This window comes from Mesoplodon bidens, assembly GCF_964165515.1.
Source record: "Mesoplodon bidens genome assembly, chromosome: 2".
Classification (NCBI taxonomy): domain Eukaryota; kingdom Metazoa; phylum Chordata; class Mammalia; order Artiodactyla; family Ziphiidae; genus Mesoplodon; species Mesoplodon bidens.
Window position 1 is genome coordinate 105,675,484 of NC_138177.1, and position 288,358 is coordinate 105,963,841.

A 288,358-nucleotide genomic window follows, 5' to 3' on the forward strand; every position below is an offset into this window, starting at 1 on the left:
CTGGAGAATGTTCCGTGCGCACTTGAGAAGAAAGTGTAATCTGCTGTTTTTGGATGGAATGTCCTATAAATATCAATTAACTCTCTCTGGTCTATTGTGTCATTTAAAGCTTGTGTTTCCTTATTAATTTGCTGTCTGGATGATCTGTCCATTGGTGTTAGTGAGGTTTAAAGTCCCCCACTATTATGGTGTTACTGTCGATTTCCTCTTTTAGAGCTCTTAGCAGTTGCCTTATGTATTGAGGTGCTCCTATGCTGGGTGCATATATATTTAGAATTGTTATATCTTCTTCTTGGATTCATCCCCTGATCATTATGTAGTGTCCTTCCTTGTCTCTTGTAACATTCATTATTTTAAAGTCTATTTTGTCTGATACGAGAATTGCTACTCCAGCTTTCTTTTGATTTCCATTTGCATGGAATACCTTTTTCCATCCCCTCACTTTCAGTCTGTATGTGTCCCTAGGTCTGAAGTGGGTCTCTTGTAGACAGCATATATATGGGTCTTGTTTTTGTATTCATTCAGCGAGCCTGTGTCTTTTGGTTAGAGCATTTAATCCATTCACGTTTAAGGTAATTATAGATATGTATGTTCCTACAGCCATTTTCTGAATTGTTTTGGGTTTCTTTTTGTAGGTCCTTTTCTTCTCTTGTGTTTCCCACATAGAGAAATTCCTTTAGCTTTTGTTGTAGAACTGGTTTGGTGGTGCTGAATTCTCTTAGCTTTTTCTTGTCTGTAAAGCTTTTGCTTTCTCCATCGAATCTGAATGAGATCCTTGCTGGGTAGAGTAATCTTGGTTGTAGATTCTTCCTTTTCATCACTTTAAGTATATCATGCCACTCCCTTCTGGCTTATAGAGTTTCTGCTGAGAAATCAGCTGTTAACCTTATGGGGGTTCCCTTGTATGTTATTTGTCATTTTTCCCTTGCTGCTTTCAAAAATTTTTCTTTGTCTTTAATTTTTGCCAATTTGATTACTATGTGTCTCAGTGTGTTTCTCCTTGGGTTTATTCTGTATGGGACTCTCTGCACTTCCTGGACTTGGGTGGTTATTTCCTTTCCCATGTTAGGGAAGTTGTCGACTGTAATCTCTTCAAATATTTTCTCAGGTCCTTTCTCTCTCTCTTCTCCTTCTGAGACCCCTATAATGTGAATGTTGTTGCATTTAATGTTGTCCCAGAGACCTCTTAGGCTGTCTTCATTTCTTTTCATTCTTTTTTCTTTATTCTGTTCCGCAGCAGTGAATTCCACCATTCTGTCTTCCGGGTCACTTATCTGTTCTTCTGCCTCAGTTATTCTGCTATTGATTCCTTCTAGTGTATTTTTCATTTCAGTTATTGTATCGTTCATCTCTGTTTGTTTGTTCTTTAATTCTTCTAGGTCTTTGTTTTACATTTCTTGCATCTTCTCGATCTTTGCTTCCATTCTTTTTCTGAGGTCCTGGATCATCTTCACTCTCATTATTTTTAATTCTTTTTCTGGAAGATTGCCTATCTCCATTTCATTTAGTTGTTTTTCTGGGGTTTTATCTTGTTCCTTCATCTGGTACATAGCCTTCTGCCTTTTCATTTTGTGTATCTTTATATGAATGTGGTTTTTGTTCCACAGGCTGCAGGATTGTAGTTCTTCTTGCTTCTGCTGTCTGCCCTCTGGTGGATGAGGCTATCTAAGAGGCTTGTGGAAGTTTCCTCACGGGAGGGACTTGTGGTGGGTAGAGCTGGGTTAAATTGTTTATTTGAGATGTTTCTTGTTTCTTGAGGTAGGAATGTATTGCTATAAACTTCCCTCTTAGAACTGCTTTTGCTGCAGCTCATAGGTTTTGGGTCATCGTGTTTTCATTGTCATCTGTTTCTAGGTTTTTTTGATTTCCTCTTTGATTTCTTCAGTGATCTCTTGGTTATTTAGTAGTGTATTTTTTAGCCTTCATGTGTTTGTATTTTTACAGATTTTTTTCCTGTAATTGATATCTAGTCTCATAGCGTTGTGGTCGGAAAAGATACTTGATATGATTTCAATTCTTTTAACTTTACCGAGGCTTGATTTGTGACCCAAGATGTGGTCTATCCTAGAGAATGTTCCGTGAGCACTTGAGAAGAAAGTGTATTCTGTTGTTTTTGGATGGAATGTCCTATAAACATCAATTAAGCCCATCCTTTTTAATGTATAATTTAAAGCTTTTGTTTCCTAATTTATTTTCATTTTGGATGATCTGTCCATTGGTGGAAGTGGGTTGTTAAAGTCCCCTACTATGATTGTGTTACTGTTGATTTCCCCTCTTATGGCTGTTAGCATTTGCCTTATGTATTGAGGTGCTCCTGTGTTGGGTGCATAAATATTTACAATTGTTACATCTTCTTCTCAGATTGATCCCTTGATCATTATGTAGTGTCCTTCTTTGTCTCTTGTAAGAGTCTTTATTTTAATGTCTATTTTGTCTGGTATGAGAATTGCTACTCCAGCTTTCTTTCGATTTCCATTTGCATGGAATACCTTTTTCCATCCCCTCACTTTCAGTCTGTATGTGTCCCTAAGTCTGAAGTGGGTCTCCTGTAGACAGCATATATATGGTCTTGTTTTTGTATCTGTTCAGCCAGTCTATGTCTTTTGGTTGGAGCATTTAATCCATTTACATTTAAGGTAGTTATCGATATGCATGTTCCTATTACCATTTTCTTAATTGTTTTGGGTTTGTTATTGTAGTTCTTTTCCTTCTCTTGTGTTTCCTGTCTAGAGAAGTTCCTTTAGCATTTGTTGTAAAGCTGGTTTGGTGGTGATGAATTCTCTTAACTTTTGCTTGTCTGTAAAGGTTTTGATTTCTCCGTCGAATCTGAATGAGATCCTTGTTGGGTGGAGTAATCTTCGTTGTAGGTTTTTCCCTTTCATCACTTTAAATATGTCCTGCCACTCCCTTCTGGCTTGCAGAGTTTCTGCTGAAAGACCAGCTGTTAACCTTTTGTGGATTCCCCTGTATATTATTTGCTGTTTCTCCCTTGCTGCTTTTAATATTTTTTCTTTGTATTTATTTTTTGATAGTTTGATTAATATGTGTCTTGGCGTATTTCTCCTTGGATTTTTCCTGTATGGGACTCTCTGTACTTCCTGGACTTGATTGACTATTTCCTTTCCCATATTAGGGAAGTTTTCAACCATAATCTCTTCAAATATTTTCTCAGTCCCTTTCTTTTTCTCTTCTTTTTCTGGGACCACTATAATTCGAATGTTGCTATGTTTAATGTTGTCCCAGATGTCTCTTAGACTGTCCTCAATTCTTTTCATTCTTTTTTCTTTATTCTGCTCTGCAGTAGTTATTTCCACTATTTTATCTTCCAGGTCACTTATCTGGTCTTCTGCCTCAGTTATTCTGCTGTTGATTCTTCTAGAGAATTTTAAATTTCATTTATTGTGTTTGTTTGCTCTTTAGTTCTTCTAGGTCCTTGTTAAATGTTTCTTGTATTACTCTCAATTCTTTTTCATGTAGACTGCCTATTTCCTCTTCAGTTGTTTGGTCTGGTGGGTTTTTACCCTGCTCCTTCATCTGCTGTGTGTTTCTCTGTCTTCTTATTTTGCTTTACTTACTGTGTTTGTGGTCTCCTTTTTGCAGGCTGCAGGTTCGTAGTTCCCGTTGTTTTGGGTGTCTGCCCCTAGTGGCTAAGGTTGTTTCAGTTGGTTGTGTAAGCTTCCTGGTGGAGGGAATGGTGCCTGTGTTCTGGTGAATGAGGCTGGATCTTGTTTTTAGGCTAATTTTGAAGGCAAATATGAACTATGCGACTAGAACAAACTACTTATTTATTTATTTTTTCTTTCATTCATTCATTCCCAGCTTTGTTTAGGTCTAATTGACATATAATCTTGTGTAATGTGGTCTCCATTGACAATGTGAGTGGTACATAGTCTCACTATTGTTGGGTGGTGGTGGGGAGGAGGAATCCTGGGAACGCTGGAAATGTTCTGTATTTTTTATTAAGATTGTGATTTCACAGATGTATATAACTGTCATAACTCATTCAATGGTATGTTTTAAATGGATGCAGTTTTGTACATAAATTATTTCTCAATATATTTGATAAGAAAAAATGAGAAGTCCTTTTTAATATCATTCTTCATAGCTGAAATCTATTTCACAGTCAGTAATAACCCTAAACCAATTCTGTGGTTCTGGTTCTGCCCTCTGAAACCATGCCTATCAAGACATGAACAAATTCTTTATTCCACTGCAAGAATCTCTCAAATATTTGAAAAGAGCCAGCTTTTCTTCTCCATACTAGGTAGTACCTTTCCCCAATTCCCCACCCCGACTCTCTTTAAAATATATTCTTTAAATCCTAAGCTATTTAACCTTCCTGTTTTGCCACCTTGAAATATAATTTGTTTTGTCAACATTACTTATAAAAAGAATCATCCAAAACTGAATGCAATTGTCTTATACATTATCTATTAAGTCTTGTTCAAGGGAGAAAGAATAATTGTAGAAAGAGCAGAGGACCAGGTATAGGCAAATTTGAGTTCACTGGCTCTGCCAGTGAGTGATTAGCTTGATCTTAAGCCAATCAATCCCTCAGTATAATGAGGGAGCTGGAATTATTTATTTGACCTAAGATTTGATTCAGGTCAAATCTTTAGCATCCAAAAATGAAAGCACAGGTAAGAAATCTCTGAGAAACTTTCTGAATTAGGAAATATAATTCAACTGAGACATTCTGCTTATAAGTGATAGAAGCTAAAAAAACCCCAACATTTTGTGACTTGAAAATAATTTTTAAATTTTGTATCAGATATGTGTTTGGAGGGATGTTCATTTTTCCATTTGCATGTAAATCAATGACCCCTAACTTCTGATATTAAGAGATTTTCCAGTCATGTGGTTTGTGACTTGCTATGCAATCTCTGTGGATTGGAAAAATTCAAAACATATGGCAGCTCAGATGTTAGGCTGGAAGAAATAAAAAATTTAAAAATTCCAGAGCCGTTTAGAAGATGCTTTGCTATATATATATATATATATATATATATATATATATATATATATATTTTTTTTTTATGTTATTGGTATATATGAATATGTTGGGGAAATACCACTTGGGAATGAAGTCTAAGGAAAGATATATCTTCTTTATACTTTAAATCCACTCTAGGTAACAGAATATGTTGCAAATAAAATAAGATTTGTTCAAAGCCAGAGATTTTAAAAATAAACTTTTTCTAATTGAACATTTAAATAACAACAACAGCAACCAAATCAGTGACAACCATTGTTCAAAGGAAATAGTATGGTATGTAGAAGGAGCCAGGGGCCAGGTATAGAGAAATTCAGACAAAATTACTATATTAAAAAATCAAGTACTAATTTCTAGAATATTTCTTGATTTGGAGAAATTTTCAGATAATTTGTGTGAATGGTACTTTTTTTAATCCAGGAAAAAAATTCTAATTCTCCAATATTATAGATCATAGCCTACCAAATAATTTATTTAGTTAAATTTCCCCAAATGACTTGTGATACAAAGCATCCTGCTGGAAAAAGAAGTTTCCTACTGGTTGGTTACTTGCCCATTTCTACAAGTGTGGGTGGAATATAAAGTGTGAACACAGGCTGCAGGGTTTGGGAGGACTTCTTTTTTGGAGTTAATGCTGTAATTGTTTCCCTAGGATAGCATGGTTTAAGTGTTCTGTTAATTAAGGGACACATAAAATAGGCGAATATAGTTTCTAATGATCAATGACACCTGAAAATTTGACAGCTCTTTTACTCCACGGTTATCTGAAAAAATTCTGATCGTACACATTAACTTGCTTTGCTTTTATATTAATCACTCTCTTATCTTACTTGTCGTTTCCTAGGCTTGTAGCATTTTTATTTCCCTCCCAATCTCCATGTATTTTCTTTATATATATATATATAAATTTATTTATTTTATTTATTTATTTTTGGCTGTGTTGGGTCTTTGTTGCTGCATGCAGGCTTTCTCTAGTTGCGGTGAGCGGGGGCTACTCTTCATTGAGGTGTGCGGGCTTGTCATTGTGGTGTCTTCTCTTGTTGCAGAGCATGGGCTCTAAGCACACGGGCTTCAGTAGCTGTGGCACGTGGGCTCAGTAGTTGTGGCTCACGGGCTTTGTTGCTCCACGGCATATGGGATCTTCCCAGACCAGGGCTCAAACCTCTGTCCCCTCCATTGGCAGGTGGATTCTTAACCACTGCACCACCGGGGAAGCCCTCCATGTATTTTCTTAAGTCCACAGTCTTCACCTTTTGGAATATGTTCTTGGCCAGAATGGTTTCACCTGGACTTGCTTTAACCCACACCACACTAAGCGGAAGGACAATGTTCCTTCTGCTTAAATATGTAATTTTTTCTCCATCGACTCTGGGCCCACTCGATTCTCTTGCTCTCCCCATAATACACACAGACAATGCATCTACTCTCTCACACCCTCACTCAGACATGCACACACACTATTTGTGTGAGTTCTTAGACATTCTGACCATACATCAAATGAACAAATGTTTGTAAACTGTAGAGCAGGGGTCCCAAACCCCTGGGCCGTGGACTGGTACGTGGGCCATGGCCTGCTAGAAACCGGGTCACATAACAGGAGGTGAGTGACAGGCAAGCGAGTGAATCTTCATCTGTATTTACAGCCACTCCCCATCACTCACGTTACCGCCTGAGCTCCGCCTCCTGTCAGATCAGCGGTGGCATTAGATTCTCATAGGGGCGCGAACCCTCCTGTGAACTGTGCATGCAAGGGATCTATGTTGCACGCTCCTTATGAGAATCTAATGCCTGATGATCTGAGGTGGAGCCAAGGCGGTGATGCTAGTGCTGGGGAGTGGCTGCAATTACAGATTATCACTTGCAGAAAGGTCTGACTGCACAGAGACCATAATAAATCAATTGCTTGCAGACTCATATCAAAGCCTTATCAGTGAGAATCAAGTGAAAACAAGCTCAGGGCTCCCACTGATTCTGCATTTTGGTAAGTTGTATAATTATTTCATTATATATTACAATGTAATGATAATAGAAATAAAGTGCACAATAAATGTAATGCACTTGAATCATTCCGAAACCACCCCCCACCCTGGTCCGTGGAAAAACTGTCTTCCGTGAGACCGGTTCCTGGTGCTAAAAATGTTGGGGACTGCTGCTGTAGAGTGCTATATACATTTTGTCGTGACACTGGTGTTTCATAGGCCACTAAGCTGAGTTAGTTAAAGCAACGTAATAATGCAGGTGACTTTTTCCCCACCAAAGACAACAAAGCAAGTTATTACTTTGAAACCATACCTCCTAATTGTTGGAATCCCAGCTCCTCTAACACTCCCTACCCAACTGTTTCCCAGCTGACAACTCGAAGAAGGGGCTTCATAAACTCTCCTGGCTTTAGCAATCAGTCCTATTAACTATCATAGGCACAATTTCCTTGCTGATTTCGCAGCTCCTACTTAGGCTGCCACTGCAGCCATGGTGACAGTTCTGTTGCTCATATCCCTGCCTATGTTTGGGCAGTGTGCTGTTCCGAGGCCAGCAGGAACCTACCAAGGAGGGACCTTCCATTCTGGAAGGTTTAGCGGCACCAGGCCCTGGGAACGGTCTGTGAGCATTGCTTAGCTGCCTCTCCTCCACAGCCTGGTCCCCACAGCTTCTCTTGCTGCTTCGTTCTGAGTCTGCTGCTCCCCGGATGTGAATGAGTCTTTCTCCTGTGCCTAGTACTGGGGGTGAGGGGGGTCTTAACCTTAGCAGTAAGCTACTTTTATTCTTTGTGCACTTCAACATGCCCACCCTTCCTCCAGAAAGTTATCTCATGTTCTCAGGCCTGGAAGCAGACAAGAACAGCCAGAATTGCCAAAGAACATCTTCAGATTTAGCCCTTTCCCTTCTCTGGTGATTAGTAATGGTGGCAGTTGTTGTGAGAAAACTGATGTGTCTATTTCTCTTTGTGGTGGCTTCAGACTCTGGGCAGACGTGGATGCAGCACTCCCAGCTTTGTTCCAGGGATCACCAAAAATGTTAAAATATACGCTATTACATGCCCTGTGCTTTCTCAATGCTTTGACATATTTAAACATGAGATAACCCATGCTTAAATGCATTCTAACTCAATATATATCACAAATGAGTAATTACCTGCCAGTTGTAATAACATCTCTCACCACTCTCTCCCCCTTCCTGGGAAGGATTCTAGGCAGATGCATTATTATTGTTTCTTCACGGTGTTTCTTATTTCTGTTATTCTGTCCGTATCCCAACCTGTCTAGTATCTTAACTGGTTACTTGTAACACTGAAAATCTCTTTATTTGCAATTATGATACAATGGTGATACAAAATTATATCACCTCTAGAAATGATTTTATTTCTAAGTAATATGTAAACAACTTAATCTTTGATCATATTACTGTGAGATCTTGCCAATTACTCTTTTGTCTTTGATAAAAAAATGCCTATTCTTAAATCTGTTTTATACTCTGATCCCTGATATTTAGATATCTTTTAAAATGTCTGTCAGTGGCTTTTAAAAGTTCCCTCAAAGAATCTTTTTGTAGATGTAATATATCCCATGTTTCATTAAGATGGTCTTACATAAGATGCTGGATGCCAGAATCGTGATTGTAACAGTCAGGTGAAGCCTACCTCCTTCAGATACTAACCATCTGAAGGAATGTGTTAATTCCTATTTATGCTGGGACTTTATAATAATGGTAGAAGAATTTGTTCAATTTGTTACACAAATCTAAGTACAACTACCCATAGAGAATGCGCACTGGTTATCCCTCTCCCATTTACTCATTCTGAAGAAACTGGTTTTAATTTTTAATTAGGAAATAATTCTATTCCAGTGTGGAATACTGCTATTTGTCCCAAAGCCGCTGTTCTGGGATGTTTGCTTCTTACTGCAGGGTTTGTGTTACCACATTTTAGACTCTACTTACATAATTACACAAAAAACAGCCATTGAATATTGAGTCTTTCTTGACTAATTTCTATGGAAGGCTTATATTCTTTGTAATAATACACTCGGGCTAGCTGTGGCTGGGGTCTGGGTCTAACTGGAGCACCCTATCTGGCAGTCTCATTAAAATCAACATTCTTGGCTTTGGAGAACAGAAGATACTTTAAATTCATTTTGGCTGAAGAAGTCAACTTCTGCCTAAAAACAAGCAAATGGATCTCCCAAAATATGGGTACTAGTCTCTTCTGTGTCATCATTAAACATACTCCTTAGAAGCTGGAATTCAAGGAATTACTTTCTAATTAACATTTGTCTTTTATTTTCTTGGTTACATAGAGACTTACTAAATCCTTCCCCAAAGAACAATTAACCTTTGATTTTCATTCATTCATCCTTTTTCTATTTAAGCATCTACTAAATGTATAGATAGCACTGGACTCTTCCACACACAATTGTGCATAACCCTCTAAATTTTTCTTTCCGCCCAAGAATCCCATCATACCAGACTTGATTTCTTTTCTTTCTTTTTATTTTCTCAGATATTAACTGTACAATTTTCAGAGTCTCCCAAATGGGCTTACTTTTTCTTTTCCAAGTCTGACAACAACACAGCTGTCATCCAGAGAAAAACAGTCCTGAAACTACATCATGTCTTGGTTCCTGCTTCTCTAAAGCCATCAGCACCAATATTTCAATATCAGTTCCTCCTGATCAGAGTTTAAAAAGAGTGGAGGTTACAAAGTAGAGAAAAGTTTTGATTATGCTGAATTTATGAGACAGAACCTATGGCATCAGTTGTATCAGCAGAAAACTATCTTCCTCCTGTGTCATGAATACCTATTATTTGTCTTTCAAGCTCTTCCAGTCTTTCAAGAAACTATATTTTGACAACACCCCCCACCTTTATTTGAAATAAATACACCTTGTTAGTCCATGGCATGCCCAAAATGGATCAAAGATGTAAACTTAAGAGCCAAAACTGTAAATCTCTTAGAGGAAAACATTGGAGTAAATCTTCATGATATTGGAATTTGGCAGTGACTTCATGGATATGATATGAAAAGTACAGGTGACAAAAGTAAAAAGATAAATTGGACTTCACCAAAATTAAAAACTTTTGTGCATCAAATGATACTGTCAAGAGAGCAAAAAGAAAAACTACTAAATGGGAGAAAATATCTGTAAATCATATATCTGATAAAGATTAATATCCAGAATATTTTTTAAAATATATAATAAAAAGATAATAATCAATAAAAAAATAATAAATAACACAAAAAATTGGCAGAGGACTTGAATAGATATTTCCCTCAAAAGATATTAAAATAACCATTAAGCACATGAAAAGATGCTCAACATCATTAGTCCTTAGGGAAATGCAAATCAAAACCATAATAAATAAGATACCACTTCACATCTGCTAGGATGACTAAAATTTGTAAAAGATAGAAAATAACAAGTGTTGACAAGGAAGTGGAGAAATTGGAATGCTTCTGCATTATTAGTGTGACTGTAAAGTGGTATACTAACTGTGGAAGACAGTTTGGTTGTTTTTAAAAAATTAGAGTTATCATATGACCCAGCAATTCCACTCCTAGGTATTTATCTAAATAATTGAACGCAGGGACTGAGAACAGATTTTTTTTTTCTGCTTCAGATGTTTTTAATTTATTTTTTAAAACCTTTTTATTTTGGGTGCTTCCTTGGTGGCGCAGTGGTTGAGAGTCCGCCTGCCGAGGCAGGGGACACGGGTTCGTGCCCCGGTCCGGGAAGATCCCACATGCCGTGGAGTGGCTAGGCCCGTGAGCCATGGCCGCTGAGCTTGCGCGTCCGGAGCCTGTGCTCCGCAACGGAAGAGGCCACAACAGTGAGAGGCCCGCGTACCGCAAAAAAAAAAAAAAAAAATATTTTGTATCGGAGTATAGTTGATTAACAATGTTGTGTTAATTTCAGGTGTACAGCAAAGTGATTCAGTTATACATATACGTGCATCTATTCTTTTTCAAATTTTTTTCCCATTTAGGTTGTTACATAATATTGAGCAGAGCTCCCTGTGCTATACAGTAGGTCCTTGTTGGTTATCCATTTAAAATACAGCAGTATGTACATATCAATCCCAAACTCCGTAACTATTCCTTCCCTCCACCCTTCCCCCCTGGTAACCATAAGTTCCAGAACAGATTTTTACAATTTTTATAGCTGCATTTATTCACAATAGCTAAAAGGTTGGAAACAACACAAATGTTCATCCGTGGCTGAAGGGATAAACAAAATGTGGTATACACATACAAATGGAATACGCAGCCTTAAAAAGGAATGAAATTCTGATACTTGCGACAACATGGATGAACTTTGCAAACATTATGCTAAATGACATAAACCAGACACAGGACAATACTGTAAGTTCACTTATATGAGGTACGTAGGATAAGCAAATTCTTCAGGAGGGAAAGTAGAGTTACCAAGAGCTGGGGGAAGGATTAAGATTTCTATTCAATAAGAATAAGCCACAGTACCCTGAGAGCCATATATTAAAAAGGAATTACAAACTTCTGGAGAAAAGGAGAGGAGGGAAGGTTGGGGGCCCTGGCGATCCATTGCTTGGAGCTCGGCTTAGCCAGGCTGGGGGTCCTCCGGAGACCGGTGAATAGGTGCTCGGCTCTGAGGGCCGGCGGGAAGGGGAGAGCGGGCAGCTGGGACGGCAGCTGGGGAAGGTGGGGACTGGGGCCTGTTGCGTCTCACAGGGAGGAAGGGACGGGAGAACGGGGACCCCGCGGGGAGAGGGGTCAGGGTGGCCGTGGGGAAGTGGTTGAGCTTCCCAGCAGAGTGTCGGGCGACAGCCGACGGGCGCGGCGAGGTGTAGGACCGCCGGCGCGACCCCGACAGCGACCCCAGCCCGCGCGGCTCCTTAGCCGCCTTCGCGTCAGAAGGGGCGGGCGAGGCCTGAGGCGGCTCCGCCTCTTGAGGGGCCGGCTGGCGCACTCTTTTGCTTTGATGGCTCCTGGAGCCCCCCCATGTTTACTTCCAAGTGTGTTTCCCTCCCGGGGCGGGAGCTGGTGGCCAGCGCGCGTGTATCCGCGTGTCCACAGCGACGCGACCTGCAGCCCCGCGGGCCCGGTGCCGGCGCCCGCGCTCGGGTCTCGGCCACTCACCCGGCCGGAAGTCTTCCACCCTGCGCCCGCGAGTCTGGGGTGGGCGTTCTCGGATTTAGGGAACATCACGGGGGTATTTTTTTCTTCAGACCCAGATTCGGTTCCTGCTGGAACTTCCCGGCCCCGTGGGTCCCCCGGGGACGTGGTGGAGATCAGGCGCTCCAACTGTAAGGACCTCTCGGCCGAGACTCGGGGTATTAATTTGTTCCCACGTTCATTCTCTTACTTTGTCAAATTCCCTGCAGTCATTTGTGATGGTTGGTTTTTCCAGTGAATGTTGGTCTGAGTCTTCACTGATTACCGGTTTCTGGCAAATCAATATTTCGTATCTGGGTTTCTGCACTTTAGAAATAAGTATATTTCTGAGAGTAAAAATTGTAAGAGATAACTAATAGATCTGAACATCTTATACAATAAGGATTATAGAAGGTAAGAAGATGCTAAATTGTCACTAAAATAATTAGGTAAGGTGCAGGTCATTTCAACAATCAACAAATTATGTAGTTACAGAAACAGTTTAAATATTTTAAGAGTTATTAGTTAGAGCAGAAGCAAGCACTTAAAAAAAGAAAACATAATTTTATACCACATGCTGAAACTAGAACTTTGTAAAGAGTAATCTAATGTGGAAACTTAGAAAATCTGACTCTAAACCTAAAACTTAAAATTAATTAATCCAAAATCTATCATCTCCTACAATAACAAACTCATATTGAAATATGGTAACGTCCCTTGTAGGACCTATGTTTAGAAAAATATATTTATTTACATAATTCAAGTGCTGAATCCCACGGTCTTTTAGAACCTTCATGATTTGATTACGTGAATCCTGAATTAGAAAAACAAATCTCATTTTTAAACTGAATATTAAAGATTGGAGGGTAAAATTTTAAGCCTCAGAATTGACGGAAAATTATTTTTATTAAAAATTATTTTTATAAACTGAACATTGCTAATGTATTTATTCCACAGTGAATTGTTATGGACCATCTGCTATGTATCAGGCACTGTTCTGGGTTATAGGAATACATTAATGAGTAAAAAGTCCCTGCTTCCTCTACAGGGAGAAAGATAAACAACTGAACAGTTATAAATTAGTGCTGTGAAGAAAAATAATGCAAAGTATGGGGATGGAGTATTTTAGATAAAGGAGGTTTTCTTTCGCAGGACTGCATCAGAACTAAAATATATACATAATGTTTTTATTCTGGACCCAAACAAGTTATATCCTCTTTTATACCAGAACTAGGAGTCAAATCAAAAGTTCTCTTGAAAATATTTGCTGTTTATATAGGAGGTTTTTAGATTAATTTATGAAATAATTTTTTTCGGAAAGAAATATTTTTAATTTGCAGTTTTATTGTTTTGTTTGCAGCTTCTTTTAGAATACAGAGTTCAAACATGTGCGTGTCAGCCTTAAGAGTTTCTACTTAAATTCTGAGGTACCATATAAAAGTGGTCTGGAGTGTTTTAATTTGGAAAACTCTTTTTGTTGTTTAAAATTATATAATTTTCCTAAGACTAGAAAGGGAATATTTTATTTGTTACTTTTTGGATAATATAGAAACATGATTGGCATTTTTATTTATACTTTATCGGGTAATTGTTTTCAGCTTCTGAAATTCTTTACTTAAATAAGTTGTTAAAGACTCCAGTTAGCAATTTCTGAGTGACTCCCTTCTGCCTCCCACCCTGTTATCCTAGGCTTCTATTGTCCACATAATTAAGTTGTTTTAGACATTTATAGAACCAGGCTAATTTGTTTCAACTTTACTGTTTCTTTTTGTTGGTGACTAAGCGATTAATAAATTGAGAAGAATGAAGAGGACGACTAAGCTAAACAGGTGGAAAGGGGAAAAGCCCAATAACTAAACCAATGAAAAACCCCACAGTATTCTGATAAAGTAAGAACAGTCCTAATGTAATCAAATTTAGCCCTCTTGTTAGTAGCATTTTGTCAAGGGGTGCATGTGGAAGCGTTCCTCTTTCCCCCACATACTTCCACGTGTGTTTCACTATCACATCAGGGAGGACTCAAAATTGAAGGGACTGGACTTCCCTGGTGCAGCAATCAATCAATCGATCAATAAATAGGTACATACCTACATACAAACATACATACACACACACTGCTCTGAGTTGGTAATATGGATTTCTCCACGAGATGGCGCTCATATAGTGTCTGATTTTAGTTTCCATCCTAAGGAAAGCTTTGCAATGTATTAACTATCACAGAATAAATAGAAATGTGATTTTATATTTTATGGTATGTGCGTCTGATTTCATGTTTTGTCATATAGAATCTTATATCATGTTTCAGAAATTAGAAAAAAGTTGAGATGTAGTGTTGATGTGCAGGGGGAAGAATTACAATGTATGTATCTGTAGAAATAGTTCTACTGTCTCCTGTTAAATTTGAGGCTTTGTTCAGCCCTAGATTTTTGCTATATTCCGAGGTAGCCAGTGCTGAGTGTTTTTATCCTTTACATTTAGATAACATCTTTGGATGTAAAAATTATCTTTTTAAAAAGGAATGTAAACATTTATATATATGTTATGTAATATAATGTAAACATACATATATATGTTAAACTAGTAAATTTGTTTATTTTGATGAATTCAAACATATATAAAAATAAACATTGAGGAACTCCACGTACCTATTATGTAGCTTTAGCAATTATCAACTCATTGCCAATCTTGTTTCATCAATAACCCTCAACATTTCTCTCTTTATTTTGAAGCAAATCTACTCTATCCCTTGATTTTGAAGGAAATCCCTGCATATGTACACAGCATATTGTTAGAAACACACACATTCACAATAAAATACACTATCATAACTCAAAAATAATGGTATGAACAAAGTATTTTAGGAGCCCGAAAAGAGCCATTAATTCTGCTTTTGGGTAATTCAGAGAAACCTTTGAAGAAGAAATGGCATTTGACCTGTGCCATTAAGAATGGGTAGGAATTTGTCAGGTGGAGAATGGATGAAAACACACTCTTAAGCATTGGTGCAGAATGGAGAGAGGTACATATGTGAATATGTATGAATGAGTGGAGAACAGAGAATAATGTATTTGAATATTTAAGCACTTTGGAGGAAGTTACAAAAGATGTTGCTGAAAGGCTATCTGTGGTTATTTTGGGAAATTAATGATTATAGTTTATGGATCCAGAAATTTTGTTTCTACATCTTTGTAAATAGAATATAAACTACTTTTTTTTGGGTTATTTTTTAGATTTGTGACAAAGTCCAGTTTTTAACAATGCTGAAATCAAATGACTCCTTGTTTTCCTTGGATAATTTGTTTTTTGACAAAACAGATGAAGCTGAAAAGTAAGTCTGCTTTAAAGAATGATAACAGTATATTGCTTAAGTGTTTTTGATTTTTAGGACATTTTAGTTTTCTCTCTGGTAAATTTATAAATAAAAAATGAGGGATCAACAGAATGTTATTTCAGGTATATGCTTGGTAAACATGGAATTCAGATATAAAGGAGTAACTGAAGTTTAACATGTTACATGTTACAATTTTAAAAACAGAGTAGATTCTTGTCTATTTGGCTTTCATTCATTTGCATTTCTGGTTTGTTCAGATTATTTTTTGGCTAAAGTAAACACTGAAAGTAATAGTCAAAGAGTAGCTCAGGACAAGGAGTGATGATGGCACCTTTTGGAAACAGAAAGGGCAGTGTGCCAAAGGCCAAGTGTGATAGGCAGATTCAGTGCAGGCAGGAAGTAGGGGTGGAAATAAAGATGTGGTACCAAAGGAAATATGAATGGGGAATAGGGAGTCTGTTAAATACTGGCTTTTATGGATTTTCACATGTGAATCACTTTAATTCTAAGTTTTCTATGTATTTGTTCTATCGTATTACCCTTTTTAATGAAGCATTGAGTAAATTATTTACTGCTTCATTTATTCTTCCATTCATTCAAATATTAATTGAAATATTGACTGAATGCTGAAAGGGATATAAAAAGAATGAAACAGACTTTTACTTTAAAAAACTTAAAGCCTATTTGAGGTTAAATACACATATAGAAAGGTCATTCATAAATAATGTGACCATGTAATTCAGACTGGGACACTTTTAAGAGTGAAAGAGTACAGCCAAATGAAGCAACAGGTGTTAATCAAGACTGACCTGGGCAAATTTGGAACATATGGTTGCTCTTCTAACAATACAAAAAAAAAAAGTGCAAAGCAAATTATAAGCATATATTTATGCAAAGAAATTTCAGATTTGGAGAGAGACTTGGCCCAGACTGTTTAGGTCAGGCTTTATGGTAGTTGGGGGAGACTTCAGGCCTTGAAGGACTGGATAATTCTTTTTTAAAAAAAAATATTTATTTATTTATTTGGTTGCACCGGGTCTTAATTGCGGCAGGCAGGCTCCTTAGTTGTGGCACGTGGGCTCATTTGCTGTGGTATACGGACTCTTAGTTGCAGCATACATGTGGGATCTAGTTCCCTGATTTTGTGAATGTAAGATTAGAAATGGATTTTGAGTGAGCATACGCTCTGCTGCCTAAAACAATGCCTGGCACACAGTACTCAGTAAATAATTGTTGAATTGATTAATGAACGAAAAAAAAACAGTTGAACTTCTGTAGTTGGATATAGGGGTAGTGTCGGGTATAGGGGTAAGCCAAATAAAGAAAATAGTTTTGAACAAAGATAAGGAGGGACAGAATGTATTATCTGTTTGGTATACAAGTAGTTCACTTTGGTCTGTACTATAAGGGACATGTAGGAGAATTGAAACTGTAACATGACCTAAGGCCTCTAGAAAGTTTGGTGTTATTTAGAAGCCATTGAAGGATTTTGAATGGAATAACATGAAAACAATTCCAAATTAATGCGATAGGAGTATATGAAATATAGAGAGAAAGCCCAGAGGCAGTGAGGTCAATTAAAACACTATTGTTCTCAATCAGACCTAAGTTGCTTAGAGCCTTGATTAGGATAGTGCTAATGGAAATACAAGGAAGCGATGTATTCAAGAAGCTTTATAAGGAAGATGCAATAAGAGACAGTATGTGTCTGGATATAGTGGGTAAAAGACTGTACTATGGCTTGGATTCTGGGTGATGGGGAGAATGATGACACCTCTGGAAAATACAGAAATCAAAGAAGATTTGATTTTATGGGGAGGCTGAATAGAGAGCTAGATGTGTGCTTTTTGTATCTTGTTAACATCTTTCTTGGATTTTCAGGAATAGTCTCTGTGCAGAAAAGAGTTAATATACCAGGCCCAAACCACTATCTTTGAAAAGGCCTACTTGTAAGGTTGGCCTCTGGCTGGAGTCTGAGAACTTGGATTTTAGGAAGATTCCTACCGTTAACTGATAAATTAGCTCACTGTGTAAAAACTGTTTATAAAAATAACGTGGTTTAGGGCTTCCCTGGTGGCGCAGTGGTTGAGAGTCCGTCTGCCAATGCAGGGGACACGGGTTCATGCCCCGGTCCGGAAAGATCCCACATGCCGTGGAGCAGCTAGGTCCGTGAGCCATGGCCGCTGAGCCTGTGCGTCCAGAGCCTGTGCTCCACAACGGGAGCGGCCACAACAGTGAGAGGCCTGCGTACCGCAAAAAAAAAAAAAAAAAAAAAAAAGCTGGGGGGGTTTATAATGAACATCTGCTCTTCTGGGAATCTGGAATTTAGGTATGTGCCAGAGAGGGATGCCTACATGAATAGCCCTCAGTAAAAACCCTGGGCATTAAGTCTCTAATGACTTCCTTTGTTGGCGACATTTCATGTGTGTTGTCACAACTTGTTTTTGGGGGAATTAAGCACATCTTGTGTTACTCTAGTGGGAGGGGACCTTTGGAAGCTTGTGCCTGGTTTCCCCTGGACTTCACCCCACAGTCATCAGTAGGACTATATGCTGAGTCCTGTAAGTTGTCCTAGGGAATCATTGACCCTGGCAGTGATCTTGGGGACTCTGTGACATAGTCCTAAATTTCAGTTGCTTTGGTGTATCGTCAGACAATCTGTCAGACATTGTCAGGTGATGTGTTGCAGATTTTTGATTTAGAAAATAGAGATGTAGTAGCTATGTTTGAGGAGCTGTGAGGCAGAAAATTGAAAGACTGGGCCTCTCACTTCTGGGAGTTTAAAATCCTAAATAAAGAGAGAAGAAAAAATCATAAAATCCTTGGGACTTGGCTTAGACAGTTTATGTGGTATTCTTCTCAACTTTATTTTGTTACCTGACACTTACCTTTTTCTTCTAATTAAGGACAAGCCAACTTTGGTTGGAAAGGAAACATTAAAACATTATCTATTAATAGGATCACAGTTGAAAGATAAGGAACTGTAGTTAACAATGCAAACAGGGTGACAAAAATCTCATCAGTTACTGTAGGTTTACAAAGTGATTGTCAGTTTCAACTGTTTTCTTGGATATTCCGTGGTTATAGATGGTTCTGGACCAAGAATATTTGGGTTAAGACATTAATTTGTAATAATGTTTTAGGAGTACTCTAGAATACCAATACTGGTGTCATTTAGACACTTGTGACCCATGATTAGATGTCAGGTGTATCATCAGTAATTTGTTACTTGTATTGGTTAAGATGCTAAAGTTTCAGAATGATTTACTACTTTCTTTTTCATATTGAAGCAGATTTAAGATTCCTGTCACAAGCATTTGAATTGGAGAAAAGAAAATGGAGTTATAGCCATTATTTAGGTAGCATATCTCGCATAGCAGTGTCATTAATTACATGACACACAAGGAAAAAAAGAATGCTGCTATATAGGGATAAGTCAAAGTCACCGCAGAAAGGTAGTATATTAAGTTTAAGAGTCTGTAATTGAGTAATGTTTCATTAATAAATACATAGTTTCTTTTTTTTTCTTAAATAAAATTATTTTATTTTAGTTTTTATGGCTCTGAGAATTCACATTTTAAAAAACACATATGGAGAGGTATTACAAAACATTTAAGGTAGGCCATGATTACATTTATTTGTTCATAGGCTGTGTAAATCTTTTTCTTTTGAATTTTTGAATTTTATTTACCTTTTTATACAGCAGGTTCTTATTAGTTATCCATTTTATACACATCAGTGTATACATGTCAGTCCCAATCTCCCAGCTCATCCCACCACCATCCCCATCCCCCCGCCACTTTTCCCCCTTGGTGTCCTTACGTTTGTTCTCTACATCTGTGTCTCAATTTCTGCTCTGCAAACCGGTTCATCTGTACCATATTCTAGGTTCCACATATATGCGTTAATATACGATATTTGTTTTACTCTTTCTGACTTACTTCACTCTGTATGACAGTCTCTAGATTCATCCACGTCTCTACAAATGACCCAATTTCATTCCTTTTTATGACTGAGTAATAGTCCATGGTATATATGGACCACATCTTCTTTATCCATTCATCTGTTGATGGGCATTTAGATTGCTTCCATGACCTGGCTATTGTAAATAGTGCTGCAATGAACATTGGGGTGCATGTGTTTTATTGAATTATGGTTTTCTCTGGGTACATGCCCAGTAGTGGGATTGCTGGGTCATATGGTAATTTTATTTTTAGTTTTTTAAGAAACCTCCATACTGTTCTCCATAGTGGCTGTATCAATTTACATTCCCACCAACAGTGCAAGAGGGTTCCCTTTTCTCCACACCCTCTCCAGCATTTGTTGTTTGTAGATTTTCTGATGATGCCCATTCTAACTGCTGTGAGGTAATACCTCATTGTAGTTTTGATTTGCATTTCTCTAATAATTAGTGATGTTGAGCAGCTTTTCATGTGTTTCTTGGCCATCTGTATGTCTTCTTTGGAGATATGTCTATTTAGGTCTTCTGCCCATTTTTGGATTGGGTTGTTTGTTTTTTTAATATTGAGCTGCAGGAGCTGTTTATATGTTTTGGAGATTAATCCTTTGTCTGTTGATTCGTTTGAAAATATTTTCTCCCATTCTGAGGGTTGTCTTTTCATCTTGTTTATGGTTTCCTTTGCTGTGCAAAAGCATTTAAGTTTCATTATGTCCAATTTGTTTATTTTTGTTTTTATTTCCATTACTTTAGGAGGTGGATCAAAAAAGATCTTGCTGTGATTTATGTCAGAGTGTTCTTCCTGTGTTTTCCTCTAAGAGTTTTATAGTGTCCGGTCTTACATTTAGGTCTCTAATCCATTTTGAGTTTATTTTTGTGTATGGTGTTAGGGAGTGTTCTAATTTTATTCTTTTACATGTAGCTGTCCAGTTTTCCCAGAACCACTTATTGAAGAGACTGTCTTTTCTCCATTGTATATCCTTGCCTCCTTTGTCATAGATTAGTTGACTGTAGGTGCGTGGGTTTATCTCTGGGCTCTCTATCCTGTTCTAATGATCTATGTTTCTGTTTTTGTGCCAGTACCATATTGTCTGGATTACTGTAGCTTTGTAGTATAGTCTGAAGTCAGGGAGTCTGGTTCATCCAGCTCCGTTTTTTTCCCTCAAGACTGCTTTGGCTGTTCGGGGTCTTTTGTGTCTCTGTACAAATTTTAAGATTTTTTGTTCTAGTTCTGTAAAAATGCCATTGGTAATTTGATAGGGACTGCATTGAATCTGTAGATTGCTTTGTGTAGTATAGTCATTTTCACAATATTGATTCTTCCAATCCAAGAACATGGTATATCTCTCCATCTGTTTGTATCATCTTTAATTTCTTTCATCAGTGTCTTATAATTTTCTGCATACAGGTCTTTCGTCTCCCTAGGTAGGTTTATTCCTAGGTAGTTTATTCTTTTTGTTGCAATGGTAATTGGGAGTGTTTCCTTAATTTCTCTTTCAGATTTTTCATCATTAGTGTACAGGAATGCCAGAGATTTCTGTGCATTAATTTTGTATCCTGCTACTTTACCAAATTCATTGATTAGCTCTAGTAGTTTTCTGGTAGCATCTTTAGGATTCTCTATGTATAGTATCATGTCATCTGCAAACAGTGACAGCTTTACTTCTTCTTTTCCAGTTTGGGTTCCTTTTATTTCTTTTTCTTCTCTGATTGCCATGGCTAGGACTTCCAAAACTATGTTGAATAATAGCTGTGAGAGTGGACATCCTTGTCTTGTTCCTGATCTTAGAGGAAATGCTTTCAGTTTTTCACCATTGAGAATGATGTTTGCTGTGGGTTTGTTGTACATGGCCTTTATTATGTTGAGGTAGGTTCCCTCTATGCCCATATTCTGGAGAGTTTTTATCATAAATGGGTGTTGAATTTTGTGAAAAGCTTTTTCTGGATCTATTGAGATGATCATATGGTTTTTCTTCTTCAATTTGTTAATATGGTATATCACATTGATTGATTTGTGTATATTTAAGAATCCTTGCACCCCTGGGATAAATCCCACTTGATCATGGTGTGATCATGAACCTTTTAACGTGTTGTTTTGTTTGATTCTGTTTGCTAGTATTTTGTTGAGGATTTTTGCATATATATTCATCAGTAATATTGGTCTGTAATTTTCTTTTTTTGTAGTATCTTTGTCTGGTTGTGGTATCGAGGTGTCCTTCCTTGTCTCTTGTCACATTCTTTATTTTAAAGTCTATTTTATCTGATATGAGTATTGCTACTCCAGGTTTCTTTTGATGTCCATTTGCATGGAATATCTTTTTCAATCCCCTCACTTTCAGTCTGTACGTGTCCCTGGGTGTGAAGTGGATCTCTTGTAGATAACATAGATATGGGTCTTGTTTTTGTGTCTATTCAGCGAGCCTGTGTTTTTTGGTTGGAGCATTTAATCCATTCATGTTTAAGGTAATTATTGATATGTATGTTCCTATTACAATTTTCTTTTTTTTTTTGCGGTACATGGGCCTCTCACTGTTGCGGCCTCTCCCGTTGCGGAGCACAGGCTCCGGATGCACAGGCTCAGTGGCCATGGCTCACGGGCCCAGCCGCTGTGCGGCATGTGGGATCTTCCCAGACCGGAGCCTGAATCCATGTCCCCTGCATCGGCAGGTGGACTCTCAACCACTGTGCCACCAGGGAAGCCCTACCATTTTCTTAATTGTTTTGGGTTTGTTTTCGTAGGTCCTTTTCTTCTCGCGTTTCCCACTTAGAGAAGTTCCTTTAGCACTTGTTGTAGAGCTGGTTTGGTGGTGCTGAATTCTCTTAGCTTTTGCTTGTCTGTAAAGCTTTTGATTTCTCCATCGAATCTGAATGAGATCCTTGCTAGGTAGAGTAATCTTGGTTTTAGTTTCTTCCCTTTCATCACTTTAAATATTTCATGCCACTCCTTTCTGGCTTGTAGCGTTTCTGCTTGGAAATCAGCTGTTAACCTTATGGGAGTTCCCTTGTATGTTATTTGTCATTTTTCCCTTGCTACTTTCAGTAATTTTTCTTTGTCTTTAATTTTTGCCAATTTGATTACTATGTGTCTTGGCATATTTCTCCTTGGGTCTCTCCTGTATGGGACTCACTGCATTTCATGGACTTGGGTGGCTATTTCCTTTCCCATGTTAGGGAAGATTTTGACTATAATCACTTCAGATATTTTCTCAGGTCCGTTCTCTCTCTCTTCTCCTTCTGGGACCCCTATAATGCGAATGTTGTTGCGTTTAATGTTGTCTCAGAGGTCTCTTAGGCTGTCTTCATTTCTTTTCATTCTTTTTTCTTTATTCTGTTCCGCAGCAGTGAATTCCACCATTCTGTCTTCCAGGTCACCTATCTGTTCTTCTGCCTCAGTTATTCTGCTATTGATTCCTTCTAGTATATTTTTCATTTTAGTTATTGTATTATTCATCTCTGTTTGTTCTTTAATTCTTCTAGGTCTTTGTTAAACATTTCTTGCATCTTCTCGATCTTTGCCTCCATTCTTTTTCTGAGGTCCTGGATCATCTTCACTATCATTATTCTGAATCCTTTTTCTGGAAGGTTGCCTATCTCCACTTCATTTAGTTGTTTTTCTGGGGTTTTATCTTGTTCCTTCATCTGGTACATAGCCCTCTGCCTTTTCATCGTGTCTGTCTTTCTGTGAATGTGGTTTTTGTTCCACAGGCTGCAAGATTGTAGTTTTTCTTGCTTCTGCTGTATGCCTCTCAATAAATACATAATTTCTGATGTTATATCTTTATTAACATATATTCATACTTTTATATTTTATATAGCCATCCAGACAATGAAAAATCTTTGGATTGGTTTCTGCCACCTGCTCCACTGATTTCGGAAATTCCAGAGACTCAAGCATTAGAGGAAGAAATAGAAAGTCATAAACTGTTAGGTAAATTGTCACATATTTTTTGGGAAGCCAAACCCATTCAGCTCGTTTCAATGTAAAAAAGTCTAATATTGAAATATTAATTCTTTTATTTTAATGGAATAAAATGAAAGTTAGAGACCCATTCAAAATAGTGCTTAGCAAATCTTAAAATCTGAAACATTTTCCCTCTCCATACTTACATATACATACATATTTATATTATATGCATAAAATATACTATCACACATACCTGTTATATTGTTCTGTGAATTTGTTTCCTCTTACCGTGAAAATTGTCAGTGCTATTTAGTTTTTGCCTTATCCTTTACTAAAGGTAGGATCCTCTCATTTAGGAAACCAGATTCATGAAATATATTGAGTGAAAAAAACAAGATGCAGATTATATATAGTTTGTTACCATCTTTACAAAGCTAGAAAACAAGCACACTCAAACAGTATATGTGGTCTAATGTGATATTGTTGGTAAAACTGATTTTTAAATTGAGTGGTAGGTTCATGCATGTACATTTTATTATTAAGCTTCATAATTTTAATATATTTTATATATGAAAATACATATTATATACTCTTGTATGTACCAAATCATATGTAGAATTATTACATATATAAAATATGATAATTCTCTTATATGTTATAATAGAATACACACCCATATATAATACATATTTGTAGTAGTATAGTATGTACACCTAAATGATAAAGCAAATTTAAGCCATGGGCTTCCTTGGTGGCGCAGTGGTTGAGAGTCCGCCTGCCAATGCAGGGGACACAAGTTCGTGCCCCGGTCCGCGAAGATCCCACATACCACGGAGTGGCTAGACCCATGAGCCATGGCTGCTGAGCCTGTGTGTCCAGAACCTGTGCTCCACAGCGGGAGAGGCCACAACAGTGAGAGGCCCGTGTACCGCAAAAAAAAAAAAAAAAAAAAAAAAATTAGCCCTAATGAGGCCTCCAGACTCCTTCCAAACCTTTCAGATAAAGTCTCTGTAAAGACACCTTTAAAATTCTGTCACCTTGATGAAAGCATTCCTTTATCTTAATTTTAGAAACAAGATTATAAATTTAAAAGCATTGTGTCATGTATTTTAATACTGAATCTATTCAGTAACATTTTATATGATTGGTTACTGTATTTTTGTGTATAAATTATTTATATAAAATTTTAAATCTTCATAATTATACAATTATATCATTTGTAGTAGATAAATACTTAAACATTATAATTATGGTTATTTCTGTGGGTCAGAAATTAAACCTATTTTATAATGTAGGTTTAATATAAATTTCAAATTTAATTTCATTAATTCTTAACTAATTTCTGAGTATCCTGTAGTGTTATGATATACCATAAGAGTAACAACTACCTGTATTTCAAAATCACATATAGTATTACAGATTATCTTGTTCTTTTCATATTTACCTAGTAAGCTGTTTTGAAAAATTTTATTAAATTTCTCTATCATCATTTTGAAAATTTGTTTTCCAGGAGAACATGTAGTAATTAAAATATTCCATTTTTGTAGGTCAGAGAAAGAGGTCAAAAATGTTACCATCAAATTTGAAGATCACTAATGAAGACACAAATTATATTTCACAAACACAAAAATTCCAATTTGCCTTCCCTTCTAATGAATATGAAGAAGATGATCTAAATTTTGGAGGGGCAGGTAACAATGACTTACATGTTGCTGGCAAGCTGACATATGGTTCTTCTCAGAAATGGAAAAATCACACTGGTACTGAGATAGCACTTGAGAAAAATGTTCCGGATGATACAAAGTTAGTTAATTTTGCACAAGATAAAGGAGAGAGCATGTCAGCCTTCTGCAAGAGGTAATTAATTAAATGAAGTAAATAATATTCAATGATAAAGTTGAATATTTATGTGTATGTCCAGACGTATGAAGTATGGTAGACTCTGAATGAGAAAAATATCAACAACAAATAGAGTCTACCAGGGACTTACCTGGTGGTCCAGTGGGTAAGACTCCGTGCTCCCAATGCAGGGGGCTGGGGTTCGATCCCTGGTTGGGGAACTAGATCCCGCACGCATGCCGCAACTAAGAGTTCACATGCTGCAACTAAGAAGTCTGCACACCACAACTAAAAGATCCCTCACACTGCAACTAAAGATCCCGCATGCGCCAACTGAGACCTGCTGCAACCAAAATAAATAAATAAGTATTAAAAAGCAAACAAAGAAAAAACCAGAGTCTACTATGTACTAGACGCTCTGTTAACTGTGGGATTCTAGCCATAAGTTCTTGCCTTCAGAGAACTTAACTGTTTATTTAGGGAAAGGCAGATGGTAAATAAAAATAATTGATTGAATACTTTTTGCACCACAATTATTTTGATGAGATACATGGTTAGAGCAGAGGTTCTCAAACTTTTTGTTTTCAGGACCCCTTTACCCTTAAAAATTACTGAGGATTCCCATAGAGCTTTTGCTTATTTGGGTTATATCTATTGATATTTAACCATATTATAAATTAAAATTACGGAAAAAAGTTTTATGGAAATTGTTTTGATCATATGAACTCTCTGAATCTTGACCATCGTTTGAGAACTGTTGTTAATATGAGGTCCTAATGTGCTCTGCACAATCAGGGAAGACTTTCCTGAGGAAATGGTATTTAAGCTTAACATTAAAGGAGGAATAGAATCAAGCTGAATGCAAATAAAGAAGGAGAGTGTGCCAGGCAGAAGGAATAGTATGTGCAAAAGTACTAAGGTAACGCAGAGCTTGGCTTATTCTTAGAAATTTTTCTTTAGTTTAAAGTAAGAGAGAATGCTAAGAGATAAAGTATGGAGGGGCCAAGTCATTCAGAGTCTTGTAGGCCATGAAACACTTTGTACTTTTAAGGCAGTGCTTATTAAACTGTGGCCCATGAACTCTCTGCATCAGAATTACCTGGAGTGCTTGTTAAAAATTTGGATTCCTGGTTTCTACCTTAGATGTATTGAATCACAGTCTGGATAAAGGTGGGGATGGGACCCAGGAATCCAAATTTTTAACAAATTTTCTAGGTGATTGTTATGCACACTAAAGTTTGAGAACCGTTGTTCTAAGGTCCTGGGTTTTAAGCAGAGGAGTAAAATTAGATTTTCTTTTTTATTTAATGTCCATTTTGGCCCCAGTATGATAAATTAGAAGAGAGCTAGAATACATTGTGAAGGGTCACTTAGGCTATTTTATTAGTGTAGGTGAGAGAAGATAGTAGCCTGACCTAGGACGGAGATAACAGGAATGAGAAAGTTCAAAGTTATTTAGGAGATAGAATTCCCACAGGACTTAAATGACGTTTGGATACGAGACCTGACTCCTAGGTTTCTGGCTTGAGCCAGAATGATGAAGGATGATAGTGTTCTTTCATGATACAGAAAACTGTAAAGGAAGAATAGGAGAAGGTGGTGAGTACAGATTTGGACATGTTGATTTTGGGTACTTACAAATTGTCCAAATAGACAATTGGATGTATGGGTTAAGGATTCAGAAGAGATCTAGTTGACAGTTTTTGTTTTCTCTGTGACATAAGAGACAAAGTCATCTGTGGAGTTTGAGGGGAAAAGTGGGGGTATTGAGCAAGTATGAGAAGAGTGGAAGAAATTGTGGAGAATGGGAAAGCAACTAATTAGAATAATGGTAGGATTTTTGGACACTGTAAAGGGCCCAGTTGAGGTTGATGTCTATGAATTGAAAAATAAATTTTATTAACATGTAATTCACATATCATAAAATTCATTATTTTGAAGTGTACAGTTCATGGTTTTTAGTGTAGTCACGGAGTTGTGCAACCATCACTGCTCTCCAATTTTAAAATGTTTTTGCTGCCCCCAAAGAAACTCTATACTCATTAACAGTCCCTCCCCATTCCTCTTTCCCCCATCTAGCCCCTGACAACCACTAATCATTTTCTGTTTCTGTGGGTTTACCTATTCTAGACATTTCATATAAGTGGAGTCATACAATATCTGACCTTTTGTGTCTGGCTTCTTTCACTTAGCATAACATATTCAAGGTTCATCCATGTTATGTCATGTATCAGTATTTTATTCTTTTTTATGGCCAAATAATATTTCATTGAATGGGTATATCACATTTTGTTTAATGATCTATCAATTGATGGACATTTGAGTTGTTTCCACTTTTTGGCTATTATGAATAATGTTGCTATGAACACTCATGTATACGTTTTTAGGGGAGTGTTGACCTCCTGGGAAGTCAAAAAATGAAGTATAACTTTATAGTTGGCCCTCTCTATCCGCAGTTCTGCATCAGTGGATTCAGCTAACCTCAGATCGTGTAGTACCGTAGTAGTATTTATTGAAGAAAAAAAATCCCAGTATAAGTGGTCTGGTGCAGTTTAAACCTATGTTGTTCAAGGGTCAAATATATTTTAATTCTTTTGGATTTATACTTAGAAGTGGAATTTCTGGGTCATATGGTAACTCTATATTTATCTTTTTTGAGAAACTGCCAAATTGTTTTACAAAGTAACTATACCACTGAACAGTCCCACTAGCAATATATGAGGAATCCGATTTCTCCACATCCTTGCCAGCACTTGTTGTCTGTCTTTTTTATTATAGCCATACTAGTGGGTGTGATGTGTACTATTGTGGTTTTGATTTGCATATTCCTGCTGACTAAAGATGTTGGGCAACTTTTCATGTGTTTATTGGTTATTTTTATATCTTCTTTGGAGTAATGTCTATTCAAATCCTTTGCCTGTTTTTTTTTTTTTCTTTTTTTTTTGCAGCACGCGGGCCTCTCACTGTTGTGGCCTCTCCCGTTGCGGAGCACAGGCTCCAGATGCGCAGGCTCAGTGGCCATGGCTCATGGGCCCAGCCGCTCTGCGGCATGTGGGATCTTCCCGGACCGGGGCATGAACCCGTGTCCCCTGCATCAGCAGGTGGACTCTCAACCACTGCGCCACCAGGGAAGCCCCTTTGCCTGTTTTTTTAATTGCATTGTCTTTTTATTGTTGAGTTGTAAGTGTTCTTTATTCTGGATAAAAATCTCTCATCAGTTATATGGTTTACAAATATTTTCTCACATTCTGTGTGTTGTTTTTCACTTTTTTGTTTGTATCCTTAGCAGCCCCAAAGTTTTTAATTTTAATGAAGTTAAGTCCAATTTTTCTAATTTTTGACTGGACTTTTGGTGTCCTATGTTGATTGGACTTTTGGTGTCCTATCTAAGAAACCATTGCCTAATCCAAGTTTGCAAAGACTTACTCCCACATTTTCTTCTGAGTTTTATAAATTTAGCTCTTAAATTTAGATCTATGATCCAATGTGAGTTAACTTTTCAATATGGTGCAAGGTAGGCATCCAACTTCATTCTTTTGCACATATATATCCAGTTGTTAAAAAACAAAAACAAAAACTATTCTTTCCCCATGGAATGTCATGGCACCCTCACTGACAATCAATCAACCATAAATGGAAGGTCTGGGGGTTTTCTTACACCATCCAATTATCTGATTCATCAACACCAATGGGTGTCCAACAATTCAATTCAATTTTCATACTAACTCCTGGAGTTAGCATCAGACCACATGGGTTAAGGGTTCAGTCCCTTGCCCTACTTGAAATGCCAGCCACAAATAGGGTGGCAGGCTACTGACATTTCTGTCTTGCAGACTACAAATTTGGGAGTTCCCACTACCCCACATTAGATGTAATAATTTGCTAGAATTACTCACAGAATTAGAAAAATGCTTTACTTATGTTTACCAGTTCATTATAAAGGATACAACTTAGGAACAGCCAAATGGAGGAGATGCATAAGGCAAGGTATGGAGAGGAAGAGTGTGCAGAGCTTCCATACCCTCTCTGAGTGTGTCACTCTCTCAGCACCTTGATGTGTTACCAATCTAGAAGCTCTCTGAACCCCCTGTCGTTTAGGAATTTTTTATTCATGGAGGTTTCATTACATAAGCGTGATTGATTAAATCATTGGCTATTGGTGATTGAACTCAATCTCCAGCCTTTCTCCCCTCCTTGGATGTTGGGAGTGGAGCTGAAAATCTCAACCCTCTAATCAAGTTTAGTTCTTTCTGGTGATCGGTCCCCATCCTGAAACTGTCTAGGTGACAAGAGTCACCTCATCACCTCACCTATTATGAATAACAAAAGATGCTTCTATCACTTCTGTCAAGCAGGGAATTCCAAAGGTTTCCGGAGCTCTGTGCCAGGAACTGGGAACAAAAACCAAACATATATTTTCTATTATACCACATAAAGGTTTTTTTCCATGCTCTCAATTCTATTCTATTCATCTGTATGTCTGTCCTTATGCCTGACATAAGGATATTTTTCACAATGGCATATTCTACACTTTCTTGATTGCTGTAGCTTTGTATTGATAGTAAAGTTTTACATCAGGAAGTGTGAGTCCTCCAACTTTGTTCCTTTTTTTCAAGATTTTGCTATTCTGATTTATTTGCATTTTTGTATGAATTTTAGGATAAGCTGGTCAATTTCTGCAGAGAAGCCAGCTGGGATTTTGATAAGGATTGTATTGAATCTGTAGGTAACCTGATGACTATTGCTATCTTAATATCATTAAATCTCCCAATCTATGAACTGGGATATCTTTCCATTTATTTAGGTTTTCTTTAATTTCTTTCAAAGATGTTTTGTGGTTTTCTGTGGACAAGTCTTATACTTATTTTGTTAAATTTACTTATAAGTACTTTATTCTTTTTGATGTTATTTTAAATGGAATTTCAGATTGTCCATTGAAAGTATATAGAAATACAGTTGATTTTTGTATATTGATTTTGTTTCTTCAGTCTTGCAAATGATGATTTTGAATTTTAATATAACTCATCTACCTAACAGTTGTACTTTTTCCAGTAATGTTCCACCACCCAGCTGCAATTATAAAAAACAATAGGTAGTTAGATTCATCTAGAATTGCACATTTGTAAGATAGTATGATAAAAGGCTAAAGGGGAAGAGGAGCTTAACATATTGGTAAGAGAGTGGTTGAAAAGATAGGTCATGGTATTAAATTCATTAAAGGTATGTGAGAAAAATGAAAGGGAAGATGGTTTGGGAAAAAATAAGGAGGTTAATTATAGTAATTTTGTTCTTTGACCTCACTCGTACCTTGAGCAAACAAGCTAAAAGGATAGGAGGTTGTGTTCAGAGAATGATATGTCGGAATCATTGATTTGAAAGGAGGAGCAGTTCTGGATAATGATAATGTCTAAGGTGAGAGAGTAGGTGACTGAGATCATGTGAGGGAGAAAGCCACTAAAGATAAAAGCCTAAGAAACTGAGAGAGTAGGATTTCGAATGGGTTGTCTACATGAGTGTTGAAGTAACCCAGATGATGGCAGAGTTTGGGATTGAGAGGAAAAGATCCTAAAGTGACCAGAGGTTGGTATATGATACCTGCCATGAGGAAGGTTACAAGGTGATATAGCTAGACAGCACAGATACTTTTGTGAGAGAGTGGAAAAGTAATGATGTAGATTTGGGGTGGAGAAGAAGACTCTCAACCATCAATACATTGGATGTGGGAGAGTTAGCAGTTTTTTCCACTTAAGAGTTTTTTAAGGAGCAAGAGTTTTCCAGGACAAATAAATATTTTTGTTAAGACCAGGAAGTAAATATAAAATTCAGTAAAGAAGCTGAGGATATGGAGAATGTGGAGTGGGAGTTCCAGAGGACCTAGGAAGAATCTGAGGTTCAGAGAATTTAGATAACTAGTATGTGGATAATATTTTTATGGTTTGAAAAACCTATTTCAAACTCTAAAGTCATGCAGCTAGAAAGTGGAGGAGCTTTGGATTTATATTCAGGTTTGTCTGATTCCAAAGTCTGTCCTTTTAACTAATATCACGGAATGTAGCAAGGAGTCATCTTGTGGCATAAGTGTTTTCCTTGTCTTCAATACCATTTCATAATGGGATTCTATTATCTAAGACTAACCGTCTGCTTTTGAATTTTCTGTCTTCAAAAATAGAACTGCTGGCATTAGAGGATGCAACTCCACAGTTTGTTCTAAAATACATTTCTCAGGCTTCCCTGGTGGCGCAGTGGTTGAGAGTCTGCCTGCCGATGCAGCGGACACGGGTTCGTGCCCCGGTCTGGGAAGATCCCACATGCTGCGGAGTGGCTAGGCCTGTGAGCCATGGCCACTGAGCCTGTGTGTCCAGAGCTTGTGCTCCGCAACGGGAGAGGCCACAACAGTGAGAGGCCCGCGTACTGCAAAAATAATAATAAATAAATAAAATTAAATAAAATACATTTCTCTCTCTAGTTTTTTGAAAGATTGGTCTTTCTCATACAAAAACCTGTCATTAAGATTAATAGTCAAAATAATTTAGAAAGTATTCTGTATTTGTACAGTACTTATTTGGGTGTCATTCCTTACAGAATTCTGTAAGACTGATAACCTGCCATCACCCTTTTACTTATTCTATAAGGTGCTAGTGTTGTATTAGGAACCCTATTGGTCACTTCTTCCCTTGAGGCTATTGTGAACAAATTACTTTGATGGATTGTCTTTGAATCAGTCAAATATAGTAAATTACAATCATAAGATGGCCTTTCTTTGTTTTCTAGAACTTTACAAAGAACTATTTCTTACACTAAAATGATTATCAAACAGTGTTTGGAAAGTTGGTGCTGGATACTGACAAGAAGTCTCAGTACCTGTCCACATGGGCCTGTCTATAGGGTTGCTTCAGTGGTCTCATGATATAGTTGCTAGCTCCCCTTAGAGTGAGTGATCCAAGAGACCATGTGGAAGTGACAATCTTTTATGACCTAGCCTTAGATGTCACATGCTTGTCCTTCCACAGTACTCTGCTAGTCTTATAGGCCAGTCCTGATTCAAGGAAGGTGACTAATAAAGGGGGTGAGCACCAGGAAACAAGGATCATTGGAACTATCTCAGAGGCTGGCTACCACAGATGGATTTATCTGTGTTAGGAAAAGAAATAATTCAGTGGTAAATTTAGCAAATTATACTTTAGGAGAATGATTAGCTTTTGTGTTCTAATAAACCAAAATCTGTAGGTATTTTTAAAGGGACCAATTTTATGCTAGTTTTTCACATTCTAAGTAACTATTACAAATGCAAATATGTTCTTTTTGCAGATTATTTAAAATATCTGACAATATACATGGAAGTGCTTATTCCAATGATGGAGTAAACTTGGACTCTCATATTGACTCAGTGAAAACTGTCCAAATGGAAATGAGCAAAGGGAAATCATGGAAATATAGCAATAGTAAGCAGAAACCTCAATATTCAGACATTAATATGTTTAGAGCCAGTGATACTTTTTCTGCTTCTGAAATCAGAGAAGGCATAATCAAAGGACCATCTTTTTCAGTTTCCTCCCAGCCTCATGAAGTTCAAGGTAATTCCTTGCTTTTTCAATTGGTTTTCTAAAAGTACAGTCTAGTCTGTATTTCTTAGCATAGGTAAGGATACAAAAATTTGAGTAGGCTATCTCTATGTACAATTTCTTTACTATATTGCATTGTTCTTTTAAACTGCGATCTAATATTGTTTTAACTGTGCTCTCAATAAAAAGTTATACAAATTTTATTGAAGTAGCTTTTATGGAAAAGTTTGAAAATATGCATAAGTATGTAGGATTTTTTTTTTAGGGGTAACAGAAAATGGTTTCAATTCCTTGAAGGCTGTCACAGAAATCCGTATCCTTTAAATTATTTTACTACAGCAGCATTATATTTGAAGTCATAATTTTAAAACATTTTGTTTAATTGTGTTTCTGTTTGTTTGTTTTGGTTGACAAGAAGAGGGACAAGTGAATCTTTTGGGTTATGTAAGAGTCCCAATATGTGTGATAGTGCTACTGAAAGTGTGGTCTGTGGACTGGTACCAGTTGTGAACTGTTTGTTACCAGTCTGTGACACGTACAGATATGAAATTTGTATTACTGAATGAACTGTGAGCATATTTACTTACAAATTGATACAGATAATTTTCTACATTTTGTGTAAGGACAGCATATTGGTATCAACATGGGTAGGGGAAATGACTGAGAATGGGATATTCTGTGGACTGGGGACATTTTTACAAATCTAGTAATTTTTGAAAGAACCTAATTTGCAGATTATACCTATTTACATGTCTGGGTATTTCCAACGTAATTATTTTGAGTATATATGTGTGTTCTGGAGGAAACATTCTCTTTGCTTCTTTGATACTTTGTATATGTCTGTAACAGTGTACTTATTTTATTTTATTATAACTCATCAGCTGTTTCTGTAACTATTTCCCTATGACCTATGAACTCCTTGAAGGCAAGGACCAAGCCTTATGTATCTTCATATCTCCCAATTCACTGAAAGCCATATAAAGAGAAGTTGTTCTGGCAAAGGAGTAGCCATGAGCAAGGGCAAGGGTAAGAAAGTATGGAATATGTTTGGACAGAACAAGCATTCCAGTTTGGGTGAAAAAAGTCATGATTAAAGGAGTAGTAGGGGGACTACCCTGGTGGCACAGTGGTTAAGAATTTGCCTGCCAATGCAGGGGACACGAGTTCAAGCCCTGGTCTGGGAAGATCCTACATGCCGTGGAGCAACTAAGCCCGTGTGCCACAACTACTGAGCCTGCACTCTAGGGCTCATAAGCCACAACTACTGAGCCCGTGTGCCACAACTACTGAAGCCTGCATGCCTAGAGCCCGTGCTCTGCAACAAGAGAAGCCACCATTATGAGAAACCTGCACACCACAATGAAGAGTAGCCCTCACTTGCTGCAACTAGAGAAAGCCCATGCACAGCAATGAAGACCCAACACAGCCAAAAAAATAAATAAAATAAATAAATTAAAAAAAATTCAGTAAAAAGGACTTGTATTTTTTTTGAAAAAAAGGAGTAGGAGGAAATAATGATGGATAGATATTTTAGGATTAGATCATTTAATGCCATGAATACCAAGAAGTTTTTATTTTTATTTTTAATATATTTACTAAGCCATGAAGAGAAACCATGCAATATTTTTGAGCAGGTCAAGTTACATTACCTAAGCCATGCTTTAGGATTATGGAATTAGTGACTCAAAGCTGGGGAAGGCTCTAGAGTCCATAAAAGTTATGATCTAGTTGGCAAAACAGTGAATTCCAGATATGGGGCCGTTGAGCTAGAGAAATCTAGGGATGAGTGATTCTAATCCTGGGTACTCTGGGGACTGAGAATTCTGAGGTATAGTTAGAAAATGTTTGCTTGACCACTTGTGAAAAATTGCCTCCAGGGCATATAACTGAACTGAATTAGAATGGGAGGAGGGGAAAATAAAAGGGTTATATATAATATAATAATGTCAGAAATGGCCAGCCATTAGTGCTCCTCTTCATCATGGTGTCTCAGTCTTGTTGCACTTCCTTCTCTCTGGTGATCTAAATAGTGTGGGAATGTAGGAAATAGGTTAGCAGTAAACAGTTAAAAGTAGTTTCATTATCTGTATGATGGGAAATTCTTATCCCATACCTGAACTTGCCATAATGTGACTAATTTTTGAAGAGTTTTATAAAGATTTTCTTGCTATCTTAGTATAGCTGAAGTGGTTCTGTTGTTTAGGTCTCTTTGTTAGCTAGACTACTGCCTACTCTTGTGTCCATTGATTTATTGTCCAAAAAGTTCATTTGCTGTCAAACTTGATGAACTTGCTGCACTTTATTGTTTCCAAGTGTATATTTAAAGCGGAAGACTAAATGCTAGTCATGATAATTTGAGAGTTTGGGGATTACTTGGACTTGTTTTCTGATTATTTTACAATATTTTACTATATTTGAATCCTCAGGACAATAGAAGTTTGGTCAGATTGATCCTGCTACAGTACTGTTGTCATTTTCAGTTCTGCAGACATTCCGCTTCTCCCACCCCACATCCCGTTATAACATGTAATTGCAGTGAGACTGCTGAGAATTCTTCAGACAAAAGGAAAAATTTGATATCAAGTGTTGATAATGATGATAAATGGTATACTTAGTAGCTGAGTTTTCTCATGAGCTAGAAACTGATTTTACATCTACTCTGAATCATAGATTCATTTTTGTGAGTGTAAATTGATTTGGAATTACCTGATGAGAGAAAAACCAGCATGATGACCCACTTGTGGGCTTGTTACAAATAAATATTTTAAAGGAAGAGATATATTTTGAAGGAAAAATGAGATTCGTTCAAAAATTGATGGATTGGGCTTCCCTGGTGGCGCGGTGGTTGAGAGTCCGCCTGCCGATGCAGGGGACACGGGTTTGTGCCCCGGTCTGGGAGCATCCCACATGCCACGGAGCGGCTGGGCCTGTGAGCCATGGCTGCTAAGCCTGCGCGTCCGGAACCTGTGCTCCGCGATGGGAGAGGCCACAGCGGTGAGAGGCCCGCGTGACGCAAAAAAAAAAAAAAAACAAAAAAACAAAAAACTGATGGATTGACAAGCTCAGTATTACATTTTTGTTTTGGAATGTGTATTCTGACACAGTGCACAATTGAAAGTAAAATGAAGGTTTATAAATTATCTGCTTGATTTAATAAATGCAAGCCTGTATTAATTGAGTTCTTAATGTGTGCCAGGCATTTGGGATATGTCAGTTAGTAAAACAGACAATTCTTGCCCTTGAGAAGTTAACATTCTTGGGATGGGGGTGGGGAAGAGGATAGATCAGAACAATTGTAACAGTATATAAATAAGTCATATAGTATTTTAGAAGGTGATGAGTAATATGAAAAAAGAAAAAAGTGGGGCAGAGTAAAGGAGATTAAATTGGGAATGCTGGAATGGGGGCTCAGGATTAGAATTAAATAGAGTAATTAGGGTATGTCTTCTTTAGAAGTTGAGATGTAAGCACATGAAGGAAGTGAAAGAGCCAAGGAAATACGGAGGGAAGAACAATCTAGGCAGAGGGAAGTCTTTACAGCAAAAACATGGCTGATGTTTTTGAAAAACATAAAAGAGTCCAATAAAGCCAGAGGAAATGAGTCAGAAGCAAGAGTAGTAGGACATGAGGTCAGAAACACAAAGGTGGAGTGGGGAGGCAAGATTATGTAGGGCCTTGTGACCATATACTTTGAGAGAAATGGGGGAATTTGAGCAGAGAATATGCTCTGATTTAACTTTTATCAGGATCGCTTACCACAATCCATCAATTTTTAAATATCTTCATAAAAATATAATTGCTTAAATAACTATGTATTTGTGTTCTCAGATATATTATGTTTTATATCTCCTAATTGATTGTAACAGCCTCAGTTCAGGAACTCATTTTCTTCTTTATTTACAACTTCCTGCAGCTTTCTGAGTCTAGTATTCTGCACAGTGTTTCATAAATGTAGTTGACAAATGTGACTCAGACTAATAAGAATCCATGCAAGTACAAATATCTCCCAAACTGGCAATAGACTCTTAACTTGGAGAGGGGACAGTTTATTCTTTATATCTATTAATATATTTGAGCTTTCTTAGAGGAAGGACGATTTAAGTCCTTGTTGAGCCAGTATGCTGATAATTGCAATTAAATCCACCACTTAGCACAACGAAATTGCCAAAAACAAAGGTATTCAGGGTTAGGTGACCAGCAGCAACACACATCAGCTAATGAAACATAATCAACAGTTAAAAAATGAAATTTGGAATTTTAAAGAAGAGATAAATATAAAATGGCCTCATCAAGATGAATAAGAAAAAAATACCACTCTGGAAAAGATAAACTACATTCTTAGTTCTGATATACTTTTACGTATGTATTTACATCTCTTCTATCAGATCGAATTGTCAATGTATAACCCTTATATAACCTTGTTTCTCCATAAGGACTTTACAAGTTCTTTTCAGAATATGGAAGGTGACTGGGGACTGGAATAATTTTAATTCCTCCCCCTCCCCAGCTTTATTGAGGAATAATTGACAAATAAAATTATAGTACATTTAAAGTGTTCAATATGATAGTTTGATAAATGTATACATTACAAAATGTTCCCACCATCGAGTTAGTTAGTTAACACATCCATCACCTCACATATTTACCTTTTGTTTTGTTTTGTTTTTTGGATGTGAACACTTAACACTTAAGTTCAACTCTCTTAGCAAATTTCAATTATACAATACAGTATTTTCAACTCTACTCACCATTTTATACATTAGATCCTCAGATCTTACTCATCTTATAGCTGAAAGTTTGTACTCTTTTACCAGCCTCTGTTTCTCCCATACCCCCAGCCCCTGGCAACCACCATTCATTGTACTATTTTTATGTTTGACTTTTTTTTTTCCTAAGATTCCACTTATAAGTGATACCACGTAGGATCTGTCTTTCTCTGTCTGGCTTAATTCACCTTGTATAATGCTCTCCAGTTTCATCCATGTTGTCACAAAAGGCATAATTTCCTTCTTTCTAAAGGCTGAATAATATTTTGTTATATACATATTTTCTTTATCCATTCATTTCTTAATGGTTATGTTGTTTCCATACTTTGGCTACTGTGAGTAATGCTGAAATGAACGTGGCTATACAGATATTTCTTTGAGATACTGATTCTGTTTCCTTTGGATATAACCCAGGGATTGCTGGACCATGTGGCACTTCTATTTTTAATTCTTTGAGGACACTCCGTAATGTTTTCCCTAAGGACTGCACCAGTTTATATCCTTACCAGTAGTGTACAAGGGTTCCATTCATCCATATCCTTGCCAGCATTTATCTCTTATCTTTTTGATTATAGCCATTCTAACAAGTGTTAGGTGCCAACTCACTGTGGTTTTGATTGGCATTTCCCTAATGATTACTGATGATAAGCACCTTTTCATGTGCTGTTAGCCATTTGTGTGTCTTCTTTGGGAAAATGTCTATTCAGGTCCTTTGCCTGTTTTATTTTTATTTATTTATTTATTTATTTTTTTGCGGTATGTTGGCCTCTCACTGTAGTGGCCTCTTCCATTGCGGAGCACAGGCTCCGGACGCGCAGACTCAGCAGCCATGGCTCACAGGCCTAGCCGCTCTGCGGCCTGTGGGATCTTCCCAGCCCGGGGCATGAACCCGTGTCCCCTGTATCGGCAGGCGAACTCTCAACCACTGCGCCACCAGGGAAGCCCTGGATGTTTGGTTTGCAAATATCTTCTCCCATTCCATAGGTTGCCTTTTCATTTTGTTGATGGTTTCTTCTGAAGTGCAAAAGCTTTTTAGTTTGACGTAGTCACACTTGTTTATTTTTGCATTTGTTGCCTTTGCTTTTGGTTTCAAATCCAAAACATCATTGCTAAGAACAGTGTCAAGAAGCATTTCCTCTTTGTTTCCCTCTAGGACTTTTATTATTTCAAGTCTTATGTTTAAGTCTTTAATCCATTTTGAGTTTATTTTTGTGTATGGTGTGAGATAGGGGTCTAGTTTCATTCTTTTGCATGTGGATATACAGTTTTCCCATCACCATTTATTGAAATGATTATGCTTTCACAATTCTTGACTCCTTTGTTGAAAATTAATTGACCATATATGCATGGATTTATTTCTGGGCTGGATATTTTGTTCCATTGATCTATGTGTCTGTTTTTAATGTCAGTACCATACTGCTTTGATTACCTTAGCTTTGTAATATAGTTTGAAATCAGGAAGTGTGTTACCTCCAGCTTTGTTCTTCTTTCTTAGTATTGCTTTAGCTGGGTTTTTGTGTGTGTGTGTGTGTGTGGTTTCATATGATTTTTAGGATTGTTTTTTCTATTTCTGTGAAGAATGCAGTTGGAGTTTGGATAAGGATTGCATTTAATTTGTAGATCATTTAGGGTAGTGTGGACATTCAGCAATATTAATCCTTTGAATCCATGAATATGAAATATCTTTCCATTAATTTGTGTCTTCAATTTCTTTCATCAATGTCTTATAGTTTTCAGTTTACAAATCTTTTACATCCTTGGTTAAATTTATTCCTCGGTATTTATTCTTTTTGAGGCTGTTGTTAATGAGATTATTTGCTTCATTTTTCTTTCTGATATTTCATTGTTAGTGTATAGAAATACAACTGATTTTTGTATATAGATTTTGTATTCTGCAACATAACTAAATTTGTTTATTAGTTGTAACAGTTTTTAAAATTTGTTTGTTTGTTTGTTTGTTTTTTTGGTCTGTGTGTGTGGAGTCTTGGGTTTTCTATATATAGTTTCTTGTCACCTGCAAATAGAAACAGTTATACTTCTTCATTTCCAATTTGGATTCCTTTTCTTTTTTTTTTTTTTTTGTCTGATTGCCATGTCTAGGATATCTAATACTATGCTAAATAAAAGTGGCAAGAATGGACATCCTTGTCTTGTTACTGACCTCAGAGGAAAAACTCAGTTTTTCATAATTGGGTATCAATGTTAGCTGTGAACTTGTTATATACAGCCTTTATTATGTTGAAGTGTATTCCTTCTGTACCCAGTTTCTTGAGGGTTTTTATCATGAAAAGATGCTGTATTTTGTCATATGCTTTTTCCTTATCTATTGAGATGATATGATATTTATTCTTTGCTTTGTTAAAGCAGTATATCATGTTGATTGATTTGTGGATGTTGAACCATCCTATATCCCAGGAATAAATTCCATTTGATCATGGTGTATGATCCTTTTAATGTACTGTTGAATTCAGTTTCATAATATTTTGTTGAAGTTTTTGCATCTATGTTTATTAGGGATATTGTCCTGTAATTTTCTTTTCTTATGGTGTTCTTATCTGGCTTTGGTATCAGTGGAATGCTGGCCTCATAAACTGAGTTTAGAAGCATTCCCTTCTCTTTTAGTTTTTGGAAGAGTTTGAGAAGGATTGGTATTAATTCTTTTAAAATATTTGGTAAATTCACCAATAAAGCCATCTGGTCCTGGACTTTGTTGGGAAATTTTTGATTACTGATTCAATCTCCTTACTAGTAATTTATCTGTTCAGATTTTCTATTCTTCATGATTCAGCCTTGATAGGTTCTTGTTTCTAGGAATTTTCCTTTTCTTCTAGATTATCTACTTTTTGGCATATAGTTGTTCATAGTAGTCTCTTATGATCCTTAGTATTTCTGTCTTATCAGTTGTGTTTTCTCCTCTTTCATTTCTGATTTTATTTATTTGAATCATCTCTACTTTTTTTCTTAGTTATCTTAGCTAAAGTTTTGTCAATTTTGTTTATCTTTTCAAAAAGACCCAGCTCATTGTTTCATTGATCTTTTCTGTTGTTTTTCTGGTCTCTTATTTATTTCTGCTCCAGTCTTTGTTATTTTTTCCTTCTACTAACTGTGGACTTACTTTGTTCCTCCTTTTCCAGTCCCTTGAGGTGTAAAGTTAGGTTGTTTATTTGTGATATTTCTTTTTTCTTCATTTTGGTACTTATCACTATAAACTTCCCTCTTAGAACAGCTTTTTATCACATCCCAAAAGTTTTGGTATGTTGTGTTTCCATTTTCATTTGTCTCAAGGTATGTTTTTGATTTCCCTTTTGATTTCTTCTTTGACCCTAATAGTTGTTCAGGAGCATGTTGTTTAATCTCTATATATTTGTGAATTTTCCTGTTTTCTTCTTTTAATTGATTTTTAGTTTCATGCTATTGTGGTTGGAAAAGGTGCTTGATATGATTTCAGTCTTCTTTTAAAACTTAAGACTTGTTTTGTGCCCTAACATATGATATTTCCTGGAGAATGTTCCATGTGCACTTAAGAAGAATGTGTATTCTGTTGCTGCTGAAGGGAATGCTCTGTGTATATCTGTTAGAGCCATCTGGTGTAAGGTATGGTATAGTTTAAGTCTGATGTTTCCTTATTGATTTTCTTTCTGGATGATCTATCCATTACTGAAAGTGGGGTCTTGAAGCCCCCTACTATTATTGTATTGCTGTCTATTTCTCTGTTCAGATCTGTTAATATTTGTTTTATATATTTAGATGCCCCAATGTTGGGTGCATAAGTATTTACAGTTGCTGTATCCTCCCAATGAATTGACCCCTTTATCATTATATAATGACCTCTTTGTCTCTTATTACAGTTTTTGGCTTCAAGTCTATTTTGTCTGATGGAAGTACAGCTACCTCTACTTTCTGCTGACTTCCACTTGTATAGAATATCTTTTTCCATCCCTTTACTTTCTTTGTGGGTCTTTAAAGCTGAAATGAGTCTCTTATAGGCAGCAAATAATTTAGTCCTGTTTTTTTAAATCCATTCAGCCACTTTATGACTTTTGATTAGAAAATTTAGTCCATTTACATTTAAAGTATTTATTGATAGGTTGGACTTATTATTATTGTTATTTTATTGCTTTCTGATGTTTCGTAGTTCTGTTGCTCCTTTCTTCTCCTCTTGCTCTTTCCCTTTGTGATTTGATGATTTTCTGTGGTGGTATGTTCTTACTCTTTTCTATTTATCTTTGTGTATCAACTGTAGAGTTTTGTTTTGTAGTTACCTTGAGACTCGCATAAAAATATCTTACAGTTTTAACAGTCTCTTTTGAGCTGATAAAACTAACTTTGAATGCGTACAAAAGCTCTACAATTTTACATTCACTTTCTCACATTTTATGTTTTTAATGTCACAATTTATGTCTTTTAATATTGTGTCTCCATTAATAAATTATTATTGATACAGTACTTTTGTCTTTTAACATTTATACTACAGTTATAAGTGATTAACTACCACCATTACAATATTAGAGTATTCTGAATGCAACTATATATCAATCTTTATCAGTGAGTTTATATGTTTTCCTGTTACTAATTAGCATCCTTTCATTTTAGCTTGAAAGAACTTCCTTTAGCATTTCTTGTAAAGCTGATCTAGTGATGAACACCTTCAGTTTTTGTTTGTCTAGAAAACTCTTTATTTTTCCTACAATTCTGAAGGACAGCTTTGCCAGGTAAAATATTCTTGGTTGGCAGTTTTTTCTTTCAGCACACAGAATATATCATTCCACAATCTAGTCTACAAGGTTTTTGCTGAAATATTCACTCAATCTTATGGGAATTCCTTTGTATGTAGCAAGTTGCTTTTCTCTTGCTGCTTTTAAGGTTCTCTCTTTGTCTTTAACTTCTGGCAATTTAATTACTATGAGTTTCAGTGTGGGTCTCTTGAGATTCACCTTCTTTAGTAATTTCTGGGATTTTTGGATCTGGATGTCTGTTTCTTTCCCCAGACTAGGATAGTTTTCAGCCATTATTTCTTTAAATAAGCTTTCTTCCCCTTTATCTCTTTTTCTTCTGGAACCCTTATAATGTGTATATTGGTCCACTTGATGGTGTCCCATAAGTTCCTTAAGCTGACTTCACTCTTTCTCACTCTTTTTTTTTTTCGTTTTGCTCCCGTGATTGCATTAATTCCACTGCCCTGTCTTCAAGTTCACTGATCCTTTCTTTCAGTTGATCTGTCTTCTATTGAAACCTTCTATTGAAATTTTCAGTTCAGTTATTATATTCATTAGCTCTATGATTTCTGATTGGTACTTTTAAATTAATTTTTATTTTTTCTGTGTTGGGTCTTCATTTCTGTGCAAGGGCTTTCTCTAGTTGTGGCAAGTGGAGGCCACTCTTCATCGCAGTGTGTGGGCCTCTCACTATCACGGCCTCTCGTTGCAGAGCACAAGCTCCAGACATGCAGGCTCAGTAGTTGTGGCACATGGGCTTAGTTGCTCCGCGGCATGTGGGACCCTCCCAGACCAGGGCTCGAACCCATGTCCCCTGCATTAGCAGGCAGATTCTCAACCACTGCACCACCAGGGAAGCCCTGTTTGGTACTTTTTAATATTTTATATGACTTTGTTGGAATTCTCACTTTACTCATTCATTGCTTTCCTGACCTTGATGGGCATCTTTATGTGTTATTTTGAACTATCAGGTAAATCACTTGTCTCTGTTTCATTAAATTCAGTTTCTGGAGTTTATTTATTTATTTATTTTTAAAACATATTCCCCTGTTTCTTCATTTTTCTTGACTTTCTGTTTTGGTCTCTGAACGTTAGATAAAACAGGTACCTCCCCAGTCTTGAGAGACTGGTCTGGTATAAGAGATGAGCCTTGTCAGTCAACCTGGCCTGGGATCCTAGTTACCTGTCAAATCTTTGTGATTGTCCGAACCTCTGCCTTTGTTCTTAGTGGCTCACAGAAGTTAAGGGTGTGCCAAGATCCATCAGTGTCCCAAAGGGGAGGATTGCAGTCAGTCAGCACCTAGATGCAGGTTGATTAGAAGCTAGAACCTCAGGCAGCAGCTGAGAAAGTATGCAATTAAATTCCTTTCAGGGAGAAACTGAAGATGGGTATTTTTGCTTGCCCCCTCTGCACTGAGCCTGGATGTATACCTGTGGGTGTAGTGGGATGTTCCTGTGGCCATTTAAAAGATGCTTATTTTCTTTGCTTGTAAATGAAAGCCCTTTTGGCTTCTAGAACTGGGTGTTCTGAGAGCCCATCCCTCAAGCAGGAGCCTTAAAAATTGGGGCACTAGATGTGTGGTCCAAACCCTCTGCTCCTCAGGGAGGATCTGGGAGTTGGGGGTTTCTTCCCAATTGTATGGTGATGTGCCAGGAGTGAGATTTATGGCAAGAGTTTCTCAGCCTTTCCCACCCATTTTGATGTAGGTATTTTCTCATTCATCTATTGTAAAGGAATCATTCAGCTAGTTTGGGGATTTCTCTCAGAGGGAATTGCTCCACATGTAGCTGTTTGTTCAGTGGATCCATGGGAGGATGGATGTTCAGGAGCTTCCTATGTTGCTATCTCAGTCCTTCCCTCTATATCTGTTAATTCCTTTCTTATGATAAAATAGCAAGTATTAAGCGTCATCATTACATATTGTCAAAGTCTATATTAAGTTAATTTTTAAATTAAGAGTAACCGATTTTTAAAATTCTGAAATATCTAACTCCTTAATGTTATTCTCAGCGGCAAAATTTAGAAGTATTTTCAAAGAATTCCCATATTTCAACTATATACAGTCCAAAGCCTTTGATGATGTAAGTATTTTGTTTAATTATTTACTTATCTGCCTTTTCTTACTAGATTGTGTGCTCTCTAAGGGCAAAGACTAGATCACATTCATCTTTTTGTCTTCAGTGCTACACTCAGTGACTGGTACATTATAGGAGCTCAAAAAATGTTTGTTAAATGAATGCATGTAATTTTCATAGGTGGGTTGTTTATATTTATTAGATTTATAACAATTTTTATGGAAGCTAAAGAAATTATTTTCTTCTAGGTCTATCTAGCATATTACTTTGACCAAACAAGATGATAAATTATTAATAGTTTTATTTTTTGAGGGTGATGGACTTAGAGCCAGCTTATAATTTTAATAAGTTTAGAGGTAAAGATGTTTGAACTATTATTCCATAGAGTCTTCTTAAAGCATATTTTCTAACAAATTGAGAATTGAAAATTTTTGTATATTCTATGGTTGATTAAATTTTATTTTTTAGCTTCTTTATACAGATAGGAATTTTGTGATTTGTGCTCCAACTGGTTCGGGGAAAACTGTATTGTTTGAGCTAGCTATAACAAGATTGTTAATGGAAGTACCATTGCCATGGTTGAACGTTAAAATTGTTTACAGTAAGTATTTATATATTGAAAGAGTGATAATTAATTATAATAATGATAAACCATTGAGGTAAAAGTAAGAAATAAGTTCAAATTCAAGACATAAGAATTATTATTTGGTTTTCCATACTTTTTAAATAAAGACATGTCACATTTGGTCTTATCTGTTAACATTAAATTCAAAACACATTTTCCCAGATTTATAAATAAAACTAGTATTGGAATTGAGAATTTGGCCTTTACATGTTTATTTTTAAAAGGACAGGGAAGATGAACAAATAGAATCAAACATTTTGTAATTTGAGAAATTTCCATAGGAACCTCTATTCTCTTTTTTTAGGTACATATTAAAATTTTTTTCATCAAAGTAATTTATACACATGGTTAAAAAAATCAGTGATCACAAAGGGCGATAATTTCTGCCCTACCTTTCTTCATTCTTAGTTACAATTTCCTGAGCAATCACTTCTTTTTCTATTTTTAGTTCTGTTTTGTGATTACTTTTATAGTTCTAAATAATATGTTTATATTGTTAACTTTTAATTTATAAATACTAGGCAGCACCTAGATGTGTGCTAACTTTATTAACTACTTGTGAAAATAATTTTTAAATTGCACTGATATTTAAAATAAATATCTTATATTGTTGTAGTGGCACCAATAAAAGCCCTGTGTAGTCAGCGTTTTGATGATTGGAAAGAAAAATTTGGACCAATAGGATTGAACTGTAAGGAACTCACTGGAGATACAGTGATGGATGACCTATTTGAGATTCAGCAAGCCCATATTATTATGACAACTCCAGTAGGTGTTGCTTATATTTTATTATTTCCTTGGTTTATTAGCAAATATGTCTTTCTCTTCACCATGGAAAAAAGTTAAAAGAAAATACAAAGTAGAAGACTATATTTGCAATGTGAAGCAAACAAACAATACGTACTAGTATTCAGGGTACATACGGAATACTAACAAATCAATTAGGTAAAAGACAAACAACCAAATGGAGTAAATAGGCAAAAGATATGAATAGGCAGTTTGTTATTGTGGATGATTTGTAATCATACTTATTGCTTGTATTCTTTATCCAAATGTTATGTATTGTAGCAGGAGGACCTTGGTAGAGCTTAGAAAGGGTAATTAGACTATACTTTTGAATATTTTTGATTAAACTTAAAAAATAAATGGGGGCTCAATTTTTTAAACACATGATTATCAAAATTCTTTAAAATTTTAAAAATCTTTAAGTATCTTTTGGGATACTTTTAAGACATCAACTAAAATATTGCCCATCATTTGTAACAAGTCATGTTAAAAATTTTATCAACATCTTAATAATACTTATTATAATTCCTTATCATGTTAAACCACTTGCATTTTTTCTCTAGGAAAAATGGGATAGCATGACTAGAAAATGGAGAGACAACTCTTTGGTCCAACTGGTTCGATTGTTTCTCATTGATGAGGTAGTGAACACGTTATTCACTTTCAGAGATAAACATGAAGAGATGATTTGAATGGATATAAAGAAACAAGACATTTTCAACCAAACTCTATGTTTGCTTTATCCCTTCAAGTGGAAAATGCTTATTTTTTTAAGGAAGAGTGTTTAATATTGTTTTACATTTTAATTGACTAGATAGATTTTAATTTTTATAGCTAATGAGTCTTAATTTTTTTCTCAGATACACATTGTAAAAGATGAAAATCGTGGACCAACTCTTGAAGTTGTAGTCAGCAGAATGAAAACTGTGCAGTTTTTATCTCATGCTGTAGAAAATACCAGCAGTATTATTCCAATGAGATTTGTAGCTGTATCTGCAACAATTCCAAATGCTGAGGATGTAAGTTAGAATTTTAGTCTATCAGATTTTTTATGACTTAGTGAAATATTTAATCTTAGAGAAAAGTGAGGTGTTTTTTGTTTTTCTCTAAATCACCTAACCAATTTAATAGGAAAGTTATATCGTGGAAAGTTATGGTTAGATCTCATAGGTATGACAGCATTAAGGCCATAAAATTTGGTTGATTGGGTTTAATAAAATATGTTTGGTGCAAGTCTATTGTTTAATAGTATCTAAAAGTCATACTTTCATGGGTTTTAGACACTTCATAATATGAGGTGTTATGTTACCCCCAATTCTATGTGCCTGGAATTGTGGTAAGCACTAATGATAGATGCAAAAGTGAAAACATATAGACCCTGCTCTTGAAGAGGATCTCATGGTTAATAGGGTACATGAACATGTAAAGAAATAATTGTACAATATTATACTTTCTATAACAAACACATGTCCTAATTTTCTTCTTCAGTTTTTTGGCAAACTTGAAAAGTAGTACAATTTCACTCTGCTTTCTTACTCCTATTTACTTCTCAGCCTAATGTAATATGACTTTTCCCCCAGCTAATTCTTAGAAATTGTTTCCACAAAAGCTGCTCTACAGTATTCTCTAATCCAATGTAAAATTTTGCCTTTATCTTTAGTTTAGCACAGTTAATCCTTTTTGTTCTTAAAATGACAGCTTGTTTTGTTTATATTCAAGAATAATAGAGAAAATTTTAAAGTATGTGTAAATTTTAAAAAACCCAGCATTTGTCCTTCTAGATGTATTGATGGAATCATAATATACATACACTTTTATGACTTGCATGTTACCTACAAATGTTTCCATGTTATTAAATACTCTTTTAATACATTTTTTGTGGTTTTATTGTAATTTATTTATTACCTTAATGGTGGAAGATTGTTTCCATTTTTTGCTATTGTAAATAGTGTTGAAATTATATCTAAGAAAACATCACAATTATTTCCTTAGGATGGTCTGCTAAAGTAGAATAACTGAGTCAAAGGGTGTATAAAACCTTAAGAACACAGTGCTTTCAATAAATGTTATATTCATTTATACCTCTACCATCAGCCATTTCTCTGTATTCTAACGCTGGATAGTATAATAATGAAATTATTATTGTTATTACTACTTTTAAATAGTTCTCAAATTTGTTAATTTGAAATGGTACCTTATTTTAAAATGTTGTACTGCACTTATTACTACTGAAGTAAATATTTTTAATATATTTGTCAACTATTTTAAGTTCTTTTTTTGCAACCTGCAAGGTCATAGACTTAACCCTTTTTTCACATTCGGATACTAAACTTTGCTTATTGATTTGTAAGCAGTTACAAAATATCAATACTCTGTAATTCTTGAAACTCTCTTCCCCTTTGTGATAATCACTACTTCTGTGAATGCTATCTCTCTGTCTCTTTCTACAAATCCTCTACCTCAGTTTTCCCCTGAGTTAAGGCCTTCATCCTTTGCCTTCTGCTCCGCTCAAACTGTAAATTCTTGTTCTCATCCCTACCCATGAGAGCCTTGAAAATGTTTTAAGATTTCCTTCCTGTGCCATTAAAAACTCATTAATTTATCTTCCTGTCAAAGAAACAATCAGTTTCATAGCAGGGCACGGAAGCCTGATTACTAACCAGGCTATGTGAAGTTAAGGAATGCTCTCCACAGCTCCAGAAATTAACTAAGGATTCTAGCATTGAGTCTGAAATGTGCTTTTGGCACTGCCATCTCTCAGTGTTTATTTGTTCTTTGTTTGAAAAAGTTGTCAGCCTTTGCCAGTCTAAGCCAATCATTACTTTGCTACTCTTCAGCTAATATTTAGGATAACACAAAAGAAGTGTCAGCCATATCTGGGCATCGTTCTGAAAAATAGCAAAGAAGTTACAGTGCTAGTGAGAAATTTGACTTCTCTGTTGAAATTAATTTTAGTTTTACTTTAGACTCTTAGGAGGAAAATAAAACAAAATAATAATAATTAATTGGAAGTTTACCATGTTAAAAGTGGGTATAATCTTGAAACACTTATTGAAAATATTTACCAATATATCAATAGAACAGTGTCACTAAAATATGTAATGTTGAAAAAGACCACTTGACTAAATATTTTTAAACTTGATTTTAAAGTGAACTATAATTGGGCATTTTAGCCATAAAACTTTACTAGAAAAAAATTTAATGTGTATGTTTCTGTCATTTAAAGATTGCAGAATGGCTTTCAGATGGTGAAAGATCTGCTGTATGTCTGAAAATGGATGAAAGACATAGACCAGTGAAACTTGAGAAAGTGGTCCTTGGATTTCCCTGCAGTAATAACCAAACCGAATTTAAGTTTGATTTAACCCTCAACTACAAAATTGCCAGTGTTATACAAACGTACTCTGATCAGAAACCCACGCTTGTGGTATGGTTTGTTGGTTGCTTATTTTTTAGTGTAATGTTCAGTTTTTAATATGATTAATACAAAATGTATTCATTCATTTTTAGTTTTGTGCAACAAGGAAAGGTGTGCAACAGGCTGCTTCTGTTTTTGTGAAAGATGCGAAATTTGTTATGACTGTGGAACAGAAACAGAGGTATATTTTAAAATTTTTTCTTGGAGGTAGAAAGACTTTTAAGGATAACCTAGATGAGATGAGAAAACTGGATTGACCTTTTCAAGTTACTTGACCTCTCTAAGCCTCAGTTTCCTCATCTGTAAAATAAGAATAAAAGTAAGTTGGAAGATTAAGTAAGACAATGAATCTTGATGCAACTGTGATCCTGTCTTCTTTATTTCATAGCCAGATTTGAAAGATTATTCATATTGCTGTCTTCAGTTTTTTACTCACTTTCAATCCAGTATCTGTTGTAATCTTTTACTAAAGCTGATCTTGTTAATTGATCTCTCAGAAGCTTCTAACACATTTGACCACTCCCACCTAATTTAAAAATTCCAGACTCTGTGTTTCCATGATCATTTCTACCCTGTTTCTTGCTACTTTGCTTTCTACTCATTCTCAGTCCCTTTTCTCTTATAATACCTGATTCTTAAATGTTAACATTCTAGGGGTTCTATCCAAGGTTCATTCTTTCTAATGCCGCACTCCTAGGTATTTGAGTCTCATTATCACATGGTTCAAAGAATATATGTATACACGTATTTATATATGTCTGTGAAATTACAAATTTATAGCTCCAACACAGACCTCCATTCTGAGCTCCAGGTCTACCGTCCATCTGCCTGACATCTCCGATTGTATATCTGTGGGCATGTCAAACTCAGTATGTCCAAAAGAGAACCTTGGTTCTTTCTCTCAAATCAGTTCCTCCTCCAGTGTTCCCCATCCTGATTACTTATCATCTCCCTAGTTGCTCATGCAGAAACCTGTCATTGACATCTCCTTCACCTTCTTCCCCATAGGCAATCAATTACCAAGTCCTGTCTATTCTTACTTGTAAATATATCTCAAATATATCATTTTATCTTCATCAGCACTGCCACCTCCCCCATTCAAGTAATTATTAATTTCTTGCCTTTTATCTGATGACCACAAACACACTCTTATCCCACTTTAATCTGTTACATTCATAGCAGAGTGATTGTTTCAAATTACAAATCTAAACATGTCATTTTTCTGCCTAAATCACTTATAATAGTTTCTTGTCATTAGGCTAAAATCCTAAATACCTAATATCACCTGCAATACTCTGTATAATGTGTTCTGTGAATACACCAAACTGTTATCCTACACAGAGCTTTCCTGAATCATATTTTCTTTGCCCAGAATTGTTTTTTACCTCTTATTCATCCTTCAAGTCTCACCTTTAGTTTCAGTTTCTTAAGAAGTTTTCCATGATTCTTAGTGTCCCTTTATTTGCTTTTACAGGCACCCTATATTTTTATCTCAAAAAACTTACTGTAATTATAATACATATGCTTTTGTTTAATTGTTATTTAATATCTGTTCTATTCCTTAGATTGTAAACATCTTGAGGAAAGAAGGACTCATGGTCATCTAATTTACCCCTCAATCTTAGCAAGACTCAGCAGAGTGCCAGCACATGCTTACTACTAATATTAGCTTATTATTAATAACAACTTTTGAAAATAAATAAATAAGTTTAGTGGTAGACCTTAAACCAAAATTGGATTAGATCATTACATGTGGATACGAGCAGATACTGATTTTTCTGACTAATTTTCTATGGGGGGGGATGTACTTTTCTTCACTTTGGATCAGATCAGCTTTCCAATTACAGTCTACCCTGTGGCTACACCTCTGGTTACTTTTCAACCAAAGATGTGTACCAAACCTAGAGGATACCACTTTAGCTTTCTGACATTTGACTTTCTATCCACTAAAAGGGTGGATCTCTACTCATTTAGTGCATTAAAGAATTACATATGCAGCCACCTATCCATGCTGTATATACTATTTTCATAATTTTACTTCTGCTTTAAGGATTTAACTTGATCTCCTTAGTTACTGACATAAGATAGAAACTCTCTATGGTGCAGCTTTTGTTACAAACATCAGCAAAGCATGATTAAACAATAAGATACAGTAGAGAGCCAGAGAAAGAGAAACCGAAATAGAGCTTATAACCAAAAAAGTACATGAGGTCCAAGAGGTAGACAGAAAGGGAAAATGTGAAATTAATGCTATCAAGATAACAATAACATAGATTTCTTTCTACCTACCTCTTTGTTTTATACACTAGAGAATATTTATCATATATCATGGTCAGTCTGTTACTCAGGAACAATAAACAGTTGAATAGATTTTCATTTGTATGTTCGGCTTTTACTTCATTCCCTGAGAAAAGCATAAGTGAAAAGGAGTGGAATGCCATTTTGAGTTGCTGTAGACTAGGGGAAGAGACCGCTGCTTATGTCAATTCCCCTTTAACCAGTCACATTCTAGCAGCTCCCACAAGATTTCTTTTTGCCCATAAACCCCAGATTCTGTTACTAAGGTTTCTAAACTTGTCTAACATGCCCAACTTTTGTGTACTCTGGTCTCTTTAGCTTTTTTAAAAATAATTTTTCTGTTGTATCATGCATTTAACTTAAAAAATATTTCTATATTTTGAAAAATTTTAGTTAACTTCAGGAAGTTAATTGGTAGTATTCTCATAGTGAAAATATTTCCTGAGCCTTTGGGGGTATTTTTCTCTCTTTTTTTTTGGTGATTTTATTTATAATTATTTATTTCCCTATTTTCCCCAGTTTTATTGAGATATAATTGACATATAGCACTGTATAAGTTTAGGGTGTACAGAATAAAGATTTGACTTACATATAGCATGAAATGATTACCACAGTAAGTTTAGTGCATATTCATCATCCGTACATATAGATACAAAATTAAAGAAATAGAAATGTTTTTCACTTGTGATGAGAACTGTTAGGATTTACTCTCTTAACAACTTTTATATTTAACATGCAGCAGTGTTAATTATATTTATCATGTTGTACGTTATATCCCTAGTACCTATTTATCTTATAACTGGAAGTTTGTGCCTTTTGACTCCTTCATCCAGTTGCCCCTCCCCACCCCCCAACCCCTCAACAAATCTAATCTCTTTTTCCATGAATTTGTTCGTTTTTGAAGTATAATTGACCTTCAACACTGTGTTAGTACCTATTACACAACACAGTGATTTAGTATTTCCATACATTTCAAAATGATCACCATGATAAGTCTAGTTACAGTCTGTCACTATGCAAGATATTACATAATTATTGACTATATTCCCACACTCTACATTTTGTACCCATGACTCATTTATTTCATAACTGGAAGTTTGTTCCTTTTAATGTCCCTCACCCATTTCTTTCCTCCACCCACCTCTCTCCCCTCTGGCAACCACCTGTTTGTTTTCTGTATCTATGACTCTGTTTTTATTTTATGTTTGTTCATTTGTTTTTTAGATTCCACATGAGTGAAATCATATGGTATTTGTCTTTCTCTGTCTGACTTATTTCACTTATTTGTCTTTCTCTGTCTGACTTATCTCACTTAGCATAATACCCTGTAGGTTCATCCAGTTGTCATAAATGGCAAGATTTCATTCTTTTTTATGGCTGAGTAATATTTTATACACACACACACACACACACAAGTACCACATCTGCTTTATCCATTCATCTATTGTTGGACACTTAGGTTGCTTCCATATAATGGCTATTGTAAATAATGCTGCAATGAACATAGGGGTGTATATGTCTTTTTGAATTGGTGGTTTTGTTTTTGTTGGATAAATACCTAGGAGTGAAATTGCTGGATCATATGGTAGTTCTATTTTAAAATTTTTGTGGAATCTCCATATTGTTTTCCATAGTGGCTGCATTAATTTACATTCCCACCAATAGTGCATGAGGGTTCCCTTTTCTCCACATCCTCACCAACACTTATTTGTTGTCTTTTTGATAATAGCCATTCTGACAGGTGTGAGGGTATATCTCATTGTGGTTTTGATTTCCATTTACCTGATGATTAGTGATGTTGAGTACCTTTTCTTGTTCTGCTGTCCATTTGGATGTCATCTTTGAAAAAAATGTCTATTCAGGTCCTCTTCCCTTTTTAAAATTGGATTATTACAGTTTTTTTTCTTAGTTATAAAATTAGGAACTTCTCAGTATGAAAGTTAGATATTCTCTGCTTCTTAAAGATGGTTTTCAGAAAATGATGTGAAAATATTTTGATATCTGTAATCTTCAAAATAATTAACTAATACACTAAGAGTTTTGATGTTAATGGGAATAACTCAATAATTTTGTGTTTTTTAAAATAGGTTACATAAGTGTGCATATTCCATAAGAGATTCAAAACTGAGAGGTAGGTTTAGAGATAATTTTTGAATAGTATTTTCAGCTTTAGATAAAAAGAACCAATTACTGATGAAATATCAACAGTACATAACATGATATATTTCTTTTATAGATATCTTAATACGTGGTGTTGCTTATCATCATGCTGGTATGGAGCTGTCAGATAGAAAAGTAGTTGAAGGAGCTTTTACTGTTGGAGATCTACCAGTTCTCTGTAAGTAAAACGTATTCTTGTGAATATTATAAGACCTTTTGGAAAAAGAAAAAGCTCAGGTATTCTGACTTATTTCTGCTTTTCTTCCAAGAATCTGAAATTATATAACTATCCATACATATATGTGCTATAGTAAACTCTCTGGCAATTTTAGTTCTTTATCATCTTACTGAACATAGTGCAATTTGAAAAGTAAGAATTAGTAGCTTTTTGGTTTTAAGATATATTATTTTACATTGTAATGTTGTTTTCTTTTTCCTTTTTATTGTAAATTTCCTATATATGAGTTTTATTACATTTATAAGAATATATCTTTTATAAGAAAATGTTTACTTGAAGCAATAAAGTTATATGACTTAAAAATAATATTCCTTAATTTGATGCAGTTACTACCAGTACCTTAGCCATGGGAGTAAATTTGCCTGCTCACCTAGTAGTTATAAAATCTACAATGCATTATGCTGGAGGAATGTTTGAAGAGTACAGTGAAACAGATATTCTACAGATGATTGGTAGAGCTGGTCGACCTCAAGTAAGTGACAGTGTTTCACTTTTTGTAATTTATTTTAAAGACAAGATAAAAAGCAAAAAAAAATAATTGTGTATTTTTTGTTAAACAAAAGATTAACATTTCACGTTTAGATTAGGTTTAAGCATAAATGTAACTAAGAAAATTTACTTTAATGGAGGAGTAGAAGTAAAACAAGTCTCACCAAAGGAGACATACTCCCTTCATTCCCTTTAAGCTCCCATTGGTTGATGAATGGTTGGGTTGTTAAATGGTTGGGTTTATTAATGTGTATGCTGTTAAAGGGTTTTTTTGGTTTTGAGTACTTTTTGTTTGTCTTTTATTCTGAATAGGGATGCTATTGGCATTTTGGATGGGACAGTTTTTCATTGTGTAGGGCTGTTATACACACCAGAACATGTACCGTCCCTGGATCCTAGCACAAAATGCCAATAGTGGTCCCAAGATATTGTGACAATTAAAAATCAGCCCATACACATTACAAAACATGGCCTAATCTGACAAATTCTTGAATAAAGAAGTCATTCATATAGGTACTAAGGGAAAATTTAGGAAGAATATCTTTTCAAAGAATATCAAAATATTGTGTCATACAAATTTATAATTATTATAGGATAAATTAGATTATATGTAAATTGCACCGAATCTTACAGCTTTTAACCAGTTACCTAAGTTTGTTTTGATTTTACTACTGCCAAAATTATGTTACATTGAAACCAAAGTGGTACTTTACATCTATACTCTTGGAAGGTTTTTAAGTCAAATTTTCAGTTAACATTCAAATTCAGAAACATTTTTAAGGCCTTTTTGACCTGTTGTTTAATATAAAATGAAAATCTTGAGTTATTGAAGAAGACTGGTATCAACATGTGCTTTTCTTTACTAAATTTCTCTTTTTTCGTTCTTTTTTTTTTTCTTCCAGTTTGACACTACAGCTACTGCAGTTATTATGACTCGGTTAAGTACAAAAGAGAAGTATATTCAGATGCTAGCTTGTAGTGACACTGTAGAAAGCAGGTAATATGGAAAATATTCCTAAAAGATGTTAATATGTTAATGTTAATATAGGCTCTATTTTTCCTTTTAATATATTAGGGGATTTTCTAAGGCCATTTTCTTGAAACTTTTCAATAATCTAATTAGAAAGTTTGTGTACTTTTAAGAAATTTAATAGTTAAAAAAGAGACAGTGTAATATCTTTGTTCAGCAATGCTTCTTAGCATGCAGTTGCATGTATCCTTGTTATAAAAGGCCAAATTAGTAATGGGAGGAATGTAATTTGCACATCTTTTTACATCTTTAAAATTTGCATAATAGTAGGAGACAGGCAACCTGAGACCTTTTAGTAAAGTGTTTGATTATAATACTTTTGGGGAAAATAGCATGTAATCCACTCCCCACCCATTTTTTAAGCAATAATGTCTTCTAGATCCATGGAGTAGAGCGAAATCTGTAATCATTTTAAAAGTTAAACTGACATTTTTAGGTTTTGTCATATTTTTGAAAATTAAGTTAACTTTCATGAATTATTAAAGTAACAATATTATTCAATTATATTATTGAATTATTCAAATATTATTCTAAACAAGTAAGAGTTGTATGGCACTGAAATATATATTACTAATGAAAAGTTTTTTTTTCCATTAGTTTGCACAGACATCTTATTGAGCATTTAAATGCGGAGATAGTATTGCATACCATCACAGATGTGAATGTTGCTTTGGAATGGATACGATCAACCTTGCTTTATATCAGAGCCTTGAAAAATCCATCTCATTATGGTTTGTTACTTTGATTTTGAAGAGTAGTAATTTTATCAACTCAATTGGGCCTACTTTATACTAATAAGTCACAGAATAGATGATAGAAACTAATAGATAGCAGAAGTAAAAACAATTATAACAAATACAGTTAGAGCAAGAGTAGAGAAACATGAGAAATCTTTATCTGTTTTACTTCTAGTCTTTTAATAAGGCTTGAAATCAACACCATTAAAAATAGATCTTTTAGAAAAATATTATCAATAAAAATTTTTAAAATGCCTAAAATTATTTAAAATAAGTTAAAGTCAAAAAGAAGTTTTGAATTTTGTCTGAACTGGTGTTCAAAGTATATAGTAATACTGTTGCTGCTGGAATTTTCTTCTAAAGCTAGCACACATATGGTTATGTTGCTTCTAGAGGGTTCTTTCATGTGGTACAGGTTAGAAAATAAAAATGCTTGGGATTGCAGAATATCAAATTAAAACCTGACGTGTTATAATACCATTCTAATACACACAGGTTCAAAACTTTCAGACCTCTAAGGAAAAAAAATACATGTAGTATTCCTGGTCACTGTTAAACAATAAAATGAACAAGAGATAGCCAATTGATATTGAAAGGATTTCACAACAGTGGTTACTTTCTATAGATGTTTAAGCCTTGCTTTAACTTTAAGCTACTTTTTTCTTCTATTTAAGATTGAGTTAGATTACTCTTTTCTAGTTAACTGGGGTATAAAGTGAGCCTATAAGTGAGCCTCATTCTATTTTATTTTTAATAAATTGTCATAACTTATATAGGTTTTGCATCTGGATTGAGCAAAGATGGAATTGAATCAAAATTACAAGGTTAGATGCATTTCCTTCTAAAAAATTATATTCTATAAATTTTAATGAAAAAGTCTAGTTATTATGAAAGTAAAAAGGCTCTGGTAAAGTATTTTTTAAAGTAACCTTGTTTGCAGAAAAGAAAATATGGATTTCTTTTTCACAGGTAAATAAAGCTTAGCACGTGTTGTTTTCTCTGTATTAATCTATTTATTAATTCTATCAGAATGTCTTCCTTTGTATAACATGTTAACTTGGTTTGTTTTTATTTTTAAAATGATCCTGGTCTTTGGAAATGTTGCCTATAGATACTCAACTCTTTATGTTCCTTTTCTAGTTTAATTTTAATTGAAAATATAAGCCAAGCTTGATTATGGGCTTCTTATCCTAATCTGTGCTAATGAAGTATTCCTATCAAACCTCAGTTTTAGTTTTCAGTTAGTCACTCAGTATTTCATTACCTATCTTTTAAAATATCAAAAGATTGTTAAGCATTTATTAGGAGTAGAAATTGCTGTCTCTTCATTGTATTGAGACTGTCTTCCAGGAAAAGAAAATATGTTAGATCCCTAAAAATATTTAGCCAATTTTAATTTATTCTCTACTTGGATATACACATATGGCAAATAAAAATGCAGAGATAAGGATGAAGCAGTAAAATTGTCTTTCTTAAAGAATAAATATATTGTTAAAACATGCTGATTAGGGGCTTCCCTGGTGGCGCAGTGGTTGAGAGTCCGCCTACCAATGCAGGGGACATGGGTTCGTGCCCCGGTCCAGGAAGATCCCACATGCCGCACAGCGGCTAGGCCCATGAGCCATGGCCACTGAGCCTGCGCGTCCGGAGCCTGTGCTCCGCAACGGGAGAGGCCACAACAGTGAGAGACCCACGTACTGCAAAAAAAACAAAAAAAATGGTGATTAGCAATAGCTTATGTTCATGATGCAGCTGTTGAGAAACAGATCTATAATATAGTTGTATTATTCTTTATGTATTGACCAAATTTGTAATGGAGTTTTAAAAGCACATATTTTTTATCATAATGATCAAATACACAAAATGAGACAGACCAAGAAATATCTTGCTATATTCTGGTAACTGTAAAGATTTAACTTTTCGGGGCTTCCTTGGTGGCGCAGTGGTTGAGAGTCCATCTGCCGATGCAGGGGACACGGGTTCGTGCCCCGGTCTGGGAAGATCCCACATGCCGTGGAGCGGCTGGGCCCATGAGCAATGGCCACTGAGCCTGCGCGTCCGGAGCCTGTGCTCCGCAACGGGAGAGGCCACAACAGTGAGAGGCCTGCATACCACAAAAAAAAAAAAAAAAAAAGATTTAACTTTTCTTAAATGTTCTTAACGTTCATATTTGTCTTATTTTCAGTTATTATAGGTGGCTAAGTTTTGCCTATAAAGAATAGCCAAATTTATTATATAACTGGATAGAATGTTTTGGTTTGCTTAGAGGTCTGCCTTAAATTTCTTAGGAAGGGTCTTTAGCATAGAATATGCTGTTTCCTAAATTTGGTTATACTTTCTTACTCAGTATCCTCCAGTAGCTCTCCCATCACTCTTAGAATAAAATGCAAACTTTCACCAGAACCCACAAAGTCCTATTTGGTATCCCCATGCCTATTTCTCTAACTTCATCTCTTGTTACTTTCTCCTCATTTATTCCACTCTGTCCAAATTGGCTATCTTGCTGTTCCTTAACCACATCAAGCTTGTTCACACTTCAGGTCCTTGCACTCTCTTTATTCCTGAAACACTTCTTGCATATTTTACATGGCCTGAACCTTCATTTCATTCAGGTCTTTGTTTACATATCAACTCCTCAGAGAGACCTTCCTGGACTACCTTATTTAAACCCACATTTACAGAGACAAAGGAAAAACAATTTCCATATTGTTACTGCTGTTTTCCTGCTCTTGGAAAAGGTGATGTGTTTATGTTGAAAATTAGGATGACTACATCCTTACTTTAATCAGAAATTATAAGCTGTGTATCTGAAATACACGTAAGCTTAATTAAATAAAAGCTTAAAAAACTCTGTTATTCTTTAGTTACTTTCTCAGCTTTATTTTCCTTCATAATACCTTTCTTTTTCTAAAATTTTTATTTTATATTGGAGTATAGTTGAGTAACAATGTTGTGTTAGTTTCAGGCGTACAGCACAGTGGTTCAGTTATACATATACATGTATCTATTATTTTTCAAATTATTTTCCCATTTAGGTTATTATAGAATATTGAGCAAAGTTCCTTGTGCTATACAGTAGGTCCTTGCTGGTTATCTGTTTTAAATATAGTGGTGTGTACATGTCAATCCCAATCTCTCCCTCCTTTGTAATACTTTTCAATACCTGAAATTATATTATTTATTTGTTATTGATTGCTTTCTTCAGTAAAATATAAGTTTTATAGAGGAAGAACCTTGCCTTGTTCACTACTATAAACTTTAAGCTTAGAATAGTGCTCAGCATATAATAAGCATTCTTGTTTGATTAACTTACTGAATATTAATTTTTTTGAAGTTGAAACTTGAGAGCATTGGTTTTCTTTTTAAAGTGTAGTCGATTTACAATGTCGTGTTAGTTTCAGGTGTACAGTATAGTGATTCAGTTTTATATATATGTATATATTTTTTCAGATTCTTTTCCCTTATAGATTATTAAAAATATTGAGTATAGTTTCCTGTGCTTATACAGCAGGTCCTTGTTGGTTATCTATTTTATATATAGTAGTGTGTACATGTTAATCCCAACCTCCTAATTTATCCCTCCCCCTCTTTCCCCTTTGGTAACCACAAGTTTGTTTTCTATGTCTGTGAGTCTCTTCCTGTTTTGTAAATAAGTTCATTTGTATTATTTATTTTTTTTTAGATTCTACATATAAGTGATATCATGTGATATTTGTCTTTCTCTGTCTTGCTTACTTCACTTAGTATGATAATCTCTGGGTCCATCCATCCATCCATCCATGTTGCCACAAATAGCATTATTTCATTCTTTTTTATGTCTGAGTAATATTCTATTATGTGTGTATGTATATATATATATATATATATATATGTATATATATATATATATATATATATATATATATATATATATATATCACATCTTCTTTATCCATTCATCTGTTGATGGACATTTAGGTTGCTTCCATGTCTTGACTATTGTAAATAGTGCTGCAATGAACATTGGGGTGCATGTATCTTTTCAAATTTTAGTTTTCTCTGGATATATGCCCAGGAGTGGGATTGCAGGATCATATGCTAACTCTATTTTTAGTTTTTTAAGGAACCTCCATACTGTTCTCCTTAGTGGCTGTACCAATTTACATTCCCACCAACAGTGTAGGAAGGTTCCTTTTTCTCCACACCCTCTCCAGCATTTATTATGTGTAGACTTTTGTTGATGGCCACTGAATGTTAATTTAATAGGGGGTAATTAAGAAAATTAGCAGACTTCAAAAGCCTTACTTAACCAAATACTTAAAACTATCAAGCTGCCTTAGCAATGTTGCTTAAACTAAAGTATTTTTCAAAGAATCCTGATTTCTAAAGGCTATGTTTTTGTGAATGGCTCTTCTATGTAACATTGAATAGGTTGTGGTATTCCCACTCTCTGCTGTTAACTGCCTCCAATCTCCTAGGCTTTTTTTTTTTTTTTAACATCTTTATTGGAGTATAATTGCTTTACAATGGTGTGTTAGTTTCGGCTGTATAACAAAGTGAATCAGTTATACATATACATATGTTCCCATATCTCTTCCCTCTTGTGTCTCCCTCCCTCCCACCCTCCCTATCCCACCCCTCTAGGTGGTCACAAAGCACCGAGCTGATCTCCCTGTGCTATGTGGCTGCTTCCCACTAGCTAGCTATTATACGTTTGGTAGTGTATATATGTCCATGCCACTCTCTCACTTTGTCACAGCTTACCCTTCCCCCTCCCCATATCCTCAAGTCCATTCTCTAGTAGGTCTGTGTCTTTATAGCAGGGAACAGAGAGAACACTGAATGCAACAGGTTACTACAATTGCTCTGATCCCCATCAATCAGTGAGAGTGAACTTGCATTGCTTCCTATTTAGAGGTTCCTTCCAGGTGCAATAGTGTCATATTCAGAGATGCTGAAGTAAATACTAGAAACATCAGCTAAAATAGTCATAATGGTTACCTTAAGAGAGTGTGGCAAACGAGGAGGGGAAAGACTGGTGTTTTTTGAACAATTTCTGTAGAACTATTTGACTCTTTATACTTTGTGTGTATATATCTTAAAGCTTTTTTAAAAAGAAAAACTACTGCCATATTGGAAGTCAAATGGCAAAACAGTTATTTAGACCTGGAGCAAGTCACTTAGTTTCTCTATTCTTTAATTTCCTAACTGGTATATGAAATAATATTAATACCTGCCATGTTGTGTTTTGAGGATTAAATGAGATAGTACAAATATATCATTTTAAAAGCTCCAAGTTGTAAATGTTATCACTTGAGTGTTATTTTTATTATTTGTATTATCTTTACTGTTAGAAAAATGTTTCAGCATATTAGTCAGCTCTTTTGTTTAAATGAGTTTTTTTTTAACCACTTAAATAGGAACGACAGTTCTTCCCAGAACAATTACACAGAAATACACCTTCAGGATATTTTATAATAAATTCTATTTTGTGTTGCTTCTTTATTTTACTAAAGTAAAAAATGTGTTTTCTATAATTGAACAGAATTATGTTTGAAGAATCTGAATGATTTATCATCTCTGGACCTGATAAAGATGGATGAAGATGTTAATTTCAGACCAACTGGTAATTTTTCCATCATTGTTAGTAAATTTAACAATTGCTTACTTAAGGCTAAATTAAAAATTTTTTTCTACTAAAATTTAACTGATGGTAAAATTAAATTGTGGTTTCAGTTCTCAATAGGGTATCATCATTATTAGCATGATCAATTTATACGAGTTCTATTTCTGAAATTATAGAGCTTCTTTTTGACAGGCATGGAATTTGTGTTTGCTAACTCTGGTGACTTTTAGCAGAGGATTAAAATGCTCAAATCTTTGGGTTGCTTCAGTCCTGTCATAACTCTTGTAGCTATCCTTTTGCCAATTCTTAATTATTCAAACACTGCTTATCTGGATGGTTACTTAGGCTCCTTTTCTCTCTCTCTTTTTTTTTAATTTTATTTTTTTTATTAGTTTCTGCTTTATAACAAAGCGAATCAGTCACACATATACATCTGTTCCCACATCCCTTCCCTCATGCATCTCCCTCCCTCCCACCCTCCTCATCCCACCCCTCCAGGCGGTCACAAAGCACCGAGCTGATCTCCCTGTGCTCTGCGACTGCTTCCCACTATCTATCTACCTTACATTTGGTAGTGTATATATGTCCATGCCTCACTTTCGCTTTGTCACAGCTTACCCTTCCCCCTCCCCATATCCTCAAGTCCATTCTCAAGTAGGTCTGTGTCTTCATTCCCGTTTTACCCCTAGGTTCTTCATGACATTTTTTTTAATTCCATATATATGTGTTAGCATATGGTATTTGTCTTTCTCTTTCTGACTTACTTCACTCTGTATGACAGACTCTAGGTCTATCCACCTCATTACAAATAGCTCAGTTTCGTTTCTTTTTATGGCTGAGTAATATTCCATTGTATATATGTGCCACATCTTCTTTATCCATTCATCCGATGATGAACACTTAGGTTGTTTCCAGCTCCGGGCTATTGTGAATAGAGCTGCAATGAACATTTTGGTACATGTCTCTTTTTGAATTATGGTTTTCTCACGGTATATGCCTAGTAGTGGGATTGCTGGATCATATGGTAGTTCTATTTTTAGCTTCTTAAGGAACCTACATACTGTTCTCCATAGTGACTGTACCAATTCACATTCCCACCAGCAGTGCAAGAGTGTTCCCTTTTCTCCACACCCTCTCCAGCATTTATTGTTTCTAGATTTCTTGATGATGGCCATTCTGACTGGTGTGAGATGATATCTCTGTAGTTTTGATTTGCATTTCTCTAATGATTAATGATGTTGAGCATTCTTTCATGTGTTTGTTGGCAGTCTGTATATCTTCTTTGGAGAAATGCCTATTTAAGTCTTCTGCCCATTTTTGGATTGGGTTGTTTGTTTTTTTGCTATTGAGCTGCATGAGCTGCTTATAAATTTTGGAGATTAATCCTTTGTCAGTTGCTTCATTTGCAAATATTTTCTCCCATTCTGAGGGTTGTCTTTTGGTCTTGTTTATGGTTTCCTTTGCTGTGCAAAAGCTTTGAAGTTTCATTAGGTCCCATTTGTTTATCTTTGTTTTTATTTCCATTTCTCTAGGAGGTGGGTCCAAAAGGATCTTGCTGTGATTTATGTCATAGAGTGTTCTGCTTATGTTTTCCTCTAAGAGTTTGATAGTTTCTGGCCTTACATTTAGGTCTTTAATCCATTTTGAGCTTAATCCATTTTGAGCTTATTTTTGTGTATGGTGTTAGGGAATGATCTAATCTCATACTTTTACATGTCCCTGTCCAGTTTTACCAGCACCACTTATTGAAGAGGCTGTCCTTTCTCCACTGTACATTCCTGCCTCCTTTATCAAAGATAAGTTGACCATATGTGTGTGGGTTTATCTCTGGGCTTTCTATCCTGTTCCATTGATCTATCTTTCTGTTTTTGTGCCAGGACCACACTGTCTTGATTACTGTAGCTTTGTAATATAGTCTGAAGTCAGGGAGCCTGATTCCTCCAGCTCCATTTTTCGTTCTCAAGATTGCTTTGGCTATTCGGGGTCTTTTGTTTTTCCAAACAAATTTTGAAATTTTTTGTTCTAGTTCTGTGAAAAATGCCAGTGGTAGTTTGATAGGGATTGCATTGAATCTGTAGATTGCTTTGGGTAGTAGAGTCATTTTCACAATATTGATTCTTCCAATCCAGGAGCATGGTATATCTCTCCATCTATTTGTATCATCTTTAATTTCTTTCATCAGTGTCTTGTAATTTTCTGCATACAGGTCTTTTGTCTCCTTAGGTAGGTTTATTCCTAGATATTTTATTCTTTTTGTTGCAATGGTAAATGGGAGTGTTTTCTTGATTTCATTTTCAGATTTTTCATCATTAGTGTACAGGAATGCCAGAGATTTCTGTGCATTAATTTTGTATCCTGCTACTTTACCAAATTCATTGATTAGCTCTAGTAGTTTTCTGGTAGCATCTTTAGGATTCTCTATGTATAGTATCATGTCATCTGCAAACAGTGACAGCTTTACTTCTTCTTTTCCAATTTGGATTCCTTTTATTTCCTTTTCTTCTCTGATTGCTGTGGCTAAAACTAAGTTGAATAAGAGTGGTGAGAGTGGGCAGCCTTGTCTTGTTCCTGATCTTAGTGGGAATGGTTTCAGTTTTTCACCATTGAGGACGATGCTGGCTGTGGGTTTGTCATATATGGCCTTTATTATGTTGAGGAAAGTTCCCTCTATGCCTACTTTCTGCAGGGTTTTTATCATAAATGGGTGTTGAATTTTGTCGAAAGCTTTCTCTGCATCTATTGAGATGATCATATGGTTTTTCTCCTTCAACTTGTTAATATGGTGTATCACATTGATTGATTTGCATATATTGAAGAATCCTTGCATTCCTGGAATAAACCCCACTTGATCATGGTGTATGATCCTTTTCATGTGCTGTTGGATTCTGTTTGCTAGTATTTTGTTGAGGATTTTTGCATCTATGTTCATCAGTGATATTGGCCTGTAGTTTTCTTTCTTTGTGACATCCTTGCCTGGTTTTGGTATCAAGGTGATGCTGGCCTCATAGAATGAGTTTGGGCGTGTTCCTTCCTCTGCAATTTTTTGGAAGAGTTTGAGAAGGATGGGTGTTAGCTCTTCTCTAAATGTTTGACAGAATCCGCCTGTGAAGCCATGTGGTCCTGGGCTTTTGTTTGTTGGAAGATTTTTAATCACAGTTTCAATTTCAGTGCTTGTGATTGGTCTATTCATATTTTCTATTTCTTCCTGATTCAGTCTTGGCAGGTTGTGCATTTCTAAGAATTTGTTCATTTCTTCCAGGTTGTCCATTTTATTGGCATAGAGTTGCTTGTAGTAATCTCTCATGATCTTTTGTATTTCTGCAGTGTCATTTGTTACTTCTCCTTTTTCATTTCTAATTCTATTGATTTGAGTCTTCTCCCTTTTTTTCTTGATGAGTATGGCTAATGGTTTGTCTATTTTGTTTATCTTCTCAAAGAACCAGCTTTTAGTTTTATTGATCTTTGCTATCGTTTCCTTCATTTCTTTTTCATTTATTTCTGATCTGATCTTTATGACTTCTTTCCTTCTGTTAGCTTTGGGGGTTTTTTGTTCTTTTTCTAATTGCTTTAGGTACAGGGTCAGGTTGTTTGCTCGAGATGTTTCCTGTTTCTTAAGGTGGGATTGTATTGCTATAAACATCCCCCTTAGAACTGCTTTTGCTGCATCCCATAGGTTTTGGGTCGTCGTGTCTCCATTGTCATTTGTTTCTAGGTATTTTTTAATTTCCTCTTTGATTTCATCAGTGATCACTTCGTTATTAAGTAGTGTATTGTTTAGCCTCCATGTGTTTGTATTTTTTACAGATCTTTTCCTGTAATTGATGTCTAGTCTCATAGCATTGTGGTCGGAAAAGATACTTGATACAATTTCAATTTTCTTAAATTTACCAAGGCTTGATTTGTGACCCAAGATATGATCTATCCTGGAGAATGGTCCATGAGCACTTGAGAAAAATGTGTATTCTATTGTTTTTGGATGGAATGTCCTATAAATATCAATTAAGTCCCTCTTGTTTAATGTATCATTTAAAGCTTGTGTTTCCTTATTTATTTTCATTTTGGATGATCTGTCCATTGGTGAAAGTGGGGTGTTAAAGTCCCCTACTATGATTGTGTTACTGTCGATTTCCCCTTTTATGGCTGTTAGTATTTGCCTTATGTATTGAGGTGCTCCTATGTTGGGTGCATAAATATTTACAATTGTTATATCTTCTTCTTGGATCGATCCCTTGATCATTATGTAGTGTCCTTCTTTGTCTCTTCTAATAGTCTTTATTTTAAAGTCTATTTTGTCTGATATAAGAATTGCTACTCCAGCTTTCTTTTGATTTCCATTTGCATGGAATATCTTTTTCCATCCCCTTACTTTCAATCTGTATGTGTCTCTAGGTCTGAAGTGGGTCTCTTGTAGACAGCATATATATGGGTCTTCTTTTTGTATCCATTCAGCCAATCTGTGTCTTTTGGTGGGAGCATTTAGTCCATTTACATTTAAGGTAATTATTGATATGTATGTTCCTATTCCCATTTCCTTAATTGCTTTGGGTTCGTTATTGTAGGTATATTCCTTCTGTTGTGTTTCTTGCCTAGAAAAGTCCCTTTAGCATTTGTTGTAAAGCTGGTTTGGTGGTGCTGAACTCTCTCAGCTTTTGCTTGTCTGTAAACGTTTTAATTTCTCCATCAAATCTGAATGAGATCCTTGCTGGGTAGAGTAATCTTGGTTGCAGGTTTCTCTCCTTCATCACTTTAATTATGTCCTGCCACTCCCTTCTGGCTTGTAGAGTTTCTGCTGAGAGATCAGCTGTTAACCTGATGGGGATTCCCTTGTGTGTTATTTGCTGTTTTTCCCTTGCTGCTTTTAATATGATTTCTTTGTGTTTAATTTTTGACAGTTTGATTAATATGTGTCTTGGCATATTTCTCCTTGGATATATTCTGTATGGGACTCTCTGTGCCTCCTGGACTTGATTAACTATTTCCTTTCCCATATTAGGGAAGTTTTCAACTATAATCTCTTCAAGTATTTTCTCAGTCCCTTTCTTTTTCTCTTCTTCTTCTGGAACCCCTATAATTCGAATGTTGGTGCATTTAATGTTGTCCCAGAGGTCTCTGAGACTGTCCTCTGTTCTTTTCATTCTTTTTTCTTTATTTTGCTCTGCATCAGTTATTTCCACTATTTTATCTTCCACCTCACTTATCCGTTCTTCTGCCTCAGTTATTCTGCTATTGATCCCATCTAGAGTATTTTTCATTTCATTTATTCTGTTTTTAATCGATGCTTGATTCATCTTTAGTTCTTCTAGGTCCTTGTTAACTGTTTCTTGCATTTTGTCTATTCTATTTCCAAGATTTTGGATCTTGGAAATAGAATCTTGGATCATCTTTACCATCATTATTCTGAATTCTTTTTCAAGTAGACTGCCTATTACCTCTTCATTTGTTAGGTCTGGTAGGTTTTTATCTTGCTCCTTCACCTGCTGTGTGTTTTTCTGTCTTCTCATTTTGCTTATGTTACTGTGTTTGGGGTCTCCTTTTTGCAGGCTGCAGATTCGTAGTTCCTGTTGTTTTTGGTGTCTGTCCCCAGTGGCTAAGGTTGTTTCAGTAGGTTGTGTAGGCTTCCTGGTTGGGGGGGACTAGAGCCTGTGTTCTGGTGGTTGAGGCTCGATCTTGTCTTTCTGGTGGACAGGTCCACGTCTGATGGTGTGTTTTGGGGTGCCTGTGGCCTTATTATGTTTTTAGGCAGCCTCTCTGTTAATGGGTGGGGTTGTGTTCCTGTCTTGCTAGTTGATTGGCATAGGGTGACCAGCACTGTAGTTTGCTGGTCGTTGACTACAGCTGGGTGCTGGTGTTGAGATGGAGATCTCTGGGAGATTTTCGCTGCTTGATATTATGTGGGGCTGGGAGGTCTCTTGTGGACCCGCGTACTGAAGTTGGCTCTCTCACTTCAGAGGCACAGCACTGACTCCTGGCTGCAGCACCAAGAGCCTTTCATCTACGCGGCCTGATGTCCCTTTTTTTCTCGAGTGTTGACTCCTCTCCAAAATCTCTGTGCTTTTGTATTTTGTCCAGTTTATAGTAATCTTTTAGAGACCAATTATCCCTGCCGCTCTTGTTTCTCTTTTAGAATGTGCAGTTTTGAAATATCTCGGTTGCGCACACGCCCGTACAAACTCTCACACAGACACACGCGGGGTGCGCTGCCGCCGCCCGCCGCTGCTCCTCCTCCTGCCACCGCCTTGAGAGTGTCTCTCTCTTTTTGATTCCATATAGGGTATAACAGAAGCAAGAAAGAATGTTTCGTAGTTTTTACCACTCATGAGTAGAAGTTTCTTGGGGGAAAATATTGGCTTCATTATAACAAATTAAACTTTTTAAGAAGCGATACTTTACTGAATAAAAATAAGGAAGTATAGGAAAGTTTAAAAAAATCAGAATCTGACTATCTGTTAACATTTCATGTATCCTTCCATTTTTAAATGCATTTTTACATACTTGCAACTGTACTATAGAAATGCATGATTTTGTATTATGTTTTTATATGTATTTACTTGTATAAGGTTTTTAAAAACAATTTACCTCCCTAACTCTCAGCCCTAGATTTATAACATTTTTTTCCTCTCCTATGGTTCTCATTCTGATAAACCTAATTTGTTTGTGAGAATTGCCTTCTTTGTATTCTAGGATGTCTCACTAAACGGGGCATGAGAATCACTAGTACAACTTCTTCATCTATTGTTCAGATACTTTAATTCTCAAGAATCTTATTCCCACTATCATTCTTTCCCTGTGGAACTTCTTGAATCCACTGATAACATTCCTTCTGCCTTTAAACATACCTAATAAATGATATGTGTAATATTTGTCCTCTTTCTCAATCATCAGTGAACACTACCTGATTAATTTTCTTCTTTTTAATGTTCTTTTGATTCTCTTTCTGCTTCTTTAATCAATTTCTCTTTGCTGACCTTTTTTGCTTTACTATGGGCTTCTTAAATGTGTAGATGTTGGACCTTTATTCCCAGTTTATGATAATTTCTTTGAAAACATAAATTACCTTCACAGCTTAAGCTATGGTCATTATGTAAATGAATTGTAGTTTTGATCTTGGTCTCTTAGCCTTGCTATGACATTTGAACATTAGTTTTCTATTGGAAATCTTTTCTTACATATATGACATGAAACTTGACACCCAGAGCATATAACAGTTAATTTGACCTGGAATACTATATAGTGGAATGAACATAAAATTTGTGTTCCAAATGCCTGGATTTCAGTCCCAGTTCTGCCACTATGCTTGCTGTGACCTTATGCTCACTGAGCCTTAGTTTATTTATCTGTAAAACAAGAATGTATTACATATCCTACTCACCTTACTGGGTTGTTGTGATGATGAAATGGGATAATGAACATTTACAGCAAAAAAAAAAAAAATTCCTCTGAAAACATGAGTCGTTGCTCTTTTTTGTCCAAGATTAGGAAAATATATCTCTACTTGCCTCTTATTCTCAGTAGCATAACCTGTTTGTTAAGCCTATTATAAAATGTTTGATGTCTTTGGTTTCTCTCTCATTCTCCACTCATTCCATCTCCAGGCAGGAATGTCCAAAAGGACAATCCATTCTTGGAGCTGAAAATATTCCTTATCACGTAGCAGGGTAATGTTTCCTAAAGTGCGGTTGGGTTAACTACTTCCTGTTGAAGTCAACTGAGGGTGCTGTTATGTTAAAAACGAAATTAATGAACCCTACTCCAGACCTACAAACCTCACCTTCTAGGAGTAAAACCTAGTAATTTAGATTTTAAGCTTGTTCCCTGGACTATTCTTTTGCACATTAAAATTGAGAACTGCCTTGGGATTGATTTTTCAATAAATGATATAGTGAAAATCTATTTAGATCTTCATGTCATACACCAGTTTATCTTAGTGAGTGTTCTGGGGGTGGGGGGAGAGAGATTCCAAATTAAAATAGAGAATGCAGTTTTACTCTAAACTATTTTCTCTAGGAGATTCATGGGGTTCAGTAGCATATTAAAGGTGCTAAGAAGAAAGGTAGTAGAAAAGAGCTGAAATTGATTAGCCTAAGATTTTTACATTCTTATTTGCCCACAGAAATCTTTTAAATGGAAATCCATTAATATTGCAAAGAGCACTAATGTTCTATCAGTGTTCAGTCTGTCAATTTAAATGTTAATATCATCCAAAACACCTTTACAGACATACCCAGAATAATATTTGACCAAATATCTGGGCACCCTATGGCCCAGTTAAGTTGACACATAAAATTAACCATCACACGCAGCTTAACATAAAATATACATTCTAGCTGAATGTAGCTGAGTTTTCAGAGGAATACAGTATTGTACATGATGCCGTTTTACCTGTTCCTCCTCTGGACCCAGGTTGGTCATGTACTCTGCTTTGAAAGCACATATTATGCAATGCCCAATCATTGGACATTTTGTCCTTTGTGTTTATTAACTCAGCAGCCTCAACTTTTGTTACACTCTACACCATCAAGCTATTTAAAACACATACACATAAAGTGTTACATACATGTATGTATATGTAACTTTATGAGGAATTTGACATGTCTTTTTAACTGTGCTAGTATTTTTATTAGGATCATTTAGGTTAGTGCTCTTGTTATAAGGTTGTATGAATTTTTTAGTTGTTTGCCTCAATACTTTTTCCCATAAGCCTTGTTATTTTTAGTATGCAATTTATAGAACACAAGATTTTATAGGAATATACTATATATTTACAGGAAATAAAGGTTTATGTAAATGTATAGGAATACTATATATTTATTTAAGGCTAAGAATTTTTATTAGCTGTGATTTGTAATAGTTTCATTATCAATCAGTTAGTTGTATTTTCTCATTTCCATTATTTCTTCTTTGACCTATGGATTATTTGGAAATCTAGTTCTTAATTTCTGTACATATGATGGTTTTCTAGTTATTTTTCTTTTCAGTTTTGTTGTTGTTGCTGTTGTTTTTGATATTTGATACAGTTGCTTTGTATCAGATAATATTTTCAGTATAATTTCAATCTTTTGAGAATTGTTGAGAATTGTTTTATGGCCCAGTATGTGGTCAGTTTTTATAAATATTTTGTGTGTGCTTATCCCTTTGGTTTTAAGCCCTCTCCCAGATAAATATCTTGTTAGTTCTTTGCTGCCTTATAAAAGATATTTCATATGTTTCATTTATCTGACTTAGTTGCCTTCAGCAGGGGGGTTGGTTCATAATTACTTAGCCTGCTGTTAATGTAGATGGATGCTCCTTACATATTATTTCAATTGATTCTTTTTTTATGACTTCTTGTTCCTTGGTGTCACTATTACTTCTTTTATCTCTTTGAATATTTATTTTTTATATTTAAATTTTTAGTCTGTATGTTCCAGTAATTCTGCTTCATATAGTTTTTGCTTTTTCAGTTTGTGGTTATAATACTCAAGTATCTAGGTATTTTTATCTGTATGCTTGTGTTCTGGTCTGGGTTTTTAGCTATTCTGCCTGCTAATGTGTATAGAAGAAGGGCTTAGAAGGCCAAGTCTTAGTTTGTGCAAATTTATGAAGGATTAACAACCTTATGAAAATGTGCAGTAACTGCAAAAGGCATGGAAAGTCATTAAACTGGGATGCAAATCTTACCTCTGTGAAGGAGAGTGAAGGAAGGAGAAAAGGAAGGAAAGAGAGAAGGAAGGAGAATTTTATCCTGCAATACAGCCCTAAGACCATTTGGCAAAGTTGATGGGGAATCTTCAAATCAAAGTTGCCCATCCAAAGAGTCCCTTGGCTTATAGATCTTCCTTAATATTCCTGCCATGCTCAGTCATTTGTTTGTATCTCATGAGAAGTGTGATCTTGGTGTGTACATAGTGATAGATTCAGAACATAGCAGCTGGGGCCATCCATCAGAGCACTTCTTGCAGTAGGATATGTGAGAGGTGCATTCTCATGACCTCTGCTTCCACTCCCCTTACCCCAACTCTATGACTTTTACTTTGAAATACCCTGTATTTGCTACTATGAGAACATTCATTATTCAAAAGCTATATTGATAGCAAGTTGCCTCTTTATTTTCTCTCTTCACTTGCAAATTTAAAAAAATTCTTTCCATTCTTTCTGCCTTGACTCATTTTCTTTATAGCTTTCTTTCTAGTTTATTTTTATACCTTACCTAGGAAACCTTCGTCCTTACTAATAAGCCAGCAAATATCAAGGCTTTTCTCAAAACCTTTCATTTTCACTAGCAGGGAGATACCCTATATTAATTTATAAACATCTAGGATAAGAGGAACATCTTTAAATATACCCTAAATATATACTAGTTCCCTTGGTAACCATATTCTCGCTATCTCACACACTGCTCTTAGAATCTCCCTTTGATGAACCACTGCATTACTCACGTTTTGGCTGAACATATTCACTAGACTCCTAATTGAGAAAGTGGCTATTCCTGAGTCTAAGTTCTGTCTACTGTACCTTATTCTTGATGCCTATAAGTGATGGAATGTCAAATTCTTTCCTCTTCAGCAAAACCTGTAGCACATACTTAAATATTAGCCTTTTCCTTGAGCAGCAGTATGCCTTTTTCCTCTTCTCAGCTGTTTTTTGTGTGTGTTCACAAGACTTGAAATTCTTTGTAATGTTCTTGACAACTTATAATTGAAGCCAGTAACCTTTTAAATGAATTCCATTTCATCAATTACTTATCCTCACTCTACCCATCCTCCTACCCACAGCCTACCTGATGTTTTATTTCCAAAACAATTTAGTTTCAAATTCCAATTTAATTGAAATATTGCTCAAGAATTTTAAGTGGTCCTCTGTTATTTTACAAATCAAAACCAAAATCTAAACTCCTTTATAGCATTTAAAGGCTATTTCAGGGCCTCTGTATTCTATCTTTCATCATGTTTTGATAATAAAAGTAGGCAACATTTATTTAATGTTGGGCACTATGCTAAGTACTATGCATGTATTATTGCATTTAATCTTCTTCACAACAAACATATGAGATGCATACTTATATTATTCCCACATTACATTAAGAAACTGGTAAAGTAACCTGCACATGATCACCTAGTAACTAGTAAGTGGTGGCCCAAAGATTCTAAGCAGGTCAATTTGACCTGAATTTTAGTCTTATGTTTATCAAGCCATATCTCTCATTATATTATTCTAAAGATAGTCTTTTAAACTTTACTCTTTTGATAAACAAGTTTTGTTTTTTCCTGAGGTCATAATGGCTATATTTCCTTTCTGCCAAGGCCTATTGTTTACTTTAAAATCCTGCTCAAGACCCATTTTCTCTAGAAGGTAATCCCACACGGACCATTCTCTTAGGCTTAATTTCCTCTGTACTTAAGTTTGTGTATGTAAACATTATCATTAACTGGGTTTTGTACTCTAGTATAGCTATTTCACATGTGGTTATCTCCCTAGCTAACCTGTAGGTTCCAGAGACCGTGTCTTCCAGATTTTTTGGTGTCTTTTGTACCTGATGCTGTTAAAGGCACAGCAAAGATGCTAAGGAAATGTTTGTTAAACTGATGAAAATTCAAGTTGTTTCAGCTGATGGGGAATGTTTATTTTTCCGTCTTTTCCCACAGAGGCAGGAAGATTGATGGCTTGGTATTATATTACATTTGAGACAGTGAAGAAATTTTGTACAATCAGTGGAAAAGAAACTTTATTGGACCTGGTAAATTAATTTTCACAAGAAAATAAATATATAATGATATAGTATAAAATAATATTGGGGGAAATAATTTGTGTATCTCATGCAATTTAAGAATAAATGAGCAGAAAAGAAAGCATTTCTAATAGTGCTTATGTTTTTCCTCCTTATATGCCTTTGATTGTAAGATATAGAATAGTACTCCTTAGAATGTATTTCCAATTGTATCTCTGTGTTAGGGCTAAGAAAATTCATATACATACCCAAAGTCGGGATGGCAACTGCCTTTCAACTTATGTGATAATGCTGATTACCTTGGTAGTGGTTACCAAGTGTAATATGTTGAGAAAGAATGTGCTGAGAAAGATTCCAAGGTGGCGTGGCATGGTATATTAGGAAATTCTGCCATGAGTGAGGGACACTGAGGGACGCATGTGCCTCCTACTTGCAACTCTTCCCTAAATCCTTTGCATCAGAATAATGATAACAGTAGAAAGAGAATAGTATTGGTGATAGACCAGGAAAAAGAACTGATTTTGGAGAAAATGGGAGTAAAAACAGGCTATACTAAGATATCACCAGTGGGGGCAACTTTGTAGCTATAGCAGTGAATAGAACCGTAGTCATGTTTTTGGCACCTGGTAACTGTATTGGTCCTTTCTTCCATTACTGGGGATATGAACATGAAACATGACATTTATATTTATTCTCAAATCCAAACTATTTACTTTTATTTAAAATATCTAAGTTGATTATTGTGATAAGATTATTATACTAAAAATTGCACAAAAGTTGATAAGTAGAAGGCTTGTATTTTCATGTAAATATTATTCTTTTTTAATTTATTTTTTATTGAAGTATAGTTGATTTACAATGTTGTATTGAATATTATTCTTAACTGAGAAGAAATCAAGAATAGGAACTCCCTAATGTTAACATTAACTCATCTGATTTTGAGTTCAGTAAGTGTGAAAGAGAATCAGAAAAGGTGTTAGTTTCATTTTACAGGTGTGAGAAACCAAAGCAGAGTCATCTGGCAGAATTAGGCTCTAGAATACAGATTTCTTAATACCTACAGCATTGTTTTCATTACAAAATAATCCTCAATAGGAATAATAATTTGCAAACTATAGAAGGGTGAATAATAATATAACAGTAGTAATAGCGATAGTAATGAAATCTTCTTGTATTGAGTGCTTATTATGTGTTAGGTGCTAGCCTGAATATTTTAAACTTATCTTGTTAATCTTTACAATCTTACTGATATAGCCCCAGTGTGTAACACAGTGTCTGACATATAACAAGTGTTTGTAAACTTTCGTTAGTGAATGAATGAATCCTTAAAGAAGCAAAATGTATAAGGCAGGTTTTTAACTCTATTATGCTAAATGTGATGTCCCAAGGCAGCATTAAAAATAAATAAATACAGAAAAAATAAATGAGAGAAAAGAAGTAAAGAATGGACATAACTAAATGAACAAATGCTGAAATTTTATAGGTCACAATGATAGCCAGCTGCAAGGAATTTCTAGATATACAATTAAGAATAAATGAAAAGAAAACACTGAATACTTTGAACAAAGATCCAAATCAGATAACTATCAGGTACAGAAATTAAATATGTTTTAAGTAATTTTAAAAAGGTTTCATTCAGTTAAAATAAATAATAATAATAAAAGTGTTGCCTTGTTTATTTACAGATTTCCAATGGGAGGAAGAATTAAAACAAGAGAAATGAAAGTAAATTGGTAAAGAAAATCAATTGTTAAATGTCTTAAAATACCGATTACCTGTCCCTGATTCATATTTATGAAGGTTTTTTTTAAACTTATTTTAAATTTGTTTTCCTTAATACAAAAAAGAACATATTTACATAAGAATGAGGAGTCAGAATGTAGGTGCGAAATTAAATTTCCCAAAACTCTCAGACTTTAATTAAAAGAGATAATTTGTGAATTTTTAAATCAACAAACGTTGAGAGTGTAATCTGTTGAGGGAAGTTAGACAATAGAAGAAGATATGCTTCTCATCCACAGGAACTTTCAGGTTGTCTTGAATGAGAACCATGTGTATAAAAATAATGGACAGTATGAAAACACATGCAGTAAATGTCTATGGAACGATAGTGGTATTCTGGGAAAGACATACTAAATGAAATGATATCAGTGAAGGAATGTATTTGTGACAATGGGATGACTATTCTCCCAGGAAAGGGAAGTTTGTATAGAGGAGTAGTAACTGGAAGAGTAAACTAAAGTTGCATTGTATTGTAATGACTTTACCCAGTTTCCAATCACAAATGCAAAGGTATTCTTTTCTGCTATGCCAAGTGCTTGGTTTTCTGAGTATTTAGGTCTTAGTGTTAAACCATTTGATTTAGATCATTTCAGGTAAAAATGATTTTTTTTATGTGGCTCAATAAAACCAGTTGGCCAAAGAATTTCCTTTTTCTCCTTAGCTGAAGGAAGTCACTCGTTCTCTGGGATACTTCCTAACGTCTCACTGAATTTTATCTCCCAAATACCGTGACATCTCAGAAACAAACTTCCACTGCTGTATACAACTCATCAGGCAGATCTACAGCTTGGACAACAGAAGTTAATGTTCTGTTTCTTAGATATATTTCTTTAGAAATTTAAATATCCTTAGAGATCATACAGAACTTAGAGATCCTGTACCCAGGTCCTCTCATTTTACAAATGAAGTAAATGATGCCCAGATAAGTTGTGACTTGCTCGAGGTTACGTTGCTATACTGGGGGCTGACCTAGAACTAGAATCTAGATCTCTTGATTCTCATAATGCTTTTTTCAACATACTCTGTTGTATCAACTACTGAGTCAAATTAAATCAAGGTATTTTTCCACAAGCACCTTGTTGGGAACACTCTATTTGCAATTTTAACTCTTTCATTTACCTTACCTTAGATTGGGTCATACATTCTTTTGATTGGGACTGTCAGATTTTAAAATTGATGACTTTATAATTGTTTTTATATGTATCATAATTTAGCTTCCCATTATAATTTCCCACCTTTATGCAGCTACTTGAGTGTGGCTAGGAAGAGTGAATGTGTGTGGGGTATTTTCTTAATCCAAAATGTACAGTGTTTTGGTGGGTGATGATGGCTAATAGTTACCACTTTTATGTCTCTCTCATATTCCTGTTACTTTGCTGAATTTCAGATCAGTTCTTTTTCAGGTAGGTGTTAATCCTCTTAATTTTAAAATTTTATCCTTCACCTTTCTGCCCTTTAAGGCTGTTTTTTAATTTTTCATAATTCCTGTGTCTTTCATCTTCAGCACTAGCTCTGTTTTCTTTATTTGGTATTTTTCAATGAACTTATAGGGTGTATTTCCAAGTCAGTGATTTCTTTTCACATTTGTTTGTTTCTTATTATTATATAAGTAACGCATGGATTCATTTTTAAAGATTCAAAAATAAAATTTATAAAGCAAAAAGTCAGGTCTCCCTTGACCCCCAGAAGTAACTGTTATCAGTAGTTTGCTGTGGGTCCTTCCAATTTCCTTTCTATTTATTAAGTACATATATATGGGCTAATAAACATATGTCTACATATAAAAAAGGTCATACTATAATTATTGCTCCTGTCATGAAGTTCTTCTATATCAGTACATACACGTCAACCTCATTTATTTTGATATCAATGTGTGTTTTAATAGCAGTGTATTCTATAGTATGAACATATTGTAAATTTTAGCCACTCCTTTACTGATGAAGAGTTAGATGGCTTACAAACTTTTGCTATTACAAATAGTGCTGAATTGAACTTCCTTTTATTTACACCATATTTTTCAAGAATTTCTGGGTGAAAAGGTATATACATGAAAAGATTTAATATTTAATGCCAAATTGCCTTCTAAAAAGCTTATCTTATTTACAGTTCCCACCCACAGTGTAAAAAGAATGACCATTTTCATAAATCCTCCCAATACTTGTTTTTTTATCTTGAACTTTTGTCAGTCTAATGAGTGAAAAATTTAAAAATTCTAAAATCCCTAATTATTAGGAGGGAATATACATATTATTTGGTTTTATACAGAAATTTAAAATTGTTATAAAATCATACATGTCAGTCATTTCCTTATGAATTCTAGGTTTTGTGTCTTGCTTACTTAGGAAGGCCTTTCCCATCCTATATTTTTTTTCCATCCTGTATTTCTTAAAATTAGGTTCAACTACATAAAATGGTAATAAAATGAATTAACAGTAGATTCAACAAAATAGGCTACTTTTCTCTCACAGAATATACAACTCAAGGTAGATAGTCTAAGGTAGATAATAGTGGCTTCAAGGTGTCATGAATACTATGTTCCTATCTTTCTTCTCTGCTATTCCACACATGACTTCTATTTCAAGGTCACCTCATTGTCCAAAATTACTACTAGAGCTTCAGCCATTACACTTGAGTATCCTCTCTCTTTTCAGTAGGTTTCTTGGAAGTCCCAGATAACCCTTTCTCACCTAATACAGCTAAGTGCAAAAGAGACTGGGAAATGTCTTGGTGATAGTGTGCCTATATTAAAATTAGGATTCTGCTCTTAATAAGGAAATAAAGAATGAATGTTGGGTAAGTAAAGCTGCCACACATCCTAAGATCATAGGACTTTTTCTATCGTTTCTTCTACTTTAAAATCATTTTATTTTTACCTAAAGGCTTTTCATAGGCATCTAGAGTTAATTTTTATATGTGGTATTAGTTAAGAATTTAATTATATTTTGTCCCTGAAAGATAGTCAGGAGTGTTTGATAACTATGTTGTCTTTCTCTCTTTGCCTATTGATTTGGAATGCCACCTTCTCATAAACTAAATTCCTAAGGATCTGATTCTGGACACTTACTGTTAGCCTGTTTATTTTGTTGCCGTGACAATACCACATCATTTTACTTGCTATTCTTTTATTGCATGTTTTGTTATCTAGTAAGGCAAGTCCGTTCTTACTGTTATTTAAAAAATGTTTTTGGATATTCCTGCATTTTTCCTCCCTATGAACTTTAGAATCAGTTTGCCAAGATTTATAAAAAGTCCTATTGAAATTGGCTTTATAGATTAGTTTGTGGAAGAATTCTTCCTTTAACAGTTCTGAAATCTTTCTATCTAGGAATATGGTATCTCTCTCCATCTATTCAGATCTTTATGTCTTTCTGTGATATTTTATAACTCATCATTTAGGTTTTATATTTCTTGATAGGTTTATTTCTTGGTATTTTATGGAGTTTGATATTGTGAGTCCTTCTTTACATTGCATACCATTGCATTTTATGGTCAGTTATTGATGGTATATAGGAAGACTATCAATTTTTTAAATTTTGATAGTTTTATCTGGCTATCTCACTGAACTCTCTTAATAGTATGAGTTGTCCTTTAGTTGGTTTGCTGGGATTACCTAGATAGACAATCATATTATCTGTAAATAGTGATAGTTTTATCTCTTGATTTCTAATAGTTGCAACTCTATTTTTCTTAACTTCTTGTAGATAGAACCTTTAGCATATGTTCTGTAGTTTTAGAGAGAGCAAACATCTTTGTCTTGTTACTGTTTTTAATTGTCAAGTTTCCAGTGTTTCACCAGCAGGGAATTTCTCACACTTTTTGGATTCGATTGTGGAATCCATGAACCTCCTTCTCACTTATTTGTAAAAACAGATTTGAATTCAGAGAGAAGAGCGAGCAACCCATTTTAGCTCACCATTGTCTCTGGATCTAAAAGTTGGGTTTCTCCATGATTTCTTTCATTTTTTGTTCTTTGCAGGGTTACTAACATTTTTTGAATCAATTTTTCTTACTTTATATGTTCCTGAGCTATTCATTTCACCCAGCTTGTCAGTTTTTATGGCATAAAGTATTTTGTCCTCTAATAAATTAAAAATTTCCTCTAAATACATAATGTCTTTTCTAATATCTAATATTATTTGTATCATCTCCTTTTTTCTTAATCAGATTTGCGAGAGGTTTCTATATTTTGATCTTTTCAAGCCATTTATTTTTGACTTACTGATCATGTTTAATAGTCCTATTAATTTAACATTTTTAATCTTTACTTTCTATTATTTTCTATTTCATTAATTTCCCATTTTGTCTTTATTTTTTTCCTTCTACTTCTTTTTGTAATCCTTTAAATTGTATTTTTCTCCATTTATTATTTTTTTTTAATTTTCTATAAAATATGTAAGACTACAAATTTTCCAGTGAATACCACTTTGACATTGTTCTATAGATTTTCTAAATCTATTGCTATTCTTTCTAAATAGTTTGTAATTTCAGTTTTAGTTTCCTCTTAAGAATTATTTAAAATTATGTTTAAAAATTTTAAAGTAATACTTTAAAAAAATTGTCATTCGAGACTAGTTCAAGATGGCGGAGTAGAAGGATGTGCGCTCACTCTCTCTTGTGAAAGCACTAGAATCACAACTGACTGCTGAACAAATATCAACAGGAAGACACTGGAATTCACCAAAAAGGATACCTCACATCCAAAGAAAAGGAGAAGCCGCAATGAGATGGTAGGAAGGGCGCAATCACAATTAAATCAAATCCCATAACCACTGGGTGGGTGACTCACAAACTGGAGAACACTTATACCACAGAAGTCCACCCACTGGAGTGAAGGTTCTGAGCCCCATGTCAGGCTTCCCAACCTGGGGGTCCAGCAACGGGAGGAGGAATTCCCAGAGAAACAGACTTTGAAGGCTAGACGGATTTGATTTCAGGACTTCGACAGGAGTTGGGGAGGCAGAGACTCCACCCTTGGAGGGCAAACACAAAGTAGTATGCACATTGGGACGCAGGGGAAGGAGTAGTGACCCCATAGGAGACTGAACCAGACCTACCTGTTAGTGTTGGAGGGTCTCCTGCAGAGGTGGGGGGTGGCTGTGGATTACCACTGGGACAAGGACACTGACGGCAGAAATTCTGTGAAGTGCTCCTTGGCGTGAGCCCTCCTGGAGTCCACCATTGGCCCCACCAAGGAGCCAGGAAGGCTCCAGTGATGGGTTGCCTCAGGCAAAAGAACCAACCCAGCCGCACCCATTAGCAGACAAGCAGATTAAAGTTTTACTGAGCTCTACCCACCAGAATAACACCCAGCTCTACCCACCACCAGTCCCTCCCATCAGGAAGCTTGGACAAGCCTCTTAGATAGCCTCATCCACCAGAGGGCAGACAGCAGAAACAAGAAGGACCACAATCCTGAAGCCTGTGGAATGAAAGCCACATTCACAGAAAGAGAGAGAAAATGAAAAGGCAAAGGACTATGTACCAGATGAAGGAACAAGAAGAAAACCCAGAAAAATGACTAAATGAAGTGGAGATAGGCAAACTTCCCGAAAAATAATTCAGAATAATGAGAGTGAAGATGATCCAAGACCTTGGAAAAAGAATGGAGGCAAAGATCAGAAGATGCAAGAAATGTTTAACAAAGACCTAGAAGAATTAAAGACCAAACAGAGATGAACAATACAATAACTGAAATGAAAAATATATGAAGAGGATCAATAGAAGAATAACTGAGGCAGAAGAATGGATAAGTGACCTGGAAGACAGAATGGCGGAATTCACTGCTGCAGAACAGAATAAAGAAAAGAGAATGAAAAGAAATGAAGACAGACTAAGGGACCTCTGGGACAACCTTAAACGCACCAACATTCACATTATATGGGTCCCAGGAGGAGAAGAGAGAGAGAAAGGACCTGAGAAAAAAATTGAGATAATAGTTGGAAACTTCCCTAACATGGGAAAGGAAAGAGACAACCAAATCCAGGAAGTGCAGAGAAGCTAACACCCATCTTTCTCAAACCCTTCTAAAAAATTGCAGAGGAAGGAACACTCCTAAACTCATTCTATGAGGCCATCATCACCCTGATATCAAAACCAGACAAAGATACTACAAAAAAAAATTACAGACCAATATCACTGATGAATATAGATGTAAAAATCCTCAACAAAATACTAGTAAACAGAATCCAATAACACATTAAAAGGATCATACACCATCGTCAAGTGGGATTTATCCCAGGGATGCAAGGATTCTTCAGCATACGCAAATCAATCAATGTGATACACCATATTAACAAACTGAAGAATAAAAACCATATGATCATCTCAATAGATGCAGAAAAAGCTTTTGACAAAATTCAACACCTATTTATGATAAAAACTCTCCAGAAAGTGGGCATAGAGGGAACCTATCTCACCCTAATAAAGGCCACATATGACAAACCCACAGCAAGCTTCATTCTCAATGGTGAAAAACTGAAAGCATTTCCTCTAAGATCAGGAATAAGACAAGGATGTCCACTCTTGCCACTATTATTCAACATAGTTTTGGAAGTCCTAGCCATGGCAGTCAGAGAAGAAAAAGAAATAAAAGGAATACAAACTGGAAAGAAGAATTAGAACTGTCACTGTTTTGCAGATGACATGGTACTATACATAAAGAATCCTAAAGATGCCACCAGAAAACTACTAGAGCTAATCAATGAATTTGGTAAAGTTGCAGGATACAAAATTAATGCACAGAAATCTCTTGCATTCCTATACACTAACAATGAAAAATCAGAAAGAGAAATTAAGGAAACAATCCCATTCACCACTGCAACAGAAAGAATAAAATACCTAGGAATAAACCAACCTAAGGAGGTAAAAGAGTTGTACTCAGAAAACTATAAGACACTGATGAAAAAACTCAAAGGTGACACAAACAGATGGAGAGATATACCATGTTCTTGGATTGGAAGAATCAATATTGGGAAAATGATTATAGTACCCAAAGCAACTTACAGATTCAATGCAATCCCTAACAAATTACCAATGGCATTGTTTACAGAACTAGAACAAAAAATCTTAAAATTTGTATGGAGACACAAAAGACCCCAAAGAGCCAAAGCAATCTTGAGGGAAAGAAATGGAGCTGGAGGAATCAGACTCCCTGACTTCAAACTATACTACACAGCTACAGTAATCCAGACAATATGGTACTGGCACAAAAACAGAAATACAGATCAATGGAACAGGATAGAAAGTCCAGAGATAAACCCACGCACTTTGGTCAACTAATCTATGACAAAGGAGGCAAGGCATACAATGGAGAAGAGACAGCCTCTACAATAAGTGGTGCTGGGAAAATTGGACAGCTACATGTAAAAGAATGAAATTAGAACACTCCCTAACACCATACAGAAAAATAAACTCAAAATGGATTAAAGACCTAAATGTAAGACTGGACACTATAAAACTCCTCGAGGAAAACATAGGAAGAACACTCTTTGACATATATCACAGCAAGATCTTTTTTGATCCACCTCCTACAGAAATGGAAATAAAAACAAAAATAAACAAATGGGACCTAATGAAACTTAAAAGCTTTTGCACAGGAAAGGAAAACGTAAACAAGAGGAAAAGACAACCCTCAGAATAGGAGAAAATATTTGCAAACAAATCAACGGACAAAGGATTAATCTCCAAAATATATAAACAGCTCATGCAGCTCAATATTAAAAAAACAAACAACCCAATCCAAAAATGGGCAGAAGACCTAAATAGACATTTCTCCAAAGAAGACATACAGATGGCCAAGGGGCACATGAAAAGCTGCTCAACATCACTAATTATTAGAGAAATGCAAATCAAAACTAAAATGAGGTATCACCTCACACTGGTTAGAATGGGCATCAGAAGATCTACAAACAACGAATGCTGGAGAGGGTGTGGAGAAAAGGGAACCCTCTTGCACTGTTGGTGGGAATGTAAATTGATACAACCATTATGGAGAACAGTATGGAGGTTCCTTATAAAACTAAAAATAGAATTACCATATGACCCAGCGATACCCACTACTTGGCATATATCCAGAGAAAACCATAATTCAAAAAGTCTCATGCTTCCCAATGTTCATCACAGCAGTATTTACAATAGCCAGGTCATGGAAGCAACCTAAATGCCCACTGATAGACGAATGGACAAAAAAGATGTGGTCCATATATACAGTGGAATATTAGCCATAAAAAGAAACGAAATTGGGTCATTTGTAGAGACGTGGATGGACTTAGAGGCTGTTATACAGAGTGAAGTAAGAGAAAAACAAGTATCGTATATTAACACATAAATGTGGAATCTAGAAAAATGGTACAGATGAACCGGTTTGCAAGGCAGAGATAGAGACACAGATGTAGAGAACAAACGTATGGACACCAAGGGGGGAAAGCCACGGGTGGGTGGGGGTGGATTGAATTGGGAGATTGGGATTGACATGTATACATTAATAAGTTTAAAATAGATAACTAATAAAACCTGCTGTATAAAAGAAATAAAATTCAAAGAAAAGAAAAAATTGTCATTCTTTTATTGTTAATTTCTAATTTTATTGGATTGTAATTAGAATGTGGCCTGTCAGTGTTCTGCTTTATGATAGATATTGTGGTTTTACTTGTGGCTTAATACATGGTTAATTTTTATCATTGTTCCATGTGGATGGTAAATGAATAAATGAATGATGTGTTGCTTAGGCACTAAATTGCATCTTTTGCCATTAGGAAGAGTTTGCTAATTGTGTTACTCAAAGTGAAATATCACTCGTTTTTCATGTAAAGTTTTATTAATCAAGAGAGTAATTTTATTACATTGGAAGAGGAAAATATATTGAAAATATAGCAAGATTATATAATGGATCTAAAGATGTAATGTCAGATAGTTCAAGGGAATATATATATACCACCAATATATTTGGAAAAGCAAACAGAAAAGGAACAAGTACACAGTAAACAGAAGAGTGACATATTGTCTAATCAGCTGTGGCTTGTGGAAATGACTATAAAAGTGTAGGATGGATTATGCAATAAAGGAACAAATCATAAGAAATTGTCTTCTTAGGATTGTACATAAAAGGAGTTGTACTTAACCTGTGTATTTAGACATTTGTTAGGTACTGCAGACCTATTGGCCCGTTTGTCCATGTTGCCTTTCTTGTCCAGTCTTGTCGTTTCTGCTGATGGAAAGAGGCAGATTAGATGAGTCAACTAACTGTCCTATTGAATACTTTTTGCTTTTAATTCCGTTTTGTCTACTATTAATAATATTGCCATACTTGTTTTATTTAGTATATCATTTAGTCTTTTTCTTCTTAACATTTTCATATTGTTTTATTTTATAATTTGTATAGATTGAATACTCCATACTGTTCTCCATAGTGGCTGTATCAATTTACATTCCCACCAACAGTGCAAGAGGGTTCCCTTTTCTCCACACCCTCTCCAGCATTTGTTGTTTGTAGATTTTCTGATGAAGCCCATTCTAACTGGTGTGAGGTGATACCTCATTGTAGTTTTGATTTGCATTTCTCTAATAATTAGTGATGTTGAGCAGCTTTTCGTGTGCTTCTTGGCCATCTTTATGTCTTCTTTGGAGAAATGTTATACATGGTATTTCTAATCTCTCTGAAAAAATTTTAATTATATAAATCAATTATACTTATTTTGAAACTCTTTTTCTGTGCACTTAACTCTGTTTTCTCAATTGTTATTTCATTTATAATACTGTGTGTCTTTTTAAATTTTTTCTCAAATGTTAGGTAGTTCTTCATTGTTTGCTTTTGCATTTGTAAATATATTTTTGCCTACCTATTCTGTTACTTACTATCTCTCATGATTGTGGAGAAGTAATTAGATTGACTGCCATAAAAGTGTGGAAATACCTTGCAATTTAAGAGTAAAGTCTTTCTACCTCTACTGGGGTTTTCATTCCTACCTGGAGAACTGCCCTGCCTCTCTGGCCTCAGTGTCTACACTCCCTCCTTTAGCCTCTCAATACATACCACAACTGCTTAATGTTTTCCACAAATGAGAGAGAGTGACAGGGGTAGACTAAACTACCTGCTCAGAATACAGCATTCCAGTGAATTGCTCCAACAAATGCCCCAGGACCCTCTCTCCTTCTTGATCTATTAATTCTTCTGCATGTACTATGGATAATCTCCGGTTTTGTTTTTCTCATAGATTTGATCTTTTTCATAGATACGATTTCTGACATTCAACTTTCTGGCCCACCAATGGCATGCTTTCTTGCTTTCCTGTAGTTTTGTGGATGGAGACTAACACACAAAAACACACCTATATAGTTGTCCATCATTTTATGGAATTTGAAGAGGAGTTATATGTATAGAAGCCTCCATGTGCCACCTTGATTCTTTTCTCTCATTTGATTCTTTGGGCATTCTTATTCTATGTTTAGGCAGAAAGAGATGACTTCAGAATAACTTTTTCTCCTCTCAAGAGAGTTGTACAGCTTTATAGTACACCTTTAACTCGTCTTCTTATGAAGGATTTCTACTCTTTCTATACCTTCCTTTACTAAGTTGACCAGTATACAGAAGTCTTTTGGGAAGTTCTGGTATCATTTTTATTAGTTGGCTAACTGTGGAAGCTGAGAGCAGGTCATAAATGGCTCAACCATTGATAATAATAATAGTAATAACCATTTCTTGAATATTTGCTGTGTTCCAAGCACTGCATTAGATGCTTTACAGGCATACCTTGGAAATATTGTGGGTTCAGTTCCAGACCACCACAATAACATGACTATCTCAATAAAGCAAATCACACAGTTTTTTTGGTTTTCCAGTCCAGTGCATATAAAAGTTATGTTTACACTAGACTGTAGTCTGTTAAGTGTGTAGTAGCACTGTCAAAAACACAGTGTACATACCTTAATTTAAAAACTCAAAACAATTACAACAGTAACATCAAAGATCACTGATCACAGATCACCATGACAAAGATAATAATAATGAAAAGGCTTGAAATATTTCGGCACTTAACAAAATATGACACAGAGACATGAAATGAGCAAATGCTGTTGGAAAAATGGTGCTGATAGACTTGCTTGATGCAGGGTTTCCATAAACCTTCAATTTGCAAAAACCCCACAATATCTGCAAAGTGCAATGAAGTGCAATAAAATGTGGTATACTTGTACATACCTATAGCAGAAACTGCTAGCTGACTGTCCCAGTATTTATTCTTACTTTCACAGGGAAAAGATCACATTTCCCAGTCAACTTTGTAGCTAAATAAGGCCCTGTGACTAAGTTTGTCCAATTAATGAGATGTAGGCAGAAGATATGTCTTCCTAGAAGGCTGCTTAAAGGAAATGGAGTCAGGTGGTAAACAGGGCATCAATTGTTGTCTCCCACCACTTCCTCCAACATGTCGTACAGAGTGAATGTGTAATGGCTGGAAATCCAACAGTCACCTTAGACCATGAGATGGCCTGAGAATGGAAGCCATACATGGCAGAATAGAAATACAGTAGGATCCTAGGTCTCTGGTGACTTGTTGGACCACCATACCAAGCCCTAGACTGCCTAACTCTGGAGTTCTTTTATGTAAGAGAATAAACCATTTATATTTAAGTCTCTATAGTCTGGTCATGGTTGAACCTAATTTAAACTGCATCATTACTTTATTTCATTTAATCCTTACAATAGCCCTGATTTAGTCATTACTTAACTATCATGCAAGTCTGACCCCATTAGTTGAGATAGCAGAGGTGCCATCTTACCTGAGGCTGTGAGACTTTTATTTCTACTGAGGATAAGCTCAGGCTGGCCTTATCTAGTGGAGAGAGACAGACAGCCCTGCCAAGGTTCTGTACCTACTAGAATAAATCCCTGTTCTCCCTTCCATTCCTGCTTATTGTTACCGAGTTCAAGCTTGTACTGCTCACTGCATGACAGGCCAGTAAAACGAGAGAAAGGTGTTGGGGCAAGAAAAAGCCACTTATTTGGAAAGCCAGCAGACCAAGAAGATGGTGGACTCATGTCCCAAAGGACCATCTTACCCGAGTTAGAATTCAGGCTTCTTTTATACTAAAAGGGGAGAGGGTGTAGCTGGTTGTTGCAGACTTCTTGGTGCCAGAATCCTTTGTTCTTGCAGCTGTCCACATAGGTTTGGTCCCAATGTTCCTGTAAACCTCCAACATGACAATCAACAATCATTATTTTCTGTTCTGCAACTTTTTATCTCTACATGAATGTAAACATGTTATACCTGTAAAGGTCAAGCCTAGGAGGCAGAGCATTGAGAAAGGGCTATTATATATATTTGAAGCCATAGGCAATATTTTTACAAAGGTGCAGAGCCAGCATGACTAAGTATAGGCAACAGAGCACAAATGTTAGAGCTAAAGGAATAGATCCAACATGGAGTCAGGTTTGTTCTTCTCTTACATACTGCTTTTTGTGGTAAAGTTTCTGACAGGTAAGTATGATGTTGAAAAGTGCCCTATTTATTAAGGTATATTGATGTTAAACATAACTATTACCTCAAAAGTCTTATTTTTCCTCTATAATTTTGTATATATTCTGCATTTGTGCATTCCAGGATAGTTTCACAAGAAGTTTTATTTATCCAGCACTTGAAAGCACCCCATCCACATTTTCCCATCAGTTCCTTCTTTGTTAATAAACCATGTAACTTTATAACCATTTCTTTCTTTATTTTTTCTTAGCTTCCAACTTTCTTTAATGCTAATCTTAATGCTAATAGGTTGTGAGATATGTTTTTTTAATTGAATGAAATATTCTTTAAATTCTATAGTGCTTTACAATTTTCAGAAGTTTCACACACATGATTTCATGTAATCCCATAATAATCCTATATTTCCCCACCCTTGTATTGCCCCTCCCCCTTCCCTCTTCCCATGGGTAACCACTAATTTGTTCTCTATATCTGTGAGTCTGCTTCTTTTTTTGCTTTATTCATCAGTTTGTTGTATTTTTTAGATTATATATATAAGTGATATCATATAGTACTTGTCTTTCTCTGACTTATTTCACTTAGCATAATGCCCTCCAAGTCCATCCGTGTTGCTGCAAATGGCAAAATTTCATTCTTTTTTATGACTGGGTAGTATTCCACTGTATGTGTGTATATATATATATATATATATATCACATCTTTATCCATTCATCTGTTGATGGACACTTAGGTTGCTTCCATACTTTGGCGATTGTAAATAATGTTGCTATGAACATGGGGTGTACAATCATTTCTAAATAGATGATATAAAATAATCTTCAGAAGCATATATTATAGCCAAAAGAAGTAATCATTCTGTAGTTTCAGCTCTATGCACCCATTCTGTGAAGTTAGTTGCTTCTATTTTCATATATTGTTTGCTAAAACTAAACCATAAAATATAACTATTCTACCCTTTCTCTTTGTGTACCTATTTTTGACCTCAGAAGAGATCCCCCCAGAGAGTAATACAAGTCTAATAATTTTAGTTAGAATCATAGGGGAACTTGCATATCAAGGTCTGGTTAGATAAGTAAACAGACGAAAGAGGTAGCAAAGACCTGGGAGATAGTAGGCACAACAGACAGTAACTTTTTTTCTCCCCTCTTTCCACCCCTCAAATTTTGTAGCCAAGCAACTGCTTGTTGCTAATAATCAACTAATAAGCTACCAATCTTCAAATGTTAAACAGAATTTTATCACCTCATAGTATGCTTTTTACTCAATAGGTACTTAATAAATATATGTTGATTATATAAATTGTGTTGTTTTCTATAATACTTATATATAGTAAAGCCCAAAGTCAGAGCTGCATTGGAGAAGAATATGATAACAAATTTTAGATGTGTTGAGATGAAAAAAAACAGTCAAAGTGAAAGTGCCCTGTGATCATTTGAAATTTATCAATCTAGAGATTATAACAAAAATCTTGAGAAGAAATGAGATTTTTGAGAGAAAGAGAGGTTGAGTGAATAAAGAAGAGTAGAAAAATGAGAACTGACCTTTTAGAGGATGGGAAGAGGAAGTCAACAATGACTTGCAATAATGATGATACAAGATACAGAGTCATGTAGTGTCACAGAAATCAAGGCAGAGAGGAATTTTAAGAAGAGATACTTCAGTCACTGATGTCAAACACTGTGAGATAGTAATTTTTAAAAAGAAATAATAAAATTTCTTCTTTCCCCAGTCTTATTCAGGCTCAGCTAGGATGCATTCCCATACAAGACTTTGCTTTGACGCAAGATACCTCGAAGATTTTCAGAAATGGCTCACGAATTACAAGATGTATGTTATAGGATTAATGGATTTTCAATATTTTTCCAGTAAAATAGTATACTAGATTTAATATTGGAAACTTTTTTTTAGGGTTGTCAGATTTTCTGGCTATTCAAGAAAAGTTTGCTGTACTGTTGAACAGTTTGATTTTAGCGAAGTGTTTTAGATGTAAACTTTGGGAAAACTCTCTGCATGTATCCAAACAGCTGGAAAAAATCGGTAGGTACTGAATACAGGTAGGCAATGTGTCAATGTCCGCAATTTATTTTGTATTTCACTGTTAGAAAAATTGTTCTAAGATGGTTACAGACCTTTAAGGAAAAATGTGTTTATGGGCCTAAATAAGTTACTATACTTTCTTCTCTTGAAAATCTGATTTTCATTTGCTTATGCTTAAAGGATTCTATTTGAAATCAGTTTGGAAACCTAATAAAAATTAATGTTCTTATTTTTAAATTTGTTCTCAAACCAAGAGTGAAATTTTGTTTTAGTAATTAGGTAACTATGTGTTGTTCTCTCTTCTACTTTTATGACTGTTTTGTTTTGATCTCAATGACAAGGTACAAAGCTAGCAGTCCTGGTCATTCCTAATTCATTACAGAAAATTGTCACTTATTTATAGCTTAACTTTTTCTCCTTTTTCAATAACATTTCAATATTAGTAATGATTTTCATAGATATTCTATAGACAAGTATTTTTCCTGTCTGTTGGGATCTAGCTCAGGATGTGAACTGAAAAACTCTACACAGTGCCATTTACAAAGACTGGGATATGCCTAAAGCACTTTGGAATTTTTCACTTTGGTGTCTTTGGCTTTGTGACCCTGCTCCTTCTTAGATAGCTGGGGATTGTCTAATTATTCCTTAGAACAAAGATCTCTGGCTATTTTGTGAGGAAGTACTACTTTGTATTTCCTTGAAGTTTGAAATCAGTGGGGGAAATCAGTCAGAGAGCTGACCAGTCCTGGGAACTGGGGTGAAGGTGGAGATTGACTGGTGAAGGCAAGGTCAAAGTAGAAGAAAGATTCCTGATTAAAGGCTCACCTTCCTATCAATACATAAGTCCTGGCAAACCAAATGCCACGCCCATCCCACAGAGATAAGAGTTGTGAATTGGGAAGAAGGTTACATACAATATTTAGGAGATTTCAACTTACAGAAAAATTTGAAATTATATAGAATGATTATTAATAGTATGGCACTAAAACACTTACATTAGAAAAGTAGAAAGTTCTCTAGAGTGATTTCAGTTTCCATGTGATAAGATGAGAAAAAGAACAAATTAAATCCAAAGTGGGCAGAAGAAAAGAAATAATTTTAAAAGAGCATAAATAAATTGAAAACAAAATCAACAAAACAAAAAGGTGATTATTTTGAAATATCAATGAAATTGATAATACTATAGTCAGACTGATCAAGCAATAAAGAGAAAAGACAAATTTCCAAAAACAAAAATGTGAGATATAACTATAGATCTTATAGATGGCAAAATGATAGAAAGGGAATGTTATAAACATCTTATGTCAATAAATGCCACAACTTTGATGAAATGGGAAAATTCCTTAAAAAACACAAACTGTCAAGAGTCCACTCAAGAAGAAATAGACAACATGAGTAGGCTTATATTTATTAAAGAAATTAAATCTGTGGTTTAAAACCTTACAAAGAAAATCCCAGGTACAGAAGGTTACACTGGTGAATTCTACTAAACATTTAAATAAGAAGCAATATCAATTCTACACAAACTTTTTCCGAAAATTTAAAAGGGGGGGTAATACTTCCCAACTCATTCTATGAGGCCAACATTGCCTTGTTATCACAACCTGACAAAGACATTCAAGAAAAAGACAGACCAATATCCCTCAGTAATATAAATGCAGTAATTCTTTATAAACTTTTAACAAATTGAACACAATGATAGATAAAAGGGCTAACATATCATGGCCAAATGTGGTTTATTCTAGCAATACAAGATTAGTTTACCACTTGATGTCAATCAATGTAATTCATCATATTAACAAGCTAAAGTAGACCATATGATCATCTCAATAATGCCAAAGAAAGTTGACGAGATCCAAAATCCACTTCTAATAAAAACTCTCAACAAATTTAAAATAGAAGGAAATTTCTCAAATTGATAAAGGACATCTATGAAAGACCTACAGCTAACATCATATTTAATAGTGAGAGACTGAATGCTTTCCTTCTAAGATCAGGAACAAAAAGGATGCTCACTGTAACTACTTCCAGTAAACATTGTACTAGGGGTTCTAACCAGTATAGTAAAGCAAGAAAACGAAACTAAAAGCATACAGATTGGAAAGGAAAGAAGTAAAAATGTTTTTATTCATACATGATCACATGATCATCTATGTAGAAAATTCCATGGACGGTAGGAAAGGTTTAGCATGGTTGAAGGATGTAAGGTCAATATATAAAAATTAATTTTATTTCTACATACTAGTAAGGACAATCAGAAACTAAAATTAGAAAAACTATGCTATATTAATTTTCTATTGCCATTGTAACAGATTACCACAAACTTTGTGGCTTAAAACAACACAAATTTATTATCTTAAAGTTCTGTAGATTAGAAATCTGATGTGGGTCTCACTGGGATAAAATCAAGGTTCGGCAAGGCTGTTTTCCTTTCTAGAAACACTAGGGATGAATCCATTTTCCTGCCTGCAACTTCTAGAGAGTACTTGATTCCTTGATCATAGCCCTCTTCCTCGACCTTCAAAGTCAGCAGGTGATCTTGGATTTGGCAAAGAATTTCTTAGATACAACACAAAAGCACGAACTATATAAAAGAAAAACAGTAAAGTGGATTTAATCAAAACTTAAAAACTTTTGCTTTTCATAGAATACTATTAAAGAAGGAGGAGGAGGAGAAAACAAGCCACCAGACTGGAAGAAAATATTTGCAAAACATATAACTGATGGAGGACTTGTACCTAGAATGTATAAAAAATTCTTATAACTCAATAATAAGACAAACCACTGAATAAAACAATGAGCAAAAGATTCAAACAGACACATCACCAAAGAAGATATGTGTATGGCAAATAAGCACCTGAGAAGATGTTCAACATCATTAGTCATTAGAGAAATGCAAATTAAAATGACAATGCAATACCAGTACACATCCACTAAAATAATTAATTTTTCTTTTTAAAAAAAATTTATTTTTGCCTGTGTGCAGGCTTTCTCTAGTCATGGCGAGCAGGGGCTACTCTTTGTTGTGGTGTGTGGGGTTCTCATCGTAGTGGCTTCTCTTGTTATGGAGCACAGGCTCTAGGCACGTGGGCTTCAGTAGTTGCAGCGCGTGGGCTTCAGTAGTTGCGGTGCTTGGACTCCGTAGTTGCGGCACATGGGCTCTAGGGCACGCAGGCCTCAGTAGTTGTGGCGTGCAGGCTTCAGTAGTTGTGGCTCATGGGCTGTAGAGAGCAGGCTCAGTAGTTGTGGCACATGGGCTTAGTTGCTCTGTGGCATGTGGGATCTTCCCGGACCAGGGATCAAACCCGTGTCCCCTAGCATTGGCAGGTGGATTCTTAACCACTGCACCACCAGGGAAGTCGCCACTAAAATAATTAAAACTTGACAGAGTGCTGGAGAGGATGTGGTTCAACTGGAACTCTCACTGGGGGAATGTAAAATGTTACAACCACTTTGGAAAACCATTTGATTGTTTCTTTAAAATTTCAACATAAACCTACCATGCAACTGGCCCTTTCATACTTAAGTACCCAAAAGAAATAAAAGCATGTAGACACACAATTCTAATAACCAAGACATTTGAAAACAGCCTAAATATCCATGAACAGGCAAATGGAAAATAAATTGTGGTATATCCCATAGTATGGATATATATACTCATCAATAAAAAGGCATGAAGTGTTGATACAAACAACAACATGGATGAATCTTACAATAATTATACAGAGTAGAAGAAGCCATACTAAAAAGAAAACTATTTAATTCCGTTTAAATAAAAGACTAGAAAATAGAATAGTGATAGAAAGCAGATCAGTGGTTGCTTGGGGACCGTGTGGGGAGGGGACAGAAGAGGTAGTGAAGAATAGCAAAGGGGCACAAGGAAACTTTTAGAGGCAATGGTAATATTTATTAGCTTGGTTGTGGTGATAGTTTCTCATACACACACATACATAAACACACAAAATCACATGTCAAGTATATTGTGTGTGAATTATACTTCAGTCGATAAAATTGTAAAAATAAATAAATAAATCCAAAGGAAACTATATTAACTCACCACATGAGCAAAAACTAAAAGTCCTGTAGTGGAGATAGTATAAGGTTATGAACATTCTCATGCAGTGTTGGTTGGAGCCTAAGTCTCATGATATCTACCAATTAAAATGCACAATCTCTTTAAAACAGCAATTTCACTTTAGCAATTAAATTTATAGAAATATTTCCACATGGATACAAATATAAACATTGTTTATAATCACATAATCTTAAATGTCCATCAATATCAGAATGATTAAATAAAGTATGAATTATCCATAAAAATTGATTAATAAAATTTCACTATACTGGAAGAAGCCAGTCTTTCTGACTTTCTAGAACATTGTCAGTCTGGGTATCAGTTGCATTCTATCCCTTCCAAGTTGTTGAACACAAACATGTTTTTCACACTTACAGCTGAACAAAAAGAAACAAATATTGACCAGCAAAATTCATGTAATAGAAAAGTGAGAGAATCCAAACAAAAAAAAATCTAAGTTCTTATTGAGCACCAGGAAAAAAATAATTGATTTTCAACAATGTTTATAAACTAAAAATTAAAAGTCAGGAAAGGTTATAAGGGAAAATGGAAATGAACATTAAAGAATTAAGAATACTAGGAGTTGTGTCTAAAGATTGAGTAAGAGAAATTCCCAAGGATAGTTAAAGATATGAGTAAGGAAAGGAGTATCATACCCTCATCAGTAATATGTGTTCCTTAAACAAGGTGGTACTACTTTAGAATTTTATGCTTCTGACAATATCTTCTATTTTGGGATTTGGTTAAATTCATTCATATGAGTGTAAGAATTAAAAATTACAGTTTCTCAAAGCATGAAGAAACAGAAAAGGTCCAAAGATGGAAGAGCACTTGATGTATTTAAGGCAAAATTAAAGCCGGTGTAGCTGGAGAGTAGTCAGCAAGAGGAGAATGGTAGGAAATTAAATGGGAGAGGTAGGCTGTGTTCAAGTCATATAGGTAAGGGAGTTTGGCCATAGTAAGGAAATTGCCATTTTATTCTAAATGCAATGGAAAGGCATTGGAAATTTTAGGCAGAAGAGTAAAATTATCTGAATTAGTACAGAAACAGAGAGAGAACTCAATTTCTTGAGTTCCTGTTTCTTTAAAAGTTCAACATAAACCTACCATGAACTCATTTCAATGAAATGAGTTCATTTCATTTCACAGAAATGCTCAGAGAGCCATAGCTTCATGAAACAATATTCCCATCCCTGAATAATGTTGCCTTTTTTAAAAACACGAGTATAACCGTAGATGTTTCTTGGTACTTGCTCTATGACATAAGGTAAAACTAAGGGTTGAGACATCATGTGGACCAAAGAATTCCTCTTTCTTTTATAAAGCACATGAGTGTTTTATTTGAGTTTGAAAAAATAAATATGAACAATCAAATAACATCTCAGCCCAATTAATCCAATTGAGAACATTTTTTAACAACTTTAAAAATAAGTCATTAGTCTGGCTCTTTAAATTTTTATTTTTTACTAACGTAGTTGTTAAATATTTAAGTGTAGATTTAGTTTTAAATGGATTGTTTGAAAACTATTTGATTAATTTTCCACAGGTGTAACATTATCAAATGCTATGGTAAATGCAGGTTTGACTACCTTTAAAAAGATAGAAGAAACAGATGCAAGGAAACTTGAACTGGTATTTAATATTCACTTATTCCTAATGTTACCTGAATTCTGTATAAATTCTAAAGCCTGACTTTTGTATCTTTATTTCCACTAAAAAATGATTTCCCCCTCATAGTCATATATATTTTTAACTTAAGATTTTAGGTAATAAGCATGTTAAAACTATTGACTCTAGAAATATTTTACTAAAAGAGTTTTTAGTGTTGTAATAAGAACATAATGACATAAATATGTTTTTAGATTTTAAATAGACATCCCCCTTTTGGAACTCAGATAAAAGAAACAGTGATGTATCTACCAAAATATGAACTTGAAGTGGAACAGGTAAATATTTTCTATTTTTCATATATTTTGATTTTCAGGAATACAGCTACCCATAGCTGACTTGGAGGTGAGTATGAGTAGTAAGGTTATTTTTTAACACTTTTTATGCCTATCCTTTTTTAAAGATTGCAAGATATAATGATACCATGGCAGAAATATTAGTGACTGTTATATTAAGAAACTTTGAACAGCTACAAACTAAAAGAACAGCACCAGATTCTCACTACGTTACCTTAATCATAGGTGATGCAGATAATCAACTGGTTTCTAAGCACAAAATTATGTAAGTGTGAAATTTCTATTTGTTTTATTTCTAAGCATATACTATAAAAGAAAAACTGTGCTGAGGAAAAGAGTAATAAAATCATGGTGGGATCAATTAAATTACATTTTCCTGATTCTATAATGGGATAGTTTGTCTATTAAAGAAGATACTAATATTGGGTCTGTTGTTTTAGATTATATTTAGTACTGAAATGAACAAAGTGTAAAGTCTATCACCATGGTTTGAAACAAGTAATAGATGACCTTTAGGAGTAGCTCTAATTCACTGTTGCTGAACTTTCTTATTTTGTTGCTTTTCTCCTATCATTCATGACCTTACTACTCTTTGAGTGCAATCTTCCTCCTACTTACTTCAAAATATTTCCAAATTAAAATCTAACAAACTACTACCGCCATTGTAGGATCCAGGCAACCACATCCAGTAGATAAAGGAGGTACCTTGCCTTATATCTAGTTCTCTAGCATGTCATTCTATAATTTTTACTTCAGCCTTTTTTCTAATACTATTACATATTGATATTTTCTCCCAGGATGTCATAAGCAAACTCTAAAGATAATAGCTGTAGCTACAGCTAATATTTTTTGAGCACTTAGTAGGTTCCAGGTATTGAATTGTTTAATCTTTATATGAGATAGTTGCTATCATTATATATACTTTATAGAGGAGAAATTTGAGACCAAGGTTATATAGGTAGTTTACAGCAAAAACTAGTTTTGAAGCCAAGCATTCTTACTCCAGAGCCTATGCTCCTAGCATATAACTGTACCTGTAAGTTCAGGATGGCAGTGATTCTGAAATGGGAATCTCCTAATTTTTGATAGTGTACTGGAATATGGCTTCCTAAAACATCCCGTGCAAGGTTCCTAATGGGACTGCAGTGACTGATAAGGATATCCTTTTCACTGATAATTACTCTCCTGCAACTAGCCATGATACATTTACAGAGAATATATAATTATACAAATCTTTATTCTCTGTGACAACTAAATCTAATGACAGCCTTGACTATAGGAGGCTAAAATAAGGTCAATCACAAAATTGGTTGCTGGTGATGTGTTGTTATTAGATACAAACTATTTCATATCATTTAAAAAAATACTGTTGAAGTTCTCACAAATCCGTGTAACTTATGTATAGCCATTTTAAAGTGGTAGTGATTTAAGGTCAAAGTCATAGGTTATTGATAGCAATTATATATTCAAGCAGGCCTGAAATGATTCAGTGCAACTTAGAACCAGCTGTTGGGTGAACATATAGTTAAGAAAATTATGGTAATGGTAGCTCCATTGACACTCCATTTCCCTATCCTCAGAATTTGGGGAAGGTAGTTTTCAGTAACTGACTTCAGTTTACTACCAGATAGGACCTAGCCCTTGAACATTAATTTATTATTTCATTTCATTTAGTGTTCAAGATCACTATTAAATGATGCATTACTCTTTTTCAGGGATTCTGTTTTGCTAAAAGTTGGAAATTGGGCTAAAAAGATTGATGTGAGGCGAGCTCTTAAATCTGAAGATCTTAGCATACATCTAATTAGTTCTGAATATGGTAAGTTCATTGAAGTAATGGAGACATGAATGTAAAAAATATGATAGCATTTAAAAATTATTTCCTTTATGTAAAACAGAAAAACAACATAAGCAATATTGTGTAAAAATAATTTATTTAAGTAAAATGAATAATTTTAAAGGAAGCTTCGTATATTTGGATATGTATATATCCAAGCTTCATATATTTGGACATTATAGACATTTTATTTTTTAAGATAAATTTCAATTACTGTAGGAACATTGATTTTTATTTTTATGACTGATGCATAAATTTTCATTTGTTACACTTTTTAAAGTATCTTTAAAACATTTTTATTTCCTGGACTTGGTAGACTTTCCAGTTCAAAAAGGTACAAAATATAACAGGTATAAAAACAAATAAATGGTCTCATGTGTGGATTTATATGACTTAAATAAGCATTTGTATGCTTTTCTTTCCCTTTTTTCAGTTGGACTTGATATACAGCAGAAATTTACAGTCTTTTACTTAGGACCCCAGAGATCTGGAAATAAAATAATTATGCGAAAAAAAACAGAAACAGAGATGTCCCATTTTAAACATTCAATAGCAGGGCCCAGTAAAGGTAAATAGCTGTATTTAGTCCTGTTTTGCATTAAAGCAAAGATATGGCTGAGGGTAGTATCATCAGTATAGTACTGCTTCATTCAGATTGTGGATACTGTGGAATTAGATGTTTAGACTTTCTAATAATTGCATTAATAATGTACAGTAGGAATTCTTAGTGTTGATATTTGTCAAAATTGGGGTGATTTTTGGAGCAAAGAATTATTTGACTTGTTTTTTGTATACATTTCCCCCTTTTCATACCCACTCCATTCTTATGGCCGTGTCAGGGGGAGAGCAAGTGATGTACAAGAATTAACGGATTTGATAAGGCAAAGCAGGTGACAAACACATTTTTTTTATTATGGGACATTCAAATAAAGACGAAAGTAGAAAGAAGTGTATATTGAACCTTCATGTACTAATCACCCACCTTAAACAATTATCAGCTCAGGGCTAATATAGTTTCATCTATACCTCTGTTTAGATTTCCCCTTGTATTTTTTGAAGAAAATCAGATATCATATTATTTCCTCCGTAAATGTTTCAGTATATATTTGTAAATGGTAAGGATTTAAGAAAAAAAATACTGCATTACTCTTAGACATAAAAAGCTAATAGTAACTAATAATTATCCAATATTGAGTTAATGTTCAAACTGCTGATTACTCATAAATGTTGTAGATATATCATCTTGATACCATCTAGATATACCAGATTGGCTCCTGAATCCTTTTGCTATGTCCCTAGTAGTCTTGACAGCTTCCTTGCTGTGTGAGGTGATATGATATTCTAGGCTTACCTTTTATAATTCCAGACCTAGACATCTAATAAGCCTTTTCTCCAAAGATATCTTGTTTCTTTTCATGATAAATAGTTTTCTGTGTGCTTGAAGAGATCATTGCCATTGACTGATTATTATCTCTTGCCTTTTCCATGCACAGATTTAGGAAATATGTGATTTTTTTCTTTTTAAAGATAAAATACATAATTGATTCATAGTTAATGCCCAAATCAAATTCAGGGCTATAGCACTTATCCTTAAATTCAATGATCTGTACTCAATAATCTGTATTTCCTTTCTGCCATGCTGAGAGATTTGTTTCACAATAACTCTAAAAATGATAGAATGTCACTAATTTCCTTTTTTTAAACATCTTTATTGGAGTATAGTTGCTTTACAATGGTGTGTTAGTTTCTGCTTTATAACAAAGTGAGTCAGCTATACATATACATATATCCCCATATCTCTTCCCTCTTGCATCTCCCTCCACCCTCCCTATCACACCCCTCTAGGTGGTCAAAAAGCACCGAGCTGATCTCCCTGTGCTATGTGGCTGCTTCCCACTAGCTATCTATATAACATTTGGTAGTATGTATAAGTACATGTCACTCTCTCACTTTGTCCCAGCTTACCATTCCCACTCCCCATGTCCTCAAGTCCATTCTCTACGTCTGTGTCTTTATTCCTATCCTGACCCTAGGTTCTTCAGAACCTTTTTTTTTTTTTTTAGATTCCATATATATGTGTCAGCATATGGTATTTATTTTTCTCTTTCTGACTTACTTCACTATGTATGACAGTCTCTAGGTCCATCCACCTCACTACAAATAAATCAATTTCATTTCTTTTTATGGCTGAGTAATATTCCATTGTATATATGTGCCATATCTTCTTAATCCATTCATCTGTCAATGGACATTTAGGTTGCTTCCATGTCCTGAATATTCTAAATAGAGCTTCAATGAACATTGTGGTACATGACTCTTCTTGAATTATGGTTTTCTCAGGGTATATGCCCAGTAGTGGGATTCCTGGGTCATATGGTATTTCTATTTTTAGTTTTTTAAGGAACCTCTATACTGTTCTCCATAGTGACTGTTTCACTTTACATCCCCACCAGCAGTGCAAGAGGGTTCCATTTTCTCCACACCCTCTCCAGCATTTATTTTTTGATGATGGCCATTCTGACTGGGGTGAGGTGACACCTCATTGCAGTTTTGATTTGCATTTCTCTAATGATAAGTGATGTGGAGCATCCTTTCATGTGTTTGTTGGCAATCTGTACGTCTTCTTTGGAGAAATGTCTATTTAGGTCTTCTGCCCATTTTTGGATTGGGTTGTTTGTTTTTTTGACATTGAGCTGCATGAGCTGCTTGTAAACTTTGGATATTAGTCTTTTGACAGTTGCTTCATTTGGAAATATTTTCTCCCATTCTGAGGGTTGTCTTTTCGTCTCGTTTATGGTTTCCTTTGCTGTGCAAAAGCTTTCAAGTTTCATTAGGTCCCATTTGTTTATTTTTGTTTTTATTTCCATTTTGCTAGGAGGTGGGTCAAAAAGGATCTTGCTGTGATTTATGTCATAGAGTGTTCTGCCTATGTTTTCCTCTAAGAGTTTGATAGTGTCCAGTCTTACATTTAGGTCTTTAATCCATTTTGAGTTTATTTTTGTGTATCGTGTTAGGGAGTGTTCTAATTTCATCCTTTTACATGTAGCGGTCCAGTTTTCCCAGCACCACTTATTGAAGCGGCAGTCTTTTCTCCACTGTATATTCTTGCCTCCTTTATCAAAAATGAGGTAAACATATGTGCGTGGGTTTATCTCTGGGCTTTCTATCCTGTTCCATTGATCTATATTTCTGTTTCTGTGCCAGTACCATATTGTCTTGATTACTGTAGCTTTGTAGTATAGTCTGAAGTCAGGGAGCCTGATTCCTCCAACTCCGTTTTTCTTTCTCAAGATTGCTTTGGCTATTTGGAGTCTTTTGTGTTTCCATACAAATTGTGAAATTTTTTGTTCTAGTTCTGTGAAAAATGCCAGTGGTAGTTTGATAGGGATTACATTGAATCTGTAGATTGCTTTGGGTAGTATACTCATTTTCACAATGCTGATTCTTCCAATCCCAGAACACGGTGTATCTCTCCATCTGTTTGTATCATCTTTAATTTATTTTATCAGTGTCTTATAGTTTTCTGCATACAGGTCTTTTGTCTCCCTAGGTAGGTTTATTCCTAGGTATTTTATTCTTTTTGTTGCAATGGTAAATGAGAGCGTTTCCTTAGTTTCTCTTTCAGATTTTTCATCATTAGTGTATAGGAATGCAAGAGATTTCTGTACATTAATTTTGTATCCTGCTACTTTACCAAATTCATTGATTAGCTCTAGTAGTTTTCTGGTAGCATCTTTAGGATTCTCTATGTATAGTATCATGTCATCTGCAAACAGTGACAGCTTTACTTATTCTTTTCCAATTTGGATTCCTTTTATTTCTTTTTCTTCTCTGATTGCTGTCGCTAAAACTTCCAAGTCTATGTTGAATAATAGTGGTGAGAGTGTACAACCTTGTCTTGTTCCTGATCTTAGAGGAAATGGTTTCAGTTTTTCACCATTGAGAACAATGTTGGCTGTGGGTTTGTCGTATATGGCCTTCATTATGTGTAGGTGAGTTCCCTCTATGCCTACTTTCTCGAGGGTTTTATCATAAATGGGTGTTGAATTTTGTCAAAAGCTTTTTCTGCATCTGTTGAGATGATCATATGGTTTTCTCCTTCAATTTATGAATATGGTTTATCCCATTGATTGATTTGCATATATTAAAGAATCCTTGCATTCCTGGGATAAACCCACTTGATCATGGTGTATGATCCTTTTAATGTGCCGTTGGATTCTGTTTGCTAGTATTTTGTTGAGGATTTTTGCATCTATGTTCATCAGTGATATTGGCCTGTAGTTTTCTTTCTTTGTGACATCTTTGTCTGGTTTTGGTATCAGGTTAATGGTGGCCTTGTAGAATGAGTTTGGGAGTGTTCCTCCCTCTGCTATGTTTTGGAAGAGTTTGAGAAGGATAGGTGATAACTCTTCTCTAAATGTTTGATAGAATTCTCCTGTGAAGCCATCTGGTCCTGAGCTTTTGTTTGTTGGAATTTTTTTTTTTTTTTTTTTTTTGCGGTATGCTGGCCTCTCACTGTTGTGGCCTCTCCCGTTATGGAGCACAGGCTCCGGACGCACAGGCTTAGTGGCCATGGCTTACGGGCCCAGCCGCTCCATGGCATATGGGATCTTCCCAGACCGGGGCATGAACCCGTGTCCCCTGCATCGGCAGGCAGACTCTCAACCACTGCACCACCAGGGAAGCCCTGTTGGAATATTTTTAATCACAGTCCCAATTTCAGTGCTTATGATTCGTCTGTTTATATTTTCTATTTCTTCCTGGGTCAGTCTCGGAAGGTTGTGCTTTTCTAAGAATTTGTCCATGTTTTACAGTTTGTCCATTTTATTGTCATATAGTTGCTTGTAGTAATCTCCCTTGATCCTTTGTATTTCTGCAGTGTCAGTTGTTACTTCTCCTTTTTCATTTCTGGTTCTATTGATTTGAGTCTTCTCCCTTTTTTTTCCTTGATGAATCTGGCTAATGGTTTATCAATTTTGTTTATCTTCTCAAAGAACCAGCTTTTAGTTTTATTGATCTTTGCTATTGTTTCCTTCATTTCTTTTTCATTTATTTCTGATCTGGTCTTTATGATTTCTTTCCTCCTGCCCACTTAGGGATTTTTTTTTTGTTCTTCTTCCTCTAATTGCTTTACATGTAAGATTAGGTTGTTTATTTGAGTTATTTCTTGTTTCCTGAGGTAGGATTGTATTGCTATAAACTTCCCTCTTAGAATGGCTTTTGCTGCATCCCATAGGTTTTGGGTTGTTGTGTTTTCTTTGTCATTTGTTTGTAGGTATTTTTTGATTTCCTCAGTGGTCTCTTGGTTATTAAGTAGCGTATTGTTTAGCCTCCATATGTTTCTATTTTTTATCGATTTTTTCCTGTAATTAATATCTAGTCTCATAGCATTGTGGTCGGAAAAGATACTTGGTACGATTTCAATTTTCTTAACTTTACCAAGGCTTGATTTGTGACCCAAGATATGATCTATCCTGGAGAATGTTCCATGAGCATTTGAGAAGAAAATGTATTCTGTTGTTTTTGGATGGAATGTCCTATAAATATCAATTTAGTTCATCCTGTTTAACGTATCATTTAAAGCTTGTGTTTCCTTGTTTATTTTCATTTTGGATGATCTGTCCATTGGTGAAAATGGGGTGTTAAAGTCTCCTAGTACGATTGTGTTACTGTCGATTTCCCCTTTTATGGCTGTTAACATTTTCCTTATGTATTGAGGTGCTTCAATGTTGGGTGCATAAATATTTACAACTGTTATATCTTCTTCTTGGATTGATCCCTTGATCATTATGTAGTGTCCTTCTTTGTCTCTTGTAATAGTCTTTATTTTAAAGTCTATTTTGTCTGATATGAGAATTGCTACTACAGCTCTCTTTTGATTTCCATTTACATGGAATACCTTTTTCCATCCCCTTACTTTCAGTCTGTATGTATCTCTAGGTCTGAAGTGGGTCTCTTGTAGACCGCATATATATGGGTCTTGTTTTTGTATCTATTCAGCTAGTCTGTATCTTTTGGTTGGAGCATTTAATCCATTTACATTTAAGGTAATTATCGATATGTATGTTCCTGTTACCATTTGTTTGGGGTTTGTTTCTTATTGTAGGTGTTTTCCTTCTCTTGTGTTTCCAACCTAGAGAAGTTCCTTTAGCGTTTGTTGTAAAGCTGGTTTGGTGGTGCTGAATTCTCTCAGCTTTTGCTTGTCTGTAAAGGTTTTAATTTCTCCGTCGAATCTGAATGAGCTCTTTGCTGGGTAGAGTAATCTTGGTTGTAGGTTTTTCCCTTTCATCACTTTAAATATGTCTTGTTACTCCCTTCTGGCTTGCAGAGTTTCTGCTGAAAGTTTAGCTCTTAAGCGTATGGGTATTCCCTTGTATGTTATTTGTTGTTTTTCCCTTGCTGCTTTTAATATTTGTTCTTTGTATTTAATTTTTGATAGTTTGATTAATATGTGTCTTGGTGTGTTTCTCCTTGGATTTATCCTGTATGGGACTCTCTGCACTGCCTGGACTTGGTTGACTATTTCCTTTCCCATATTAGGGAATTTTTCAACTATAACCTCTTCAGGTATTTTCTTGGTCCCTTTCCTTTTCTCTTCTTCTTCTGGGACCATATAATTCAAATGTTGGTGCGTTTAATGTTGTCCCAGTGGTCTCTGAGACTGTCCTGAATTCTTTTCATTCTTTTTCCTTTATTTTGCTCTGCAGTAGTGATTTCCACTATTTTATCTTTCATGTCACTTATCCGTTCTTCTGCCTCCATTATTCTGCTATAGATTCCTTCTAGAGAATTTTTTATTTCATTTATTGTGCTGTTCATCATTGTTTGTTTGCTCTTTAGTTCTTCTAGATCTTTGTTATTTTCTCCATTCTATTTCCAAGATTTTGGATCATCTTTACTATCATTACTGTGAATTCTTTTTCAGGTAGACTGCCTATTTCCTCTTCACTTGTTTGGTCTGGTGCATTTTTACCTTGCTCCTTCATCTGCTGTGTGTTTCTCTGTCTTCTCATTTTGCTTAACTTACTGTGTTTGTGGTCTCCTTTTTGCAGGCTGCAGGTTCGTAGTTCCCATTGTTTTTGGTGTCTGTCCCCAGTGGCTTAGGTTGTTTCAGTGGGTTGTGCTGGCTTCCTGGTGAAGGGGACTAGTGCCTGTGTTCTGGTGGCTGAGGCTGGATCTTGTCTTTCTGGTGGGCAGGACCGCATCCAGTGGTGTGTTTTAGGGTGTTTGTGAGCTTATTATTATTTTAGGCAACCTCTCTGCTAATTGATGGGTTGTGTTCCTGTCTTGCTAGTTGCTTGGCATAGGGTGTCCAGCACTGTAGATTTCTGGTTGTTGATTGGAGCTACGTCTTAGCATTGAGATGGAGAGCTTTTGCCATTTGATGTTACATGGAGCCGGGAAGTCTCTGGTGGATCAAAGTCCTGAACTTGGCTCTCCCTCCTCAGAGGCACAGGCCTGATACCCAGCTGGAGCACCAAGACCCTGTCCACCACACGGCCAGGTACATGGGGAGTTTCTTGCCCTTTGGGCGTCGGAGATTCTGCTGGTGTTCAATAGGTTTTCTGTAGGAGTTTTTCCACATGTAGTTGTATTTCTGATGTATTTGTGGGGAGGAAAGTGATCTCCATGTCTTACTCCTCTGCCATCTTGAAGGTCTCCCCACTAATTTTCTTTATTCTACATTATACACACAACAAAATCTCAGGATAACAACACCAAAGTGCACTTTTTTTTTTTTTTTGATCACACTGTACAGCTTGTGGGATCTTAGTTCTCTGACCAGGAATCGAACCCATGCCCCCTGCTGTGGAAGCACAGAATCCTAACCACTGGGCTGCCAGGGCATTCCCCAAAGTGCACTCTTAATGTCATTATTAAAAATACTTTAAGGTTTTTATGGTAAATATTTTTATTCTTAGACTATATCTCACTAGGCATGTGTAACCAAATTACTGTGGTTTTTTTTTTTTTTTTTTTTTTTTTTTTGCGGTACGCGGGCCTCTCACTGCTGTGGCCTCTCCTGTTGCAGAGCACAGGCTCCAGACACGCAGGCTCAGCGGCCATGGCTCACGGGCCTAGCCGCTCCCTGGCCTGTGGGATCTTCCCGGACCAGGGCACGAACCCGTTGCCGTGTCCCCTGCATCGGCAGGCGGACTCTCAACCACTGTGCCACCAGGGACGCCCTCAAATTACTGTGTTTTAACATCGCTTGGAATATATCTTCTTTGTGTGGGTATCCCACCAACTGGCTACAGATGTACTATTTTTATTTATTTTATTTTTTATTTTATTTTCTGTTGTTAGAATAGTTTTTAAGAATTAATTCTGATTGGCAGTAATGTAAAACATTTGCATTGTTCCATAGTCAAATCTACAAAACAAACACTAAATGTTGTTAATACTTGAGGCATAAGCAGTCTACCATACAGCTCTTCCTTATTCACTTGGTTCTATTTTCATTGCTTTGTGAAAGACCCAGTAAAGGGAGCAATTAACAGGTACTGGGGAATGTTAGAGCAGCAGCTACCTACCAAAGTAATCTAAACAGTCATGTTCTCTGAATAGTATAGGTAGTTATAATAAACAGTAATTGCAGTGATTGATGGCAAAAGAGGACATAAACAGTAATTGCAGTGAATAATGGCAAAAGAGGACATACAGAACTACTCTGTGAACTGAGGAGCACTCATCCTCCTCTTTAAAGAATTCAGAGGAGCTTCCACTTCTGGGTAGGATGCAGTAATTTGGGGCAGGCCAATGCTCTGATAGCAGCAATTATAAAAGCCTACAGAAGTTATAAAAATTACAATTTTTAGGACATCTATGAAAGCAAACTAAAGTGACTAAAATTCCAGAGAGGGAGAGCCATTCCAGGACTGAGGAGTCAAGGATCCTTAGGCTCTTAATTAAAAGGCTGGGTAAGCCATGCCTTAAAAAGGGTTTTATATGATCAGCTACTCACCAGGTTTGCCTGACAGAGAAAAAAAGCAACCCTCTCTGGTGGAATATAACATAATCTGGAATCTGTAGATATAATGTCTGCCATACAGTAAAAAATTATGAGACCTGCAAAGAGGAAGGACCATATGACTCATAATTATAACTATATGGGAAAATGAAGCAACTCTGTGGATGATTCAAATGGTGGAGTTGGCATTTAAAGATTGTAAAACAACTATGATTAATATTTTCAAGAAAATAGAGGGGAAAAAAGACAAAATGAATGAAATGTTGGAAATTTTAACCAGAAAATTGGAATCCATACAGAGATTTAAGTGAACTTCCTAGAACTGAAAAATAAAATATCTGAAGTGAAGAACTCTTTGGGTAGGTTTAATAATAGATTGGATATGGCCAAACACAAGATTTGTGAACTGTTAGACATATCAATAGAAAATATCTAAATGGAAGCCCAGAGATAAGAGAACAGAAAGAACAGAAAAGAGCATAATACTCAAAGTGCTAACATATGCATAAAGTCTGAGAAGCATGGTAGAGATAGAATGGGACAAATGCAATATTTAAAGAGACAGTGGCTTAGAACATTCCAAAATAATGAAAGACATCAACTCACAGAGTTCAGAATTTCAGCAAACCCAAGCAGAGACAAATACATAGAAAACCACACTGGGGCACAGTATAGCAGAACTGCTGAAAATCTTAAAAAGCAAACACAGAAAAACTACACACTACCCTCAAAGGGCAACAGTGAAACTGACAGCTAACTTCTCAGCAGTGATGATGGAAACCAGAAGATAATGGAATAATAGCTTCAGAATGTTGCCAGCCTAGATTTCTATGTGCAGTGAAAAATATCCTTCAAAACTGAAAGTGAAATCGAGACATTTTGAGAAAAAAAATAACTGAAGGAATTAATTATTACTGCTAAATTTATCAGCCAAATTTATTGGATTTGGTTCTTTGAAAGATGAATAAATTTAAGAAGTCCCTACCAAGACTGATAAAGAAGAGATAAAATATGAATTAACAATATCAGACTTCCCTGGTGGCACAGTGGTTAAGAATCCGCCTGCCAATCAGGGAACATAGGTTCAGGCTGTGGTCCGGGAGGGTCCCCCATGCCGCAGAGCAACTGGGCCCATGTGCCACAACTGCTGAGCCTGCGCTCTAGAGCCTGTGAGCCACAACTGCTGAGCCGCATGCCACAACTACTGAAGCCTGCGTGCCTGGAGCCCGTGCTCTGCAAGGGGAGAGGCCACCGCAGTGAGAGGCCTGCGCACTGCAGTGAGGAGTGGCCTCCGCTTGCCACAGCTGGAGGGGGCCTGCGTGCAGCAATGAAGACCCAATGCAGCCAAAACTAAATAAAATAAATAAATTAATTAAAAAATATATCAAGAATGAAAAAGGTGATATCATTACAGATCCTACAGGCATAAAAAAGACCCCAACAAGATATTATGAATAACTTTATACCAATAAATTTGACATAATTTGGGTAAAAAGGAACAAAAACCTTGAGGAGAAATCTTACCAAAACTGACAGAAGAAATAGAAAATCTGAGTAGTCTTAACACTAATAATGAATTTGAAGCAATTAAAAAAAAATCTTTCCATAAAGAAACGCTGAGGCTTGGATAACTTCATTGGTAAAATTTCCCAAATATTTAGGAAGAAATAACATCAAACTTACCCAAACTTTTCCAGTAAAAAAGAAAGAATATTTTCTAATGTTTTAATTTTTTTGAAGGCCAGCATGACTTTGATTTCAAGTCCTGACAAGGACATTAAAAGAAAGAGAAATTATTCATCAGTCTATTCACAAATATAAATCCAAATGTTCTTAACAAAATATTGGTGAGTGGAATCCAGCCACATGTTTAAAAAGCATAATACAGCACGATTAAGTATGGCTTATTCCATACATGCAAGAGAGCCTTAGCATTTAAAAATGGATCAATATAATCCTTACATTAACAGGGCAAAGAAAAAAAAGGAAAAAAACATGTGATCCTCTTGATAGATGTCAAAAAAACTTTGACAAAAATTCAATGTTAGTTTTTCATTAAAAATATATAGCAAATGTCATACACAATAGTGAAATATTTTTAAACTTTCCTATTTAAACGGAGAATGATGAATGTTCTCTCTTACTATTCAATACTTCTTTTCGACATTGTGCTAGAAGTCCTAGTCAGTACAATTATATAGAAAAAGAAATATAAGGGATAAGGATTAGGAAGAAAGAAATAAACTGTCATTACTTGAAAGCAACATGATTATGTACCTAGAAAATATAAAAGACTGGACACACTATTAGAATTAATATATAAATTTAGAAACATCACTGGATAAAGAGTCAATATTAAAAATTGTACAATAACATCAAAAAAGAATAAAATAATAAATTTAACAAAATAAGTGCAAGATGTGAACACTGCAAACTTCAAAACACCATTGTAAGAAATTAAAAAGACCTAAATAAATGGAAAGATATGCCATGTTCATGGATTGGAAGTCTGAATATCATTAAGGTGGCAACATTTCCCAAATTAATTCACAGATTCAATACAGTCCCTGTCAAAATTCCAGCTTTTTTTTTTTTTTGGCAGAAATTCACAAGCTGATTCTAAAATTCATATGCAAATGTAAGGGACTCAAAATAGCCAAATCAATCTTTTAAAAAAAGAACAAACATGGAGACTCACAATTCCTGATTTCAAAACTTACTATAAAAAACTACAGTAATCAAGGCAGTGTAGTGCTGGCATAATAATAGACATATAGATCAATAGAATATAATTGAAAATACAGAAATAAATCCATACATCTGTGGCCAATTGATTTTGAACAAAGATGCCAAAACAATTCAGTGGGGAAAGGATAGTATTTCAACAAATAGGTCTGGGCATCTGGATAGCCAGTTGAATTAGTTTGAACCTCTACTTCATACTATATATAAAAATTTTCTCAAAATGGATCAATGGCCTAAAGATAAGAATTAAAACTGTAAAACTCTTACAAGAACACATTGGTGTATATTTTCTTGACATTGGATTAGGCAGTAGTTTATTAGATATGACATCTGAAGCTCAAGCAACCAAAGAAAGAAAAACAGATGAATTGGACTTTATCAAGGTTAAAAATTTTTGTGCTTCAACTGACACTATCAAGAAAGTGAAAGACAACCCACAAGATGAGAAAATATTTGCAAATCATATATGTGATAAAGGACTAGAATCTAGTATATATAAAGAAATCTTACAACTCAACAATAAAAACACAAATAACCCAATTAAAACTGGTCAAAGAATTTAAGTAGACATTTTTCAAAGGAGAGCTACAAATGGCCAATATGCAACATGAAAAGATGTCCAACATCATTAATCAATACAGAAATTCAAATCAAAACCACAGTGTGGTATCACCCAGTAGGATGGCTTTAATAAAAAAAGATGGACAGTAACAAGTGTTGGCAAAGATGCAGAGAAATTGAAACCCTCATGCTTTGGTAGTGGGGATATGAAATTGTGCAGCTGCTTTGGAAAACATTTTGTCAGTTCCTCAAGAAGTTAAACATAGAATTACCCAGGAATTCCTCCTCTAGGTATATATCCAAACAAATTGAAAAATATTCATACAAAAACTTGTACATGAATGTTTATAGCAGCATTATTCATAACAGCCAAAAAGTAGAAACAACCCAAATATCCATCAACTAATAGATAAGTAAAATGTGGTATATTCATTCAATGGAATATTATTCAGCCATAAAGAGGAATAAACTACTGATACATGCTACAACATGGATGAACCTTGAAAACATTATGCTAGTGAGAGAAGCCAGTCACAAAAGATCAGATATTGTATGATTCCATTTATGTGAATGTCTAGGATAGGCATATACATAATGACAGGAAGTAGATTAGTGATTCCAGGGGCAAGGGGTAGGAAGAAATGAGGAGTGACTACTAGTGGGTTCATGATTTCTTTCTGTGGTGATGACAGTGTTCTGGAATTAGATAGGTATGATGGTTGTACGACCTTGGAAATATACTAAAAACCCACTGAATCATGTACTTTAAAAAGGTCTTTGTGGTATGAATTCTATTTCAATTAAAAAATTTAAACATCAGTTGTATTACTACTTACCAGCAAAAAAATGATAGAAATCATAATTCTGAAAATACCATTTACAATAGCATTAGAAATCTCAAATATCTAGTAATACAGCAGAAGATATGAAAGACCACACTACAGGAAAACTAGAAATCTCATGGTGTATATGTTTAGATATAAAAAAGGAAGAAGGTTTCTGCCTATCTTTCAATGACTCCCTTTTTCTTAGAACTGACTACCACATCACAAAAGTAGGTTGTTTGTCTTGTTTGTACTGCATTCTCCTTGGACCCCCGTTCTGGCCACTATTTTTCTGACAGGAAAATTGTCAGGAACCAGGGTGACCTTCTTTCATTCAGTTCAAAGTCCAAATTCCTAGAAGAAAAGAAATACCTCAGTTTAAGAAAGACAATTTAGAATTAGGACTGCACTAAGAGAATATAAAATCAGAGCTGTCGGTGGCCATCCTTTACTATGTACAGAAATAATCAAAGATAGCTGGACCATGTAAGAGAAGACTAAAGCAGAGGTATAGAAAGAAGCAAAGGTGAAAAGGCCAGAGCTGAAGTTCTGATGACTTTCCATTTCTTGGTTTCAGTCCCTCGTGATGCCTAGCTGCATTGCTGCTTTTGGATTCTGTGAGATAGCTATGTTCATGTAATACATTTCCACCACCCACCACATGGGTTTTTTTTTAAATAGCTTGAATTGTTTCTGTTGCTTGCAACTGTAGTGAAAATTAGGATGTTTACTATACTTCCAACTAGCATGAGACCTTTATGAGAGCAAAAGTCCCCCACATTTTCAGCATAACCCATTTTATTAAATGATAAAAACTGATATTTAATTCAGAGAATATATTTGCTAAATGATTTTTCCAAATGTACTTGTAGGTTCAAAAAATATTTTAATATTTTATATTGTCAAATTGTAGGACCATATTTAAAAACAGAAGTATGCACCTTAGAGTACATATATAATTAGAAATTTTTTATGCTTCCTACAACTCGTTCAAAAAAAATTTTTTTAGTTGTTTCTCACAGTTATAGTCCAAGAGATAAAATTTTTGTAAAATTTTAGGAAAAATATTTTTGCTATTTTTAAGCTTAGGCCATGTGAAAAATACACCTTTTTAGTTGTAAAGTTTTTTTTTAACTTTTATTTTTAGCATTTAAACTTCTTATCCTTTTAAATGCATGCTCAATAAGAAGTATGGGCTTTGTTTACTTTGAAGAAAATTGATTTGACATTAATAAGTTCATTTGCTATGCCATTTTGACTGTGAAAATTTAATGTACTTGAAGAATGCAAGGATGAAACCAGTGCCCTAGTGCTTTGGAAGTGTGCACATTTAAATACTAGTCAAAAGGCAGTCTGCTTTTCTTTGTACTCTTTAGTGTATACATGCATTAAATTGCAAAATCGAGGACTCCAATTCATTAGTGCTATCCTTTTCTTGATAAATAACAAAATGATAGTGTAATATTTGACAAAAAGATTGAAAGGAGATTTGCTTTCTCATTTAAAAAGTAAAATTATAAAGTGCATAAATATGATTAGCATATATCAGGAACTGCAAAATAAAAAGTAATATTCTTTTAAAAATATTAATTCCAGTAGCTTATGCACAGACCACATTATTTGAATTTATAGTTAGGATGTGAAGCTGTGTCAGGGATGCCTCCTATTTTTAATTTGTTTTTTCTGGATTTTTTTTTTTTAAGCAACTGACCCTTACCCCACTGGTCATTATCGACCCTGTTAAAGTAATTTTAAGTATTTACTTCAAATACATTTCTAGTTCACATTAATGATTTATTTTGCTTTAAATACTTGGAAACTGGAACTTTAAAAACATGTAAATTAATATATTATGTGACAGAACTAAGAAAATATATGCATTTCAGATTATGATAGTGATGGAGTATGGGATCTGTTAATTTTATACCTAAGTGTACAGCTTAGGTCAGTTTTCTCTCAGAACCTTATTTTTCCAATTGACAATCTCTGTAAGCTTGTGTTTGTTAATAAGACAAATTCAGACAGTTCTCAGACTTAGGGAGTGGAGTTGGGGTGGAGGAGCACATATTTTCTAAGTATCATTTCTAACAGAAATATAGTAGAAGTTTTTGTCACTTAGGTAGTAATAGCCGTATGCTAGTATTCTGTAAACAAACTTGTATATAGTTCTCATTCCTAGCAAGACTTGCCAAGACTGCCTTGAAATTTTGGGGTGTCCCCAGAATCTCTATAATTAGATTTCCAGATCCTAGTTAGTTTCCACCACTGGGAACAAATGTGTGTATAGTCATTGTGCACCATCTTGTGGTAATGTTTAGAAGTTCATCTATTTAGAAATTGTTGGATAAGGGACAAAGTGACTCCTTATCACTTACTTCAAAACAACAACCTTCAAGGCGTTTCCTCCTATTCTTCCCAACCCACAAACAGTAGATTCCTTCCCTAAGTAAATTAAATGCATTATATGGGGAGAACTAAGGCAGCTAGTATAACTAGTAAAGCAGGGTGGTTGAGAGATCAGGCTCTGGAATTAGACCACCTGAATTAGAATCTCAGATTTGCTACTTATTATTTCGTAGTTTTGAACATGTTACTTAACCTCTTTATGAATTAATTTTCTCATCTGTGGAGATATAATAGGACTGCTGTATAGGCAGACAACCAAGGATGAAGAGACATTTGAGGAAAATTTGGAACATGTGAAAGAAAGCCCAAAATAGGTAAACAGAAAATGGATGAAAGAACAACAGGATAATTTAGAGATATAATAAAATGTAATATAAACTAATCAGCAACATCAGAGAAATTAAAGGCTAAATTGAAACCATAAAACAGAATAGCATGCTGTGAAAAAAGGAACAATTAAAGAAGAAGAGCGAGCACAGGGAAGTAAAAATTATGATTTGAAAAAAAAAAATAGCTGGCGGGCCAGAAAATAAAATCAGTATAATCTGAATGAAAGCAAAAAGACAAGGAGACAGAAAACATGAGACAAGAGGGCAATCTGGAGTCTGATACCCGACTAATAAAAGTTCCAGAAAGACAGAACAAACAAATCAGAATAAATAATTTGAGAAGATTCACTAGACATAAAGTGAGACATATATCTGTGCATCAAAAAGGCTTACTTAGTGCTGGTTAGGATGAATGAAAGAAGATCTACAAAGGAAGCAACGTTTCAGAACATCATGGATAGAAAATCATAAATGCTTCCAAGGAACAAAAATTGAAGTAGTTTTAATGTTTTTATCAGCAACACTGGATGGTAGAAGACAGTGGACTTAAAAATCCAGGGGGAAAATTATTTCCAACCCCGTGTTCTATACCCAGGAAAACTATTAATTAAGTGTGAAAGTAAAATAAAGACATCTTAATACATTCAAGGATTCAGAAAGTTTAACTCTCATACATCCTTTCTCAGGCACTTGTTCTAGGATGAGCACAATCAAACAAAGCAGTTAACCAATAAAGAAAAAGTCAAAGAATCCAGCAATAGTGGATTCAGCCCAGAAGCTTAATGAAAGGAAGTTCCAGGATGACAACTATAGCACAGGCCTAGATTGCATTGGGAGAAAGATGGAGGGCTCAAGAAAGGAGATATATACTGGGGGAGTAAATGGGTGAGGTGCTTTCATATAGTTGCCTTTATCTTTGAAATATTGAATGAACTAAAGAAGCTTCAGGTAGATATTGCTAGACTAAAAGGAAGGCAGTAAAACTTCAGGGAAAATAATATGTTGCTCAAGAAAGAAAAGCACTCCACTTGATTCTGCATTAAAAATATTTTTACCTCCTATGTATCTCTCAAATTAGTCCATTCTCTTTGAATCTACTAATACTACCACTCTAGACTGTTATTGTAATTTTTGTTTATCTGCTCCGTCCTCTCTCAAATCCATTCTCCTACAGTAGCCTCTTAACTAGTTTTCTTGCATCTACTGTGTCCTCTCTCAAATCTGTTCTCCATACTACACTCCATAGATTGCTTTTTTCAAAATGCAAATTCAGTTTTGTCCCTTCTTTGGTTAAAACACTTCAGTGGCTCCCCATAGCTCCTAGAATAAAAGATCCACATCGTTAACATCCACTACAAGTTTCCATACTAACACTTAGTCAATCAGTTCCTAAGTAGCAGTGGGGTGCCAGCTGCTATGTAGTCTTGCCTCACCTCCATAGGATTGACTGGTAAGGACACAAGAGACTCAAATATATTTAGACAGTTTATTACTTACACAGACAGCAAAACATGATCAGCATGGTATCAGCTGCATGCATCTATAATCCCAGAGGATGACACTGAACTGGAGGGACCAGATGACAAGAATAATGGGTTGCTTTGTTTTTGAGGAGTCAACTCTAGGCTGCAGCTAAGCAACTTTATAGCCTACAGCTGTACCTGAAAGGGTCAAGGTCGAAAGTCCTATACCTTACTAGAACCAGGAGACGGACGAGAAACTGCCTCATGGCAGCCTTATGCAGGATAGGCAGCCTCCTGCAAGGAGGCAGATGAGAAATAGCCTTAACAGTTCCTTGCAAGACTGCCTATCTTGACATGTCCCAGGGAGGATCAGAGGGCATTCTGTAACTAACTGAGCCTTGCCTAGGTGGAGACATGCAATCACCAGGTTGCCATGGTGGAGCTGTTTCCCTAGGAATATAGGCTGATCTTTCTACCACTGTAGTCTCATCTCATGCACTCTCATTTTCTGAGCATCAGCCACATTGACCTTCTTTTAATTTCTCCACGTGCCATGCTTTCTCTTCTTTAAAGCTTTTTCATATGCTATCCCTTTCTTTCTCCTACCCCTTTGGCTTGTTAACGCCATTTTTTTTCAGTCCTCAGTCCAATTATCGCTTCATTAGGAAAGTCTTCCAAGACATTGCTGACCAGGGCCATTCCCCCTGTTATATAGCTTTGTGCCCCTCTCCTTCATAGCACTCAGAACAATTTTATATTTACTTGTATAATCTTTAATTAATGTAATAGTAGAGATAATACATACACTAATATATTAGTTTATTACTTAATTTTAAAATGCTATCACATACGTAATTTCATTTTATCTTTTTACTTCTGTGAGGTAACAAAACAGGTAGTATTATTTTTTAAAATAAATTTATTTATTTATTTATTTATTTTTGGCTGCTTTGGGTCTTCATTGCTGCGCCCGGGCTTTGTCTAGTTGGGGCGAGCGGAGGCTACTCTTTGTTGCGGTGCACAGGCTTCTCGTTGCGGTGGCTTCTCTTGTTGCGGAGCATGGGCTCTAGGTGCACAGGCTTCAGTAGTTGCAGCACATGGGCTCAGTAGTTGTGGCTCACGGGCTTAGCTGCTCCGCGGCATGTGAGATCTTCCCAGCCCAGGGCTCGAACCCATGTCCCCTTCTTTGGCAGGTGGATTCTTAACCACTGCGCCATCAGGGAAGTCCAAAACAGGTAGTAGTATTTTTAATTCCTGTTGTTGTTGTTGTTGTTTTTAACAGAGAACAATCCATATTAGAACTCATGTTTTCTTACTCTAGTTTAGGGTGCCCTGTACTTCACCACTGTGTTTTTCATGTAAATACATTAAATATAAAGCAGCATACAGTAGGTGAGAGGGGCAAAGAAAATGCCATAAGGGCTTGAAGGAGAGAGAAATCACTTCCAATTTAGGTGATCAGTATAGATCTCCATGATAGAGGTGCCATTTGAGTTGGTCTTGAAAGCTGATGGATAGGCTTCTGTTAGACAAAGAAGGGTCTTCTAAGACAAGAGGTAATATCAAAGGTACAATCATAGAAAGGCTTGGGACTATTTGAACACTAATGGCAAGTGAATGTATTTTTTTGGAGGGTTAATATGGGTGTTAGAAGGGAGGCTAGAATTACATTGTGGAGGACTTTAAATGTGGAATTTAGTTGGCAGCAGGAAGTAACTAACGTTTCTAAGTGGGCAAATGATCTGATCAGCATTGAATTTTGGGAGGATTAATTAAGCAACAGCATATAGATAAATTGTAGCATGGTAGGACTGGATTCAAGGAAAACAGAGATCATGAACTGGGGCAAAACTTCTCAACCAGTAAGCCGTGACATACCTTGTAAAGTATAACGTTGAAACCTTTCAGACAAGGATCATTAGGAGCATACCTGTATTTGAGGCAAGTTAGGTATTTTTAAATTTGCTGCAGCAAAGGAGAGCACAGCACCTGCAGAACTGTGGGTCATCTCAGGGAATTGGGAGGAGCCTATTATAGGAGTTCAGCTTGTGCCAGGTGATTCTTAGAAGGGTTTGGGAGAAGCAGAGGTCAATTCTAGATTGGGTGCTATCAGCAAGTGGGATATTGGATATTTTGGTATATCTTATCTTGGAGATGGGAGAATTAAAAAAAATAGTAGTCATTTATATTAGCCAGAAGAGGGAGATGTTTAGTTATTTTTGTGGTTCTTCAGAGTCCTTGTCTCTACTTTCAGAAATAATTACACACTAGTCTTATTATCTGTCTTCTACTACGATCATAGAGTGGCCTTATCTGAGTATTGTTTGTATTCTGCCGAAATTGTTTATGTTCAGTTGGGAACACTATGGTTCAGCTGTCAGCTACCAGCTGCCAGGGATATTTTATTACTTTTTCAGTACCCAGTACATTGATCTGCTCAGCCTTCAAGGCGTCTAACCAGTTGCCTCATATGGTGAGCAGCCTTATTCGTTTACCCCTGGGTGCTATACATATATTATCATTGTTTAGATGTGCCATTCCTTGAAAAAGTTGATTGAGCAACACACTGAAAATGAAGAGTAAAGGACCAAGAAAGATTACAAAGGTTTTCAAAGCTCTTCACTACCTCCAACATTTTTAATTCATTTAAAATCTGTGCTCCAGCAAAAATAAACTGATTTGTTTCTATAGTGTGTGGTTGCCTGCCTTTGGATATTATGCTCTCTATCTGGAACATCTTCCTCTGGTCCCCTTCTCATGTCCAGATCCTGTCTGTCCTTCAAGGACCACTTCAAATGTCTCCCTTCTCCCACATTAGTCAGAGAGTTAAAATCAAGAAAAAGCCTACTTAAATATAATAAATGAAGAATAGATTATATATTTCGATATATTAATTCTAGCTTAGAGGGGTCAAGCTGGAAGCAATCTCTCCTTTCTATGAATTCATATAGCAAATTTGTTTATATCCCTAAAGCACTTATTTCTAACATTTATTAAATATGTATAGTGTCCTATATACTAGCTGTTGTCAGTGGTACCATCAGAATGCCATGAGATTTCCTTCTTTCTGGGTTCTTCAGGCTTAAGTATAAAGTAGAAAAAAAAGTTTCAAAACTCCACCCTCACTCTTATCTCATTCAGCAGGAGTTAACTGATGTTCAGTGATATTTGGTTCTATTTATATCAGGGAGGTTAAGAGAAGCTTATAGGTGACTCAGTGCTCCTTGTGAAAAGCTGGGATGGGCCCCATAGTGGGCAGGGACTGATTGTTATCAGGATATCTTTTTTTTTTTTTTTTTTTGCGGTACGCGGGCCTCTCACTGTTGTGGCCTCTCCCGTTGCGGAGCACAGGCTCCGGATGCGCAGGCTCAGCGGCCATGGCTCACGGGCCCAGCTGCTCCGCAGCATGTGGGATCTTCCCAGACCGGGGCACGAACCCGCGTCCCCTGCATCGGCAGGCGGACTCTCAACCACTGCGCCACCAGGGAAGCCCAAGGATATCTTTTAAAAAATACATATTAAAGGGGTTAACTTTTGAGGGAGTGTGAAAATCATCATCTTTTTGTACTGCCAGAAAGGACAGAGCTGGATAAAAATGAATTATAATTAGTCACATTAATAGATGTAGTGAAAATAGGCTTTCTTTTCTTATATTAATTTAGGAATGACTGCCTGCAAAAAACCTGGGAACCGAGAATGTAAACATCACTGTAAAAATAAACATACATGTGGACATGACTGCTGTGAGTTCCATAAAACAAGTTTATTTCAGGTTTTAAAAATTGAAAGGTCATTGAAGAATAGTAATAATATCCTAATTATCTACGTATGATGTTTATATTATGCAGCTTATAACTCAAATAATCTTCTTTCTTTTGTGGTTAACGTTTTTAAAAAGTAAATATTAGATTAGAAATTTTGAAGAAATTTGGCTTTATATGAACAATACATAAAGTTTAACTTAAAGAATATAGAATTTCTTTTCATAGGTAAAAATGGAGTTGCACAGAAGTCAGAAATGAAAGAGTCAACAGTTTCTTCATATTTATCTGATTTAAGAAACAGAAATGCTGTTTTATCTCTTCCTCCAGTAAAACGTCTAAAGGTTAGTTTTAATAACATTTATCCCTTGTTCTGTAATTAAATGTATATGAATATCCCTTTATTCTGGATATCAATTAGGTAGGTATCCACAGAGTACTTTAGAGTTACATAAAGGCTTGCATAGGAAAATGACTATTATTAATAATACTGTTTCTATAGGAAAAGATACTATAGTTTTTAATAATTAATCTATAAATCCACTTTTGGCGCATAGGGGCATAGTTATACATCACTTTGCTTCATTAGACTCTTTTTTTTTTTTTTAACCAGAGAAGAGGGATATGTAGCTTGCTTTGGTTCAGCAATTGAAACTAGAAACTCTTGCCCTTTTGTGGCTCCATCTGTGGTGGACTGTGCTGGAAAGTCTGAAGTTGATTTTGATTGACGCATGTAGATGAGTAGAGAGCAAGAGTCTCCCTTTCAAGTGATGAAGAAATGGGAGTCCCTACTTGTTGATACTCTAGTCACTAGCAGACTTACTCTAAGCCTAAGTCATCATGTCCAGGGCAAAATAATTGATCAGGCCACAAAACAGAGCCAAGAAAATGGCAGAGTGCCTGATTCTTTTCTTGGTCTTTTTTTTTTTTTTAACATCTTTATTAGAGTATAATTGCTTTACAATGGTGTGTTAGTTTCTGCTTTATAACTAAGTGAATCAGCTATACATATACATATATCCCTATATCGCCGCCCTCTTGAGTCTCCCTACCACCCTCCCTATGCCACCCCCTAGGTGGTCACAAAGCACTGAGCTGATCTCCCTGTGCTATGCGGCTGCTTCCCACTAGCTATCTGTTTTACATTTGGTAGTGTATATAAGTCCCTGCCACTCTCTCACTTCGACCCAGCTTACCCTTCCCCCTCCCCGTGTCCTCAAGTCCATTCTCCACATCTGTGTCTTTATTCCTGTCCTGCCCCTAGGTTTTTCATAATCATGTTTTTTTCTTTCTTTTTTTTTTTTTAGATTCCATATATATGTGTTAGCATACGGTATTTGTTTTTCTCTTTCTGACTTACTTCACTCTGTATGACAGACTCTACATCCAAACACCTCACTACAAATAACTCAATTTCGTTTCTTTTTTGGCTGAGTAATATTCCATTGTATATATGAGCCACATCTTCTTTATCCATTCATCCATCAGTGGCCACTTAGGTTGCTTCCATGTCCTGGCTATTGTAAATAGAGCTGCAATGAACATTGTGGTACATGACTCTTTTTGAATGATGGTTTTCTCAGGGCATATGCAATGCCAAGTAGTGGGATTCCTGGGTCGCATGGTAGTTCTATTTTTAGTTTTTTAAGGAACCTCCATACTGTTCTCCATAGTCGCTGTATCAATTTACATTCCCTCCAACAGTGCAAGAGGGTTCCCTTTTCTCCACACCCTCTCCAGAATTTATTGTTTGTAGATTTTTTGATGATGGCCATTCTGACTAGTGTGAGGTGATACCTCACTGTACTTTTGATTTGCATTTCTCTAATGATTAGTGATGTGGACCATCCTTTCATATGTTTGTTGGCAATCTGTATATCTTCTTTGCAGAAATGTCTATTTAGGTCTTCTGCCCATTTTTGGATTGGGTTGTTTGTTTTTTTGATATTGAGTTGCATGAGCTGCTTGTAAATTTTGGAGATTAATCCTTTGTCAGTTGCTTCATTTGAAATATTTTCTCCCATTCTGAGGGTTGTTTTTTCATCTTGTTTATGGTTTCCTTTGCTGTGCAAAAGCATTTAAGTTTCATTAGGTCCCACTTGTTTATTTTTGTTTTTATTTCCATTTCTCTAGGATGTGGGTCAAAAGGATCTTGCTGTGATTTATGTCATAGAGTGTTCTGCCTTTGTTTTCCTCTAAGAGTTTTATAGTGTCTGGCCTTACATTTAGGTCTTTATACCATTTTGAGTTTATTTTTGTGTACGGCGTTAGGGAGTGTTCTGATTTCATTCTTTTACATGTAGCTGTCCAGTTTTCCCAGCACCACTTATTAAAGAGGCAGTCTTTTCTCCATTGTATATTCTTGCCTCCTGTATCAAAAATAAGGTGACCATATGTGCATGGGTTTATCTCTGGGCTTTCTATCCTGTTCCATTGATCTATATTTCTGTTTCTGTGCCAGTACCATATTGTCTTGATTACTGTAGCTTTGTAGTATAGTCTGAAGTCAGGGAGCCTGATTCCTCCAGCTCCACTTTTCTTTCTCAGGATTGCTTTGGCTCTTCGGGGTCTTTTGTGTTTCCATACAAATTGTGAAATTTTTGGTTCTAGTTCTGTGAGAAATGCCATTGGTAGTTTGATAGGGATTGCACTGAATCTGTAGATTGCTTTGGGTAGTAGATTCATTTTCACAATGTTGATTCTTCCAATCCCAGAACATGGTATATCTCTCCTTCTGCTTGTATCATCTTTAATTTCTTTCATCAGTGTCTTATAGTTTTCTGCATACAGGTCCATGTCTCCTTTGGTAGGTTTATTCCTAGGTATTTTATTCTTTTTGTTACAACGGTAAATGAGAGTGTTTCCTTAATTTCTCTTTCAGATTTTTCATCATTAGTGTATAGGAAGGCAAGAGATTTCTGTACATTAATTTTGTATCCTGCTACTTTACCAAATTCATTGATTAGCTCTAGTAGTTTTGTGGTAGAGTCTTTAGGATCCTCTATGTATAGTATCATGTCATCAGCAAACAGTGACAGCTTTACTTCGTCTTTTCCGATTTAGATTCCTTTTATTTCTTTTTCTTCTCTGATTGCTGTCGCGAAAACTTCCAAAACTATGTTGAATAACAGTGGTGAGAGTGGACAACCCTGTCTCGTTCCCAATCTTAGTGGAAATGGTCTCATTTTTTCACAATTGAGAATGATGTTGGCTGTGGGTTTGTCATATATGGCCTTTATTATGTTGAGGTAAGTTCCCTCTATGCCTACTTTCTTGAGGGTTTTTATCATAAATGGGTGTTGAATTTTGTCAAAAGCTTTTTCTGGGGCTTCCCTGTTGGCGCAAGTGGTTGAGAGTCCGCCTGCCAATGCAGGGGACACATGTTCGTGTCCCGGTCCAGGAAGATCCCACATGCCGTGGAGCAGCTGGGCCCGTGAGCCATGGTTGCTGAGCCTGCGTGTCTGGAGCCTGTGCTGCGCAACGGGAGAGGCCACAACAGTGAAAGGCCCGCGTACCCCCCCCCAAAAAAAAATGCTTTTTCTGCCTCTATTGAGATGATCCTATGGTTTTTCTCCTTCAATTTGTTAATATAGAGTATCATGTTGAGTGATTTGCATATATTGAAGAATCCTTGCATTCCTGGGATAAACCCCACTTGATCATGTTGTATGATCCTTTTAATGTACTGTTGGATTCTCTTTGCTAGTATTTTGTTGAGGAGTTTTGCATCTATGTTCATCAGTGATATTGGCCTGTAGTTTTCTTTCTTTGTGACATCTTTGACTGGTTTTGGTATGAGGGTGATGGTGGCCTCGTAGAATGAGTTTCGGAGTGTTCCGTCCTCTGCTATATTTTGGAAGAGTTTGAGAAGGATAGGTGTTAGCTCTTCTCTAAATGTTTGATAGAATTCTCCTGTGAAGCCATCTGGTCCTGGGCTTTTGTTTGTTGGAAGAGTTTTAATCACAGTCTCAATTTCAGTGCTTGTGATTGGTCTGTTTATATTTTCTGTTTCTTCCTGGGTCAGTCTCGGAAGGTTGTGCTTTTCTAAGAATTTGTCCATTTCTTCCAGGTTGTCCATTTTATTGTCATATAGTTGCTTGTAGTAATCTCCCATGAACCTTTTTATTTCTGCAGTGTCAGTTGTTACTTCTCCTTTTTCATTTCTGATTCTATTGATTTGAGTCTTCTCCCTTTTTTTTCTTGATGAGTCTGGCTAATGGTTTATCATTTTGTTTATCTTCTCAAAGAGCCAGCTTTTACTTTATTGATCTTTGCTATTTTTCCTTCATTTCTTTTTCATTTATTTCTGATCTGATCTTCATAATTTCTTTCCTTATGCTAACTTTGGGGGTTTTTTTGTTCTTCTTTCTCTAATTGCTTTAGGTGTAAGATTAGGTAGTTTATTTGAGATGTTTCTTGTTTCTTGAGGTAAGATTGTATTGATCTAAACTTCCCTCTTAGAACTGCTTTTGCTGCATCCCATCAGTTTTGGGTCGTCGTGCTTTCATTGTCATTTGTTTCTAGGTATTTTCTGATTTCCTCTTTGATTTCTTCGGTGATATCTTGGTTATTAAGTAGTGTATTGTTTAGCCTCCATATGTTTGTATTTTTTACCAATTTTTTCCTGTAATTGATATCTAGTCTCATAGCTTTGTGGTCAGAAAAGATACTTGATATTATTTCAATTTTCTTAACTTTACCAAGGCTTGATTTGTGACCCAAGATATGATCTATCCTGGAGAATGTTCCATGAGCATTTGAGAAGAAAATGTATTCTGTTGTTTTTGGATGGAATGTCCTATAAATATCAATTTAGTTCATCCTGTTTAACGTATCATTTAAAGTTTGTGTTTCCTTATTTATTTGCATTTTGGATGATCTGTCCATTGGTGAAAGTGGGGTGTTAAAGTCCCCTACTATGATTGTGTTACTGTTGATTTCCCCTTTTATGGCTGTTAGCATTTTCTGTATGTATTGAGGTGCTTCTGTGTTGGGTACATAAATATTTACAATTGTTATATCTTCTTCTTCGATTGATCCCTTGATCATTATGTAGTGTCCTTCTTTGTCTCTTGTAATAGTCTTTATTTTAAAGTCTATTTTGTCTAATATGAGAATTGCTACTCCAGCTTTCTTTTGATTTCCATTTGCATGGAATATCTTTTTCCATCTCCTCACTTTCAGTCTGTATGTGTTCCTAGGTCTGAAGTGGGTCTCTTGTAGACAGCATATATATAGGTCTCATTTTTGTATCCATTCAGCCAGTGTATGTCTTTTGGTTTAAGCATTGAATCCATTTACATTTAAGGTAATTATTTAAGGTAAGGTAATTATTATGTTCCTATTTCATTTTCTTAATTGTTTTGGGTTCGTTATTATAGGTCTTTTCCTTCTCTTGTGTTTCCTGCCTAGACAAGTTTCTTTAGCATTTGTTGTAGAGCTGGTTTGGTGGTGCTGAATTCTTTCAGCTTTTGCTTGTCTGTAAAGGTTTTAATTTCTCTGTCAAAGCTGAATGAGATCCTTGCTGGGTAGAGTAATCTTGGTTGTAGATTTTTCCCTTTCATCACTTTAAATATGTCTTGCCACTCCCTTCTGGCTTGCAGAGTTTTTGCTGAAAGATCAGCTGTTAACCTTATAGGGATTCGCTTGTATGTTTTTTTTCCTTTGCTGCTTTTAATATTTTTTCTCTGTATTTAATTTTTGATAGTTTGATTAATATGTGTCTTGGCGTGTTTCTCCCTGGATTTATCCTATATGTGACTTTCTGTGCTTCCTGGATTTGATTGACTATTTCCTTTCCCATATTAGGGAAGTTTTCAAGTATAATGTCTTCAAATATTTTCTCAGTCCCTTTCGTTTTCTCTTCTTCTTCTGGGACCCCTATAATTCGAATGTTGGTGCATTTAACGTTGTCCCAGAGGTCTCTGAGACTCTCCTCAATTCTTTTCATTCTTTTTTCTTTATTCTGCTCTGTGGTAGTTATTTCCACTATTTTATCTTCCAGGTCACTTATCCGTTCTTCTGCCTCAGTTATTTTGCTATTGATTCCTTCTAGAGAATTTTTAATTTCATTTATTGTTGTTCTTCTTGTTTGTTTGCTCTTTAGTTCTTCTAGGTCCTTGTTAAACGTGTCTTGTATTTTCCCCATTCTATTTCCAAGGTTTTGGATCATCTTTAGTATCATTACTCTGAATTCTTTTTCATGCAGACTGTCTATTCCCTCTTCATTTGTTTGGTATGGTGGCTTTTTACCTTGCTCCTTCATCTGCTGTGTGTTCCTCTGTCTTCTCATTTTGCTTAACTTACTGTGCTTGGGGTCTCCTTCTCACAGGCTGCAGGTTTGTAGTTCCCATTGTTTTTGGTGTCTGCCCCCAGTGGCTAAGGTTGGTTCAGTGGGTTGTGTTGGCTTCCTGGTGGAGGGAACTAGTGCCTGTGTTCTGGTGGATGAGGCTGGATATTGTCTTTCTGGTAGGTAGGACGGTGTCTGTTGGTGTGTTTTGGGGTATCTGTGACCTTATTATGATTTTAGGCAGCCTCTCTGCTAATGGGTTGTGTGTATTCCTGTCTTGCTAGTTGCTTGGCATAGGGTGTCCAGCACTGTAGCTTGCTTGTCGTTGAGTAGAGCTGGGCTTTAGCATTGAGATGGAGATCTCTGTAAGAGCTTTTGCCATTAGATGTTACTTGGAGCTGAGAGGTCTCTGGTGGACCAATGTCCTGAACTCGGCTCTCCCACCTCAGAGGCACAGCCTGACACCCGGCCAGAGCACCAAGACCCTCTCAGCCACAGAGCTCAGAAGGAAAGGGAGAAGAAAAGAAAGAAAGGAAGAAAAAAATAAAGTTATTAAAATAAACAAGAATTATTAAAAATTAAAAAATTTTAAAGTAATAAAAAAGAAAAAGAAAAACAGAAAGAAAGAAAGAGGAGAGCAACCAAACCAAAAAACAAATCCACCAATGTTAACAAGCATTAAAAACTATACTAAAAAAGAAAAAACAAACAAAAAAAACCCAGACAGTCAGAACCCTAAGACAAATGGTGAAAGCAAAGCTATACAGACAAAATCACACAAAGAAACCATACACATACACACTCACAAAAAGAGAAAAAGGAAAAATATATATATATCTTTGCTCACAAAGTCCACGGCCTCAATTTTGGGATGATTCGTTGTGTATTCAGGTATTCCACAGATGCAGGGTACCTCAAGTTGATTGTGAAGATTTAATCCGCTGCTCCTGAGGCTGCTGGGAGAGATTTCCTTTTCTCTTCTTTGTTCACACAGCTCCCGGGGTTCATCTTTGGATTTGGCCCCCCCCGTGTAAAGGTTGCTTGAGGGCGTCTGTTCTTCACTGAGATAGGATGGGGTTAAAGGAGCAGCTGATTTGGGGGGCTCTGGCTCGCTCAGGCCGTGGGGAGGAAGGGGTATGGAATGTGGGGCAAGCCTGCAGCGGCAGAGGCCAGTGTGACGTTGCAACAGCCTGAGGCATGCCGTGCGTTCTCCTGGGGAAGTTGTCCCTGGATCACGGGACCCTGGCAGTGGCGGTCCGCACAGGCTCCCGGAGGGGAGGTGTGGATAGTGACCTGTGCTTGCACACAGGCTTCCTGGTTGCTACAGCAGCAGCAGCCTTAGCATTTTATGCCCATCTCTGGTGTCTGCACTAAGAGCCGCAGCTCGTGCCCATCTCTGGAACTCATTTAGGTGGTGTTTTGAATCCCCTCTCCTTGTGCACCCTGAAACAATGGTCTCTTGCCTCTTAGGCAGTTCCAGACTTTTTCCTGGACTCCCTCCTGGCTAGCGGTGGCGCACTAGCCCCCTTCAGGCTGTGTTCACGCAGCCAATCCCAGTCCTCTCCCTGGGATCTGACCTCCAAAACCCGAGCCTCAGCTCCCAGCCCCCGCCCACCCCGGTGGGTGAGCAGACAAGCCTCCCGGGCTGGTGAGTGCTGGTCGGTACAGATCCTCTGTGCGGGAATCTCTCCTCTGCCCTGCGCACCCCTGTTGCTGTGCTCTCCTCTGTGGACCTGAAACTCCCCCCCCACCACCCCCAGTCTCCAGCAGTGAAGGGGCTTCCTACTGTGTGGAAACTTTTCCTCCTTCACAGCTCCCTCCCAGTGGTGCAGGTCCTGTCCCTATTCTTTTGTCTCTGTTTTTTCTTTTTTCTTTTGCCCCACCCAGGTACGTGGGGAATTTCTTGCCTTTTGGGAAGTTTGAGGTCTTCTGCCAACGTTCAGTAGGAGTTCTGTAGGGGTTGTTCCACATGTAGATGTATTTCTGATGTATTTGTGGGGAGGATGGTGATCTCCAAGTCTTACTCTTCCGCAATCTCGAAGGTCTCCTCTCTAGGTCTTTTATAAGAAAGAAGATTCTCAGTCATGAGGCTAAAACTAGGAGAATATTTGGAAACATGGAGAGGTTTAGTTTGAAATGGCAACCACCTTTTCTGAGACAATAATTTTTTAGTATCCCAAGTTTTTCCTACCTTCTTTTTTTACTTGTTCCATATCATCCATCCCTCCTTTCCTCCCTCCCTCCCTCCCTCCCTCCTTCCTTCCATCCCTCCCTCCCTTCCTTCCTTCCTTCCTTCCTTCCTTCCATATTCATTGAGCACCAAGAATATGCCAAGCACTATAGTACGTGTGGAAGATCCAGTGATAAGACCGTTTTAGTCCCAGACCTCATAAAGCTTAGTTGAGTGAAGGATACAAATAAGTAAATAGGCTTTTTCAATACAGTGTGATGAGTGATTCTGTGACAGAAGTGTAAGATAACTTGAACTTATATAGAAAGTGCATTCACTCCACATTTGATAGGCCAGGAAAGGATTCCTAATAAACATGATTGAGACCTGAATGATATACGGCATAAGCAAGTATGGAGAGGTGAGTACCAGAGTGGTGGTAAAGAGGGATAGAAAAGTATTTCAGATATAGAGAATATGCAGTGGTTCAGAGCTGAGAAAGAGAGATCTTTTTAAAAACTGAAGTAATACGGTATATCTGGAGTTCATTTACAAGTAGGAGGGTGGAGAAAGATAAGTCTGAAGAAGTAGGAGCTAGATCATGAAAACATTTTTGCTATTTTAAGGATTTGGATTTTATCCTGAAAGTTCTGGGAAATCACTGAAGGGCTTTAATCAGTGGCATGATTGGAACCGCATTTTATAAAGTTCACTCTAGATGCAATGTAGAGAATGCATTAGGGGATAATAGAAAAGGAACATAAGGACTCCTTAGGGAGGTTTTGCAGTAGTCCAGGCAAGATGATGGCCTAGTCTAGTGTAGTGGCAGTAGCAATGGAGAGAAGTGGCTGAGTTTAAGATATCTTTCAGAGGTAGGAACAACTACCTTGCTACTTACTGGTTATAAGGGGTGAAGTAGAAGGAATAAAGATGATGCCCTCCTGGCTTGAGCAACTGGAAAAAAAGTGGGGCCTCACTAGGGTAGAAACTCTAAATGGAAAACAAGTTTGGAGGAGTAGAGACATGATAAGTTCATTTGGGAAATACTGAATTTAGAGGCCTACAATATGTCTAGGTAAAGATGTTCTATAGACAGTTGGATAATAGCTGTTTGAAAGTCAGGAGAGAGCTGAGCTAGAAAATCAAGAAAGAGAGCTAAGCTCAAATGTACAGAGAGCTATAGATTTGAGAGTCATTCATGTGTAGATGGTAATTGAAGCCATGGGAGTAAATGAGATCTATGATTGAGAATGAGTGAGAGTGAGAAGAGAAGAAGGCCTCGTGATGAAGAACCATGAAGAATATCAACATTTAAGAAGGGCCTGAGAAGGAGATTTGAGTTGAAAACTAGCTTGAGTTTCTCACAATTTAATGGTTTGGGGACTATATGTATCAGCAGGAATTTTGCTGTTTGGCTTATTTGTTAAAAGGTGTATTGATATGAAATTGATAGTTGAACTTGTTAATTTTTCATTAATAGATGCAGGTGAATAAATCTCAAAGTGTGGACCTTAAAGAGTTTGGTTTTACTCGAAAACCTTCTCTTCCCAGTATATCAAGGTACAAATATAATGTTAATATCTGAGGTAAAATATTCATCATAAACTCTCTGTTCCTCCAAATAGTCATTTATTCAGAGAAAGATGGTTACTGGCTACCTTTGAATCACAGTAATCATTTAGTTCCATAATGAGGTAATTACATCAGGAGAGTTTTGTTATCTTTTACACCCTAAATTTATTTAGAACTGTGCAGTCATAAGGATACTTTAACATTGATCTAATCTGCTCTTTCCTGGAAAACTATCCATCCTATGTGTCATGCCCCCAGCCTCTCTCTGCCTTCTAAACTTAACAGATGACAAGAGTATACTTTAAAAAGAGAAGTCATGTTGGTGTATAAAGTCTAATATTTTCCATTTAGGGGCCCACTCTATATTAATAATACCTCAGATTTATAAAATACTTTATAATTTAAAAATTGCACTTTTGTGCATTCTTTCTTTTGACCTTAACAACAATCTGGCTCATAAGCCAAGGTATTTTTATCCTATTATATAGATGAAATAACCAAAGCTCATATTCAGAGAGCCCTAGATGATAACTCAGCATTCTTTTCCTATTATGATACCTAAAAGGTAATAGTATATGTAATTTCCCTTCCAGATAAGGGCATTCTATATGCTGGGATGACATTTAATATACTTAACAACCCGTACAGAACAGCCGCTGACCAATCAGAATAGATGCCAACACTACTTCACGAGATCCTAACTTTTCTTATCTAACTGAAAGAAGCATTAGAAATAAATTTTTAAGGCTACACACAAATAGCAGAAATCTACTCAATGGGAGAATGTAAAGATGACTAAGTGACCTAAGTAGTTGTCACTTCCATTAAACACCTATTGTTTTACCTTTTACTACTCAGGCTAGTACAGTTTATCATAGAAGTGTTGAGTGGCTGAACCAATTTTTTCCCATTTATGTGAATAGGTAGTTTTCAAAGTCAGATTAATTTTAATATTTTCTTTAACATTTTTATGGTTTTATTTATCTTTATAAAGGTCAGAATATTTAAACATACCCGAATTGCCTATAACGGAGCAGAGGTATCAGCATGAGATCTACACAAAAGGTCAACAACCAGAACCATCTGTATATCAAGACAAAGGTAAATTACTGTTGATATTGACTTGAGAGAGAAAATGGTTTCTCACTACTTTGGATTGACAAGCAATGTTATTGAAAAACCAAAATCTAAAATTATGATTATTAACTTGGCAACATTTTTCTCTTCAGTTATTGAAGCAGTTTCAAATTCTTAGGTCTGTTATTTCAGATGGTCTTGTTGTGTCTATCATAGATTCCTAAAAAATCTTTTCCTACATAGCATTGACTATTTTAATTTAAAAATAATATGAGGGGGCTTCCCTGGTGGCACAGTGGTTGAGAGTCGGCCTGCCGATGCAGGGGACACGGGTTCGTGCCACGGTCTGGGAAGATTCCACATGCCACGGAGCGGCTGGGTCCGTGAGCCATGGCTGCTGAGCCTGTGCGTCCGGAGCCTGTGCTCTGCAACGGGAGAGGCCACAACAGTGAGAGGCCCGTGTACTGCAAAAAAAAAAAAAAGATAATATGAGGAAAAGCTGAGAATATAAGGGATCTTAGGATATGCAAAGTATTAAAATGCTGAACTATTTTATATGTCTTTAGAATTATTTGAAATAATTTTTTATTTATAAAATTAGTCCATTTTACAAAATAGCTTTGTGACCTTGGGAAAATTATTTAACCTCTTTGGGTGTTAGTCTTATCTTTAAAATTAAGGGATTAAATTGGGTGACCTTTAATATCTCTCCAGTTCTTAAACCTATGATTCTTACAATCTCTATGATATGTGAGACTATAACCTAGTTTGTGGGATATAGCTGGTTTGTAATATAGATTTGCTTTTTATCTGTGTCTGTCATTAAATTAAAGAGATAATGCATATAAATTCTTCAGCTTTGGGCCTGGTTCATCATTTCTCCAGGTCCTGCCATTAATAGCACCATTTCTCTGGGTCATGCTACTATACTAATAGCAGTCTGTTAAAACATGTGAGAAATAATTCTGGCCACAGAGTTGTTTGTTCAAGTGGCTGTATGTAGAAATGGTAAACTTGGGATTTTCTAAAAACAATTAATTTCATGTGTGTGTTGTTTTTGACTTCTATTGCCACTCTTTCCTTCATTCATTCACTCTACTGCTTTCTCTGACCATAATTTAAGATCTTAGGTAGGCAAGGGCTGGAGTACCCATCACCCCTTATGACACCATGGCAGCCATTAGGCCCAATATCAGATCAAGAAAAATCCCCTGATCTTACCTAGACTATCAGAACATTTATCCAATTTGTTCAAAGCCTGAAAATATTATTACAACATGAACAGAAGGTGTAAGAGTGTCAGCCCTCTTATTTTTATCTCTCTTCAACCTGTAGCCCTCTAACTTACTCCGTGTATGGCTGCTCTGTTCCCTGCCCTTCTCCACACCAGAGTTTGTCCTTCCCTCTGTCTACTTTCATGTTGTCTTTAGTTTTTCTACTTTTGTTTCTTTCCCACCCACTATTCCAAATATGATTTGTATTATGATATAAAAGTCTCATCTAGATACTTTAAACCCCAATAATAACTGTATCCCTCTTTTACTGAATGCCCCCCCCACCTTTTTTACAGAAGCTGTATAATATAGTAGTTCAACTTACAGGATCTAGAGATTATCTGTCTAGGTTCAAATCCTAGCTCATTTAATAGTTGTATGACTTTTCATAGTATACTTACCCAGTTCATCTCAATTCCCTCACCTGGTTATATTTTAGGGATTTTAGGGTTAAATGAGATAATATATATAAAGCTCTTAGCATAATATCTGGTACTGTTATTAATAGTAATTGAGTATATTCATTATACTTTTTACACATTAGTCCTTGGTGGCAAAACATACTTAAAATGTATTCAAATACTGCTCTTAAGAATGTTTTAAGAAAAACATGGCAATTTTTATCATCTGTATTCCAGGTGCAAAAAGAGAAGAAGAAAAAATGTCAGAAATTATGAGAAAGCATGTTGAATTGTAAAATTTAAATTGTAAGGGACCTTTGTGCAATTTCTCATTTTACAATGAAAGAAGCCAAGGCTCAGAGATTAAATGACTTGCCCAAAATCACATATCTAATTAATAGCAGGGCTAGAAATAGATTCCATATCTCTTGATTCCCAGGCAATACCATTTCTATAAAATGAAATTGACTTTTAGTTATCAGTGGAGAATTGAAAATCAAACCTGTAATATACAAACTCTTTCAACTTTCCACCCCCCCAACTATTATATTTCTCTGTTTCTGCACCCATCCATAACTCTCTATTTATTTTGAAAGAAGAATTATCTTTTCTTCTATTCAAAGTTTATCTCTCCACCTGTAATCGTAATCTTTCCAATTCTGCCCCCTCTGGGTCTTTAGGAGACCAGCTATCTCTCTCCTCTTGCCCTTATTTTCAGTATCTTCTCCCTGTGGCCTCTTCCTTTTCAGCATATAAATATGCTCAAGTCTCTTCCTTCTTTAGCTGCCAGTCCCCATCTAGCCAGATGGTCTTCTTCTCTTTATATTTCCACTGCATTTTGTACCTACTTCTCTTTTCAGGACATAGCATACTGTGTATGTGTATCAAGGCACAAAAGTAGAATAATGTGTGCTGGAGTTGTAGGTACAGTTGAAGGATAGAGAAGGATTTGGATAGTGAAGAAAAGGATAGAGGTTATTTAAAGTGAAGGAAACTCACTTTAAATTTTACTGGGGCATTTTACTGGAGCAAACTTCTACTAGCTTGTGAGATGATTATTAAATTCTGGGGCATCTTTCAGGCATTATTAAAGTTTAATTATATAAACTTTCAATTAAGTTATAAATAAAACACAAAGGTTATAAATATTAGAAACTAACCATTTCCTAATTATTCTACTACATTTTACTGTTATCTGTATTCTTGAGATTATTTGCATCAATATTTGTATCTGTATGGTGGAAATACTGTATAAAGGGGTGCTATTGTGCATTTCTTCCCAACTTTGCATTCAGTTACGTCACACTGGTAGCTTGAAATCAGTCATGGTGGGAATACTTATAGAATGGAAATCAGCAAACACTACAAATCAGGGCTTAACTTATTGTTTTGTTTATTGGTTATACTTAAGAAAGTGATGGAGAAAATGATAGTAGTGCAGATTTAATTTATCAGTGTGTCATGTCTGTAGCCCTTACATTGTGGATAGCAAGAAAAATTGAAGGAATATTCGTCTAGCATTTGAAAATTATTATCTAATTCAGCAAGGAAATTGCTTAAGGCTATGGGTGAATGAGTGAAATCCCAACATATGTCTTTATTGTTTTACTTTTATTAAAGTCAACAAAAATATCAAACAATGTTCGAATTGACAAATGAATGTGAGAACTACATTCATTTATCAATTGCAACCATAGGTTGATACAGATACAAGAATTTGGCAAAATTCAATGAAAACATTCAGTGATAATCAATTAGATATATGGAATTTACAGTTAAGCATGCTGTATATTTTATCATTATTTGTAAATTGTGTGCTATACATCCTTTACATATAATACATATATATGCATAAAATTTTTTGGAGAAGCAAGTTATTAAATATTTATTAACCACTGCTATGGAAAACTGCACAAGTAAAGGCATTTAGTCCCCATAACAATCATATGTATTAGGTACTATTATTTATTTATTTATCTATTTATTTATTTATTTATTTATTTGGTTGGTTGGTTGTGTTGGGTCTTAGTTGCGGCAGGCAGGCTCCTTAGTTGTGGTTCGCCGGCTCCTAAGTTGTGGCATGCGAACTCTTAGTTGTGGCATGCATGTGGCATCTAGTTCCCAGACCAAGGATCGAACCCGGGCCCCTTGAATTGGGAGCGGGGAGTCTTAACCATGCCACCAGGGAAGTTCCATGTTAGGTACTATTATTATCCCCATTTTGCAGAGGAGAAAACTAGGCTCAGAGTTTAAATGACTTGTCTAAGATCATCCAACTAGTAAATGATAGAGGTAGAATTTTCACGCAGGTAGTCTGGCTCTAAACCCAGGCTATAAACAATGGATAACACTGAGGATATTTTAGCAGGAGAAAAATAACAATATATTTTCATAACAATACTCAAAATTAACTACTTGTAGGGAGAAGAGATGGGGGAGGAAGCCCATTTTAGAAGCTATTACAATCCAATCTTGGAGTAAGATTATTCTTAGGTAGGAATTAAGAGGGAAAATTAATTCTGTCTATAAGAATACCTTGAAAATTAAATTTAGTGCAGCAATCACTACATGTAATACAGTAAATAGAATTGTTGAATACAATACTCAGCAATGCTTTAGAACACTACTACTCAAGACCTCTGTTTAGTAGTTGAAAGATGTGTTTGATATGTCAATAGATAATGATGCTTAAGGTTTAAAAAGTGCCTATACTCATTTATACGTACACATGACAGATTTTTCTAGATGGACCTATTCTACAACTTCAAATGAGAAAGCCCCTCAAACAATGCTGTTCAACAGAAATCTTAATGCATCTGAAAACCAGGATTTGACAGATGCGGTTAAAAGTAATTCTTCATTTTCAGAAGTTTTGAATGTGAACTTTGAATTGGGAAATGAAGTTTGGGATGATTTTGATGATGAAAACTTAATAGAAGTTACTAGCTTTTCAGCTGATACCGAGAAGACAAAAACATCAGGTAAATAGCATGAAATATATTTCATTTGTATGTATGTATTTTTGTATATATGTGTGTATTGTATTTGAAATATATGTTGGAATGAAATAATTTTATGAGAAATTATTTGAATATTTTTCAGTTAAGCTTTTGGGACTAATTTTCTTTGTCTTTTTTGTGTGCTTGTTTAATTAGTTTCAGTTTGTTAAGATTATAATTTTTAGCAAAAGTAAAATTTGACCCTCCCACAAATAACATTTCCTATCCCTAGGGACAGAGGTCAAGGTTATTCCATGATGACGATATAGCAAATGAGCTTTTTTCTATTCTATTGCTCCTTATCTTGTTAAAGGCTCTATTCAAATTCAGATTGTTTATCGAATTTTCCCTCATAAAACAGACTATCCTGCTCTCCATTTTAAGATCTCACGTAGTCTGGTAATGTTTGTGAAAAACAAAAATGTTCCAATTTAAAAAATATTCTTTTTTCACATGCTAGCAAAAAACATAAAAAGGTAACTTTTATTTCTAGTAGAAATATTGACTTTTCAAGTATAAATAAATAACAGGAAAAGATTAGTTTCTCTTGTATTAGATATTGTGTTTAAATCATATACAATCCAAAAATAATGGGACTAGGCCTTTGAGTTACTGGTGAATTCACTCTATTTCACCAAACCAGAGAAGTGAAAATCTTGGTAAGTATAGACAAGATAGGGAGATGGAGATACTCTTTCCCAGGATGGCTGACAGATGGAAATCAGTCCCTTGCAGACCATTGAAAATATTGAATGGACTTCGACTTGATGATTTACATGGCTTAAAAATAAATAAATAAATAAATAAATAAATAAATAAATAAATAAATAAATAAATGATAGTGGTTGGGGACCTTTTAATATAGTGACTAATAAGCTAACCTATGTGTTTTGTAGTTTTACTCAATTAGCTTCCCTCCTTTGTTTTGTCTATGCACATTAAATTTGATTATTGAGAAGAATTTTTCATTCTCTCCTTAACCAGATCATACCTGTTTGGAGAGATATTCTACTCTAGAATAGAATACAGATATTCTATTCAATATATTTCAAAATGTTATCTCTTTACCTAGGATTTGGAAACACTTTGAGTTCAAGAACCAGGGAAAGTAAGCTACCCTTCCAAGAATCAAAAAGCAAATTCCAAAGAGAAATGTCAAACAGGCAAGTTTTAGAACTTTATTTTCAAATACTTACAACTTTATATCCTTCTGACATGTAAGTGGAGATGGGGGTCAAGTCATTAGATGTCAGAGAAGCAATAGGGTATTAGCCAACTTAAAGCCTCTTAACCTTATAGCTGTGTTTCTCAAAGTGCTGTTGTCAGACCACCTAAAAATCAAAATTACCCAGCGGTGCACATTAAAAATGCACATTCCTGGGCCCCATGCTAGACTTACTGAATCATGGTCTCTGGGGCTGGAGCTGAGGAATCTTCACTTTTTATAAGATGTGAAAACTGAATAGGAGTTTGACAGGTAGAAAAGAGGAGACTAAGGCATTCCAGGTAGAAGAGTACATGTAAAGGGATAAGGCTTGAAAAGGCATCCCATGCTCAAGGGTCAGTAAAGTGTGGTCTATGTAGCCATAGAATTAAGGCTGAGATTGCTGAGGTCTGTGAGGGGCCATGAATGCCATATTTAGATACCTGTGCTGTATCCAGTAGGTCAGGGGTCACAAGCTCAAACTGCCTTTGGGATTTCATGGGCCAAGGTTAACTGTAGAGTGTCCCATCTAAAGGGAATAATCACTACTCAGCTCCAACCAGTTGTTGCTGTACAGGAAATGTGAGTCTAGTGTTGTCAGATATCCTGATTTTTCAAAAAGCTAAGATCTAAAATTTATGTGACATCTCCTGACTTTTAAATTTTTTTAACATCTTTATTGGAGTATAATTGCTTTACAATTGTGTGTTAGTTTCTGCTTTATAACAAAGTGAATCAGTTATACATATACATATGTCCCCGTATTTCTTCCCTCTTGCATCTCTGTCCCTCCCACCCTCCTTATCCCACCCCTCTAGATGGTCACAAAGCAACGAGCTGATCTCCTTGTGCTATGTGGCTGCTTCCCACTAGCTATTTTATGTTTGGTAGTGTATATATGTCCATGCCACTCTCTAACTTTGTCCCAGCTTACCCTTCCCCCTCCTCATATCCTCAAGTCCATTCTCTAGTAGGTCTGTATCTTTATTCCCATCTTGCCCCTAGGTTATTCATGAACATTTTTTTTAGAGTCCATATATATGTGTTAGCATACGGTATTTGTTTTTCTCTTTTTGACTTACTTCACTCTGTATGACAGTCTCTAGGTCCATCCACCTCACTACAAATAACTCAGTTTCGTTCCTTTTTATGGCTGAGTAATATTCCATTGTATATATGTGCCACATCTTCTTTATCCATTCATCTATGGATGGACACTTGGGTTGCTTCCATGTCCTGGCTACTGTAAACAGGGCTGCAATGAACATTTTGGTACATGACTCTTTTTGAATTATGGTTTACTCAGGGTATATGCCCAGTGGTGGGATTGCTGAGTCATATGGTAGTTCTATTTTTAGTTTTTTAAGGAACGTCCATACTGCTCTCCATAGTGGCTGTATCAATTTACATTCCCTCCAACAGTGCAAGAGGGTTCCCTTTTCTGCACACCCTGTCCAGCATTTATTGTTTGTAGATTTTTTGATGATGGCCATTCTGACTGGTGTGAGGTGATATCTCATTGCAGTTTTGATTTGCATTTCTCTAATGATTAGTGATGTGGAACATCCTTTCATGTGTCTGTTGGCAATCTGTATGTCTTCTTTGGAGAAATGTCTATTTAGGTCTTCTGCCCATTTTTGGATTGGGTTGTTTGTTTTTTTAATGTTGAGCTGCATGAGCTGCTTGTAAAATTTGGTGATTAATCCTTTGTCAGTTGCTTCATTTGCAAATATTTCTCCCATTCTGAGGGTTGTCTTTTCGTCTTGTTTATGGTTTCCTTTGCTGTGCAAAAGCTTTCAAGTTTCATTAGGTCCCATTTGTTTATTTATTTTATTTCCATTTCTCTAGGAGGTGGGTCAAAAAGGATCTTGGTGTGATTTATGTCATAGAGTGTTCTGCCTATGTTTTCCTCTAAGACTTTGATGGTGTCTGACCTTACATTTAGGTCTTTAATCCATTTTGAGTTTATTTTTGTGTATGGCGTTAGGAAGTGTTCTAATTTCATTCTTTTACATGTAGCGGTCCAGTTTTCCCAGCACCACTTATTAAAGAGGCTGTCTTTTCTCCACTGTATATTCTTGCCTCCTTTATCAAAGATAAGGTGACCATATGTGTGTGGTTTTATCTCTGGGCTTTCTATCCTGTTCCATTGATCTATATTTGTTTCTGTGCCAGTACCATACTGTCTTGATTACTGTACCTTTGTAGTATAGTCTGAAGTCAGGGAGCCTGATTCCTCCAGCTCCGTTTTTCTGTCTTAAGGTTGCTTTGGCTATTCCGGGTCTTTTGTGTTTCCACACAAATTATGAAATTTTTTGTTCTAGTTCTGTGAAAAATGCCAGTGGTAGTTTGATAGGGATTGCATTGAATCTGTAGATTGCTTTGGGTAGTAGAGTCATTTTCACAATGTTCATTCTTCCAATCCAAGAACATGGTATATCTCTCCATCTATTTGTATCATCTTTAATTCCTTTCACCGGTGTCTTATAGTTTTCTGCATACAGGTCTTTTGTCTCCTTAGGTAGGTTTATTTCTAGGTATTTTATTCTTTTTGTTGCAATGGTAAATGGGAGTGTTTCCTAAATTTCTCTTTAAGATTTTTCATCATTAGTGAATAGGAATGCAAGAGATTTCTGTGCATTAATTTTGTATCCTGCTACTTTACCAAATTCATTGATTAGCTCTAGTAGTTTTCTGGTAGCATCTTTAGGATTCTCTATGTTTAGTATCATGTCATCTGCAAACAGTGACAGCTTTACTTATTCTTTTCCAATTTGGATTCCTTTTATTTCCTTTTCTTCTCTGATTGCTGTGGCTAAAACTTCCAAAATTATGTTGAATAATAGTGGTGAGAGTGGGTAGCCTTGTCTTGTTACTGATCTTAGTAGAAATGGTTTCAGTTTTTCACCATTGAGGATGATGTTGAGTGCGTTTTTCATATATGGCCTTTATTATGTTGAGGAAAGTTCCCTCTATGCCTACTTTCTGGAGGGTTTTTATCATAAATGGATATTGAATTTTGTTGAAAGCTTTTTGTGCATCTATTGAGATGATCATATGATTTTTCTCCTTCAATTTCTTAATATGGTGTATCATGTTGATTGATTTGCATATATTGAAGAATCCTTGCATTCCTGGGATAAACCCCACTTGATCATAGTGTATTATCCTTTCAGTGTGCTGTTGGATTCTGTTTGCTAGTATTTTGTTGAGGATTTTTGCATATATGTTCATCAGTGATATTGGCCTGTAGTTTCTTTCCTTGTGACATCTTTGTCTGGTTATGGTATCAGAGTGAAGGTGTTTGGGAGTGTTCCTACCTCTGCTATATTTTGGAAGAGTTTGAGAAGGATAGGTGTTAGCTCTTCTCTAAATGTTTGATAGAATTCTCCTGTGAAGCCATCTGGTCCTGGGCTCTTGTTTGTTGGAAGATTTTTTTTTTTTTTTTTTGCAGTACACGGCCTCTCACTGTTGTGTCCTCTCCCGTTGCGGAACACAGGCTCTGGACGTGCAGGCTCAGCAGCCATGGCTCACGGGCCCAGCCGCTCCGTGGCATGTGGAATCTTCACAGACCGGGGCATGAACCCGTGTCCCCTGCATCGGCAGGCGGACTCTCAACCAGTGTGCCACCAGTGAAGCCCCTTGTTGGAAGATATTTTAATCACACTTTCAATTTCAGTGCTTATGACTGGTCTATTTATATTTCTATTTCTTCCTGGTTCAGTCTCGGGAGGTTGTGCGTATCTAAGAATTTGTCTATTTCTTCCAGTTTATCCTTTTTATTGGCATACAGTTGCTTGTAGTGATCTCTTATGATCCTTTGTATTTCTGCAGTGTCAGTTGTTACTTCTCCTTTTTCATTTCTCATTCTATTGATTTGAGTCTTCTCCCTTTTTTTCTTGATGAGTTTGGCTAATGGTTTATCAATTTTGTTAATCTTCTCAAAGAACCAGCTTTTAGTTTTATTGATCTTTGCTACTGATTTCTTCATTTATTTTTCATTTATTTCTGATCTGATCTTTATGATTTCTTTCCTTCTGCTAATTTTGAAGGTTGTTGTTCTTCTTTCTCTAATTACTTTAGGTGTAAGTTTAGGTTGTTTATTTGAGGTATTTCATGTTTGTTAAGGTAAGATTGTATTGCTATAAACTTCCCTCTTAGAACTGCTTTTCCTGCATCCCATAGGTTTTGGGTATCATGTTTTCATTGTCATTTGTTTCTAGGTATTTTTTAATTTCCTCTTTGATATCTTCAGTGATCTCTTGGTTATTAAGCAGTGTGTTGTTTAGCCTCCACGTGTTTGTATTTCTTACAGATTTTTCTGTGTAATTGATATCTAGTTGCACCGTGTTGTGGTCAGAAAAGATACTTGATACCATTTCAATTTTATTAAATTTACCAAGGCTTGATTTGTGACCCAAGATATGATCTATCCTGGAGAATGTTCCATGAGCACTTGAGAAGAATGTGTATTCTATTGTTTTTGGATGGAATGTCCTATAAATATCAATTCAGTCCATCTTGTTTAATGTATCATTTAAAGCTTGTTTTTCCATATTTATTTTCATTTTGGATGATCTGTCCATTGGTGAAAATGAGGTGTTAAAGTCCCCTACTATGATTGTGTTACTGTCGATTTCCCCTTTTATGGCTGTTAGCATTTCCCTGATGTATTGAGGTGCTCCTATGTTGGGTGCATAAATATTTACAATTGTTATATCTTCTTCTTGGATTGATCCCTTGATCATTATGTAGTGTCCTTCTTTGTCTCTTGTAATAGTCTTTATTTTAAAATCTATTTTGTCTGATATGAGAATTGCTACTCAGCTTTCTATAGATTTCCATTTGCATGGAATATCTTTTTCCATCCCCTTACTTTCAGTCTGTATGTGTCCCTAGGTGTGAAGTGGGTCTCTTGTAGACAGCATATATACGGGTCTTGTTTTTGTATCCATTCAGCCAATCTATGTCTTTGGTTGCAGCATTTATTCCTTTACATTTAAGGTAATTATCGATATGTATGTTTCTATTACTATTGTCTTAATTGTTTTGGGTTTGTTATTATAGGTCTTTTCCTTCTCTTTTGTTTCCTGCCTAGAGAAGTCCCTTCAGCATTTGTTGTAGAGCTGGTTTGGTGGTGCTGAATTCTCTTAGCTTTTGCTTGTCTGTAAAGCTTTTAATTTCTCCAGCAAGTCTGAATGAGATCCTTGCTGGGTAGAGTAATGTTGGTTGTAGGTTTTTCTCCTTTATCACTTTAAATATGTCCTGCCACTCCCTTCTGGCCTGCAGAGTTTCTGCTGAAGGATCAGCTGTTAACCTTATGGGGATTCCCTTATGTTTTATTTGTTGTTTTTCCCTTGCTGCTTTTAATATTTGTTCTTTGTATTTAATTTTTGATAGTTTGATTAATATGTGTCTTGGCGTGTTTCTCCTTGGATTTATCCTGTAGGGACTCTCTGTGCTTCCTGGACTTGATTGACTATTTCCTTTCCCATATTAGGGAAGTTTTCAACTATAATCTCTTCAAATATTTTCTCAGTCCCTTTCTTTTTCTCTGCTTCTTCTGGGACCCCTATAATTCGAACGTTGGTGCTTTTAATGTTGTCCCAGAGGTCTCTGAGACTGTCTTCAATTCTTTTCATTCTTTTTTCTTTATTCTGCTCTGTGGTAGTTATTTCCACTATTTTATCTTGCAGGTCACTTATCCATTCTTCTGCCTCAGTTATTCTGCTATTGATCCCTTCTAGAGAATTTTTAATATCATTTATTGTTTTGTTCATCACTGTTTGTTTTCTCTTTACTTCTTCTAAGTCCTTGTTAAACGTTTCTTGTATTTTCTCCATTCTATTTCCAAGATTTTGGATCATCTTTACTATCATTACTCTGAATTCTTTTTCAGGTAGACTGCCTATTTCTGCTTCATTTGTTAGGTCTGGTGGGTTTTTGCCTGGCTCCTTCATCTGCTGTGTGTTTCTCTGTGTTCTCATTTTGCTTAACTTACTGTGGTTGGGGTCTTCTTTTTGCAGGCTGCAGGTTCTTAGTTTCCATTGTTTTTGGTGTCTGTCCCCAGTGGCTAAGGTTGGTTCAGTGGGTTGTGTAGGCTTCCTGGTGGAGGGGACTAGTGCCTGTGTTCTGATGGATGAGGCTGGATGTTGTCTTTCTGTTGGGCACATCCACGTCTGGTGGTGTGTTTTGGGGTGTCTGTGGCCTTATTATGATTTTAGGCAGCCTCTCTGCTAATGGATGGGGTTTTGTTCCTGTCTTGCTAGTTGTTAGGCATAGGGTGTCCAGCATTGTAGCTTTCTGGTTGTTGAGTGGAGCTGGGTCTTGGCGCTGAGATGGAGATCTCTGGGAGATTTTTGCTGTTTGATATTACGTGGAGCTGGGAGGTCTCTTGTGCAGCAACGTCCTGAACTCGGCTCTCCCACCTCAGTGACACAGCCCTGACGCCTGGCTGTAACACCAAGAGCCTGTCCTCCACACGGCTCAGAATAAAAGGGAGAAAAAAAAAAGAAGAAGGAAAGAAAGAAAATAAAATAAAATAAAATAGTTATTAAAATAAAAAATAATTATTAAGAAAAAAATTTATGTATTAAAAAAATTAAAACGGACAGACAGAACCCTAGGACAAATGGTAAAAGCAAAGCTATACAGACAAAATCACACAGGGAAGCATACACATACACACTCACAAAAAGAAAAAGCGAAAAAAAAATATATATCGTTGCTCCCAAAGTCCACCTCCTCAATTTGGGATGATTCGTTGTCTATTCATGTATTCCACAAATGCAGGGTACATGAAGTTGATTGTGGAGATTTAATACGCTGCTTCTGAGGCTGCTGGGAGATATTTCCCTTTCTCTTCTTTGTTCGCACAGCTCCTGGTGTTCAGCTTTGGATTTGGACCCACCTCTGCATGTAGTTTCCCTGAGGGCGATGGTTCTTGGCTCAGACAGGACGGGGTTAAAGGAGCAGCTGATTCGGGGGCTCTGGCTCACTCAGGCCGGAGGGAGGGAGGGGTACGGATGCAGGGCGACCTATGGTGGCAGAGGCTGGTGTGACGTTGCACCAGCCTGAGACGCGCCGTGCATTCTCACAGGGAAGTTGTCCCTGGATCCCGGGACCCTGGCAGTAGCGGGCTGCACAGGCTCCCGGGAGGGGTGGTGTGGACAGTGACTTGTGCTCGCACACAGGCTTCTTGGTGGCGCAGCAGCAGCCTTAGTGTCTCGTGCCCGTCTCTGGGGTCCATGCTGATAGCCGCGGCTCGTGCCTGTCTCTGGAGTTCCTTTAAGTGGTGCTCTTAATCCCCTCTCCTCGTGCACCAGGAAACAAAGAGGCAAGAAAAAGTCTCTTGCCTCTTCGGCAGCTCCAGACCTTTTTCCCAGACTCCCTCCCGGCTAGCCGTGACGCAGTAGCCCTCTTAGGCTGTGTTCACGCAGCCAACCTCTAGTCCTCTCCCTGGGATCCGACCTCGGAAGCCTGAGCCTCAGCTCCCAGCCCCCGCCTGCCCCGGCGGGTGAGCAGACAAGCCTCTCGGGCTGGTGAGTGCTGGTCGGCACCGATCCTCTGTGCGGGAATCTCTCCGCTTTGCCCTCCGCACCCCTGTTGCTGCGCTCTCCTCCGTGGCTCTGAAGCTTACCCCGTCCGACACCCGCAGTCTCCACCCACAAAGGGGCTTCCTAGTGTGTGGAAACCTTTCCTCCTTCACAGCTCCATCCCACTGGTGCAGGTCCCGTCCCTATCCTTTTGTCTCTGCTTTTTCTTTTTTCTTTTGCCCTACCCAGGTACGTGGGGAGTTTCTTGCCTTTTGGGAGGTCTGAGGTCTTTTACCAGCGTTCAGTAGGTGTTCTGTAGGAGTTGTTCCACGTGTAGATGTATTTCTGATGTATTTGTGGGGAGGAAGGTGATCTCCGCGTCTTACTCTTCCACCATCTTGAAGCTCTCCTGCCTTTTATATTTTGACAACTAATTTTTTAAAATGTGATATGGTCTGCAGCACCCTCTCTCCAAAAAATAATAATAATGCTTGTAGACTGTATGTAGCCTAGAGGCCTCTAGTTTTTGATCTCCATAGTGAGCCAGTGAGGGCCCATCCAAAATATTTAAGCACAGTTTATATAATTTAATCAGAAAAAGTCATTCTAGCAGTGATATCTAGAATGATTTGTAGAGGGTGGGACCAGCAGTGGCATGGAGGCCAATGAGAAAGGCAGGCTATGATGAGGCCTCAACTAGGGTAGAGGTGATGGAAACTGAGAGGTAGAATTGGATTTTTCAAATAGTTCATAGATAACACAGATTAGATTTAGCAATTGCTAGAATATGGTAGTAAAGGAAGAGGGAAGAATAAATGGCAAGTGGGTAGACTGAGGTATTTATCTGAGAATATAGAACATAGACGTTTGGGAAAAAAATAATAACTTTAGAAATGTTCAACTTAAAGTATCTTTTTTAAAAATTTTATTTTATTTTTTATACAGCAGGTTCTTATTATCTATTTTATACATATTAGTGTATATATATTAATCTCAATCTCCCAATTCATCACACCACCACCACTGCCCATCCCTGCAACTTATAGTATCTTTGTAGAAATGTAAAATGCATTTGGATATTGGACCTGATTAGAACTCAAGGAAGAGAAATTATAGCCAGAGCCAAAACTTTCCCGCAGAGAAGAAACACTGATAACTTTTTATTCATGGTCCAATTTTCTACTTAAGGATTATTTATGTCTCCTGCTTTAAAAAAATTTTAAATTTGTGGTGTCTTTTGAAACTCTTGCTGTTATTTAGTCATTTTACTGAACATTAGTATCAACATCACAGAATCATAGATTTCAGAGAATTCCAGAGTTGAAGGGGGCTTAACTTAAATGTCATTTAGTCTCCCCATCACTGGATCCTTGAATAACCATCCAACATCACTGGCAAGTAATCATGCTATTTCTACCAAGACAACTCCAGTGTCCAGGAGCTTATTCACTCTTCAGTACTTGTTCCATGTTTGGATCTCTCAAATCACTCAATAGCTTTTAAAAATATTTGCCTAAAATTTGTTTTTTTATCATTTCCATTCATTGTTTCTAACTGAGTCATACGGAATAAACAGATTAGAAACATCAAAGTGGAACAAAGCTGGGGGTATAGAGAAAATAGGCAAATCACAAGTAGGAAGATAACAAGGCATATGAACAGTTTTGTGCACCACACTTTTAGAAAACTACAAATAATTTTGGGAGAGTTTAGAAGTGACCAACAGAAGATAAGTGGGTTTAAAAAGGAATCCTATCAAGAAACCTCTGAGAAACCAGTGCCAGAAGTTGCTGCTAGGAAGAAGGCCTGTGGGATCTGAGGGTCTGAGATGAAAAGGAAACACATGCTTTTCCTTTCATACCCTTTTTACTATTTTAATTCCTTGCCATTCATCAGAGATAAAGAGATTCAGTTCTTATCAATATATGTGATTCTTCCCTACCCACATCTACTGTTTATTGCTCCTTGTATGACTGTCACATTTTAGCCTGTGTCAACTTAAATTGTCTCCTCCTCATAGCGGCATCCATGACCACCTTTTTAAAGTGGGTTTGTGCCTCCACACTGTTATTTCCTATAATATTACTCATTTCATTTCTTTCATATCACTTCAGGATCTATAATTATATTTATTGTTTATTCATTGTCTGTCCCTCTATAGATGATAATCACCTGAGGATGTGTTTACTATTTGATACTTAGCTCCTAGTATAATGTCTGGCATACACTAGTGAATAATAAATGTTTTTTAATGAATTAATTTAATACAAAAAATTAAAGGTGAATTCTAGTATACAGTTATACATGAACAGATAGGTAGAGATGTCTGTCTACAGTGAGACCAGAATAGGGAAAGGAGACTAAAAGTTAAGCAAGTGGGATTTAGAAAAGATTTACAAACTGCTAGATGATAGATGATTAAGCATAAGACAATTTTAATGAAAATTGTTGAATGACTATTTCTGTAGGCCTTTAAAAGTAGTATTCTTATTTTATTTGGACTATATAAGTTGTTGTTTTGTCTAAAAGAAAGGAGATACACCAAGTTCTCCATGAGTCTAAGAAATGGAGCATTAATTTTGGGGTTGATAAATATGATAAACTCTAATCATATTTTCCAAAGAATCACTGTTGATCTAAATTAGAATGGTTTGTTTCTCTTATTTGCTGTATTTTATAAATAATTCACTTTGATTTTTAGTTTTGTTTCATCACATGAGAAGCCAGATATTTATTTATCAAATTCTGCTATGTCCAAGTTTGCTGCATCCTCCATGACAAAATTACCTCAACAAGCTGGAAATGCAAGTATTATAAGAAGAAGCACTTCTTTGTTTTTCTTTTAAATACCACCTGAATAGTTAAACCTTCAATGATTGCTAATTTTTTTAACCTCAAAATATAGGTCCATTTACAAGAAATAAAACAACAAAGTCTGTCGCCAGAGATTGAAAAGGTGTGCTTTACTCACTCTGAAAAAATATCAAGCTCTTCAAATTTTGTTAAGAAAGTGGATTGCTTTATTAGAAACAGTGAACATAAAAAGGAGATTGATTCCAGGTAAGAACTCTTTAAAAATATTTTGAAACTACACTAGTAAAAACTTTTTACAAAGAAGTTCAGTATTCCTTTTCCCTTGTTTCATTTTAAAGATCAGAACCTAAATGTTTTATTTACTTAAAGACATTAAAATTTTAGACCACTGGTGAGCTAAGCTCCTTAAGATAATTCAAAATATCAAATATCTCAATTTTTGAGAACCCATATATTTGATGCTAGTAATAAAAACATTATATTATGTTGATAAACTTTTTTTTACTGATTTGAATACACTATGTTGATAATATAAAGTGTAAGGTCACTTGAGAAATGAGATCAGCTAATTTTTTTAACATTCAAGTTGTATTTTAGCCACCAAGTTCTGTTACAATTCTACAGATTCAAAGAGAAACTCAGACTAAGTCTAATCAGTGCTCCAACTGCTGGTCATTTTTATGGGTAACTCTAGCAGTTTCACTCTCCTTGAATAGTCAAGGTTTATAGACCTGTTGACACTGATTAAATGGCATTACTTTCCAATATGTTTAAAGAAATATCTAAGATACTTGTCTCTACCTTTCACAGTTTATGAACTCTTAATTTGCCCCAGACTTTTTACAAGGTTATGCACATTGAAATTTGTTTAATAAATTAACCTCTCAGCAATCTTCAAGTTTATCCATTATATATTTATTATTATATTATTTATTGTAAATTTAAAAATAAATTGTGTTACAAAAATAGTTATTTTTACGTTTGCTTTTTCCTCCAGTTGGTATCATCCTGATGATGAAGCTGATGAAATGAAGTCTTTTCTGGGAATATTTGATGGTATTTTCTAAAACAATCAGACAAAAATGCTTTTTATATTAATAAGACAAAGTATTAAAGACACCTAATTACAAAGCATGATTTTTATTTTTAAAAAGTAGTTCATACTTGTTCAGAATTTTTTTTGGGGGGATTTGACTAGCTTTGTTGATTCTTTTGCAACAAAATATTTTGACTGATTTTTTTCCCCATCATATCGATAACTTCATGAAAAGCACTTTTGCAGTGGTTTTGTTTCATAAGTTGATAATTGTTTCATTTAGAAATAATTATTGGTTATTAGTTGGGTTTTGACGGAGACCAATTTTATATTTTCTTAACAAGAAGAAAGGTATTCTGAAAGCAAAATGATGGTAGGTCAGTGAATCTATCGATTTTTCACCATTATTATTTTGTTTTACTAAAGATTTTTAAGAATCCAATGGCTGTCTGAACCTATTGTTATATCATTTCAAGCAACAATAAATGAAACATTAATCAATATAGACTGTTTAACTTGTTTCTTAATGTGAAAAATTATAAAACTTTGTTATGTTGACTTTTACTATAGCAAAAGCTATTTTATGTTATTTTCCAGTGGGATATATCTCAAATTTCTTTACTGTTAAGTAGTATATAGGCACTGTAAGCAATGTTTGTATTTTTATAGTTGGGTTTTGCTTTCTAATCCAGTCTGACCATCTTTGACTGTTTAGACCATTTACATTTTCTAATTTTCCCATGAATCCATAAGTATGGGTTAATTTTATCTTTTTTTCTTATTAGTTACTTATTTTATACATATTAGTGTATATATGTCAATTCCAATCTCCCAATTTATCCGATTACCACCACCACCCACCTCCCACTTTCCCCCATTGGTATCCATATGTTTGTTCTCTACATCTGTGTCTCTATTTCTGCCTTGCAAACTGGTTCATCTGTACCATTTTTCCAGATTCCACATATATGCATTAATATACGATATTTGTTTTTCTCTTACTGACTTACTTCACTCTGTAGGACAGTCTCTAGGTCCATCCACGTCTCTACAAATGACCCAATTTCATTCGTTTTTATGGCTCAGTAATATTCCATTGTATATATGTACCACATCTTCTTTATCCATTTGTCTGTCAATGAGCATTTAGGTTGCTTCCATGACCTGGCTATTGTAAGTAGTGCTGCAATGAACATTGGGATGCCTGTGTCTTTTTGAATTATGGTTTTCTCTGGGTATATGCCCAGTACTGGGATTGCTGGGTCATATAGTAATTCTATTTTTAGTTTTATAAAGAACCTGCATGCTGTTCTCCATAGTGGCTGTTTCCATTTACATTCCCACCAACAGTGCAAGAGGGTTCCCTTTTCTCCACGCCCTCTCCAGCATTTGTTGTTTGTAGATTTTCTGATGATGCCCATTCTAACTGCTGTGAGGTGATACCTCATTGTAGTTTTGATTTGCATTTCTCTAATAATTAGTGATACTGAGCAACTTTTCATGTGCCTCTTGGCCATCTGTATGTCTTCTTTGGAGAAATGTCTATTTAGGTCTTGTGCCCATTTTTGGATTGGGTTGTTTGTTTTATTAATATTGAACTGCATGAGCTGTTTATATAATTTGGAGATTAATCCTTTGTCTCTTGATTTGTTTGCAAATATTTTCTCCCATTCTGAGGGTTGTCTTTTCATCCTGTTTATAGTTTCCTTTGCTGTGCAAAAGGTTTTAAGTTTCATTAGGTCCCATTTGTTTATTTTTGTTTTTATTTCTGTTACTCTAGGAGATGGATCAAAAAAGATCTTGCTGTGATTTATGTCAAAGAGTGTTCTTCCTATGTTTTCCTCTAAGAGTTTTATAGTGTCCAGTCTTAGACTTAGGTCTTTAATCCATTTTGAGTTTATTTTTGTGTATAGTGTTAGGGAGTGTTCTAATTTCATTCTTCTACATGTAGCTGTCCAGTTTTCCCAGCACCAGTTACTGAAGAGAATGTCTTTTCTCCATTGTGTATCCTTGCGTCCTTTGTCATAGATTAGTTGACCATAGATGTGTGGATTTATCTCTGGGCTTTCTATCCTGTTCCATTGATCTATATTTCTGTTTTTGGGCCAGTACCATATTGTTTTGATTATGGTAGCTTTGTAGTATAGTCTGAAGTCAGCGAGTCTGATTCCTGCAGCTCTGTTTTTTTCCCTCAAGTTTGCTCTGATTACTCAGGGTCCTTTGTGTCTTCATACAAATTTGAAGATTTTTTTTGTTCTAGTTCTGTAAAAAATTCCATTGGTAATTTGACAGGGATTGCATTGAATCTGTAGATTGCTTTGGGTAGTATAGTCATTTTCACAATATTCATTCTTCCAGTCCAAGAACATGGTACATCTCTCCATCTGTTTGTGTCATCTTTGATTTCTTTCATCATTGTCTTATACTTTTCTGAGTACAGGTCTTTTGTCTCCCTAGGTAGGTTTATTCCTAGGTATTTTATTCTTTTTGTTGCAGTGGTGAATGGGATTGTTTCCTTAATTTCTCTTTCTGATCTTTTGTTGTTAGTGTATAGGAATGCAAGAGATTTCTGTGCATTAATTTTATATCCTGCAACTTTACCAAATTCATTGATTAGCTCTAGTAGTTTTCTGGTAACATCTTTAGGATTATCTATGTATAGTATCATATCATCTGCAAACAGTGACAGTTTTACTTCTTTTTTTCCAATTTGGATTCTTGTTATTTCTTTTTCTTCTCTAATTGCTGTGGCTAGGACTTCTGAAACTATGTTGAATAATAGTGGCGGGACTGGACGTCCTTGTCTTGTTTCTGATCTTAGAGGAAATGGTTTCAGTTTTTCACCATTGAGAATGATGTTTACTGTAAGTTTGTCATATATGGCCTTTATTATGTTGAGGTAGGTTCCCTCTGTGCTCACTTTCTGGAGAGTTTTTATCATAAATGGGTGTTGAATTTTTTCCAGAGCTTTTTCTGTATCTATTGAAATGATCATATGGTTTTTATTCTTCAGTTTGTTAATATGGTGTATCACATTAATTGATTTGTGTATACTGAAGGATCCTTGCATCCCTGGGATAAATCCCACTTGATCATGATGTACGATCCTTTTAATGTGTTGTTGGATTCTGTCTGCTAGTATTTTGTTGAGGATTTTTGTGTCTATGTTCATCAGTGATATTGGTTTGTAATTTTCTTTTTTTGTAGTGTCTTTGTCTGGTTTTGGTATCAGGGTGATAGTGGCCTCATAGAATGAGTTTGGGAGTGTTCCTTTCTCTGCAATTTTTTGGAAGAGTTTGAGAAGGATGGGTGTTAACTCTTCTTTAAATGTTTGATAGAATTCACCTGTGAAGCCATCTGGTCCTGGACTTTTGTTTGTTGGGTGGTTTTTAATCCCAGTTTCAATTTCACTACTTGTGATTCATCTGTTCATATTTTATATTTCTTCCTGGTTCAGTCTTGGAAGGTTTTACCTTTCTAAGAATTTGTCCATTTCTTCCAGGGTGTCCATTTTATTGCCATAGAGTTGCTTGTAGTAGTCTCTTATGATGCTTTGTATTTCTGCAGTGTCCATTGTAACTTCTCCTTTTTCATTTCTAATTTTATTGATTTGAGTCCTCTCCCTCTTTTTCTTGATGAGTCTGGCTAAAGGTTTATCAATTATGTTTATCTTCTCAAGGAACCAGGCTTTAGTGTTATTGATCATTGCTATTGTTTTCTTTGTTTCTATTTAATTTATTTCTTCTCTGATCTTTATGATTTATTTTCCTCTACTAACTTTGGGTTTTGTTTGTTCTTCTTTCTCTAGTTTCTTTAGGTGCAAGGTTAGATTGTTTATTTGCGATTTCCATGTTTCTTGAGGTAGAATTGTATTGCTATAAACTTCCCTCTTAGAACTGCTTTAGCTGAATCCCACAGGTTTTGGATCATCGTGTGTTTGTTGTCATTTGTCTCTAGGTATTTTTTGATTTCGTCTTTGATTTCTTAAGTGATCTCTTGGTTATTTAGTAATGCATTGCTTAGCTTCCATGTGTTTGTGTTTTTTCCCCTGTAATATATTTCTAATCTCATAGCGTTGTGGTCGGAAAAGATGCTTGATATGATTTCAGTTTTCTTAAATGTACTGAGGCTTGATTTGTGACCCAAGATGTGATCTATCCTGGAGAATGTTCGTGTGCACTTGAGAAGAAAGTGTAATCTGCTGTTTTTGGATGGAATGTCCTATAAATATCAATTAAACCTATCTGGTCTATTGTGTCATTTAAAGCTTGTGTTTTCTTATTAGTTTTCTGTCTGGATGATCTGTCCATTGGTGTAAGTGAGGTGTTAAATTCCCCCACTATTATTGTGTTACTGTCAATTTCCTCTTCTATAGCTGTTAGCATTTGCCTTATGTATTGAGGTGCCTCTACGTTGGGTGCATATATATTTATAATTGCTAGATCTTCTTCTTGGATTGATCCCTTGATCATTATGTAGTATCCTTCCTTGTCTCTTGTAACATTATTTACTTTAGAGTCTATTTTATTTGATATGAGTTTTGCTACTCCAGCTTTCTTTTGACTTCCATTTCCATGGAAAATCTTTTTCCATCCCCTCACTTTCGGTCTGTATGTGTTCTTAGGTCTGAAGTGGGTCTCTTGTGGACAGCATATATATGGATCTTGTTTTTGTATCCATTCAGCAAGCCTGTGTCTTTTGTTTAGAGCATTTAATCCATTCACATTTAAGGTAATTATCGATATGTATGTTCCTATTTTCATTTTCTTAATTGTTTTGGGTTTGTTTTTTCAGGTCCTTTTCTTCTCTTGTGTTTCCCACTAAGAGAAGTTCCTTTAGCATTTGCTGTGGAGCTGGTTTGGTGATGCTGAATTCTCTTAGCTTTTGCTTGTCTGTAAAGGTTTTAATTTCTCTGTTGAATCTGAATGAGATCCTTGCTCGGTAGAGTAATCTTGGTTGTAGGTTCTTCCCTTTCATCACTTTAAATGTATCATTCCATTCCCTTCTGGCCTGTAGATTTTCTGATGAGAAATCTGCTGTTAACCTTATGGGAGTTCCCTTGTATGTTATTTGTTGTTTTTCCCTTGTTGCTTTTAATAATTTTTCTTTGTCTTTAATGTTTGTCAATTTGATTACTATGTGTCTTGGCTTGTTTCTCCTTGGGTTTATCCTGCCTTGGACTCTCTGCACTTCCTGGCCTTTGTTGGCTATTTCCTTTCCCATGTTAGGGAAATTTTCAACTATAACCTCTTTAAATATTTTCTCAGGGCCTTTCTCTCTCTCTTCTCCTTCTGGGACCCCTATAATGCAAATGTTGGTGTGTTTAATGTTGTCCCAGAGGTCTCTTAGGCTGTCTTCATGTCTTTTCATTCTTTTTTCTTTGTTCTTTATTGCCAGCAATGAATTCCACCATTCTGTCTTCCAGGTCACTTATCCATTCTTCTGCCTCACTTATTCTGCTGTTGATTCCTTCTAGTGTATTTTTCATTTCAGTTATTGAATTGTTCATCTCTGTTTGTTTGTTCTTTCATTCTTCTAGGTGTTTGTTCTTTCATTCTTCTGGGTCTTTGTTAAAACATTTCTTGCATCTTCTCGATCTTCGCCTCCATTCTTTTTCTGAGGTCCTGGATCATCTTCACTATCATTATTCTGAATTCTTTTTCTAGAAGGTTGCCTATCTCCACTTCATTTAATTCTTTTTCTGGGGTTTTATCTTGTTCATTCATCTGGTACATAGTCCTCTTCCTTTTCATTTTGTCTATCTTTCTGTGAATGTGGTTTTCGCTCCACAGGCTGCAGGATTGTAGCTCTTCTTGCTTCTGCTGTCTGCCTTCTGGTGGATGAGGCTATTTAAGAGGCTTGTGCAAGCTTCCTGATGTGAGGGACTCGGTGGTGGGTTGAGCTGGGTGTTGCTCTGGTGGGCAGAGCTCAGTAAAACTTTAATCCACTTGTCTGCTGATGAGTGAGGCTGGGTTCCCTCCCTGTTGGTTGTTTGGCCTGAAGCCACCCAGCACTGGAGGCTGTGAGCTCTTTGATGGGGCTAATGGGGGACTCCAGGATGGGTCATGCCAAGGAGTACTTCCCAGAACTTCTGCTGCCAGTGTCCTTGTCCCCAGGGTGAGCCACAGCCACCCCCACCTCTGAAGACCCTCCAACACTAGCAGGTAAGTCTGGTTCAGTCTCCTACGGGGTCACTGCTCCTTCCCCCTGGGTCCTGATGTGCACACTAATTGGTGTGTGCCCTCCAAGAGTGGAGTCTGTTTCCCCCAGTCCTGTTGAAGTCCTGCAATCAAATCCCACTAGCCTTCAAAGCCTGATTCTCTGGGAATTCCTCCTCCTGTTGCCAGACCTCCAGGTTGGGAAGCCTGACGTGGGGCTCAGAACCTTCACTCCAGTGGGTAGACTTCTGTCGTATAATTGTTCTCCAGTTTGTGAGTCACCCACCCAGTGGTTATGGGATTTGATTTTATTGTGATTGTGCCCCTCCTGCCATCTCCCTGCAGCTTCTCCTTTTTTTTGGATGTGGGGTATCTTTTTTGGTGAGTTCCAGTGTCTTTCTATGGAAGAATGTTCAGCAGTTAGTTGTGATTCTGGTTCTCTCGCAAGAGGGAGTGAGTGCACGTCCTTCTACTCCACTATCATGAACCCATCTCAGCAATGTTTATTATCTAATTTATTCATAGATACCATGTGAAGTTGAAGCCACTTAAGATATTTTAGGAATTTTTCTTTAGATATAAAAGCCTTAGAGACAAGAGAAATAAAGAAAAAGATGAGGTTGTTAGTTATTATTAGTAAATATTTATGAGGCATCATATGTATTAAACTTAGAACAAATCTAAGAGGCTTTGTCTCTGTTGAAAAATAAGAGCAACCAGCCCTTATCTTAGTCATCTTTACAATTGGTGTTTCTTCATCTGAATCAATCATACTACAACCTTTAAAGGTTATTAAACATTATTAAAATGAAAAATTGCTACACTACAATCTGCTCATCTAGCATACATAGACTTTGATACTAAGGAAATAGCAATTTAGCTCTATAAGACTTATTGATCTGCTAAGTGAAAAGTACTGTGCTTGGTAATGCAAAGGACACCAATGATGAAAACACTGTTTTTGCTCTCATAGAGCTTACTTTACATTCTGGTAGAGAAATTAAAACCTATAATAAAGCAATAATAAAATAGAGAATACATTAGAGAAGTGGTTCTTAAACTTCAGGGTGTGTTGGAATACTCTTGAGAGTATGTTTGAAAACAGATTGCTGGGCACCATACCCAGTTTCTGACTCAATAAGTCTGGAGTGGGGCCGAATTTGCATTTCTAACAAATTCCCAAGTGATGCTCATGCTGCTGTTCCAGGGATCACACCTTGAGGATCACCGCAATAGAAATTTAAAGAACTATGGGAGTTCATAAGAGGGAGAATATTATCCTGACTGTGGGGTCAGGGAAGCCTTTACAGAGAAGTTAAAATTTGAGCTGAGCCTTGAAAGATGAATAAGATTTTGATGGGAAAATACATGAGAAAAGGACATTGTAGGCAGAGGGGACAGCTTGAGCAAAGCTCCGAGGGAGGAAATTATCTATGTGGGGAATAATGAATAAACAATTCTAAACATAAGTTAATGTTGTAGGAGATGTTTGAACTGTTCCTAAGGTCACTCTGTGGAGGACTTTAGATGTTAAAATAAGAAACCTGAGCTTTACTCAGCAAACTAATGTTTCCCAAACTTGCCTCATCATAAAAAACATATGGATAATATGTTAAGTATACAAACTCCCAGACTTCACCTCAGAGCTACTGATTCAGAATCTCCATTGGACAAAAGTGGGATTTCTATAGTTTTAACAAGCACTCTAGGTCATTCTTTATGATCAGGCCAATTTTAGAAACACTTGGGTAGATAATTTGCCATTTGTACAAGTGCTTACCTGGAAAATTATATGTATGTTAAATGTATTAATTCAAAATCCTGTTACATATACTGATCACTTAAAGGAGTACAGTCACTGGGTGTTCTTTCCATGAAGTGAATAATAACCCTAAGTTTTCCTATTTATTAGTTATGTTCTAAATATATTGGGTTTATTTATTCTTATAGAATGAACCATACAACAGAGCTTTCACAAAAATCTTCATTGGGTTAAATTTTTTCAGAAGGTTTTTTCAATTAAAAATGTCCTTAATTGGCTGTATTTTTCTCATCCATAATGTTAGCATAATGGCAGCTACCTCACAGGTATGGAGTGAGAATTTAATAAGCTACTGCATAGGAAGTTCTTAATTTAAGGACTGATACATAGTATGTGCTCAATGAATGGTATCTGTTTGTTCTAGAAACAAAGTGTCCTTAATGGCACTTTAAATAACCCATTGGGAAGGGGTGAAATAATACAATATTCAGTTGTCATATTTGAGTTGCATTAAATTGCATAGGACTTGAAAAATGAACTCTTGACTTCCACAGATTATCATCCATGGAAAAACATTAATCTTAGACCTCCCTCCTACATATACTTCCTCATGCTTTCAAATAGGTCCCCTGCACTCCCATTCCCTCCTTGCCAACACTCTTAGTTGGTTTATGGTCAGAGCATACAAATCTATTTTAATATTACCTGAAGTAAAATGTAATTATAAAATAAATCTTCGACATATTCTATTATAATACATTCTAAAGCCAAATCCAAATGATTGCTGGATTATTCACTCTCTTCGGTTTTGGCACAATTTACTTCTTAGTAGATTATGCAGCATCCCTTACCAAGATCCCATTTCTAAAAAATGGGAACAACACAACAAGCACAGTAGAGAACCACTCTCTGAGGACCCCTAACCGAGGGGGAGAGCATTGGATAAATGGATAACATTTACATTTGCATCCTAGATAATAACAGGTGTGTATAGAGAAGGCACCAGTGAGGAGGAAGTCAGGGCAAAGAGGAGTAAACTAAGCTAAGCTTAGAATTAAGCTAAGTAAGTAAGCTAAGAATTTAGTGTGAGTTTTGGTTAATTAGTAGAACAAACAAAACAAAAAGGAAAATGCTGGCACTTCTTGTCTTTTGGCATTTCAACTCCTGGCTGCCAGTAGTTAAAGATCTTGCTACTCAAAGTCTGATCCAAAGACCAGTAACAAAGGAGATCCCTGGGAGTTGGTTAGAAGGTCTTAGGCCTCACTCCAGACCTTCTGAGTCAGAATCTGCATTTTAACAAGATCCGCATGTGATTATGTGCACGTTAAAGTGTGAGAAGCACTTGTTTTCGTTGGAAAGGAAAGGAAAGGGACGATATCAGACTTCTAAGAGAATCCATTCCAGAAGACAAGTATAAAAGAGTAATGATGATTACTTGGTTTTCTGCACATATATTTCCTATTTTAAATGTAACATGGTGGTATAGCTATTGTTTAATGCCTTTCAGTATAGGTTGTTTTCTTCACCAACTGTGTAAATTATCTTTATAATTCTGATACATCAACTGGGTATTTTGTTATGTAACTTGAGTGGCACTTAGATGCTCTGTAGAGTTTTGTTTTAATTAACGTAATAAAATCAGATAATTCAAAAGAGCAATCTTTGTCTTTCTTATTTTCACATTTCAATTCAGAAACCTTTCCCTAAACTAACACATGCCTTAAAAATCCCTACATACTTCAGCAAAACAAAATGAAACAAAATAATCCAAACACCTTATAGCATTCTGAAAGATTTAGAAAAGTGTGCATAAACGTACAGTCACAAATTATATGTTGCAGCTATAAAATGTTTTATTAAAAGAGGAATTAAAATTCAGCTGACATTAGCATTTTGCCTGAAATACCTCCTTATGACAGTTAGATGGCTTCAATCCTTTAAAATTACACACACGGGATTTCCCTGGTGGTCCAGTGGTTAAGACTTTGCCTTCCAAGGCAGGGGGTGCAGATTTGACCCCTGATTGGGGAGCTAAGATCCCACATGCCTCATGGCCTAAAAACCAAAACATAAAACAGTAGCAATATTGTAACAAATTCAATAAAAACTTTGAAAGTGGTCCACATCAAAAAAAAATCTTAAAACTACACACACGATAAAGTCACCTTTTTTTTTTACTTTCCAAATTGATGTTTGGAAACTTAACCTTTTACCATTTAGAATTTTTTTAAAAGCTAATTTTACTGCAATATTTTTTTTCTCATTTCAAGTTTATTAAAACTTTAGCAAGGCAAATTATCCAGGTTGGTTACAGATTTTCAAATATCAATTCAACTAAGTCCACATTAAAAAGAAGAAAAAAGTCAAAAACCTAAAAACAATGAAAAGATGAAAACAACATAATGGAGATTCATCAACAAGTCTCCAAACTTAAAAATATAGGCAGAATGGAAATTGATTTGCACAACTCACTGATCCACTTTTGTCTTCATTTGTCCTAGGGCTTGATTCAAATTTTTTATTTTTGTCATGTACATGGTCATTTTCTTGACCATTTGATTTTTGGTTTTCCGTTTCCACTGAGGTTCTGGTCTTCCCATACTCCTGATTAGGAATCTGTTTTCAAGTATAGGAGGATCTCTTCTGGATGGACAATAGACTGGGGTCATGCTTCAAGATTTTCAGCCTCATTTCACTAGATGCACTTTTCTTTCATTTTTTCTTTTTTGTGTTTTCAGGAATTTTTCCTACGTTTCTTTTTAAAAATTTCTCTTCAGAAGCACTTTCAGAATCAGAAGAATCAGAAGAAGACTGAGAATCTCTTCTGAGTCATGGGATGATGATGAGGATGGTGATGATGACTTATGCCTTTTCTTCATTTTAGTTTGGGAATTAGCTCTCTGCAACTGAATATATGCACCTCAGCAAATGGTTTACTAGCTGCATCTGTTTTCTGATTTTCTCTCTCTCACAACCTTTTGACCAGAAATCACTTTCCCCAAAACAACATGATGCCCATCTAAATGAGGAGTTGGTTTCACTGTTAGGAAGATCTGTGAACTGTTTGTATCCTTTGCTTTCTTTGTTGGTCATTGATAAGAGAAATTCTCTCTCGTATTTAATAGCAAAACTCTTGTCCAAAATATCCTCCATTAATAGATTCCCCTCCTTCTCCATTTCCTTCACTTAAGTCACCACCTTAAATCATTAAATTTTTGACAACCCTGTGAAAAAGACAATTCTTAAAACATAATGGCTTCTGAGTTCATTTCACTGTCCCCTTTTCACTGGCACAAAGACAATAAATGTTCTCCCATGTTTGGGGGCCCACATCAGAAAATAATTCAAAGACAGCTCTTCCAGCAGGTTGATAATGGTGAGGTCAGAAAGAAAACATTGAGGATGCTGAAGCTTTATCCCGATGGCTCCAATACTTCAATCTTTAAATAAAGAAAAATCAAGGAAAACTGATCCAAAAATCTTTTGGCTCCTGCACCAGTACACTCTTCTTCCTGGGGTCCTGTCCTTTAAAGTGTTTCAAATCTACCACTGCCAGAAAAGGCTCTGAAGCCTACTACTACAATATTTTTTAATGACTAATTTGCTACAAGAGTTTTATTTAAAAAAATAATTTTTAAGCTTTTTTTATCTGATATATTTTTTAAATAAGGGAAATAATTGAATGGTGCAATGGTACAATGAAAAAAAACGTAAAGATTCTAACTCAAAGTTTTGATTTGCAGAAGGGAAAACTGAGCCCCCCAAAATACTAAATTACTTGCCCATAATTTCTCAGCTAATAATTGGTAGAACCAGAACTGAGCCTAGGTTGGTTCCATACTTTTCCTACTTCAGTTCTAACAAACATTAAGGGTTATATCTCATGCTCAGTTTTGTAAACGTTTTTTGTTTGTTTGGTAAACTTTTAATCTTTTGATTAGAAATGTAAAATGTACTTCACTCTCTTCTTCCTTAAATGTATTAAGAAATTCTTTTCTACTTATGAACCATAATAACTCAATTCCAAACACAATTTTACTCATAGTTGTTGCTACACGTATATTTTTGAAATATTGTACACATATATTGTAGTATATGGTGTATGTAGATTAGAATGCTCTTGCTATGCATTACTGTTTAAAAAAAGGCAAATATTGTTCTTTCATTCAACGTAGTGATTAAACAATTGCTATACTACCTATTGTATCATGAACTAGTCCTAGAAAGATAAATATGACCACGCCATGTTTCAAAGGGCTCATAGATGATCCAGGTAACAGGGATCAAAATTCAACAGAAATATATGACCCTTTAACGTTATCAAGTTTTTTTTAAAATAAACATCATCACCATCAAATAATATTATCAAATGTTTCTGACTTCAAGGCTTTTCTAGACTCTACATAAGATTTATAGTGTCTGGACTTCTTAAGGAGGTAATATGCAGACATAGTAAAATTTTACAAAAAGGAAAGCTACACATTCTTTTGGATAGCAAATTATAAATAAAAATGAAGCTAAAGGATGGAATAAATTCAGAGAGTAACAAGAGATCTCTGAGGAACATATTGACAAACAGGTTAAAGAAGGAGAAAAGCAAGGAGAGAGTAAAGAAAAGAAGCACCCTCATCTGGCAGACTAGTGTTAGAATCATTATATGCATAAAATTTATGTAATTAATAATTATAAAGGAAATTATAAAATCAAGTACTTAATAGCATATAAGGTAACCCATGTTTTTTTTCTTTCTTTAATCAGCTTTATTGAGGTATAATTTCTTTTTTTTATTTTTTATTTTTTGCTTTATAACAAATTTAATCAGTTATACATATACATATGTTTCCATATCCCCTCCCTTTTGCGTCTCCCTCCCACCCTCCCTATCCCACCCGTCCAGGCGGTCACAAAGCACCGAGGTGATCTCCCTGTGCTATGCGGCTGCTTCCCACTAGCTATCTACCTTACGTTTGGTAGTGTATATATGTCCATGCCGCTCTTTCACTTTGTCACAGCTTACCCTTCCCCCTCCCCATATCCTCAAGTCCATTCTCTAGTAGGTCTGTGTCTTTATTCCTGTCTTACCCCTATGTTCTTCATGACATTCTTTTTTCTTAAATTCCATATATATGTGTTAGCATACAGTATTTGTCTTTCTCTTTCTGACTTACTTCACTCTGTATGACACACTCTAGGTCTATCCACCTCATTAAAGATAGCTCAATTTCATTTCTTTTTATGGCTGAGTAATATTCCATTGTATATATGTGCCACATCTTCTTTATCCATTCATCCGATGATGGACACTTAGGTTGTTTCCATCTCCGGGCTATTGTAAATAGGGCTGCTATGAACATTTTGGTACATGTCTCTTTTTGAATTATGGTTTACTCAGGGTATATGCCTAGTAGTGGGATTGCTGGGTCATATGGTAGTTCTATTTGTAGTTTTCTAAGGAACCTCCATACCGTTCTCCATAGCGGCTGTACCAATTCACATTCCCACCAGCAGTGCAAGAGTGTTCCCTTTTTTCCACACCCTCTCCAGCATTTATTGTTTCTAGATTTCTTGATGATGGCCATTCTGACTGGTGTGAGATGATATCTCATTGTAGTTTTGATTTGCATTTCTCTAATGAGTAAAGATGTTGAGCATCCTTTCATGTGTTTGTTGGCAGTCTGTATATCTTCTGTGGAGAAATGTCTATTTAGGTCTTCTGCCCATTTTTGGATTGGGTTGTTTGTTTTTTTGTTATTGAGCTGCATGAGCTACTTATAAATTTTGGAGACTAATCCTTTGTCAGTTGCTTCATTTGCAAATATTTTCTCCCATTCTGAGGGTTGTCTTTTGGTCTTGTTTATGGTTTCCTTTGCTGTGCAAAAGCTTTTAAGTTTCATTAGGTCCCATGTGTTTATTTTTGTCTTTATTTCCATTTCTCTAGGAGGTGGGTCAAAAAGGATCTTGCTGTGATTTATGTCATAGAGTGTTCTGCCTATGTTTTCCTCTAAGAGTTTGATAGTGTCTGGCCTTACATTTAGGTCTTTAATCCATTTTGAGCTTATTTTTGTGTATGGTGTTAGGGAGTGATCTAATCTCATACTTTTACATGTCCCTATCCAGTTTTCCCAGCACCACTTATTGAAGAGACTGTCCTTTCTCCACTGTACATTCCTGCCTCCTTTATCAAAGATAAGTTGACCATATGTCCGTGTGTTTAACTCTGGGCTTTCTATCCTGTTCCATTGATCTATATTTCTGTTTTTGTGCCAGTACCATACTGTCTTGATTACTGTAGCTTTGTAGTATAGTCTGAAGTCAGGGAGCCTGATTCCTCCAGCTCCATTTTTCGTTCTCAAGATTGCTTTGGCTATTCGGGGTCTTTTGTGTTTCCATACAAATTGTGAAAATTTTTGTTCTAGTTCTGTGAAAAATGCCAGTGGTAGTTTGATAGGGATTGCACTGAATCTGTAGATTGCTTTGGGTAGTAGAGTCATTTTCACAATGTTGATTCTTCCAGTCCAAGAACATGGTACATCTCTCCATCTATTTGTATCTTCTTTAATTTCTTTCATCAGTGTCTTATAATTTTCTGCATACAGGTCTTTTGTCTCCTTAGGTAGGTTTATTCCTAGATATTTTATTCTTTTTGTTGCAATGGTAAATGGGAGTGTTTCCTTGATTTCACTTTCAGATTTTTCATCGTTAGTATATAGGAATGCCAGAGATTTCTGTGCATTAATTTTGTATCCTGCAACTTTGCCAAATTCATTGATTAGCTCTAGTAGTTTTCTGGTAGCATCTTTAGGATTCTCTATGTATAGTATCATGTCATCTGCAAACAGTGACAGCTTTACTTCTTCTTTTCAAATTTGGATTCCTTTTATTTCCTTTTCTTCTCTGATTGCTGTGGCTAAAACTTCCAAAACTATGTTGAATAAGAGTGGTGAGAGTGGGCAACCTTGTCTTGTTCCTGATCTTAGTGGGAATGGTTTCAGTTTTTCACCATTGAGGACGATGCTGGCTGTGGGTTTGTCATATATGGCCTTTATTATGTTGAGGAAAGTTCCCTCTATGCCTACTTTCTGCAGGGTTTTTATCATAAATGGGTGTTGAATTTTGTCGAAAGCTTTCTCTGCATCTATTGAGATGATCATATGGTTTTTCTCCTTCAATTTGTTAATATGGTATATCACGTTGATTGATTTGCGTATATTGAAGAATCCTTGCATTCCTGGAATAAACCCCACTTGATCATGGTGTATGATCCTTTTCATGTGCTGTTGGATTCTGTTTGCTAGTATTTTGTTGAGGATTTTTGCATCTGTGTTCATCAGTGATATTGGCCTGTAGTTTTCTTTGTGACATCCTTGTCTGGTTTTGGTATCAAGGTGATGGTGGCCTCGTAGAATGAGTTTGGGAGTGTTCCTCCCTCTGCTATATTTTGGAAGAGTTTCAGAAGGATAGGTGTTAGCTCTTCTCTAAATGCTTGAAAGAATTTGGCTGTGAAGCCATGTGGTCCTGGGCTTTTGTTTGTGGGAAGATTTTTAATCACAGTTTCAATTTCAGTGCTTGTGATTGGTCTGTTCATATTTTCTATTTCTTCCTGGTTCAGTCTCGGCAGGTTGTGCATTTCTAAGAATTTGTCCATTTCTTCCAGGTTGTCCATTTTATGGGCATAGAGTTGCTTATAGTAATCTCTCATGATCTTTTGTATTTCTGCAGTGTCAGTTGTTACTTCTCCTTTTTCATTTCTAATTCTATTGATTTGAGTCTTCTCCCTTTTTTTCTTGATGAGTCTGGCTAATGGTTTATCAATTTTGTTTATCTTCTCAAAGAAGCAGCTTTTAGTTTTATTGATCTTTGCTATCGTTTCCTTCATTTCTTTTTCATTTATTTCTGATATGATTTTTATGATTTCTTTCCTTCTGCTAACTTTGGGATGTTTTTGTTCTTCTTTCTCTAATTGCTTTAGGTGCAAGGTTAGGTTGTTTATTCGAGATGTTTCCTGTTTCTTAAGGTGGGATTGTATTGCTATAAACTTCCCCCTTAGATATGCTTTTGCTGCCTCCCATAGGTTTTGGGTCGTCGTGTCTCCATTGTCATTTGTTTCTAGGTATTTTTTAATTTCCTCTTTGATTTCATCAGTGATCACTTCGTTATTAAGTAGTGTATTGTTTAGCCTCCATGTGTTTGTATTTTTTCCAGATCTTTTCCTGTAATTGATATCTAGTCTCATAGCATTGTGGTCGGAAAAGATACTTGATACAATTTCAATTTTCTTAAATTTACCAAGGCTTGATTTGTGACCCAAGATATGATCTATCCTGGAGAATGTTCCATGAGCACTTGAGAAAAATGTGTATTCTGTTGTTTTTGGATGGAATGTCCTATAAATATCAATTAAGTCCATCTTGTTTAAGGTATCATTTAAAGCTTGTGTTTCTTTATTTATTTTCATTTTGGATGATCTGCCCATTGGTGAAAGTGGGGTGTTAAAGTCCCCTACTATGATTGTGTTACTGTCGATTTCTCCTTTTATGGCTGCTAGTATTTGCCTTATGTATTGAGGTGCTCCTATGTTGGGTGCATAAATATTTACAATTGTTATATCTTCTTCTTGGATCGATCCCTTGATCATTAGGTAGTGTCCTTCTTTGTCTCTTCTAGTAGTCTTTATTTTAAAGTCTATTTTGTCTGATATGAGAATTGCTACTCCAGCTTTCTTTTGATTTCCATTTGCATGGAATATCTTTTTCCATCCCCTTACTTTCAGTCTGTATGTGTCTCTAGATCTGAAGTGGGTCTCTTGTAGACAGCATATATATGGGTCTTGTTTTTGTATCCATTCAGCCAATCTGTATCTTTTGGTGGGAGCATTTAGTCCATTTACATTTAAGGTAATTATCGATATGTATGTTCCTATTCCCATTTTCTTAATTGTTTTGGGTTCGTTCTTGTAGGTCTTTTCCTTCTGTTGTGTTTCTTGCCTAGAGAAGTTCCTTTAGCATTTGTTGTAAAGCTGGTTTGGTGGTGCTGAACTCTCTCAGCTTTTGCTTGTCTGTAAACATTTTAATTTCTCCATCAAATCTGAATGAGATCCTTGCTGGGTAGAGTAATCTTGGTTGCAGGTTTTTCTCCTTCTTCACTTTAATTATGTCCTGCCACTCCCTTCTGGCTTGTAGAGTTTCTGCTGAGAGATCAGCTGTTATCCTGATGGGGATTCCCTTGTGTGTTATTTGTTGTTTGTGCCTTGCTGCTTTTAATATGATTTCTTTGTGTTTAATTTTTGACAGTTTGATTAATATGTGTCTTGGCGTATTTCTCCTTGGATTTATTCTGTATGGGACTCTCTGTGCCTCCTGGACTTGATTAACTATTTCCTTTCCCATATTAGGGAAGTTTTCAACTATAATCTCTTCAAATATTTTCTCAGTCCCTTTCTTTTTCTCTTCTTCTTCTGGAACCCCTATAATTCGAATGTTGGTGCGTTTAATGTTGTCCCAGAGGTCTCTGAGACTGTCCTCAGTTCTTTTCATCCTTTTTTCTTTCTTCTGCTCTGCAGCAGTTATTTCCACTATTTTATCTTCCACCTCACTTATCCGTTCTTCTGCCTCGGTTATTCTGCTATTGATCCCATCTAGAGTATTTTTTATTTCATGTATTGTGTTTTTAATCGATGCTTGATTCATCTTTAGTTCTTGTAGTTCCTTGTTAACTGTTTCTTGCATTTTGTCTATTTTATTTCCAAGATTTTGGATCTGGGAAATAGAATCTTGGATCATCTTTACCATCATTATTCTGAATTCTTTCTCAGGTAGACTGCCTATTACCTCTTCATTTGTTAGGTCTGGTGGGTTTTTATCTTGCTCCTTCTCCTGCTGTGTGTTTTTCTGTCTTCTCATTTTGCTTATGTTACTATGTTTGGGGTCTCCTTTTTGCAGGCTGTGGGTTCGTAGTTCCCGTTGTTTTTGGTGTCTGTCCCCAGTGGCTAAGGTTGGTTTAGTGGGTTGTGTAGGCTTCCTGGTGGAGGGGACTAGTGCCTGTGTTCTGGTGGATGAGGCTGGATCTTGTCTTTCTGGTGGTCAGGTCCACGTCTGGTGGTGTGTTTTGGGGTGTCTGCGGACTTTTTATGATTTTAGGCCACCTCTCTGCTAATGGGTGGCATTGTGTTCCTGTCTTGCTAGTTGTTTGGCATAGGGTGTCCAGCACTGTAGCTTGCTGGTCGTTGAGTGAAGCTGGGTGCTGGTGTTGAGATGGAGATCTCTGGAAGATTTTCGCCCTTTGATATTATGTGGAGCTGGGAGGTCTCTTGTGGACCAGTGTCCTGAAGTTGGCTCTCCCACCTCAGAGGCACAGCACTGACTCCGGGCTCCTCAATTTGGGATGATGTGTTGTCTATTCATGTATTCCACAGATGCAGGGTACATCAAGTTGATTGTGGAGCTTTAATCCGCTGCTTCTGAGGCTGCTGGGACAGGTTTCCCTTTCTCTTCTTTGTTCTCACAGCTCCTGGGTCTCAGCTTTGGATTTGGCCCCGCCTCTGCGTGTAGGTCGCCGGAGGGCGTCTGTTCTTCGCTCAGACAGGACAGGGTTAAAGGAGCAGCCGCTTCGGGGACTCTGGCTCACTCAGGCCGGGCGGGAGGGAGGGGCACGGAGTGCGGGGCGAGCCTGCAGCGGCAGAGGTCGGTGTGACGTTGCACCAGCCCGAGGCGCGCCGTGCGTTCTCCCAGGGAAGCCGCCCCTGGATCCTGGGGCCCCGGCAGTGGCGGGCTGCACAGGCTCCCGGAAGGGCGGTGTGGGCAGTGACCTGCGCTCGCACACAGGCTTCTTGGCGGCGGCAGCAGCAGCCCCAGCGTCCCACGCCCGTCACTGGGCTCCGCGCTTTCAGTCGTGACTCGCGCCCGTCTGTGGAGCCCCTTTAAGCAGCGCTCTTAATCCCCTCTCCTCGCGCACCAGGAAACCAAGAGGGAAGAAAAAGTCTCTTGCCTCTTCGGCAGCTCCAGAGTTTTCCCGGACTCCCTGCCGGCTAGCTGTGGCTCATTAGCCTCCTTCAGGCTGAGTTCTCGCCGCCAGCCCCAGTCCTCTCCCTGCGCTCTGACCGAAGCCCGAGCCTCAGCTTCCAGCGCTGCACGCCCCGGCGGGCGAGCAGACAAGCCTCTCGGGCTGGTGAGTGCCGCTCGGCACCGATCCTCTGTGTGGGGATCTCTCCGCTTTGCCCTACCCAGGTATGTGGGGAGTTTCTTGCCTTTTGGGAGGTCTGGGGTCTTCTGCCAGCGTTCAGTAGGTGTTCTGTAGGAGTTGTTCCACGTGTAGCTGTATTTCTGGTGTATCTGTGGGGAGGAAGGTGATCTCCGCGTCTTACTCTTCCGCCATCTTACCCGGAAGTCCGTAACCCATGTTTTTAACCAAAGACAAATATTTTAGTTGGGAGACTTTTTAATTCATTATGGAGAGTATTTAAGTTTAGATGAAATTTTAAAACATACATCCCTCCCTACTTCAGTGTATTCTGGTGTATTGAACTATAGTGTTTGTTTAGTTGGTTGGTTGATTTTGTTTGCTCTTGCCCCCTCATTGCAGCAACTAGACTATGAAGTAGATATTCCTCAAGGGAGATGTCAAATCCTTGATTTTTTTAATTTCAAAAGTCAAGATCCAGACTTGAGATGAAAGAATTGGAAAAATACCTGATGAGTCAAAACCTTTTTCCCTGTCCCCAAGACTGAAGACTCTCTAGACTTCTAGAGAAGGAGAGAAGTCAGAGGAAAAGTAAAGATGCTAGGTACCTGAAAAAGGACCTGTGCCCAGCTTTCTCCTGGATTCATCTGAAGTAGGGTGTGGTAAGGTTTAGGGAATAATAGAACACTCATCTCTGCATAATTTTGGAGATTCAAGAGCAGAAAGAATGTCACTTTTCCTACTTCCTTTGATAAGGTGATAAGACCCCACAGTTGATGGTGTGGGAGCAGTAGCGTAGCAATGGCAGTGTGGTGTGTTAGAGTTGGAAAGGGGGACTGAGATAAGCTCACAGAGTCCCTTTGTGCCGCACAATAGCATGGGGCACATCAGAAGCATTTTCTATGAGCCAGAGGCTAGAAGGGGATGGAGTAGGGCCTTTTAGTGCCCCATTCATTTTTCCACTCTCCCAACAGTCACAGAAGCTGATGTCCAACACAAGGAGGACACGGACATAAACTTTGTACATCAGGACCAGGATGTACACCTTACCAGATAGTAGTGTAGAGAGAGGATGACAGCTGACAACAGGTAACAGCCCCCTGGAACATTTATGCAATCCCAGTGTAAGGGGAGGGAAAACTTGAGTTGACTGTGATTGTTTTTCCAACATCTAGTGGAAGGGGGGCTTGAAAGAAAAATTAAAACTTAACATTTCTTGCATCCTTGAGCTAATGGACCGAGGTTTGTACCCACTATATTATTAATAGTGATAGATTTGTGCAAGGTCTCATTTCTTAATATTATTAGTAACAAACAATGTCTTCTTCAGATTCAATATGATCTATCAAAAACATTACAAAACACTAATCTCAATTGCTATAAAAATTCAGATCTGAGTCTCAGGTGGATGCTCAAATGTTAAACATACTTCCTTTTTTAATTCCTGCATAAGGCCATCGGGCACATAGTACATGGATGGCATATTTAGCTTAATCCTTACAATAGTCCTATGAGGTAAATTCTCTTGTTATGTATATATTTTATACATGAGGAAGCTAAATAAATTGCAAGAGGTCAAAAAGCTTGAACTTTGTGCAGTCCAAGAATCCTTTGTGTAAACATTATGCCATTCTGCTTAGAAATGAGTGAAACACTGACTAATCTTTATAGCCACATAAAATCATCAAATCCATGTTTTTCCTAATCTTTAGAGTTTCTGTGTTAGAGAATTTAAGGCAAATTCAAGAGAGCTCTTAACCAAGACACCTCCTACATTCTCAGTGGCCAGTTTAACTCTAGTTTCCAGAGAAGCAAGACTGCTGTGACCTTCTCCCTGGAGAACCTGGTCATTGTGCTGGGCTGTTCCCCTTTGCAGGTCACCTGTCAACATTAGTAGACATCTCTTCTTCCCAACTGGCCCTGAGCCCTCAGGTCATTATTTTGTTTCTTGGTTCTCACACTTAAACTTCTGTACTTTAACCTGCTTTTTGTCCTGCCTCCTGATCCCTGGAGACTATTTGTTTGTCTTTCCTAGGTCAGTGACTTCATTTTGAAACCCAATATTTTGGAGAGAGAAAGAGAAAAAAAAAAAAGACCCTGTGTTCAACAAAATCCTTTCGTAAAGGCAACTTGGTTTTGTCTGCTAGTGGTATATCATAGAGCTTCTCTCTGCTGCCAGTGAAAACCAACCTTAAAAAGAAAGAGAAGAAACCCAGTTCTTTGTGAACTTTTCCAGGATGGTAGGACTTAAGTAACATCTGCTTGAAATATGACTCTCATCTTTCCACTTTCCCCCATAACAAATAGTTATATGTGACTTTTTTCCACATCTCTCATCTAGGAATATATTGTTTTGAAGAAAAGTTTGAAAGTTAAACACAGTCTTACTGAGAGTAAGTGATATCTATCTTATAAAAACATGATTGAATAGTTATTCTTAAAGTTCTATTTTTATCCTTAAATTAAAGTTTAAAGAAAAGAAAGGGATTATCAGTTATTATTAGATTTTTATGTTAAAAATTATGAACTTTCAATATATAAATTTCAAGTTTTTCCCAATAGGCTTTATTACTTCCTCTGATTGTGTTTTCATTTTCCTGTGCTGTCCATCAACCGTGTCCTATCCTTCTGGGATATTCCTCAATTTCTGTTTGCATTACAATGTCATATTTCTTTTATTTTAAATGATTTTAATTTCATTTTTAATATATAGTGAGAACACACTGTAATAAGTTCATTTCACTACTTTTCACTTTCAAAATAACTTTGTCTTTTGAAATTTTTGCCTCCTAAAATAAATCATTTTAGAGTCTTCATAGAAAGAAATATTCTCTTTTCTCTTTGAATTTTCTATACTTATAGAAAAGAGTTCTATATGTCCAAACACTTTTCTAAAGTAGGGGTGTTTAGAAAAATAGAATCTTCAGTGTAATAAATATTTCTCCAGTTGGATATTTCATTTACAAAATTATGTAAAGCAATTTATGCTCTTATGTTAGAAGAAATAATTATCTTTCTTTTTTCTTTCTTCATAATAAAAAGAGCTTTACTGGATTTTTTTCTGATTATGAAAGTAGCATTTGCATATTTACAGTGCCTATACTACGAAAATAGTTCAGCAATAGGCTAGTATACAAACAACAGAGACCTAAAAAAACAGTACTAGGTGAAAAATGTTAAGGAATAGAATATGAAACTAAGTAAATTTAAAATATCTGAACAAAAAGCAAGAAAATATATTTTGTAGAAATATATGCAAACTAAAAAGATTTACATCAAATGCATTAGAATTTTTGTCAGTGGGGGGTGGTTTGGGTGATCTAAATGGGAAATGTGGATAAAAGAATAAAATTTCAGATGATACAGAAATGTACAAAGAAGTTAAAGTCACCCTCAATCCCACCGCTTGATGATAATCACAGTTTGCATATTTTGGAATACAGTCATCCAGATATACACACACACACAATTTAAAATGGGATTATAATCTGTTTTTTAATCTTTATTTTCTTCTTCATTTAGCAATACAATATAAATGTTATACATAATAATTTTTCATGTAGTACAAGCATGGATGTGCATAACATTTAATGATTACCCTACTGATATATATTTAGATCATTTCCAGTTTTTTTAATAACTAGTATTACAATAAGCATTCTTAAGCATACATCTTTATCTATTTACCTTTTAAATTATTGAAACAAATTGTTGTCAAATTGCCCTCCAGAAACTCCATTTTTACATTCCCAATATGAAACTTTCTGATTCTTGTAGGAACCTAAAACTTTTGTAAAACAAACCAACAGAAACAAAGTTATCTCCATATTCCAGGTCACCGAAATGTCCAGATCTTAGCAATAGAGTAAATTTGCTCACAGAGTCCCTTCTGTTCTGTGGAAGATCAAAGACTACACAACATGTTAATGTCAGGGCACAACCGACAATTTAGCACTGACTTCTGATCTAAACGTCAGGAATTGAGTGAACTACAGCAAGAGAAAACAGCAAGGGATGCACCTAGAACTATCGCTCATGCCATTTGTATGTATTCATTTAAGTAGTACCTCAACTTTTATGCACTTGTATATGTATCAGAATTCTGAAATTTAAAAAAATTAAACCCTTTAATTACTAGGGGTGGGACTTTTGTTCTAAGTAATTGTGAGTTTTCTATTTCTGAACCTGATTCCTAAAGTGCCTTTAAACTTTTCTTGAAGGTTCTGACTTCATTAGTAACCTTATGTCCCAAACAGTCCGGTGAGTTTTCTAACACAGCTTTCAAAGGAGACAGCAATTCTAGTGCCCCCTCCCGCACTGGGGCAGCCTGGTGGGGTGGGAGGAGCCAAGCTGGAGCCAGTCAGACGCTGGGCTTCCTGCAAAACCCCATGCTGCGGGACCTTAGGCTCCTCACTAAGGTCCTCTATCTCAGTTTCCTCAACTGTTACGTGGACATAGGATATCCACTTGACTATCTCTAGTATCTAGAGCAAATATTTCAACAAACATCTGTGTAGTGAGTTAACTCACGGTAACAATTAGGAATAACAAATGTGAAATGTCTGGAACCTAGCAAATACTCATTGAGCGGCAGCTATTGTCAATATTAGGATAAAATATGGGGATGTTGTTGAAGGAGAGAAGCAGAGAGCAAAAAAGTTCAGATAGTCCTGTCAGCAAGTGGGAGTCCCAGTTTAGGTGCTGGGGCCAGTGTGTGTCTAAAAATATGGGAATTCCTATTGACAGGTTAGAAAAAGAGAGGGAGTTGCTCTGAATTAGGCTCAGCATTCAGGGCTACCAACAGCTTCTCTGAATGGAAAATACCCACATGGCTTTTAACAGTGTGTGAATGTGAATAATCAACTCATCAAGGTAAAGTCCTTAAGCTTTTTCTACCCAGTAGCATTGCTACACCCAAATCACATTGCAGAAAGAATTACTAAATGCATGTTTTTTAATGCTACTATGTGGCAGGAATTTAGGTTGATAATCTCTTTTCAAGGCACATCTTTATTAAAAGGGAATTATTCAAAGCCATCTGACTGGTAATTACTACATAAAGGCTAATTGACCTAATTAATCTAATATGGGTCAATGGCTTTATAATACCCAAAGAAGAGCGTTTTCAAATGAGAAAAAAAGAAACTCCAAAAGGAATTTCTTTAAGTGAACATCCTTAAATTTAGTGAGTCTGATTTATTTCTTGCACACAGATGTTATATTGCTGCATATTATATTGCTGGAGTGGCTGAGCTGGGATAAAGAGAGATAGAGAGCCTAATTCTCTGAGGATACTGAGGAATATTCTGTTCATCACTCAGGGGAAGGCACTATATAAATTACATTTAAACAATACTGCCTCTTTCTGATAACAGCACTGAAAGAAGAATTCAACGTGACAAGAAGTCAAATTTACTATCATACTGTTTTGATTCTCTTGGTGATGTGATAAAGTGCATGCTGATACCTGCTTTTTATTTGATTAACTTTGGCTTCTCTGAATGCCACCTTGTCCCATTTGAAGTATTGACTGTAAAATATAAACCAGTACTGATAATATCTGGGCCCCATGATTCAGGAAAGAATGTATAATCCACACCTATGGTAGACAAAATAAGGCCCTCGCAGATGTCCACATTTTAATCCCCCACATCTGTGAATATGTCAGTAACATGGCAAAAGGGACTTTGCAGATGTGAAGTTAGGGATCTTGAGATGGAGAGATTATCCTGGATTACCTGCGTGAGCCCATTCTGAAAGTGAAAGCCCACTTCCGTTTACAAGTGTCTGTATAAATGAAAGAGGGAGGCAGGAGAGTCAGAGTCAGAGGAGATGTGAGGGTGGAAGCAGAGCTCAGACAGAGAAAGAGAGAGGGGGACAGATTTGAAGATACCACAGTGTAGCTTCTATGGTGGAGAAAGGTGTCACAAGTCAAGGAATGCAGGTGGCCTCTAGAAGCTGGAAAAGGCAAGGATATGGATTCTCCCCTAGAACCTCTAGAGGGAATGCAGCCCTGTTTTTTTAAAATCAAGCAACCTTGATTTTAGCCCAGTAGCCCAGTGAGACTGGTTGTTTTTTGTGGGTTTTTTGTTTTTTGACCTCTGATCTCCAGAACTGTAAGTAATAAATCTGTATTGTTTTAAGCCACTAAATTCGTGATCATTTGTTACAGCAGCAATAGAATCTAATGTACCACCTTTTGCCTCTTGGCACAGAACCACACGGATGTCATTTTAATTGAATCAAAATGACTTTCCCATGCCTGTAATCCAAGACAGGGAGGCCCTGCCGCAGAAGCTCACTTTGCTCCTGTTTATTTTCAGGCCTTTTGAGAAATGGAGTTTTAGTGAGGGTTCCTAAGTGTGGGAAGAAACCAGTGAGCTAATTTCCCTCTCCCAGGTTTTTAAAACCCAAAAATATTTTCTAAAAAGATATTCACAACTATACACAATGTCTTTTAATCAATTTGGCCCCTGTTCTGTACTCAAAATTAAACAAGAGTAAACCACTTGGAGGATGAGAATGTTCACAAAGCTTTTAGAAAGTGGTTAAGTGTTTTCACTGGGGTCACAAGCTTCAGCTACACCCTTGGGCTGATAGTGTAAGCTGGGAAGGAGATTGGGGCAGCTGATCAAAATCTCGCATGGGGCCAAGGAGTTGAATGATGATAGTTTAACAGCCACTGTACTAAGGCACACTTACATCACATTAAGGAACATTTGCATTAATCTATTATCCCATTCTTACCATCCCTGTTTTCAATGGAGGAAATTAAAGCTTGAGAAATGGCACATCTTCACATCGCCTACAGCTGACTCACGATAGATTTTATGCACTCCAAGTGTGAGCTGTGAACGGCTACTCTACAGCCCTTCTCCACATCAGAAGCTCTATGGCTGACAGCCAAGAAGGTTTTCTGTATGACAGAGTCATGGCATATTTACTGCTTTCTTGATATTCTAAGTGCACTACCCCAGCAGATTCCTTAGAATGCAGGAAGGTTTTGCTAGAGGAAAAACATATATCACATACAACACCAGGCAAAGTTCTACTGCCAAATGCAGTCAGAGAATGGGCTGACTGTGAGTGCAAGCCTGGCTGTCTCTGAGACGTGTACTAGTTCTTACAGCCCCAATGGGAAAGTTTGCTAACTGATGTCATGATAGTGACTCCATCAGAAGTAAGGCAAACAATGAAAATGATTAAGTGCACAATTTGATTCTGACTATTGCAGTGGTTCCACCAAGGAAGAAAAACTGGAGGAATCCAATGAGATCAATTAGATTGGACAATAAGCTTTCTGATGAGCATGGATGAAAGTTGAATGGGATGACACATACCCAAGATTTGGAGTAGCTCAAGTCTTGGAGGAAGACTAATATTGGAACCAGACAAAAATAGTAAAGAAAATAAGAAATTCAGAGTGGGAAGAATTCTGAGAAGGGAACGGCTCCTGGCTTGAAAATAATGATGCTAGGTTGGCATGTAACAACAATGAGGAAGCAGAACCTCTCCACTCCTGTTGTACTACCTTTAAATATTTTTTCTGGGTAAGAAGACTGCTCATCAGACTTGACTGGAAAGGGTGTTAATGAGTGTTGATAAGAAGGAATTGGAGCCCCAGTTTATTCAAGACTCCGCATCTGAACCACTGCATTCCAAGGGAAGGTAATATAGTATGTTGATTAGGAAAACAGGCTTTGAAGTCAGACCTAGAGTCCACTTTGTTTTCCTAGCAAGTTACTTAACAGATTTAAATTTCAGTTTCTTCACCTGTAAAATTGGGATAATGGTATATACCTTATAGGGCTAGGGTGACAATTCAATGTAAGCCACACAGCACCTGGCACATAATAAATGCTCGATGTACAGTAGCTATTCATTTTATCATTATTATTTTTATAGACTAAATAGTTGAAATGACATCAGAAATCTTTAAGAAATTGTAAAGAATAAATGTTGTGAATAAGTAAATAGTCAATAAAACTAGGACTAATTAAATTAAAGATAGTTTTAAAGAGTTTCCAAAGTAAACAGTGATCTCTAGGAATAGTGTAGTTTCAGTAAGAATAAAGCCATATCAGTCTAAATGCATCTTGCTTTTTCTAAAGGGCTATATACTGGAAATCAGAGGATTTTATAGACAGAGTATTGGGACTTCAGTATGACCAAGAATTCAAGATATCCTTATGAAAGAACTGTGGGCTGGTTGTATTAGGTAAGAGGATTTTTAACTTGTTGAATAATACAAAGAATGCTAGTTAAGAAATATTATAAATTCAGAGGAAGTTTTCCAGGAGGAATAAATTAGAGGTTGACCCCTCAGCCCTAAAATGTTCAACATTTTCACTAATGACTTTTATGCTAATATCTGCAGCTTGGTGATCAATGAAAGAATGCTGGGTTACAAAATTAGAATTCAAAATAATTCTCATATGGCTGAAACAACAAACCAAATCAAACAATACAAAATTTGCCTACAAAAAATCTGGTCTTTTACTTTAGTCCAATATTAAACTTTATAAGCAGAGTATGGGGTACATGTCTTAGCAGCTTGTATTTCTTATAAATAGGTTTTATTCAAAAGCATATTACAGTGCAAGGATTTGAAAAGAAATAGTGTGTGGTTGGTGGTAAACAACTTCTCTCCATCTCCACTGATGAGCCCTTCTCAGACTCATGTGTATATGCCTTACCTGGGGGTCTTGTTATAATGCAGATTCTGATTCAGTAGGTCTGGGGTGGAGCCGAGATTCTCAGTTTCTAAGCTCTCAGGTGATGATGATGATGATGATGATGATAATGCTGATGGTGATGATGACCCAAATCCACAGTTTGAAAAGTAAGAAAGTAATAAATTTAAAATTGCAGTGGAATGGATACAGGACAGCAGTGGTTCACCACACAGGTTGCTCACTAGAACCATCAAAATACTGACATCTGGGCCTGATCAAGACCAACTAAATGAGAATCTCTGGAGATGAGGCTTGAGCACCGACATGTTTTCCAGCTTTCCAGTGATTCTTATTCTCTAGATTGACTGGTTGATATATCTCAGAAGTTTTGTAACTAAGAAGCTTATTTTTTATAAAAAATATATATATGTAACTAAGAAGTTATATATAACTAAGTTTTATACATATATAAAACTAAGAAGCTTTGTAATTTATATATACATATATAAATTATAAAACTTCTTAGGTATCACTATTTATATATGTATGAGTTACATATATAATTAACATATAAATAATTTCTGGGGGGCAAATTTCCATTAAAACTATATATGTAAATACCTGTTTATATATATATACACACACACACACACACACACACACACACAGGTGTTAGAGGAGCTCCTAAATTACTCTGTACTATAGTTGTAGACATACTTGGCAAATCTAATTTATGGTTAAAAAATATGTCATTCCAATATTTGTAATAACCTGTAAGGGAAAAGAATCTGAAAAACAAAATAGATATATATGTATGTATAACTGAATCACTTAGCTGTACATCTGAAACTAACACAACATTGTAAATCAAGTATACTTCAATAAAAATAAAATAAAATAAAATGTCATTCCAAATGTGAAAACTTTCATGATAATATTAGACAATGGTTCTTGTCCTTCATTGTATTAAAAATAAACCAATGTATGCCACCTTATACCTATTAGGATGGCTGCTATCTAAAAAAAAGAAAAAAAACAGAAAATAAGCCTTGTTGATAATGTGGAGAAAGTGGAACCCTTGTGCACTGTTGGTGGAAATTTAAAATGGTGCAGCCACTGTGAGAAACAGTATGGGAGTTCCTCATAAATTAACCATAGAATTACCATGCGATCCAGCAATTCCACTTCTGGGTATATAACCAAAATAATTGAAAGCAGGGTCTTGAAGAGATATATTCATACTCATAAATAGAATATATTCTTATTTTCCTATTCATATAAATTATGGCATTATTCACAATAGCCAGAAGGTAGAAGGAACCCAGGTATTCATCAACCCATAAATGGATAACCAAAAATGATTTATAGATACAATGAAATATTATTAAACTAAAAAGGAAGGAAACTGACATATGTTGCAACATGAATGAACCTTGAGGACATTATGAAAACTGTAATAAGACAGACACAAAAGGATAAATACTGTATGATTTCACTTATATATCTAAAGTAGTCAAATTCATAGAGACAGAAGATAGGATGGTGGTTGCCAGGGGCTGGAGGGAGGAGGGGAATAAGACGTTATTGTTTAACGGGTAGAGTTTCAGTGATGCAAAATGAAAAGAGTTATGGAAATGGATGCTGATAAAGGTTGTACAATAATGTGCATATTTAATACTACTGACCTGTACAACTTAAAATGGTTATATAAATGTTATATGTATTTCACCACAATTTTTTAAAAAAGTAAACCAATGTAAAATCTTAAATATACCAAGAGCAACTTGTACCATAATGTTATATAGATACATAATAATATATTATTATTACTCGGTATTTTGTATCTTTTACAATTTTGTTACTGATAATAATATTGTGAGATGCACAGGACAGACATGATCTCTATTTTAAAAATGAAAGAAACTGAGGCTCAGAGAGATGAGCTTAGAGCCCAGGACTCCTGACTTAAGGACCAGGTATCACTTCTTTCCAACTCATCCCTGGCCACACTTTGGTCCTAGTGGCTGGAATTTTAGGTGTGTGTGTGTGTGTGTGTGTATGAGATTTCAGTTATTAACATTAATATTGTGCTTGGATGTTTTTGCAGTTATAAACATCTCTGATAGGTTGATGTGGTAGAGGTGTTTGTCTCTTTGCCAAGCTGGTGATAATTTAATGATAGTATGTCAGCCAGTGTCTTCAATGATTATACACATTTATTAGACAGTATAATCATCTCTACTATGCCAGTTGCTCACACACCAGAAATGAAGCTCCAGGAATAGTCTATTACTCTGACAGGGATAATAGGTCATTATTACCAAATCAACAGCACAGTGCTTTAAAAATAAATGACCCTGCTTCCCATCAGTATTTATTTTTCATAAGTGCCTCAGGTTTGTCTTAGCATCTAACAGCAGGAGAAAATTATCCCTTAATATTCTTTTTTTTTTTGCATGTCTTAAGTGGCCTTAAATGGTAAATGGAACGTTTCTGTTGACCCCAATATAGAAGCCTGGGTGGTTTTATAGGAGCATTAATAGAAAATAGGTAGAATTCATCTTATATGCACACCAAATGCATATATAGTCTTTTCCTTTTCCATCCAATTCTGTTGACAAATAAGGGCCAGGTAGGAAGATGGGAGTGGGAGGGGAAAAGGAGAAATACTATATACTTACCCCATGAATTAAGGTGAGGTTTTTTTTTTCAGCGATATATATCAGGAATAAAAATAAGTTGGCATCTTACTTTTCTTTTTTTAACATCTTAATTGGAGTATAATTGCTTTACAATGCTGTGTTAGCTTCTGTTTATAACATAGTGAATCAGTTATACACATACATATATCCCCATATCTCCTCCCTCTTGAGTCTCCCTCCCACCCTCCCTATCCCACCCCTCTAGGTGGTCACAAAGCATGGAGCTGATTTCCCTGTGCTATGCAGCTGCTTCCCACTAGCTATCTATTTTACATTTGGTAGTGTATATATGTCCATGCCTCTCTCTCACTTCATCCCAGCTTATCCTTCTCCCTCTGCATATCCTCAAATCCATTCTCTATGTCTGCATCTTTATTCTTGTCCTGCCCCTAAGTTCTTCATAACCATTTTTTTTTTTAGATTCTGTATAAGTCTGTTAGCATACGGTATTTGTTTTTCTCTTTCTGACTTACTTCACTCTGTATGACAGACTCTAGGTCCATCTACCTCACTACAAATAACTCAATTTCGTTTCTTTTTATGGCTGAGTCATAATCCATTGTATATATGTGCCACATCTTCTTTATCGATTCATCTGTCGATGGACACTTATGTTGCTTCCATGTCCTGACTATTATAAATAGAGCTGTAATGAACATTGTGGTACATGATTCTTCTTGAATTATGGTTTTTGCAGGGTATATGCCCAGTAGTGGGATTGCTGGGTCATATGGCAGTTCTATTTTCAGGTTTTTTTTTTCTTTACCTTTTCCCCAAGTTTTTATTAAAATACTCATAAAGATTTTTAAAAAGGCAAGACTGCACAGACCAATTGATGAGCATACAGAAACATGATATTCAAACATCATTAAAATGACAGAACCCTTTTAAGATCTGTTTCCCATCTCAGTCTAAATCAAGGATCTGGCATTGTCCTCAAGGAACTAACCACAGATAACTCAGTGCATGCCTAATAGCTTTCTTTGTGTTCTCTTTGTTGGTCCAGCTACTTTATAATTCTTCCTTACCTGAATGACATTATTAGCAATAGAAAACACACAAATATTACAGTAGGAATTAACTAATTATTAAAAGCTGATTATCAGCTATATTTATCCTATAATTTAATTTCATCTGTTTCTTTGAAATTTTGCTTTTACATACAAAATTTACCACCAAATATATATCTCTGGCTCCCTAATATATATAAGACTTGTGTAAGAAAAAACATTTGATGATGTTTATGTTTACATAAAATCACAATCACAGTAATTGGACCATAGTTAACACTAGTTCAGAAGAGAGGAATTTATGCTCATTAATAAGTGATTATATAAAGGAAGAGAAAATGGGTTAGGTAATAAAATGATATTAAATTTTTTATATGAACAACTTACATGAATCCCAATTTCTTAAAAATGTTTATGTTCTATTTTTAGTTTTTTAAGGAACCTCTATACTTTTCTCCATATTTGCTGTATCAATTTACATTCCCACCAACAGTTCAAGAGGGTTCCCTTTTCTCCACACCCTCTCCAGCATTTATTGTTTGTAGATATTTTGATGATGGCCATTCTGACTGGTGTGAGGTGATATCTCATTGCAGTTTTGATTTGCATTTCTCTAATGATTAGTGATGTGGAACATCCTTTCATGTGCTTGTTGGCAATCTGTATGTCTTCTCTGGAGAAATATCTATTTAGGTCCTCTGCCCATTTTTAGATTAGGTTGCTTGTTTTTTTGATATTGAGCTGCATGAGCTGCTTGTAAATTGTGGAGATTAATCCTTTGTCAGTTGCTTCATTTGCAAATATCTTCTCCCATTTTGAGGGTTGTCTTCTCATCTTGTTTATGGTTTCCTTTGCTGTGCAAAAGCATTTAAGTTTCATTAGGTCCCATTGGTTTATTTTTGTTTTTATTTCCATTTCTCTAGGATGTGGGTCAAAAAGGATCTTGCTGTGATTTATGTCACAGAGTGTTCTGCCTATGTTTTCCTCTAAGAATTTTACAGCATCTGCCCTTACATTTAGGTCTTTAATCCATTTTGAGCTTATTTTTGTGTACGGTGTTAGGGAGTGTTCTAATTTCATTCTTTTACATGTAGCTGTCCAGTTTTCCCAGCACCACTTATTGAAGAGGCTGTCTTTTCTATATTTTATATTCTTGCCTCCTTTATGAAAAACAAGGTGACCATATGTGTGTGGGTTTATCTCTGGGCTTTCTAATCTATATTTCTGTTTCTGTGCCAGTACCATACTGTCTTGATTACTGTAGCTTTGTAGTATAGTCTGAAGTCAGGGAGAAGTCAGCTGAAGTCAGCTGATTCCTCCAGCTCCATTTTTCTTTCTCAAGATTGCTTTGGCTATTCAGGGCCTTTTTTGTTTCCATACAACTTGTGAAACTTTTGGTTCTAGTCCTGTGAAAAATGCCATTGGTAGTTTGGTAGGGATTGCATTGACACTGTAGATTGCTTTGGGTAGTAGAGTCATTTCCACAACATTGATTCTTCCAATCCAAGAACATGGTATATCTCTCCATCTGTTTGTATCATCTTTAATTTCTTCCCTCAGTGTCTTATAGTTTTCTGCATGCAGGTCTTTTGTCCTTAGGTAGGTTTATTTCTAGGTATTTTATTCTTTTTGTTGCAATGGTAAATGGGAGTGTTTCCTTAATTTCTCTTTCAGATTTTTCATCATTAGTGAATAGGAATACAAGAGATTTCTGTGCATTAATTTTGTATCCTGCTACTTTACCAAATTCATTTATTAGCTCTAGGAGTTTTCTGGTAGTGTCTTTAGGATTCTCTGTATATAGTATCATATCATCTTCAAACAGTGACAGCTTTACTTATTCTTTTCCAATTTGGATTTCTTTTATTTCTTTTTCTTCTCTGATTGCTGTCGCTAAAACTTCCAAAACTATGTTGAATAATAGTGGTGAGAGTGGGCAACCTTGTCTTGTTCCTGATCTTAGAGGAAATGGTTTCAGTTTTTCACCATTGAGAATGATGAAGGCTGTGGGTTTGTCATATATGGCCTTTATTATGTTGAGGAAAATTCCCTCTATACCTACTTTCTGGAGGGTTTTTATCATAAATGGATATTGAATTTTGTCAAAAGCTTTTTGTGCATCTATTGAGATGATCATATGGCTTTTCTCCTTCAATTTGTTAATATGGTGTATCACGTTGACTGACTTGCATATATTGAAGAATCCTTGCATTCCTGGGATAAACCCCAATTGATCATGGTGTATGGTCCTTTTAGTGTGCTGTTGGATTCTGTTTGCTAGTATTTTGTTGAGGATTTTTGCATGTCTGTTCATGAGTGATATTGGCCTGTAGTTTTCTTTCTTTGTGACATATTTGTCTGGTTTTGGTATCAGGGTGATGGTGGCCTTGTAGAATGAGTTTGAGAGTGTTCCTCCCTCCACTATATTTTGGAAGAGTTTGAGAGGATAGGTGTTAGCTCTTCTCTAAATGTTTGATAGAATTCTCCTGTGAAGCCATCTGGTCCTGGGCTTTTGTTTGTTGGAAGAGTTTTAATCACAGTCTCAATTTCAGTGTTTGCAACTGGTCTGTTTATATTTTCTATTTCTTCCTGGATCAGTCTCAGAAGGTTGTGCTTTTCTAAGAATTTGTCCATGTTTTCCAGTTTGTCCATCTTATTGGCATACAGTTGCTTGTAGTAATCTCTCATGATCCTTTGTATTTCTGCAGTGTCAGTTGTTACTTCTCCTTTTTCATTTCTAATTCTGTTGATTTGAGTCTTCTCCCTTTTCTTCTTGATGAGTCTGGCTAATGGTTTATCAATTCTGTTTATTTTCTCAAAGAACCAGCTTTTAGTTTTATTGATCTTTGCTATCGTCTCCTTCTTTTTCACTTATTTCTGACCTGATCTTTATGATTTCTTTCCTTCTGCTAAATTTGGGGGTTTTTTCTTCTCCTTTCTCTAACTGTTTTAGGTGTAAGGTTAGGTTGTTTATTTGAGATGTTTCTTGTTTCTTGAGGTAGGATTGTACTGCTATAAACTTCTCTCTTAGAACTGCTTTTGCTGCATCCCATAGGTTTTGGGTCATTGTGTTTTCATTGTCATTTGTTTCTAGGTATATTTTGATTTCCTCTTTGATTACTTCAGTGATCTCTTGGTTATTAAGTAGTGTATTGTTTAACCTCCATGTGTTTGTATTTTTTACCGATTTTTTCCTACAATTGATATCTAGTCTCATAGCGTGTGGTTGGAAAAGATAGTTGATAAGATTTCTATTTTCTTAACTTTACCAAGGCTTGATTTGTGACCCAAGATATGATCTATCCTGGAGAATGTTCCATGAGCACTTGAGAAGAAAGTGTATTCTGTTGTTTTTGGATGGAATGTCCTATAAATATCAATTTAGTCCATCCTGTTTAATGTATCATTTAAAGCTTGTGTTTCCTTATTTATTTTCATTTTGGATGATCTATCCATTGGTGAAAGTGGGGTGTTAAAGCCCCCTCCTATGATTGTGTTACTATCAATTTCCCCTCTTATAGCTGTTATCATTTGCCTTATGTATTGAGGTGCTCCTATGTTGGGTGCATAAATATTTACAATTGTTATATCTTCTTCTTGGATTGATCCCTTGATCATTATGTAGTGTCTTTCTTTGTCTCTTATAATAGTCTTTATTCTAAAGTCTATTTTGTCTGATATGAGTATTGCTACTCCAACTTTCTTTTGATTTCCATTTGCATGGAATATCTTTTTCCATCCCCTCCCTTTCAGTCTGTATGTGTCCCTAGGTCTGAAGTGGGTCTCTTGTTGACAGCATATATATGGGTCTTGTTTTTGTATCCATTCAGCCAGTCTGTGCGTTTTGGTTGGAGCATTTAATCCATTTACTTTCAGGTAGTTATCCATATGTATGTTCCTATTACCATTTTCTTAATTGTTTTGGGTTTTTTATGGTAGGTCTTTTCCTTCTCTTGTGTTTTCTACCTAGAAAAGTTCCTTTAGCAGTTGTTGTAAAGCTGGTTTGGTGGTGCTGAATTCTCTTATATTTTGCTTGTCTGTAAAGCTTTTAATTTCTCTGTTGAAGCCGAATGAGATCCTTGCTGGGTAGAGTAATCTTGGTTGTAGGTTTTCTCCTTCATCACTTTAAATATGTCCTTCCACTCCCTTCTGGCTTGCAGAGTTTCTGCTGAAAGATCAGCTGTTTACCTTATGGGGATTCCCTTATGTGTTATTTGTTGTTTTTCCCTTGCTGTTTTTAATATTTGTCCTTTGTTTTTAATTTTTGATAGTTTGATTAATATGTGTCTTGGCATGTTTCTCCTTGGATTTATCCTGTATGGGACTCTCTGTGTTTCCTGGACTTGATTAACTATTTCCTTTCCCATATTAGGGAAGTTTTCAAGTATAATCTCTTCAAATATTTTCTCAGTCCCTTTCTTTTTCTCTTCTTCTTCTGGGACCCCTATAATTCAAAGGTTGGTGTATTTAGTGTTGTCCGAGAGGTCTCTGAGACTGTCCTCAATTCTTTTCATTCTTTTTTCTTTATTCTGCTCTGCATTAAAATTTCCACTATTTTATCTTCCAGGTCACTCATCCGTTCTTCTGCCTCAGTTATTCTGCTATTGACTCCTTCTAGAGAATTTTTAATTTCATTTATTGTGTTGTTCATCATTGTTTGTTTGCTCTTTAGTTCTTCTAGGTCCTTGTTAAACTTGTCTTGTATTTTATCCATTCTATTTCCAAGATTTGATCATCTTTAGTATCATTACTCTGAATTCTTTTTCAGGTAGACTGCGTATTTCCTATTCATTTGTTTGGTATGGTGGGCTTTTACCTTGCTCCTTCATCTGCTGTGTGTTTCTGTGTCTTCTCATTTGCTTAACTTACTGTGTTTGGGTCTCCTTTTCACAGGCTGCACGTTCATAGTTCCTGTTGTTTTTAGTGTCTGCCCCAGTGGCTAAGGTTGTTTCAGTGGGTTGTGTGGCTTCCTGGTGGAGGGAACTGGTGCCTGTGTTCTGGTTGATGAGGCTGCGTCTTGTCTTTCTGGTGGGCAGGTCTCCATCCGGTCTTGGTTTGGTGGTGTCTGTGACATTATTATGATTTTAGGCAGCCTCTCTGCTAATGGCTTTGGTTGTGTTCCTGTCTTGCTAGTTGTTTGGCATAGGGTGTCCAGCACTGTAGCTTGCTGGTCGTTGAATGGAGCTGGGTCTTAGCGTTGAGATGGAGATCTCTGGGAGAGCTTTTGCTGTTTGATATTACATGGAGCCCGGATGTATCTGGTGGACCAGTGTCCTGAACTTGGCTCTCCAACCTCAGAGGCACAGGCCTGACACCTGGCCAGAGCACCAAGACTCTGTCAGCCTCACGGCTCAGAAGTAATGGAGAAAAAAAGAAAGAAAGAAAGAAGAAAATAAAATAGAAGCTATTAAAATAAAAAATAATTATAGAAAATAAAAAATTTTTTAAGTAATAAAAAAGGAAAAAAAAAACAAAAAGAAGAGAGCAACCAAAGCAAAAAACAAATCCACCAATGATAACATGCACTAAAACTATACTAAAAAAGAAAAAACAAAAAACAAACAAAAGAAAACCAGAGAGGCAGAACCTTAGGACAAATGGTGAAAGCAAAGCTATACAGACAAAAGCACACAAAGAAGCATACACATACACACTCACAAAAATAGAAGAAGGGAAAAAATATATATATATCTTTGCTCCCAAAGTCCATGGCCTCAGTTTTGGGATGATTCGTTGTGTATTCAGGTATTCCAGAGATGCAGCGTACCTCAAGTTGATTGTGGAGATTTAATCTGCTGCTCCTTAGGCTGCTGGGAGAGATTTCCCTTTCTCTTCTTTGTTCGCACAGCTCCCAGGGTTCATCTTTGGATTTGGCCCACCCTCTGCGTAAAGGTAGCCTGAGGGCATCTGTTCATCACTGAGACAGGACGGGGTTAAAGGACCAGCTGTTTGGGGGGCTCTGGCACACTCAGGCCGTGGGGAAGGAGGGGTATGGAATGCGGGGCGAGCCTGCAGCGGCAGAGGTCAGTGTGACATTGCAACAGCCTGAGGCACACCGTGCGTTCTCCTGGGGAAGTTGTCCCTGGATCACAGGACCCTGGCAGTGGCGGTCTACACAGGCTCCCGGAGAGGAGGTGTGGATAGTGACCTGTGCTTGCACACAGGCTTCTTGGTGGCCGTAGCTGCAGCCTTAGCATCTCATGCCCATCTCTGGTGTCCACGCTGATAGCCATGGATCGTACCCATCTCTGGAGCTTGTTTAGGCAGTGCTCTGAATCCTCTCTCCTCGTGCACCCCAGAACAAGGGTCTCTTGCATCTTCGGCAGCTCCAGACTTTTTCCCGGACTCCCTCCTGGCTAGCTGTGGTGCACTGGCCCCCTTCAGGCTGTGTTCACGCAGCCAACCCCAGTCCTCTCCCCGGGATCTGACCTCTGAAGCCCGAGCCTCAGCTCCCAGCCCCGCTGCCCCGGCGGGGGAGTAGACAAGCCTCTCGTGCTGGTGAGTGCTGGTCGGCACCGATCCTCTATGTGGGAATCTCTCCGCTTTGCCCTGCACACCCCTGTTGCTGTGCTCTCCTCTGTGGCTCCCAAGCTTCCCCGCTCTGCCACCTGCAGTCTCCACCTGCGAAGGGGCTTCTAGTGTGTGGAAACATTTCCTCCTTCACAGCTCCCTCCCACTGGTGCAGGTCCCGTCCCTATTCTTTTGTCTCTGCTTTTTCTTTTTTCTTTTGCCCTACCCAGGTACGTGGGGAGTTTCTTGCCTTTTGGGAGGTCTGAGGTCTTCTGCCAGCATTCAGCAGGTGTTCTGTAGGAGTTGTTACACATGTAGTTGTATTTCTGATGTATTTGATGATCTCCACGTCTTACTCCTCCGCCATCTTGAAGGTCTCCCCTAAGGTGAGTTTTTAACGTTCTTTTAATGCTGTTTGATTGGGCCATCAGAGTGCACAAACAGTTCCCAAATGCTGTCCCTTTCCTATGTAGAGTGTCTTAAAGGGAAACTCATAACTCATGAAAGGAAAAGTTCCCCTCCACTTGCGGAGGGATTCCCCTCCTCCTCTTGGACAGGACAGCCTGGGGCGGGGGCTGAGGGGTCTTCCTGGGGCTGGACACCTGTTCTTACCACCTGGCAGGAGACTCTGCTCAGAGAGCAGTCCCCCTTTGTACTAAAGTCTGGATTAAATCACAACCCGGCTGGAGACTGGCGATACCCACAGCTGCGGTGGCAAGAGGTGCCAGGAAGGACGGGAGCGTTTGTTTCCCAAGGAGGGAAGGAGCGAGCTGGCTGGGTGAGGAGTCCTGTTTCTTTGATAACTGAGAACCGTCCTCTTAGAGGTGGCCGCTCACTTTCAAAACAAAAAGAAGCTTGTAACTGTAAAAGGCTCTGATGTGTTTCCTGCTCCCCCACCCTTTTAGAGGCAAAACCTATTTATGAGGTTTTATTAAGTGCAAATAAGTCCCTCAGCTTCAACGGAGAAGCAGCAGCTGCTGAAGATGTGGTCATTTGCATATAAATGACATAATTTCAGCTCAGAGAAGAATATTGAAAAACATACATGTCGACAATGGAATCCTGATAGATTCACACATACTAAGGTCAGATATTGTAATTTTTAAGGCTGCTGCATGCTGATGGCTGCATGCTGATGGCTTCATCCTACCACACATTCAATTCTGTTTGGGTTATATGAATTTTATCTTCTATGAAATGGAAGATTTTTATTGTGAATTAATTAGACTACATTTTTTTTCCTAAACATGAGAACATTTAGGTCAATAAGCTAAATGCTCTACAAATGCATAGGCTGTGTGACAGCCAAAGTTACCAACTTCAAACTTGGTTTTCTGTACAGCTAACAAAGAGGGTTGTGTGCCCAGGGGTCTCCTGGGGAAGAGGCAATGGTGCTTTCTCTGCTTTCATTCTGTCCTCTGCAGGGTCAACCTTCTTTTGAAGGGTGAAAGGAAGCTCCAGTCTCCATATTCTAAAAAGTTTTTCCAACAGCCTGGCTAAAAGATTAGGGGAGAAATTACTGTGGCCTAGAAATCCCTGAAAATTTGCCAAGTACCCACCATATGCCCTTGCCCCATGGCCTATGGCTTAAGGGTCACAGCTGGTGGGAAACAGATCCTGGAATCATCTGCCCTGCTTCCAGGCAAGTGTCCCGCATGCTCTCTGGAGGAAGGAGATGGGTTCCTCTGAGATTTGCCCCAAATTTTGACCCTGCATCTGTCCAGTGCTTATTGGCTCCTTCCCCACCTGCAAAATAGAGCTTGTTTAGAAACTGCTTGCTGTATACTGGCTGCTGGGAAGGCCAGAGAAATAGATGGTAGAACCTTCAGCTTGCCAGCCAGTCCACAGTCCCCTCAGGGAGAACATCTTCCTGTAAATGATGATCCCTTAAGGGATAACTTTAGATTCTCTTATAGAAAAGTAGTATCTTGTGATCCTTTAAGTAACAGACTTTACTCATATTGATTCAGCCTTTGATCATTGCATTATTTATTCATTAAATAAGTTAGGTAACTAATTCTCAACATATTTTTAAACCTTACATGTTAATATTTACTGGATGACAAAAGTCCTTGGCATACACATCCTTTTTAAAAGAGAGAACGATGACTAATAAATAATTAAATAGCTAGCAGGGAAAAAGAAAAATTTAGAAACTCACCATAAAGAGATGTTTTTCACAGAGAACTTTAGAGCCTTTAGAGAACTCTATTATGCTAACTTGAAAAAAGAATCTCAGTGTTGATTTGCTGAAGTATTCAATATATTCCCCATAAAGAGGTATATATAAAGCTTTGGGTTTGGGGGGGTTTTTTTGGCTGCACGACACGGCTTGTGGGATCACAGTCCCCGACTAGGGATTGAACCTGGGCCATGGCAGTGAAAGCCCAGAATCCTAACCACTAGGCCACCAGGGAACTCCCCAAATCTTTAAGTTTAATAAAGATTTTTATTTTTATAAATTCTAATTTATAAAATTTTATAAATTTTTATAAATTCTAAAAAGCTTAGTCCTGGTAATTGATCAGATTATACACATAGAAGATGATTATATTATCCAAAGTTTGACATCCCAGGATTAGAGAAGGGTGATTAAACCACCCAGGGGTAGATCCAGATATTGTGACGCCTAAAGCTTATTCAATTTGGAGGACTCTCTTTAAGAAAAAAAAAAAAATACAAAATCACTGATGCAAAATTGAGTACAAAGTGAATATTTATTTAAGAGGAGAGAAAAACACAACAAATTATAAATTAAAAAAAGGAAGCAACACATTGTAAGCCTTACAAAAGCCGCAAAACTAACCTATGTTAATTGATTAACTGGCTACACCTCTATGACACTTTCCCTACAATTGACTACCTACCTGTTCAGTCTATCCTTTAATGTGGTTGATAAAAATTCATTTCTTATTAATGATAGTTTTTAAAAGTTTACTTCATCTTTACAATATGTTATATGTAATGTCATGTAAAGTTTTAGGATCATTATCAAACTGGGGAAAGCCTCTACTTCTTTCATACATGAGCTGTGAAATGTCAGGGAATTTCAAGTTTTCCTGTGGAGCAACTGATCCTAAATACTTTCACATGTTCCTGGCACCTTGGGCCACAGAACACATTGGTTTCTATTGCAGTGTGCTCTTGGGTACTGCACTGTTGTGTCTCCGAAACAGTGTTTATAGAAGCTGTCCCTACATCAAGACAGTTAGTATTATATTGACTACACATAGAATTGACTGTAAAACAGATAATTAAATGTACTCCCAACTCAACTGACCTGGGTGAAGGGAAAGAATCTATTAGAAGAGCTCTGTGGGGGCAGAAATTGAGACACATACGTAGAGAACAAACGTAGGGACACCAAGGGGGGAAAACCGCGGTGGGGTGGGGATGGTGGTGTGCTGAATTGGGCGATTCGGGTTGACATGTATACACTGATGTGTATAAAATGGATGACTAATAAGAACCTGCAATATAAACAAACAAACAAACAAACAAACAAAAAACCAACTATTACTAAACTTTCTTTGGGTTATTTGTATGGAAATATGTTAATGTTTCAGACATTACATGAAATTTCTAAAAATCTTATATGTTCTGTATAATGTTATAAGTCATAATTCTAGTTATTACTTTAAAATGTATATGTCAGAAATAACTAAATTTCCTTGTCAATTGCATTATTATGAACTTTCATCAAATCTTTAACCGTGGTCATTTTTAAGTCTTTTGTCATTTACAGACAGTTCTGGGTGTACTCTGATGCTTTTGCAAAAATGTTCATATAAAAGGATTTCATCTTCAAGGAATTCATGGAAAAGACTCTGACAAGTACAGGTTTCTGGTAACTGACTATACTGCTGAACTGAATGAATAAGCATTTTCAGAACTCTAATAGAAAACTGATAAATTCATAAAAGTGCTAGCAAAAGATCAAGATGAAAAAATAATTAATTACATGGGACTGAGTGAACTGATGAGGATGATTATAATTTTTGTGACCTCCTCCCCCCCCCTCCCAAAAAAAGGAGAGCTCTGCGGAAAGCTTTCTGAGCCCTTTCTGCCTTTGGTCAGTCTGTGGTTCCTATACACCTGGTCGTGGCTGATTTTCAAGGCACGGTGTCTGGGATGAGAGAAGAGGGGCTTTAAAGCAGAAGACAGGTGAACATTTTCCCTCTGGCAGCAAAAGTCCCTGAAAGTTAAAAAAAAAAAAATGCTATTCCCTAAGTTCACAAAAACAATACCCTCCAGACTCCCTCCTACCAGCATTCTCTGTATACCAGTTCAGTTCCACCAGAGTAGAATTTAAACCAGAAAATGCCACGAGAAATAGAAAGATAAGAGCCCCAGGTGGATGCAAGTCTCTCTGGGGTGTGATTGACTGAACACAACCAATTCTCTGGTGGATCAATGGTCATCGTCTTTTGGCAGAGCTTTGCTAAAAGCAGCACCTCCCGGAGCTGCCAGAGAGGAAATGGACACTTTGATCTGTCCTAGACAGAAGAGGAAGCGGGTAGTTTAGATTTCTGAAAAACTGCTTGAGGTGAGCTTCTAGTTCCGTAAAAATTAATCCGTGCCTCTAGATAGCACATAAGCCTATTGGAAAGCTTCTTCAATTCAAGCAGTTAATAATTTATCAAGTCTTATAGCTTAAGGGATACAATTTTCAAAATTATTGTACTGAGGGAATCATAAATTCCACCAAGAGGAAGGTTGTAGTCCAGATATTTTATTTTAGATTTCCAACCAGGGTGCATTATGACACTCCACATGAAAGTCAAATCGTCCATGTAAAACGGTTTCCAGGTGATAAGTTTACCCCAAGGGGTCCAGTAAAGTAATACATTCAGAGTTATATCTGACTTTCACAATCTATAAAGACTAGTTATCAATTTTTTGAAAGATTTGATAAGCAGGAAGAAAAAAATAGCTTACAGATGCTGACATTTGTCTCATTAATGGGAGCAGCATAAGAAATACAAGCTCCTTCTGGATTTGGCTGTAAATACACCACTGACATACATTTTGGAAAGTTGCTGTTTTCTGCTGGTGGGAATGTATTTGTCTAACCTTGCCCTGACTCTAATAGACTTAAGGAAGCAGTGATATTACTGTCAGCCACATTCAGCTTTTTAAAACAGGGGCACCCACTCTGCCAATATCTGCCAGGTTCTAGGCCACTACATATTAAAAATTATGTTCAAGCAACACTATCTGGCCTAGTGAAAGTTTTATTAGGAAATAATTCTCCTGTTTCGCTTGGTGAAGGGAAGAAAAAAAACCCCACTTCACCCAACAGAATTCCAAGGAATAATTAATGTTTCTTGCATCCTCAGAATAGGAATGCTGCCACCTTCTCTAGTGTTTCACGTGGAAGACACAACCCCACATGGCAAGGACAGAACTAATCAACATACTAGAAACAGGCAGGAGACGCAAGTACTAACTAATCGCCAGTTTGAGTGTTGCCTGTCATTGCATCATTCTTTGTACTGTAAGGCAATATTTTCATAAGTTACTCCCTTGTCAACAGGGAAAAAGAACTAGATTCTTTTTTTTTTCTGGAAGATTGGTAGGTTTGCTGAAGATGCTTATTAAAACAATAATAGTAATAACCAAGTGCTGATTTTGCTTGGCTTTGGTTAAACTCTCTAGTTTAAAGTGAATTCCCTGGAAGATGATGACTGCCCAAACTGCAGGAGAAATTCTTTGAGCATCATCGCTTGAGCTCATGGGGTGAAATACAAGAAATGAGTGGGTACACTGTTCACCTGTGCAGAACTTATGACTAAACCCATTCTTTAAAAGCTCACTGTGCACTTGAACAGAAGTATACTGCAGGGATACTTCATTTATCCTAGCTAGCACCTCAGGAAATGGGTTGTTTCCCCTAAAAGTAAATCATTCCTAAATGAAATTTAAATTTTAATCCATTCAGTGTAAGCACATTGCATTTTAGCATTTCTACAATAATTGCATACTTGCCTACTTTTTATTTTTTATTTTTTTAACATCTTTATTGGAGTATAATTGCTTTACAATGGTGTGTTAGTTTCTGCTTTATAACAAAGTGAATCAGCTATGCATATACATACATCCCCATATCTCCTCCCTCTGGCATCTCCCTCCCACCCTCCCTATCCCACCCCTCTAGGTGGTCACAAAGCATGGAGCTGATCTCCCTGTACTATGCAGCTGCTTCCCACTAGCTATCTATTTTACATTTGGTAGTATATATAAGTCCATGCCACTCTCTCACTTTGTCCCAGCTTACACTTCCCCCTCCCTGTGTCCTCAAGTCCATTCTCTACGTCTGCGTCTTTATTCCTATCCTGCCCCTAGGTTCTTCAGAACGCCCCACTTTTTTTTAGACTCCATATATATGTGTTAGCATACGGTATTTGTTGTTCTCTTTCTGACTTACATCACTCTGTATGACAGACACTAAGTCCATCCACCTCACTACAAATAACTCAATTTTGTTTATTTTTATGGCTGAGTAATATTCCATTGTATATATGTGCTACATCTTCTTTATCCATTCATCTGTCAATGGACACTTAGATTGCTTCCATGTCCTGGCTATTGTAAACAGAGCTGCAATGAACATTGTGGTACATGACTCTTTTTGAATTATGGTTTTCTTAGGGTATATGCCCAGTAGTGGGATTGCTGGGTCATATGGTAGTTCTATTTTTAGTTTTTTAAGGAACCTCCATACTATTCTCCATAGTGGCTGTATCAATTTACAATGGAGAAAAGACAGCCTCTTCAATAAGTGGTGCTGGGAAAACTGGACAGCTACATGTAAAAGAATGAAATTAGAACACTCCTTAACACCATACACAAAAATAAACTCAAAATGGATTAAAGACCTAAATGTAAGGCCAGACACTATAAAACTCTTAGAGGAAAACATAGGCAGAACACTCTATGACATAAATCACAGCAAGATCCTTTTTGACCCACATCCTAGAGAAATGGAAATAAAAACAAAAATAAACAAATGGGACCTAATGAAACTTAAAAGCTTTTGCACAGCAAAGGAAACCACAAACAAGACCAAAAGACAACCCTCAGAATGGGAGAAAATATTTGCAAATGAAGCAACTGACAAAAGACTAATATCCAAAATTTACAAGCAGCTCATGCAGCTCAATATCAAATAAACAAACAACCCAATCCAAAAATGGGCAGAAGCCCTAAATAGACATTTCTCCAAAGAAGATATACAGATGTCCAACAAACACATGAAAGGATGCTCCACATCACTAATCATTAGAGAAATGTAAATCAAAACTGCAATGAGGTATCACCTCACACCAGTCAGAATGGCCATCATCAAAAAATCTACAAACAATAAATGCTGGAGAGGGTGTGGAGAAAAGGGAACCTTCTTGCACCGTTGGTGGGAATTGCCTACCTTTTAGATTTGAGTGAACACTACTTTTTCTTTGTGAAAATGAATTCTTGTTACTGGTCACCACCCAGCAGTGGCTGCTGGGTCTGCTGGGCCGCATATGGCTCTTCGGTTGTGGCTTTCAGCCTCCTCCTTTGCTTGAGCATTTCCTTCTCCCGCTCACCCACTGTGTGCCGCCCTGTAAATCCCCCTCACCCCTTCTAAGCAGACAAGGCAGGATTTTGCAGGTGAGACAGAGCAGCGGTTTTGGAGTCCAACATTTGAGGGTGAATTCCAGCTCCACCACTGACTTGGAGAGATGGAGGGATGTGGGCACAGAACTTGGCACAGACTTCTGGGGGCCACAGCTTACCACGAGGTACCCCAAAAAGTGAAGTGTTTCTAAGAGAGGACCCGGGGCTTTGTGGCAGCTCAGTGGACAGTCGGGGGATGTTTTCACTCACTTGCATGTTCATTGCTGGTCACTGGAGGGCTGACCTTTCCAGCACCTCAGCCCCAAAAACATGGACACACAGACCATTGCTGTGCCTGGTGATTTAAGCAGCACCATCCAGCATCCTCTCTGTGCCTTTTTTGTTCATCTATCTATCTAAATAAAGTTTTTTGGGTTTTTTTTTTTTTACTGTTTTCCCATTACATGGGAAGGATTGAGCAGATTTCACCAGACTTGGAGGCCTGACTTTGCATATGGGCTGTACAGAATGCCAGGTCGGTGGTCCTCAGACTTGAGCTGAATCAGTATTGCCTGAAAGGCTCATTAAAACACAGATTCCTGGGCCTCACTCCCAAGGTTTCTGATTCAGTAGGTCTGGGGTGGGACATGAGATGTACCTGTCTAACCACTTTCCAAGTAAAGCTGATGCTGATGCTGACATGGCTGGTCTAGGGACCATGCTCTGAGAACCTCTGCCTTGGGTGAGCCAAAGTAGAATGGGTGGTGTTGATCCGCAATCAGCCAGCCACACACACTTCTCCTCTATGAGCTAACAATTCTCCAGAGGCGGCTGGAAGGCCAGCTAGTCCTCCTAAAGCAGCAGTCCCCAACCTTTTTGGCACCAGGGACCAGGTTCGTGGAAGATAATTTTTCCACGGACGGAGAGGGTCGGGAGGTGGGGCGTGGTTCAGGAGGTAATGCGAGTGATGGGGAGCCATGGGTGTCGATGGGGAGCGACAGATGAAGCTTCGCTCACTCACCCACCGCTCACCTCCTGCTGTGCGGCCCGATTCCTACCAGGCCGAGGACCAGTACCGGTCCGTGGCCTGGGGGTTGGGGACCCCGGTACTAAAGTAAAGCCTGCTCTTAGAGGCAAGTGGTTTTTTGCAACTTGATTCCTAAAAAGAGTATGACAGAGGTGAGGTGCAAGGCAGATTTTCTTGTAGCTTTAATTCCTTTCCACATCCCGTTGTCTAGTGAGTGCAAATAGCTGAGGCACCCCCTCCAGTGCCTGACCTTCTCTTATTTCCTCCCCTAAATCCACAGTGGCTGAAAAAGTCGGGGTTTGAGTGGCGGTTGTGGTCTGAATTATTAGCTCTTGGGTAAGGTGAGACCCATTCAAATTGTTCTTAATTTCCCACCACACACTTGGGTTGAGAAGGAAGCAATTTTGTAACTATTTGCAAGTCAGAAATAGTGCTCACAAAATATTTAATTGAGATAACCCAAACCACATTTCCAAAATCCAAAGCACACATACTTAATTGAAATGGAAATAGCTGCGTGAGACCTGGTCTCAGTGTCCTGACATTGCAGGTGAGGGTGTTTCTGGGAACTCTGCCAGACCCAAAGAGGAGAGCTATAGTCACAGGCCAGGCTTATCCTACTTGTGTCTGTGTGAGGCCTGAGGCCTGAGGAGAAAAGTGGGGCAGTGAGAAATCCTGTGTTGGAGTGCGGATGGTCAGTGTGAGAGAAGCCAAGGAACTTTTAGGAACAGGGATAACGAATTTTCAAATTAAATGTGTGATGTATTGTATAACCCCTAATTTTAGAATGAGCCTGCTGAAGTCACTACTCTGTATTACCAGGGCTCACAGGGGTGGTCTGCATGGGACGAGAGAGGGGAGCAGCCCAAGAGGGGAGCAGCCCACATGTCAGGTGAAGCGTTGGCAGGCCTGGGAGGTTAGTGAGAGAGATGACTTAGCAGAGGCCCAGGGATTTACAGAGATCCTCTGGGGCAGTCACTGGACTTCCCATAGCTTGTGGCCCACAAGACTTGAGGTGTTTTCATTTAAATAGTAAAGAGAAAGGTGGCCTAGCAAGGGGGCACCCAGGTGACAGAGTCCTGGGTAACCTGAGGTTATAGGAAGATTCTGAAATCAACAACTCTGGTTGGTTTTGCCCCATTCCTTTTTCAGATTTCTCCAATCTAAAGAAAGTGTGTTCATTGGAACAACATTTCCGAGGGGCTGCTGGGGCCTGGCCGTGTGCCAGATGCTGAGGAAATCTTGGGGACCATAAGGCAGGCCTTCATCTCTAGGAGCTTGTTTTCTTGGTTCACTCCCCCCGCTCCCGTGTCTTCTTTTCCTCCAAAGCCCAGTTCCATCATGTCTGCAGTGCAATTCCACCTTCCTCTTCTGTAATCTCACCAATGACCCACTCCCAGAGCCTGGGGTATTCACACATTTATTAAACAACTGCGTGCCAGGCACTGTTTGGGGCAATGGGGGACTCAGTAGTGAAGAAAGGAGACAAAAATCTCTTGCCTTCTTGAAAGAGACAATCAATAGGATAAAATAAAGCAAAGACACATTTTGTAAAACTTCAGTAAGTTAGGCAGTGATAAAGAAAAAATGAAGCAGGGAGGGGAATAGAAGGAGTCTGGATTGGGGTTTAATGGACCAGCCAGGGCAGGGGCTCTTTGAGAAGGTCTGAACTTAGCCAGGGAGAAAAGGCACGTGCAAAAGCCTGAGGTAGAAGCTCACTCCTGGAGCCTGAGGAAGAGTGGGGAGGCCGCAGTGGCAGAAGGCAGAAGCCGATGCAGGAGGGAAAAGCAGGAGATGAGGTCGGAGTGGGGCAGGCTGGGAAGAGACCGGGTATGTCCTGCAGGGCCTAGTAAGGCCCTGGCTTTGCTCTGCACCATGTGGGAAGTCATAGTAGGGTTCTGAGCTGAGGGGTGACCCAGCATGTCTTAGTTTTAGCAGGGTCATGCTGGTTGCAGTGTGGGGAATGAGCTGAAGGAGAGCAAGGGAGAATAATTAGGAGGCTACGGCAGAATCTAGGCAAGAAATGATGGTGGCCTGGACCAGCGTGTGATGGTGGAGATGGTGAGAAGTGATCAAATCCAGGATTTTTTTTTTTTTTTTTTTTTGCGGTACGCGGGCCTCTCACTGCTGTGGCCTCTCCCATTGCGGAGCACGGGCTCCAGACACGCAGGCTCAGCGGCCATGGCTCACGGGCCCAGCCGCTCCGTGGCACGAACCCATGTCCCCTGCATCGGCAGGCTGACCCTCAACCACTGCACCACCAGGGAAGCCCCCAGGATATATTTTTAAGGTAGAGCCAACAGGATTTGTTGACAGATTATGAGATATGAGAGAAAGAAAGGACCCAAAGAACCACAATAGACATTTTTCCAAAGAGGATGTACAAAAGGCCAACAGGTACATGAAAAGGTGCTCAATATCACTAATCATCAGGGAAATGCAAATCAAAACCACAATGACCTATCACCACACACCTGTCAGAATGGCTATCATCAAAAAGTCAAGAAGTAACAAGTGTTGGCAAGTATGTGAAGAAAAGGGAAACTTGTGCACTGTTGGTGGGAATGTAAATTGGTGCAGCCACTCTAGAAAACAGTATGGAAATTCTTTAAGAAATCAAAAATAGAACTACCATGTGATCCAGCTATTCCCCTTCTAGGTAGATATCCAAGGGAAATGAAATCACTATCTTGAAACGATATCTGTACCCTTGTGTTTATTGCAGCATTATTTACAATCGCCAAGACATGGAAACAATCTAAATGTCCACCAATAAATGAATGGATAAAGAAAATTTGGTATAGTTTCAGACATCATGGAATATTAGTCAGCCATGAGAAAGAAGGAAATCCTACCATTTGCAACAACATGGGTGGAACTTGTGGGCATTATGCTAAGTGAAACAGGACAGACGAAGACAAATACTATATGATCTCCCTTATACGTGGAATCTGAAAGACAAATCAAACTCATAGAAACAGAGAGTAGATAGGTGGTTGCCCAGGCAGAAGAGTGGGGGAAATGGGAGAAGGTGGTCAAAGGGTACAAACTTCCAGTTACAAAATGAGTAAGTTCTGGTTGTGCTAATGTACAGCATGGTGACTATGTTAACAATACCGTATTATATACTTGAAAGTTGCTGAGAGAGTAGAACTTAAAAGTTCTCACCACAAAAGAAAAAGGTAACTATGTAAGGTGATGGATGTGTAATCATTTCCTAATATACACATTTATCAAATCATCATGTTGTACACCTTTAACTTACACACTGTTATATGTCAATTATATCTCAATAAAGGTGGGAGGAGAAGAACCTAAAGATGACAAGTTTCTTGACCTGAGCAATTAGAAGAAAGGGTCACTATTTATTAAAACAGCGGAGACTGCAGGAGGAGCAGATGGGAAGATTCTGAGCTTGATTTTGGACCAGTTAGAGATTGAGAAGCCCATTAAACATCCAAGTGGAGATGTCATATAGACAAATGGATATGTGACTGGAGCTCAGGAGAGAAGTCCAGATTTAAATTTGGGAGTAATTGTAATGACCCACCATGGACTTAAGCTGGGAAAAGAGGACATGAGGGGTTTGAGGGTCAGTGAAAGGGGGAAAGGATCAGTTGATTTGGAGCCGGGGAGCCACTACCACATAGAGCCACAGGAGAAGCAATGTCCTCAGAAGAGCAAGGGTCAGCACGAAGTAAGGAGCATTCAGAAAAGCAGTGGAGGATCAAATAGAGGGATATTGCTGCCAACTGACTGAATTCCAGGGAGCACAGAGGAAGAGCTTCAGGAGAAAAGGAAAGGTGGGAGACGGGGTCAGAAAATGTGACGTACTGGACTTAATGTGCATGAAGTGTCCAGGGCATGAGGAATGATCGCTGAGTTTCGGGCCTCTCTTGGGGAAAGAGGTAAACAGGGATAAAGCTGGGCGGAGACCCCACTGCTGGTCCCAAGGCCCGAGGGGGAGGCGTGGATGTGAGTGCGCATGCGCACGGGGAGGGGCGTGGCCGGGAGTGTCCACCTTGCTCCCGAGCTGTCCCTTCGTCCTAGTTCTTTTCAACTTTTACCCTGGGCTGGGCAGGTTGTATTTGTTCCATCTCAGTCTCCGGTAGGGGCTCTTTTCCTGCTGGACCTGTTGACTGCGGGCTCCCCAGGCGTCTGTCTGAGCTGCGGCTCCTCTAACACCTGCCCTGCTTTGGAAACACCAACCTTACAAAGATTCCTTCTGCTGATTCACACAGGCGCTGCGCTCTCGCCTTCTTCAAGATCCTAAAAGTAAAGATGCATTTGGGACTCGAAGGATTGCCCAGTGTGTGCCTGAACCAAGCTCATCTTTCATAATCCATCACATTTCTGTCAATATATCCTTTCTCTCATGTCCACCCCCTTAACCAGCCATAAATGATGCCAGACTTTTTAAGGCCAGTGTTTTGCGTTCCTTATATTTAATTTTTAAAAAGAGTTAAAGCCAACTTTCTTCTTTCTGGCCTTTTTCTTTTTTAATTCTTTTATGTCTATAAGATTGATGCCTTCTGTGATAAAAAGGAGTCCCTTGTCCTCTTCTAGCACTTGGAATCATTTATTTTCCAACAATTTTTCTGGGGGCCTTCTCCTATCTGAGGACAGTGGTCTAACCACAGCCTTTCAACCGCCTGGGGTTTCCACCCTCTTGCCCACATTGTCTGGGCTCCTCTTCCTGACCACCGACTTGGCACTGGCTCTCCAGGACTGCATGGTCTTTGAGCTATACTAGATGCAAAAAAGTCACCCAGCAGAAGAAAGAAATGAGAAGATGGAGTTTGATTTACTACCCACCCAAGAATGAGGATGAACAGAAAAGACTTATTGCATGGGACTCTGTCATATCTAAAATACATGGGCAATTAGAAGGACAGAGAGAAGAGACCCCTTTAGTGGCCTGGTTATTCTCTCTAGAGATGCAGTCTTTTTTAGTTATTGTTTACAGCTCTGCCAACGGTTTTCCTGTCAGAGATTCCAGGGTGGAATGAAAGTAATAATTATTAAATGTTCATTAGCATCTACCACAAAGTTGGCTCAGACCAAGTGATTGCTGGGTTCTGGTTTTTAGTTTTCTTCTAACACATGAACACAGAATTTGGTCATCCTGACCGGCATGCAGCTGGGCCTGCACCCGGCTTCTGCCAGGCTCTTCAGAAAGCATCTGTTACAGATCACGGAGGAATACATCTCTCACGATGTGCTGTGCATTGTTTCCTCACTTTGATCACATCCCCTTTTTAATTATGATGACGACCCAAAGCTTGAGGAACTTTGGAAAGTCACCCACCTGCCTCTGTGTGTGTGCGCAAATGTATGTGTGCTCTCCAAGAAAAGAAAAACCATCCTTTGCTTTTTAAATTATCTTGTCATGCTATTCCTTAAGAAAATAACCTGGCCAAAAGGCATGAGAGATGGTTATACTTAGGGTTTTTTAATATACAAAATGATATATAGGTATAAAAATAAAGTTAATAGAATAGACAAAACCAAATTTTAAATTGTTTTAACCAACATTTATTTAATGCCTAGATGTTGTAGGCATTTTATATATAAGAACTTGCTTAAGCTATACAATAGCCCTGAGTAGGTAGTAGGCATTATTAACCTCATTTTATACATAAGGCAAAAAAACTTGCTAAAGGATATGCAGTTAATAAAAGACAAAACAGAGGTTTGAACCCAACTCTGACTTACTCTGAAGTCTATGTTTATTCCTCTACATCATGATGATTTTGAAAGAGACCATATGGCCTATCTAGAAGGTGAAAATGTCCTTTGCCTCAAGAATAACCAATACAAATTTACTAAGTACTGGCTGGATGGGAACACTTCACACATTCAAATGGGATGGAAGTTAATTCTCCTGAGTTACAGTTGAGTAGCAGCCAGGAAAGTGGCATGTCTTTTACTATGTCAAGCTTGCTTCTCAGGTAGCAAGAGATGAAATTGCTGATATTGTTTGTCTGAAGGAGGCAGAAAAGAACTAGACATCTTCTACACAGGGAAAGAGCAGACTTGGGTTGTGTATCTGCTGTGATATAAATTGTGATGTTACCTGAAACTGTGTCTCCATCTCAGCCTAGCAGGCAATCCTAGCTGAACTGTATTCTGGCTGGCACACACATACACACTCCTCTTTACGCTTCACCTGCCCCTCGCTGGTGCTGGTGCAGATCAGGAGTGGTCAGCAAAGCCCTCCAAGGGTTTCCATTCACTCCAATGTCTAGGATTAGTATCATAAGTTACAGCAAGCTATTCCTGTCCTCTCTCTGGCAGTTTGAAAGGACCACTGCCACATCTGGTCAAAGTAACTTTGCTTTTCCAAGATGGAATCTTTCTTAGAATATTTTCTTTTCTTGCAGAGTTCTACTAGATTTCAGATAGTTTCAGAACAAAACTAGAAATATATGTAGATAGATAAATAGGTAGATATTGTTATATAAATAATATATTAATAACTACATATTTTAGTAATTATTGCTTGTAATTCATAATTATTAATTACTATCTGTTATATAGCTATACTAGATAATATTATATATTATATAACTATATATTATGTATAACTAGCTATATAGATAGATATAGAGAGGAATATATAGGTATAGATATAGGTATAGATATATAGATACAGATATATATCCTTTCTCCTTCATTGTTTTAAATAATATAGAAATGTTTCTGGCTTAGGATACCACATCTATACAACTGTACCTATATCTATAACTATATCTACATATCTATATCTATATCATATCTATATATTCCTCTCTTGAGAGACACTAGTCTCCTCTCCTCTTGGCCTTGCTGACAAACACTTTGCCTTCCTGCATTAAACACATAAGGGTGTGACTTAGACCCTATTGCTCTTGCTGGGTCCAGACAAGACTGTGGGGAAGCCAGGCTATTTGGTCACTCTAGGGGTCTTGCCAAGGCCACTGCCACTGAAATTCTCTGGGCAACAACCCAGGTCTTATCCTGGTCTAAATAACAAGCCAAAAGCAAAGAGGTGACTCAGAGGCAGAGAAAATGTGTGCCAGGATTCTGAAATTTGTCCTGCTATTGGCCATCTTTCCTTGAAATAAGCCACCAGCAATTAAATAGCAAACAAAAGAGAGATCATGTACATGCACATGCACATCCCCACCCTGCCCAAGGTTCTGGAAGAGAGACCCCAAGGGGAAAATAAAATTTAGGAGGTTTGTTGAACCCACTGTAGAGCTGATCCAGAATTTAAATTGATTCCATAATTTATTGCATTTTAATTAGCAATCACAAGAGACCAAGTATTGTTTACTCTCTTGTTATAGGAGCTCTAGCTGGAAACAAATACCAGAGAGTCTTAATAAGGATGAGTTATATTTACTGTTTTCCATTTTACAGTCTTGTTATAATCATCACAAGAAGAGATTCATTTAGTGCTCATCTGTTCTTGGTATGACATTTGTTGACCACTAGGGTGGCATAAAATCAGAACATACCCCATAAGGCAAGAAAGAGCCTCCCCACCTCCACCCCACCCCATGTTTTTGCCTTCATTGTTTTCGATCATATAATTTAATGTGGAAATACTTCTGGCTTAGGTTAGATGACATGAGTTTGCATGTGCCATCGTCACCCAAAATGCATCTAAATGACTGCTCTTGGTTATTTATTTAGGGCAGAATAATGCTACAAACAGCAGACAGCTGGATTTATATGCACCACTCCAACATGGAAAGAGCCACGTAGACAGCCGAGAAGCTGTCAATCTGTGGCAGCGTACACTCGGCGGCCTATTAGGCCCCCATCTGACGGTGACCACACTTGTTTTGTTTCATTCCATTATTTTTGTTAGCTTCTAGAATATCAATTATTTTTAATGACATTTCCCTAGGGTCAGAGCTTTAGGGGTTTCTAAAGAGCTCTTGCTATTATTACTCAAGCAGGAAGAACCCTAAGCTTCTCTACTTGTGGGATGGGACTCTGGTACAATGTATTTCTTTGAGAGCATTCTGGGTCCTCACTGGGAACATTATAAAGTACTTTAAATACCACTGCATGTTATTACAGTGATTCACATCAGTCGACCAGCTCTGCCTCTTGGATCAGACACCCTGGCAGGTAATCGAGCTCATTATCTCAATTCTAAAGGATATTTCATTAAACTAAGTGGGAGGACTTGATTCCAAAGGCCACTTTCAAAAAAGGTATGTTTTGTGTAATCTGAATACACATACCCTTTTGAGGCCTTTTCATTCAAAATGGACCTTCTTCCCCAAAAGTAGGTGAAGTAGGTGCCATTATTTACCCTGCTTTTTCTCTTTTAACCCAGTTTTTCCACCCAGGCACAGAGGCACCAATCCGGTGCTCGGGTTTTAATTAAACCTTGTTCCCTGTTAAAAAGCTCCTATTGTTCCTTTCATTTAAATAGGATTCTTCTTAGATCTTTAACAAGACCACAGAGGAGTAATAAATCTAAGTAATTGTCCTTATTAAGAGGAGATTATTCTCACAAGACTATAACAGTCACCAAAGTAACTAAAGCCATTTCCAGGTAGCAATTAGAGAATCCTCCTCCTACCCAAATACAGAAATACCTCCTTAGTCACTTTCTTTGCATCTCAAATTAAATTAGATGGCATTCTGTTTATTTTTCATATCTTTTGCTAACAAAAGGAGATTTTCCCTTTGACGATATTAATCAGGAAACCTCAAGTCCAACTGCACTGACTTCATGGGATGGAGGTGACCTATCCCTCCCTTCCTTCCTCCCTTCCTTCCTCCCTCCCTCCCTTCCTTCCTTCCTTCCTTCCTTTCTTTCACAGCTGATGCCTGGATCCCTGCTGTGCTAGGCGCTCTGCTAGGCACTAGTGGTTCAAAGATGAAAGACATAGTCCCTTGGATAGTATATTAACCAGTCATCTAATACTTACCAACCATCTTCCATCTTTACAGTGCAGGACACTGTAGTATGTGCTGAGTTTTCAGAGGGAAAAAAAGCCAGACATAGTCCCTGCCTTCTTAAAACTTGAAATGTTGCAAGAATATAGACATTAACCCAGCAATTCCATAATTGGTTAACTGCAACCATGGCAAAAAGTTATGAGAGGACAGGGTGCCATGTGAGCATGTTGCAGGGAGTTATAAGCAGTCCCTTCAGAATTATCCACTTAGTTTGTTCTATTACATATGACCGGACATCTGCTTTCTTATCTCACAAAACTGCCTAAGAAACTTTCCCATTTCCCAAGTCCCTACGAAGGCAGTGGCTCCTGATGTTTTCAATTTTTATTTAAAACCCATGTCCTAAACTGGCCTCCCTTGGTTAGAGAAAGCTAACTTAACATGTGTAGAGTTGTCAAAGAAAAAAAAAAGATAGCAGACTCAAGAACCCATCAAAGCTTTATTTCAGAAGTATACACATGTATGCATGCATGTGTACATGGGAGCCTGCCAAAAAACACATGCCCTAAAAAGCTTGGGGAGGGGGCTTTACACTAAAAAGGAGAAAGTATTGGTTGTCAACCTTATTGGCTGCAGTCTTTGTTTTCAGATCTGGAGGACATAGCTTACATCAGCTCAGCTCTTATACTGAGCTGTGAGTATACTGTGATTTCTTTTTCAGAAATTGCTAAGAAGAACTGATAAGTTTGTTGCCTCCAAAATTGCCAGTAATATAGAAATTTTGGGTGTTACGTGCAAAATTCATTCCTGGTGCACTAAAGAGAAGCAACCTAGAGCTGTGCAGAGATGGGGATTGAAAGCTTATAATTTGAAACAGAAAATATCTATCATATGACCAAAAAAAAAAAAAAAGCTCTCTTTCACTCACCCAACAAGTCAAACTGTTTTCTTGAAAAACAAGATCATCAGTCCATCTGCAGGGAAGCCTTGACTTGTGGCCACCACTATCTTTGTGGGTTGTCCGGGGACTGGTCTGGATTTCAGCCTTGCAAACTCAGAACTTTAACAACCTGCCAGGAGCAGATCCATTTTTTAAAAATTATTATAGATAAAGATTCATTAGCCAAGTAGTGAGGCTGAAGAATAAAAGCAATATACCAGGGTACTAATTGGCAACAAGAAGTAACTGTCATAGGGACCAAAATGCTCAAAAGTCTACACAAGCAGTACATTCTTTTTCTGAAGGCAGACACTACATATTCATCAGAAGATTGCCTGCGGGTAAAGGGAAGGTTATAGAATCAGAACAATAGTGCTAAATGACTTGGATGTTTAGTGAAGGCAAACTAATATGAACTGATGCTTCCATCGAAAACTAACCAGGGCTAGTTAGAACATTAGAACTCAACTGGCTTCAAACCTCTGTGTTCATCTTCATATTGCAGATGTCTTTGCCAAGGGGCCCAGTGACTCAGTTTGTTGGGCTGGACCTCCTTTAACCTGGATGAATCTTCCCCAAACAGCACTTTGCTATTTGCAATTCACAGTAAAATAAATGAGAGAGCAGCTGCATGAGAGCTTTTTTTTTGGGTCTTATATATAAGGCTACTTTCTCATTACCAAGGGATCATTTTCTCTTTCTTTCTTTCTTTTTTTTTTTAATTAGTTTCTGCTTTATAACAAAGTGAATCAGTCATACATATACATCTGTTCCCACATCGCTTCCCTCTTGTGTCTCCCTCCCTCCCACCCTCCTTATTCCACCCCTCCAGGCGGTCACAAAGCACCGAGCTGATCTCCCTGTGCTATGTGGCTGCTTCCTACTATCTATCTACCTTACGTTTGGTACTGTATATATGTCCATGCCTCTCTTTCACTTTGTCACAGCTTACCCTTCCCCCTCCCCATATCCTCAAGTTCATTCTCTAGTAGGTCTGTGTCTTTATTCCTGTTTTACCCCTAGGTTCTTCATGACATTTTTTTTCTTAAATTCCATATATATGTGTTAGCATATGGTATTTGTCTTTCTCTTTCTGACTTACTTCACTCTGTATGACAGACTCTAGGTCTATCCACCTCATTACAAATAGCTCATTTTCGTTTCTTTTTATGGCTGAGTAATATTCCATTGTATATATGTGCCACATCTTCTTTATCCATTCATCCGATGATGGACACTTAGGTTGTTTCCAGCTCCGGGCTACTGTGAATAGAGCTGCAATGAACATTTTGCTACATGTCTCTTTTTGAATTATGGTTTTCTCAGGGTATATGCCTAGTAGTGGGATTGCTGGGTCATATGGTAGTTCTATTTTTAGTTTTTTAAGGAACCTCCATACTGTTCTCCATAGTGGCTGTACCAATTCACATTGCCACCAGCAGTGCAAGAGTGTTCCCTTTTCTCCACACCCTCTCCAGCATTTATTGTTTCTAGATTTCTTGATGATGGCCATTCTGACTGGTGTGAGATGATATCTCATTGTAGTTTTGATTTGCATTTCTCTAATGATTAATGATGTTGAGCATTCTTTCATGTGTTTGTTGGCAGTCTGTATATCTTCTTTGGAGAAATGCCTATTTAAGTCTTCTGCCCATTTTTGGATTGGGTTGTTTGTTTTTTTGCTATTGAGCTGCATGAGCTGCTTATAAATTTTGGAGATTAATCCTTTGTCAGTTGCTTCATTTGCAAATATTTTCTCCCATTCTGAGGGTTGTCTTTTGGTCTTGTTTATGGTTTCCTTTGCTGTGCAAAAGCTTTGAAGTTTCATTAGGTCCCATTTCTTTATCTTTGTTTTTATTTCCATTTCTCTAGGAGGTGGGTCCAAAAGGATCTTGCTGTGATTTATGTCATAGAGTGTTCTGCTTATGTTTTCCTCTAAGAGATTGATAGTTTCTGGCCTTACATTTAGGTCTTTAATCCATTTTGAGCTTATTTTTGTGTATGGTGTCAGGGAGTGATCTAATCTCATACTTTTACATGTCCCTGTCCAGTTTGCCCAGCACCACTTATTGAAGAGGCTGTCCTTTCTCCACTGTACATTCCTGCCTCCTTTATCAAAGATAAGTTGACCATATGTGCGTGGGTTTATCTCTGGGCTTTCTATCCTATTCCATTGATCTATCTTTCTGTTTTTGTGCCAGTACCACACTGCCTTGATTACTATGGCTTTGTAGTATAGTCTGAAGTCAGGGAGCCTGATTCCTCCAGCTCCGTTTTTCGTTCTCAAGATTGCTTTGGCTATTCGGGGTCTTTTGTTTTTCCAAACAAATTTTTTGTTCTAGTTCTGTGAAAAATGCCAGTGGTAGTTTGATAGGGATTGCATTGAATCTGTAGATTGCTTTGGGTAGTAGAGTCATTTTCACAATATTGATTCTTCCAATCCAGGAGCATGGTATATCTCTCCATCTATTTGTATCAACTTTAATTTCTTTCACCAGTGTCTTGTAATTTTCTGCATACAGGTCTTTTGTCTCCTTAGATAGGTTTATTCCTAGATATTTTATTCTTTTTGTTGCAGTGGTAAATGGGAGTGTTTTCTTGATTTCGTTTTCAGATTTTTCATCATTAGTGTACAGGAATGCCAGAGATTTCTGTGCATTAATTTTGTATCCTGCTACTTTACCAAATTCATTGATTAGCTCTAGTAGTTTTCTGGTAGCATCTTTAGGATTCTCTATGTATAGTATCATGTCATCTGCAAACAGTGACAGCTTTACTTCTTCTTTTCCAATTTGGATTCCTTTTATTTCCTTTTCTTCTCTGATTGCTGTGGCTAAAACTTCCAAAACTAGGTTAAATAAGAGTGGTGAGAGTGGGCAGCCTTGTCTTGTTCCTGATCTTAGTGGAAATGGTTTCAGTTTTTCACCATTGAGGACAATGTTGGCTGTGGGTTTGTCATATATGGCCTTTATTATACTGAGGAAAGTTCCCTCTATGCCTACTTTCTGCAGGGTTTTTATCATAAATGGGTGTTGAATTTTGTCGAAAGCTTTCTCTGCATCTATTGAGATGATCATATGGTTTTTCTCCTTCAATTTGTTAATATGGTGTATCACATTGATTGATTTGCGTATATTGAAGAATCCTTGCATTCCTGGAATAAACCCCACTTGATCATGGTGTATGATCCTTTTAATGTGCTGTTGGATTCTGTTTGCTAGTATTTTGTTGAGGATTTTTGCATCTATGTTCATCAGTGATATTGGCCTGTAGTTTTCTTTCTTTGTGACATCCTTGCCTGGGTTTGGTATCAAGGTGATGCTGGCCTCGTAGAATGAGTTTGGGCGTGTTCCTTCCTCTGCAATTTTTTGGAAGACTTTCAGAAGGATGGGTGTTAGCTCTTCTCTAAATGTTTGATAGAATTCGCCTGTGAAGCCATCTGGTCCTGGGCTTTTGTTTGTTGGAAGATTTTTAATCACAGTTTCAATTTCAGTGCTTGTGATTGGTCTATTCATATTTTCTATTTCTTCCTGATTCAGTCTTGGCAGGTTGTGCATTTCTAAGAATTTGTCCATTTCTTCCAGGTTGTCCATTTTATTGGCATAGAGTTTCTTGTAGTAATCTCTCATGATCTTTTGTATTTCTGCAGTGTCAGTTGTTACTTCTCCTTTTTCATTTCTAATTCTATTGATTTGAGTCTTCTCCCTTTTTTTCTTGATGAGTCTGGCTAATGGATTATCAATTTCGTTTATCTGCTCAAAGAACCAGCTTTTAGTTTTATTGATCTTTGCTATCGTTTCCTTCATTTCTTTTTCATTTATTTCTGATCTGATCTTTATGATTTCTTTCCTTCTGCTAACTTTGGGTTTTTTTTGTTCTTCTTTCTCTAATTGCTTTAGGTGCAGGGTCAGGCTGTTTACTCGAGATGTTTCCTGTTTCTTAAGGTGGGATTGTATTGCTATAAACTTCCCCCTTTAGAACTGCTTTTGCTGCGTCCCATAGGTTTTGGGTCATCGTGTCTACATTGTCATTTGTTTCTAGGTATTTTCTTTATTTCCTCTTTGATTTCTTCAGTGATCACTTCGTTATTGAGTAGTGTATTGTTTAGCCTCCATGTGTTTGTATTTTTTACAGATCTTTTCCTGTAATTGATGTCTAGTCTCATAGCTCTGTGGTCGGAAAAGGTACTTGATACAATTTCAATTTTCTTAAATTTACCAAGGCTTGATTTGTGACCCAAGATATGATCTATCCTGCAGAATGTTCCATGAGCACTTGAAAAAATGTGTATTCTGTTGTTTTTGGATGGAATGTCCTATAAATATCAATTAAGTCCATCTTGTTTAATGTATCATTTAAAGCTTGTGTTTCCTTATTTATTTTCATTTTGGATGATCTGTCCATTGGTGAAAGTGGGGTGTTAAAGTCCCCTACTATGAGTGTGTTACTGTCGATTTCCCCTTTTATGGCTGTTAGTATTTGCCTTATGTATTGAGGTGCCCCTATGTTGGGTGCATAAATATTTACAATTGTTATATCTTCTTCTTGGATCGATCCCTTTATCATTATGTAGTGTCCTTCTTTGTCTCTTCTAATAGTCTTTATTTTAAAGTCTATTTTGTCTGATATAAGAATTGCTACTCCAGCTTTCTTTTGATTTCCATTTGCATGGAATATCTTTTTCCATCCCCTTACTTTCAAACTGTATGTGTCTCTAGGTCTGAAGTGGGTCTGTTGTAGACAGCGTATTTAAGGGTCTTGTTTTTGTATCCATTCAGCCAATCTGTGTCTTTTGGTGGGAGCATTTAGTCCATTTACATTTAAGGTAATTATTGATATGTATGTTCCTATTCCCATTTCCTTAATTGTTTTGGGTTCATTATTGTAGGTATTTTCCTTCTGTTGTGTTTCTTGCCTAGAGAAGTTCCTTTAGCATTTGTTTTAAAGCTGGTTTGGTGGTGCTGAACTCTCTCAGCTTTTGCTTGTCTGTAAACATTTTAATTTCTCCATCAAATCTGAATGAGATCCTTGCTGGGTAGAGTAATCTTGGTTGCAGGTTTTTCTCCTTCTTCACTTTAATTATGTCCTGCCACTCCCTTCTGGCTTGTAGAGTTTCTGCTGAGAGATCAGCTGTTAACCTGATGGGGATTCCCTTGTGTGTTATTTGTTGTTTTTCCCTTGCTGCTTTTAATATGATTTCTTTGTGTTTCATTTTTGACAGTTTGATTAATATGTGTCTTGGCATATTTCTCCTTGGATTTCTTCTGTATGGGACTCTCTGTGCCTCCTGGACTTGATTAACTATTTCCTTTCCCATATTAGGGAAGTTTTCAACTATAATCTCTTCAAATATTTTCTCAGTCCCTTTCTTTTTCTCTTCTTCTTCTGGAACCCCTATAATTCGAATGTTGGTGCGTTTAATGTTGTCCCAGAGGTCTCTGAGACTGTCCTCTGTTCTTTTCATTCTTTTTTCTTTATTTTGCTCTGCAGCAGTTATTTCCACTATTTTATCTTCCACCTCACTTATCCGTTCTTCTGCCTCGGTTATTCTGCTATTGATCCCATCTAGAGTATTTTTCATTTCATGTACTGTGTTTTTAATCGATGCTTGATTCATCTTTAGTTCTTCTAGGTCCTTGTTTACTGTTTCTTGCATTTTGTCTATTCTATTTCCAAGATTTTGGATCTTGGAAATAGAATCTTGGATCATCTTTACTATCATTATTCTGAATTCTTTTTCAGGTAGACTGCCTATTACCTCTTCATTTGTTAGGTCTGGTAGGTTTTTATCTTGCTCCTTCACCTGCTGTGTGTTTTTCTGTCTTCTCATTTTGCTTATGTTACTGTGTTTGGGGTCTCCTTTTTGCAGGCTGTGGGTTCGTAGTTCCCGTTGTTTTTGGTGTCTGTCCCCAGTGGCTAAGGTTGTTTCAGTAGGTTGTGTAGGCTTCCTGGTGTGGGGGACTAGTGCCTGTGTTCTGGTGGTTGAGGCTCAATCTTGTCTTTCTGGTGGACAGGTCCATATCTGGTGGTGTGTTTTGGGGTGCCTGTGGCCTTATTATGTTTTTAGGCAGCCTCTCTGCTAATGGGTGGGGTTGTGTTCCTGTCTTGCTAGTTGCTTGGCATAGGGTGACCAGCACTGTAGCTTGCTGGTCGTTGACTGAAGAAGCTGGGTGCTGGTGTTGAGATGGAGATCTCTGGGAGATTTTCACCACTCGATATTATGTGGAGCTGGGAGGTCTCTTGTGGACCCATGTCCTGAAGTTGGCTCTCCCACTTCAGAGGCACAGCACTGACTCCTGGCTGCAGCACCAAGAGCCTTTCATCTACCCGGCTTAGAATAAAAGGGAGAAAAAGTAGAAAGAAAGAATTAGTAGAAGAAAGAAAGAGAGAGAGAAAGAAAGGAAGAAGGAAAGAAACGAAGGAAGGAAGGAAGAAAGAAAGAAAGAAAGGAGGGAGGGAGGAAGGAAAGAAAAAGAGTGAAAGGAAGAAGGGAGGGAGGGAGGATGGAAAGAAAGAAAGGAAGGAAAAAAGAAAAAAGAAAGAAAGAAGGAAAGAAACAGGAGGGAGGGAGGGAGGAAGGGAAGGTAGGAAAAAAAGAAAGAGAGAAGATAAAGTAAAATAGAATAAAGTATAAAATATAGTAGCGTTATTAAAATAAAAAAGTAATTATTGAAAAAAACGGACAGATAGAACCCTGGGACCTATGGTGGAAGCAAAGCTATACAGAGAAAACTTCACACAGAAGTATACACATACACATTCACAAAAAGAGAACAGGGGGAAAAAATCGAAAATCTTGCTCTCAAAGTCCACCTCCTCAATTTGGGATAATTCGTTTGTAAAAAGAGGAAAAGGGGAAAAAGTCTGAAATCTTGCTCTCAAAGTCCACCTCCTTAATTTGGGATAATTCGTTGTAAAAAGAGGAAAAGGGGAAAAAATCTTAAATCTTGTCGTCAAAGTCCACCTCCTCAATTTGGGATGATTCGCTGTCCATTAACGCACTCCACAGACGCAGGGCACATCAAGCGGACCGTGGAGCCTTAATCCGCTGCCTCCGAGGCTGCACAGAGAGATTTCCCTTTCTCTTCTCTGCTCTCACAGCTCCCGGGTCTCAGCCTTGGACCTGGCCCCGCCTCTGCACGTAGGTCACCGGAGGGCGTCCGTTCTTCGCTCAGACAGGACGGGTTTAAAGGAGCCGCTGATTCGGGGTCTCTGGCTCACTCAGGCCGAGGGGAGGGGGTGGCACGCAGTGCGGGGCGGGCCTGCGGCGGTAGAGGACGGCGTGACGTTGCACCAGCCTGAGGCGCTCCGTGTGCTTTCCCGGGGAAGCCGTCCCTGGGTCCCGGGACCCCGGCAGTGGCGGGGTGCACAGGCCCCCCGGAAGGCGGGGCGGACAGTGACCCGCGCTCGCACACAGGCCTTGTGGCGGCGGCAGCAGCAGCCCCAGCGTCCCACGCCCGTCTCCGGGGTCCGTGCCGCGGCTCGCGCCCGTCTCTGGAGCTTCTTTAAGCAGCCCTCTTAACGCCCTCTCCTCGCGCACCAGGAAACAAAAGGGAAGAAAAAGTCTCTTGCCTCTTAGGCAGCTCTAGACTTTTTCCCCGGGCTCCTTCCGGGCTAGCCGTGGTGCACTAACCCCTTCAGGCTCTCTTCCTGCCGCCAGCCCCAGTCCTCTCCCTGCGCTCCGACTGAAACCCGATACCCGAGCCTCAGCTCCCAGCCCCGCCCGCCCCGGTGGCCGAGCAGACAAACCTCTCGGGCTGGTGTATGCCTGAGGGCACCGATCCTCTGTGCCGGAATCTCTCCGCTTTGCCCTCCACATCCCTGTTGCTGCGCTCTCCTCCGCTACTCCGAAGCTTTCCCCCTCCGCCACCCTCAGTCTCTGCCCGCGAAGGGCCTTCTAGTGTGTGGAAACCTTTCCTCCTTCACGGCTCCCTCCCACTGGTGCAGGTCCCGTCCCTATCCTTTTGTCTCTGTTTATTCTTTTTTCTTTTGCCCTACCCAGGTATGTGGGGAGTTTCTTGCCTTTTGGGGGGTCTGAGGTCTTCTGTCAGTGTTCAGTAGGTGTTCTGTAGGAGTTGTTCCACGTGTAAATGAATTTCTGATGTATCTGTGGGGAGGAAGGTGATCTCCGCGTCTTACTCTTCCACCATCTTCCTCCGTCTGCCTCTTTCTTTCTTTCTTTCTTTCTTTCATTGCACCACCACACAGCTTGCAGAATCTTGATCCCTGGACCAAGTATTGAAGCCGAGCCCTCTACAGTGAACACATGGGCTCCTAACCACTGGACTGCCAGCGAATTCCTACCAAGGGATAATTTTTTTAGGAAAAAAATCCTCATCTTATATTTGAGCATATATGATAGACATTTAAAATTAAGAATCAGGGCTTCCCTGGTGGCGCAGTGGTTGAGAGTCCGCCTGCTGATGCAGGGGACACGGGTTCGTGCCCCGGTCCGGGAAGATCCCACATGCCGCGGAGCGGTGGGGCCCGTGAGCCATGGCCGCTGAGCCTGCACATCCGGAGCCTGTGCTCCACAATGGGAGAGGCCACAACAGTGAGAGGCCCGTGTACCGCAAAAAAAAAAAAAAAAAAAAAAAAAGAAAGAAAGAAAGAAAAGAAAATTAAGAATCAATAATTAAGTATATTCCATATACCCTGAGAAAACCATAATTCAAAAAGAGTCATATACCACGATGTTCATTGCATCTCTATTTACAATAGTCAGGACATGGAAGCAACCTAAGTGTCCATCGACAGATGAATGGAGAAAGAAGATGTGGCACATATATACAATGGAATATTACTCAGCCATAAAAAGAAATGAAATTGAGTTATTTATAGTGAGGTGAATGGACCTAGAGTCTGTCATACAGAGTGATGTAAGTCAGAAAGAGAAAAACAAATACCGTATGCTAACACATATATATGGAAAAAAAAAATGGTTCTGATGAACCTAGGGGCAGGATAGGAATAAAGACGCAGACGTAGAGAATGGACTTGAGGACATGGGGAGGGGGAAGGGTAAACTGGGACGAAGTGAGAGAGTGGCATGAATTTATATATACTACTCAATGTAAAGTAGATAGCTAGTGGGAAGCAGCCACATAGCACAGGGAGATCAGCTCCATGCTTTGTGACCACCGAGAGGGGTGGGATAGGGAGGGTGGGAGAGAGATGCAAGAGGGAGGAGATATGGGGATATATGTATACGTATAACTGATTCACTTTGTTATAAAGCAGAAACTAACACACCATTGTAAAGCAATTATACTCCATTAAAGATGTTAAAAAATAATAATAATAAAGTATATTCCAGAATCATGACTTCTATAGGGTAAGATTCCTTTCCATGGTTTCCTATTGCATCCGAAAAGCTTGGTTTTTGGAAAAAAAGCAAGATAGCACAGTATTTGCCATCTGGAGGAAATGGAGGAAAAGGGGTCTTAAAAACAGTTGAAATAGGTAAAAAGGAGAAAATAGAAGGACACTGAAGACAAATGTAACTATTTCATCATTTTGGGAACCAGTCCCAATTCCTCTGCAGTAGTATTTGAGACCCTTTGCTTATGCCATCAGCACATGCCCCAGATTTTCTCTTTTTCTAGGCTTCCAGGGCTGACTAGTTGCTCTTCTAATGGACATATTCTTTCTTTGTATATGTCACACCTTCTCTGAATTGCTAGCGGGACTTTACAGACTCCTGAGATATTTTGTCTCCTTTGAGTGACTTTGCTTCTCTCTGATGTTGATCTTACTGCTTGGTTCTCAAAGGGCAATCTTATTTCCTGGTTCTCGAGGAAGTGGGTGCGGTGAGGGAATGCCGTATTGAAGCCCCAAGTACACAAATAAAGGCATTATCGTCATAGCATATTTGAAACTATCAGCATTAACAGGGTTTGGACTTTGGCAGGTACCACAGTGCACGTGTGCGAGAACACACACACCCAACCCTCCTCTTTTGTGGACTCTACCTTGAAATTCTCTAATGAGAATATTCCTTTGAATGAAGGTATGATTACCTGAAGTAACAAAGGGGGAAATTTGCACTTTCTCTAAACTTAATAGAGTTCATTAATATAACATTTTTAGGATAACTTAGCACAACAGATTTTCAATGACAAATATTTGCAGATAATGAATAGAAAACTATCAAGTGCTTTAGATCTAACCATATATTCCCAGTTAGGAAGAGAATGATGTTTCCAAACTTAAGATTGGGTCCCAGAAAAATAGGATGGATTTATCTTTCTTACTAGTTTCCCATATAGAATCCTTGCTGCGTATATAGTTGCACTTCTTGTATTATCCCTTTCTTGAAAAGCAGAAAGGCTGTTCACTGTGAGCTGCCTGTCCTAACACATAGGGCTGTCCTGTGACTCGGGTCAGGAGGTGAGCTACTCAGAAAACTTGTGTCCAAGGGTCTCTGGTTTAATGACTATGGATATAGAAGAAGAAAAGCCTAGTAGATGGGATATAAAAATTTTAGGAAGAATGAAAATGACCTTTTAGTTTCAAAATCATCCCCGGTGGAAATGGCTCCCTTACTGTGTGTGGCATATACACAGGTATAAATGCCATTTTAGGGCCTGGCCCCTAAAATGCCCAGCAAGCTCTTCCATGGTCCCTGGCTTCACCATCTCTGTGCCTGGAGCAATGGGCTCCAAGAGGTCAGAGCTGGACCCTTGAACTCATGACACAGAGTCACCTGACCAGTGACATTCACATTGAACTTTGTGTGGATGGAGCCTAGCTCTCATTGTGTTAAGCCACTGAGATTCTTAGAGTTGTCTGTTACCCACTTAATCCAGCCTAGCCTGAGTGCAGGAAGCAGGCTAGCCTAGGGAGGAAGATGCTGCCAACAGTCACGGATTTCATCCTCAGGTGCATCTGTTTTTTTCAACCTGATATATGAACATGGGATGGACCTACCACCCAGGACATTTGTAAATAATTTTTTAATCAAATCAATATTTCATATGGAAAAGCCCATCAGACCTCCTATTGTACCCAAACTCACCTGGGGCCTCTTCTAGGTAGATGCTTGAAGACCGGGTCTGAGCCAAGCTTGAACCCAAGTGTAAGCCAGTGCCTGGCACACACCGGAATCTCCACTGCAAACATTGATTGAACATCTGGGTCCTGAGGGACAAACAAGAAACAAAGTCCAGGGTTCGGATCTGGCACAAAATATAGTGGAGCTGGAAGGAGCAATCTGAGAGTACGGAGGGTTGGCAGGGCCAGGGCTGCTGGCATTGGCTGGGAAGGTCTGAGTATTGTGCTGAGCTTCCCAGAGGGTCTTTTTTTTTTAAGTCCCATTTTAGGTTCATAGCAAAATTAAGCAGAAAGCACATGCAGTTTCCATATACCTAGCGTCCCCACACCTGCATAGCTTCCCCCATTATCAACCTTCCCCACCAGACTGATACATTTGTTCTAATTGATGAACCCCACATTCAACATCCTTATCACCCAAAGTCCATGGTTTACATTACGGTTCACTCTTGGTGTTGTACATTCTATAGGTTTTGAAAGGTGTAGAGTGATGTGTATTCACCATTGTAGTATCAAACATATTATTTCACTGCCCTAAAAATCAGAGGTGTTTTTACAGTGGACACAAATAAACAGCTCTGTCCACAGCCTTCTCTTAGGAGACATTTTCCCAGCACACAGCCAAAAGACCCCAAGAATTCTTCAGGTATCCATGTGGGAGAGAAAAGTCCATGTAGGATCCTGGAAGATGTGAATGGAGCTTGTGGCTCCATCCCCAGCATTCTCTGGAGTTTAGCCTGAGAAAATAATAAGAATCCTATAGGATCAGTGATCTCACTCATTCGGACTACAGTAAATCTCTTCTATATTACTGCTCAGCCTCTGAGAATATTACGTTGGGTCTCACTTTATTAAAGAATGTCGTGCATACCCAGAAGTAGCTATTTAATTTTTAGCTGCAAGATACAATTTTGAAAAACCATTATCTAGAAAGTGCAATAATCAAACAATGTAATCATGAATGTTAAACCTTCTTGAAATACTATTTTAAATGCTTGCCAGCTGGAATCAAGGGTTGACAAGAAAGTGTGTGACTTGGTTGGCTTTCTAATTTGTCAAAGCATCTACACTTTCCAACGAGTTATATTTATTAAAATATGTTGTTTCTCTGCGTGATTGCTTTGAAACTATCAAAGAATGCAAAATCCTTAAAGAAGGAAGGCAGATTTGCATTTTCTATTCGTTCCAGCCTAAGATTTAGTATTAAATCACTTTAAGAGACACAATTGAAGAATCATTTCTTGGAGGAGCCAGAAGGTCCACATACATCACCATTTGCCTCTGAGCTTTCTGGCTGCTCTGTGAGACTCGTAAATTTTGTGACATATGGAAAATATCAGAAAACCACAGCATGTGTTAAGAGGGCCCAGAAAGCAGGACTCATACTGTCATGAAACATCCCTGGTGATTCTTCCCATCACCCACCCCTGAATCTCTACAGAAAGGGCCACCTGGGTGTTTGGCCAGTGGCTGGGAAGGTCAGTGGCTGATCCAGCTGTTTGGTGGGTATGTGCCACCCTCCCCACTCACAGGAGGTCCAGCAGGGCTGTGGGTCACAGTGCAGTGCCTCAGGAAGGAAGTCTTCTTTCAAGGCTCTGAACTTTGGTACATGCAACCTCCCCTGTGTAACACCCTTCTGTCTCAGTGAATTCCCCATTCTGTTCCCACACACTTCCTACCTACCCTCTCTTAGCACTTGTTTCATTGTGCTATAACTTACATGTCTGTCTTCACTATCAGGCATTGAACTTACAGAGGCCGGGGCCTAAACGTTATTTTCTTTGTATACCCTGAACTTAGCAGGTACCCGAAGAGATGAGTGGATGGATATGCCCACCTGCTTGGGGAGTCTAGGGATGGAGCAGGGATTGATCTTAGCTCCTGGCTTCTCTTATTCACACTAGCTTCATGGCCTTTGGCAGGTACCTTGCTATGCCTCAGTTTCTTTATCTATAAAATAGGAAGGATAATGGTGCTTACTTCATAAGACTGTGCATTTTGAATGATTTATACATATGTTATACTTAAAATGATATCTTGGGGCTTCCCTGGTGGTCCAGTGGTTAAGGCTCCGAGCTTCCACTGCAGGGTATGTGTGTTTGATCCCTGGTCGGGGAAGTTCCACATACTGGGCAGCGTGGCCAAAAAAAAAAAAAAAAAAAAGAAAAGAAAAGAAAAGTGGTATCTTGTACTAGTAGAAGAAGCTCACTGAACCTTAGCAAACAAAGTGAGCTCTCAAAAAAAAATGTAAGGGCTTCCCTGATGGTGCAGTGGTTGAGAGTCCACCTGCTGATGCAGGGGACACGGGTTCGTGCCCCGGTCCGGGAGGATCCCACATGCTGCGGAGCGGCTGGGCCCGTGAGCCATGGCCGCTGAGCCTGCGTGTCCGGAGCCTGTGCTCCGCAACGGGAGAGGCCGCAGCAGTGAGGGGCCCGCGTACCTCAAAAAAAAAAAAAAGTAAGCTCTCCTTATCAGTCATAATAACGTCATTCCAAATGGCCCAACTCCACTGACCACACTGCAACAGCCCAGGTCTCCATGTGAGTAAGAGAGGGTGACTGGATTTCTGGGAGGAGTGATTTGCTGGGGGTCTCAGGGATTCCAGGAAAGAGAAACGGGGAATTTTTTTCTTCCTGGAGCGAGCTTTCCTTAACTGTTTGAATGACCAAATAGTGGTGCTTAATCAACATCTACCCCGAGAGAGGAAGACTAGAAACAAGACCTTCTCTCCTCCCAGCACCGTTTCTAAGGGGTCCTTGGATGGACCCTGAGAAGGGTGGTGAAGTGCGGGCCTGACCTTGGCCAGCACTTCAGGCTCTAATGTCCCTGAAAGTCCAAGGACCCAAGAAGGACTCTGAAGGGAAGTGGGGAATGACGGCCCATGAAAGCAATGAGCCCGCGCTGTGGGAAGCAGCCGGGTTGCCTTGGCCACCAGCTGGGGTTAGTTAGTGACTCAGAGGCAGAGCCTATCAAACCTCAAACATTTGTAGGCAAAAGGAAAGGGGGGTGTTTGGAGAAAAGGAAGTGGGCACAGATTGGGGGGGAGGGGTGAAAAGTCATCCTAGGCACGGAGGCAGTTCTCTCCATCCTCTGACCTGCATGGCCGTCAGGGCAGGGGCTGGAAATGGGGACAACAGGGAATAGAGACTAAGGACAAGCCGCCTCAGAGCTATTTTCGCTAGAGATTCTCCTGAAATGGAGAGCCCATGCCCACAGGGAAGAAACTCTGCGATGTGGGTCCTGAGTCCATAGACAGGTACCCCAGGAGTGAGTCCCAGCTCTCTGTCCACTTGTTTGGGGGCATTTGAGTGGCCACTTAGCTTTGCTGAGCCTCGCCCTCTCCTCCTATAAAATGGAGTTAATATACCTCCCTCACGGAGCCATTGTCCGTCTCTAATGAAATAAGGCTTGTGATGTGTTCTGAGAGCTGTAACATGATAGATTAATAGCAGGCATTTTACTCACCATAATCAGTATTTAGGATGGTTTAAAGACTCCTGGGTAGGTAGAACTGAGCCAGGTTTGGTCTTTGGAGGCCAGCAGCCTTGGTGGCAATGGAGAGAGGGTCCCACCAGCGTGGGTGCCCCCTTTCCAAACTGGCCTCTCTCCCTCCTTCTTCCTCCACAGACTGGAGAAGACTGGCAGTATAGGATGGTGGTTGAGGGTCTGGGGGACCAGACTGCCTTCCTTTGAATCCTGGCTTGGTCACTGAGTAGCTTCACGGCCTTAGGCAAGCCACCTAACCTTTCTACACTTCAGTTTCCTCATCTGTAAAATGGGGATGATAGTGGTGTGTGTACCTCATAGGATGTTGTAAACATTGAATTACATATGATAATTAATGATACATTATTATACTTAAAATGATAGCTAGTAAAGTGAGCTCTCAAAAAATGGGACCCTTCCTTAATAGCCATGGTAATGTCATTCCAAATGGCCTGATTCTATTGACATCCCTGCTCATTCAAATAACACCAGGACCTTTCCACCTTGGCAAATCAGCCAGGAAACTGAGAAGAAAAGAAAAAAAAAAAAAACACATTAGAAATCTCCGCAAAAAATGAAAATGCCTTTCTTGGGGGAAAGAAGGTGGGGAGGTTGCGGACCATGGGCAGCTTGTATGATTTACTCAGAACCCCGTACATCCAAAATATGGGGCTGTTCCCGACGATCCAATCTGACTTCCTATAACAGGAAGCTCAGATTCTCCACCAATCTGATCAGTGGGACCAGCTCTCTTCTGCTCCTCAAATGCTATTTCCAGAGATGAATCATACACTTTAGGACTGGAAGGGATCCCAGAAGATCACCCAGGCCAATGGGATAGGAGGATTCCTGGGGAAAAAGACAATTGACAGAGGAAGTTCAGTTCTTGAGTGGAAAACCACTATCTGCCTCCTAGAGCAGAAAACGGCCCTCCCTGCTGCTGAGGAAGGGTTGAGAATGCATTCCAGCAGTTCCATAAACACCCCTTGAGCACCTGCCTCAGTCCTGTGCCATCCAGAGTTGCACAGTTCTGGAGACGGGGGCGCATGGCTAGCAGATCATTGCAACACCACGTGGTTAGAGCCATTTTGCGGGTTTTCACCCGGTGTGGTGTTTGAGCCAAGGGCAAGGGCACCATGCAGCCCTGGGGGTGTCTGCAGAAGGTGCTTTGGAGGAGCTGGTGATACTGGAGCTAACTCTGGAAGGAGGAAGAGGACTAAACTCAGGTGAGAAAAATGGAAAGACCCTCCCATCAGAGTGAAGAGATGAACAAGCAGATCAGTGCGGTTGGAGGCTAAAGTGCCAGAGATACCAGAGGCCAGTGAGGCTGGGGAGACTGGGGGCCAGAGGGGTGAGGGCCTCGTGTGCCATGTTGAGGACTTGTGCTTGGAGAACAGGAGCCATCAATCGGGTTTTCAGTCGAGGAATGTGCAGTGAAATGTGTGCAGCCTGGAGAAGCCTCTCAGGGGCTGGTTGGGCGGAGGGTGGATCGGAGTGGGAAGGCCTGGAGGAGGTTGTCGGGTTTGCTACCTTGAGGCTTGGTCCCTGGTTACTGGTGAGCACTAGGACTTCTCAGAGACCTAGGGTACCAGAGTCCCGCTGACATTCCATGTGTGGCCACCAAACATCCACCCACCTCCCATGTTAACTCTTCTCAGTTACTCAGGTATTTCCCTCACCCCAACATAGCCCAGGTACTTCGGGGGAAACTTGGCAGCTCTCCTAGGGCATGAAGCTCAGGCTCCAGTGGATGAGCACAACTCCATCCCCCGGTCACTGTGTTTGCTTTCAGAAAGGGCAAGTGATTCAATTCAGGCTGCTGAGACCCAAGGCAGCATTTGGGGGAGAGTGTGGGGCAGGGGTGGGAGGCATTCCAGAAGGTGAAACATGCAGAGATGAGGCCCAGAACTGTTGGGACTGTTTTCCAGAGGGAGGGAAGGCAGTCCTAGGACAAAGCTGGCCGTGGACAGTGGAAAACGTCAGGAAAACAGACCCAAGACCCTAATGATAGGATGAAACCAGAACAAATCCCTGGACTTTTCAATTACGTATGCCCATAAATTCCCTTTGTTTTCTAAACTTTTTTTTTCTTGCTCTCGAAAGCTCAGAGCTCAGGGACAATAATCTAGGGCATAGTGACCAGAACTGACCATGTCTCAACATGTAAAAATATCACTACGAGGTTTTCCTGACATCATTTTTTAAAAACAGAAATTGTTTTAAAGCCGTTTTACACAACTCTCTGCTGGCTGGAACTTACCTCTCTAATCGTCTTTTCTGGGTCCCTTTAACGCAGTGGTGTGCTGCCACCTGCTGGTCACAACACAGAAGAACGTACCCCAGAACGTAGATTGAGACTGTTAATGCTGGAAAGGGCCTTAGAGACCAGCGTGGGGAATAAAGGGGAAACTCATTTTCTGCTCATGGATATTTCTGAGCTGTTTGAATTTTGATTAGCATGCATTATTTTTTTCATCAGAAAAAAATAGACATTCACTTTGGGAAACATAGTATTTCATATCTTACGATGTTTATTACTCTTGGCTATTTACATCAATACCTGCTATTTCCTTGAAAAGTTCCAGGGCAGCCAGCCCATTTGAAGCTTGTTGGATCTTGTAGGCAGAAGGTAGATCCTAGTCCAGTGTCTTTCTACTCAGGAAACACTGATCAAGCCCTCCAAGCATTCTCCATAGAGTCTCTCTCTCTGGGCTCGAGGCAAGGAGCAGCCACAGTCAGCCCCCCACCTCCCCAACCCTGTGAAGGACGGGATTTGATAGCTGCTCACTCTAAAAATTCTCTTTGCAAATCCTTTTTGCCTTTTCTTAGTGGCTAAGGAATTTAAGAGTTGTCTTCCCTGTTCTTGATACGACTTTGAAATTTCTGCACAGTGGCCCCTTTGGAATTTAGCATCTGTTGTAGTCATACCCCAAACAAAACAGAGATAGAAGAATCCGATCATAAATGCTGTTACAAATTCCCTCCTGGCCTCTACTGGAGGTGGACCTGACCAGGACCAGGATGCTCTCAGCCGCTGAAGCTCACCAGTAGGTGGCGCCCGAAGCAGCCTTATTGCCAGGGCTCTTGCCTAGGACTGAGAGACTGAACTTGAGCTTGGAGCCGGTGCCCACCCCCCACCTTACCGCCTCCATCCCCTTTCCGCCGACCCTCCTCTACTACAGCCACCTTCAGTCTGTCCGTGTTCTCACCCAGCGGTTACCTGGGCTTTGGCTTCTCTTCCCCAGTTAGCCCTGAAATTCACAGAGTCCCTGTTAACCTGCCCAGGATCTTTTCCCGTGTTACCCTAAACCCAGCCCCTTCACCACTGGCTGGGACTGACGTGGCCGGGCACTTCTGTGGTGGACGTCCAAAGCCATATTCTGCTCTGCATTCGGGCACCTTATATGACCGTGTCCTCTTTTACCAAGCTTTGATTTTGCAGGTCCCTTTGGACATGACACCCTGGACTGTCAACCAGCCTCATAGGAGTTTACTCTATGGTCCAGCTAGTTTTCCCTGAACCCTTCCCAGCTGTTCCAGGAACCTCTTGAGGGTATTGTTGAGGCTGCTCCAATGCGTGTGCATTTATATCCTGGAGGCTGCAAGGCCCAATATATTCTGGTCCCCTTCCAACCTCATCTCTTACCTTTCTTTCCCCAACGTTCCCCACTGACCACACTGACCTTCCTCCTTTCCTCAGACAGATGTATTCAAAGCTGCAGGAAAATAAGCTCACACCTGCCTCAGGCTCTTTATACCACTTTCCCCTCTGCCTTCTGCACTCCAGCTCATGCCCACCCCAGGTCTCAGCTCAGATATCACCTCCTCAGAGAAGCCTTCCCTGACTATTTTATCTAGATTAGTGACCACCATCACATTCTATGCTCCTCCCCCGTTTTCTTCATATTCTTGTCACTCTCTGAAAATTTCTTATATAGTTTTTGTTTGCTTGTGTATTATCTAGTCAGATAATAAACTCCACCTAGAATGAGCTCCCTGAGGGCAGGGAGTTCACCTGTCTTGTTCACTGGTGTGTCCCCAACATCTAAAACAGAACATGACCTGTAAAAAGACTGCATCACTATGCTGTGCACCTGAAACTAATTTAATATTGTAAATCAACTATACTTCAATAAAAAATCTTGATTTAAAAAAAAATTTTAATAAAAATAAAACAGAGCATGACACTCATGGGGACTTACTCAATTAATGTTTGTTGAATGAATGATGTGCGCCCCAGACCACCCCGGCTGAGTGTCACATTCCCTGCATCTACGGTTCGGTTCATTTGCCTAAAACAGTGCTGCATCCCCTGCATCCAACTACACTTCTTAGTCTCCACCCCATGCATGTTGGTAGAACCTCCAGTCACCGTTGGAAGCTGCCCTTCCCGCTGTTTCAAGAGTCTTCAACTTGAGCCTACTCGGCTGCCAGGGGGTGCCTGACACCTTCCTCTAGTCCTATTGTGGGAGGGGTGTCCGTTGCTGAGGTCGCTAAGACCCACAAGCCCCATGCAGGTACCCAGGCCCAGCCACAGCTGCTGCCTCCCTCAGGTGTCCCTCCACATTGTGTGATGTCACCCTTCACTGTGCCACAGCTGGGCATTGAGGGCTCCGTGATATTGGCAGCCACTCTCCCCTGCCCTGTGTTAACCTGTTCTATGTGGCCAGTGGAACCTTCCCCATTTTCTCCATCTCTCATCCTTTAGGAATCAGCATTCATGACTGCTATGGACTGAGTGTTTGTGTCCCCCAAAATGCATATGTTGAAATCCTAACCCCCAGAAGTGATGGTATTGGGAGGTGGGGTCTTTGGGAGGTGATTAGGTCATGATGGTGGAGCCCCATGAATGGAATTAGTGCCCTTATAAAAGAGACCCCACCAAGCTTCCTCACCCCTTCTGCCATGTGAGGACACAAGAAGACTGTGACCTGGAAAAGGGCCCTCACCCGACCATGCTGGCACCCTGATCTCAGACTTCCAGGCTTCAGAACTGTGAGCAATACATTTCTGCTGTTTACAAGCCACCCAGTCTGTGGTATTTGGATATTGCAGCTCGAACACACTAAGACAATGAGCTCTGTGAAACTGCCATGCATTTGGAACAGGAGACGTGCAGGACGCTTACTTGCATGGAGAGCGGCACCTGTGCCTTGGTCCTGAGCCCCCCTCACCCAGCCTCCTCAGCACTCCTGCCTCCCGAGTCCCATCAATCTCTGCTGGCTAATTACACCAGGGCTCTTGAACCCTCTCTGCCATGGGCTCTGGAGTCAGTGTTTGAGGGCTCAAAACCTGGCTTCTCCACTCTCTGGTGCTGTGTGACCTAGGGCAAGATGCTGACCTCTCTGAGCCTCTGCCACCTCTTCTGTAAAATGAGGTTGTTAATAGTATCTGCCCCATAGGGTTGCCGTGAGGCTCAAATGAAATAGCCAGAGAACACAAAGCCCTTTCTAAAGTGCCTGGCAGGGAGTTATCATCTATCAACCGCAGAAGCCTAGGCTGCTCCCAACATTACTCTCATCTCCAAGTAGAAGCTACATTGAAGACAGGAACTAATTTTCCTCAGCTTTCTATTCCCAGCACCTAGGATGGTGCTGCATGCACAGTGGGTGCTCAGATATTTGCTAAGTTGAAGTATTTGATAGCACTAAATTTTCTCTTCTCATTTAGGTTTTTTCTTTGTTAAGGATAAAAATTATACGCCTTTTTTTACAGCTTGACTTTTTTATTGTTGTGAAATACAAATAACATAAAAATTACCATTTTAACCATCTTTAACTGTACAGTCAATGGCATTAAGTACATTCACATTGTTATGCAACCATGTGGTTTTATTTTTTTTAACCCTAGCAGCCAGCATGGGGCCAGGACTGGAAGCTGAGTCTACATAGACTCAGTGGATATGAATAAAGGAGCTTCCACCAGCAGATTGGCTCCTTTCAAATAGGGACTGTGTCTGCCCCCCAGCACTCAGCACAGTCCCTTGACATAGTAGGTGCTCAATAAACGTAAACTGAGCCACCGGGAGATGTTGCAAACTGGTGGGAAAACAAAAGAGGGCCTTAAGACATGCTGCTTAGGGCTCACAAAATTGTTTTTGTTTTTAGTTTTTAATAAGCTGTTTTGAATAAGTTGCAGTCTCACACACATACACACAAATCCATACTATGGAGTGAAAAAATGGAAGGCTCTGGTAGCTTTGGACCTGAGTTCTCAGATGGCAGCGCCCTCTTTTGCTGAGGGTTGCTGTCCCTGTGGACAGGCTGTGTGGTCTCCAGGCCACTGCTCTCCCGTAATTACTGCCCGCTCCCTCAGGCATCTGAGTTTGAGACCCCTGCATTAGAGTTAGGCAAAAGGGGCTTGAGACTCACTTCCCCAACTTAATAGTAAGTCAGTCAGCCCTTTGAACCTCCACATCCTCATCTGTACGATGGGAAAGAAGGCAACGTCTTCACCAGGTTTTTCTGAAGAGTATTACAGGATAACATATAAGAGAGTGTGTAAGAAAATGTGAAGGCTGCTATACGAACAACAGCCCTATATCACGGGCCTGCTGCTTCCCAGTCTTTCCTGCTCACGTTGAGGATGTATGGGTTTGCCTGCCATTTGGTACCTCCAGGTTTTTGCACATCAAATACTCAACTGGGAGGACACCAGCATCTGGAAAAGCTAGGGCACTGTCAGCACACGGCAGCTGACAGGTACCCCCATTACCTGTCAGTCATCTCAAGCCTTCGCCAAGTCCCTGCCGGTGCGGGGGAGGGTTGGTGGCAGGGGGAGGCAGTTGAGAGTAAGTCATGCAGGCACAGGCCTGCTCTCCAGCATCATCCATCCAAGACCCTTCAACACACTGGACAGTGGCCCAACAGGCATCTGACCCCACGTTACACATCAGTGCAGAAATGTATTGCCTATTCATCACATCTTAAAACAAGCTCCTAGGATGGGGTTTTGGGCATCAGAGCACCATTAGTTTCCCTTCCCTTCGTTTAGAGCTGGGGCTTGGTTTCTGTGGTGTCTTTGCAGACACAAAGCCTAGAGGAAATAAGAGCACTTTCTCTTTAAGTCCTTTTGACAAACCCCTGTCTCACCATTCACCTCAAAACTCAGGTCAAGGACTAGTATGGAGGTTCCTTAAAAAACTCAAAATAGAACTACCATATGACCCAGCAATCCCACTACTGGGCATATACCCTGAGAAAACCATAAATCAAAGAGAGACATGTACCACAATGTTCATTGCGGAACTATTTACAATAGCCAGGACATGGAAGCAACCTAAGTGTCCATGAAGAGATGAATGGATAAAGAAGATGTGGCACATATATACAATGGAATATTACTCAGCCATAAAAAGAAATGAAATTGAGTTATTTGTAGTGAGGTAGATGGACCTAGAGTCTGTCATACAGAGTGAAGTAAGTCAGAAAGAGAAAAACAAATACCGTATGCTAACACATATATATGGAATCTAAAACAAACAAACAAAAGGTTCTAATGAACCTAGGGGCAGGACAGGAATAAAGACGCAGACATAGAGAATGGACTTGAGGACATGGGGAGGGGGAAGGGTAAGCTGGGATGAAGCCAGGGAGTAGCATTGACATATACATTACCAAATGTAAAATAGATAACTAGTGGGAAGCAGCTGCATAACACAGGGAGATCAGCTTGGTGCTTTGTGACCACCTAGAGGGGTGGGATAGGGAGGGTGGGAGGGAGACTCAAGAGGGAGGGGATACGGGGATATATGTATACACATAGCTGATTCACTTTGTTATATGGCAGAAAATAACATAACATTGTAAAGCAATTATACACCAATAAAGATGTTAAAAAAAAAACTCAGGTCAACTGTGTTTCATTAGGAGCATCTTGATACTGAAAAAGAATTCAAGACAGGCAATAAATAGAAAGGTAAGTCAGGTGATACGATTTTGAAATAAAGCAAGTTTGCACAGTAACTGGTTCCAGATTGCCTGACAGTCTTGCTTGGCAGGTAGAGATTTATTCCTGATAGCAAACCAGATGTCACACTTGCTCTTCTAAGACATTTGCTTTTATCTCCAGCAGTTCCTGATGGAATAGATACAAAGAAAAGACTAGAGCCTTGTTTAAGCATCCTGACACCAGAGAGGATCAGATCATCTGAGAGTTTCCAATCTAGGTCTTAACAGCTTTCAAAAACCAAACACGTTAAAACAAAACAAAACAATGCAAAACAAAGGCACTGAGAGGCAGTTGAGTATTTTGCAAGCCTTTGTGTAAGAGAGATAAGTGCCTGTGGTGCAAGAACCACCTACAATAAGAGATGTGTGGTTTGACTCTTCTAGAAGAAAACAAGGCCTCCAGAAACTGGTTACTGGCATCACAGAGAAAACACGGAGTCATCTGACAACATATCATTATAACAAGGAACCTGGAAACTCCTCTGAGACTCTTTCTTTCCAGGAGTGGCAGCCTTCTCCCACACCAGGGAGCAGCATCCTGCCCTGGTTTTTTCTGCATCTCCCTTTCCTTCTCTCCAATGCAGTCTCGGTGGGACTTTCTGGGTTAGCAAGTGCAAGTGCTCAGGTTCTCTGGCAAGTCATACAAACTCGCTGCAAACTGTTATAAGCAGAGCAGCACAGCCCTCAGAACCTCAAGAGCGCTAAGCCACCAACCTTCTCTCCAGACCCCTGTCATTAACAGGAAGCAGCTCCCACCTCCTGGTCCCAGAGCCTCTTAGCTCGAGATCTTGAGAGAGACCGTCCTTCCTGCTCAACAGCTCAGTGCAGGCAGGAGGGTCTCCTGTGACCGTGCTGTCCAGGCTCACCCTGACGTCGGGGGGTGCACATGTAGTGGCCGTGGGCTGGCCAGACACTCTGCCAGGAATCTGACACTACCTGACTCGGTTTTGATCAGTGGCTGTGGGGGAAGTTCTTTGGAGAGTGACTCCCAAAAGAGAGGCATTATTTATGGGGGATGGGGATTGCGTGGTGAATTTAGGGGCTGTGCTTGGGAGGGGGTTGTGTTTGTTTTCGATTGCTGACGGATGTAATGAATTACCACAAACTTAGTGGCTGAAAACAATACAAATGTGCCATCTTACAGGTCTGTGGGTAGGAAGTCTGACAACAGGGCTCACTGGGCTAAGATCAAGGCATCGTCAGGGCTGAGGTCCTTCTGCAGGAGAATCTGTTTCCTTGCCTTTTCCAGCACCTGAGGCCACTGGCATTTCCTGACTTGTGGCCCCTCCTCCGTCTTCAAAGCCAGCAATGTTGCTTGCTCTGACCGCTATTCTGTCATCAGAACTTTCTCTCATGACCTCAGAGGGAAAGGCTCTCCACTCGTAAGGACTCATGTGATTAGATTGGGCCCATCTGGAAAATTCAGGGTCATCTCCTCATCTCACCGTCCTTAACCTTAATCCTATCTGCAAAGTCCCTTGGTATGGGTTGAACTGTGTCTCCCAGGTTCAAACGTTGAAGTCTTCAACCCCAGAATGTGAACTTCTTTGAAAATAGGGTCACTGTAAATATAATCAACAAAGATTAGGTTCTTAGGGCAGGCCTCACTCCAGTATGACTGATTTCCTTATTAAAAGGGGAAATTTGGACACAGACACAGACACACGTAGCAGGAAGGTGAGGTGAAGAAATACAGGGAGAAGACAGCCATCTACAAGCCAAGGAGAGAGGCCTGGAACAGCAGAGACTTTCCTCACTTCCCTCGGGAGACCCAACCCTGCTGCAATCTTGATTTTGAACTTGTGGCCTTCAGAACCGTGAGAGACTAAATTTCTGCTGTTCGAGCCACCCAGTTTGTGATACTTTGTTACAGCAACCCCAGCAAACCAATATATCCCTTCTGCCATGTAAGATAACATATTCACTGGTCCTGGGGATTAAGACATGGACATCTTTGGGAGGTCATTGTCCTGCTAACCACAGGTTTAATCAGTGGCTGAAGTAAATATTATTTACTTGACTTTATCTTGGGCCTGTGCTCAGTGGCTCCTATACCATAAATAGAATAATGGACTGGACCACAGGCTTGTTGCTCAGAAACACCCCTGCAAGCATGAGAGGAAACTCGGAACAATTGGGCTTTGCACTGGAATGCTGTTCAGCTTCAGACACACTACTTTTTGTGGGCTACATGCAAAGGTGCTGGAATTTATTGCCATTTTTGAGGGGGAGACATTGTGTTTGCAGAATTTAGTGAACTGGACATTGTTAGCTATTTTCTTAGAACAAATAAAAACACATAGCAGTGATGCCAGCAAAATGGTGAAATAGGAGTTTGCTCTTGTAGTCCCCCTAAAGAACAGCAATTTTGACAATCACCCATGGAGGAGAGTGCCTCTGTGGCCGTCTATGAGACAGGTGGAGAAGTTCCACATGGCACTGGAGCAAAAACAAATCCAACATTGGACACACTGAGGAGGGTAAGAGGAACAGTTTCCCTTTACCCACGTTATCTTTTCCCCAAGGTAGCACAGCTCAATGCAAGAGAGAACTTCTCACAGGGGAGAGTGTGTGAGGGAGCACCTGGCTTCCCCAGCAATGTGGAACGCTGCCAAAGGGGCCCCCTCCTGTCTCACCCCATCCAGAAGCTGGAGGTGTGCTGCATGGCATGGGGGTGGGAGGGCCCTGGGAGAAGCAGACACGGCTCTCAGAGGGCATCACAGGGACATGGATCCTACTAACTGCTTTACGGAATCCCCCAGGAAGCCTGCCCACGAGCTGCTGGGGACACCTCACCTGCAGGTCCCCCCAGCTGGCTCACAGACACCCTGACTGCTCCATTTGCCTCCCCCCCACACACCCCTGCCCCGTGTCTGACTCCCTGTGTGTACCCTGAAGGTGGCAAGTGTGAGCCTTTGCAGAGGGCTGGTGAGCATGCAGAGAAAACCAGCCTGCGAGATTCAGAGAAAGCACACCAACTCAAGTATCAGTACCACACTAAGGAAAGCACATGGCTGTCAGCACATGGCCTGGCTTTGCAGGGTTGAGAGAAGATTTCCCCCCAGAGAAGGAACCAGAGGTGTGAAGCAGGTTTATCCATAGAAAAGATCTGAGATAATAAGGGCTGGCAAGGATGTGGAGAAAAGAGAACCCCTGTGTACTTCTGGTAAGAATGGAAATTGGTACAGCCATTATAGAAAACGGTATGGAGGTTCCGCAAAAAATTTAAACATAGAACTACCATATGATCCAGCAATTCCACTTCTAGGTGTAAATATGAGGAAAATATTTTTCAGAGATATCTGTACTGTCGTGTCCTTTGCAACAGGGGTCCCCAACCCCTGGGCCACGGACCAGTAGTGGTCCATGGCCTGTTAGGAACCGGGCTGCACAGCAGGACATGAGCGGCGGGTGAGTGAGCGAGCGAAGCTTCATCTGTATTTACAGCCGCTCCCCATCGCTGGCATTACTGCCTGAGCTCCGCCTCAAATCAGCAGTGACATTAGATTCTCACAGGAGCTCGAACCCTACTGTGAACTGTGCATGTGAGGGATCTAGGTTGCACGCTCCTTGTGAAAATCTAATGCCTGATGATCTGAGGGGGAGCTGAGGTGGTGTTGCCAGCACTGGGGAGTGGCTGCAAATACCGATTATCATTAGCAGAGAGGTTAGACTGCACAGAGACCATAATAAGTCAATTGCTTGCAGACTCATATCAAAACCCTATCAGTGAGCGGCAGGTGAATACAAGCTCAGGGCTCCCACTGATTCTGCATTATGGTGCATTGTATAATTATTTCCTTATATGTTACAATGTAATAATAATAGAAATAAAGTGCACAATAAATATAGTGCACTTGAATCATCATGAAACCATCCCCCCTCCCACGGTCTTTGGAAAAATTGTCTTCCATGAAACCGGTCCCTGGTGACAAAAAGGTTGGGGACAACTGCTTTGCAATATTATTCACAATAGCCAAGATATGGAAACAATCTAAATGTCTGAGAAAGGATGAATGAACAGATAAAGAAGAGGTGGTGTGTATGTATCTTGGCTGTGAGAAAGAAGGAAATACTGCCATTCCCAATAACATGGACAAACCAAGAGGACATTATGCTAAGTGAAATAAGCCAGAGAAAGACAAATACTGTATGGTTTCATTCATACATGGAATCTAAAAAAAAAAGCCGAACTCTGGAAACAGAATAGAATGGTGGTTACTGGGTCCAGTGGCAGGGAGATAGGGAGATGCTTGTAATAGGGTACAAGGGTATAAGATGAATAAGCTCTGGGGATCTAATGTACAACATGGCGACTATAGTTCGTAATACTGTGTTGTGTACTTGAAAGTTGCTATGAGAGTAGACCTTAAGTGCTGTGACCACACAAAAAAGGTAGCTATGTGAGGGATGGATGTGTTAATGAAGCTAATTGTGGTAATCATTTCACAAATATACATATCTCAAATCATCATGTTGTACACTTTAAAATATACAATTTTGTCAATCATACCTCAATACAGCTGAAAAAAGGTTATAAAAATCTTGAAATTGCAGAATCTGAGTAATTAGTTATGAAGATTCACTGCTGTCCTCTCTATTTTATCTGTTTATAAAAACAGAGTTTTAAAAATGTGTAAACATAAAAAAGGAAACAAAAAAACTGTATACACTGTGTGACCCTTCAGTGTGAGTTCACCGTGAGAGAAGTGGCCTCCCCTACATGACAGTAAGCAAGCGTCCCTCACGGCTCTTCAGAGCCATCCCACCCCCTACAAGTGGACCACACAGAGCTCAGCAAGGACCCTCTCCCCTGCAGATCACTGGGGCTGCTTGTTGGTTTAAGCCAGATGCCAGAGAGCAGAAACTGAAGTCACATAATACTAGGTGAGACATGAAAACGACAGATTAACCAGAAAAGTAAATCTGTGACTAATAATACAATAATAGGTTCATGCTCACTGCAAAAAAGTGTTCACCTTCTCCATTTCCCCTGCCATTACTCTAAGCACATCCTTATCTTCTTTGATTTGGACCTGCAACATTCCTACTTGGTTCCCTGCTTTGGTCTCTTCCTGCTTTTCATCCTCTAGCTGTTGCATTTATAATCAGGGAAAAGAAGAGTAAAACACAGGCCCACACACAGACACACACAGATCTGATACTGTCATCCACCTGCTTAGGCTTTTAAGTGCCAGCCATCCCCCATTACCCATAAAGCCTACGTTTCTGACTGCAGCATACAAGGCCCATTCCAAATGGGTCCAGCCTCCTCTTCCAAAGTCATCTTTCACTGTGCAACACCAGGAGAGTCTATTCCAGTGTTTCTCAAAGTCAGATCACTCCGCACTAGAATTAGCATTCTGGAGTCCCTGTGAAAAATCCCAGCCCTACTGACTCAGAGTCTTAACAAGCACCGGAAGCAATTTTTATGTGCACATATCTGGAAATCGCTAATCTAGGGTCACTGTACTCTTTCCCGCTGACTCACACACCCTTCTCCTCCTTGTCCACTTCCGCTTTGGAGGCGTTGTTCATATAGCGTCTTCTCCTTCTCAAGCCCAATAAATTGCTGCCCTCTCTCTATTCCCTCAGCGCTTTATACAGACCGTCATAATACAGCTTTGTTTTACAGCTGTTCACTGAGATCTGTCTCTCCTGCTGGATTACAAATTCCTTGTCATTAGGAACCATGTCTTGTTCATCTCCCTCTCCCTAAGTAACTAAACAGTTTCTCTGTTTCTGCAACGGGAAATGTGTATCCAACCATGTTTCCCTTTTCCCTTAGCCACTTAACGCACTTAGAGTCAAATTCACAGCTCAGAATCACAATTACAAAGGCTGTCACTGGCCATGTATCTGTGTCCTCTTTTTCCCCTGGATGTGACCTATTTTAATTTATATTTGCCTTACCCAGAGTTTTAAAAACCTGTATTTGGCAATTTTATTTTACAGGTTTCTGCTACAAGCTGCCTCAGATCCTTTCTGGAACGAGAAAAGAGAGAGATATTACTGAGATTATTCATCTCAGTTTTCCTACCACCCAGGACAGCACTTGGAAGATAGAAAATACTCAATAACTTTTTGTTAAATTTAATCAAAGAAATAAACTTATGTGGATTCTGTGACAGCTATTTGACTCGTCGCTTTAGAAGACTTTCTTGTTTACTTCTGGTTTTTATCACATTGCTCAGCTAATGCTGCTGGGAGAGGGTCTGACGGACTGGGTCCTGTTATGACACAAAATTCACTTAATTTCAGTGACCCAATTAGCTCAGTTTTCCACCTTGGTCTATGTGCGACCTGTTTTAGGAACTCAGGCTACTCATCAACACTGTAATCTAGGATTAATCTTAAAAGATGGCGAACAGGTAGAAATCTGCCAGGAATTTGGGAAGGGAAATAAGGATAATGTGTCTCCGTGAACAGGGAGAGAGGACTTCAGAAGAGGTTGCACAGGATGGGGCCAAGGACGGCACATAGCACGCTGAGGAGGGGATCGCGGAGGCGGGGAGGCACCTCAGGAAGCAGCGGTCCAGCAAGTGTGGGGAGCCATGGGGAGAAGCGAGACTCCTGGTTCCCGAAGACGCACCCCCGTAGTGTCCCCGGGTGCTGCTGGAAAGCAGAGTTAAAGATGTCAACATCAAACAATAAAACTATGACAAGATAAGGGAAACACCTTGAGACAGGAAAAATGTCACTTTTCATATTCATTTGAAAACATTTACATCCTAATGTTTCATTAAGAAAAGCCACCTTTTCCATCCTTACGCATTATATCTGAAGAAATGGTAGCAGCACCCGAGTCTCTTTAAATTGGAGATATTTTCCCCTGGGAAACACAGGAACATGTGTGCTCTTGGCTTTCTGTTGTCACCTCAACTTTCTAAACAAGTCCCTCACGCTTCCAGTTAGCTATGTTCAAAGCATCATTCAATTGGAATTGTTTCCTTTGAGGAAAAATAAAGGGAAGCTAACTTATCATTTGTTACACAGCCAACGATGTATAAAACCACACATCTCATTTAAATTTGCTTTCAACATCTTTGTTTCAATCAAAAACATCAATTCGTTGTGTTTTCTCCATGAAAACCTAGAGGATCTGAGATCATTCTTTGAACACCATAAAAGAAAGATAGTTATATTAAATAGAATAAAAATGGAAAGTTTGTCGAAATGAACTTGCTTACATTGTTACCATGTGCGGTAGGACGCAACAGATATCCTGGTCCATTATAATAAAATATGGCTCTATCCCCCCAAATGAAATTAACAGAGGAAACATGAGTTACACTTTGGGATATCTGGTGTGTTTATGCTGTCCTCGGTCAGTGAGCTATTAGTCCCAGCTGAGAGTTTGGTCTCAGCCTCAAAGGATTAGGTGTTAGTGGTGGGGCGGTAACCCTGTCAGCCTAAGCAAGGGGGCCTGGTTAACCTGCGGTCTGAGGGTCAACTGGCAGGTTATGTCAGATTGGGATCAGAGTCAGGGATTATGTGCCAACCCCACTAGGGCAGAGGCCTCCTGCTCAGCTGCAGTTGAGCTAAGGGTCAGGCAAGTTTCTAGTTTGTCATCCCCAGCCCCAGCCAGGGGAACCAATCCCCTCATTCTGAACGTGTGAATCACACCATGTGTTCAGGCGAACGGTCAATTCAGAGGGACCCAGTGTTTGGCTTGAAGTTAGTCTGGCTTCTGTAAGCCTGCAGATGGCGGTGGGGGAGCCTCTGTGCCCAAAAGGCTGTCTAAGCGTTCTTTCAATCCTTCTGCAATCCCCCAATTTCTGAAATCTTATAACTGCTTCTTTTTCTTCTGCAATGCTCTAGTTTCCCGTCTGCGACCTGAGCTCCTTTAGTGGAAGTCCTGACACCTTGTCAGACTTGGGCCAGCCCCATCTCAGGGCCTGCACGCTGACTTGTTGAAAAACAGATGCACCATCCTCCACTCCACATTCCAAACTGGGGGCCTGTCTGGTTCATCCTTGCTGCAGTCCGCGTCCCTAATAATTCCCTTCCATGCTGTCTTATGTCTCAAAACTACTGTTCTGATGTCAGAATCATAAGATGGGAATGGCACAGTGTTCCTAGGTGGACAGCTCAAAATGCAGGGCTGTTGACACTCTGGGGCCACTGGTGATGAGGGACAGATAAGAGCTGATAAATATGTGTTTCTTTCTTTCATCCCGCATGGACGTTCTGAAACACATCTCGTATGGATCCTCAGAAAATTCTGCAGGGTCGCCCAATTGCCTATGCCATGGCCAACTCAACAACACATCCTTATGTTGGCTTTCCTTCCTTCTCTGTTGTTTTTCACTCACTCCTGCCCCCTGGGACCACATTCTCAAGTAAACTACCTGTATGTAAGCCTTTGTCTCAGGTTCTGCTTTTAAGGGAACCCAGGTAGGTGGACAGAAAAGAAATGACCATTTCTCGAGAAAACTGCTCCACTCAGTTACATATTGCTCCCTGCTAGTGACCACAGTGATTTTTCTCTCTGTCTCTATTCAACTTTTTTTCATCCTGGAGACATGATGGGGTGGATCCTGAACCTCCTTCTCCTTTTGAAGTCACTACAGACTAAAATGTCCTGAAAATATTAGGAGGAAAATCTGACTGTGGCAGAACGCAGCCAACATCTCAGCCAAAGCCTTAGTAAGGGCGAGGCTTCCATATGGCAGATGAAGATATCAATTTAGATGAAAGATGAGAGCTTTTCCTGCTACAATGATAAAATAATTATTTTGGGAAGAAGACTCTCTCAGGACTGACAAAGCACACAAAGATCATTGCTCATCACATAAATGCAGGCATCTGGGCTGGAGCTGCTAGTCTATCTCTAACCTGCTCCCACCGGGAGTCTCCACACCTCTCTCCTGGTAGCAGTCAAGGTTCCAGACTCCTTGTTTCCTTAAACAATTGTTACTTTTAATCAACGCGTCTCCTCTTCTCCCCACATACACTCTCAGTGGGGAGGTCAGTGTTATCACTGTCAGTCTGAAGATGTGCCAAAGGAAATCAGGAAGATGAAACAAATCAAGGGAATCCCCATTGCAGCCACAATTTGCATCTTATCTCAGCAGCAGAGGTGTGCAGTGGACATCCTTGAGTGCCATACTTGAATTCCTCCCAACTTCTTGAGCATAGCCGAGGAGTTTGCCAGCCTCTTCCCAAGATCTGAAATAAGATTTATTCATTTGCCCAGATGCTTATTTAGAAGTGATTTTATATGGAGACTTTCTGATAAAATAGGCTTTATCCTTTCAGTTATTTTCATTATGGTGACCATTATTTGCTTTTGGATGAAATTGTTTATTCTCTAATTCTAAGAATCCCAGACTTTAATGAAATCATGTTACCACAGAAAAGACGCTTCCTTTTTTTTTTGTAAAATCTAATAATAATCTAATGATTGCTCAAGAGTACCCTAAATCACTGCAGCCAAAATCATCTCAATGGTCATTATACTGCATTAACCTGACCTCAAAACCAGACAAAGACATTACAAGAGAAGAAAACCACAGACCTATATCCCTCCCTCAAGAACATCATGCAAAAATCCTTAACAAAATTGATAACATGTCATAACCAAGTGAGGTTTATCTCAGAAATGTGAGGTTACTTTCACATGAAAAAAATCAATTAATATAATTTACCATAATAACAAACTAAAACCAAAATACATATGGTCATCACAATAAATATTAAAAAATCATTTGACAAAATTCAACACCCATTCATGATTTTAAAAATATATTTTCTAGCAAAGAAGGAATGGAAGAGAACGTTCTCAACCTGATAATGAGGTTATTATCTCAAAAATATTAATCCTAATATCATGCCTAATGGTAAAAGAGTGTATGTTTTCCCACTAAGATTAGAAACAGGGAAAGGTTGTCAGCTCTCACCACTTCTATTCAGGATTGTTTTGGAGATCTTAGAGTAATAAAGTAAGAAAAAGAAATAAAATGTGCAGATTGTAAAAAAATAACTAAAGCTGTCTCTGTTTGCAAAACTGTCCCTAACCATTCATGATAGATAAACCTTAGAAATCTGCAAACTAGATAGATAGTTCTTGCAAATCTACAAAATAGACTACTAGAACTAATAAGTGAGTCTAGCAAGGCTGCAGGATACAAGGCCAATATACAAAAATCAATTGTTTTTCTCTATGCTAGCAGTAAACAATCAAAAAATTGAAATTAATAAAACAATATCATTTAGAATCCTATCAAAAATATGAAATACTTAGAGATAAATTCAACAAACTAAATATAAGTCCAGGTCAATGAAAACCATATGTCATTGTTGAGAGAAATTAAAGAACACCTAAATAAGTGGAGAGATACACCATATTAATGGATTAAAAGATTTAATATTGCACATTCTTCCCAAATTAATCAACTGATTTACTGTAATCTTGTTAAAATACCATCAGCTTCTTTTGTAGAAAGTGACAAGCTTATTCTTAAATTTATATGGAAATAAGACTTCCCTGGTGGCGCAGTGGTTAAGAATCTGCCTGCCAATGCAGGGGACATGGGTTTGAGCCCTTGTCTGGGAAGATCCTACATGCCACGGAACAACTAAACCCATGAGCAGCAACTACTGAGCCTGCACACTAGAGCCTGCGAGCTACAACTACTGAGCTCACGTGCCACAACTACTGAAGCCTGTGCACCTAGAGCCCATGCTCCACAACAAGAGAAGCCACCGCAATGAGAAGCCAGTGCACTGCAACGGAGTAGCCCCCTCTCTCTGCAACTAGAGAAAGCCCATGCACAGAAACGCAGACCCAATGCAGGCAAAAATTAATTAATTAATTAATTAATTAATTAAAAAATTTTTATATGGAAATACAAAAGGCCTAGATATAGCCAAAACAATTTTGAAAAAGAAGAACAAATTTGCAAGACTTACATTACCTGATTTTAAGATTTACTCTGAAACTACAATTACCAAGACATTGTGGTATTGGCATAGACACATAGCTCAATGCAATAGAACAGAGAGTTAGAAATAGACACATAAGCATAAGGTCAATTGATTTTTGATGGGGATACCAATGGCATTCAATAGGGAAAGGATAATCTCTTCAATAAATTATGCTGTGGGGATAAAAAGAAAAGAAAAAGAGAAAGGAAGGAAAGAACATAAAACGAAAAAGAAAAAGATTTTGACAATTACATCATACAATATGAAAAATTAACTTGAAATGGATAATAGACCTAAAGGTAAGAAGTAAAACTATAAAAATTCTGGAAACAAGCATAGGATGAAATCTGAATGACCTTGGGTTTGGAAGATATTTTTTAAATATCTTTGTGTTTGTTACTCAAAAAAAACAAAATAAGGGAAATAGATGGGGAAAAATATCAATAAATTGGACTTCACCCAAATTAAAAATGTTTGCTCTTCAAAAGGCATTAAGAAAATGAAAAGGCAAGTCATACATAAGAGAAGTATTTACAAATCATATGTCCAACAAAGACAAATCTGTTATACTTAAAGAACTTCTACAGTAGTGTCTTAGTCTATTCCAGCTGCCATTAACAAAATACCACAGACTTAAACACAGAAATTTATTTTCTCACTATTCTAGAGGCTAGAAGTCCAAGATCAAGGTGCCAGAATATTGGGTTTTGGTGAGAGATGTCTGCCTGGCTTGCAGAGGGTCCTGTGCCCTCACATGGCAGGAAGAAAGAGACGAAGCTCTCTGGTGTATCTTCTTATAAGGGCACTAGTGCCATCATGAGGGCCCCACCTTCATGGCTTCATCTAAACCTAATAGCCTCCCAAAGGCCCCATATCCAAACACCATCACACTGGGTGTTTGGTTTTCAATATATGAACTGGGGTGGGGGGGACACAATTCAGTCCATATCAAGTAGGAAAACAAACAACCCAATTAAAAATGCGGAGACATGGTATCTCATTGTGGTTTTGATTTGCATGCACAACTACCAATGATTTTGAGAATATATTCCTGTGTTCACTCACCATTCCTGTTTCCTTTTCTAAAGACTTTAATGGGATGTGTTGCTTTTCTTTTTGTTATTGATTTGTAGATGCTCTTTATATTTTTTGGATGCTAGTTCTTGTTATTTGTATGTCCTGAAAATATCTTCTCCTGTTATGCAGTTTGTCTTTTCAGCTTTGTAACATTTTAGTGGAAAGTAGTCCTTAATATAATCTAACATATTAAAATTTTTCTTTATGATTTCTCATTTTTATCATATTTATAATGTAAAATTCCCTATTCCAATGATGTAAGATGTTATTCTGATTTCTTTTAAAAATTGAAGTATTATCTTTCATTTTTAAGCCATAAAAAATGGGGAGAAAGATTTGAACAGTCACCTCACCAAGAAGATAATATAGATGGCAAATGAGTGCATGAAAAGATATTCTGCATCATTAGACATAGGAAATGCACACTAAAACCGAAATAAGACACAACTACACACTCACTAGAATGGTTATAATAAATAAGAGAGATAGTATCAAGTTCTGGGAGGATGTGGAGAGACTGGAACCCTCATACATTCCTGGTGGGAATGTAAAATGGCACAACCAATTTGGAAAACAGTTTGGCCATTGCTTTAAAAGTTAAGTATTGACTTACCATATGGACCAGCAATTCCACTTCTAGATATTTACCAAAGAGAAATGAAAGCATATGCCCATCCAAAGATTTGTACATGAATGGTCACAGTAGCATTATTCATAACAGCCAAAAAAGCAGCAACAACCAAATGTCCATGAACTTGTGAATGGATAAACAAATTGCAGTATACGCCTATATTGGAGTACTATTTAGCAATGACAAGGAACAAGTTACTGATAAATGCAAAAACATGACCGAACATCAAAAGCATTATGCTATGTGAAAGAAATCAAACACAACTGACAACATATGTATGATTCCAATTACATGAAATTGTTGAAAGGGAAAACCTGATCGAAAGCTGTTGCCAGGGGCTAGAGAGTGGTAATCAGGTATTAACTGCAAAGGGGCACAAAGAAACTTTGGGGAATGATGAAACTCTTCTTTACCATGATTGTGGTAATGACATGACTATATACATATATTTTTGTGAAAAGTTATCAAATCGCCCAGCTAAAATTGGTGAATTTTATTGTATTTAAATTATACATCAATAAATCTGACAGAAGAAGAACGTGGGGTGGGTGGGGAGGAAGTAAAGGGGGAGGAGGATGGCAATAACACCACCACCCACCATCACCACCATCACCAAGTGGCAATGTTATTATACCTGAATTCAAGACTTTCTGTAGTAATCAAGACGGTGTAATTTTTGTGAACAGATAGACCTAGAGATCAATGGACCAGGGTGCCTGGCTACCAGGAGGAGCTCTTCACCACCACGCCTACAGAGGGTGGTGGTGCATGTCAGGGACCACTAAGCACTCTGTGTTCATTTCTTTTCTGTTTCTTAAATGGGGAATGGGGGACCTAATCATCATACCACTAACAGAATAAAGGTCAACAAATCTTAACTAGAAGGATACACAGATTATCCAGTTTACCATGCAGGAATCCTGCACATCTAGAGCTGTTACGGTATAAGTGTACAATGTGGAGAGTCTTCCTGAGAATGGGAACTTAATTCATAGGGATGCAGAGCTAAGAAATTAAAGGGAAGACAGAGCCTCTTGCGTGATATTGGGCTCGTGGATCTAGCTGTACCTGAAGCCAACATCTCCTTGGACTGCTTAATTATTTGAACTAATAAATTCCCATTTCTGTGCAAGCAAGTTGAGTTGGGTTTCTGTTCCTTGTAACAGAAAGAGTCCTGAGTAAGGTAAATGTGTACTCTGGGGTGATACTAGAGAAGCACTGGCTTATGCACATACTAACTGGCTGCCCTAGGGCAGACCTTTTAAAAGCTCTTTGCCCAGGTTTCTGATCTCTAAGTAGAAGTAGTTGGAACAGGACAAGAATTTTTCAGAAGACTTGCACAAATCTAAGGAACCACAGTGACCTCAATGGGAAATGAGGAAAAGGCTCAGCAAGGGACCCCAGCTTCTGCCTCAACTAAACCAGAAGTAACCCCTCCTTTAAAAAGAAATGTTTTAGATATTGGAATTACACAGAGTTTGATTTGAAAAAAAATTCCTTTGTTTAAAAAAGTGCAAAAGTCTGTGATCTCTAGTTCCAAAAATTCCAGTATTGTCTGCTGATTTCTGACAGGCAGTGCAGCATAGGGCCTTGCATTACAGCATGTCAGACTCCGTGGAGTCTGAATCCAGCTCCGTCCCTTACTAACTGTGTCAACTCGGGCAAGCTTCTCTATTGCTTGGTTTCTTCATCAGTAAAACAGGGACAGGGCTTCCCTGGTGGCGCAGTGGTTGGGAGTCCGCCTGCCGATGCAGGGGACACGGGTTCGTGCCCCGGTCCGGGAAGATCCCACATGCCGTGGAGCTGCTGGGCCTGTGAACCATGGCCGCTGAGCCTGTACGTCCAGAGCCTGTGCTCTGCAGCGGGAGAGGCCACAACAGTGAGAGGCCTGCGTACCGCAAAACAAAAACAAAAACAAAACAAAACAAAAAAACAGGGACAATAATAATACCTACTCCAAAGTGCTGTTGTAAGGGTTAATTGACAATATGTGAAAAACCCTTCCAAAAATGTCTGGCACATGGCACATGCCCAGTAACTGTTAACAGTGATGATGATGATGACAGGCCTGGGAGACCACAATGAATCTGGTTTGGCTTCATCAGCTCACCCAAGGAGTAAGCTGGAAAAAGGATGGAGACCTAAGTAAGGTCACCTGTTTATTCCCTGTAATTGTGTCAACAGATTGGGGGTAGTGAAAGCTTTGGTCTTTGTTCTGTTTTTCTGAATGTAATCATCCTTTCAGCTAATGACTATTCAAATGATAATTTTGTGTGTGTGGTTTAAATAAAATTTTTCCTGACTATATTAATAGTATATGTGCATTGATGAAAATTAGGAAAATTAATGAAAAACAAAAATATTAAAGCATTTGTAAACCTACCACCAAAAGACAAATGCTTTTAACATTTGAGTATTGCATGCGGTCTTTGATTTGGAGTATTTTCTTCCAGGTTTTCTTTTAAAGCATTTAAAAATGTATATAAATACATACCCAAAACTTCACATATATGTATATGTGTGTGTTTGTGTGTGTGTCATTTTATGTCCTTTTCTCAAATAAGGTTATATTGTGAATAATTTTTCATGAATTAAATATCCTTTGAAAACATTTTTCTGACTTCTTAATAATTCATCACATGAATTATATACCATATTTTATTTGATAAGTTCCCTATAATTGGATCTTTCAGTAGCTTTACTTTGGATTTAATACAAATAATGCTGTGATAAATATATCTGATTAGGATACTATTCCCAGAGGTGGAATTTCTGAGTCAAAGCATGTGATCACATATAAGGCTCCTGATACATATTGTCAAATAGTCTTCCAGAAAGTTTGCACCAACTTACATATTGACCAGCCCTGAGGGTCTGTAAACAGCAGTCGTTAGAAGTTGTAACTGCTGATTTTCATTATAAGAACTACAGTTAGGGAATCAAGCTCTGGAGTATATTACCCTTGTTTGAGAGAGTGGACTAAATTTAAAGTTTATGAAACTAGGCTTTTTATGGCCTAAATCAGATCACATATTTCTTTCTAGACCCCTTAAAGTTTACAACCTTATAGGACCATAAGTCCATCACACCACACAGTGACTCAGTCTTTTTAAGCCACAATGTTTACTAACTACAAAATAAAGAAAAAATTATTATTATTATTATTATTTTAACTGCAACTTCATAGCCAAGCTTTTCATGCCATGCTTCATGAAGGACAAACATCCCATCACTTCAATATTGTGGTCAAAGGGATTCCATGTATCACACGATGCTGACTTCACTCTGGTCCTTGAACAATTAATGCTCTCTGGTTTACAGCAGCAGCCTGTGGTTCATTAGACATGAGCATTTGAATTTAAGTGTGAAACACAATATGAAAATATTCCTTAAACATCTTTCCTTCAAGCCCTGGGAAGTTAAAGTAGGAAAGTATTCCAAGGGGGCAATACTGTGATTGGAATACTGAGTTGTGAAAAGCAAAATGGCATCATCTAGAATTTAAATTTTTTTTTTTTTTTTTGCGGTACGCGGGCCTCTCACCACTGTGGCCTCTCCCGTTGCGGAGCACAGGCTCCGGACGCGCAGGCTCAGCGGCCATGGCTCAAGGGCCCAGCCGCTCTGCGGCATGTGGGATCTTCCCGGACTGGGGCACGAACCTGTGTCCCCTGCATCGGGGGACATTCGTGTAGAAAATAATTTTTTTAAGGCCTCAACTTCAGTTCCCTAGAGCCATGGCTGTGTGCTGACTGACATTCTGCTTCTCCATGAGACCTGAATGTGGAGCTGATGTGATCATTTCTTGGCCTCTTTTTTCTCAGTGTGTCTTTACTAGTATTAACAGTAATTGTAACCCAAAGGAAACCAACAGAGAAGTGAATCTGATCATGTCCCATCCCTCACCCTGCTTAAGGATCTCGTCCAAATCTCAGCGTGACAAGCAGACCTCTGACAATCTGGATCCTACTATTCCAACCCCACAGCCTGCCATTCCCCCCCCCATGCTTCTTGCTAGTCATACTGGTCTTCCCACATCCTCTGGACCCACCTTGACCGTCCATGCCTCTATACCTGGAGCAGCTGTGTCCCCTAGAAGAATCCTCTCCCCTGTGTGGCCTGGTAAATTCTAGTCATAAGTAAGGTTTCCCCACACAGCTCCAATTCATAAATACTGAGACCAAGATTTACACATTGTTAGAAATTCCTTCAAGTTTCCTCAAGTAATGGGAGTTGCTAGTCACATATCTATCACTATTACATGATGGTTATAGACAGGTAAAGAAGCTCATGGAATCCAGGAGCAGCTCCTTTTCAAGACCCAAGACAGGCCTAGGATCCCCTCTTCAGTTACAAGAGTCGAAGGTCTTCATTCTCATGCTCTGTTGTTACAGTGATTCCTACTCTCACCAGCTTACCACTAAAAGTGTTAGTTCATTTTTCCTCCCTGGGCAGGAAGGGAAGTTTCCTGGGCAGAGCTTCCCAGACAAGACCATCTCACAGGTGTGTATCCATCCCCTGGACAGCTTCTTTGGTGGCCACTCCAGCCTGGTGCAGTCCAGTGGCCACCTTTGTTTCAACCCCAGCCTTAGAGTCAGCTTCCTGCAGCAGGGAACTGTGGGAGGGCCGTTGTCCTTATCAAAGGATACAGAGCAAGCTTGGCATCTTTCCAGATAGCTCTGATGCACAAAATTCTTAGGTTTGGTCCTAAAACTCTTATTTTTGTGAATAGAAGATTTAGGACCATAGTTCTAATTTGCTTCATATATTATAAAGGAGAGGATTTATAGTGTGATCTCCAAGCACTGTCCTAGAGCAAAATCAGAGAGAGAATTTGGGAAATTTGTTTTACTTATTCCTAGAACTATAAAGGACACGTGCAAAAGAAAAAATGGTATCATTTTTCCATTCACAATTATCTTAGAGGTTTCTCCCTGTTGGGTCTTTGTAAATTAATCCTTCTTAAGCCTGTCCTTAAAGGCTTTGTTACGTTGTGCTTGGAATGACTACTGAAGATCTTACATTCAGCATATTAATGCATGGATATATAATTATTTGTCCCTCTCTTACTCTGTGAGGCTTCTGGATTCCCTCACCCCTCATACCCAGGAAACAGAGCAATGATTCTGAACTCTGATCTCTCCCTTCTCCCCAGGTTCCTTCAGACCAAAGGAGTCAGTCTTAAGGTGCATCTGAGGCTTTTCTACTGACTGAGAGCCCTCTGAGGTTTGACTCCTCCTGCCCAGGGTCTAACCACCGAATTTTGCCAACCCTTGGACTAAAAGGGAGAAATTCCTTAAGGAAGGAATACCTGACTCCAAGTAACAGCTTGGGGGAAGAGCAGAAGCCTGGCCCCAGATACCCCTTTGAATTCGTCCCTTTGAAAATTCATTTCTTTGTTTTCTCTCTCTCTCTTTTTTTTTTTTTTTGCAGTAAGTAAAACATATTTATTCCCTTTTAATTATAAAGGTAAAACAACTGTATCATAACAAAACAAAATCAAATGCAACAGAAGTATAAAAAGTAAAATTCGGTACCCAGTAATTTATTTTTTTGTATATATATAACAACTTTATTGAGATAAACTTCACATACCATACATTTCACCCAAAGTGTATAATTTTTTTTCATTTCTTTGCTTTCTACTTCATATTGCCAAGTCATGCCCATGTGTGTGTTTGGGGAGAGGGGGAGGGGTGGGAGGAGGTTAGGGGGTGCCAGGACTGGAGCATAAATGCATTGAGGGCAGAGCTCTGTCTACCCATATGCCTCTGCGTCCCACAGCAAGTGCTCAACAAATGTTTTTGGACTGTACCAAGTTTCAAGCACACAGATTTAAGAGCAACAACTTGTTGTTGTGTGATTACCAGTGCCAGGCACTGTGATCCATGCGTTGTAAAAATTAACTCTAATTCTTATAAGAACACTCTTTGGTAGGTGAATCATTATTCCCATTGTATAGACAAGGAAACTGAGGCCCAAAGTAGTGAAGGTGCTTGGATAAAGTCATTGAACTAGTTTAAGTGACTGAACCATATAGTTTTTGCAGTGTGCTGAGCTGCAGAGCCAGCACATAAGTCAAACTCCAGGAAAAGGAGGGGAAGGACAGCTGGCATCTCCTTCCAAGGGCTTAGCAAAATGCATTCCCCAGCCAAGTCTCTGCTCAGGCAGAGAGGCAATTGTGTCATCATCAGAGAGGAAGGAATCATTGACCTCCTTTTCAGACTCTCAGCTCTCTGAGACCATTTAGGTGCATTAGGAAGCGAGGGGTAGGGCCCAGACTAGGACCGGCTCTCCTGACTGCCTATCTGGTGTTTTACCCACCCTGCAGAGACCAGCAAAAGATTAGAAAAACTCATTGTATCCATCAGAAGAGGCAAGCTGCTATGATCACACCATAAGTATCAGTAGCTTGAAGCAATAAGAATGTCTTTCTCATTTGTGTCACAATCCACTGTAGGTAGGAGGTGGGCCTTCCCTCTTCGCTCTGGGCTGACCCTCTTTCAGGCTTTTCATGTCCTTGGTGTCCTCTCCATTCAGCCAGCAATTGAAAAGGAACAAAGCTTGCACCTAGGAGGGTTTAGCAGGCCAGGCCCGGAAGTGGCCCACCTCACTTCCATTGTCCAGAATTCAATCAGGTGGCCACAACTAACTGCATGGGGGTGCTGGGAAATGTAGTCTGACTGTGTGCTCAGAAAAAGAGCACTCATCGACACTCATGGGTTCTAGAAGTCTCCTCTGAGAACAGCAAGTATCACGGGGCCAGTTCTCATTTTTGTCCTGAATTTACCAAGGGCGCTTGAACTCTAGACCCCTATAACGTACAATATTTATACTATAACATACTAAATATATTTTACTTTGAGGTCACTGCAATTAGCATGCTCGCAGACAGGGGTGGAAAGGAAGAAGACAGTGCCAGTTTCAAGTAGCTAAAAAATTTTCTGTAGCTCTTCAGGGCTTCTTATCCTATTTTTATTGTTGTTTGGGTTTTAATTTGTTTTGCTTTGTTTTTTTGTTCTGCTAACATTTATTGTGTATTTACTGCACGCCAAATGCTGTCCATGTGTTATCTTTGTTAGTCCTCATAGCAACCCTGGGAGGTGGGTATTAATATCCTCCACATTTTACACATGTGAACATGGAAACTTAACCTGGTTAAGAGACTGACCAAGGGCATAAAGCCAGTAGGTGTGAGAGTTGAGATTCTAACCTGGTTCTCCGCCACTCCAGATCCTATGCCACCCACTCCATTGAGCTCTGGCTGGCAAGCTTCTGGCCCTAGATAGAACCCACTCCAAGCCTGGGATGGTTCTCTGAAGTCTGTTCACCTCTGCCACGCAAACCCCATTTGTTGATGCACAGAGGTCACCATATATCGTCCCTCTATTGATGAAAGCTCCTGGGGCATACAGGCTCTTACAAATGTTCTAACCAGGGGAAGGGATGTCAGTGTTGCAGCAAGTCTTCCTTGAGTACAAAACAAGTGCTTTCATGTTCCTACATTTTGGTCCACATTTTAAAGACTAATCTTGCCCCAAATGAATTAATTTATGTTCAGCCCAATATCTCCTAAAATTTTTTTAATTCATTGGTATATTTCAAAAGGAATACTGTAGCAGCTCTCTTAAACCACCATGGTTACAGGCTAATTAGATCTTTTCTTACATGATTTTAAATACTTAGAATGCCCTGGGAGTGAAGCACTGGATCAATTAGGGCAAACTGACTAAAGGTTAATTTAAAAGAGCCCTGAGCAGATGATCTGCCTGTCCTTGAGGCTGGATGGTCTAGCAAGCTGAGCTACTTTGACTGTGTAAACACCATTAAAACTATAACTGGACCTGGGTGGTGTATCCGTCCCACCATTAGAGAGTAGATTAAAGAACCCTATTAGAGGTAAACCATTGGGTGGGAGAGTGGGGAGGAGAAGTGGGAGAGGGGGGCTGTTGAGCTATTGAACTCTCACTGAACTATAAACAATGGTTTATTATAAGCACTGCTCCTGGAACTCTCAGCACGGGACCCCCCGGGGAGTTTCACCATAAGAGGAATTTAATCGCACACCTGTCTTTCTAGGGCATCATGCCACTCCACTTGCCTCTAGTTCAAGTAACTGAAAGATGTGAAGAACAGATTTTGAGATGATGGTGCTTTAAAGGTGGATTATGCAAGGAGCACTCAAGCAGCACAAGCCTGAGACCACTCAGAGGTGGTCCCATGGCTCAGGAATCCGGCGTGGAGCTGCTTCCAATCGCATGCATGCTTCTCTTGCAGTGACAGCCATCATGGCAACCAACAGCCATATGGTAATTTCTCAGGGACACATTACCTGGTTTTTGACTTATTCTCATGGAGACAGGGGGAGCCCCATGAGCACCTGAGTGCCCCCCTCCTTGTCTGGCTCAGTGGTTCTGTATCCTGGCTGCGTATCAGAATCACCTGGGGACCTCCTCAGAATACTGATGCCTGGGGTCCTCCCTAGAGAGATGGTATTTTTCACAAGATCCCCGGGAGGACCTAATGTACAGCATTGGTTGAGAACCATGGGAGTGGCCCCAACCCTTCTCCAGCAAGGTGGAGTGGTTTGGCCCTGGACATCTTGGATATAAAAAATAGAAAGGGGATGGGTCTAAGTGCTGCTAACTGTGGCCAACAGCAGCCGTTAGGCTGTGCCTAAACCTGTTCCTGGACAGGGAAGAATGGTGGGGCTGTATAATCCTTGGTGGTCAGCTCCCAACTCAAGTTCTTTGCCTTTCCTTCTTCCTGCCACATTGCTTTATTTCTTCCCACATGACAATTTAATGAACATTCATTGAATGTTTTCTGTATGCCAGGTGCTGGGCTGGGCACTATAGACAGAAAGAAAGGAAGAGAAAGACATGGTGCTTATCCTCATAGAACTTACCAAACTTCACAGGGGAAACAAATGCATTAGTACAGAAATCAATTTCCTACTTATTAGCAGCTCTTATTAAGGGTTCCATGGGATAAGATAAAAACATAGAACTGCATAACATTTTCAGATATTGTTAGTGCTTTTCCCCATTATAGAGGTAATTAAGAATTGTCAGTAGGGCTTTCCTGCTGGCGCAGTGGTTGAGAGTCCGCCTGCCGATGCAGGGGACACGGGTTCGTGTCCCGGTCTGGGAAGATCCCACATGCCGCGGAGCGGCTAGGCCCGTGAGCCATGGCTGCTGAGCCTGCGCGTCCGGAGCCTGTGCTCCGGGAGAGGCCACAACAGTGAGAGGCCCGCGTACTGCAAAAAAAAAAAAAAAAGAATCGTCAGTGTCCCTTCCCCAGACCCATTCTCTCTCATGCACACAGTGTACACACACACACACACGACTTTTTCAGAAACAGGAAAGAGCTGAGCATAGATACCAGTCACAGGCCTTCTATCTTTTTAATATGGAATCTGTTTGTGGGAAAACCTGGGTGAGCAAAAGTTTAATCAGGGTCTGGGAGTCATTCTAGTTGGTCCCAAATCAACAGGAGCCTCCATCAGGCCTTTTCACATGTTTTTTTTCAGAACCCCATGTTTACTCAGTCAACAAAGATTTGAGTCCTAGTATGTACCAGACACCATGCCAGACACTAAAAATGTAATAGTGGGACCGTAAAACACATCCCAACGCTACCTGTGCTTAAAATCTAGAAAGGAAGATAGATGTCAATGTAAATTACTATTGTGGTAAGTGAAGATGTACATGAGGTATGCGGGAATGTTTAAAGGGGAATAGACTTAGGAAGTCAAAGAAGGATCCCTAAGAGCTTGGTCATGAACCCGGGCATCATATCTACAACGATACAGAGGTGGGGGAGGGGCTATATTCCAGCCAGAAGGAAAAGTATGAGTGAATTAGTGAGCACAGGCTGGATTGTAGTGCTCAAAGTGCGGTCCTCAGAACACTGTGTGTAGCAGAGAGCCTTCCAGAGGTTCTCTGAGGTCAACATTATTTTTATACTTATTACTGAGGTTTCATTGCCCCTCTTCAGCTGTAATGACATTTGCACTGATGATACAAAAGCACTGGTGGGTAGCACTGCTGAGGCCTTAGCACAAACGAAGGCAGTGGCACCAGACTGTACTCGTAGCCACTGTATTCTTGTTCCATGCACTTGCAGGGGGGAAAAAGTCAGTTTTACTTAGAAACGCCTTTAATTAAGCAGTAAAAGTTATTTCTTTTATTAAATCACTACCCTTGAGTACACAGCTTTTCAATATTCTCTGTGACAAATGGGAAGTATGCACAAAGCACTTCTACTGCATACAGAAATGCGATCGTTGTCTGGAGGGAAAGGAGTTGTTTGATTTTTTGAGTTGTAAACGGAACTAGCTGCTTTTATCATGGAACACAGTTTTTACTTGAAAAAGAACTACTGACAAACTATGGTTATGCCATCTTGGGATCCTGGTAGATATATATATTTTTTAAGGATGCATAAAGTGAATCTGTCACTTCAAGGAAAATAACTGACAGTGTTTGTTGCCAAAGATAAAAATTCAAGCTTTCAAACAAAAATTAGAATTATAGAAAACTTGTAGCCATTATTATGAGCTTGACAGCTTCCTAATACTTAAAGACTCCAGTGAGATGGATGACGATACTAATTAATGTGATTTTAAAATATATTATATAATGAAATATGTCAACATTTGGAAGATCTGTATAACTCAGTGAACCAATCTTTTCCAAGTAACCAATGCAGGAGGTCACAAAATCACGCATGGGTAAATAAATGATCCATTCAAAGTGCAAGAGAGCCTAATGGACTTTAATGTAACAGTGTATGAAAAGTTCACTGGTGTGATTTCAGATTCCATATTGTAGCTAGCTTTTAAAAAACTACCACTTGTCAAGTTTTGATGTGGTATCCAAAAAGAATATTCGCAATCAGCAGAAAAGACTATTTAACTACATTATCTGGGTGCAGCCAGATTTTCTCCACACACCTCAGCACAAAAACAGAACAGATTGCAATTAATTAAATGCAGGAGCAATATGAGAATCCAGCCGTCTTCAATTAAGCCAGAGATTTGCAAAAATGTAAAATGCTATCATTCTCACTAGTTTGTTTTGGAAGCTAGCTCTTTTTCATAAACTGTGATATTTGTATTAAGTAATGGTTTTATTATTTTTACTTTAAAAGGAATTAATAGGTACACATTTAAAAGTTTTTCTCAGTTTTAAAAGTCCCAGTTTTAATCTCTGATATGGAAATATTGCTGGATATTATCCACATAAGTAAAAGCTCTTTAGGGTTACCAGTAATTTTTTAAGAGTTTAAAGAGGTCCTGAGACTCAAATGTTTGAGAACTGCTAGACTAAATTATTTTCTGGTAACAAAATTGCCTTGAATCTCAGTGGCTAAACAGAACAAATGTTTATTTCCCTGACATCCACAGACAATCAGGCAGCTCTCTAAAGACAGCTGTTCTCCATGTGCTGACTCAGCAATCAGGTGACTTCATCCTGTGGTTCTGCTTTCTCAACATATGGCCTCCATGATTGCAGCTGTAGAAGAGAAGGCTGGAAGATGGCACATCAGCTTCTAAATCTTCTGCTACGTGTCACTTCAACTCACAGCTCACTCAGCAGAACTGGTCACATGGCCCTGCCCAACGGCAAGTGGGCTGGGAAATGTGAGAAAGTTTGTGAATATCTGGTGAGCAGCAAATAACTCTTTACACTGCAGTACAAAGAGCTTGTGCTTTAGAACTTGTGGTGAGAAACTGAAGCTCTGTTGGAAGAACTGATGGAGCCCATAAAGTGAGGTGAAGCATAATGCAAGAAAAGACAGGGGAGACTTGTAGGGGCCAGACTGTGCAGGCTGGCCTCATAAGCCATGCTAAAGACTGTGGTCCTTTTCAGAGCAACGGGAAGACAGTGGATGTTTTGTTTCATTTATTTATTTAGTTATTTGGCCGTGCCCCATGGCTTTCGGGAGTTCCCTGACCAGGGATTGAACCCGTGCCCTCGGCAGTGAAAGTGTGGAGTCCTAACCGTTGGACCACCAGGGAATTTCCTATGGTGGATGTTTTAAACTACAGGTGATAACAATCAGTTTTATCTGTTGATGAGCCACTATAGCTGTGGAAGGAAATGAAAGTAGGGGGACAGGAGTGGAAGCAGCAAGGTGCTGTGCGGATGAATCAATCTTTGGGGAAAAACAAAAGCCTTGATTTGTGGCGCTTGACAATTTCTGTAGTGTAAATTCTCTCATCAAGGCCAATTTCAAGCTTACCAGTTTGATGTCGCTGAACACAGCGTTAGGACCGAGCCATGCACAATCAACTCTTGTGAGCCAGCAAAGCAGGTTTCAGTGCACTGAGACAAGGTAGTTAGGAGGCTAGTCCAGACAAAAGATGATGGTAGTCTGAACTTTCCTCTCCTTTGATCACAGCTGGAGCTAGCCCCACGTTCTATGCACGTCAGTGACTGAAACACCCTGCCTCCACCACCAAATGTCAGCAAGGCTTTCCAACTATTGCTATGACACATGAGGGTGAGGGATGTGGCTATCTTCCCCCAGCCCTCCACAGTCTTGCCTCCGGTACAAAAATATGGACCTAGATCCTTTCACTATCTTCCCAGAGCCATGTTTGCAAACACCCTCAGATACTCTGGCATAGCGTTGCTCCCCAGCTGTTCCAAGGTGGGGCGGGCAGCCCAGGAAGCTGCCAGAAGGGCCCTGCTTGGGTTTTCAGCCTCCCTTGATTTACATGAAATGATTCACAAGAATCAAAATAGTTACAGTCTACAACTATAGGTTACAAGAAAAGCCTTCACAAGCTTGTGAACAGGGTGAAACCTTGGCTTTTGCTGGCTAACTCAGAAGGGAACCAACCACATGCCTGTCTTACAAGAATGCAGATGGAGTGAGAGTGAGGCTCCCACCCCAGGGCAATCTCGTGGAAGTTACCGGTTACCAAGGCTGGCAGCGCCAGCCAGACATGCCCCTCCTCTACCCAAGCTTGGGTTTAGCGAGCTCACCCAGACCTTTTCTCCTTCTCCCTTCTCCTCTGCTCAAGTTTCCAGCGCAGAGTAACAGCTTGCGTGCACCGGAAGTGACGCCCGGGTGCTGCTATTTAAATAACTCCACCTCTAAACACAGCAGGTTGTCGCTCACAGTGCAGCTCTCAAATTTTAACTGCTTTTGGTGTTTTTTTTCTCTAGAGGGCCATATGGGTTTTTTTATTTAAAGAGCCTGCCTCTCTCAAATAATAATCCTCTCCTCCTTCCCTTTCTCCCTCCCTCCCTCCCTCCCTTCCTTCCTTCCTCTCACTCTCTTCTCTTCACATAAAGCCACAGGCTGAGGTCTTCCTCAGCAGCTTCACCCATCCCCCCGATGGTTCTGGAAGTTACTGACCCATGAGAAGAGTGGGACGCCACTGTGCTGGCTCCGAAGTTCTCTTCTCCTGGTTCCACCTGCTGGACAAACCTCCCAAGAGGAGTTAGGGACTCCAACCAAGTTCAGGCGTAATTTCTGCACCCCCATTAATGGTCTTGCATAAAACCCAAGTCACCAGACACTGGAGTATTCAAAGAAAGGCAACAAAGGTAGATGTAGTAGGCAGATAGGGAAGAACATGTCACAAAAATCTGGGTGCCACCAAATGCTTACATTCTCTCTTGAGACAAATTAGAAGTTTGAGACTGAATAGCATGGACTTAAAATTTTCTATTTTAGAAATTTCAGCTTTTACTCCTAAATCCACTGAAGCCACTAACCAAGTAGAATACCTAAAAGCAAAAGAGGGTACACTTCTTTATTTTGCTGCAGTCGCTTAATCCAAATATTCCTGTAGATGCAGGCACTAATCCTGCGTGACTAGGTTAAGAGATCGACTTCTTATACAGCTAAGTAAGAACATTTTTTAGAAAAATGATCTATTATCACCATCTTTTGGTGAAATATTTAACATCAAATATTTCAATGAATTTAGCATGATGAAAACTCACTATACTGTCTTTTTTCGCCTAGAAAAGGACAGGTGGAAACTACAGCCCACTTAACAGCATTTGAGAACCCAAATCTCAGTGCATCCAACACCATCTAAGAGAAGGAGATGGTATATTTGGTAGGTAACCCCACGGGACCTGTGGAGAAACGAAGTCTCAGAGGGGTCAAACAACTAGCCAAAGTCACATAGTTAGTAATGTCAGAGCTAAAATTCAAACCCAAGATGCAACTCTTTCCATGAAAAAATGAGGGGTAACAGTAGATATTCCCAGCCCAAATATTGAATAAATTTTATGAGACCTATTCTTCCTGCTCTATAATTCTCTGCCTATCAGGCAATTTTCCTACTATGTTTTTGATTTCACAAGGAGGCCTCCTACCAGGTAAAGAAATTCTGGAATAGACTGTGTCCCCCTTGTAAATTATTAGCTTCCTTGATTACAAATCAACTTCAGGAAAGTCTGGTTATCATAAATCGATTTTCTGAGGACTTTGAGGCTCGGCTGGGGAAGTGAAGAACGGGTTGTGGGGTTTTTAGACCTGAAAAACCTGATTTTCCAGCCCTAGAACTCAGAGGCAAGGAACATGCTGACAAGCACTAACAGTGCTGTGGGGAACAATCTGGTCAGCCTGTGACCAAGTGGGGTGCACCCTCCACCTGCCAGCCGGATGGGTCTCCAGTGGGTCATCTCGGCCAGGTGATGCTGGTACTGACTATGACCTTGGGCATGTCACTACACCCTCCGCCGACCTGCAGTTTCTTCATCTCTGGATGGTAGGGATTTGGATAAAATTATCTTGAGGGCTTCTTCAAGGTTGGCAAACAAAAACAACAGCAGCAACCAATGACGGTCACAGGATATTTTCTGCTGCAACTGCAGGGATGAAGCATTTCTCCTCTAAGGCTACGCACAATCTGGGAACCAGGCAAGACTTCTTTCCTTTATTGTTTTTTTCCCCAGTGTCCTCCACTTTCATCAGTCCTCAGCAAGACAAATAGTGGGCCAGCCAAAAACTTCTCTTTGAGGAGATCACATGCTTGACTGAAGTGAGGAAATGGCTGTAATTCACGTAGTCAGCAGTGCACTCACTAAGTGGTAACATTATCAAGGGCCTATGCCTACTGCTTGATCACCTCCACTCATTTAAAAGTGTGACCTCAGCTCACAGCCCCAAAATGTCCCCAGAAGGGACATGTTTCACACCCAATTGGTCAGCTACTGTTACCACACAGCTTCAGGCCTCTTCCTCCTCTTGCGCCCCACGGGCTTGGGCCTTGAGGTGACTCACAGCCAATCAGGAACGTGCCAACGTTCCCAGTGGGAGTGGCCTCTGGATGCTCCCAAGCTCCCAATCTCAGCACTGGAACAAGGCCAGATGGGCTGTACTGCAGCAGCACAGCAAGGCAGGGGGAAGGACCTACCCTAACCCAGCTTGGCTGGGGTTCAGTATCCCTCCAATAGTTACATCGTCTTGGTCTCTAACTTCCTGTCTCCAGAGAGGACCAGTAGGGGCAGATGCCATTCATTCACTTGCCTCCAACCTCTCTTCCTCTCTCTCCCTTCCTCCTGCTCTCAGGCAGGGTGTGTGGACTGGGGGATGGGGCAGGCCAGGTTAATCCCCCACTACCCCAGTGTTGGTGTAATGAGTAGTTCCATGGGAGGGGAACTGTGTAACGGAGGGAGAGAAGAAGAGCTATTTTTCACAACATATCCTTTTGTATAGTTTGAATATTATACCAAGAGCATGAAATGCTTGTTCAATAAAATAAGTTTTTTAAAAACGAATTTAAATAATGTTTAAAATCATCCGACAGGAGCTTATTTCTGTTTTCTGTTAGGGAAATCTTGGTGTTTGTTTGTTTGTTTGTTTGTTTCTTTTTTTAATGTGTATCAGATACCATCACCAAGGTTCTGGTCAAAAATATTCTTTCTGTATCCATCTAAAGTCACTTTTGGTGGTCTGCCTTGAAACCACTGAGCATGTCAAAAAAAGAAGAGAGTTTGGAGAGTTGAAAAGAAGGTAGGATTTAAAGTAAGGCCGACTTAAGTTTGAGTCCTGGTTCTACCATTTACTGGCCTGAGCAGGATTCTCAAGTTCTCTAAGGCTCAGTTTCTTCATCTCTCTAAAAGAAAATCAAATTAACCTCCTTACCATAAATCATAGCAGTTTAGAACATATTCTTTGGAATTAGGTTTAATTCCTACAACTCTCACATCCTGTTTCATCTCTCGAAGCTTATTTCATCATCTGTAAAATGGAGATAATAATAGTGTTGGCTTGATTAAGTTGCAAATTTTAAATAAGATGATGCATGGAATGTCCTACACAGGGGAATAGTCACTAAGTTGTTGCTCTTCCTATCAGGACGTTTTTGTGAGAATGGAGTAAGATAGAGTACCTGGTCTTCAAAAATACACATGTGTATTTTTAACATTTATTTTCCCTCAGGTTCTTTTCTGTGTGTGGAGAAATTCTCTGCTATCTGTCCTTTTAAACTGCTCTCTGTATCCATGAATTCACTCCTTTTTGTCTGCTCATTATAATGCTCTTCTATGAAGAAATCAATTGGAATGACACAGGGGGAGAGCTCAAAACTTCTCTCAAGTAGGAAGATTCTTTGAACTTTCATCAATCCATGCATCCATCCATCTATCCATCCATCCATCCATCCATCCATCCATCCATCCACTGAAAATGCTAGGTCTTGGGATTACAGAACTGACCAGCACAGATGTGGTTCTTCCCCTCAGATGTGAGGAAGTGGACTCTATGTGAGGAAGTCAGATGTGAGGAAGGCATAAACCCAGACCTCTGTTGGGCTGAAACTTCTTTGCATTCCCACACTTAGATGCTTGTAAGAAATTTGTATGTGATCACCAAATACTGCCAAAGTTTGGGCTGAGTGTATCCAGGAAAAACTCTAGCTGAATAAATTATAGTTCCACAAACAACTGACGGAGGGACAGCCCCTTTAATGCCATGCATGCATTTAAGAATCAATCTTAAACTGTGGTAAATGATGCCATTCCCTCGGAGTCTATATAACATACAGCAACTTACTGGTTTTTCAGGCTTTGTGGGCCTGAATGAAAGTGCCAAAGAAAAGTCCAGAACTTTTAAGGCTTCCTTTACTCTCAGGCAAATGTTCACCTTGTAGGGATACTTGAGACTGAATGTGGCCAAGCAGGCTAATGGGTTTGGAAATAGCAAAGGGCCATCTGAATACAAGGCATTATTGCCACTACTGAAGCAGCCAGTGAGAGTGGGAAGACAGCCCAGAGCTTCTGGCGGCTTCAGTCTGGGTTTGTATGGCTGGAGCTGGATGGAGTTACATCTCATCCACTCAATCAATCAACAGTGACAGAGCATCCCCTAAGTACCAGGTGCTGGGATACAGCCCTGAACAACATCACAGATGAGACTCTCTAGCCAGAAGGAAGTGAGGCCCTAAGCAAGGATGCAGGGCAGTCTAACAAAGCAGAGGGCCTTGGCCTGTGCTGCTGAACTTACCCAAAGTGAACTTGGATAAGGTCTTCCTATGTCTATAGCTATGCTGCCCTGATTGTTCAGAGTTGGTCAGAAAGGCAGCATGATGCAAAGAAGGACACAGAGCCAGGGAAACACAGGATCCGGTCACAGCCCCTCATGACACATCAATGCACATGTCTAGATCTCAGACTTTTCAGTCATTAAGGGAAGGACTTTGAAAAAAGAAAAAAGGATGTCCAAAGACACTCCAGTTCCAACAGAAGGTTTGATCCAGGAATCAGTGAACAGGCTCTGCACGTGGGCCCTTCCCACCACTCTGACATTTACTTGACTGGCTCCGGCTGTGACACACACACACACACACACACACACACACACACACACACACACAAAACACTGCCCCAGAGTGAGAACACTGAGGTCACCTGCTTCCTGTTGTGTCTTTCATCCCAGTATTACCGAGTGTCAGATGGGGGTCTCCTTGGCCCTCAAAATCCAGGTAAAATTGTATAGTGTCTGCTACATATGTCATGCCCCAAATCCCAGGAGCTGTGGAAGTTGAAAGCTCTCCTGAATATATCTGAGGGTCCAGGGGAGCGGTGGAGTGATGTTCCTCTTCTTAGCTCTCTGGCTCCTGAACTTGAGGTGCCAGTCAGGGGATTCTTCCACGTTTCCCAAGTTTTCCTTTGCCACTGCAGATACCACATCGTAATATGTGTGCCTACGAGTGACCCTCCCCCACCCCCGACTCCAAGGGGAAGGATTTTGTCCTATTCCTTTTTTTCCTTCCTCTAGTCCCAATCTACACTTGGCATCTAGTAGGAGTTCAAAATTATTGGACGAATAAATAGAAGGAAGGAAGGAATGGTGTCAAAGTGTCACTGAGATCACTTCGAATGACAGGTCAAGGCCAGTCCAGGAGAAAAATGTGTCAAAGTCAGTACATGGTGCTTCTCATCCAGGGTCATCCCTGCCCTGTCTGCTTCTGGTAACTTTCGGAGTCCCAGTCCAACCACAAACTGCTGAGGCGTTAACTGGCAATGACGTTGCTGTTGGTAGAACCTCAACATCTTTGCTCCCCTGGCTCAGCTTGTTTGCTTTAAGAGCCTTCTCCACCTCCTCCCCGCCCTTCCAACCAGATCAGGTAATACTGCTCTACAAGGCCATCCCCACCCGGACCAATCCCTACCTAACCAGATCCCGCACTGATGGCGGAGCTCTCCAGCTGGGCTCACGTAACCCTTCGTAAGAACTGGCTTCCGGAAATGATCGCTCTGCAGCTCTTTTGTTTGCTTCTCTGTCTCGCCCACTAGACGGTGAGCGTTTTTGTAACTCCTCCCCCAACCCCCGGGCCTAGCTCAATGCTGGAAACATAGGAAGCCTCAATAAATGTTTGCAAAGGAATAATGAGAAAAACAGAGTATGGGTGCAGTTATTTTGAGGTTCAGTGAGCAAAAACAGCAGAAATGCTTATGGGAAACAAAAGGGGGAGTCAAAACTTTTTTTAACTGGAGGAAAGGCAGTGTTCGTTCCACATTACTGAGTAGATAAGTCATTTGGCAAAGCATGCTGACGGAGAACTGGGTTCGCTCAACCCCAGCTCAATGTTTTCTCATAGTGTCTTTATCATCTCTGTCACATTGTTTTTGTTTGTGTTTTTGCAGCCTTTAGGGAATTACAACATCAGTTCATTGTGAGCTGGGTTTCACATTTCTCCCCCCTTCCCATCAAGAGCGTACCATGAGGCACATACAATAATTGCTTTTTATAAATCCAAGAATGTAAATTATATTTTGTTTTGCAAACTCCATGATACGCCTTGGAGGTAACTGGAAACACCTGGGGATATTTCAAAATCAGACCTAAGAATGGCCTCTTCACCATGTGCTCAGCAGGGCTCCCACAGTTAAGAAAGAATATGCAGCTCCCTGCTTGCAGTTTTCTTCTTTAGATGTGCTTCTGCTCTTGTGCTTAGAATTTGTGTTTAATTCAGCTGGAACCTAGGGACCAGTGGCAGCATGGTCCATATTATTGAGGAGTCCAAAACCTAGGCAGAAGTAAGCACTTTCCTTCAAAATAGTCCATTAATTTAGGCAAAGAGTTTTGACTTCAATTATCAAAATAATCATATTCTATACATGACTTTGCGTAGACCTGTGGTGTCCAAAACTAACTACTAGTCACTTATGACTACCGAGCACTTGAAATGTGGCTAGACTGAATTTTGAAGACTTAGTACCAAAAAAATCGCCATTTTAACGTTGATCACACATTAAAATAGTAATATTTTAATGTATTAGTTAAATATATTGAATACTATATTATTAAAATTAATTACACCTGTTTCTTTTTCCTTTTTTTAACGTGGCTACTAGAAAACTTTATAGTACACACATGGTTTGCATTAAATTTCTACTGGACAGCTCTAGTGCAGACAATGCCTATACATACTCAGTAGACAATTAAAGCAAAATATCATAAAGATTGGATCACTAACAGAGTGAAAGGAGAATTTATTCCAGGGGGAAAAGGATAGTGTATTTTAGACAAAAACAAAATTTTGCTTAAGTATAAATTCTGCCATGATTTCCATCTCACAGTGCAATCCACCAATGAGCTAATGCTCAGAGTTTATAATGGTTGGAAATCACTCTATATTATAGCATTAGTGGGCACAGTAAAGACATCAAACTGCCATTTCCTCCTTAATGAAACACTGTACCTAAACCTTTGGACTGTCATGATTGCTTTATGCATTTTCCTCCATCATCTCAGGACTGTGAGCACCTTGAGAACAGAGACCTTGTCTTAGCCATCTGTTAGAGTAACCAACCGTCCTGGTATCCCCAGGATTGAGGGGTTTCTGGGGTGTGGGACTTACAGTGTTAAAACTCAGACAGTCCTAGACAAACAAAATCTGGTTGGTCACCCTAGTGGGAAAAAAATATCCCCCAAACCCTTCAGTATTCCCTCTGGTTGATGTGTGATAAGTGTTCAATAAATGTTAAACTCATACTGAAAGCTGTGAACTTGTGCTGAATGTTTTCCCATTTGTGTACAGACACCCCTGATAGAGTCGAAGTGCCTTCTAAATTAAGGAAGGATTAGTATGAGGTGTTTTTTAAAACATAAAGATTGGCTACCGCATTTGAGATTCCCTTCCCAGCATCAGCACTGCAAGAACTATCTTTGGTCCCTGTCAATGGAACTTTCATACTCCTCTCCTTAGCTCCATCCCCACCAACTCCACCACAGCCCCCATCTGCCCCTGCTGACTTAGGAGGCCTTCACCATTGCCAGTGATCCTACTTAGGTCCCCTTCACTACTCCTGACCAGGAGAGACAGCTAGTTGCCTGAGCTGAAGGAGTTCCAATGTATATTGTCTACCAAGCAAGTACACTATAGTTGTGTGTTTGGGGAGGGGAAGGAATGAGGGGGATATGGGATAGACTGAGGAGCTAAAGGTAAGGAAGAAGAATTCCTGGATCTGTTACTGGCTTCATCCAGGGAAAATATTACTATATGTGGTACCTGGACTCTGTGACCCCAGCTCAGAAACTTCCACAACAGAGGCAAGCCTATGGAGTGGTTAAGAGCCTGGGCTCCAGAATCACAGTCCTAGGTTTAAATTTGGCTCTGTAAGTTAATGATCTTCTCTAGGCTCAGTTTCTTATCTGTACGTGATAACAAGAATACTTTCGTCATTGGCTTATTCTAAAGAGTAAATGGGTTGATGGATATAAAGTGATTTGTCCAGTTCCTGGTACATAGGAAGTACTGAATGTAAGTGCCAACCGTAATTATCCTGTCATTCAAGGTCAAGAGAAAAAGTTGGTACAAGGAAAGACCATGGACTTTAGAGTAGGATCTGGAAATATTTCAGTTCAGATCCATACAATTGTGATCTTAGATGAGTAATTTAATCTCTCTGTGCTTCAGTTTATCTATATGTAAGGTAGAACTCCATCTTGTAGCACTGCTGTGAAAATTAAATGGGACATAATAAGTATGGTGCCCAACACATGGTGATCAATCAAGATAATTGGTAAAACCTTTTCTGTATTCAACTTGTCTCTTTCTTCAATCTAAGTCTGAGAGACCCAGTGGATTTCCTGTCTTCCAGTGCACCTCTCATTCCCAGCTCCCATGCCTAGGCTCCTACTGTCTCATCTCTAGAAACTGACCCTGAAATGTTAAAATCCTGCCTAGCACTCAAGATCCAGCTTGAACCCATCTCCTCAAATGTTCTTTCCTTTCCCAGGCAAAGAAGGCAGCTCTCCCCTTAATCAGTTGTCTCCTCATTTAACCCACTCCAATGAGTCAGGTTCCATTGCCCTTGGACAAAGCATTTAAAGTACACCAATAATTCTCAGAAAATGGAAACATAGAGAAAAATAAAGATAATACAGTGAGTTTCAAAAATTAATTCACACAGCCTTTCTCTTTTTTGAAATTAGTGCTAACATGTTTTTACGGACTTACCTGTTGGCAGAGTGGTTAAGAATCCACCTGCCAATGCAGGGAACATGGGCTCGATCCCTGGTCCGGGAAGATCCCACATGCCACAGAGCATCTAAGCCTGTGTACCACAACTACTGAGCCTGTGCTCTAGGGCCCGCGAGCCACAACTACTGAGCCCACGTGCCATAACTACTGAAGCCCACGCACCTAGAGCCTGTGCTCTGCAACAAGAAAAGCCACCGTGATGAGAAGCCTGTGCACCGCAAGGAAGGGTAGCCCCCGCTCACCCCAACCAGAGAAAGCCCACGCGCAGCAATGAAGACCCAACGCAGCCAAAAATAAATAAATTAGATAAATACATTTATTTTAAAAAATAGTGTTTTTAATTTTATATAAGCATGGTGATGATAGATGAGAGTTGCTATTTTTCAATGTCCTTACTTGGCAAAATTAAACGTAAGCAACACTAGGACTTCCCTGGTGGTGCAGTGGATAAGAATCCACCTGCCAAAGCAGGGGACATGGGTTCGATCCTTGGTCCGGGAAGATCCCACATGCTGCGGAGCAACTAAACCTGTGTGCCACAACTACTGAGCCCGTGTGCCTAGAGCCCATGCTCCACAACAAGAGAAGCCACTGCAATGAGAAGCCCATGCACCGCAACGAAGAGTAGCCCCTGCTCACACCAAGTAGAGAAAGCCCGCATGCAGCAACAAAGACCCAGTGCAGCTAAAAATTAAAATTAAAATTAAAAAAAAAAGTAAGCAGCCCTATGTTGATTGACAAAATGTATTTGGTTTTGTCTATTTTTTTTCCTATTTTATTGATTGGCAAAAAACAAAAAGTCTAGGAACTACTTTACAGTGTACAATAGAGAGAAAGGAGATAAAGGAGACGGAGAAAGAGAGATGTAATAGGGGCTGGTCAGAATTTGGAGTCTCCATGTGGCCACCTTCTGATGATTGAATGGGGGTCTCAATGCTTCTGTCTAGGTGCTAACTAGGCACACACATAAAACAGTCTACAGTTAAGAGTACAGACGGCCCTCTGTATCCGTGGGTTCTGCATTGCATCACAGATTCAATCAACCACAGATGTAAAATATTTGAAAAAAAATCCAGAAAGTTCTAAAAAGCAAAACTTGAATTTGCCAGCATGGGCAATTATTTACATAGCATTTACATTGTGTTAGGCATTTAAGTAACCTAGAAATGACAAAGTATATGGGAGGATGTGTGTAGATTATATGCAAATATTACATTATTTTATATAAGGGCTTGAGCACACAGATTTTGGTATATGTTGGGGGGGGGTGTCCTAGAATCAGTCCCTGCAGATACTGAGGGACAACTGTATGTCCTTTTGCTAGAATCACTGAATGATCATCTCTTTCTAACTCCAAGTTACAACAGGTAAGACTGGCTCTGCCAGCTCTAAAGCAATGATTTTCAGACTTCAAGGTGCATCACAAATGCCTGAAAAGTTAAACTCTGGAGTCCAGGGCCCACCCACAGAAACTCTGAGTCAGTCCTTTTGGGGCATCTGCATTTTAAACAAGGCTCCTGGAAATTGCTGATGCAGATAGTCCTCAGGCCAGCCAGACACTGCAAACACAAATATTGACCATTCTGCTCTCTCCTGTATATCCACAGGTGGCCTGGCCCCTAACCTCCATCTTTCCCAGCCTCAGTCCTGATATTGCACCTGCTTTCACATTTGTGCAACTCTCAGGTGTCCCTAACACTTTTTTTCTTGGAGGCTTAGTAATGAAAAGACTCTGATGTTTCTAGACAGGTAAGTTCTAAATCAAAATGAGGTCTTCCTTCAGGTTTTGGCCACCCATTTAAAGGTCACTAGTATCCTGAGTATCTCTAGGTGCTGAGACAGAGCAGCATACCAGCTACCTCCGCATCCCTGCTTCCAGCACACCTCTAATGCGTGGCAAATGCTCCCTTCCCCTCTGCACCACTGATGCTGCCCGAAAAGCAATAGTATATTGTTTCTTTGAGCAGGTACTTACCAGCTGGCTCATGATCAGCTTTCTGAATTCAGTACCCCAGAGGCCACAGGAAAGAAAACGTGGCTAAGAGAAGCTACCTACTCTGGTCAATTTAGAAAAAGCAGAGGGAAAAGCTAATGTGGAAACTGGCTCTTTGGTTTTATTAAAAAATCACTTATTTCACTGACTTCACCTTTAGCCTGTGCTCATGACATGTATCCATTTTCTTGTTTTAATCACCACTTAGTATGGCTGTCACTTTAATTTGCAAAACTCCTGACCAATATTCATGCAAATAGCCCCAAAGAAAGGGAAAAGAACCTTTCCTGGGGGCCCCCTCTGGCAGCCTGCATTCTGTTTATCAGAACCACAAGGCTTTTGAAAAGACTTCACAGGTGGAAAAAGCTCGCAAAGAGATTGATTTACAAAGTGCCAGCTAGGACCCAACCACTTTTGTCAAAGACTTGAGTTTCTGGAGCGGTGAATTTTCGGGGCCTAGGAATAAAGCCTAGATTTGGTGAGCTTAGGAAGGGTAGGTGAAGCAAAGAATTTCTTTGCTTTACACACAGACTAATTGAAGAGCGTGGAGGGGTGTTCATTCCTGTGTTGAAAGAACAGAGAGGGGCCATATTTTGCTTTTTAATTTTTAATTTTTTTTTTTTTTTTTTTTTGGTGCAGGGCAGATGGACTGTTGATTGACACTAAATAAATCCTTGAGAAAACGAGTCTCTCTAGCACTGGGGAGGGGGTGGTGATGGAGGAAGTGGGGGGATGGTGGGAAGTGGCTTGTGCGTATGGAACAGATAACTTTTTAAGGAAAGGAGAATTAAAAACAAGAACCTCAGGACATTTAATAACTGCAGCATCTTATTCTTGCATTATGTGATTATTGGGGATTATCCGCTAAAAGCAAGAACCCAGTCTAGTGTTACTGTTTGACTCCCCATTCCTTTCCTCTCGTTTAAAATCTCATGTGTCTTCCACGATTTTCATTTGGTTAATGTTGGACAAATCTGGAGTGTGAAAAAGTTTTCTGGTACATGGCAGGCTCTACACAACCATCCTCTAAAGAACAGGAACTGTCAAATTCAGCTTTTATAAAATCCAAAAGCCCAATTAGAAGCGTTCAAAAGTAGATCCATAACAGACTTTGCAACCAACTGCAGTGGCCTAACCAACCAACCGAGCTGCTGAGGCTCAGGAGAGCCAGTTGGTGGCAGAACAGTGTGGGCTCCAGCACAGGCCTCTGCAGGAAACGCCAAGCTACACCAAACCACGTGATCTCTGCTGGCTTTCAGTGGCTCGTAATTGTGAACCAAGCAAATGCTATGCTTTGCCGCAAACATTACAAATCACCTGAGGGAGAAGCTGTATTTCAAAAGAAAAAAAATCTTTCCTTGGGCTTTCTGGAGCTAGAAGGAAAGGAAATTCTAAACTGAAGCCCAGCATAGGGAAGGTTTAGCCTCCTAAAAGTCCACCTTGGGGATTCCAGACATAGGGGATAACTTGAGAAGGCTGAAAAGATCACACATAGTAGTCTCAGGAATTATGATCCCATGGAAAGAGTGATGGGCTTTGGAGCCAATTCCAAAGTGCGGATTTTAGTTCTGGTCCAGTTACTTGTGTATAGTTTGACCTGAGACAAAGTATTCAAGTTCTTTAAATCTCAGTTCTTTTACTTTAACAGGAATAACAATAAGTCTCTTGCAGGCTTGTTGTACTTATACTACACTGAAATCTCCATCCTTGCATATATAACAGCTCAGTAAGTGTTATTTTCCTTTCCCTGCTCCCTCTGCCTGCCTCCCACCTACCACCAAACTCCTTGGTCCAACTGAAATGTCTCACTACTGCTGTGCCTACTTGCCTCAGGAATTTATTTCAGAATGTCATAGGGGGGTAATTTGCAGAAATCGGCTAACATCAAGGAATTTCCTTACCAAACACCTTGGCAAGGCTTGCAAGCTCTGAGGGCAGCTGTTCAAGGTGGTGACCATAATTTGCACCTGATCTAAAGTATTTCACCACCAGAGAAACTGCCTCACAGTCTCAGTCCAGGTCCAGCTGGAAACAAGAGAAGGTGGGTCCCCAGCGAGTCTGTAGTCAGAGGGTGGAGAGTCAGTCAAGAGAGAGCAGCAGATGAGTCAATGGGGAGAGGGTGGACCCCAGAGGCGGTAGGGAGAAACCCAAGCCAGGAGGTGAGCCGACAGGAAGGACATGTTGATTTTAGAGGAAGAGTGAAGTCAAGGGAGGGGAGACACTAAAGACATCTCCAGGAATTCTGTTGCAGGGACTTGAAGGCAGCAATCTTATTAGCAGTATGTATTGATAAAGTTAATTCATATATGGAGACCCACTAAATGGAGGCTGCCCCAGTGGCCCAGTCCACGTCACAAATCTATACCTAAATCAGCCTGCATATACAGGAAACACCTGTCAAGGAAACCTAACAAACACCAATCGCAGTCCTCCAACTCTGCTTTAGCTAGAGTTGACTTAGAAAATAGACTTGCTAGCTAGAAAATAGTTGACCTAGAAAATAGACTTGCTAGCCTTATAAGGAAATCCCTGGCCTCCTAGCCAGTCATGCTCTGTTTCCTGTCTGCTTCTTCTGCTCACTCTTGCCCAAAATCCCTTGGGAATAGTGTTCCACTGCTTGTAAGGCACTGTGCTCCCCCAATCCATGGATTGTTTTCCCTTGAATAAAGGACATCAAATTTGTAAGTTGTTTTGTCATTTGGCAGTATAAAAATGGGGCAAAAATGTCAATTAGACCCAACAAAGATGATGAGAGAAAGAATGATGGAGTTTAAGGGAAGAAAGTGACTGAAGCCTCCTCTCCTGAGTCTTCCCTGAAAAGAGGGCAAAACACAGCAGTCGCTAAGACAGAGACTTGGGAAAATAAGCCTGTGCAGTAGAAGAGAGGTGGGGCAAGGGATGGGGTCCAGAACACAGGGAGAAATTCGGCCTAAGAAGCTGTATTTTTTAAAGCTTCCCCGCGGATTCAGTTTGGGAGCTTCTCCTTCAGTGGCGTCCTGTTTTGCATGAAACTGAGCCAGCGCACCATCTGCCTGGTCTCCAGGCCTTCTCTCATTGTTATGTAAAGCCCATGTTCGTGCTCACGGATTTTTCTTATGCAGGGACATTAAGAAGTGCGAGTAGAATCGACATATATACACTCCAAATGTAAAATAGACAGCTAGTGGGAAGCAGCCGCATAGCACAGGGAGATCAGCTCAGTGTTTTGCGACGACCTAGAGGGGTGGGATAGGGAGGGTGGGAGGGAGGCTCAAGAGGGAGGGGTTATGGGGTATATGTATGCATATGGCTGATTCACTTTGTTGTACAACAGAAACTAACACAGTATTGTGAAGCAATTATACTCCAATAAAGATCTATTAAAAAAAAAAGAAGGCATTATAGGCACAATTCCTAAGGACTTATAAAAATATTTTAGCTCTGAAAAAAAATTGGCTGTAGAATAGGAAAAGAAAATTGGCAAAATTAAAATTAATAGATGTTTAAATGCCTGCCAAATTTAACTTTCTGTCAACTACTCAAATATAACTCAGCTCATATTTTGTTGCACATAAATTATAGCCAAATATTTAAACTCTGTTCCACTCTATACAATGGGTATGTAATAATAGCACTTTTCTCATAGGTATTTTTTTAATGCTCACTTGACATTGGTGGGAATAAATGTGATGTTACATGTAAAGCACTATAGAAAGGTCCCAGTACACTGTGCATGCCAGTGCAGTGTTAGAAATGATGTTGTTAATGATAACGAAGATGATGATGATAATGACGATAAAAGCATACATTTGCCATGTAATACATTGAAGAACTCTCAGTGTACTAGGCACTTACCACATTGATATTCCTTTCTCTAAAATATACTGGTATGTCAGTCAGCCAAACTGTGGCTCTCTATAAATAGGCTCCCACCTGTGTGTCCCCATAAGGCCAATGAGGACGAGTCATAGCGCTTTCAAATCACAAAGCATGCCAAAAGATTTCACATCCATAATTTTCTTTATTCCTCATCGCTGCCCTTGGAGGTAGGCAGCAAGGGTGGAGCAATGTAATGTGGAGTGCTAGGGGCGCCATGCTTACTTGTATGCTTGCCCTGTGACTTCGAACAAGTCCTGTAACCTTTTTGGGCTCAGTCTGCTCACCAGTGAGTAAGGAGAGAATTCCTGCTTTGTGGAATCCACAGTCTTGTGGGAATCAAAAGGGAGGCAGTATGTCAAAGCGCTAAACCACAATGCCCGCATACAAATATCTGATCTGCCCTTATTCTGGGAGGTAAGGAAACTAACATCTACAGAAATGACCTGACATGTGCACAATCCCTCAAATGGGAGAGGCAGCACAGGAAATTGGGTCAGTGTGCCTTCCTTTACACAGCACAGCTTCCTGAACTGCTAACATTCCCTGCAGGCCCTTCACCACAGAGGAAAAGAAAGGAAAGACTCAGGTCACACAGACCCCTGCGGTCAGGGCTTTGTAAAGCAGACTTAGCCAATAGATCACTGCATCCTGGCCTCACAGGTCAGGCCACCACCCCTCTGTGGGAAGCGTGGCTTCCTGTATCAGCCATGGTGCCAAGCCAAAGCCCTTCGGCAATATTTAACTCTTTGCTACACCCCAATTTATACTGGGGTTATGAGGTGCAGTGGAGCCTAAGGGTTCCTGCTGATGCACTTGCAGCCGTCATGAGTTGGAGAATTCATTTCTGCTTGAATTCAAGATAACAGTAGCTACCATTTTTTGAGTGTTTCTTATGGATATTTTCCCCACATCATCTCATTCAGTTCTCACTATGGTGCTCTGAGGATGGAGGTGCTATTATTATTCTTCTCATCCTCAGGTTTGAGAAAACTTAGGCCCTTACAGGTTAGGTAACACTTCAAAGGGCGTGCAACCATGTAGGCTGTCTGAGAAGCCAGCACTCTTAATCACCTCAGTGTTTCACAAGGAATGGCCTGCAGACCACATATGTCAAAATGTGTCCACTCCCTCCTTCTCCCCCAACAGTAACCTACTGAATCAGATGGCGGTGGGTGGGAACAGTGGGAGCCCAGGAGTCTGCATTTCAATTAGTTCCACAGTTGATTCCCATGGAAATCCAAGTTTGAGAACCAAGGCCACACTCCCTAACCTTGCAGATGCATTCTGTCAAAAGACAGGCAAGGAAGGGAGCATTTCAATTTTCAATTCCAAATGCATCTTTGGCGTCATTGTGGACAAAAAAAGCCAAGTCTCTTTTCCCTCAAAATTTGCTGAATAACCTACACAGCTTCTCTTTAGTAGGTCTGAGAGGGACAAGGTTGCTCCTCTTGATTGACAGGGATTTGAGCATGAATATTTAATGGGCAGGGCAGCTGGTATACTTGGCTAATGTAATATTTCAAGCTCTACTTTCGTACTGAAGGGATTTGCCCTCCATTAATGCATGTCTACATCCTGTCCCAGTCCTTCCAACAGCATTTTCCACACAGATAATGCCAGTTCAGGGAGCCTCTTTTTCCCAGTTCTCAGTTTAAGATAGCACTTACTCTTACCTTGAGATAAGGTTTTTTTGTGCTGATGAAATGCCACTGGGCATTGTCTTGATTTTTATCATTTCCTGTCCAGGCCCTCCAGGCCCTCTTGGTTATAACCCATTGACAGAATTGGCTTGGCTGATGTCATTCAGGAGAATCATTCACGCCTTTCATTCTACCTCTCTTCCTCTCTCTCTCTCTCTCTCTCTCTGCCTCTACCTCTCTCTATATCTCTCCTTCCAGTCTCTGATGTTTCCCAACTTACAAAATATTTGGGTCCAATATTGTACTTGGGGTTTGTTTAAGCCAATCAGAGGGACAATTACATTTAATGGTGAAAGATGAAATAATTTCCTCCTTAGATCAGGAACAAAGTAAGTTCTCCCTCTACCACTTAAATAAATAAATAAATAAATAAATGCATTCATATTGGAAAGGAATAGGTAAAACTGTCTTCATTCACAGATGATACAATATGGTATGTAGAAAATCTCAAAGAATCTACAACAAACTATCACAGCTAATAAACAGTTTGAGTTAGGTCACAGATATAAGAACCATGCACAAAAACCAATTATATTTCTATACGTTAACATCAAACAATCCAAAAATAAAGTAAAAACTTCCATTCACCATAGCACCAAAAATATATGTAGCAATAAATTTAATAAAAGAAGTGGAAGACAAACACCAAAAACAACAAAACATAGATGAGACATGTTAAAGAAGATCTAAAATGGAAAACCATTCCATGTCCATGAATAGGAAGACTCAATATTGTTAAGGTGACAATTCTGCCACAAATTGATCTGTAAATTCAACATCCCTATCAAAATCCCCACAGCCTTTTTGTATATATTGACAAATTGATCCTAAAGTTTATATGGAAATGCAAAGGAACTAGAATAGCCAAAACAAATTTTAAAAAGAGAACAAAGGTTGAGGACTTATACCACTCAATGTCAAAGTGTATTATAAAACCACAGTAGTCAAGACAGTGTAGTATTGGTGCAGGGATTGGCATGTAGATCAATGAAATGGAATCGAGAGTCCAGAAATAAACCTCACATTTAAGGTGAACCGATTTTTAACAAAGGTGCAAAAACAAATCAAAAGCAAACTGTAGCCCTTCCAACAAATAAGTGTTGGAATTGGATATCTATGTGCAGACAAATGAACTTACTTCACAAAATACAAAAAAAAAAAAATTGTCTGAAATACCTCAATATAGGATCACAGACCTTAATATAATAGCTAAAATTATAAAACTTTCAGAAGAAAATATAGGAGAAAATCTCTGTGACTTTGGATGAGGCAAAGATTTCTTAGATACAATGCCAAAAGCAAACTCATTTTTGCTTTGATAAATTGTACTTCACCAAAATGGAAAACTTTGCCACTTCAAAAAACACCATTAATCTGCTCAGGCACTTGTATCTAGAATATAAAAGAACTCTTATAACTCAATAATAAAAAACAAATAATGAAATTAGAAAATGGGCAGGGAATTTCAATGGATGTTTTCCCAAAGATATACAAATGGTGAACACACACATGAAGAGCTGCTCAGCACCATTAGTCACTGGGAAAATGCAAATTGAAACCACAATAAGATGCCAAATTTACATCTGCTAGAATGACTAAAATTGAAAAGAGAGATAATTGAAAGCGTCGGTGAGAAAGTAGAACAATTGGAACACACTTATACTGCCAGTGGGAATGTAAAATGGTACGGACACTTTTGAAAACTATTTGGTAGTTCTTCAAAATGTCAAATATAGTTATCATATTGACCCAGCAATTTCACTCTTAGATATCTACCCAAGATAAATGAGGATATACGTCCACACAAAAACTTCTATATGAATGTTCATAGCAGCATTATTTATAATAGCCAAAAAAGTAGAAACAACCCAAATGTCCTTCAACCGATGAATGATAAGCAAAATGTGACATAACTATGTAATGGAATATTACCAACAATAAAAAAAGAATGAAGTACTGATATATGTTACAACATGGATGAACTTCTAAAACATTATACTAGGTGAAAGAAGTCAGTCACAAAAGACCACATAGTGTATGACCAATTTATATGAAATGTCCAGAATAGGTAAGTCTTTAGAGACAGGAAGTAGATTCCTAATTGCCAGGGGGTAGGCTGAGGGCAGAATGAAGAATGACTGCTAAAGGGCACAATGCTTCTTTTGAGGATGATGAAAATATTCTAAAGAAGAGTACAGTGATATTGCACAAATCTGTGAATATACTAAAAGCCACTGAAGTGTACACTTTAGACAAGAGAACTTTATGGTAAGTAAATTATGTCTCAATAAAATTTTTTATTAAAAGCTAATAACAAGAAAAACAGCACATACTGTTAAGAAAATGAAAAGACAATTTGGGAGAAAATATTTGCAAATCACGTATACGATGAAGAACTTGCATCTAGAATATATGAAGAACATTTATAACTCAATAATAAAAAGACAAATGATCCAATTATAAAATGGGAAAAAGATTTAAGAAGACATTTCATGAAGGAAAATATACAAATTGCTAAAATCACGTGAAAAGATGCTTAACAGCATTAGGCATTAGGGAAATGCAAATTAAAAATACAATGAGATACCACTTCATATCTACTAGGATGGCTACTATCAAAAAGACAGATTATATTCAGTGTTGGGAAGGATATGTAGAAATTGGACCACTCAAACTTTCCTGATGGGAATGTAAGATGGTACAGCCAATTTAGACAGTTTGGCAGTTTCTTAAAAAGTTTAACATAAAGTTATCACACAGTCCAACAGTTCCACTCCTATGAATCTAGAGAAATGGAAACATATATTCACACAAAATCATGCCTGTGAATCATAGCAGCTTTATCAGAGCCAGAAACTGGAAACAGGGACTTCCCTGGTGGTCTGGTGGTTAAGACTCCGTCAGGGAATTAAGGTCCTGTATGCCACGTGGCGCAGCCAAAAAAAAAAAAAACTGGAAATAATCCAAATGTCAACTGATGAAGGATAACTGAAATGTGATATACTACACAAATTTTTTTTCTTTCTTTATATAAGCAATATTTTATTTATATGAAATATTATTTAGGAAAGGAAGGAAGGAAGAAAGGAAAAGAAAGGAAGGAAGGGAGGGGGGGAGGGAAGGAGGGAGGAAGGAAGGAAAGGAGGGGGAAAGAAAAGAGAAACTACTGATATATTGCTTGGAGACAGTTCTCCATGAGCTGAGGCACTGATTTTCTTTGTTCCAGACCATCTCTTCAAGGATGATTGTTTAGCAAACAGCTCTGAAAGACTGAGATAGTGCCTCACCCTGGAGCGAAGGAATGATTTGCTTGATGTCTAGTTTAATAAAGACAACGTTTACCTCCAGGACAAAAGTTGAGTTGGTTTGCTTGCAGCCCATTACAAAAACTAGGTTTCCTAAGCTTAGGATTCCTCAATTTTGACATAAACCCTCTGCCTGTGTAACATCCATCTGGGCCCACTTGCATCAGCCCTGTGGGACTGGAGAGGAACAGGGAATCAGCACAAACATGAAGCTCGTGCTGCCTGCTAGGCCATGAGTAATGAAATCCTTTCTCCCTGATCCAGGAGCCTCATGTCTTCAGTCAGCAGCCATGAAACTGCGGCAGGCTAACTTGTTAGCTTGCAATCAGGGTAAAATTTCAGACTTTTCATAGTTCTTGACATACAAACTACAACGTGGATGAACCTCAGAAATATTATGATAAGCAAAAGAAACCAGACACAAAAGACTACATATTATATGATTCCATTACATGAACTAGCCAGAAAAGGTAAATTTATAGAGACAAAGCAGATCAGTGGTTCCCCTGGGCTGAGAGTGGAAGCAGAGACTGATTACACTGAACATGAGGAAAGTTTTGGGGATGATAGAAATACTCTAAAACTGGTTTGTGGTAATAGTTACACAAGTCTCTACATTTACTAAACATCATTAACTGTACACTTACAATGGGTGAATATTTATGGTATGCAAATTATACCTCAATAAAGCTGTTTAAAAAAATACAATAAGATACTACCTTCACACTCACTGGAATGGCTAAAATTTAAAAGACTGGCAACAGTATGGCTGGCAAGAATGTAAAGCAATGGGAACACTTATGCTTTGCTGGCAGGAGTGTAAAATGGTGCAACCACTTCAAAAAAACATTTGGCAGTTTCTTGAAAAGTTAACGTACATCAACCCTATGAGGCAGTAATTCTGCTTCCTGGGTATTTACCCATAAGAAATGAAAATATCTGACCATAAAAGATATGTACTTGAATGTTTATGGTAACTTCATTCATAATTAGTCTAAATTGGAAACCTACCCAAGTGTTCATGAACAGGTAAAGGGATGACCAAATAGTGGTATATTCACACAATGAAATACTATACCACCTCCTCCACCAAAATACTGATATATGCAGCAACATGGAAGAATCTCACAGCTATTATACCGAGTGAAAGAAAACAGTTACAAAGAACATACAAAGAAGTATAGTTCTGTTCATATGAAGTTCTAGAACAAATCTCCTTCAGGTTCTATAATTCGTTAGAATGACTCAGAACCCACAGAAAGCTATTATTCTCATGGTTAGAGTTTAATTACAGGGAAAGGATATAGATAAAATTGACCAAAAGAAGAGACACATAGGGCAGAGCCTGAGAGGGTTTCAAATGTGAAGTTTCCACTGCCTACTCCCCTTGAGGTCAAGGATGCGTAGTCACCCAACATCAATGTATGACACCCCACATGGAGTATTGCCAACCGGGGAAGCGCACCTGAGCTTCAGTGTCCAGAGTTTTCATTGGAGCTTCACTATATAGGCATGATTAGTGAACACAGTCTCAATGATACTGCATGATCCAAAGCCCTGACCCTAAGTCACATGGTTGTGACTCCCAAGTCACATGTTTCTCCTGTGACCAGACCTTACCCTAAGGTTGTTAGATATGGTCAGCCTTACCCTAAAGCCTGGTGTGGCCAGCTCCTGCTCTAAACAAACACACTCCTATGACAGAGTGCCTCCCAGAAGCTGAGAGCAAAGGCCAAACTTCGTCTTTGTATAAAACCAAATTCCTTAGTACACGTGACCTAACCCTATAGAGATTTGGGAGTCAGTTAAGGTTTAAGGTTAGGACTGAGATAAGTTGAAGTCTTACTGAAGTCTATGGAAGAATCTGGCAAAATCCACACTGGATTGATTTGTTATATATTTATACATATATATATTTTAAAAACATATTCTTACATATTTCAATATTAATGGCAATAATTTTTTGCCCTTAGACTTTTGTGTTATCCTGGCCACCTCTTTTTCCTTATGAATATTTCATGTTTTCCAAAATTAGAAGGTTTTTAAGGATTGAAAGAAAAGCCTGAACTGAGGGTTAAGCACATACATTTTACTTGGAAGAAAGTAAAAGAATGGCCAAAATCAGGTTCAGAAATGTCTCATTTTTAGTAATCTATGCTTTAGTCTATATTGCTGTAGATAATTGAGAGTTGTCCAAGATTGGTTTTTGGAGACGCTTAATTTTACCTGATTTTTACAAGATAGTCATTTAGCAAAAGAAGTTTCCAAATAACTCCTCATTTCAGCAGTAATAGGCAAGTTAAATCCTTGAACTATTTACTTAGATGAACAGAAATACCCTTTTTTGAAATAATGGATATGCAAGATTTCGCCATTAAAGGGTTAGGGTAAAATGAAAATCCTCTCAGTAACAGTTGAAATCTGAGAAAATCTTTCAAGGAAATTAAACACTTGATTAAAAAGCAGAAAAGGTTATTGGTGAGAGCTGAGATTAAACAGCAGAGTTGTCTGAGAAGAGGCCTCAATTATAAGAAGCAGATAGTTAATAATATCATCTCAGGGATCTGCTTTTCCTCAAGACGTATCTTTGGGGAAATGCAATAGTTTCATTTTCTTTTTGTTAAGATAGAAAAAAGTGCCTTACCTTTGAAAAATGTGAAGAAAACTTTAAAATTTTGAAAAGCATCAGAACCACAAAGGAAGAATTTAGAAGTATGCTTCCAGTATAATCTAAGAGAAAGTACCACCCTAAATCAGGGTCTAAGACATTTTAAAAGCATACTTCCATTAAATTTAGTTCTGTAAACTGAAATATAGAAACAAATCAAAAGCAAGATAATAGTGATTCACACTTCTTGCATGAAACTAGCTAAGCACTTTTATCGTTTGAACACTTCGGCTCATAAGAAGACACAAATCCCTAAAATGAGTCAGTTATTTGAATCCTATCTTTGTTAGTAACTCTTCACATGGCCCTAAGGAAAGAGAACCATTTTCCTATGCTGCATTTATCTACTGGAAAGAATGAGAATAGTTTACAGTCATAATGTTACCATCATTTACCATCACCTACCATCATCATCATCAACACAACTACCACATACTAAGTGCCAACTATGTGCCGGCAGTATATCATATACTTTACACAGTTATTTAATTCTCATAAATTCACTAAAGTTTAAAGTATTATTATCCCCACTTTATAGAAAAATCAGGCACTCAGAGAATTCACAGAGTCAGGAAGCAACAGAGTTAAATTAAAACCTACTTCTGTGGGCCTCTAAACGTCCCTACTCTTTATCCCTGCTCCTGCAGTTCAGTGGTTTAGCGGTTCCCACAAGCTATTATATCTGTACTGCAGCCAGTGCTCGGGACTGGTACTCACCATGCTTGTGCTCAGGATTAACGCAGTGCTGGGGAGGACAGCAAGGACTCTGCCATGTCTGTGGGCCTAAGGTTGAAAGAAGATGAGTCCCCACAGCTCGATGGGGAACGGACAGCGTGAAGCAGATTATCTTAACCAGGTTGTGAAGTTAATTCTGATGCATCTGGGTCCCAGCAGCAGGCTGACCAGCCCCTGAGCTGGGCTGAATGAACCACTTGATTCCGAGCCAAATCTCTCTCACACTCTATCCCAACACTACATGTCAATAATAGGTCCTTGGTACCTCATAAAATTCAGTTCTTTCTAATATTATTTCAAGTCCAGCATGCCTTCTATTATAGCATACTCCCTCTCAGGTAAGTGTAAAAAAATATTTCATTGATGTACTTAGTCAGAAGTCTTTTGGTTGCAGGAGACAAAACCCCAATTTTTGCCTAAGAAGGCAGAAAATCTATTGACTCACATAGCTAAATCGTGTAAAGGGCAGGATAGAGCCTGCCTGAGGAAAGATGGGATCCAAAGGCTCCAGCACCATCGGAGTTGTCTCTCTATTTCTTCAAGGGTGGCTTCAGGCTCACACTCTCAGGGGGCTGCAACCAGAACGGAGATAGTGTGTGAATCTCTATAGCTCCACTTTGAAAATCCTGGGAGAGAGTTGTGATGTTTCAACTTGGGTCACGTGCTAACCTCTTGAACCAATCGCTGGGGCCAGGGACGAAATCATATAAGGAGAAAGCCATTCAGACACCAACGTGGACATCAGAATCACTGGCAGCTTCTCCAGTCCTAGTCTATCAAAGGGTCGTATCTGAAGCAGGTGTTAAGCACTAAAGTCAGCCTGAAGGTGGAACATTGCATAACTCAAAGTTATTCTTGAAAATTTTCTAAAATGGGTACATAGGGGGAGAAAAGAGGAAGAGGGCTGGCAAGGCAGGGACCGAAAGAGTGGCTGGCAGCCGGGAGCCCCACGAACAGAGCGAGGGTAAGAAAGCGACCGAATTGGAGTAGGGGAGACGGAGGCTGACCGGTAGCCAGGTAGGCAGACCAGACGCACCCACGGACAGACAGCCCGAGAAGGCGCCGCAGAATGTCGCGCTGGTTCCTCCCGCCTTTCACTTTCAAAGTCAGGATTTTGCCTTTTCCGTGGAGCCCGAGAGAGCATGCTGGGACTTCAGCGTAAGCTAAGATTTCTCAGCTAGGGAAGGAAGATCAGCTCAGTCCCGAGAAGGGAGGAAGCAAGCACCCTGTCCCCATGGCTCCTTCCTTCTCTCCCGTACCATACTTGGGCGCCAAACCCAGCCCTTCCCTAACCACTCGACTTCCTCTTCTCCTTTCTAGCATGGTGGCTATATGGACAGTCTGACAGAACAGAGACTGGCATCTCCCCATCTGGAGCACTAGAGTGTTCTGCGTTGCACCATGACCCTGGACGTGCAAACTGTCGTCGTTTTTGCAGTGATCGTAGTCCTGCTTATCAATGTCATACTCATGTTTTTCCTGGGAACGCGCTAGATGGAGTCCAGTCTCCTGAGCTGTTGCAAAATCTTGCTTTGATTTCAACCAGAGAACCCCCAGGGGAAAAAATAAATAAATCAAGAGAGATGGACAGTGAGAGACAGGGAAAGAGAGAGAAAGAGCAAGTGTTCTTACCCGGGAAGGAAAACATTTTAATGAGCTTCAACATGGCCTCGCTGTGATATGTATGACTTTGGTATATTATCTCTCCTGAAATCTTTTGTTACGTCTCGTCTTTTAAGTATGTTGAGTAAAATTGCTTATTGCTTGAGTAAAATTGTTGATAAAGAAAAAACAATCAATAATCAATTAATTAATTAAGTGGGTATATAGCCCTAATTCTTAGTCACAATAAGGATTGAAAAACATGGAGCTTGATTAAAGAAAAGAATGAAATAAGTGTCTACAACTGATGTTTGGGCATTCAAATGAGCTTGCTTTTAAGACAGTAATCACATCCCTTCCCAAGAATAGGAGAATCAGAGAAAATTCTAAATGTGCCCTTTTTAACCACAGGGTACACTCTATTTTTTTTAATATAAATTTATTTATTTGTTTGTTTATCTTTTTGGCTGCATTGGGTCTTTGTTGCTGCGTGCGGGCTTTCTCTAGTTGCGGCGAACGGGGGCAGCTCTTCCTTGCGGTGTGCGGGCTTCTCATTGCGGTGGCTTCTCTTGTTGCAGAGCACGGGCTCTAGGCACGCAGGCTTCAGTAGTTGTGGTGCCGGGGCTTACTTGTTCCGTGGCATGTGGGATCTTCCCAGACCAGGGCTCGAACACGTGTCCCCTGCATTGGCAGGCGGATTCTTAACCACTGTGCCACCAGGGAAGCCCTTATTTATTTACTTATTTATTTAAATAGGAAACTTCTATTACTTTAGTGCATCCCAACAAAATCATTTTTTGTGACAAAAGAGATATGTGAAAGTACATAGCACAGGCTCTGGTCATAGAAGGTACTCAATAAATGTCTGCTGGATTGAAATACAAATCTTCCTTGAAAGTAGAGAAGTTTTTTGTTTGGGCTGGCATTTCATGTTGTCGCCCCTCCAAACAGCAACCATTTCCTGCTGATTTGGGCTTAGTCTCCTGAAGTTCAGTGGGATCACATGTTATAGACGTTTCTTACAGCATGGGTTTTGTGCCAGGAGAGGCAGCTTGCAGGGTATGAAATGCGCTAGGATGGCTTGAGGAGTGAGTTCTCTGCCAAAATTAGCCACGAAACCTTAAGCCTCAGTTTCCTCATTGGCAAAATTGGGATGCTAATACCTCCCTACCAATAGAGCTGTTGGAGAGGAATTAAATTAGATAACATAAGCTAGCTCATATTAAGCACTGAAATAATGGAATTTCTTTCCTTTAGGAATTACATTGTGCCAGGCCTCAGGACACCAGTTCCCAAAGAGAGTCTGAAATGCCCACTGACACATCTGGCATAAAATGGTTAAAGCGGCAACTTCTGACAAAACCAGAAAGATGCCATGCAGTTTTTCATTGCCCTTTACTTTGTCAGGCAGCTATCTTCTCTCTGTTTCTATCAAGTTGCCAAATTATTGTTTTCAAACATATTGAATTGTGCCTAGTGAGAAAAAAATATCATTTTTTTGATTTGGATTCATATGTGTGCATGTGATGTGATGTTGGTGAAGATAGCTATTGAGTTAGGAAAGCATGTGCTTTTAAAAAGCATTCTGGGGCTTCCCTGGTGGTGCAGTGGTTGAGAGTCCACCTGCCGATGCAGGGGACACGGGTTCATGCCCCGGTCCGGGAGGATCCCACATGCTGCGGAGCGGCTGGGCCTGTGAGCCATGGCCGCTGAGACTGCGCGTCCGGAGCCTGTGATCCGCAACAGGAGAGGCCACAACAGTGAGAGGCCCACATACCGCAAAAAAAAAAAAAAAAAAAAGCATTCTGGATACACTGCTGACTGTTACACATATTCATCTTTTCATTCATTTATACTTTACAACTTGTTCTAGAAATAATTTTTTTAATGTTTTACTGCTGGCAGTTGAATTTCTTCTTTTCCCAGCACTGATATTAGCCTCTTTAACCTTTCCTAATTGATTGCTCCAAGTTAGTTAACTATAATTCATTACAGAGTAGCTTGTGTGTGTATGTTTAATACATGTTATGATTATACCCTTTTGGTATCATTAGTACCCTTTTGGCCCACAGAAACCCAGATGTGGCATGAATTTTTATTTATTTATTTTTTTGCAGTACGGGGGCCTCTCACTGTTGTGGCCTCTCCCGTTGCGGAGCACAGGCTCCGGACGCGCAGGCTCAGCAGTCATGGCTCACGGGCCCAGCTGCTCCGCGGCATGTGGGATCTTCCCGGACCGGGGCACGAACCTGTGTGTCCTGCATCGGCAGGCGGACTCTCAACCACTGCACCACTAGGGAAGCCCAGCACAAATATTCATAGCACATGGCCCCTGGAAAATGCCTGGCCTGAAGATCTAAGCCAACATGGGATTAATTTGATGTAATTCAATCTCTTGGAAACATTGTCTAATATAATTGCCTTAACATTAAATTACTGATTGGTTAATTTGGAAAGAAATGATTTTTTTTGGATAAGTGTAAATTAGACTCCTGTGCTGATTTTACAGAAGAGATTGGGTTATTCATTCCATTTTAATGGCCTTCCAGGACTCTAGTTCAATTGTTGGTGAGATACAGGGCTGCCCAATAAATTGACACCCAGGCTTAATGAGTTTCTTGGGGGAAATTATTACTAGATGGCATAGACCTAAGCAGCAACCCTCATTTTAAAAAAACGTATATCGTGTGATACTTATTTTCTTGGGCCATGCATTTCGTATCATTGTACAACTCTGCGGTACACATTCTCTAGAACAAATGGAACATTCGTGATCCTTAAATACACTAAAACACCTACACACTAGAGCAAGGTTCAGCATGGGTCTCCAAACTCTACCTAGAAGATGGCTTAACACATACCCATGAAACCAGTTATCCCAATTGAACATAGACCCAGTGAACCTACATACACCAGAATGCAGGGCAAGCACATGAAGATATATTGATAACTTTAATAGGAGACATGAAATTTGATGAGGCTATGACCTAGCCACTCAGTATACTAGATCCTACCACCTCTTTGCCTTGTTCATGTTTCTAATCAGAGCAGTAGCAAGTGACATAATTTATTTGTTTGCTGGGGTGAGAGTGAGAAAGTGGAGCATTCCTGGAAGAGAGACCAACATATAATGTGTGTGTGTTTCTAAAGAGGGCAAGGTTACCAAACATAAAGTCAAGTTCAGGACGTTAAAAAAGAAATTATTACCAGCTTCTGTTTTTATCATTTTAAAAAGAAAGCTATGGGGACGAGAGAAGATGAGAGCAAACAACTATTGAATGCTAAACATCCTTCTGAGTCCTCTTGTATATTTATATTTTATCTCATCAAATCATCATGACTACCTGGGAAGTACCTATCATTAGCCTACTTTTGAAGAGAAGAAAACTGAGGTTCAGTGACTTGCCCCAAGGTTCCCCAATTTGTAAGTGGCAGGGCTGGGATTTGAACCTGGGCCTGGCCCAGTTCTTTTTTTTTTTTTTTTTTTTTAAATTGAGATGTAATTCACATAAAACACACATATAAAGCCCGTGTAAGTTTAAGGTGTATAACATGTTGATTTGATACATTTATGTACTGCAATATAATTACCACTGTAGTGTAGTTAGCTAACACGTCTATCGTGTCATAAAATTCTCATTTCTTTTTTTTTTTTTTTGGTGAGAAAAATTAAGATTAGTCTCTTAGCACCTTTGAAGTTTATGGTACAATATTATTGAGCATAGTCACTGTGCTGTACATTAGATCTCCAGACTTATTTATCTACTGGTTGCAAGTTCATACTCTTAAAGAACATCTCCTCCATTCCCCAACACCCCAGCCCCTAGTAACCACCATTCTACTCTCTGATTCTGTGAGTTGGCTTTTTAGGATTCCACCTATAAGTGAGATCATGTAGAATTTGTTTTTCTCATTCTGACTTTCTCACTTAGTACAATGCCCTCAAGGTCCATCCATGTTGTTGTAAGTGGTAGGATTTCCCTCTTTCTTGTGGCTGAATAATATTCCATTGTGTATATATATATATATACACATATATATATATATATATATATATATATATATATATATCTCACATCTTCTTTATCCATTCATCCACTGATGGACACTTAGGTTGTTTACATATCTTGGCAATTATGAGTAATGCTACAATAAACATGAGAATGCAGATAACTTTTCAACAACCCATTTTCATTTCCTTTGGATATATTCCCCAAAGTAGGATTGCTAGATCGTATGGTAGGCAGGATTTTTGCAAACAAGAAGATGTTGATAATGTAGCTACTCTCTGAAATATTTTCTTTGAAAAGAGTGAAAATGCTGCCTGCTGAGGTAAATCACACCAAACATGATTCTGAATCACACCCAGTCATGATTATAAAAGCCAAGATGACGCCACTAACATGTTAGATCTTTTGTGGAAAGTGACTTTCCAACACCAGAAAAGTGTATTGAATAGAATTGAAGTGAAATTATTCCTGTTCTCTGTGCAAAGAAAGATTTTTGTTTAAGTTTCTTTAGTAAACTATTTGATAGAAGAAACTGAGGTACAGCATTTATTCCTATTGTACAATTTTAGAACTGAAGAAGAGCTTCCATTGCCCAACTATCTCCCTGCCAACATAAGACAAAACACAGTGCAGGGAAACTGTGAACAGCAAGATTCTCAGCTGGTTTTGCCTCTGTAGAGGTGACTTTCTTCTGACATTATCCAGGGGGCCTAGGTTTCCTGCCCCTGGGTCCACAATCACTCTCCCTGCTCTTCTCCTGCAGCACCTGTCCTCTGTGACAACCTATTCCATCAGACATTTAAAAGCTATTTATAGTGCAATGAGAGAAAACTCAGGGTCACAAAATAGATACAAGCTTGATAACCACTCTAATATTGAATCGTTTGACCCTCCCCCTGAGGCAAGCTTTTCTCAACCATTTCTAGCCTTCTTTTCTAGTGAACTCAGGTTTCCTCTACCAGGCCCAGAGTCTCTGGCCCTGGAGAAAGCAATCTTGTCATTTATATCTCAGCTCTCTCCCTGCCCCCAACCCCACCCAATCTATTAGTGTTAGCCATTTCAAGCTGGTTTCCCACAACCAGTGGTATGTTGGAGCCAGCTCATGCTGTCTTGAGAGAGCTGATTGTAAACTTCTCAGGAAATTTGCAAGCCAGATATGGTTATTGTTAAAAATTAAATTATATACACTTACTATTAAGAAAATTATATAAAAACAAAGGTAATAAATAATCAAAACTCATCACTTCTTTACTTTACTACATTTCACAATTTTCTATGTGATTAAGGTTATTTACATCTACTGTATTTGTATGATGGGAATACTACATATCAGTGTGCCACTGGGCATCTCTTCCCAAGTCTGAGTTCAATGACATCACATTGGTATCTTGAAGTCTGACATGGTGGGAGTATTTACACCACTGCTGCAAACCAGGGTTCCTCCTACTGTACCCACTAAAAGCAGTTGCGAAGTCTTTACCAGCACAACGTTATGCAATGCAGTGGGAAACCCAGCTATTCCCTCTACAGCGTCTGAACGACAGAGCCCTACATTTTGCTACCAGTATAAATTCAGAGCGCTCAGTTTCAGTGGGGCCCTCAGTGCTGCTCTAACATCTTATTATGTTTCTCTGGTCAGTTTTCTCCTCCATGCACCAGACTTTTCTTTTTCTTACTTTCTCCACTTCCCTCCAACATCTAACACTCCGCCTCCTTCCTCCTTCCTCCTAAAAGACAACTTAAATTCCTACTTCACAGAGAAAACAGAAGCCATCCAAGAAGTGCCTGTTTAACTTCCTGGCTCCAAATCTTTAAGTAAACCTGTGTGTGCACTCTGCCTTTTCCTCTTATAGGAAAATAGGTATCCCTCCCTCTAAGGCTTATCTTTCCACCTGAGCCCTGGTTCCAGCTTCTTCTGCCTCTTAAGAAACTTCCTTCTCTTCATCATCTTGTCCTCTGTGTCTTGTACTTTCCATTCTCTGTTGTCTCATCTCCATCCAGTATTTTAACTCCTATAGTTTTGTCCTATCTAAGCAAACATTCTCAGCTTCATGTCCTTCTATAGCTACTGCCTTACCTCTTCCCTTCCCTTCATAGCCAGACTTGAAAACATTTGTCCAAACTCTTCTAGTCTACTTCCTTTTCTCCTTCTCTCAACCTGTTGCAAACCAGTTTCCCTTTCAGGTCCACTGAAATGCTGTTGCTAAGGCCACCAGTGGCCTTCAAGTTACTAAGTTAAATGGGAAGTTCTCAGTCTTTTATTTTACTTGATTTCTCTATAACATTTGAATTGGTTTGATGCTCTACAACATTTTGATCACTCCCTCTTTGAAATTCCTTCTTCCCTTGATCTCTAGGACATCACCCTGCACTGCTTTCCTTCGTATTTCTATAGCCACTACCTCTCAAACTTCCTTGAACTTTCTTTTCCTCTTTCTTTGGGGGTGAGGGAAGGATCTAGAAAACCAAATTTCCTTGATAAAAGCTGGCACTGATTTTTCTATATTACTCTTCTCCTTACTGTGATTAGTTGTAGCAGCAAACCAACCATCAGCTCTTCCAGACACAACTTGATAGGAGGAGGAGAAAAAAATTCTAAAGTGTGTCTGTATTATTAGAAAGTAGTGGAAGCAAGGAAGGAAACCAACACTTATTGATATTTATTGTTATATGTCAGGCATATATTAGACATGTTCATATATGTTATTCTGCTCAATATTCACGGTTATACTGTAAGGTAAATATTATCGATCCCATCTTACAGATGATATAATTGTTTATTTTCTTTTTTAATTAATCCTACCTTGTTGTTGTTGTTGTTTTTGTTGGCCATGCCGCATGGCTGGTGGGATCTTAGTTCCCCGACCAGGGATTGAACCCAGGCCACGGCAGTGAGAATGCCGAGTCCTAACCACGGGACTGCCCAGGAATTCCCCCTACTTTTCTTTTCTTTTTTTCTTTTTTTTGATAAAATTGTTTAAACAGCCCATAACCACTGAGCTAGTAATTAGCAGTGGCAGAATTTAAACCTGCTTCTTTTGACTCCCAGGACAGCGTTCTTTCCAGAGATAGCATACCTGATCTGATCCGCTCTTAGTGTATAGGGATTCTGTGGGAAACAATTAAATGTTTCTTTTGAGTGTGCTAATTTTGGGGAGAAATGTCCTATAGTTGTTTGGAAGCAATGGGTTCGTAGCCTGACTGGATGGCCTCCAGGCAAGACTTCCCAGCATGGCAATAACTCACAAAACACTTCATAGGCAGGTTATTTTCAGCCCTCCTGGCTGAGGAACTCTATTCTTGCTAGTGCGGCAAGAAACAATTTCTAGGGGACAGACTTATAACACTGAACTCAAAAGACTGGTATATAAAACAATGCAAATTTATATAAATATCAAAATTCTGGTATCCATACGCTAATATATTCCAAGCCTATGAAATATTTCTATGAAAAGTAATTGTTTTTTTTTTTGCAAAGTAAGTTTTTAATCAGCAGGTTACTGAGCAAGAAATTGAGCAGGAATCAGAGCCAGGTGAGCTACATTGATTATCTTTCTGGCTGGTGCATTTGAACTACCATCTTGCCTGCTAGAAGGGAGGGTGGAGAAACAATGTCAGGTACCTTCTATCCTGGTTTAAGCTGGAGACCTCCTGGCAGGTTCCCACTCTATGAGCCTCCAGGTTGACCATCCATCCCCTTTCTGCTTACATAATGTAACAGTTTTGTACCACTCAGGTGATATAAATTTGGACTGAAAAACAGCACAAATGCTAGCTGTGGCTAAAAGTTTCATAGAAATGTCCTCCTCTCCTCCCCAGCCTCCCAAAACAGGGGTGACTTTCCTTGTTTTCTCTAGTGGTGAGGGTTTCGGGTGTTGCTTCTGGGTCATCGTACTCTGGGGTCTAGCCCCTTTGAGTCCCAGCTTTACTGGGAGATGGCTTACCATTTAGACTGCCTAACTTGAGTGTCTCATAAGCTGAAACTATGAAAATAGACCCTCAATTCCCCCTTTGAGCAAATACCCTCAGACCAAAAGCAGCTTTGGCTCTCAGCTACACTCAGGATTCCTATTCACTTGGATTCAAATTCACTTGGATTTTGGCCTTCCAATTTCTTACCTAATGATAAGATGCTTTTAAGAAGATATTTAAAAACATATTTTACCCAGTATTTTTCAGTTGTTTTTAGCAGGAGGATTAGTTCAAATAATCTGTCCTCATAGTTCTAATATTAACATGTAATAAGTACTCAATAGAAAGTCACTGATATCTTGTCCAAATGGACTGGGGAGATCTATGAAGATATGCTCAGTCAAATGTGTGCACCACAGAATTGGGACTTGCTCAGTAGTGTTTCTGAAAGTGTGCTCTTGCACTGTCTGCATCCTTTGCTGGAAAGGCAGATTCTGAACCCCGTCCTAGGCCTACTGATTAGAATTTGGTAGATTCTGCATTTTTATAAGACTGGCAGGTAATTCCTATGAGCGCTGAAGTTTAGAACAACTGAACTAAGGCATGGTTCTAAATTAGATCTCATACATTCTCAGAAATGTCTCTTTTTCTAAAACCTTCTCACCTGGAATATGCATTAGCAAAGTACTCCTTTATAAGAGAGATTATTTCTCAGCACATCTTTTCATTTTCTTTATATTTTTAATACATATTCATAACAGATTCTGAGTGACATACTTAAATTACCATAAGGAGTATATAAAACATTAAAAATCCTAAGAAGGTTTGACAGCATAGCCTTCATAAAAAATATAGAAACTGGAATCCAGTTATCAGTTGGATGGGAGAATTTAGACCACCAACTATAATTTAAATCACAAACCTAGTATTCCTAATCAGCATAAAACTTTTCACAGCTGCAACGAAATAAAACAAAAATTAAAAACAAAACAAAACAAAGGACACTTTCTTGATACATGAAAGCATTATATAGTATATGGATTATATTTTTCTGTAATAGTGTTTTCCTTTGTTTATTTAATGCCACAAATATAATTTCTTTATCTGAAGTCTTATCAAAAATTCATATTCAGGGTTTCCCTGGTGGCGCAGTGCTTGAGAGTCCGCCTGCCGATGCAGGACACACGGGTTCATGCCCCGGTCCGGGAAGATCCCACACGTCGCGGAGCAGCTAGGCCCGTGAGCCATGGCTGCTGAGCCTGCGCGTCCGAAGCCTGTGCTCCGCAACGGGAGAGGCCACAACAGTGAGAGGCCCGCGTACCGCAAAAAAAAAAAAAAATCATATTCATATAACCTTTGATTCCAGTGGAAGTCAGACTTTGGAAAGAACTAAAAAAATAGTAATTTATTATAGAAGTATCCTTATTAGCACATACTTATTTTTCCTCTTAGTATTTGGAAATTCAAATGGATAGATATGTGATAACATAGCATAGAAATATTAATGGTAGGATTTGGGAAGCAGTATATGGGTGTTCACTGTAATATTCTTTCAACTTTGTTTTGTGTTTGAAAATTTTCATGACCAAAGTTTTATGACAAAAGGCTTATAGCCACATATAGCTAGTCCCTGCATATTGGTCAGCGGCAGATCCGCCACAGCCCTGCAGCACCACACTGCTCCCTCGCCCTAGAGTATCCTTCCCCTCCCTTGTTCACTTGACCAAAGTCTCTACTTTGTTCAAAATTCAATTCAAAGATCAGGACTTTTCTGATACCCCACCCACCCAACACAGATCTGGTCATGGCTTCATTCTTCTGTACTGCACCTTATACACCCCACATACTTGGCCTAAATCAACACATTATTCTCTTACAATTTTAGAGGTCAGAAGTCCAAAATGAGTTTCACTGAGTCAAAATCAAGGTGTTGGCAGAGCTAGTTCCTTCCAGAGGCTCCAGTGGAGAATCCATTGCTTTACCTTTCTTTCAGCTTCTAGTGGTCCCCTATATTCCTTGGCTTGTGGCCTCTTCCTCCATCTCCAAAGTGCATCACTCCAATCTCTGCTTTCAGCATCACATTGCCTTCTCTGTGCAGTAAAATCTTCCTCTTCCTTCCTCTTATAATTGTTAGGACACTTATGATTATTACATTTAGGGCTCACAGGGATAATCTAGGATAATGTCCCCATCTCAAAATTCTTAACTTAATCATATCTACAAAGTCCTATATAAGATAACAGTCACAGGTTTGGGGGTTAGAGCTCTGATGTCTTTTTTCAGCCTACCAAACTGATCTTTTTTGGTGTAAAAGTTAAACATACAAGTATGGTTAATTTATTCTGAAAGTCTACGTTGTTCTTACTCTTCAATATTCTTTTCTTTTTTTCTTGGTACAAGTATTTACCATATGAGCAAATAATATAAACATTACAAACAATAAAAATATGTAACTAAGGCAAATGGACATGCATATATTTCAGAATATTTTGTAGATGGGAATATTGTGAGCCTGAAAATGCAGAATTTTAGAATCAGGGTGTATATTAGACCATGACCCTTCCCATTCCCCCACAAACATACACAAAGTATTGCTCCCCCTTCACAGGCTCAGACCCTACAGCCATATTTAGCCTATGGAATTTCACCCACGTTGATAGGATGAGGAATAGACACATCAAGCTGGACTAATCAGATTCTTTCTTCCAAGGAATTCGGAATTTTCCATTCAGAGATGATAATGCTAACCAATGTTAGCTAGCACCTGAACTTAGGTAGCAATCCCTTGGCACACATATGAAAAAGCAGAGAAAGTGGTCTATAGAAAAAGAAGAATAGAACAAAAGTACAGAGAAAACGATGAGAGAACATGTGATCCACAGAGAAATAAATGAATAGAGCACGTGGTTCTGGGCTCTTTCCAGGTTCTAGTTCTTCATGAAGTGCAATGGTACATTGTACGCCTCAGTTTCTTGAGGTAGTCCTATAGTCTTACAACTCTCTCCACGTTCTTCTCTCTTTCTTTTCTTTTTCCTTCTTTTTTCCTTCTTTTTTTTTTCTTGTTTCAGCTATTTTGAGTGTATATCTGTTATTTGCAGTGAAAATATTCATTATTAAGACAGGGTAGAATCTTCACTGATGCACCCTATTCTGATATTAGAACAGGGACAATGGTTGTAGATTTATGCTTCAAAACATAGAAATTTCTTGTACATAGGATCTTACCTTTAATGAAAATCTAATCCATGTTTGAAGGGCTTTTCTCTTTTTTTTTGAGGGTAAAACTATTTTACAATGAATTTCTAGGTAACATCGCACATTTGAGGGATAAAGGATCCCAGTTTATAGGAAAATTCCTTTTGCTACTTTTTAAATCTTCTGATACCGTATTTTTCACTCTGAACATTTATCAACAGGTTATGTTGTTAAAATAACCCATTTGTCTATAGCTAAGTGGGTCTTTGTTTTCCTTTGCTCTTAAAAAAATGAATTTAGATTTGAAACAATCTGAATTTTGATGCTTTCTTTTTACCTAGAGATTGCTTCAAAGTTTAGCTGTCAGTGGAAAAGCTTTCTCTAATTTTCATCTCTTCATTTTGACTTTCATGAAAGATAATTTTTTTAAATTGTTTTCTTCTTTTCTGCTTTGAACACTAATTAGGCACAAAGGACAACTGAATTATTCCCTCAAATATTAACCTTTACACTTGTAATTTATTATGAAAAAAATGAGTTTCCCTGTCTGGAAAACAAAGTGGAATCTCAGGTTTGTCCCATAAAGCTTTACGGGATTAAAAAAAAAAAAAAAGCGAGAGCAAACAAAATGAGAGTTTAAAATTTCTTTATTTTTGCTATTTTCCCAAAGGCTTGTATAATGCAGAACCCTCCTCTATAGTTGATAGAACAATATAAAACTACTGATTATTTACTATTTTTGACTTATAAAAATGGTGATTTCATATTGTTCAATCTAAAAGTTTCCTCATTTAATCACATATAATTTTGGTCTGTTTGAGAAATACTTTCCATTGTTTTGTTTGTTTTATCTATCTGTTCTTGGACATTTTCT

At 38.3% G+C, this 288,358-nt stretch overlaps 1 protein-coding gene and 1 pseudogene across 2 annotated transcripts; both read left to right on the forward strand.

Annotated features, from left to right (window-relative positions):
• Positions 1 to 15,259: 15,259 nt before the first annotated feature.
• Positions 15,260 to 147,351, forward strand: HFM1 (helicase for meiosis 1). The gene is made up of 38 exons (XM_081224097.1): positions 15,260 to 15,444; positions 23,221 to 23,333; positions 24,857 to 25,166; positions 32,457 to 32,722; positions 32,976 to 33,023; positions 44,203 to 44,273; positions 44,736 to 44,868; positions 45,509 to 45,660; positions 46,242 to 46,319; positions 46,539 to 46,697; positions 48,905 to 49,105; positions 49,189 to 49,277; positions 53,482 to 53,525; positions 53,631 to 53,732; positions 54,119 to 54,264; positions 55,184 to 55,278; positions 55,909 to 56,042; positions 56,825 to 56,872; positions 61,573 to 61,653; positions 73,275 to 73,366; positions 74,841 to 74,947; positions 75,043 to 75,090; positions 89,342 to 89,439; positions 89,521 to 89,649; positions 95,271 to 95,356; positions 95,587 to 95,670; positions 95,796 to 95,953; positions 97,404 to 97,507; positions 97,959 to 98,093; positions 118,487 to 118,567; positions 118,814 to 118,929; positions 128,525 to 128,604; positions 129,611 to 129,717; positions 134,236 to 134,349; positions 135,440 to 135,530; positions 145,808 to 145,919; positions 146,012 to 146,166; positions 146,918 to 147,351. Exons 1-38 carry the CDS (start codon positions 15,374 to 15,376, stop codon positions 146,985 to 146,987), a joined length of 4,308 nt encoding a protein of 1,435 aa, XP_081080223.1. The 5' UTR covers positions 15,260 to 15,373; the 3' UTR covers positions 146,988 to 147,351.
• A 128,746-nt stretch (positions 147,352 to 276,097) lies between these two features.
• Positions 276,098 to 276,259, forward strand: LOC308612208 (annotated as a pseudogene). Its single transcript has one exon. The product of its transcript is annotated as an uncharacterized misc_RNA (transcript).
• The last annotated feature ends 12,099 nt before the right edge of the window (positions 276,260 to 288,358 follow it).

What these genes read in the sequence shown, in the direction of transcription:
- HFM1 (XM_081224097.1), top strand. Translation starts at nt 15,374, where the DNA reads ATGCTGAAATCAAATGACTCCTTGTTTTCCTTGGATAATTTGTTTTTT. An exon ending in AGAGAAATGAAAGTAAATTG is followed by an intron (nt 75,091 to 89,341) that starts GTAAAGAAAATC and finishes TTCTTTCCCCAG; the next exon opens with TCTTATTCAGGCTCAGCTAG. An exon ending in ATGCAAGGAAACTTGAACTG is followed by an intron (nt 95,357 to 95,586) that starts GTATTTAATATT and finishes ATATGTTTTTAG; the next exon opens with ATTTTAAATAGACATCCCCC.